At 39.5% G+C, this 237,317-nt stretch overlaps 3 protein-coding genes, 1 long non-coding RNA gene and 1 pseudogene across 10 annotated transcripts; 1 reads left to right on the forward strand and 4 right to left on the reverse strand.

The window, feature by feature from the left end:
• Positions 1 to 34,850: 34,850 nt before the first annotated feature.
• Positions 34,851 to 85,946, reverse strand: DCTD (dCMP deaminase). Of its 3 annotated transcripts, XM_039551136.1 has the most exons (7): positions 54,053 to 54,093; positions 52,685 to 52,735; positions 49,915 to 50,026; positions 48,418 to 48,553; positions 39,403 to 39,519; positions 38,112 to 38,208; positions 34,851 to 36,167 (listed from the first exon to the last, which is right to left on the reverse strand). In XM_039551136.1, exons 2-7 carry the CDS (start codon positions 52,705 to 52,707, stop codon positions 36,089 to 36,091), a joined length of 564 nt encoding a protein of 187 aa, XP_039407070.1. In that variant the 5' UTR covers positions 52,708 to 52,735; positions 54,053 to 54,093; the 3' UTR covers positions 34,851 to 36,088. The 3 variants fall into 3 exon arrangements, with proteins under 3 accessions (XP_039407070.1, XP_010399800.2, XP_039407069.1); XM_010401498.3 differs by lacking the exons at positions 52,685 to 52,735; positions 54,053 to 54,093 and adding an exon at positions 85,912 to 85,946; XM_039551135.1 differs by lacking the exon at positions 52,685 to 52,735 and having other exon boundaries at positions 54,053 to 54,139.
• Positions 85,947 to 88,941: 2,995 nt separating this feature from the next.
• LOC120409917 lies at positions 88,942 to 93,312 on the reverse strand. 3 transcript variants are annotated; one of them, XR_005601783.1, is made up of 4 exons: positions 93,225 to 93,312; positions 91,977 to 92,021; positions 91,361 to 91,395; positions 88,942 to 89,540 (listed from the first exon to the last, which is right to left on the reverse strand). It is a non-coding gene; the product is annotated as an uncharacterized LOC120409917 (long non-coding RNA). The 3 variants fall into 3 exon arrangements; XR_005601782.1 differs by having other exon boundaries at positions 91,361 to 91,811; XR_005601781.1 differs by lacking the exon at positions 88,942 to 89,540 and having other exon boundaries at positions 89,554 to 91,811.
• On the forward strand, positions 93,012 to 213,266 carry WWC2 (WW and C2 domain containing 2). Of its 3 annotated transcripts, none has more exons than XM_039551132.1 (23): positions 93,012 to 93,318; positions 128,777 to 128,886; positions 141,543 to 141,746; positions 142,709 to 142,785; positions 147,441 to 147,520; positions 150,669 to 150,798; positions 151,472 to 151,618; positions 152,620 to 152,693; positions 155,742 to 155,984; positions 160,722 to 160,811; positions 161,740 to 162,347; positions 165,824 to 165,947; positions 166,769 to 166,849; positions 166,933 to 167,019; positions 168,385 to 168,577; positions 170,153 to 170,323; positions 171,112 to 171,224; positions 172,207 to 172,399; positions 174,349 to 174,513; positions 177,042 to 177,134; positions 178,252 to 178,494; positions 183,715 to 183,842; positions 212,794 to 213,266. In XM_039551132.1, the coding sequence occupies exons 1-23, from the start codon at positions 93,188 to 93,190 to the stop codon at positions 212,855 to 212,857; spliced, it is 3,549 nt and encodes a 1,182-aa protein (XP_039407066.1). In that variant the 5' UTR covers positions 93,012 to 93,187; the 3' UTR covers positions 212,858 to 213,266. The 3 variants fall into 3 exon arrangements, with proteins under 3 accessions (XP_039407066.1, XP_039407065.1, XP_010399803.3); XM_039551131.1 differs by lacking the exon at positions 212,794 to 213,266 and adding an exon at positions 185,811 to 188,481 and having other exon boundaries at positions 93,015 to 93,318; XM_010401501.4 differs by lacking the exons at positions 93,012 to 93,318; positions 212,794 to 213,266 and adding exons at positions 137,393 to 137,492; positions 185,811 to 188,481 and having other exon boundaries at positions 128,800 to 128,886.
• Positions 189,289 to 189,964, reverse strand: LOC109144900 (annotated as a pseudogene).
• LOC104690566 (claudin-22-like) lies at positions 191,173 to 191,826 on the reverse strand. Its single transcript, XM_010401503.1, has one exon. The coding sequence runs from the start codon at positions 191,824 to 191,826 to the stop codon at positions 191,173 to 191,175; it is 654 nt and encodes a 217-aa protein (XP_010399805.1).
• Positions 213,267 to 237,317: the final 24,051 nt, after the last annotated feature.

Genomic DNA, 237,317 nt, shown 5'->3' on the forward strand with positions numbered 1-237,317 from the left:
CTGCCAGGGTTAAAAATAAGCCAAAGCAGAGAGCAGCATCCCACAGCATAAACTGAACAGCACAGACATAGTGATATACCCCTAACTGCAAAACCACATCCAAACCCACCAAACTAATCAGCTTCTCATCTACAGCCAATCAGTCCTAAGGACTAAATATATAAGGCTTATAAAATTAAATTGATCTTTACACACACAAGTTTCTGGGACTCTGTCATACAAAACAAAAAAAAAAGCCAAACAAAAAGTGATAAAAAACAAAATGAAAACCAGTTTATTGATGAGTATGTGCCAATTCTCCCCCTGGGAAAAAAAGGAACACGTGATCTATAGCTGTCATGCTGACAGAGCTTAAGACTTCATGTTTTACCTCTGAAGTTTTTAGCTTTGTGGAAGACTGACCACATAAGGCAAATTTAACTGTGTGAGTACCTAGGCTACACCTATTCAAAAAGTCAAAAATAGGTAATAATAATAGGTAAATTAATAAATAAAATAATAAATAGGTAAACTAATAATAGGTAAATCCTTGCTCATCCCCCCCAGCTCATTTTTCAACAGAAGTAACATAAATAAGGATGCCAGAGCTTAATTAAGTGCACCACAAAAAGCTGAAAAAATGCAGCTTTTCTGTTCACCCATCCCAGAAACCTATTTGTTATGGACCACTGAAAGTGTTTTAGGCCTTTCAGGGTGAGAGATGGTGGAAAGGTTTGTTTGTCATGCCATCTCCTAATCACAAGATATAATACTGGCAATTACAGATGGCACTGTGAGGGACAAGAACATGCTGTCTGGTGCTCTGGCACAATCTGCCCTGCTTTAATAACCAGATGTGCTGGTGACGACAGGGTAGGGAGAGCAGAAGGGAGGTGAGCTGCCATTAGGTGGCCTGGAATGCAACAGTGAGAATGAAGTCACGCAGTACCACACAAATAGTGGCATGAGGATTATTAACTGCAATATTCTTTGTACGCATTTTTAAAAAAAAATTCACAGCCTGATTTCTAGCATCACAAATGCCAAATGTATGCAATTCTGAGCAGTGCAAGCATGACATAAAATGCATCACTAAGACGCATTAAAGATAAATATGCTAAATATGGGTCCCCACTTCTAAACAAAGCAAGCTAAACAGTAACACCATCCCTTTCTTTCAGTACATGAGAGCCTTATATGCAATTTAGAAGGTAAGCGTAATATGATGGCAGCTCATTAAAGTGTCATGTTTTCACAGAACCTGCTTTATTGCAGGTAGACTCTCTTGCTGTTAATTACCATAACTTCGTAGGTAAATTGAGTAAACCTTTTAATTTACTAAGTTAAAATTCCATCATTGAGGAATATAAATTTCTAGACATGCATACCATTTTTTTCCTACTATTAAATAAGTCAGTGCTATAGTAACGTAATTATGCAGCTTAGAGTTAATGGTTCCCACAAAGCTGTCTTAATAAAGCCTTTTGGGATTCAGGAGGAAAAGGAGGAAATTCAGAAACTAAGAACAAGGCTGGAAGGCAACAACGTGTTTCAACTGGCTCTAGTTACTCAATCACACTTAAGCTGTCTGAGACAGCAGGGTGAGTGCCATGCATTATAGAGGCACCAGGGAAAATTCTTATCCCAATGCAATAAAATGTTTCCAAATTTCAAGCCCAGGAATCATTTTAAAACTGAAATTACAGGAATGGCTATCTAATGAACTAATTAAAGTTACAGCAATAATAAATTAAATTAAATAGTATAAAGAAAGATAATAGAGGAATCAGTGAGTAATGCAAATCTGAGAGTAACTATAGGCATGATAGAAATGCCATAAAAAAAAAATGAAAAATACATGAAGAAGTTCATCCATTGTTTGCAGATAAGAACTACTATGGAAAAATGAGCTGAGGAGGGTGTGGGTGTACAAGACCATAATACTAGAACCAGATATTAGTCACCAACTTACACAATGATGGGGAAGCACATATTAAAAAGAAAAAAAAAACCTCAGTCACACCAATATCTGCAGATGACAAAAATTAATGGAGTGGCAAATAATGGCTAGGACAGAGCAGTCATACAAAACAATACGGATCACTTGCTGAAGTGAGCCCATTCAAACAAAATGCATTTTAATACAGGCAACTCCAAAAGTAAAATATCTCAGAATAAGAAATGCAAATCTTGCTATGAAAGGTACATAGCTGCCTTCAAGAAAGCACTGACTGGAAAGAATGAGGAGTGCATAATGGATAAGTAACTCATTGTGAGATTCCGGTACAATAGTGGTGGCAATGAAGAGCTTTTAGGGGTGGAGAAGCTTAATGAGATTACTAGCCTTGTTAAACAAGGGAAATAGGAAGGCAATGTTATCTCTGCATATGGTGCCAGCAATACCACTCTTGCATACAGTCCTGATGCATGCATCATGAAAACCCTGGAGAGTGCACAAGGAGACATCACACATAAATTTGAGTCTTGGCAAAATAAAATTTGAAAAAAAAAAAAAAAAGGAAAGACACAAAAGGGCACCATGACAATAGTGTCTAAATGCCCTCTCACCGGAAAAAAAAATCCCACATTGTAAAGTGCTTCCAAACAGGAAAGAAGAGAAAGTGGGTGGGAATGCAATTCTGGTAACTGACTATAGGAGTAGTTTCCAAAAACTTTTGGCAAAATAGGAGCTATTGGAAGTACATGTAATGGATGCAGGTGATGGGAGTTTAAACTAGATTATGGCACCATTAATTTAGTTGCATAGGAGACGTCAAAGTAAAACCTTCATAACTCTGAGAAATGCCAGGCCAAAGGGTTTGGGTTTCTCTTCTCCTTATCACCCCGCTTTTAACAACTCTGAAATATCCAAATTGAGCTGACACAGACTGAAGCCAACAAAGATTACTCTAAAAGTTTCAGGTTTTTAAACAGAGACTGCAAGGCTCTTTCTTTGCAAGGCATTTTAAAAACATCCCTTGGTTTCCTCAGCAGAGATACGTTGTTCTATTACCTTCTATAGCAGCGGATTATTAAAACTAACTAAAACAAACCTCCTCACTCTCTATTAACATAGCCGGAGCCAACATACCTACGTTTATGTTTTCAAGGCATGCAGAGGCCAAGTGTTTAGGTTAAATGAAAAATCAAACAAACTAACAAAAATTTTAAAATAGTAAAACCTTGTTTGAGCCAGCGCTGAAGCACTCTGCCCTGAGCCCACCTCACCCTCAATGACCGACACTGCCTTCCCAGGTGTTTCAGGCCCCGCCAGCTCCGGTGCGCTGGGAGGCACCTGGTCCTCAGCCGGTGCACAACCGGGAGCTGCAGCCGGGCTACCGCCCTGCATCACCGGGGCAGCAAACTGCTCCCTCCTTCCCTTCACAGCGAAGCTCGGACCGAAGGGAAGGGTCTGAAGTGCGCCCCCAGCCGCAAGCGAGCTGCTCCCTGCCCAGGCACGGCAGCCGCCGCGGTGTCCGCGCCGGGACCAACAGCGGCTCCCGCAGGCACTGGAGCCGGCCGCCCTCAGCGCGCGGCCCCTCACGCCCAGAGCGGCCGCACGGGCCGGGGCCGCGCCCCGCGCCTTCGGCACCGCCCGCCGGCCGTGGCTCGCGCGCCCCCTGGCGGGCAGGGGAGGGGCGGCCGCGGCCGGCGCGTGGCCGTTGGTGGGGGGGCCTTGGTCGCCATTTTATCGGCTCGGTGGGGCCCGCGGCGCGCCGAGGGTGCGGCTCCCTGAGGAGGGGTTCCAGTAATGTAAATAAATCAATAAATTGATATATACATATGTACGTACGTACATACACACTGCCCTAAGACGCCGTGTCCCCTAGCAGCAGCCATGCTAACCCGCAGCATGGCACCCGACTGACCCGGGCTGGGCAGGCAGCCTGGCATGTCCTGTTGGGCCAGTGCTACCTCGTGCCCCTCTCCGGTCTCCCTGAATGTGCCATCCCCGCGGGCGCTGGACCGTGGCAGGGGCTCCACAAGGGCAGCACCACAGTGGATGCTGCTCGTGGTGCTGCCCAGCCCCTGCTCCTTCACACACCCCGATGGTGAGTCCCGACTTGCCGCCCCAAAGCAGAGATCTCTCCTTGCAGGACACCCCATGACGAGTAGCAGGCTCATACCACCTTGTTACTTCTCAAAGGCAATCAGAGAGTGCCAGCTTGACTGCTCATATATGCATTTGATAATATACATGAGGGGGGAAGGTTGGTTGTTTTTAACTGCACAAAAGGTATTTTCAGATGGCTTTCATCTGCAGCCAGTGAAATGTACCAGTGTAGGTAGGGAACAATTGCTTCAAACAAAGCCGAGCCTGTTTCTCAGCCCACGGTCACTGGTGGCTGGCAGTGGCCATGGACACTGCCACAGCCTCACACCAAAGCTGGGCTGGTAGCTCGGCCAGCTGTTGCCGGGCAAGAGCCACCTGGGCAGGAGGACAGAGGGGAAGGGCTCGGTCTGGCATTGTTCAGCAAACCATGTGTGTACGCATGCCTGGAAAGTTAATTTGTAATTTTTGGTCCTCAATAAATCAAGGCAGATGCCCCTATAAATCCTGCTCCTCAGGAAGGAAGCAGAAGGGCAGGAACTCCATGGAGTAGAGAACAGGGCAATTTTTCTTTTCACTGCCAGGAGCATATCACTGACACTCAGTGCTGTACTGGGTCAGGCCTTCACCCTCTGCTAAATTAATACCAAAAACTCCTTAATCTAAAGGGCAGATAGTAACAGTGGGGCCCCCCTTGCACTCTTCTGCCTTTCTTTCCTTCCTCTCATTGCAATTGCAGTAGCCTCTGAAGGAGCTGCACTAATTAGTTGCTATTACACTTCTTGGGTGGCTGGAAGAACATACTGCCTCTGACCTCATGCTTTGCAATGTACCTTAACAGCTTATTATTGCTATTGCGTGGCAGCAATGGTTCATTTTATAGTTACTTTGAAAGAGCCATTCCTCCAGTGCTGAAAAATAATCTAAGACTAATGCACAGTCTCTCCAGAAGACTGCTGTTAAACTGTCTATAACCAAGTGTCCAAACGCTGCACAAAGCTGTTTCATTTGCTTAACATCGACTCACTAGCAATTAATATGCTTGACATAACAGCACACTACAAGGCCCATAAAATCTGTAGCAGTAGGGGAGTGAAATGATTATAACTTTTTTTTTTCTTTTTTCAATAATACCAGACTACAGTTTGGGCACTGTAATCTTTTCAAAGCAAGAAGCTGAGCTGCATTTGAACAGCTGTTGTTTACTGAAGCAATAATTAGCAAGGAACAACTCAAAATACCTGCTACCTTCTGCAGCAGCTCAGCAGACACTTGCACTCTGTGCTTGGAATCAGAGAGGCTATCAGCTTCATAGGTAGACTATATCTAATAAAAAACTCACCTAACTAACTTTAAAAAAGGAAATATTTATAATGGCAGCATCGGCCAGCCTTATGCATACAAGTAATCCCACTGAATTCATTGCGAGCTGGGAGGCACAGACCGCAGCACATACCAGATGTCCCTAGCAGTGGTTTGCAGCTGGTCAGGGACAGCACAAGCTGCACGTGGGGAGTAGGACATTCTGCAAATAAGGTGTTAGGCACAGTCCTTCTCAATGTGCTCTGCTGGCTCCAGGCAAGGTCAAGCTGCATGCCTGCTCCTGGGACTGAAACCTTTGGGGAAGCACGTCTGCAAAGCCATTTGTCATGTCTGCAAGTCTCCTGGTCTTACAAGATTTTTTAGCTTAGTGTGACAGAGCAGTGGACCAGCAGTAAAAGAGAGGAAGAGGGCTGCAGAACACAAGGGAGCAAAGCAGTAGCCACATTGAATATGGTCCTCCTGATTCCACACCTGCATGAAACCTAGAGATTTCTATGTTTGTGAGCCATCCAAAAGTAGCCCTTTGTTTCTTGATTAGGGCTTGCTGCTGGTACATATAAGTTTGCATCCAGGAATCTGAGCATGAGTGTTACATGTTTCCAGCTCACGTGGTGATGACCTGGCTACTGGCAACAGTGGTATATGTATACATTCCCCTAACACTGGTATACCTCCCAGGTAAGGCTGTAAAGAGGCTTTAGCTGAACTATTCTTAATGGCCTACTCCTGTCTGAAAGGACATATCCCTTTCTCCCACCTCCTCCCAGCCAAAGTCTTCCATCACTTGTGCCAGCATTTATGTACATCTGAACCTGTTGGGAGCCGCTCTGAGGACCTAAATGCCCTACTTTCTAGATATTCATTCTCCATGGGTCTTATCTCTCTGGTATGCCTTCAAGCATGACTCTGGGCCCAAGAAGAGGATAGGAACATGCAGTCAGGCTTGGTGTGAAGAGGAGACAGGAGCAGGATCTCACTGACCAGAACCAGTTTAAGCAGCTGTTCCATAACAGTTTCAGTCACCTGCTTCCTCTGTGGACCAAAAAATATTTAATTACTTAGTTAAACACAAAATAGAACTAACTCAAATTTGAGTTAGCCATACCTCATACTAGCAGCAGCATTCTGGAGTTCTCCCATCTGAGCATTAGAGATGAAAGTTTAAGTCTCCAGGTTTCAAGTCTCCAGGCTGTCAGAGCACTGGAAGCAATCTCCAAGGACCCAGGGAGGGCTGCCAGCTGCACTAGAGAAAGCAGGATGCTCCACAGACAGGCGTCTGCCCTGCTCCAGAGATTCATTCTCATTTGTGAGAAAACTCACCTGCCAAAACTGATAGGTACATTTCCACTAACAGTTGTCAAATCAGTGACTCCTGACTGGAGAAAATAAAAACATTTTGGCAGAAAATGCCTGACCAGCACTACACAATAAGCCAGAAGCTGACTTATCTCATTACACCTGTAGTGCCTTAGAACTCCCTTTTCTGGCTAGTCAAGGTGTCCTTTTGAGATGGAGTGCTGATGTTAGAGACACAGGTAACTGGGACAGTCAGCCAAGAGCTTGGGAAGTTTCAGTTAAATGAAAGAAAATATACTTCAAAATTAAATATTTTGTCAGAATTACATTTTTTCATATTATTAATAAATGATAGCTATCACTTCTGTCACTGGAAATCCAAATAGAGTCACTGAGCTAGTAAAAAGCAAAAAAGAAGAAAGCAGGAAGCCGGTACAGACCAGATAAAAAAAGACCAGTACAGTTTCGCTGTTTCAGTTTTACTTTGCTCAGCAAAGTAAGAATAAGGAATGGCAAACAGTGGCCATGATTTTAAATAAGGTCTTCCAGATTTAGATGATAAGAACCTAACTGTCCTTTCAGCGAACTTTACCACCCTGGAGCTGCAACTGCAGAAGTTCAGTCATTTTAAAATAAACATGGTGATATGTACGTAAATGTAAATAAAATCAAGTCACAGCATGCCGTACCTTTCAGGCCTATTAAGACATACCTCATGTGGTGCTGTGAGGCACAAGGCCAAATGAGTTCAACAATCCAAGAAATAAAATAGTGCCCTCAAAGTGGCTGGCGTGCAAATCTGGAAGCAGGAGGAATTTGCATTTCCTCATTCCTGTTGGCATGTGCATAAATCACTGCAATTCAGTAAAGAAGCACCGCTTTTTTGTCCAGAGTCCTATTTCATTTCTCAGTCAGAACACACAAGAAACATTGAGCCAAAACACTATGGATGTGATGTGAGGTGACAAACAAAGGGGGATGTGGAGCTGGCAAGGCATAGTTTAGAAAGGCTGCTGAGCCTGGATCTTGCAACCCACACATTGCATCAGATTATATCATGCCTTAGCCCACCAGAACACGCAGCCAGCGGAGCTCAAATAAAAGCATATCTGTACACAGGACGTACAAGCTATAACGGTGCTGTAGGAATTCAGGTGGTACAAGCTCCATCAAAGGGCTCATACAGGTTCAGCTGCTGTGACTAATGGGATTTATACAACCTTTGATCAAAACAGTTCCATTGCCAAAACATTTGTACTGTACAAAATTTTTAAGACCAATTAGGATATGAAAAGCTGTGAGAAATGAGACAACTCTTAAAAAGATTAATTTATTGAAAACAGAAAAATTGGAAAATTACAGAAATTAGAAAAATATAAAAATTTGGGAGCCTATGGCTCAGTAGATGGTATGCCCCAGGAGCGCAGGGATGTGAGATCTTCTGGCTGAGACAGCACTAGACCTCAGGTAGAGAAAAAGAACTTACAGTGCTGGGCTGACTTTTAGCTGGTCCAAAGTCAGAAAAAATTACTAATGGCGCCTTAATAGGAGTAGGCTTTTAACACCCAGCACCGACGTCTCCCACAGCTAGTCTGGAGAGAGCAAGAGGGGAAAAAAGAGACCCCGCCTGTCAGCTTCGTCTTTTTAATAGTTTTTGTGCCGCCCACAGCCCGCCCACAGCCCACCCCTTCGGTCCAAAGCGATTGGTGCTTTCCCTTTGATGGATCATCTCCGTCCACCAATGGCTCATCGTTGTCGGGAGGGGGGGGGGGTGGTGGTAGTAGTTGAGATAAGGGAGATACAATGCCTTCATTAAAATTCAGGTATTCAGGTTGCCGGGGAGCTTGCCTGCAGAGTAATGGCGCTGTAGCTAAAAATAGCTGCTGGCTATTAGACTGGGTGGGGGGTTTTTTTGGCCTTGGAATCAGAATGCCAGTGAAAACATCTACAAAAAAGTATTAAAATACATCCAACACATCTCAAAACACTTGTAAAAGTATACAGTAAACACAGGAAAGGTAACTCTTATGGTGTATAGGTGGTTTGAAGTTTGAGAAGGGGCAAGTTTGTAATTTTTAACTGGGAAAATTTTAACTGGGAAGGGTGCAACTCTCTTAAAAAAATACTTTAAACAAATGAAAACACTGATAATGGAACTGGATTTTTGTACTGGGCTGATGGGTTAATTGTAACATTCAATTTAAAAATAATTAACTCAAAATTAATTAATTAAAGCACTTAATATGCAAAGACCAAGCACAAATAGGGATTTCATGTATGACAAAAGCTTTCCACTGAAATTCATGGATAGAGTTGCAAGGTTAGAAGTTTAAAAAAAAACCCAAAGCCAACTGCATATTACAGTCAAAACCTTCCATTATTTATCAGTTAATACGAACAGTACAGTGCTTAATGGTCAGATATATCCCAACTCAATATCCCCACCATGAAACTGCTTGCGTAGTGGATCTTTTTGGTAGGTGGGAGAGGCTGAGGCTGTAGAGAGGATGGCTTGAGCTGTATAACCTTGGTTTTGCACTGTCTTCCAGACCAGAAGCCTCTTGCACATAAGGGGAAACAGCCATCCAGCTTGGCTCCCTGACTAGAGTGACTCTTAACACTGGTGCCTGGGGGAGCAGTTTCTCTGCACCACATTGCAGGCTTGGGACTTCAAAAGACCTTGGCCTGTGAATTTGCTTCAGGGCTTGTCTGGAAAAAGCTAAAATCATTACTTGAGCTCATGCTGTGGCATATGTACCGAGCCACAGGTCAGGTGGAAAAGCAGAGGATGTCCTAGAGCTGGTGACACACACAGCCTAAATAGGAGAGGGGAAGCAAAGTGGAAAATAAAAAGAAAAGGAAGAGGTCATTGATTAAACAGAACACCAGTGGCAAATAAAGGAGCAGGAAGAAATCCTCTGTACCTCAATGTAGAACAGAGGAGGCAATGGCACAAGGGTTTGAGCAGAGGAGAAGGCTGGAGGCCCTGATCTTGCGAGCAGTCATGTACCATACAGGACCTCTTCTCCATCTGCCCCCCAGGCTTTCTGTCCCTAATATGTCTCCAGAAATTAAAAGAATAGGCACAGGTTGAAGACCAGGGATCAGTGATCTCTGTAACTCTGGCTATAACCAAAGTTTGTCATTTCCTAGTGACCCCAAGCCTCCATGGGAATAGCAGAGGGACAGGGTCCTTTTTTCCTATCTCCAGACCACCAAGCTTTTCCTTTAAGTGCTTTGCAAATTCCTGAGAAGACCTACATGCATTACATGCTCACAGGAGCAGCAAATAAATCTTGTTAATGGTATCTTGATAATCTGCATGCCCAGAAAGAGCACTTATTACTTCCTTGGGCTAAGAAGCAACATCTAAGAGCTTTCTTCCCATTTATTTTAGGACATACTCTCTTGCTACTCTTTTGGGGAAAACCAAGGTGAAACTGTTCACTCTTCCCTTTCACAAACTTCTGATTCAGGCTATAATAATTCTGGAGCAGTATCTGTTTGGGGTATTACCCTAGGCCAAAGCGGAAAGTTTCCTGGGGTGAAATTGCACAATTACCAGCCCACTGCTCCGTGCTCCCACTAGGCAAGCTGGCCCCAGAAACAGCAGTGAGAGGCTCCTGAGACTTCCTAGGCACCTTCCAAGGCCACAGCTCTTGTAGTATTTCATATCACAGGGGCAAGGAGGAGGTGAGAACAGAGGTTCCTAATAAAACCTAGTTCTTTTGAAACATTGCTCTTTGAAGTGCTCATAACATTGTACAAAAGAAGCCAAGCTTTATCCCTCTTTTTTTATGCCTTTTTTTTACAGAGAGATGATAAGAGTTACAGGCACAGCAGGCCAAGGGCAGAGTCAAGAAACAGACCTCAGGTCTCCCAGTTTCTATAGACCTAATGGTGGGAACAGGCTGTAGTCATGGAAATCATCTCGTAAAGACAGTGTCTCCACAAAGGCACTGATATTTTAGCACTAATTCCAAAAACATTTCCACCAACAGCAGTGGGAGGCTTGAGTGCTGATATAATTCTCATGGAAATGAGGCTTTAAACGGGATCCACAGTTCCCTGCAAGAGCCTCAAATGTTAGCTTATATTACAGCTGCCCTTCAATGAGCATTTAAGCCAGCTTCCAAACTTCAGTTTAGAAGCTTTTCATAGTGAGACGTGTCTTCAGCCAGTCAGCAGATGCTCTTAGGAAGTTTTGCATGTATGTGAGATACTCTGGACAAAAAGATCTTCAAAGGGATAACAGTGTCTTCTTCTGATTAAAAGCCTAGCATAGTATGATGATTGAACACCACTGGGTTCATCTTGTATAACATTCTGATCAGCAATGCATTGAACAGTCAGAAAAAATACTTTTCTTGTCCTGTTAGTTTGTATGACATTCAGTATTTTCAGTGGTTCTTGACTGAAACACAAGCACCTTGCAGTCAGCAGACAGCCCTGGACTGACTGTTCAGAAACAGCCATTCCTGCTCTATGCCCCTATCCCAAACGTAAAAGGAGTCATGACAAAGATCCTCTAGTTTTCCAGTGGCACTGGCTGTTAGAGTGCCTTGGTAGTGGTTAGCTGTCAGCAGCTTCCAGAACTTAGAGCAAGTATTTGGGGAAGCCCAAGTCAAATTGTATTGTCAGTGTTGAATGCACTGCTGCATTTATACATCTCCCATTCAGTGCTGCACCAAAAGCTGTGTCTCCGTAGCAGGAGCCCAGGCTCCTCACATTTCTGAACAGAGATTTGAAAGTCAACTCAAACCACAGTGCAAAAGAAGTGACCTATGCTTCTATATTTTAAGCATCAGATGTGATTTCCTTATGAGCTGCTACCAAAGTCTTCCTGGTCTCTAAGTAACCTACCTATCTCATTCTTCCATAGCAGAAGCTTCACTGCAATACACCTTGCAGAGGATGCCTTGTGCCATGTCTCTGTCTGCCTGAAGGTTATCAAGAGTCCAGCCAGATCCCCACATCCCACAGCAGTGCTGGCTTCCTGAGTGATTTGGGGGCCTGTTAGCAGCCTGCCTGCATGCTCATGTAATGGACTGTTAGGAGAGCAAATCTCAGCTGAAGCATAGATGTTTATTAGCACAGGTTTTTGTACCACTTCTCTGGGGAGCAAAGAGGCAGCTTTCTTCCCTGCAAATGTGTCTGCTATACAGACTAAGTTGTAAGAGCTCATAAAAGCTGCTGCCACTGCTTAGGCAAGAATAACAATGGTATGGACATGAGAAGCCAGAAGAGGTATTTGGTACACAGTGAAGATTCTGTAAGCTACAGAGCCTGACACCTAATGGAGAAAGGGCCAATGAAGGCCAAAAAAATTTCATTGGGAATCTCTGCACTGCTTTTAAACTAGAAATGTTGCCTGTTGCCAGTGGCCTTTGGTGTAGTTTTCACTGTGTTCATATGGTAGCTATTCATTGTTGGGTAATTATCTTGTTTTATTTTTCTACTTATTTATTGAATAAATCAAACTAATTCAATTCCAACCCACGATTGCCATGGGAACACTCCAACAAGGACAGATGCAGTCTATAGCTGCAAGGAAAGAAAGCAGACTTCCACATTATTAAATTATACACAAGACAATCAATACAACTTAACACAAACAGCCCTTGCAGGCTCTGCACTAACTATCCAGAAGGCTCAGCCAGTTACTTTAGAGCCTCTTGCAACACCAAACCTTAACAACCACCATCTCAAGTTTCTACAATAGTAAGTGCTCCAGAATACAGTCTTTCTTGCCTTTCCCTCATGTCCTGCTAAAAGGAATCACAAAACTAGTGTAGTCTACTTTTCCACCCCATAGACATGACAGGTATTTTTCCCTCCCTAAATCCAGTAGATGTGTTGAATTCTTGTTCTAGCATTCCCATAATTTGCATTGAAATTTTAGTCCTAGTGAAAATAACACATTTAGAAAATTTCAAACAGTTTCTGAAAGCAGAAATCAAATCAATCGCAAACAAATCTAAAAGGCTGTTTAGCTTGGTCACTGTCTCTGCAAAGATGGATGACAAGAGACAGGAAAATAGAAGGCAGAGAGGAGAGGAGAGGAGATTAAAGCGATAAAGGGCCTACAAAGCTCATAGCAATTTTTCTCCTTAATTTCCTCATATTCGAGGTAATGCCACAGAGAGGAAGCCAACAAAAAGAATTACATGCACTGCCCAGACTGTGTTTGTAAAAGGCAGTCTCATCAGTCCTGATTCTTTCTGTCAGTGGCAGTGAGGGCTGTCTTTCTGGACACTGCAGGGAGAGAAGGTGCCAGGCATTTGATTAAGCCAGATCACAGTCTCCTTAAGTCCCCCAGCTGGGAGCCATCTGGCAGTAACTCACTCTGTGCAGGTCATCCTTTCTATTGCAATGCCCTCCCACTTGCCGGAGTGCTGTGATTATCCTCCCTGCTTACATCCCCTTAAACTTGTCCCAGCAGTGCTGACAAAACCCCCCTCACCCCTCATTGCAAAGTTAGGAACCAGGCTAATCTCCTTTCTGCACTGGGCATCCTATAGCAGTCCTAAGCTCTCTTTCTTTATTTCTAGTCTTCTTTTTATGACAGTTTATCAGGAATCAGCTGTGATTAAACAATTCCTATACCAATGATTTTGCAGAGTGAAAGATAACATTCATTTGCTTTTCTCCCTCTACCCATACTCTGTCTGGTCCTGGGATTCACTATTTCATTTCCAATACCTGCAAATATCATCTTCAGTCCCTAGTGAGATAGATACACTGTTTCTGCATGGCAGAACTGCAACACCGAGTGTGCAACTTCAAAACAGGCAGACACTGATCTTCCCTACTGTATTGGTTTGGCATGGCCTGGTTTTAGGTAGCAGGGGGGCCACAGGGGTGGCTCCTCTGAGAACCTCCTGGAAACTTCCACCATGTCCTGCAGAGCCAATCTCTGATGGCTCTGAAAGATGGACATGCTGCTGGCCAAAACTGGGCCAATGAGAGACGTTGGTAGCGCCTTTGTGATGACTTATTTAAGAAGAAAATCAAAACAAAGTCATAAGATTTTGGATTCTAGTTAGAGAAGAGGAGGAGATGAGAAAATGTGAGGGAAATGACATGGCGACACCAAGGTCAGTGAAGAAGGAGGGGGAGGAGGTGCTCCAGGCGCCAGAGCCGAGGTTCCTCTGCAGGCCATGGTGAGGACCATGGTGACGCAGTTGTCCCCCTGCAGCCCCTGGGTCCACGGGGGATGCAGAGATCCACCCGCAGCCCGTGGGGGAGGTGCCCGTGCTGGAGCAGGTGGATGCCTGGAGGAGGCTGTGATCCAGTGGGAGACCCAGTGGAGAGAGAGGGCCCTGCTCCCAGGCTGGAGGAACCTGTCCTTGGAGGACTGCACCCTATGGAAAGGGAGAGCCCCGGCACAGCAGTTTTGGGAGGGCTGTGTGCCCGTGGGAGGGGCTCACGCTGCAGCAGGGGCGGTGGGGCTGCTGCTCCTGAGAGCGGACCCACGTCGGGGAAGCTCATGGAGAACTGCCTCCCGTGGGAGGGACCCACGGCCTCACAGGGGAAGAACTCCTCTCCCAGAGCAGTGGAAGAGAATCTCGGTGATGGACTGACCAAACTCCCATGCCCTGCTTCCCTGTGCTTTTGGTGGGAAGGAGGGAAGAGCTGGGGGAAAAGGTGTTCTAAGGGCTTACTTTACTTCTCATTATCCTCCTCTGATTCTGTTAGCAATAAATTCACTTTGTAACTTTTAAGTTAAGCCTGTTTTGCCCTTGAAGTGTTTCTCCCGGTTCTTATCTCAACTAATGAAGCCTTCGTTGATTTTTTTTCCCCCTCTCTCCCCTTCCCAGCTGTGGCAGGGGAGGGTGAGCAAGCAGCTCTCGTGGGTGCCTGGTGTCGGGCCAGTGTCAAACCATGACACCTATTTAAGTCACCAGTGGGTGATACCCCCTCTGATATTAGTTGTCCAGGACAGTTATCCAGCTTCCATCCATGCTCTCCAGGACAGTGCTCGGCTCTCCCTGATATCTTTGCCTTATCTATTCTGTTATAAGAAATCCTTGACGGTACCGTTCCTTTCCTCTGCCCATGTTCTGTAGCAGCAACTTGATGATTATGTGGCAAGACATATATTTTTATACCAATTTAGCTAAAAACAGTGACTGTCTTGAGGAAGGCAGGCTGCCCTGGAAACCTTAGGAAGGTGCTAACTTTCTTCATTGCAGTACTTAGTTCAAATGAGGTCTGTCAAGTGGATCAGGATGCTTGCAAAGAGCAGAACAGAGCCAATAACAGAAAGTACTATTAAAGTGCTGTCAAATCTGAGGAAGCATTGATCTGGAACCTAACTTTACAAGGACTCCTAGCTCAGCCTGGAACCAAAATCCAAGCCCTGGAAAGCCTTGAACTCTAGAAGTTCACATCTGGGTCCAATCAGACCACTCAAGCCCATTTCCATGCAGAAGCAAACTGAAAGGCATGTGGTGTGCTGGGGAGACAAACCACAGCTGTTTATTGTGCTCTTGTGCCCTTAGCAATTGTTTTAATGGGCTGGAGCTCCTGGGAGGCCATTTGACTTCTGTTCCTGTCTATACTGTTCTCTTCTAATGCTGACTGTGCAGAAGCCTGGAGCTGTCAACAATCTGCTTCCAGTGTTATTTCAAGAAAAGGAAAGTGAAGTGACATCTGATCTGCTGAGAGAGGATGGCGAGGGGGGTATTTTTAAAATATAAAGCAACAAAAATCTGTATGGAATCCATATTAGAGACAATGCCTTCTATCTCTCTGGAAAGCACAGCTTAGTATGAAACATGGATTTCCTTTTTCTCTGTTGCAACAGCTATACATTAAAGACTTATACTTCCTTTGCCAAGACCGCATTGTCAGTAAGTGTTTTGAAGCTCTGCAATAATGACTATTGTGCAGTATTGCATTTTAATAATTCAAATAAACCATGGAACATTATGATCTCTACAGCTAAGTAAATACTTTGTTGCAGCTCCAGCCTTGGAAAGCATCCTCCATTTCAGTGGAATGGTCTCTTTGCAGAAAGGAGCATTTTGAAACACTCTTTGCCTTCCCAGTGAGCAGCTCTGGCTGCTGCTGGTCTCCTCTAGTCTGTGGAGAGGGGAGAATCTATGTGTGTGAAAATCATCATCATGTGAGAACTTTAGTTTTCTTTTGCTGTCTTTTGTATGGAAACACCTGTTTAAGCAAGAGGATCCATCCATACCTGTTAGGCATTTAGCACCTTTACTTTATTCTTCATTCACCAAAATAAAATTTGGAACTAGAACCTAGACAATGCCAACAAGAAGTACCTGCCTGTTCAGGCAGGGGTGACACCACAGCATTTCATTTTTTAAATAACACTACAGGACCCTGGTTTAACATAGAGAGCGTGAACTGCAGAAGTTACTGGGGTGAGGTGTTAGTGCTAACCATGAGTTTCCATAGTTCTTACATCCAAGGGTCAAACTGGGAAGAGAAGGAAAGGACTTTCCTTCCTCTTTGAGACAAAGCACAAATGGTGAGAGACACTTTGTAAAGGGCACTAGTGACGAATGAGTGGATCAGGAAGAGAAGAAAGACTCAAGGACAATGGAGGTGAAGAAATGCTACAATTTCACAAAAATAAGTAGAACCCTCCAGGAAAGAAAATAACTGAACAAAACTAAAAAAGAAAATAGAGGTCAGGACTGAAAAAAGAAGTGTGATTACTCAAAGGAATTGGTTTCAGGGGGAGTGGAGTTAGAGAACATACTGCTTAGGCCAGAAAGTACACTAGGGAAGGCTGTCAAATATGAATGTTAGCTATGTAAAAATATACTGTTGGTATTGTTCATCTGGACTAACATATGGCACACAAATTCCTGGATCTCCCAAGTCACTGTGAATTTGACAGACTACTTGAAAAGCATGAGGATTTCATTTACTGTTCACCTTAAACACAACCCTTTGTGGCCACTGAGATTTAGATAGTAATAAAAGTGCAAACTCTTAAAAACTGAATGAAAAGGTTTTCTCTTACTGAGGACAGAAAGCTTTTTTTTTTCAATTCTTACACAAATAAGATAACAGAGAGACTCATTTCTCTCTCTGTGCTCTTAAAAGTGTGTTGCATAATTATATGACTAAAATTTGATGAGGATGTCTGATTTATTTAGGGTGGAACAGTAAAGATAAAGGACATTTTCTAATCTGCTAAATCTTGTAGCCCAAGGATCTCTCCACTGTTCTGCATGTAGTTTTCTACAACCAACTCTCAAAAGATAAGGTTAGATTAGATGAAATATTATCAAAACCACAATCACTAATGTTTCACTAGAAAATGAAAGAAGTTGCTGTCTATTAAAGTGTAACAAAACTACACTGGCTAAAATAAATCAAAGATCAATAAGACTTTCAATCTATGTAGGTTTTTATTTATAGCATAGAAGTGAAGAGGCTAATATTTCTCATTCAAATTTACATTAAAATGTTCTTTGCTGTCTGCTAGGACTAGGAGAGCCCTGGTAGGTGCAGACTCAATTCCCCTGGCTTCAGGGAAGTCAAAATGGCCATGCTTTTGAGGAATGTGTTGCTATGACAAACAGCAGACTCAAAAGTACTCTATGACAGGTAGAAAATTTGCATTTCCGTTTGCGAGGCCTTTGTCAAATGAAATCCCTAAAGGCAGTGAAGAATGTGTGTGGAAGGAAAATGCAATGTATTAATTTACCATCCCCTTATGCAAAAAAAAAAAATAAACTCCCCCACACACTGGATAGTTCAATGAAACATAAGATAAAAGGTAGGAGGAAAGGATTTACATTCCTGGTGGTCATACAATAAAGGGATTGTAATTTATGCTTGCTTTTGCCACCAGATAGCCCAGAAAAGAAATGCTGTTGGATAGCTTGGTTGAGCCACTTCTGTCTTCTGAAAAATCTGGCCTACATACTCAAATACTTGGAAAAATGGGCCAATTTTTTGCCTTTTTTATATTTTATCAAAATAGGGATACACTTTAAGGGATAGCACTTAATCTTTTTGGCTGATGTATTTTAGAAATGAATGAAAATATTATTGATTTTAATAAGATTCATAGTGTTTTATGCTCTGTGAACTCTGGTTTTCATGGATGAAATTCTTACTAGAAATTAACAAATCATCGATGGAATTACAGCTAAAACAAAATACTATTTAATGTGAATAAAAATGTCATAAATTGGTTCTAAGTTTAATTTGGCCAGCCTTTAAAACACATCAATACTATCACAACTAACCCTCATCGTTTTAGGATGTCTATATCATCCTGCATTAGTTCTTCATTTATATCCAGATATTTATCATCAAAAGTCACTTTATCTTGAGAACGATGGAATTAAATTCATGGATTTGTCATGAGGAATGCCCAAAGAAAAACAATATTTTATTTGTTGATATTGTTTTTCCCAGATATGTTTGAACATTTTAGGATAATATATGCATTGTATAAACTCTAAGAGCATACAGAATGCATGTTTTCAAATCCTACTAGTTTATCAGTGTGTTCTTGCCTGCCACAGTCCATCCCACCAAGAACTGGCCCCTTCCTCAGCATTACTTTCCTTTCTGACACCCCTGCCTTTATTCTGGTGCACATGGCTGTACAGCATATTAGCCCAGCTTGTTGCAGTCCTTGCCAAAATTTGCTTCAGCTTATCTACATTATTGTAATCATGCAATGCCAACGGTTTGCCTGGACTTCTGCATTCAGATGTGGAAACAGGATCCCAGCTCTGAGTCATTCAGGGAGAATTCTTTTGCATCTGTGTGCACTGTCACTAGCTTTAGGAGAACCTGCAAGCTCTTTACCATTTCAGCTAATGAAAGTACATTTCTTTCACCAAGAAGTCTTTTCAGAAGCAGTTCAGGTATTTACATGCTCCTTTTCACGCAAAACTCCCATAGGTTGACTCTATTGATCACAGCTCAGAGAAAACAACTGCCAAGTAAAATTATAGTAATTCTTGATCAGGTATACTTCTAGTTTATTCCTCCTCCTGTATACCATTGTATTGTGCTGGCACATGTCCCCCTGTGTGGTGCTTGTAAACTATTCCTTCAAAAGAAAATCCCAAAACTTTATCCCAGCCAATATAGTCGTACTGGACACAAAGATTATGAGTTAATGGGCTTCAGAAGCATAAGTCTTAATAATATCTTCTCCTGCAATTGGATTTCTGCTCTGAAGTCATCTATGAGCTTCCAAAAAGTTTTTCCAGGAATAAATGAATATGTTATGTGACCATCACATGCCCCTCAAAAAACCATACCCTACCAAAGTGACAGTGCATGTTATGAGCTGTGATCAGCACGTCTGTGATGAAGCTGCACTTTCTTCACGCTGTATCTGCCAAGATGAATTAAAGAACTGAGAGACCACGCACACTGGGTAGGGTAGCCTCCTATTATCTGCTTATTCAGAAACAGGTGCAAATTGCTTTCATTATGCTTTTGTAAAACACTAGGGTTTCTACGGGCTCTACAAGTATTACTTTCTGGTTTGGGTCCTTTTTGCCTCTGTACTTATTTATTCCTGCCTCACTAACTTTATTGATAGCAAAGTTTTTCAGCATTTCTTTCTTTTTCACTCCCTTTTTCATACAGCAATAAATATTATTCAATTCAACAAATGCATACAAATGGTTTCCATTAGAATTTTAATCTACTCTGAAAATGAAAGAAAAGCTTTGTATAAATCTTTTTAAATTACCAGAACATAAATTCAGACAGGGACATCTCCACCTAGGCTGAGTTGGGGAGTTCACAGCCTGCTGTCCTTGTTCATAAATTAATTGAGGTCTCTAGCTGCTGTAAATGAACAGTGCATCCTGCAAAAGATCATATCTGTCAAGATTGCAGATTGGTTTCTGTCAGAGTTTGCAAAAGTCAGAGCTCACAATGCTTTCATTATGTCTATGAGTATGGCTTCCCAACTGGAAAGAAATGTATTTTGTTCTGTTGGGCCAAGATTTACAGAAAGCAATTTTCCTCCATGCTCCAGTTATGACAAACCTACTGAAAAATGTCATTTCATGATTTCTTTCATTCAGTCAACTTTTTACTGACAAATATGTATTCTTTCTGCTCCATGTGTATGCACCAACTGTGACATTTAATGGCCAAGGAAGGTTAATCACAAGTGAGTACATATCCCCCTTGGATATTGCAAGCTATCCTGCATTCACTGCCACTTATCCATTATAAAGTAAGCATGGCTTTAGCTGACTCACACAACTACCTGTTTTATATTACAGATTCATACATTTTTTAAAAGGCTCCCTAAGATTCAGAGCACCAGACAGCACATCCATGAATACCTCTTAGGTATCTTAAATTGCATTAAGGTTGTGACAGAGTGTGAAGAGAGTCAAAGACAAGGTGGATAATATTGAGTCCTTGGTTTCTTTCCCTTTGACTTCACATGGTTAATCTGCAAGCACGTGAGGGGTGGAGTAAAGAAAAGAGAACATCAGTTCCTAGAGTTTGGGAAGCAGAGGTGGTTTTGCTTTTGGGTCTTTTTTAATCAGTGCCATATTTGAGAATGATGGCAGGGACCCTTTACACGTAAATACCAGTTTGTAAAAGATTGAAAATTAAAAGGAGGGTAAGACTGACCAAAACAGCTCTTAACACAAGTGAGTAGAATTGGTCTATTTCAATTTACAGGTAAGGGACTAAACCCCAAGCACAGCACATGCTCATTTATCCTTCCTTGCTTATTTTGGCTGTGCTGGACCTTCTCTCTTCACAGCTGAAGCTGTAGAGGAGGAATCCCCAAGTCACCTTAACATCAACCTTTCACTTCTACCTCTCTAAGAGAAGAAAAATTTCCTTGTTGGGGCATGCTGAATATTGCCCAACAACTGAGCATGACTATTCTCTGGAAGCAATAGAAAGCCATCATACCAACTCTTAAAAACTATGGGGAGATTTGCTACAACTACAAACACTGCTCTCAGAGAGGTCCTGGTGATCTTGGTACACAAAAGAGTACTGGGGAAGGCCTAGAAGGGCATGCTATGGTATTTAGTTCTTTAAATACACACACAACCTTTTAAAGAATGCAGATTATTTATGTGCTAAAAGTTAACCTGCTCGTTAATCTCTGTTTAAAGGCTTCTGCCGTAGCTTTATAGTGCCAACCAGTTACAAAGGTGGCTGCCAGCCACAAGAGCTAAATACATACTCGAAATTATTAATTTACTTGGCAGGCTCAGTAATCACTATATTATCAAAGCAATTGGGGCAATTTAGCTGTTTTATTAAATACTCAGTATTTCTGACCTGTATCACACAAGTGACATTTGGCATCCTAATGTCATGATGTTGTCCCTTCCTACCATGAGACCACCATGCTGTCAAACTCTTCTCCAGGAAAAATACTTGCAGGTGGAAACATCAGCAGTTATCCTGGTAGTCTAGTTTAGAAAGCATTTAAAATAAGTGGTTTAAATGTACAAGTGCTGTGCACTGGGACCAAACAGCAGGAGGGAAATTTCAGGCTGGAAGTTTTATTGCAACAAATTGCAGATGCTTGAAGATGTGGATTGTGGTGGAAACCGTGGTAGCATGTTCACCATAGCAGGGACAAGTCAACATGATGTGAAAATAAATCCCTCCTAAGCAAACACTCATGCCAACGTTTTCTGTTGTATCAGACCATGTCTGATATATTGTGGTATATAGGTATGTACAACACTCCACTGAACAGCAGTAGGAAAAGGAATAAAGAAAGAAAAAAACCCCAAACCTTCAAGTATCTGTTGGTTTGGAATACAAATCAAGCTAGAGATTTTTGTGCAACAGTGGTTTGGTCCCCAAAGCTGCATTTCTGTTACAGGTTTGCAGTGATGCTCTCAGAATAAAATTCCTCCAAATATTTAGTTTTTCTCCTTTTTTTATTTTACCATACTTAGTCCCTTAGTCCCATAACAGTTCCTTGTTACAGGCTTCTGAGCCAAGTAGTCCCTCCCTATAACTTCAAATATTTGGAAACACCTCAGTGCTATTCAGGCATCATTTAAAAGGGTTACCCATCTTGAGTTCTCCCCTCATCTGTGGGTTCCTAATCATCTTTACACCCTCTGTGTATCACCTAAAGCAGAAACTGCCCTAGACAGGACCTTAGCACCTACCAGTGTGCAGGACACCTTGCAGAACAGTCCTGTGAGGAAGGATAACTTCTTTCTTCTCCATGACACAGTCCAAAATTCACACTTGTTTTTTGATCTACTGAATCGCATTGCAAACTGTTCGATTGTGTTCTGTTGGCTAACTCTTACACCACTTAATAACCTTTTCCTGTATTTCTCCCTCACAAAGACTTTTGGTGTTTTAGATGCTATTTTTCCCAGATGCAGAAATTTTCTTTTCTCCCTTAGTGTGGAGCGTGGCAGAAGAGTGGTTATGGAGACTTGCAGTGAGCACACACTTGAGGGCAATTACCTGTGTAATTGCCTGGAGCAAGACCTAATCAGCCCAACTAACTCCTCATTCATGCTGGAAGTCTAACACAGTTGAATGTGATACTTTCCTCAGATGAAACTGATGAAACTGATGAAAGAAACTATCACACTTTAGACACGTTAGTCTCATGTACTGCTTTGGTTAGAAGTGTTTGACCTTTATTTGTCCACAACTCAAGAAAAAAGGGGGAAAAGTCAGTGAGAATTAATGACCCTCTTTCCCTCCCTGTCCCCTTTTCCGATAAGGATTGGCTGTGAATATCTTTACACTGGTATTTACCTTCAGGTGACTAAATTACATCTTAAATAGACCACAACAAACCAAAATCTTGAGACAATCAATGGTGATGCAGGATAGAAACCAAACAGTAACTGCCTGAGTTTACAGGAACATGATCCCAGTAATTACCTGTTATATATAAATATATAAATACCGGTTCACCAAAGTGGGGGTGGGGTGTTAACTGATACAATGCTTATCCCCATTAAAGTGTCCACCTAAATGTACCATAAATTTATTTGATTAGATTGCTGACAGTTTTGATGTTCCAGACAACTCCCCTAATGAAGGCTATGCCTACCAAATGGATCAAGACCCCATCAGCTCTAGTCCCTTGCACCAATTCCTTCCTACCTTTGTTTTCAGCAAGTCTCATGGTGATTCCCATCTTAGTAACGCAGAAGTTCTAATGACCACAATACAGAGGTAAGTACGGAGTTATGTATAAGGCAAGAAATTAGCTCTATATATTTTTTTTTAATTCTGAGATGGTTGATGTATGTGACTACCACAACATTTTTATTAAGTTCTTGCTTGAAAAGCCTAAGAGGAGAGCTACCTCACACAAGTGGTGCGCATGTTTTTGTGCTGTAAGCATTCTTTGAAAGGGGCAGCGAAAGGAATTTGAGGAGCTTGATTACTAAAACAAACAAAATATTAAGGAAGGGTGCTTTATGTATGTGTCCATACTGGGTTTGTCTGGCAAGGTTTTGGTAGTGGGAGGGGGGCTACAGAGATGGCTTCTGTGAGAAACTGCCAGAAGCTTCCCCTGTGTCCAGTGGAACCAATGCCAGGTGACTCCAAGATGGATCTACCACTGGCCAAGGCTGAGCCCATCAACAGCAGTAGAAGTGCCTCTGCGATAACAGAACAAACAAGGGCAGGAAATAAAACCTAAATGGCAAATTGCAGCCAGAGATAGGAGGGAGATACGAGCAAGCAACAGCTCTGCAGACAGCAAGGTCAGTGCAGAAGGAGGGAGAGGAAGTGGTGCAGGTGCCAGAGCTGAGATTCCTCTGTAATCCATGGTAAAGACCACAGTGAGTCAACTGTGCCCCTGCAGCCGATGGATATCCATGGTGTAGCAGGTATCCACCTGCGGCCTGTAGATGACCCCATGCTGGAGCAGGGGAATAGCCAAAGGAGGCTGTAACCCTATGGGAAGGCCATGCTGGAGCAGGCTCCTGGCAGGACCAGCGCACACTCATGGAGAGAGGGGCCCATGCTGGAGCAGGTTTGCTGCCAGGACTTGTGACCCCACTGGAGCCATCTGTTCTTGAAATACTGCACCCCACAGAGCAGACCCACACTGGAGCAGTTGTGAAGAACTGCAGCCCATGGGAAGGACTCACGTTGGAGAAGTTCATGGAGACAGACTGTGTTCTGTGGGGAGGGAGCCCATGCTGGAGCAGGGAAGAGTGTGAGGAGTCCTTCCCCTGAGGAGGAAGGAGCGGCAGAGGCAGCGTGTGATGAACTGACCACAGCCCCCACTCCCTGTGTCCCTGCGCCACTGGCAGGAAGAAGGTGGAGACTTGACAATAAAAAAGCCTGGAAAGGAGGGAGGGGTGGGGGAAGTTAGTTTTAAGATTTGGTTTTCTTTCTCTTTATCCTGATTTCCCCAAGTCGAGTGTTTTGCTCATGATGGTGATTGCTTGGGTGACTGATCTCTCTTTCCTTATCTCACCCCACAAGCCTTTCATTCTGTTTTCTCTTCCCTGTCCAGCTGGGAAGGGGAGCGACAGAGTGGCTTTGGTGGGCACCTAGTGTCCAGCCAGGTCAACCCACCATGGTACCCAAGGAGTATTAGAGAGATTCTTTGTCAGTAAGTTGTATTTCTTTATGGGATGTTTCCTGCTATTGCTATGTCTCTAAGGTGTTATAATAACCTCTACTTCACTGAAGCTCCCATCCATAGTTTTCAACAGAAATAGGATTCAGGAAGCCAAATTTAAGAAATTAATCTACACCCTTGGCTGTGCGCATACACAGACTGGAACACCGTCCCACTTCAGGAGCCTGCATTAAAATGTGCTGGCAGTAGGACAGAAAGCAAATGTTAACATCCGTGCAGGTAAATTCTACAAGTTGGAATGAAATTACAACAGAAAGAGCAGTCTTTTGAATACTATACTGCTCTCATTTAAAAGCAGAGAGAAAGGTCGGATTTTAGTGCATTATTGAGGGAGCATGTAGACCCAGCTTTCCTGTGGCACAGAGTACACTAATCACCAACAGTCAGCTCCTGGCAAGCAATTCATCTCTCTCACAGTCTAGCTTTTAAATGGAAGGTGCCTGCTCCTTCTAAAGTTATTGGATTGTGTTCTGACAATAAAGTTAAATTACATAAGGAGTATCTAGAATACTTCAACACAAAATCAATGTGCATTATTTCATATTTTGCTTTCTCCTTCATAACTTGCATAGTCACACACTGATCTATGAAAGTTTGTGTTCAGTAAGAACACAATTTCAAAAATCTACTGCTGCCTCAAGGAAAATACTGAAATATATTCTAAGACAGAAATAATTCTGTTTATCAGCATTTTTCTTCCTCACCTCTTTGCTATTTAGAATATTTGCATGAAAATGGGATCTTTATTTCCCAAGAGTTCATCAGCTGCTCCTGATATAATTTCCATGGATACCAATTGTATGTGATGTTGCAAACATACGACAAAAGGATAAGAACTAAGGAAGAGAAAAAATCAACTGCTTTATTCTTTGACTATGCTTTTGAGTAACTCCATAAGCAAAACCTAAAGCTTTATCTAATCAATTCATCACCCACACAAATAACCCACTCAGTCCCTCTTCCTTCCAAACCCTCTTGGTAAAAATATCCCCACATATTTAAATGTGTTCAATCTTTCAAATATTATCTGCTACTCAATGAGAACAAAATTCAGGAATTTAGAAGATGGCAGAGGGAAAAAAGTTTTTAATTTGTGTTTTTTAAGCTAAATTTTAAAACTTGCTAATTCAGAAATTTAAATGTTAGATTTCTCCATTAAAAAGTCTTGGTAAGGTATTACTTTCAGTAAAATGACTAGTAACAAAGAATTATTGTTACAATAAAAATCTATCATAAATAAAAGGAAACAGCAAGTTTCAAAATGTATTTGTTTCATCAGTAGGTACAGCTATTTAATGCAACATGCCCAAACAACTACAGAAAACTGAGTTTCTTCACTGTCTGATGTGGATTTTGATACCTGGGTCTTTTAAAAAACCATTTGAAGACTATGTTATCTTTAAAGTGTTTTCTTATAACAGGTTTTGGATGAACAAGTTTTCTCATTTTGTAACTATACAAAAAATATTTTTCAGTTAAGCTTGATCAGACTATGACCCTGGGATTTCAATTTAGCTCAGAAGAGAAATGTCCAGAAGCAAATGGCAGAGTAGGCAGAGAGAACTGTAGTCTCCATTTATCCAAGGAACCCTGATGTTACTCACAGGCAAGACCTTGCAATATTTTGATGTAGCGGTATTGTGCATGACCCATACAGATGCAGGAAGAGAGTCATAACTATAAAGGCTTCACCATTTTCTCTGATCCCTCTTTCCAGTAACTCAAAGGAAAGGAGACATTTCACAGGGAAGGAAACACACACACAGTGAGATCAAGAAACTTGGCCAGAGTGAAAGGCAGGGTTGGGAGCAGAGAGGGGTCTCACCAGAGAACACTAACCACAGAGGCACAGTCCTGGTCCAAGGGTGGTCAGAGCAAGGCAGCCAGGAGCACCAGAAATGTCTCAATGTGTTTTTCCAAGCCCTAATAACATCTCACCCAGCATCTCTCAAGTCACTCCTTAGTTACACTTTGCAAACAGAATCAAACTTTTCTGTCAGCAGCTAAAAGTCACTGACCCCTCAGAGTCCCCACTGATTTGGGTTTTGTTTGTCCCAGGCTCAGGCAGCATACTGAGCACACCCCAGCAATCCTTCTTGTAGCTTGTAGGTTCCTGCCCAGCCAACGCTTGCACTAGCTGAGAACACATGGATGTTAACCCTCAGCACTAGCACTCTCTCCCTTCTGCCACAGAAGGTTCACTGCAAATACCAGGCTGGGGCAGTACAGGTTGGCTGCTGCTCAGCCCGCGGGGCAGGCGTTCCTGCCATTTGTAGTCTCCTCCCAGAAACTGAAATTCAAGGTAAGCATGCCCTGCAACACACAGGGGCAAGGCTCCAAGTATGCAATTTCTGTTCATTCTCTACTTCTCAGTGGTCGTAACATTATCTCTGGGTTAGAGATAAACTTTTTTTTTTTAAACTTTGCTCATCTGTCAAATCTCATTGCCTGACATCAAGGAGATCAATCTGCCTTCCTTAAACGCAACTCCTGGCTCTTTTCAGAGGCTTCTCTTTTTAGATGTTGGCCTCCTAAGTTCCTCTCCACAGCCTGTCTCCCCTGCTGCATCCTTCAACAGATTTTTTCAAATCAGAACAGACAACCCACGTAGGCTGACATGCTTTTTGCAGTGCTCGCTGCTCACATCTGAATGTTACTACCCAATCTGCAGGCATTCCTGGGCAGCACAGCAGAGGAGAGCAGGGACCAGAGGTGTCTGCTACACATGTATAGGCATGCACCCTGGAAAGGACTCTTTTTCTGTACTCAGTAAAAATAACAAAATTCCTAAGTATTACTGCCAGAGAGTTTTAAGCACCAGGACCAGAAGCTGTCTGTGGGATAAAAAAAAATAAAAGGAAACCAAGAAGAGACAGAAAAAAACCCCACAGATGTTATCAGAATCTGCCCTCTCTCTCTCTTTTGGAGATTTTTCTTTAGAAAGAAAACACATTTGGGTGTGTGAACGCATGACCTGCTCTCCCTTGAATGCCAAATTCTCAGAAACATCATTCATCTTACTCGATATTCCTCCTCTGCCTGAGGTGAAGTCAGTCAGCTCTGCATGCCTGATAATGGTAGTTCTGCCTTAACCTTAAAAAGCAGTTGAAATAAAACAAAAGTGAAGCTGCAATTCTACACAGTTATTTTGACTTTTATAGGGAGTTACCCATTAGAGAAAGCTGTGACCTGAAACAGCTCTCCTTTGCTCTTCCCCAGTCCATTCCCAACCCCACTGGGGGTATGGGAAAGAATACCTTAGTTACTTCAGTCTAAGCTAAAAGTGCATTTAAAATCAATCCAGGTAATGTGTAGCCCCACTTGAGGGCAGAATCTCAAATCAGAATATTTATTACTGAACTGTACAGCTCTGTTTTCTCAGACTTTGTCAGAAAGGAGATATTTGAATGCCAATAGGGACATCAGGCTCCATCTCATTATAGACCTTGGTTCAGGAGGGGATGTAAGTACATCATCAGCTTTAGCCCCACTGACTTAAAGGATAGTTAAGCACATATTTTTTCTGTCATGAACAGGGAATATGTAGTACTATATTCATCTTAGCCGTAAGGGGAATATGCACACTCACTTATACAGGCTACCTAGCTCACAGGAAAGGACAGGTGCAGCTTTTCTTGCACGCTAAGCTATGATCAACAGAAAAGAAACTGGCCAGAAGTGAACAGTGGGATCAGCCTATTAAGATTTTTGTTCAACCCAAATGTACGAAAGCACTGTTTTATTATGCCACACAGCAAGAACCATCCCAGATATTTTTCTTGGTGGAAAAGGACCTGGAGGTACTGGATGACAGCTGGTTGAACATGAGCCAGCAGTGTGCACAGGTGCCAAGAAAGCCAATGGCATCCTGGCTTGTGTCAGGTATGGCATGACCAGCAGGACCAGGGCAGTGATTGTCCCTCTGTACTTGGCACTGGTGAGGCCACACCTTGAGTGATGTCTTCAGTTCTGGGCCCCTCACTACAAGAAAGACATTGAGGTGCTGGAGTGAGTTCAGAGAAGGGCAGCAAAGCTGGTGAAGGGTCTGGAGTTAAATTTTATGAGAAGCAGCTGAGGGATCTGGGGATGTTTTGTGTGGAGAAAAGGAGGCTCAGGGGAGACTGTCTCTTTACAACTACCTAAAAGGAGGTTGTAGCCAGGGAGGGGTTCTGTCTCTTCTCCCAGGTCATAAGTGATAAGACAAGAGGAAATGGCCTCAAGCTGTGCCAGGAGAAGTTTAGACTACATATTAGGGGGAAAAAAATTACAGAAAGAGATGTAAAGCATTGGAACAGGCTGCCCAGGAAAGTGGTGGAGTCACCATCCCTAGAAGTGTTCAAACAATGTGTGGATATGGCACTTGAGGACATGGTTCAACGGTGAACATGGTGGTGGTAGTTCTAGGCTGGTGGTTGGAGTTCATCAATTTAAAGGTCTTTTCCAACCTTGATGATTCTGTGGTTCTGTGATCAGTGATCTCTCTCTAGGCTTGTCAGTCCTAGGGTGCCTAGGATCCCAAAGGCCCAGCCTCAGGCAGATGTATCCTGCTGGGCAGTGACCTGGCTCACCTATGCTCATACAGGAGTGTTTCCAACAGGAAGATGAACCAGCATGAGCAATGAGGGGAAGAGCAGTAGGGACATCCTGTTTCTAGAGCCATCCTACCTGACCCATGGTGTTGCCCCAGGAGAGAAGTGTCCCTCAGATGGAGGTGCCCACCATGGCTCCCACTCATCCCTGTACATGACCCTGCGGAGGCGGCTGTAATGCTGCAAGACCCCATATTTCTGGGAAGGGCAATGGAAGGAGCAGAGACCTACAGCCCTGCTGGGTGAACAATGACCCATGACCATGTCCATGCCACTTCTGCCACACAGCCCTCTTGCTCACATCTCTGTAGAAGTCCCTGAAGAGAAAGAGGCTTCAGAAGAGATGATGGAGTCTGCAGGAAGAGACAATGAGAGGATACAAGAGAGCAGGGAGGGGAGGAGGAGGCAGTAGTCAAAGCATACACCTGGAAATCACCAGGGGCCACCGCAGTGTGAAATCTACTGGTCAGTATTATTTTCAGAGTAGGGATGTGACTCTCGGTGGGATACAGTTGTCAAAAATAGGTTAGAAACTGTTATACTGTTAATAGTAATATTGTTAAATAGTTAATAATTGTTATGTTAATAATGCATGTACTGTTAAAAGGTTTGGTTATTATATTATAAAAGGGGTACTGTGTTACACCTAAGTAAAGTGCACCCCCCCAAGCAGCGAGCCAGCCTGGACAAAATCCCTAAGGACCAATCCGTGCCTTAACCTTCATGCAAATTAAGGATCCAAACAGAGACCAATCCAAAGGAACAAAAACAGTGTAAAAAGGGGGCATCCAGGTCAGTGCGGTGTGCCGCTCGACCTTGAACATCGAGAACATCCCTGCTCTGAAGAAGAAGATCCAGCGCCAGCTCTGCAGCACCCATACTCGTCGCTGACCGGGAGCCCTCCTGCTCTGCTTCCCCGGACCATCGGTGTGCGCTCTACCCGCGGACCCCTATGCTTTAGGCCACATAAGGAAAGCTGAAATCACTTTAGAACCGGGAGTTCGTTCCCGTTTTTAATAGTCACCCTTCCTTTGCAGTCCCCAAAGTCACTGTCTGTGGGACTCCCTGGCTCAGAGGCTGTAGTCCAGCTGCATCAAGCCTACACAGGAATTTCAGTGTACGTACCACACACGTGCTCTGCAGTGATCTCTGGGTGACCAGGCACACTAGAAGCACTTATGAAGCCTGTCCTATTCATAAGAAAATTACTCCAGTTAGCACGAAAGAAGCAGGGATTTTCAGCATACATGCTCCCTAGACACTTTGAAAAATTTCAGTTTAGAACATGGTTGTCTGACATGCTCAGACTCCCCACCCTCCTTCTCACTCCAGTTGTTTTTCACCAAATCACAGGGAGGTTCTTTCCCCCTACCATGTTTCCAGACAAGCTTCCTCTGGCCTTGCAGAGCCTGACAGCTAACAGACCTCTCACGCAACCACACACTTCCTTTTCTCCCTTCTTTTCATCCCCAGACTTCAACATCCCATCACAAATTTGTTTTGCTGTCTAGGACTTCCCAGTCTCCCTGTCCTTCCCCTCAGGGCAAGTCTCCAAGAACCGACCAACACTCTTAGTGTTTCCACACCTAATTAGCTCCTGGTTTTTCTCTGGAAGCTAGATAAGCAATGTTACAGTAACAAGTAGATTCACAGAGACTAAGGCACTCATGATATGGCTGTTTGTTACAGTGTGATGTCTCCAGTTGTCAAAGAAACATTTCTTCTCCATCAGATTTTAAAAAACAAAAAAAAAAAAATCCATATCCAATATAATTAAGTACAGTGAGTCACCCTTGAAAAAAGAGAATACACAGAAAACAAAATCCTGGCATCTGAATGTGAAGCTCTTAAGCAAAACTTGTCAGTGCTTCAAGAAATAAATATGAAAACTGTACCACAAAACACTAGATGCATTATTAGTAGTATCTTTAATAACAGGAAAAAATATTAAAGTGCCATATTGTTTACAACACAAAATTAAAATTTTAATTTTAATCAGTCCTGTTTACCCAGCAACATTCTGATTAGCAGTCAGAGTTGATTGAACAGTGGAGGAAAGGAAATGCTCTCACAACAAGATACGCCACATAAAAGACTTGTGCACGAGTCAACAAGCAGCAACAGCAGTTACACAGCCAGCTAAAGAATGTACCCAGGTCTCTGGCAAATCAAGACACAACTAAAGCACGGATTTGAATATATTTCGTTTCCTCTCCTTTGGTGCAGGGAGCCTTCCTGAATATTTGCATGGCAGAATTGAAGTACACATATAGTTTGAAACAATGGAGGAATAGGGAGGTACAGAACTGAGTAAGAAATCCCGGGAAACCGTAGGCAATTGCTTCTTTATTACGCATATTTTGCTGCTGGAGCACATTATTCTCACTCTCCTCAGGGCAGATTTTTTTTAAGAGCACAGTAAATAATGTCAACAACTAAAAATCCGGCAAATCGAGCTTGATTTTCTTTCTTTTGCCTCATATTTAGCAGGGGGAGTGCCCTAGCAGAGGCAAGAATTTCCAGCACAAATCTTGAAGCATACAACACAGAAGTAGCAGTTTCCCATTCCAACCCCTACTCCTTAATTCCTTCTAAAAAGAAAAAAAAAAAAAAAAATCAGGTAGATACGCAAAACAAATGACTGTAATTCATGTACCCTGTCACATATATCTCCGTTTTAAGTGCTGCCCTTCTGCTGCACACTTCAGAGAAAGATGGTGCCCTTCTCGTTCGTCATTCGGAGTGACAGGCAGCAGCCCTCCCGCCACAATTATCTGGTGGTGCCTTCCAGGCATGGAGCTGCCCAAGGCACTTTCCTCCTGGGATACTTCCTCAGTAGGGAAGGGGTTCAAAGCTCAGCCGCATCAGTGTCTTTGAAGCACTCAGACGACATAAACCCACTGCTCCTGAAGATGAACAATGTTAGGAAGCAAGCTGCTGCGCTTAAGCTCTCACACAAGAAAGAAAAAAAAAAAAAAAAAAAAAAATCAAATGCTGCACTCTTCCATAGCTTGATTAACCACATGCTTCATTAAAGCTTTCACTGCTGTTTAACTGAGCTGTAAATGCCAGGAAGGCAGCGGTTTTTCTGAAGGAGACAGAGACAGTTCATGATTTTTAAATTTTTTTCCCTTCTTTCCTGCCCCCCCCCACCAATTTGCTTTAAACCAGAGAAAGTAAACAGGTGCATTAAATGTAAAAGGAAGGGAATATGGATTTAAAGGTTTCACGTAGGGTTTCTTAGACTGTCAGCTCTGTTCAACGCTTTTGCACTGTGCCTTTCAGTAGTTCCCAAGGCTAAGAACACGAAGTAGATACAGACTAAGCACTTGAAACAAGTTTTACCCTTCTGTTCTCAAATCAGAGAGAGTTTTACATTAGATAAATCTGGATTTTAAAGGGAAGGGAGATATATCTGCTAAAAGAAGCTATAGTAGTACAAACCCTTTGAGCCATCACCACTGAAGAGAGAAAGAGTTGGTACCTCACACTTTTAGCCCTCTATTATATAAATCCTTTTCTTACCCACAACCGAGAAGAAACAGCTACAAATAAATGGCCTTTCTGCTGTGGTCACTTCTGTACTTCATTCTTAAGTGCTCCCAGTACAGCAGCAATCCAAACCAACACTGTTAGATTACTAGAGCACTGCTGGCTGCTTCTTTATGAGTCTCATGCTGCTCCACAGCCATTTCCTGGCTCCCTAAAGCCCACCTGCTCCCCACAGCCCCAGCTGCAGCTCATAAACTTATCCCAGGCACCAGGTGAGAATTAGTCCCAGCCCCCTGCAATTGCTGCTTCAGGGCATCAGGTGAGGCCTCTGTGCGTGTCCCACCTCACTCACATAAAGACTCCTATATTCCAGCTTCAGAGAGAAAAGCCAAGGATGACAAGCCAGAATTTTCATTCATTTTGCTCCTTGTCAACAGCTTAAAATCCCTGCAAGATTAATTTTGTTAGCTGATGAACTACTGCAGCCTCTGCATTTATGTACAAGGAGCTCTCAGGCTCAGCAATGCAGAGCTATTGCCAGTGTTATCATAGGCTATTTGAGAAATCAGAACAACTGTACTGGTCGCAGCACACTTGTTGTTATCTTTGTGAAAATATTCCTAATAGACAAAGCAATAAAATGCAGTCAGTGATCAAAGCTTCAAAGATGCAATTATGCTTTTCCTCAGTATGCCAGCCTGGGAAACCACCCTTTCTTAAATGAAATTTATGTCAATAAGACTGCCAGTTCCTTGGGTTTTCTGACAAGGGAATGGACTAATACTTGTAAGGAAAATCTAGATTCTGGCAGGATTTAGATTTAAGACAGTTAAATTAAACTGGATAGGAATTCAGCATTTTATTGAACATGACTTCCTCCTCCAGTTAATGGTTCCAAAGTAACTACCAAAGTGCTCCCCAGAGTCTGCTTTCAGGTTGCTGTACCAGGTTTTTCAAGCAATCCCTACTGAAGCCTGAGCCTGCAGTCACCTCCCCTTCCCTGGCAGTCTGGGGGGCGGTTTGCCATGGGAGTGGTGCTGGCAGCCACAGAAGGACCTGTGCAGTTTCACGTGGGTGAACCATCAGGGACGAAGAGCCAACGGTTCAAAGTCCAGCTGAGTAGTGGCTGCAGGAATGAGTTGATGGAAACTTGATGAAGTCCTGCACGCAGAACAGAACAACTCCCAGCTGGCTGAGTGGCCAGTGGATGGAAGGCAGCTTGGAAGAACAGGATCCACCTGGATCCTTGCATCCACGGGGTGGATCCTATTGCAGTGTCTGTATCACAGAGGATGAACATTGCAATGGCTGGCCAAAAAGGCTGCAGGATCTCTGTTCTTGGAGACACTCACCTGGACAAGGCCTGAGCAAGTGGATGTAAATTGTAAGTCCATGGTGCTTTCAGCAAGCGGTAAGACTAAATAACGTCTAGAATACCTTCCAGTCCAAATGATTCTATTCATCTCAAACTTGAGCTTCAGCAGCAGAAATATAGTTTATTATATTTAGCTGTTTTCTTGGTTACTTCTATTAACTGCTCTTTATTTGGATGTCAAAGCACTATCTCCTGAAGCATTAAAACAAAACCAAAAAACACCTGAAAAGTGTAGAGAGTTCTGCACATGCACAGGGTAAGGATCAAAACTTCTTTAAGATTCGCTCTAAAACATCACCCTCAAACTAAGCACACACTGTCTCAAGAGTTGTGCACATGCTTTTTCCCTTTCCATAAATTTGCCCTGGAAATTAGAATCCATTAACTGGCCTGAGTCAACTGACCATTGCTCTGGTATCTTGTATGTGTGCCTCTGTCAGATCAAAACCTGATCAGGAGAACTGCAAAATTCTATCCTTTTTTTGTTACACAACCAGGAAAGTCCGGTGGGGGGGGGGGGGAATGTTTATAAAAGAAAAATTACTTTCCTAAAAACATCTGTACATTATTCAAAAAACTTTTCACGTTTTTATGCACATTATATATTCACAGTATCCAAGGCCTAACACGAAACACATAAAGTAACTTGAATAACAATGCATGTACGTTTTAAATCTGAACTTACATTAGCAATTATATACGAAGAAAATAGCAATTTTCTGCAGTTTTCTGCAAAACCCCAAAATTCTGCTTCTTCTCTCCCCTCTGTCCTATTGTCAGACACATGTAAGTCAAAATGCTTCCAATTACTAATTCAGACCAAAGAAAAAGATGTGCATAAACTGGCTTAGTGACATTTTGTAAAAGTAATTTTTCAGGTTTCATGCTCCCCCCACACACATATGTGCAAATTTCTTCTTCTGGCACTAATCCACATACCAATTCTGACATGGAAAACAGTTGTAGGAAAAAGAAACTCTGAAATTATCTTAGAGTGATCCCTTTAGTGGTCAAATGGTTCATGAAAATTATACTTTATGTAATATCACAAATGCACAAAATATGCTTTCCATATGATTGCAAAAACAGCAGCGCTCTGGAGCCAAGTGCATGACTTAATATTATAATAATGAGTCTACTTCAGTGTAGTGGATTTTAATAAGACTTTAATAATACTGGTATGAAGCCAAATTACATAATGTCCCAAAATATGAAACAAAGCTTTTGTAGAGAAAATAAAAGCTCATTGAAGTATAACCACATTAAAAAAAAAAAAAAAACAACAGCAAAAACAACAAAACAAACAACCACCAATGTTATCTAAACAAAGCCATTAGGCATATTTAATTTTTAAAAATCAAATTAGAGAAAAGGAACTCAAATCTATTCCCAGATCTCAAGATAAAATTAAAAAGGATATTATTTTAGGCAACATTTATGAAGATGGAGGTACTATGTCAGCACTGGGAAACAAGCTAACACCGTAATTACATCTTTTGGCACAGATATGGATATGGGTTGAGTATCTCCAATTTCTCTCAAAGGACAAGAAATGATTCAGATACCTTACAGGTGGAGTTTAAAACTGAGCTATGTTGATTATCTAGAAACAGCTTAGGCCAATAAAATTATTTTCTTCTACACGTGGAAGCAAACTCAGTGCAAGAGTCACAGAGGTAAAGAGCCAAATTATTTACTCCCTTAACCCCCTTCAGTTCTAGAGTCTTGGGGAAAACAAGGATTTGAAAGCACCTGTAAAGCATGGACAATTCTCAGAACAGCTTCCTCTCTCAACCCTCCCCAAGTATGGCAATGTCAGACAGCAATTAAAAGAAAGATCAGAATTTCATTTGTTGGGTAACAAGCAGAATGCCACACATTCTTAAGGCTGTAAACCCTTTTAAATATTAGTGTTATGCTAGTTGGAAGATTAGCATTTGCATGGATAACATTTTTTGTTCTCTATTAGGATCGACTTTAAAGATTCACATATCCAACAGAGAGATCAACATATATTAGCATATTCCAATGTACTACTGGTTACAAGTACCACTGTTAAACTGAGTCTAAACCTCTGCTGACAGCCCATCAGAGCATGTGGGGATGAATACAGGAAGAATCAGAATAGTTTTCTTTACATATATTGTTTCATCTACGTGTCTCCACTTTTTAAGCAGTTTTGATAAAGGCATAAAAAATTTTTAAGTAGATTTAGATTCCACATGACAAGATGAACTAAGGGGGACATTTTATGCCTTGGATTTCTTGTAAGTCTACTTTAGCTACAGGAACCTTTAAAAAGTTGCAAGTAACTTCGAGATGAAAGGCATTAGCAGCTTTTTAGAAAAGGATAATCACACTCTTCTAAAGACATAATGAGACATAATTCACAGAAGCTTTTGACTTGGTCTGCTGTTAATTGAATCAAAGTCGATGATGATCTTGTTACACTTTGGCTTGAATTCCCTAAAAAAAAAAAAAGAAAAATACAGATACTAGTTAGTGAGTAGTTAAAACATTTTGCTTGCTTTAGTTCCAGCTAAATTTTTGAAGGAATAAAAAAATCCCAAAAAACACATCCTTGGATTCTCATAGTTTTCTTCTCTATGGGAGCCAATTATAGTGCACCACACTGAGAGAAACCCAGACAAGAAAGACTAAGACAAAAAGACACATGGGGTGGGTTACCCTGTACATTCTTCAGCTATTGGAGTTTATAAATCACCCAGGAGTCATAGGACTTTTAACAACTTAGCTGCAGGTGGTGGCATCCTGCTACCAGGTCTGGGAGTTTTGTTCATATATATTAATATTTCAAATATTTAAAAAATATATTTAAATATGTAGACACAGATATAGGAATCCAGAAAAATATTTAAATATACTGTATATGTATGGATATAAAAAAGATATTTGGAATACATTTTGATAATATTGATATTTTGATCAATTTTTTCCTGCCAAGTTTTTCTAAAACATTTCCAAGCTTTGTGTCAGCATATTAAAATATTTTTTGTGCAAGGGGAATAGATCACATTATGCCATACTGGGTAAAACCCAAACTAGTTAAGAGGGAATAATTTAAAAATTGTAACTTTAGAACTCAAAAATTAATACTGCCACAAAATGTTTCCTTTTATTATCATTAGAGCATCTGCTACAGCAATTAGCATGGAAGGTATATGGGGACTGAGCATATATTTTCCAGTCTTCCAGTAAACAAAAGATTATGCAAATAGTGTGGATTTAGTGCCTAATTAAGTTCTGCAGTTCAGTTCAAGAGATTCATTAAGTACCACCTACATCCTTAGCAATCGATACAAGGATAAGTAACAGTCAACACAGGAAAGTACATGCTGCTGACCACAGAAACTCTGAATGCTTTATTCAGAATAGCAATCTGAAAGGCAAGAAACATTTCTCACCCTGGAAAAGTTACAAGATCTGACTTGCAAGAGAATGATTTATGCTTCTTAGTCAAATAGTCTTAGTAGGCAGGAAATACACTGAAAGACTAAAACTGAATTTCAAGTACTGCTTTGTTTTTCCATGGATGTTTCTTAGCCCAGTAGGTATCTTTCATCCTAAAATTTTATCTGTCAGAATTGTTATGTTTGCAAATTTTTCAAAGTCTTTATATTAATATTGTAAAACTTTTTAGAGTTGCAAAGCCTCCCTGACTACATAATTAGCCTCACCCACAGCATGTTACTCCTAGCTGTTGAACAGATTGTCTTTAGGTATCTCTGTCAGTGTCTTTAAAAACCCCACCCTTGAAACATTTTTCAGATTATCATTACTTTAAGGCAAATATTCCAAGTTTTACCCTTTTCTCACAAAAAAAGCTGACCAAAGAAGATGAACAGCTATATGCACCAAGAATTAATTACAGGTGGCTTGTTGGACACCTTCCCAAATTGACTGCAACAAAAAGATACTGAAGTTTCAATAAGGATGGAGTAATCCACAAAAACAATAACAACAAAAAGATCAGTTGGTTGTTTCAGTCCAACTCATGATCACAGGATAATTCAGGTTGCGAGGGACTTAAAGGTCATCTAGCCCAACCTCCTGCTCAAGGCAGGGTCAATGAGGATTATCCCGGGTACGATGTAACAAATACCACCCCCTTTGCAATTTCACTTGCATTCCAGGAACAAAATGAGTCATGCACCATTTTCTCATACAAACGTTGCGAAATTGAACTTTAACCATACACTAGACAAAAGAATGGTTCAACAGTCTGTCAGCCCAGTTCTTCTACAGAGCAATCCATCTACAAACGCTACAGAGGAATGAAATGCTACATGACTCAAAGAAGAAAAACATTTGCCCTGAAGTTGGTCTCTCTCACACCCCCCTTTTCTTCCATTCCACAGTAAAAATAAAGTTAATTCAAAGCTCTCTCACCTATATATAATACCTGCCAAATCAAACATCCGCCGTGCAGCTGTCATTTCTGTAGTGTCATGATACTTGTCGGACATGAAAATAACTTCCTTTATGCCTAAAGAAGTCACATGAAAAAATGTTGGAATTGCACTAAAAAAAATAGCAATGTCTGGTGCACAAAATCAGAAGAGGCAGCATTCATCCACATGCTCTACAACTCCTTGGTACACCTCTACTCATAAATGTATGCTGTGTAAAATTGCTGAGTGATCTTTGCCTAAATCACTTAGGCAGGGGAGAAATACAAAGGCTTCAAAAGAGAATTCACAAGTGTTTCACAGCTGACCAACATCTTCCTGTGTTTGCCAGACAGCATGAATAGCAATACATTGCAATTTAGAGCTGATCTAAGTGCATAAGGAAAAGGATGAGTGACTACATTGAGAACAAGCAGCCAATCTACCTTGAAGACCATTTGATTTTGATTCTGTAAGTAAGAGAATTGTATGAAGCACAAATGCAGAATACCATTATCTTTCCCTCTTCATCCCTCTTGATTTCAAACCATACTGAACCAAAATAAAGAAGCATTCTGTTTGCTGCTTTCTTCCTAGATTCCTGTGGCCATTAGTAGTGAGAGACACTTCCCAGAACAGCAATCCATGCTGGGACTGCATGACTTCACTCAATGAGCAAAATATATGCTACTTTAAGCAGAGATTTTTACAGAACTGAAGCCTGCTGTAGATACTGCCTAATCTCAAAAAAGGAGACACATTTAGGCCAGCACACTTGCTGCAGTGGCACAGATTTATAATAATTGTAATGAAAGACATAATTAAAGGAGGATCATAGAAATCTTATGGCATTTATGAGCAAAGATATTTTAAAATCTTCAAATATCTACCATGCATCACATTCAAATTAAACTTTCATGTATATACTCCCAACAGACCTTTTTCATGCAGAAGTTTATTTCTTTCTGCCCTACTCTATTCAATGTGCCAGAGCACAGTAAAATTGACAGTAATTATATGCAAAGCCTGTGTTGTTCTTTGGCAGCTCCTGGTCGAAGAAGTTACAAACCTAAATTAGAAGCACGTTTAGAATCACAGTAGATGCAATTAGCACTGGAAAAATTTGGCACCATTCAGATGCAAAAACCCCCCCAAGTAGCATCTTATGAAGTTGACAGTGCAATTAATTTAGATCTAACATCAGCAATTTAACATCAAATACATCTATTAGAAGATACCAATGAGCAGGCAGCACTGCAACCCTGAAAAAGCAAGCTGGCACTACTGCTTACCTGCCTGGATGATGAGCTTTGCACATTCATTACATGGAAATAAGGCAACATACATGCTGCAGCCTTTCACGTCAGCTGAGTTTTTGTTCATGATGGCATTCAATTCGGCATGGCACACTGATTAAACAAGGGAAGAAACTATTCATAATACTGATCATTAAAATAAATCAGTCAAACTAAAATTAAAGTGTTACAATATAACTGCTTACATCTTTTCAAAGGCAAATAGGTAGCACAGCTTATCATAAAGGGCAGAGAAGGAAATAAAAGCAGAAATACCAAGATCGATGAAGGTCAATTGTTCTGACCAGGCTGCCGATTAGTAATGATATCATTAAGTGCATTAGCACTGCCATTTGCTAACACCTATTGCAGGCAACAAAGCTGTAGGCTGTGGGCCAAGCCATTGCAACCACCCTTAGTGAAGCAATATCTCACAGCTTCACAACTCTCTGGAGTATCTAATTGCCAGTATAAAACAGCTCATTTATGTGTTTACATGCACAGATAGGAACAGTCTGATGGTTGTAAGAGCGCGCTGTGCGCTCTGAAAGGCAGCAGAATCGCCAAGTAAAACTGAGCAGCTCTGTCCTCTGGGCCTCAGAACAGCTCAGCACTGCTGCAGGATTCTCCCACCCCCAGAATACACAAGACACACTTGGCCATAAAAACGTCCAGCTCTAATATTAAAGTGACTTTACTGCTCATTAAAAGGTGCCAGACTTCCCAAGCAGAAAAACAAAGTCCTGTATTTCTCCATGGATTTGAGATAGGCCAGGTAGCAACAGACCATCCTGCCTTATTCCACCATAACACAGTAGCTCTTTCTGGACAGACAGCACCTTAGGGTTTCAGTGCTTATAAGGTACACATCAGCAGATTATCTAGAGTGTTACCAACACAGCTGAGAAGAGTGCAGTTTCTGTGTCATCCACAATGGAGCTCTGAAAAAAACATTAGCATCTCCACGAGAACTTCCTGTTTACTCCTAGGAATAACAGCAAGTTGCATAATTTATATACCTACCTACTAAGAAACTGCCTGCTGCCCTGACTTCTTAAACAGATGCTGAAGTGTGGTGTGGGTTTGAGATCATTTAGAGACCTGCATGTGCAGACAGCATTAAGAGTTTTTCCACTGCTTGTTTTGAAGAACAGATTTTTTTAAAAAGTCCTTTTCTTCTCCCTTGTGCCCATGTGAAAATTAAAACAGACCAAGTTTCACAGCACAACTTCATAGTAAACTTGGTGCTGTATGCTGACCTCTGTGTGAATGATCTCACCACAGAAATAACTGAGTGCAGTACCTTCAACACGCAGGAATCATTGCTGAATGGAAATGTTTTCCGTATGCACTAAATGTCTACATGGAATTTTCTATATAACAGCTAATGCACTACAAATTTACAGCCTACCTTACAGCACACAAACTTTCCCATGCAGACAAGTCACAAGGGACCAAACACTTACAAAAAAAAGCTCCATATTGGCTTCTACCATGCCCATGTTACGCTGTCCACATACGTTCTCATAACCAGTAAAGCCAGAAACCAACACAAAAAATAGGAAATTGAAAAAGAAAAAAACAACCAAGAGCCAAGAACCATCACATTAAGGCTTCTTTTACTATTATTACTGTTTCTATTGCAACTGTTATTGGGTCCCACTGTATTTTAAACATATGCCATTAAGTGTGTGAGAGATGCAATTATATGAACGTATTCATTTAGAAAATCCAGAAAATATGTTGAACTCCAAGTATATTCCTAAGTTGCATCAATCTTATAAAGCCTTTACAGTAAATAGTCAGAGAATTATTTTTCCGGGGTTACAGAGGATTGAGTGAAAGAGTGACATTATTTCCACAACTGGAACTAGGGGTTATGTCAACAGGACAGAAACATCACTCTTAAGTTTCTTTGAACAATATATTTATGTTCTAGGCAGCAGTTTAAAATATGGAAGGCCTCCAGAAAGAAGGATGTTTTCAAAGGCTCCCAAAACTAAAAGAGAAACAAAATTAATTCCTTTAGTAAATATTTTTCCTTCACTAAAACTCAGAAATCTTCAGCCATAAAATCAGACAAGTTTCATTACTAGTATTGCAACAAGTTTCCTTCCTGCACTAATGAGAGAAAAAGGTTCTTTTGGCAGACTTCTACAAACTTTCAACAAAAAACCTCTTCCCAAGCAAAAACAAGATCAGGCCAAAAATAACTTATAGAAGATAATCAGCTGGAGCAAGGGAAAAACATAAATTTTGCCTCCTGACCATTTTCACACAATCTGAAGTTGAGAAAAATTACAACTCTCTCATGTGGACAGAAGACACAGCGACAGCAGTAAGAAACAGAGACATCATTAGAAGACAAAAAGTACTTAAGTCTCCAACAAACCCAGCAGATTTCCACTTTAAATAGAAAAGGAGGTATGTTTTTCATGTGTGCAGTAGCCTAACCAAGTATTTCTTACTGAGTTTACTGCAGAAAGTAGTACAGGACCAGAACCCTGCCCTGATTCCAGAAGTCATTATTTTCCATCCAATATTACTTTTTTTAGTCTACTGGGCTATTAAATACCAAACCACTTTGTCTCAGTTGCTGTGATTTGGGAGTATATTCTGGGGAACAATCATTACATGTGCCTTTGTTTTCATATGTCTCCCTTGACATCTGCTACTTATCAAGGGATATTATGCCAGATGGTCCTTAAGAAGGTACTGGCATCAGACAAGTATTTTTAGGCTTTGTCCCATCACTCTTAATTCCCTTTTACTCATATTCACCTCTCTCTCACAAACAGGCATTGACTAGGTAAGATAGGTCTATTGTCCCCAGATTTTTCTTAGAGACCTCCCCAGCTTTTCTGAGAGACAGAAAACAAATCCAGAAGTCCAAAATTCCTCTTGTTCTGACTCTAGTTTACATTTGGCGTGTAATGAAGTTTTCTAATCTGTTAAGAGCTCCTGCTAATAGTTACAAATTGTTCTCTCTGAGATAGTAAGAAGCTAACTTAAAATAACCTTTCACAGGTGCACAGTATTCAGAACTCTGAAAACTGTATCTTTAGGTAGACTAGTAAAACTAAGAATTTTTACAATACCCTATGAGGGGCTCCAGAGATTTGGGTTTTTAAAAAAAAATATTCACATATAGCCAACATAATATCAAGTCCACAACACTGGTTTCCATTCTGGAAAAGCAGCTTGAAAAGTATTCTCAAAAGGTTTCATTAGCTGAAGAAATAACCATGCAACGAGAAGTTAAGTGTGTGCTCTGACATTCCCACCAGCTGCTACTATGTTCATGGGGAGGAAGGGGGGGGGGGGAAAGAAAAAAGCCAGTGACTGACTGCTTCATTACTGGTAGTATTAATTGCTAGTGTTTCTATCTGTTCTCATTGCAGGCTAGTTTGTGTTGCCTAGCTGAGGTAGTATTCATCCTTAAGCTCACCTGTAAATAAGAGGCCCCTGCTCACCCTATAAATGGTAAATTTTCAGGATTGAACACTTAACATGAGCATGTTCCCAGTGGGTTGCAGAGTCAGAAGTACTCTTCCCACATACTAAATGTGTTCTGACTAGCAATTTTATAAGAACCACAAGACTAGTCAAAGTGTTTAATACTGTTTAAAGGCTTACATGCTTGATGAAGAGCATGCTAGGGACCACCATAACGCTAAAGACCCTTTAAAGAAGCAATCAGAGGAAGGGTTAAGGAGAATGACTTTTTAATGCTATTAATTACTAATTGAGCCAGACTAGGAATTTTGTTATCCTTTACTTGCTGGAACTCTGACACTGAACACAGCAAGAATCATAGAAGGTATCAAAACATTAATTTAAAGAATAGAGTCTGGAGTGACAACCACTGGGGACAGTGGTTGATGGATCTGGAATTTGTAGAATGACGTCTATTTTTTGTCAACCTTTTTGAAAGCATAAGGATGGTTGCTGGTCGCTCCATTAAGGGCAGGCAGGACACTGATGCTGGGCTGGCAGTGCCCTCAGCCCTTCCTGCTGTTGTCTCTCTCACTCTGTGTGCTAGAGAGGAGCAGCTGCTGTGGTCAGGGCACAGAGTCCAGGATACCAGCACCAGATTTGTTGGGAGCCCAAGCTTCTTCAGACTGCAGTAAGAAAAATGGAAGCCCAGCCTCACTGCTTTCCTCCATGAATAACAAGAACCGGGAAGTGAAGATGGGAACCACTCAGCCCATTTATGAACATCACAAAACTTGCTGTGGTCAGACCAGAGAAGCCCCTCTCAAAACCTGAGCAGCATTAGCTAACCCACCCTATTTCACAGTTTCTCCCATCCTGCTCCAAGTTGGTTCTACTCCTAACAGAACACAGAGGTGTTTCTTAGTGGGCAAGTAGAACAAGAGGAATCGTTTCTAAATCTCCAAACTTTCTACAGATTTGATGTATGACACCAGAATTGGACAAAAATCCATGCAGGACAAGAGTGAGTGGCTGTAAGTGGAGACCATCTCCTAGATACCCTTCCCAGCTAAAGCATCATCTTTGCCAGTTGGAGAGAGAGCATCACACTTCTTCAGAGTGCCTTATCAAATTTTGTGCTGTCAAAATAACAGCTTCTATAAAACTAACATTTGCCTGAATATTGTTGAGTGTTCATTTCTCTGAAAAATTGACAAAAAAGCTCATAATCCTAACACAAGGAAACATTGATAACAGTTTGTTTCATTTTACACAGCAGGTACTGTTCAATTAGAGCATACTTTTTGCCACAGCACATATTTTATCATATCTGAACCTGTATAAATATTTGTAAGCATATTTACTCAATATTTTCTGTATTGCTCAGAGGTTTCTAAATTTGCCAGTCATTTTAATTTAAAACTCTTAATTAGAGACTGGTTGTCAAATGGATGTTCTTAGATTACAGTGGAGACAGAGGGCATAACAGGAGCACAGCAACTAGAATTAGTTGTTAGATTTGTGTTGAGGAGAAAAATGTAGTATTTTAAATGATTGGTGAGAGGAAACTGAGCATCAACAAATACTTGGATTCATCTAACAGAAACAGAGGGCACACTTTTGACTCTGAAAGACAGAATTTTGCCTAATTATTATGACGCTTCTGCACATAGTACTGAACACAATGCTTCACGAAGAGCTTTTAGTAACATCTTAGTAAATGTTTAATAACATCTCAGTAAAACTGGCCTTCCATTTCTCTCATGTGCACAGACACATCCCTGCTGCTGTCACTGACTGGCAGCCTGGAGCCAGTTCCAACATAATGACAAAATCCTGATTTTGTGCTGTGAAAAATGGCATTCTGCAAAACACCCTGAGCTTTCTGACATAACTAGGCTATACTGTTCAAATATACACTAAAACTAGAAGGAAGAGCCTTTATCCACTTCAAGAGTCTCATAAGGAATGCACTGTATCAATACAGGTGATGCATGTCACTATTCCTGTAATATCCAAATGCCTTGCGAATGTTTGCATCCTCTAAGGTAAGGTGAACATTACCTACCACATTTTGACGCCTTCTCCCAGTAGCAGCTCAGGTTACACCTGGATTTCTTAATCAAGCACAACCCTGCCCCTAACAGTGAGCTGAGCAGAACTCACTCTTGAGGGTGTGAGATAGATATATACAGTATATTGCAGCAGACATAGATAACCAAGACAGTGGTGAATTTCAAACCAACAAGTTTCAAGATACAGCAAAATTCAAGAGTGACAGGACTTGTTTAACCTTACAACAGAAGTTCAAAAGGTAACTGCTATCAGTAAGTGCACAGAGAAGGAGGAAGGGTTAACTTCCTAACAGTGAATAAGAAAAGCTGAAAGAACAATGCTGGCACACACAAGAACCTATAAACTAAGCACAGATAAATTTAGGGTGGAAATTGGAAGATTTTTAGCCATGAAACAGTGAACCTGGTCAGAGCTGTGGGGTCAATACATCCATCAGTTCTGCTGGAGCTCAATAAATTTGTTACAGGATCACCTAACATCCTTCTGCAAAGATTGCCTCTGGGTCCAATCCCCTACTATGTCTATGCTGCTAAACACAGACAGGGCCAGGGACTGGCCCCTGGCCCTGAGGCCAACTGGCACAGACTGGCTCGTGTCCTTCTTAGGAGTCCCATCAGCAATACACTGCCCTTGGCCCTGGGTTTCCTCAAGATCCACGTCTCAAGAGTCCCATGAGACTACAGTTATTTTGTATGTCTCAGTTCAAAGGGCATAAAGAAGTGAGAATGCTTTTATGCAGCCCACCAGAGAGAGATTTTCAGAGCATGAAACAGAGTATGTGTTGCACATCTGCCAGTGTGGCCTGAGGGAAGGAAGAGGGTTAAGCATACCATCTCAGCAGGCTTTGCGTTATAAGCCTATACCTGATGACTGTTTTCTTGCAGTCTTTTTTCCACCCTGCCCTCCAGAGCATCATTGGAAGAGCAGTACTGAAGCTTTCATCTGAAGGAAGCTAGCCAGAGTGGTGCAAAACAGATGGGAAGTGAGCCAAGTGTTTATGCCTAACCCACAACAATACCCAAGACCAGGTGGTCAGCACTCAGATCTAACCCCAGCCCTTTTCTATAGCGCTGCAGATGCATGAAGTAGCTCCAGAAGACATCTCCCAGCTTAGTGTGGTGGTACATGCACAATTACCATCAGCTTTATCTAATTCTTCAAGCTACATTGCAGTGCTGAAAGTACCATCATTCCCATAATTAGCTAATGGAGTACATAGTAAGATTGTACCATCTCTGAACAAGCCAGTTAGCAAAATGCAAGGATAAAAAGTTCAATTTACACAAATGTCGTGATGATTAGCAAAAGGAGAAAGGAAAAATGACAGTTTAATGAGATTTTAGCAGCAATTCTATGTGTCTCTGCATCTACCAGAATTTTTTTAAGCAGAAGATTTTTTTTATATATATACTTGTCTGGTCTGTCAACTGTGCTATCAAGATTAATAAGAAATTGCTAGAGTTTAAATGATCTGTGAATTACAAAATAGGTTGTTTATTCATCACAGCAGACACTTTGTGTTACAAAGTCGTGATTTTTTTAATGAGGTGAAGACTAAGATAATGGGGGAAAGGGCAGTTGTTAGACCAACTCCTGGAAATCAACTCAGCACTCCAAGCTGTTACTAGTTAGCTCATTTTTTAAACATCACATGCTCCGCATCTTCTGCAGTCAGAGTTAACAGAAAGAAAAAATTTCTCACATCATCTTGTACAAAGAAAGATTCCTCACAGCACTTTTAGTTTAAATTGGTCAGCTTAGATTTGAGTGCCTGGAACATGCTCAGATGCCAGACACCACCCATACTGATTTTAGTTCAGAACGGAGACCTTACAGCAGCATAAAAATTCAACCAAAATCAATATTCTGTTTTCAGTGCTTTATATTTAATCAATGGGCTAACACTTGTTTCCTCACCTATAAATAAAGAGCAGTCATAACTAAGTTGTACCATTATGGTCACAGCACTACATGTAAAACCAGTGGTTTAGAGCAGACTTCAAATTCAGCAGGGGCAGACTTCAAATTTGGCCCTATATTACAAAAAATAATATGAAATGGTCTCGAGCTTAAGAGTTACCATTAGAGGTTTTATAATAAATTGGTGAAGTGAACAAGGACAAAGTACTGGGGTTTTAAGAAGTCAAAAATATCAAACTGATGAATTATGTGCTGAGCCACTGCATATAATCTTTCACTTCAATGCTATAGAAAACCAGAAAATGGTTTTTAGAGAGAGCTCTGAGTGAACTCAGGCTATGTCAAAACTCATGCAAGTTTAATTTCTCTATCACACCAACTGTTAAAGTTACAAGTAAGAAACAGAATTAGTAGGCAGGGCTAAATACTGGTCACTGGAAAAGAGTCAGAGCAGTATTTCTCTGCAAAAGGTAAACTCTGGTGCTGACTTTCCCCCACCCAAGCAGGGAGAAGGGAAAATTTCTCAAGGCTCTTGTTCTCCCTTTTGTGCTTCTCCTCCTTGTCATTCCTCAGCTCAGGACAGGCTGAGATGCAGCACAGGATGAAGAAGTTCCTAATACCTGTTTTTCCTGTGCCCATGGCTTCTGCTGCACTGGTCTCACACACACAGGTGCAGCAGGAGCTGGAGTGGGGACAGAAAGACAAAGGGGGACTTAAGGCAGCACGGGGACTGGATGGTCTCTTACCCGTCCTACCCAAGGTTTCTTCCCCGCATCAGCCACTGCAGGCCACACGGCAGCTCTCAACCCCATTCCCACACACGGCAGACAGCACTCGTGGCATGCAGCCTGAGGCAGCCCAGTGTCCTTGGCTCCTGGAAATCACACCTGATCCAGAGGAGCAAGTGCACAGCCCTGCTGATAGGTCCACAAAATTTCACGGAAGGCCCTTCAAAGCACATTTACAGAAGGCCAAACTATGCCTACTGCAAAGACAAAGGCAAGATCCAAAGCAGCACTCAACCACATTTACCATGAAACCATCCTTGCTCTTCATTTCTTTTGTTCATTTAGTAAATGTGAATCAAATCAAACGCTGAAATAAACAGTGAAAGTCACCTCACTGCACACAGACACCCAAGACAAATATTCAGCTTCCTCATAGCATGTATAACCTATGCCATCAACACCTGAAACGGAAATTTCCCACAACCACTGGAGTTTACAATTTTAATACCTGTATTTTAGACCCAATTACTTGTTTTGCATATACACACTGTAATTTCTGTGGAGACGAACACACAGAAGCAGCAATCATTTGCACACACTGCAACTGTGTGCTAATGAGCTGCTTTATATTTACAAGCTTTCCCTACCCAATCCAAAATGGCTAATATGTACGAACCCATTTCACCAGGAAGTCAGTCCTTCAAAAAGACTGTGATTTTTATCCTGTTGTACCACATATGGGCACACTAACAATATCAAGTGAGTGGAAGAAAAACTGATCAATACTTTACCAGCTGAACTTTCACATATACAGACATGACAAGTCTAACCTGTCAACCTCAAGAAGCCTTACCATAAGGATATTTTGTGTCTAGTCTATTTGCTCCTGTTCTTGTCCAGGGTAGTACATCATCACTGCAACCATTAGGCATCCCATTGTAGCCAATTCCAACAATCTTGTTTTCTGAATTTACAATGCAGGCACCAACCTAAATAAAATCAGATTTATATAGCACCAACAGAATGCAAAACAATGTGTTAACAATAAAGATGAGACATGAATAGTCAGTCCTACAGTTTTCATTTAAGAGATACAAGCTTCACTTAATATATTAAATCACACCATCTAGTGAGCAAGGCTACAATTGTACCTAACTGGTGGGGCTTTGAAATAAATCAGGGCAGATGTAACTCTGCTACTCCTTTGGTCATGCTGTTCCCATCCCAGCCTGCCAGCACTGTTTCTTGCCTGCTTATGAAATGAACCTAGTTCAGGGAGCAGAAACAGCACTGAATGAACCCTAGTAAACACATCAGTTCAACTCCCCAAACCAGCTTTTCCAGCAACAGTATGAGCAACAGGAGCAAAAGAAAAGTTATGAAAGATGTAACAGAAATACAAGTGTTGGCTTGCTTATGCAGGCCTCACAGGCCTTTGTGGCTTGTTTACACAAACACGCACTAAAATTCCAAACCTTTTAACTCCCACCCTTTTTTGCTTCAACCCAAGTCTACAAAGGGACTCCTCTTAAAGAATGGTGAAGTGTCCCTTTTTTTATGTTTTCTGCCCATATTATTTATTGAAATGGCAATAGTACTAATTTTAATTCACACAATGTGTTTAATCAACCTGCCCTTGGGTAACAAAAATTTAGCCCCAAGTGAATGACCTTCAGAGAGCTAAGTGCTGTAATGTACCGAAGGCAGCAAGTAAGTGAAAAGATTGTTTTTCTGGGATTTGCTTCCTGATTTTTTTCACACAAAGGAAATCTAACAGGATGAGTGGATCCTGCAGAATAGCATTTCAGGAGCTGTATCAATCACCTGAAATCAATATTGAAGAATATTGAACAGAGGCACATGGAAGATGTGAAAAATGGGAACGGACAGTGAAGCATAGGGAAAAGGGGATCCTGAGGGAGGAAACAAACTAGAAGAAAACTCCAGTCAACCCAATAACAAACAAACAAATACTCTTACAGGTGAGGAAAAGAAACTTGTAAAATGCTGTGTCTTAAAAAACTACAACCTAAAACTTCCAGCAGTTTTATCCTCCTCTAAAAGTGACTACATTTACTGAAAAAAGGAGACAAAATGCATGTGTTATTTTAACTTCCAGATGAAAAGATGATTTATAAAACTCCAAGCTACAAATGTACACAGAATTATACACATGAGGTCAGGCCCAATAAGAGAATTTCTGTAACAGAAGGTGCTGACTACGTTAAAAACTGAATAGCTATACACTGAAATAACTTTTATTAAGAAATCCCTGGAAGTGCTAGGTGTACATCTGATGTGATATGCAATATAGATTAGGTTATCTTTTTATTATATGTTGCCTTCTTACCTGAGAGCTTGGATCCTTGCTTCTTTGTGCTGACAGAAAAGCTACTGCCATAAAATATTCAGGCCATTCCAAATAATCCTCTCTTTTTTTGCAGGATGCTTCACTGCTGAAACTATAGTTTATAGACAAAAACAGCCATCAGCAAACATCACAGACCTAGAGTTACTACAAACTGTATTATTTTAATGTGCACAGTTTAAAGTAACAGTAATGTACACAGTTTAAAGTAACCAGGATCAGAATGTGGCTAAGACCACACATTCACTAATATTTTGACAGTAAAACCATCAGTATTATGTGTTTTCCAGGAACTTATACATGCAACATTTCCTTTCAAGGAAAAGGCATCCAAGCGAGGTTGCAAATTTCATTTTTAGATAAGAAGGCTGAGATATTCAAAGCAGTGAGCAATTCAAAGACAGAGCAATTTGTCCTTTATAGATAACACCTTGTATATTTCTAAGGTTGAGGTATATCATGTACTGGCATTCTTCTCACCCAAACAACATAATCTTTTTTATGATGACTGTGATAACTGCCAGCTTCTAATCTAAGTTATGATAGTTCTGCCTATGACAAGTGCTCAGTAGCTTCCTATTTGGTAACTTCCTCTGCAGGCATTAATTTCTGACTATACGGTTATCACTACAAGTTTACCTCTCGTTACAACATTTACCACCAAAGATCTGAGGCCATTCCAACAGTTCCCTGCCAATTTTCTCTTGACATCAGGTCTTATGAAAGCCTTCTGAAAACTGACAGGAGATGGGTTCAAGAACTTTTCCTTTAGATAGAATGGATAAAAGTGCCTCAAAAGGTTGCTTCTTTCCCTGCCCTGAAGGGTATATTTGAGGGAAGGAGAAAGGAAAAAAAGGTGATATATCATTTTCTCTTGCCTGCTTATGGGTGAAAGCCTGCTCAGACCAGGTAAGACACAACAGGGGAATTTCTGTGCTTTTCAGCTCAAAGCAAAGGAAGGCAGACATCTCTCTCTCCACACATATATTTAAGCCTTGAAAATTTCAAACAAAAGATCAAATTGAAAGAAATTTCCCCAAATTCTCTCACCTATCATTGCTAGAACTTGAAAACCAAACCAATGGGACATCTCAAATACATTGACTAGCCTATCAAAATACAAGGGGCACAGTACTTTTCTTCTTGGGCTCCTCTTACCAAAGGCTACAGCTTAAGACCAAGATACCCTTCTAGTGATGTACAGCCATGCAGAAAAATACATCACAGGTAACTGCGAGCAGCAAGACATCTCCTAGCAACACTAGTACCAGCACTTTCAGAAGACAAACATTAGAAGGCAAGTGCTTAGTTAATCATTATTTTTATAACTAAACCCATGTATTAGAGGCTTGCAGTTAGCTTGTCATAAAGAGGTTACACTGTTTGAGTGAAGACAATGCCAGCACATGATAAAACTGTACTTAAGAAACCTACAAGGTGCTATTTACCAAAGATAAATTGCTGGTTTTGAATAGTCTGTATGTGGCACATTACAAGTTAGCAATTTTGGCTTGTTCTTGGAACAAATGAGGATCATCTTTAGGGCTACCATCTCAAAGTAAGGAGGAAGAAACAGAGAGTCTTGATGTAACTCACACACCTCTCACACACTTTGACAACACTGCAAATAGTGCCCAGAACTGTCAATTGTCAAAGCCAACACACAAATCAAGTGTGTGATTCTAAGAACACCCAAACTGGCTTGAATCACTGTAACTAAAGGGTTGGGGCTATATCCTACCAAGGAGGAAAAGTGCTCAGAGAAAGAAGAGATTAAAGACACGCCCTCATACCACTCTGTGCCAAACTGAACTTTGACAGGTTAACTGAAATATCAAGAAAGTGTTTCAGTTTTATCATTATTTAAAATATTTTTTAAAAATGGATTTACAAAAGCTAAAACACAACTGGACTTTAAATGATCACTCTTGGCTAAGGGACATTCACAGTGATGTCTTTGGAGAGGGATGAAACACAATGCAGAACTACACTGAATAAAACATTCTGGGAAAAGGGCTCCAGAAAGATAGTAGTACTCTGAACTAAGAGGTCATGAGATCTCCTTTTGTTAAATTATTCCCTAGCAACTGTACTTATTCAAAACATAACAAAAGTTATGTTATTCAACACATTACAAAAGTGTTTACTTTTGTAATAAATACAGAGCTGTATGTAAGTGGAGGTCCCTCAGAGTACCAACTTCACAGGGAGAGGAGCGTATCTAAAAAATAAGCAGAAGGCTTACATCAAAGAGAACATAAAAACCCCCCAAAGCCCTTACTCAATTACTTCTACTTAGCATCACCGTGTTTGGCAAGATAATTCCCTCAACTCAGTGCACAAGAACTCAAGAGTGTGAAATGCGTATAAACCACTTAATTTCTGATTGAGCAGAAGCCAAGGTCTTGGCTAGCAGTCAAGCACACACATGAAAATTAGTTTATGGATTTGGGGCAGCTGATAATCTTCTTTATGCTCATTTGCAAGTTCTAGAGTTGCATGAATGAAAGCTACTCTAGAAAATACTACAGCTAGCTGTAAAACAGGCAATCAAGGCTTACCCTTAGGATAACCCATAAGAACTTATGAACAAAAATAGCAGAAACTGAAAGCCATGAAGAATACTGCTGAGAACAATGGGGAAAAAAAAACCCTAAATTTTAGAACAGTTAGTAGTCCATAGAAAATTCTGTAAAGATTATTTCAAGGGAAAAGAGAGAAAAAGATTCTGTAACTAGAGAACACTGCCTCCCTTTTCACTTCTTTTTCATCCATCTAGGCTTCAAGTAAGCTGTAACACCATCTGAAAAAGGAACAAATGTCATTCAGCTACTTAAAAAAATGGTCTACCGTAATGAAAAATTTTTTTGAGAATCCTAAAACAGAATTTATCAGCTCAAATTTTTTTCATACAACAGTTATGACAGTCAGGTATACAACAATATAGTACAGCTGGAGAACTGGTGAGTATGAGATCAACCTCCATCTTTTTTTAAGAAAACTTTTTTTAAGTTTTTCTTCTGCTTCCTTATCTTTGATGTCATGTGCATTATGTTACAGCTGTATTCTAGCAGTATTTTCCCCCAGTATCAAGTATACTACTGAAGACCAACTGTCAATACCTTGGCATTGAAATCACAGAAATGAAGGAAAAAAATGAAATGTGTATTAAAAATAAGAAATAAACGTCTTCAGCTAAGCTCTTGTTCCCCAAAAGCCAAACAGGATATGGGCTTTTGATGATCATAAATACAAGCTTCTTCTTTAAATCTTATCTTTTATGATCACTATTAGATCGAATGAATGTGGGATTTCCTTTACTTGAGGCTTCTCACCTTTCCCCTATTACAGGGATTGAGATATGGTCATTACACATTGTATACTGAGAGGAAAGGTTTTGAAAGAGAAAACTCAATCTTTCTTACAGAAAAACAATACTCAGTGCATTGAAAATTAATTATATTCACAATTTTCTTGGGAGATAACCCACCAAACCTGTAAAGACAAACACCGTGTATGAATACTGAGCCTCAATTAAGCAGTACAAGAACACTTCTCTTCAATGAATGTACTTCACTTTTACAGTCACTTCTGACTTTAATTAATTGCATATTACTCACTCCGGTACTCATTTCCGGAAATAATGAACATACGACACCCGGCCTGTTCTTTCTCCTATCCCAGCGATTACGAAACCCAAGTAAAACAGGCCATGCCCTCACCACAGGGCCTTCGGGGGCTTCGGGAGACGCCTCCCCATCGGGACGGCTTTCCCCCAGCACGGCGACCGCCGGTGCTGCGCGGGGGAGCCCCCGGCTGCGCGGACCTTTATTTCCCTGCCTCCCCGTCCTGCCCCGGAGGATTCCAGCTTCCCTCCCTCCCATCCCGGAGGATTCCAGCTTTCCTCCCTCCCGCCCCGGAGGATTCCAGCTCCCCGCTCTCCCACCCCCAGAGGCCGCCGGGCCCCGCCACCAGGGCTTCACCCGCGGGCGGCAGCGGCCCGTCCCGCCCCGAAAAAGTTTATCGAGCCGGCGTGCGAGGGGAGCGCGGTGGCGGTGGGAGCGGGAGCCGCGGGGTGACGGGAGGGAAGAGCCTGGGAAGGGGGCCTGCACTCGCGTACCCGTTCCGGTGGTGGCCGGGCTCGGGGCCGCTCATCCCGCCGGGCCACGCTGCTTTCGCCGCTCGGTGCCGCAGCGCGGGCGGGCGGGGCCGGGGGCGGGCCGGGGGTCCCGAGCCGCGCCCCGAGCAGCCCGGGGCAGCGCGGCTTCGGCTGCGCCCGCAGCGCCCCGGAGCTCATCCCGCTGGCCCGGACTGCTGCGAGCCTCCGCGACACTATAAACCAGTTACTTGAATGTCTGTTCAATTTTCTGACAGATGTTGCTTCTAATGTTATGCTTTGACACAAGCCTGCGGGTTTTTGCCCAGCTCGCGCTCGTAAGGTAAATGCTATTTATTAAAGCTTGACATTAACATATTAAAACGTCTAAAAATCGGAGTTTTTATTTGTTCTCTGGATGTAAAATTGATGTGGAAATTGAGTTATGGTTTATTAATACCTCCAGCTGCTGCCAGGTCTTAGAAGTCTCCCAGGATGCACAGGTAGCTGAACATACACATATATAACCCATTATAGTGCAAAATAAGAGGTATGATAATAAATATTAAATGTTGGTATGGTGTGTTTGTGTTCCTTCTGTGAGAAGCTGCCTACCCTGGCTAGCTGGCTGCCACTAAGGGCATGCCTTTACGGAAGCACTCAAATGGGAGCAAGGTACACATGTTCGCTCCACGGGGCTGCGAGGCATCAAGCGAAGACTGCCCAAACCCAGCCGAACGTGACCAATTCGGTTCCCACTGGAGGCAGTGACAGGGGCAGCAAACTCAGTGATGGACAAAAAGAAAACACTTGCCTTTGAGAGCATCCCCAAGAGGGGGTTGTGTGCGCAAGCCATGGGTTCACACTGCATGTGAACTGCACCACTGATCAGAATGTGGTCAACAGACATGGCTGAGAGAATGGTTTCCTGCAGCCTGGTCAAAAATCTTCCTCTTCATCCAGGAGGATGCTTCAGGTTGGAAAAACAGGACATTTTTGGGAAACCGGGTACACAGCAGTCCTATCTCAGAAGCTGTCTTTATAGTTCCCCCTCACTGACTATATGCACAGCAAATTGCACAAGTGGGCACCTTACTACACCAATGTGTGCAAGAAGATGGCTAAGCCAAGGAACCTGCCATGCTCATAGTTATTCTTGAAGCTATGCCAAAACAGAGAGGTCCTTCAGTGATCAACACAGAGGAACACATTGCTAATATGTTTTCATACTAAGATTGCTGTATCAGTTAGCTTTTTTTAAAACAACTGACAAACCATCAAATATGAAAATGTTACTTAATTTCACAGATATTCCTATTCAGCTGTAACCAGAAAACTTGGCAAAAGCAACCTGTTATACTTCAACTGACAAATTTTCCAGCCCTCAGAGTGGGAAAACATATAGCTATTTCAGTTTGCAAGACTTCTATTGGCATAATTTCATATGGACAACAAATGCTCATGTATGGTTTGTTAATGAACAAAAAGGAACTATTTAAATGCAAGAAAAAGAAAACAAATTTAATGAAAGTAGCATCACTCAGGAAAGCATAAGCCTGTAGGTGAAATGAAAGGCCTGACTATGGTTGATCACAAAGAGAGTTAAAGAGCACTCAATTATCTGGATAAAATAGCATAATTCAGTTCAAAAAGTTTTCTACTATCTGTATATCTGTTTCTGCACTCTTAAAGTATGAATTAAAATCCTAACACTACAATTACCCATGCCAAATTTGTTATTTTTCATAATTAGGATTCTGATGATAAACCATAACATCTACTACTACTACTTATAATACAGCAGTGATATATGGCCTGAGGAGGAAAACTTTTGGTGGAATTTTAGTTAGTAGACTCCTATAATGTTGCTAAATGACACTTCTTCTGGAAACCTTGCTACATTTTTATTTCCCCTAGGTTTTCAAAGAACTATACTGGAAAATTCTCTCGTGGCCAAGTTGTGACTGTTCTTCTGACGGTGTACTACTGTACTGACATAACAGCCTCTTTCTTCAAGCACACATGGGAAGAAAGGTACACCTGGACTAGGTAAGATTTGGGCCAGGATCCTGTGTTCTAAACACAGGGTTGTGCTGAGGGTAGGTAACTTGACTTACTGCAGGTGTGGGGCAAAGTCATGCTGCCTGGCAGGTTCCATAAGATTTCTTTGGCATCTGCCTGCTTTGCAAAAGCAGCAGCTACCCTGGATCAGCTGTCTGCATCCTCCTCTCCATTAACTCTGAGATCTAGAAGCTTATTTGAACCTTTCATCTGCCTCAGAACCATTCTCTGTGACAGAACTAGAGGGCTCTAACTCAAAACCCCTGTTAAGACAGTCATGCATTCAAATAGGCCGAATTTCTTTTAAATTCATATCTGACACCCTAGTCCTGTCCTTGCACGTTCCTCTCTTGTTCCATAGAAGGAGGATGTATGTCAAAAAGCCTCGAGTATCTCAGGTAATCTTTCACAAGTTATTTTTGTTTGTGTCTCATTTCCTAACAAGGTCCTGAGCGTGGACTATCATGACTTTGCTGGATAGATGTCAATAAACAATCTGAGCTGATTACAAATACTTTAGATGCTCTTATTAATGAAAAGTGATACAAGTTTGAAAGACAAGCTAAATATATAACCATCTGTCAAGTTGCTTATATTTTTAGCTTACTTCTTATGAAACATTCACATCTACCTTTTGTCAATTTTGATAATAGGAAATGAAGTTGAGTGTGGGGAACCCCCAGGTTACAGACCCCACTCCCCACTTTCTTGCTTCTTGCCAACAGACTCTTTTAACTTTGCTGGCAAGCAACATCTCTCCCCAAATGTACCATATGTATAAGTTGTTGCTCAGAGAATAATGTTTGCTATTTGCCAGAATATGGAGCATGCAATTTGGTAGTCCACCCTGAAATCACTCTCAAAACTTAAGGGAAAAGTAAAAAGAAATTGCTAATGAGCTGTTGTCTTTTTCTCTAAGAGAATTAATTTTTCAGGAACTAATTACTAGGTTTGAAGAGAAAGACAAACAAATAAATATGACAGTATGCCTTTATATCTTCTCTGTCTTACAGAGAAGTAATTGCTCATGGACAGAATAATTTTCATATCTAGAGAACATTATTTTTTAGGAAAGACTCATCTTCTAAATATTTTTTACAAATAGGAATTTCTACCTGTGTTAAACATTTCCATCTACACTTGCTTACAGTCTGAGGAACATATTAAATACAAATGCACTTTCTGGTATATGCTGCAGTTCTGAATTTCTGTTTATAATCTAATAAAGAATTTGAAGTTATGGCTTCCTCACTGCTCAAATAATATTTGTTGCAATGTCAGGTTTGCACTGTGAACAAAGTCCTATTTTGGAACCCCTTTGCAGAAGACCTAAACAGGGTTAGCTGCAGAAGCTTGTTAGCAAACCAGCCCATTAAGAGGCTGCAATAAACTGTTAGATTTTTATATTGTAGCATTTTATATAGGAAGCATGTTTTAGATATGTGTCAGAATTATTATACGATTTTTAACTTTAGCATGTAACTCTTCATATTATAGAATTTTGGAACTACTTATTAATAAAGATGGTAAGAAATGCAACTTGTTACCAGCCTTTGATTAAAACCAAATAGGGTGATATCATGGTAATTATGGTGCAGATGGAAGCCTGTTGCAAGTTCAGTATTTTCAAATTCAGGTGCCAAAATTCAGGACACTGAAATCTGTGTTTAGATGCCTACCTTTTTACAGATTTGTAAACACTGAATGCAAGAGATTCTTGTGTATGGTGAGTATCTGTCAGGATCAATAAAGCCAATATTAAGGTATTTCTCTGCTTTTCATGGCCCAATAGGAAATCATTACTCTTCTCTATTCTTAGATTTTGACGGCTTGTTTATTATGTTACCTTTCTATAACATCTGTTTCTTGAAAACTAGAGTCTAGTGCTAGACTTAAGTTTTCTTCCTTCCTGTCTAAGTGAGATACTATTTTGAGTATCACATTCTCAATCTTCCAGACAAAATTCTGCAAAATTCCCTAAATCCAGAATTTTTCCACATTATTCTGACCAGGGTCAGAAATTAGTATATAAATAATACTCTTTAAACAGTCTTCTGATCAATTTTTAGAAGTACACTATTTTTCATCTCACATAAAAATTTTATGGACATATGGCGACTTCCTAATTTTGACTGTTTTCTTGTTTTATTCATACTGATGGTTCTAGTTTAGGTAGATACTGTCTTTGCAGTACCTTGAACACCTCATTCTTTCTTTGGCATCAGTATATTCTCCAGCTAGATTTGCTCTATCTGTATGTTGTGTGTTATTTGCTGATGTTTTCTCTGTTTTTTCCTAATGTTTGTATCTGTCTCTGACCAGCCTTCTACTTTTGAAATTCCTTTTCCATTCATACCTGTCCTTGCATCCAGATTCCCCTTTTTATGCAATCTCATACAATTTCATACCGAATCCAAAACACAGCACTGTACCAGCTACTAGGAAAAAAATGTAACTTTATCTCAGCTAAAACCAGGACAACAGGACAAAGATGGGTGCTAGAAAAATGGAAGATATTGGATGTGATCTTTTTTCCTATCTCCATCCAGAAACGGAAATCACAGATATTCTTGCTAAGTTGTCCTTTGGAAAGTAAACTGAGACACAAAGTCTCAGACTTCAAGTCTTCTGGCAATCCTAGTGATTCCTTCCAAAACATGAATTACCTTCTTTGTCCACCCATAATAGTGATGATCACAGATATTCCCTAGTTAGAAGTGAGAAATTTATTTTCTGCTTTCAGTATAAAATTTCACTTTCTTGGCATGCTGCTTCTGGACTCAGCAGCTGCCTACATACTTCACAGCTTTCTATTTCTTCTGTTACCTTCCCCTTATATTTCAAGGCTATTTTTAATATCTAAGAAGATTATCTTCTATTTCCACCCCTTCTGATTTGGCAAAATTTTCCTGTGATGATGTAGTAGCTTTTCATACTACATCCATGAATTTTCCCTAAGTCCCAAAATCTCTTGCAGTGCACCAACTTGCAAAAACTCCAACTGGAAAATAACGTTATCTGTAATCATTACAGAAGACACATTCTGAAGACAGAAATCTTTACTTTTCCATACAAATTAGATCAAATACACATATCCTTTCGTATCTGGGCAAACTAGTTTGCTGTTAGTAGTCTTTCCTTTTCTTCTCCTGCTACAAATTCCACTTATGCTTGTCTTTTTTAACCTCAGTGGAATTTCTGTTCAAGCTTCTTGTTCCTCTCAAATTTTTTTTGTTTATGATAAGCTTTAGATTTCCTCTATAGAGAATTTTCCTATTTTTATGTATAATTTCCTGTCATTTATCTTAACTGTATCTTTAGATTTCATTATTACAGTGTGTTAATCTTCATACAAGACCTGCTATACAGAATCATTTTCTTACATCTTTATATGGGATTTAGCATTGAAGGTTTTAAGTAAATGTGCTAAATCCATTCTGTGATAAGAGATGAATGACCCTTTCAGCTAACCTGTGGATTGGGGGGGGGAAGACAATATCTCAGGATTCTCAGATACACTAGCAAAATTAAACTAAGTTAAAAAAAAAAACCAAAATGAACTGCTCTACTCACTCTGGGCTTGTCCTGTATCTCACGTCAGCATGATGAAATCCCTTCAACCTACTTGCCTTTCAAATTGCCAATATGCTCAATTCCCCAAATTAGCATCAAAGGTATTTTCCTTCATCAGTAGGAGGATAACTGCTCTGTCTCTAGGACTTAACACCAAGAGAACTGTGAGACACAAGGCACGATGCCTTCATTTTGTAACATCCTGAGTGTTAGATTGGCATCAGGGCAGAGGGAGCTCAGGTGCCACTATCATTCTATATGTGACTTCTTTTCATCTCTTTTACATTCTGGCTGTTTCCTAAACTCATTGAACTAATTACACGAGAGCAGCTAACAGCCACACTGCTCTAACTTATCAATAATGAAAAGCGAGCTGGAGCTGTCAGGAAATACATTTGACATCCTAACTTGGAAGAACAGGAACTCTGTTCTCCCTCTGTAGATATGAGGGGAAATATAACCATTAGTAAACCTAATTTATTTCGTAAGCAGAGTTGACAGCATGATTCCTTTTCAACATTTCCTGGCACTTTCCTATTATGAGATTGTGCTTTTAGTTGTCTACATCAGACAAACATGATTTGTTCAGACTGAAATAGCCCAAGCTGAGCACTTGCTACTACTAAGATTATTTTTTTATCTTTCAGTTTGTATCCATATTTTTTATGCCATTGTAATTTTAAAACTTTAAAACTTTTTATTATAAATAAAAACATATCCACATTAGGAAGACATTGACTTAGATGGCAAAGACAGCATATGGTAAATGAGGAGCTCTAGCAAGGAGCCACAGCAGCTTTGTGCTATGCAAAAGAGACGATTAGGTAAAGAAGGCAAAGAGCAGGATGTGATTTTTGAAGCAGGGATCATTAAGGAATTCGAAAGTGGATGGGCTATAGACTGTGGAAAGGGAAGACAGACATTAGTTAGATTTATCCAATTCTTATTTCTCAGAATACAACAGAATGTTTTTAGGGTTCAAAGTACTGAAGAAAAACTGTCTTTTGAAGTCAGCCTTCACAGCAGCCTAGGGAGATAAAAAAATTAAATAACAGATGTGCCTTATTTTTTTCAAAACTGAGGAAGCAAAAGGGAACAGATATGTGATATTCCTCCTTTACAGGAAAGTAAACTAAAAACCTCCCTATTACTTCTACAAAAACTTCAATAGGTTCTATAGGGATATTAAGAAGAACTCCAAATCACTCTGCTGGTATAGATGTCCTCCAGGGTGAGCATTTTTCCACAGAAGATGAATGTCCTACACAGGCAAAAATAAGAAACAGGTCAAAAATCCCAAGAATTTTATGAACTTTGTGAAAACTGGCTACTCTTATTAGGACAACTTTTTAGAATAAAAATGTTTTTATGCAAAGTCTGCTAAATTGACTTTAATGGTCTTTTAAAGGATTAGACAACAGAGGATTCTTGTTGGGAGATATTATATGGGTCAATTTATTTGTGCATTTTGTGTTAGAAAATTCTTCAATATTTTGAACAGCACTTCGGCTGATCTACAGTACAAGAACCTGAAATTACCTAGCACACTGGGATCAATATTGAGCAATATTTTGTCTCTGAAAGAAATTCATTCTGACAGAAAGGAGTAAGAGCAGTGTAAGGAAACAGAGACTCCGGCTAAAAAGCTGGATACAGAAATTTCCTACAAAGCACTACAAATTAGTTGATGTCACCAGAGCAAAAAAACCATAGTGACAGAATAAAATGTTATCCAGGTTCCAGAATACTTTATTATCACCACCCTAGGTCACTAAGCTTCACAAGCTATATCCATCAAATTTGATAGCAGTATATATACTCAGAGCTGAAGCTGGAAGGTGCAGTGCTTTAATGTACTAACAATGTACATTAAGGCACCTGGGTTCAAAGTCAGTTTATGACAGGAACAAAATGAGTTTGTTGGTCTCAGCCTGCACTCTAGTGGACAATTGCACATAAATCCAGTCCTGAGAAGAATACCAAGAATTAGATTTGTTGGCCAAAACATATGGTGAAATTCATATTCTCTGAACATTATTAAAAACAAAATATCTTTGCTTTTTGTTCTATTCTGAAACACTGCAATATGAGATATTTCCATCAGCATCTCTTTAATACTGTGTTACCAGGATTTGAAAGAATACAACAGAAGGTGAAACAATACGGAGGAGCAGCAAAGGCAATAAGATGCTTCCATGTTAGAGGAAAAATGGAGATATGAGGACATACTACCGTAGCAGACATATATAATGTTTTTTGACTGGGTAAAATATTTATCTTTATTTACCTCTTTTTATAATGTAAGACACAGAGAAACAAAAAAATTATACATATAATAATGATAAAAAAAATTTTTGATACATAATTAGCCTGTAAACTCATGTCTGAAAGATGTCTTAAGAGGCAAGACCTATACAGAACTTAAAAAAAAATTATGCTGTTACATGAATAATAAGAATAGCAAGGTTAGATATTATTAAAGGAACTCAATACTAGTATGAGGGACTCAAACTCTCACAATTCAAGATATAAAACAAACATAAATTGCCTTAAGCATGAGCAGAAACTACACCCACAGATGTTTTATTTCATTAATGTATTCCATACAGTGTTTACACATATTTCAGTGGGCAGGCAGTAGATTGCTGGAGTCTCAGATTTGTGTAGTCTGTGGTATTTCCTATTTGTAGAAATCAGCTGAAAAAAATTGTCTGGAACTATAACCCCATTTCAGGTTATTGCCCTTTATAGTGTTCAACCTCTTATCCGTCAAGCAAACAATATTGATACCCAACCATTTACAATTACAGTCATATGTCACCTACAGAGGCGAAGTAAAAAATTTATTAAGTTATCCTGTCTTTTCAAAACTTTATTTAAATATAAAGAAAAGTTTGTTATCACTAGGTTAAAACTGACCATTACATATTATATATATTATATTAACATAAATACATACTATATTAACACAGTTTTTTGCAGTCTTATGATCTGTCCTAGTCCAAGCTGACCTTTCCCTTATTTTTCATCATGTCATCTACCTCACTCATTTTCTGGACTGTTTGAACACTTCTACAGTTTACAAGCCTACATTTCAAGATCAATCTAGAATTAAAATTCTTTTTTTATCCAAATAAAGTTCACCTTATGGTGTGGCTACTGTTTAGCATGTTTAGAATGCTATCTTTCTAGATTTTTCATAATTAAAAAGCAGTCTTTTTCAGTCTTTTAATGACAGAGCAGCCTCTCTGGCCATATTCTTCCGAATTGATTCCAAATTTAGAAAACCATCAATTTTTGTAAAAAAGTAATAGTGCCCTCAATTTTGTGAAGAAACGCAACTCCAGATAAACTTCAAAGTGCAATTTATCAAACATGAATTTCCTCTGTCCCCTCAGTTACTATTATACTATTTGTTTATCAAAGCTCTTCCTCCATGGTGCTTTCATAATTACTACTTCTGATTATTTTGTTCCAAAGCTTCTGATAGCTCATGGTTTTCCAAAAGGTGGAGCCAATAAATCTTAGTCTGAAAATATGAGTTTTCATTTACAAAGCCCCCACATTTTTTCTAGGTTTTGTAGATAAAAAGTGAATTTTAACGACTTTTTGAAAGTGAACTAAGTGAATCTGAAAGCCTCTAAAATCACAATGGAAAGAAAGTCAAATTTTAATCTATTGGGGAAAGGAGCTGAACTCATAAATTTTGCTTATGCAAAGATAACAATATGTTTCCATGAGTAAATTCTAGCTCCAAAACTATGTTTTAATGGAATGACTTGACAAGAATAATTTCCTTGAAGATAAAAAAAAATAATTAGAAATGTTAAATAAGGCCCAAATTTGTCAAGCATGACACAGAGGAATGAAACAGCTAACACTCATATAACTTCAAAAGAATTTGAATTATGCACTTAAATTCAGACTTGTGGCATGAACTAAGATAATTACCAGGAAAATAGCAGCTTTTGCAGTCAATAACAGACATTGGATTGAGTTTGTCAATTTTTCTGAGCTGACAAATGAAAGGTGATAGCTGCTGAAATGAGCTGCGGATTGTATGAGAACTACTACGGTCTGTAAGAGATAATGCTTTTATTCTCAAAGCCTGAAGCTGAAAAAATATTAATAAACCATTTATATCTAGCTAGTTTTAGTGCATCAGGTACCCAGGAAAGAAAGGTTTCTTGATAGAGGTAGTCTTTGTTTTCACTTGGCATCAAACATAGCTTTCTAAAAATGTTTTTCTGCTCTATTCTCCTGATAATTCAACAGCAGCAGGACCAAGAAAACCTTGTCAGAAGTACCAGATGCTTGCACAGAATTTCTGTTGTACTCATGACCACCCGCTGGCAAATACTAATGCACAGAACAAAAATAAGTAAGATAGCTATAGCTCAAAATGGATAGTGCAGGAAGTGGGATACAGCCAGTGAACCAATAGAGAAGAAATCCTGCCCGTAACAGTGGTGCCTCTCTGCTAGAGAATAAATAAATAAAACCCACTATCTATGCTATGCAAGATCTTAATCTTGATCTTACAAAAGAGCTTAAAATACTTTACTTTCTGCAGAGCAGAGATCTGTGCATACTAAAGGAGGAACATACTGTAACCATGACTATATATTCCAGCGATATAAACCACTGAATGACAGCTCAGGATGAGCCAAAGCTGATCAAAGCCTCAGGAATTTTATCTCCCCAACTTCTGTGGGAGCCCACTGTGACGAGCTTATCTCTTTGATCCCAAATTTAGAATATGTCAGAATGGGTTAATCCTACAAGTTTATTTTAACATTTGACAATATTTTTTTAATTAAAATGGTAGTCAGGACCCCAGCTTTCAATTTTCTCACTGGTTTCCATCACTTGGAAAGTGCCAGGGCACAGAGAAAAGTTCTAACTTTTGGATTTCACCTTTTGGCTGAAGTATTTTCATCTTTTCCTAAGGTCTTCCAAAGGTTTCTGAATTGGTTTGCAGAGAAATATGAGTGTTTAAAAAACTTAGAACAAAGTCTTAAGAAGTGCCATGGAAAGGAAGTGAGAAGAACCCCTGCCTGTTACTATTTTTACAGCTCATTATTTGAAAAGTTGCTGATTTTTTCATGCCATAATTGCAGTGTCTTAGCCATGGTACAGATATGGTACAGATTTCCCAGACCAGGCAGTCAGTTCCCTGTACCCAAAGGTATGGTGCATCTGGACAAGCAGGTCATCACCCTGAGCAATGGATCTTCCTATGAGCCTGACTGGCAGCTGAGTTACCCAAGGCTTGTGCTCCCTTATATGAGGCTGACGAGAGGAGAACCCTACACTTTCCTTCTGCTCAGTCTCACTGCAACCACGTGATTACTTCTGCACAGGGGCCTCGACACGGAGCTGTTCCCTTTGGTTCCGCCAGCCCTGTGTGTGCCACACTCGTGGCACATCTGGGTCACTGAACACGTAGCATGAAGAGTTGTCCCTGGTGCTTTAGCAGGGAAGCTCAAGGCATACCTATTACCTGACAGCGCATAGCATCACTTTCATTACAATTGTCATTCCAGATGCGATGCCAGTAAGAGTGCCACAAAAAGTACAAATAGGGACAATTGTTCACTGAAACCAATAGTGCTACAAGGGAGGGAAGCGCAGGGCAGCTGCATGAATTAAATATCCGTAAGACTAGGGGAAAAAAGCAAGGGCAAGTAAGCACACAAAAAGTCCTAGAACAGCACATATTGCCCCATATCTTCCCACATTTTAATTTCTTTGTTCTCTACAGACCCAGCTCCGAGGAAGGGAACCCTGCCAGGAATCTCCTTCAAAAACATCTAGACTAGATCATGGTCAAGGAACAGCTAAGGGCTTACATCCAGGCACTTCTTCCCTACAGCTCTGTTTTAATTCAAAAGGAGTAACAAAGTAAGAAAGAGGAAGTTTGTTAAAACGAAGAGAAGAGCAGCTCAGAGTCTCAACTCTGTACAGGCACCAAGGAACCTGTTTAATGATACCATAGTCAAAGTACATACTTTCTCTTAAGAAAGACTTCAGAAAGGGCAAAGGAAGCTGGTGTAACTAACCAGCAGGGTAAGTAAGGCTGTTAGAAGCAAAAATCTATCTTAGAAAATGCTGAAGTCATGTTCAAATGGCACAAGAAGAAAGAGTTACAAACTCTGCAAGGTTAAATGTGAAAACATAATAAGACAGACCAAAAAGCACCTGAAGAATATCTAACAAAGGAATCAAAACTAATAATCCTTTTCACTACAAAACACATCAGGAGCAGGAAATTTGCCAGAAACTGTAAGGCTAGTTTGTTTTCAGGGCATAAAAGAGTACTCAGAGAAGTCAAGGTCATTGCAGACAAGCTAAGTGAACCCTTTGCATTGGTGTTCGTTGTGGAAGGAACTGGGAAGATTCCAAAACCAGAACCCTTCTTGGCAGGGAACTCATCTGAAGAGCAGTCTGAAATTGAAGAGATTACGGAATAAACAGATAAAGTGAAAATCACCAGGAGTATATAGTATACACTCCAAATTTCTGAAGGAAGTCAAGGACAAAAGAGCTGAATTACTCACTGCAGGGTTTAACCTATTGCTTAAAATTGCTTTGCTTCTGGAAGGCAGCAGATGCGAAATTGATTTTTTAAAAAGGTTCCAGGGAAAATCTGGAAATAGTAGGACTCTAAGTCTGATGTGTACAGGGCAAATTACTAGAAGCTTTGATAAGAAACAGAATCAGGACATACCTGGCTAGATCTGATTTATTTGAAAAGAGTTAGCATTCTGTTGAGGAAGATACTGCTTTACAATTCTAATAAAAGTTTTTCAAAGGAGCCAAAAAGGACGTGGATTATATGGGTGTGATGATATTGATTTCCAAAAGACATGAGTTCAGGTTAGAATTAGGGTTTTCTAAACCCAAATGTCTACAAGGGTGGTAAGACTGAAGGTAGAAAAGAAAAAGACCACCAAGACAGGACTTGGGGGTGCTGGTTTACAGGGAGCACATTATGTGAGGGCATCCTAAGCAAGTTCAGCCTGGTCTGACATAGGCCTTGGGGCAAGACTAAGGAAAAATTATTCCAAAGAGTGTGACTCTTGTTCTCTAATAAAGAAAAAGGCCCAGAAAAGCAAAGGCCTCTTACTGGTAAAATGAGACACTATTCACTGTGTTGTTATTTTCAGTGCTTTCAGATGTAGCTTAGTAAATAGGATTTTGTCAATACAAGTAAAAGGCCAGACACTCCACAGTGACATGATAGTGCAGGGCTTCAGGAGCTGTCTGTGCTTGTCTTGACATGAGCTGATTTTAATTCGGGGTTTTCTTTTGTGTGTATGTGACAATCATCTAGTGGTCAAGAGGATATTACCTACATGGGTTGACCACAGTCTGTGTATACTTTATATGGTAAAAGCATAACTATCATTGTAACTGTGGCTTTTTACATTGAAAGGGGCTGTGGGGAAAATTTCGGACTTTACCAATGAGAAGGATGCAAACTGCTGTAAGAAAACCCAAGCAGATCGCAAATCAGAGGGGAAAGAGACTCCTACTGTGAACATCAACATCTTTCCATCAAAGGACACAGGAGGCCAATGACATGTCCATTTCTGAAGCAATCTTTTTAAGGAAGATGGAAGTTGTCAACCTTAGGACCCATTGGGACATGCAGAAGGTGAGCACTGCACCACAGAAACTGAGTAGGAAAAATAAAGTTTATAGGAACAAGTTTAGCTGTATTGTTAACGGTTTTTTTCTGCATTAATGGAGTGAATTGTACCATTAGATTATTAAAACATTAACAGGATTAGCACTACATTTGTACCTCTTATTTTAAGGCATGATCCCTTTAGCACATAGGATTTGAAAGTAGCATGAATCCAGCCTCAGGCTAAGGCTAGTCATAAGGTCTAGGGTTAAGGTTTGAAAAACTAGAAAACTTACAGAGGGTGATGAGGCTGAGGGTAGAAAAGGGACTCCAAGGAAATGCAGGACAGGTGTCCAGGAGATTCCCAGGGAGAGCATTATTCAAGGGGCCTTAAGCATGCTAGGAGGCTTCAGCCTAAGCTCAGTGTTAGTCTTTGACAAAGTTCAGAAAAGGTGGTTGAAAAGAGTGTGCGTCTTGATTCAATGTGGAAGAAAATGTCTGGAAAAAAAAAGACCTATCATAAGTTATTATATATATGTATATATCTCAGAAGCAATATCTGCTATATTGCTCTTTGTGGATTCATAGAATCGTAGAAATATTTAGGTAAGAAAATACCTTTAAGATCATCAAGCCTAACCATAAACCACTTCCAGGTCCACTCTTTGAACCTGAGCTCTGGCTAGGCTATGATTAAAGTTTGTTTCATACAATCCTGACAGGGATGGGGGGACTGAGAGTAAGAACTGGAACCCCCTGGGAGTAAAGGGCAGGCCTTAAGAGGTTCCTTAGTAACAACATTAGGCTAAAGGACCCTGCATCTCTCTAAACAATAACAACTTAAAAAGGGAGCCTTACTGCATGGATGGTTAAAAGATAAAAGGGAGAGCATCAGAGTAAATGGTCAGTATTCGTAGTGAAAGAGGTCAAAAGTGGAGATTTGCAGTGGTCTGTCTATGTTTTCCAGTACATTTATAAATCAATTTAAAATGAGAGCCAATAATGAGATGACAGTTTGTGCTGGTGATACCATACAATTAATGGTTAGTGGGACAAAGGTTCGTTGTGAAGAACTGCTGCAGTCCCAGAGACCAGCGAAGTCCCTAAACATACAATACAAACTATGTTTCCTCTTTGAAGGGAGTGAAAGAGAATATGCCAGAAGGGATATCTGCTGGTCCAAGATTATGTAGAGGGAGATGCCAGCTCTGTCACTTCACTATTTGGCCCCCAGTTACAACTCCATCTGGTAATGGTTCAAGGGGCTTTGGGCTTGCATGCTCCAAGAGATCAACTGTCACGATGGACAATGTCCAGGGGCCAGAAACCCTCCAGAAGCAATGTTAGGACCCATCAGTCAGTGTTGTAAAATCATTAAGTCACATGAATGGCTGGAGAACCAGTCTTCTAAGGCTCTACCAACTTGTGCAGCTGGCTGTAGTGGTCAAGTTTATGGGACTATGCTTTGCATATAGAACACAACTTTCTCTTCATGGAGAGTCACAAACTGAGGCTTTGTTTTTTGGATTTCAGGAAGCCAACAGTGAAGATGCTTACATTTTCCTCTAGTTTTTGTCATTATTTAAAATCTGTATCCACTAAAAAAATCACAAAGAACAGAAATACAAGGTATGCAAAGAAAAAATTCTGTTGCTAATCAAGTTCTATATTACCGTTAACATCCCCACAAAATTTTCAGTGAAGTAAAAAACAGCATATGGCAAAAGTCTCAAATCAGACTTCTTTTCACCATGAATCACTGTGGAATTCATTGGGGTTTCAGTGACAAGACTTTTTAAAGGAATTCCAGTTTTAAATATATAACAGCCTAATAGGTTGGAACAGTAATTCTTCTTCCATAAAATTTAATGGCTACTTTTTAGATTTCATGTGTTTGTGACATTTTTGCAGACTCCTATTTCTTTTGTTGTTTTCATATTGCAACAGAGTCGCACCCCAGGGTACTCTTTGAAACTGTAACTGATGTAAAAGCTTGACTGGCAGATTTTTGTGCACAAAATATATGTTTCAGGACATGTTAAAGTATTTCTTGATGGAATCTACTTTGTTCTCTATTAGACTGTAGTTCATTTCTGTTATGTGAAAACATATTTTTACATTGGGTACAGTACCAAACACATTGCTTTTTGTACTGTCTGTAAAATGTTAAATATTGCTTATGGCACTATGACAGGTATCTAAAAATACAAGAGGAACACTTCTATTTTGGTAAACTGCCCAGATCTTCCACACAAATAGAATATTTAATATTTTGGTGTGAAGATTACCAAAATGGAAATCATGCATAACAAACTAGCTTTGTTTCTTTGGGAAAATGACAACAAAAGCAGACAAAAGTATAGAAGCATATATTGTTAACTTGGATTCCAAGGAAGCTTTTAATCCAGTACCAAATAGATTATTAATGAATAGGGTAAGAAGGTAAGAAAGTAATTGTCAACTGGACAACAAACTGGCTTGCTTTCAAAGTCAAAGAATGGCCAAAAACATGAAAGGAAGATGACAAATGCAGAAAGCTTACATTAGATCCACATCTTCATCACACTAAAACACTGGACAACTGACAGAGCTTCAAGGTGCGCAAATTGATGTGTGAGGAATACAGGTAACAGCTGATCATGAACAGAAATGAGGATAATATAGTTCAAATTCAGTGGAGAAAAAAAGGTGGGTATGCATATGCTATAAAAGTGAAAATTTATAATGTATAAAAGTAAGTATGTTAAAAGTAAGAATGTTAAAAAAATAACAGAGATTCTACCCTAAATTATGGGTTGTACTGAGCGTGTCAAAGACCTAGTGGTGTTCAATAAAAAGTTTACAACATCAGGTAATTAGATATATGGTTATATTAAATTATGTTCAAACTATTTGGTAAGAATGTAAAATACCATTAGTCATTCAATATCTGGCAGCAGCTAGAAAGGACAAAAACAATGTACAGAAGATGGAGAATGCTAAATCCAGACTCATAGTACAAAGGAGCATGGCAAGAACTGAAAACTACAATATTAGTTTGTTTCAGGAACACAAAGATTAACACTTCTTTCCATCAGTTTACTTGTTTGTCTATGCAGTGAACTGGTAATTATTCCAGCAGATGCACCAGATTGATGGAACTGCAAAATGAATTTTACTCTGAGAATTTTCCAGTTATTGTCAAAAAATCAGAAAGAGGAACAGAGGTAGAGGACAGCCCTTGTTGGAAGACTGCTGTGGTATTTCTGGGAATAAAGAGGGATTTCGTGCACTGTATTTCAAAAGTGTATGTATTAAGCATCAAGTGATGTTCCTTGTTGCTGTAGTCTCTAACCAGTGCAGTATATGCTAAACTCATCATTGGTGTGTATACCCCCGCACTTTGTGTACTGCAGTGTGAATTCTCCCCTCACCCTCAAGGTGTGTACTCAAGAATAGTGACTGGAAGCAGTGCTATTGCTACCAAATCCTTGATTTACATAAATCACATGGGGGTTTTGTCTCCCACCTGCCTTTTCAATTTCCAAATGCAAAAGAAGAAAGAGTTAGACAAGATGGTCATAAACTAAAACACACAAAGTTCCACATCAACAGGAGGAAGAACTTAATTACATTGAGGGTAGCAGAGCACTGAAACAGACTGCCCAGGGAGGTTGTGGAGTCTCCTTCTCTGGAGACATTCAACCCACCTGGACATTTTCCTGTATAACCTGCTCCAGAGGTCACCCTGCCTTGGCAGGGGGATCAGACCAGATGATCTCTAGAGGTCCCTTCCAACCCAAACGATTCCGTGATTCTGTGAAGATAAGGCAACACCAAGTGTAAAGTACACTTCACATATAACCATACTCATTAGAATCAAGATAGCTTATTCTTTTGACAACAGCTCCCAAATAAACATTTGGCTGAAGTTGAAGCAAAGAAATAAGTGATGCTACATGAAGAGCTCACAGAGGCACTACTCTGAACATAATAAGCAGTAAGTGCCCAGCTCAGTCCATAGCTATGGATGGTTTGTGGATTCTTATATCTTTGCATCTGGGACTAATGCTTGCTCTCAGGCAGTTCTCTTTGTTGTAGATAATGGTCTTGCTTTCTTATTCTTACTTCAGTTACCTAGATTACAGCAAAGCACAGCGAGACCTGCACCTTTCCAGATGCTCTAGCCTGTTTCTCATCTTCTGAAAATCAGAGTAAATTCTGGTCACATAAAACTCATTCTGCACTCCTCATACTGCTTTTTCATTGATTTGAAATCTGAAGATCTGAGATCCCAGTATTCTGCAGCCTCAGGTTAAGCTAACTGAAATCTAGAGGATGAATAATGTGAGGTTATGACTTGAAAGAGTTGCTTTATTGCCAGCCTCTATCAGAATAAAATCTACCTGTATGACAGACAAAATTCTAGAGGGACAGAGATAGGGAAAAGAAATAAAAATAGAATTAATTCTTGCAGAAAGGAAAGACAATCACACACAGTCACTGCCTTCTGCTTCATCTGCAAGACCAGCTACACCATAAAACAGACCCTTCCTCAATGACACAAACCAAAATGATGCATATGTGTTTCCCCAGTATTTTTAGGACAGAGGTTAAATGATACATCACTATTGAAAGAATTCAAATACCAAGATACTAAGCATGACATAAGAAAATAATAATAGAATAGAATAGAATAGAATAGAATAGGTCTTTTTTTCACAGTGAGTTCTAACCTTCACTACATAGAGCAGTGTCTTGCTACTGATGTCAGATGCCTATGGAGAAAATTGGATTGAAAGCAGTGATTGTGGGGGATCCTTCCCGACAGGTTTTTTTGCTGGAGATCAAGGTACTGAGAAGAAAATAAACATTCTCCTTGTCCCATCCGAATCATTCTCACAGCAAGGGGATGAACTAATCTCTGCCATGCTCACCCATTCTGTGTTGGACTTTTTTAGCTCCTCTATGTTATTAAACCTATCTAAGTGAGCATAGACAGTGCTCGTAGTTTTATTTTATGATTCTCTTGAAATAGCTTGTGGCTGTTTGTGCTTAATTCTTAACACATCTTAGATATTTTCAGCATCTTACTGGGTGATGCTAATATAAAGATGCTGTCAAATGCTCTGATGAATCTTAGCTCTATACTTCATATCTAATATTTTCATAAAGAATTTTTCCTCAAAGACTTTCAGGTATCCACCTTCAGTAGATTTCCAGATTTTGTATCCACACATTAATATGCAAATTATCCCTACTATTCCTCCTTAAAGCAATCTCCTAACACTTCTTTTCATAATATTGTCAGCTTCTAACTTTTGAATGCTCATTTTGTAATACTAATAACCATTTTTGGTAGAATATGCAAAATAGAGCAATCTGCAGTTAGCACAACTGGCATCAGTGGTATTATTCCTACTCTTGGTGAGTACAATGATGAATACAAATAGGCCCAATACATTTGAGAATAGTTTCTTGGGATCCTGTTCTTGACAATTTTCCATTTGATTGTTTCTTTTATGGAGCTTTCAAAATGTCCAGAAATTTTCTATGTCTTTCTAGTAAGTTGGAAGAAATATAATAATAAATTTAATAGGCATGTAGTGAATGAAGCTGTGAAAATGAAATGAGGGTAGAAGCAGAAATGGAAGCAATCTCACCACTGTACTATTAAAAAAAAAGGACTTACTGTGAGTTCTTTGCTATCTGTTATTATATTGAAAAGAATTAATATATTAAATGTACTTACTGGTAGCTCATTTATAAGTAAATGGTCATCAGCTACGGTCTATACGGTGGTCTTACATTATTTATTAGCTCCTGTACCACATCATCCAAACATAAGCCTTAATCAATACATCATCGATACTTCAATTCTTTATTCTATGTGATCTAAATTATGTAGCTTTAAAAAAATATATATATATGTATATATGTGTATATATATATGTATATAAGTATATATATATATATATATTATGCCCAGTCTTTCCAAACCCACCAGAAATAAACTTACTTCTAATCAATAAAGACACACATATCTCCTGGGAACTGTGACTAGTTCTACATACAGAGTAAGGAATTTAAATAGCATAAGATAAAATGGCAGAAGTTGTTTATGCATTCCAAATTTGCAGCCTTAGAGCTTCAAAGATGAATGGAACTAGGTTCAATGTTTAGGCAATGGCCTTATTTTATTGGGAATTGTGCTCATGTCATGAGAATAGAGAATGCTCAAGATCTCAAATGTTAGAAGAGAAGAGAAGCGGTGTAAGTTAAGTCTCTCTGAGGCGAAAGTTAATTCTCTCTGAATTCCTGCAGTAATTTTAAAAGGATAGAATTATGGAATGCATTACTACCACAAAGTATCTTCTCCTTCTTGATTTTGTAAGATTTGAAGTGATTGAAAGGAATGGTAAAACAATAAAAAACAGTCTTTGTTTTTCAATAAACTGCTTCCTTCAGGAAAGTGAGATGGTTAATGACACAACAGTAAATGCTGAAGATACAGCTTGACATACTTTCTGTAGTGGAAGTCATGTTGGGATTGTAGCAGGCCTTAGGCTGAATGTTTAAGTACAGCCATACTTCACCCACAGGCTTGAATGCAATTTCAGTTTACTTAGGAATTTAACTAACTTTATTTCAAACCACAGGGAAAAAAAACCCCCAACCTTTAAAACTTCTTAGTATTACCCCTAAACTTATTTTAAAGGTGTCTTTTGATTAGAAAAACTAACCCATTAATCTGAATGACAATTATTACTGTTCTCAAAATGAAACCACTTAAAGAATCTGGGTGTTCTTATGGAAAAGTTTAAAACTATTATACTTCAAACTAAATTTGAAGGTATTGCATATTGAGTTGCCTTTTTCTTTTCTCCCATCGATTTTAATTACTAGTACATTTGCATGAAAATAGGATCTTTACTTCTTGAAAGCTCATCAGCTCCTGCTGCTTATTCTTCATTGAAGATGTCAGATGCAAAGGGTTAGATCTTCAGGTGAGGAAGAAGCAAGAGCAGATGTGCTTAGAAGAAAGGAAGTTTTTATGCAAATACTATTTTTAATAAAACAGAACAGGATAAAAAATGAAAATGCATGCTCTGAAAGCAAAATTCCAACACCTCTTCCAGGATATATAGATGTCACTCCAAACAAAAGTAATTTTAAATTTTAAAACTGAATATAATGAAAATACAATATGAAACCCTAAAGATTCACTAGATCATTGCTTACTTCAATTTCCCTACTTGATACTCATGCTCTTATTGTACAGAAAGGAAACATGAGACCCAGGCAGTCGGATTCATTTAAACCCTCAAAATAAGGTATTTCCTATAAAAAGTTTCTACTTTTGATTGTCCTTTCTAAAACAAATGGCTGATTTCTACTTTTATATTGTAAAAACCAATGGTCAAACACTTATGTGAAGAAACCATGAGCAGCCAATACTGAATGAACACAAATTATGAAGTAATTATTGGCTTCTCCATGTGCAGATCCAGTTGTAACGCAGTGGTGCAACTCTTTGAGGGAGTTTGCACCACCACGTCTGTGCTTTCAAAGAGAACTGAAGGTATTTAACACCATATTTAATATAAGACCCCTGCTTCTACATCTTGACAATGTAGCTTGATTCCAGCTAACAACAAAACTGAGTATGTGAAAAGAGGAATGAGAGTCTGAGCTGTATTTGCAGTACAGAAAAAGCCATCAAAGTCTCACGCACTGCTCTGCTTTAAAAGTGCTATTGTGCTCTACTAAATGTTATTGAACATTAACTGGTCTTTAGATAGCTCTGGCTATTGAGATAATAAATGTGGCAGTTATGTTTGACAATCATTGCAACTGCCTGCAGCCTATCTGGGTAGCTCCCTGAAGTTCATCACACTCTGGGCACCAGACTGGTGATGACAGTAAATGAGCTGTTATTCATCAGGTATTCCAAATCTGCGCACAAAAATTTGGCCCTGTAAATGTTTTGGAATGACAAAAGGGCACTAATGGTTGTCATGGTCAGATCCCCAGTCTGTGTAGCGTAAACTATGGGCAGTACGGCCTCTCTGATAAAAGGGGGCACCACTGGTGAAGGGAAAGGGAAAAGGGAAGGGAAGAGGAAAGGAAAGGGAAAGGAGAAGGGGAAAGGAAACATGGTTGGGTCTATAACATGAGTCCTGCTAAGAAAAATACATCTCTGTCAAAGCTCTGGAAGTGGTACTTAGCCTCATTTCTTCTGGTACAGAAAATGGCACAGAGGCAGAGGTAAGGCCCAGAGAGCATTTTACCTGCAGCCAGGAAATATTGACAGTGCACTCAAATACTTGAATTCAAATCTGAAAAACAAATGAATTGCTACTAATAAAAACAAAGCACAGAGTCCCTTTTACATTGTTTCATCCTGTTTAAAACACAAACATTTGCACACTGCAAGCCTCAAATGGATAAATGCTACCATGAGAACTTATAAGCCATCTGCTGGCTTCCTAATGAAGCCAGTAACTATTATTGTTTACAGTTGAACACCGGGGGTCATGTGTATTTGCTGTAATGAAAGAATCAATGCATCACTGCAGATGCTAAAAGAGAACTTTTTTTTCCAGACGGCTAATTATAAATACAATAAAATAGCAAATTAAAAAAAATCTGTTCATTTCCATAGAGAAATAGGCTTGGCACATCAATTACAAAACACAGCACTGCTCTGTTTCCTAGTATTCTCCACTTGACAGGCTCAGCTTACAGAAACAGAATCACAAAAAGTTACTCTTCAATACTTAACAAACAGCCGATCACCAAGGGGTTCTTAGCCCCTAATTCTCTAACCTTTACAAACCTCCTACATTATTTAATTGTACTGTTTATCTGAATGTAATGATAAAGTGTGCCTTAGCAGATATCTCTCTGTTGCTGTTTCGCTCTGTTTTTCTTGCTCAAAGACACAGGATATATGAAAACTTGGTTGAGCTATTAAAAGCATCCTGAAGTTTCTTGGATTTTTTAAATGTTGATGAGAAATTGATACACAGCAGTAATACAATCAATTTCTGGCTCATAATTTCATCACCCAAAAAATAATATACTTACAAAATCTGACAAACTAATTCCAAACATTTAGCAAAACTAAAAAATTATAAACAACTGGACATTTGTACATGATGGAATTCTAAATTTCACTGAATGCAAGCCATTAATTTTGAAATTTTATTAATGGCCTTTATTTTCTGTAAAAAGAGTATCTTAATTTCAGGAAATTTCCTAAAGCCTGTGAATCAAGAGAGCTTACTTGCCTTGCTGAGTCAAAAACCTGCAAGTGACTCCTCATTACCCTCTGATACCATCAGGGCCATGTCACAGCTGCCTTGCAGCTTCTACTCTCCTCATACCACTTGTAACATACACAGAGCTACAGATCTATCATATGGGTAAAATGCAGTATAACATAGTGGCTACACGGGATGCAATAAACAGGAAACCTGCATAATTGTAGGCCACAAATCAATAAATCCATAGGAAAGAAAGGGAACAAACAATATTCCACTTTTACAATAATACTTGTAGCAGGTGGTATTCAAGGCAGAAATAAAGCAAGCTGTCAGCAGGAGAATACTGCTTCTTTTCAGATTTTGTCTTCATATTGTGGTGATGGCCTGGGAGAGCTAACACCAGGTAAACCAGAGTGGGAAGAGTTCATTAGTGAGGTCAGAGAGGCCAGAGGAACACCACTATATAGGAAGATCTACTAAGTCTGACACTTGGATACAGTGCTGCACCCTGACAATGCCCACTCCCTGCTCCCGGCCTCACATGCCTGCTTGGTTGGATGTCACTGATTGTGTGAGGTGCAGGGACTGGGAACCCCAAGGAGAGGCCCCACTGCAACCCCTTGCTGAGGCCTCTTCCTTGTCTGATGGTCGCACCCTGTGCCCAGCACCTGTGGGCAAACCTGTTGTGTAAACTGCCACGTTTTCCTGAAGTATGCACGTACCACCAGCAAGTGGCCTGTGATGCTGGGTTGAGAGAAGATGGAGGGGCCTCCTCAGTATCCAAAGCTTTGCTTTGCTTTGCATTGCCTCACTTTGCTTTGCTTTGCTCGGCTTCGGCAGACCTCGCTGAACCCTCCCAGACAAAATCACTAAAAAGAGCTGAGTGATTGGAGTAGAGAAGAGGATGAAGAGAATAATTGTTTCAGCTGGAATACAGTTAATTTTCTTCCTACTAGCTGGTACAGTGCTGTGTTTTGGTTTAGGATGAGAATAATGTTGGTAACACACAGATGTTTTAGTTGTTGCTAAGCAGTGTTTACACTAAGCCACAGAATCTTCAGCTTCTCACCCCACCCCCAGCAGTGAGCAGGCTGGGCACAAGAAGCCAGCAGGGCACACAGCTGGTACAGCTGACCCAAACTGGCCAAAGGGATATGGCATCATGCTCACTATACAAACTAGGGGAAAGCTGGACAGTGGCCACTGCTCAAGAACTGTCTGCACATTGATCAGGGTGAGGTGAGCAATTGTACTGTTCATCACTTGTTTTGTATACTATTATTACTATTATCATAATCATTATTACTATTTCTCCTCCTTTTTCTGTCCTATTGAACTGTCTTCATCTCAACCTACGAATTTTATTCCCCTCCCCTGCCCCCAGTTCTCTCTCCCATCTCTGTGGCAGGAGGTTGGTGAGCAAGTGTCTGTGCGGTGTTCAGTTGCCTGCTTGATTAAACCATGACGCCCCATCCAACACACAAAGGGTTGATGTAATGGCAGATCTGACAAAAGTGTGTTAAAACAAATTTGTTATAAGCATTTCTGAAATTGTTTAACACTTGCTGGTCACAATATTGACTTTTTTCCTGTCAGAGCTGTTGTGCTAGTTCTCAGGGTTGTATTATGTAACACTTTATTTGCTGTGTATGATCCCTGTTGTGCTGTTTATCACCTCCAGGCCTGGATTAAGGGTATAATTTTGTTGTACTTTGTAACACTGGCTTATGATAGGATAAAATTACTGGCCGTGAAACTAATCTGGTATTTGTACTCAGCATTACCATCATTTCAGTACTCTGGGAGCCATCTCAGAACTATTAATTATTAATAATGACACTCTTTACCTTTTCAACTCAGAGATTCAATCTATGGGGAACACAAAGGAGGACACTTTCCCCTGCTTCTCCACCTTCCCTTTCTCCTTCACCTTCCCCTTCTCCTCCAGGCTAGTTCAAACAGCTCTTGAAAATTTTTTATATCCTCAGGATGTTCAAACCAGCGTGTTCCTGCTGATATGTCTCCTACTCCTGAAAATGTTTCAGGTCGTGTTTAAACAGCTATTTAAGAATATCACTGAGAGAACTCCCCCATGGCTGGACAGTAATGAGCGGCAGGGTATGGGGGATAGTATGAGCAAGTACCTCAGACAGTGCAAACATGCAGTGTTTCAGAACTTCACTTCTGAACAAGTGGAGAAAACTGAATAATTCGTAAAATGTTTGGAAAAATTATGCCATCACCCTGACCATTCCAGAGAGACACAAATCACTGCAACATGCTGGGGACTGGCCCACGACAACCAAACCCTGCTCAATACTACTCAGCACCCACGAGTGGAAGAGAAAGTGTCTGGATCTGATAAGAAAACAACAGGAATTGCAGCTACTCCAAACCCTGCAGCATGCACAAGAGCTACTCCAACACCTGCAACATGCACTACAGCTACTCCAAGCCCCCTGACAGGCACGTGGCTACTCCAACCCCAGTGACTGGCACAGCAGCTACTCCAGCCTCCATGACAAGCACTGCAGCTGAACCAGAGCACCAACCCTTGCCAGTATCAGTTGCCCAGTACACAAGAAGAAATGTTGGAAGCAAAAGTCAACTCATCTAGTAAAGGAAGAAACTCTTCTCTTGTTAAGGGCAGAAGTGATAAGGCAGACTACTCCAGAGCAGGACCATCAGGAGAACATGACAAAGAAGATGCAGGACTCATAAAGGAGAGGGTAACCTACCCCTGAGTGAGATGTGAGATATGTGAAAAGATTTCAGCCATCATCCAGGTGAGTACATTGTCACCTCATAGCTTTGCTGCTGGGATAACCCTGAAATTAGAGGGTAAGAAAGCCAAACAGCTGGGATTCTTTTCTAGGGAAGAGGGCATTGACAGTGTAGTAGGAAAAGGGGCATAAGTACCGAGCCTCTGGAGCTGACACCCGTCAGGCCCTAGGGAAAGTTATCCCTTCAAGAAAGATGTTGTATATCACCCAGCCAAATGGAGAAAGGTATGTGTGGAAGTTTATACAGAGCTCAACACCACTGTATGCCAACTCACTGTCAGTAATGACCTAGAAACACAGAGAGGAACAAATAGTGGGTGAATTGGCAATTGTCTATGAATATACTTGTTTCCCCAAACTACAGGAGAGTTAGTTGCAAGAATTAATTAGTTAATGTTTGCAAAGTGCTCTGAAGGCAGAAAGCACTCTATAAATGCTAATTATTAAATCAAAGGTTTATCTGACTCTATTACCAAACCACTAATAAAATAAGTTACATAGCTGTTGCAGGTTGGAAAAAGCACTTTTACTGTCTAAAAGATATAAAGGTTTTAATTAGCAAATGTTTTGAAAGCACTTTGCTGAGGAAAAAAATGCTAACTGTTAAGACAGGTTTTCCCTAATGTAAATAGCTACAAAATATGAACTCCTGGATGCTACTGTAACTTCTGCATATATTATCTAAAGTTTTGTCCCATGGCAACAATAATTTTATTTGAGGCACAATTTTTGTAATATTTATGAAAAAAATTGCGCTTATGTTTGTCAAATAAATGTTTGGATGCAGCAAGAGATTAAAGGTATCATTCTTAGCAGACAATAGCAAAATCTAATGTATTGTCAAATTATACATATATACACTTACCATTATTTTTGCTATTTAACTTAAAATTGTATTTTGCTAGGTTTCCAAGCTTCTGCTGATTTACAAGTCCCAGTTCTTGCAAACGCTGTACTGTACCTGCATGTATGCAACCTGTTATCTACACATGATCTTAAAATCTAAGCATGCAAACAGATTTGAAACTTTTCTGCATAGGTAGTTAGAAAGACTGAATTCTGAAAGTGCCTCAAGCCTTCTGAAACACTGTAGATCTCTAGCTCTGCACAGTTTGGTCTTGCCGGGAGAAATATTTTACTCACCTGCTTGTGACACTTGTTTCCCCTCTGGATGTAATAATATAAATTGGGTATAATAACAATATGTTGATTTATTGAGTATAATAATTAATGTATTAACATAATTGGTTCTGGCTCATCCCCTTCCTACATACATTTTAAACATACACTTTCTTGTGGAGCCTTCCAAACTACTACTACTACTACTACTACTACTACTACTACTACTACTACTACTACTACTACTATTATTATTATTATTTCAAAATTATCAGATAGTGATCAGTATTTCTCAAGTACCTGGGCTAGTGGTTTGAAAAGAAATCTGAAAGTAGATCACAACATGCTTAATCCCTGTTGTAATGTCTGCCTGTGGCTGTAGAAAATCAGAAACCTTGAGCCATAACAAAAGTCCTATCAGTCTGCTTTGCTGAGAGAGGAGAAGCATGACAGAATCCTCCATACCTAAAGTTCTGCTGATTGTGGGAGGATAAGGATGCAGTCAGCCAGGCCCCTTCAGTGAAGCAGTGCAGCCTGGCTGCTGGGGCCCGTTTCTACAGTCCAGGAGACAAAAAACCTCCTGCTGTTCCAGTGCTCTCAGCAGGAAGGAGAGGTCCAGGTGCTGCTCCTACACAAACCAAGGGTCTGCTGCTTTCCAGTGCCACAGACCGGTGGCTCCAAAACACCCAAACACCCCTGGGGAAGGTGGTAGTGTGTTCATTAATTTGAGCCATAAATCACAGCTTCACATGCCAGAAAAATGTCCAGAAAATTATATGCTACAGTAAAGGGTTATGTCCATTTCTGTGCTCTTACTATAGCTCTTCCAGGCAGATGGGGAGTCAGAGCAGGAATGCTAAACCTTTATCCCGCATCGATGTGTCAAGCTGTCCCTGAAGGAAAGATGACTGAGATTTTCTGGAAAGGAAGCAGGGCTCAGGGCTGGGAACAGAAAGGGCCATCTAGGAATAGATGGGAAATGAAAAGTGTCCAGGAGATTTGTCAAAATGTTAAAGGGGCCCTCAGCAAAAGAAACTCAAGATTACTGAATTTCTCTAAGCCCAGGGGGTTTTGAGTGTGTTTTCTTGGGTTGCAAATTTACTTTATAAACCAAAAATTATTATATCTTTACAAAATGATTCTGGACTGACTAATAAACAGTCCAAATTATTTTGTGGTTAGTCAAAAATTACACATTGTGAAATAAAGTGTCAATGACATAAAGCAAGACCAGTAGGGCTGAAGTAAGGTCTTAATGATATTTTTGTTCTTATCATTATAACTATTAGCCCTTATTTTTAAAAAATCACAGAAAATTGTGGGGCCTTTCTGGAGAAAGTTTATGGATTTTAAGATTAATGGATGGTATTAAGATTATACTAAAAATTGTGAAAAGAGAATAAGAATCCTTTTTAAAAATTATTTTTAACGATACATTATATAAATCAAAATGGAGTCAAGTAAAATAAAGGTATATACAAATCCTTGCTTGGAAAACCTTAAAATGTATGTCAGCTTCCTCAAAATAATTCTGATGGCATCAGAGCTCAAAAATACATGTTTATTTTGAGTCCTGTATTTTGACTTTGTGTTAGTTTAGTTTTTCACATTCTGGTATCACAGGAGGTATTGTTCCATTCATGGATAGCAACAACAGAATTAGACATAATGTAGAAAAAAAAAGGCAGATGTGGTCAAGAAATACTTCTGTCTTGTAAGTGGCAAAAGGCACATTAAATATTAAAAATTTATGCTAATAAAATGTTTCCTGTTCTGACAATAAATTGTGAAAAAGCAGGAGATGGCACTTGAATGGGCTGAGCTTTGGAATATGATGCCAAAAGTAAACAATAGGGATTCAATAGGAAAAAAAAGATTGTGTTATCTAGGAAGAAGTATGCAGGTTATCAGTAGAGGAGACCCTTAGTCCTAGGAATCTGTCTCAGAAGAGGAGCTTCAGTCACAGCAGCAATTCTCTGACACAGGTTCTTCCCAATGAGGTGCTGTAACAGAAGGAGTTAATCCAGTCTACGGCAAAATAAAATGGAACTGTAGCAGAGGTAGACAGATGCTTCCTATCTCTATACCTGGCATTAGTGTGACTAGTGATAGGGAGTTAGCTCTATTTCTGACATTTCAAAGAGAAAAGAGCTCCTTTGACTGGATTGGAGACAGAAGACAGAAATGAAAATTATTAAGTGTCTGGGAAGTCGGATTTGCAGGGAAAACTTACCAAAGAAGAGATTAAGAAGTTATTTGATCATATTATGTACACTTGCAAAATAGAAATATTCATTTCCGCTTTTTCAGGATGAAATTTAAATACATTTGATAAAATGCAAGAGTGAAGAATTCTGAGATGGCAATGCTATAGCTATGCTTAATTCTGGTATACCTAAATTAAAATTTAGTATCTGAAGAGGATGCAAAAATCCCCTGCTTGTCTTGCTTCAATTAAAAATTCAGCATTTACTAACATTCAGCTCTTTGGGTTTCCTGGAATCATTTGAAGGCAACCTTCCTATTTGGTTTGTGTGGATACAAAAATGCTGCTAGCAAGGATTTTCTTGCTATTTTCTAAGACCGTGAGAGACTTTTCTCTCTCACAGAAGAGGTAGCAGAGTTATGTAAACAATGAAATGCCTGCAACCTTTAAAAGTCTTGTTTATAGTATAGTAGAAAAATATTTTGACAATGGATGTTTTAGGATTTTAGCCAATCACCCCCAAGGGGTGGCTGACCTTTGTCCAATTGGATTATGAAGAAAAAAGTCTATAAAAGAGTTTGTAAAATAATTAAATCAATCAATCTTGCTGCACAATTCCTGCCTGCTGGATCTTCTCTCCTCCTCCCTATGGCTGCGGGACACGGTGATACACCCTAGGGCATTTTAATAGGTTTGGTATTCCGTTATCCTTGATTAGTTTAGCAATGTAGTTTTCTTCCTACTGGCTACATGTTTGCTTTCAAGAAAGCCTGCTCCTGCGACTTGTCCCAGAACAATTTGCTTATACAGATACACATCAAAAATATGAATAAGCCTAACTACACATTGAGATAATGTCACATTTCAGAAACAATGTGCATCAATCCATGTATATTATAGCCCAGTGTTGGTCAGGAAAAGGAAGGCTTTGCAGAAGTGAAGAAGCCCCATCATACCCTGGAATTGACATTGTTTGCCCTGTATCCAGGCTGGATGCCATTTGGAATATGGGATCAGGTTAAGAGTTGAAATCATTGGACTAACAGGACTTCTCTTGGTGCTGCAGAAGTATCATCTGACAGGTACAGCAGCAGAGAAAACAAAGTTTTGACGTGCTCATTACACTTTGTCTTTCATCCATCATAGCTTGGCTTTGGTTTTATTTTCTTTTGCTATTTCTTAGTTTTCTGCAGGTCCTTCAGTTCAGTATTTGATATGGTTTTAAAAAATATGGCATGACAAAATATATGACATAATTATTCTGTCATGACAGTTTTGTGTATTTAAACATATGAAAAGAATTTTATCTCTGTAGTCTGGTTTTTTTTTTTTATTTTACTTGGATTTGGAAATGTCATGGTTCACAGCAACCTCACCAGAGTGAATTTAATGGATTAGAATATATTATTAAAATGAGACTGCTGGAGAAGTATATTCCACAGATGTGGAATACTGTGAATAGAGGTTAAACTCTGCTGCATTAAAAGGCAGGGTACCACTACTTTTTCTTTCTTGCCATACAGGATAATGGGCAGGAGCAGCACTGCAAGTTCACTACAGTGGAAAAGTTTTATCTATTTTCAGTTTTTCTTCATTTATGTTGATACATTAAAAAAGAGCTCTTAAAGATAAATACATAAAAGCATTACTCTTTCATGTGATATTATGGATACAAAATGTGCATATATGCACTTTTGAGATTTTTATAATGTTGTTTTTGTGATTTTTTGTTTTCTGAAACATGATTTCTTTTAAGGATTTACTTCATTCAAAAAAATCTCTTTTCATAAACAACTCATCTTTTTCTTCCTTGCCTCAGGGTATTTCTTTGTCTCCTCTTCCAAAAATAAAACAAAAGCTTGTGTTATCCTGCCCATGATCTATGAAAACCATCTAAAATTTAAGAAATGGTTTTAATTGGACAGATCACTGTTTTCTCTTAACAGCATCTTGGCACCTGTGATTAGTGATGTTACATGTAGCTTGAGAACAGGTCGTTCCCTGAAAATAGTGTAGAAGGCACACCAATTGGAAGGGGTCAACAGCCCTCAATCTCCAGTTGCTGCTTCTTAGAGTCATAGAATAAGCTGAGCTGGAAGGGACTCACAAGGATCATTGACTCCAGCTCCTGGCCCTGGACAGGACAACCCCAAGAATCACATTATGCATCTGAGACTGTTGTCCAAACCGTTCTTGAACTCTATGGAATCACAGTCTTCTTCCAGCTCTCACCGCTAGAGTGGCTATCAGAGGCCACAGCAGGATGTGCAGTGTATGCCCCTTCACTCAGAGCCCTTCCCGACCAGAACCCAGGCTAAGCACTCCTGTTTTGGCTTGGACTCTATTTTCTGTCGGAGTGGAATGGTTTGAATGGCAACCCCAGCCACTGACTGTAACAGCAGATGTCACTGTTGGCAGCCTGTGCACAGCAACAGGGAGAGACATACTACAGCCACTCAAAAGACTCTTCCAAGAAGTGGGGGTGTGGGGATCCTCCAGAGAAGGGAGCAGCAAGGTTGGTATAGGTATGACAGTACACATTGGGGGGCACAGTGATCATCAGTGATATATCAAAAATTACCACAAATCTTGGTTTAAGTATCGGGGGTGAAACTAGATGGAGGCTGTACCTCATTCCGTACTTTGAAGATACACTCCACTTTATTTCCTTGGGGTGGAAGGCCTAATTCTGCAATCTAAAAGAAATGCCCAAAATTATTGTTTCTGTGTTCTTGGAGTGGGAAGCAGGCTGCTGCATAAGAGTATTGTACTTCTTTCACATTTACATTTGGGAAAAAAAGTGTCAACGTTAAGTGATCAGTGAGTTTCTGAACTAGCATTTGAAAACACCATTTTTCTTCTTTATATTAACACCCCACCCCCTTTTATTTGTTTCAATTGCTGAAGGTGGCATATTGAGTTGTACAGTCACGTATTAATGCTTCTGTAGAAGAACCAAGGTCTTTTAAGAGTGATGATGTCCACAACATCACTGACACCTGCAGAGACCACCATCTTGAGACAGTTTATCACTTGTTCTGATTTTCTAGTGAGACTAAAGGCAAAGCACCACTGATTCCAAACTTGCTTGCAGGGGCACCTCTGGCCTTCAGTTCAAGAAGCCAGTTTGCAGTTCAGCAGTTTCTTTGGTTTGGTATGTTTGTATTATGTGGCAAGCTTGTGTGCCCTTTAAAGATGAGGAGAAATGGGTAAACGAGAATCTCATGAAGTTCGACAAAAAAAAATGCAACGTCCTGTACCTGGGGAGGAATAACCTCATGCTCCAGTACATGCTCCAGGCCAAAGTGATCCTTGGTGATACAAGGTGATCGAGGAAGGTGATCCTTGTCTTCTACTCAGCACTGGTCACATCTGGCATGCTGGGTCCAATTCTGGGCTTCCCTGTGCAAGAGTCCAGCAAAGCAGCACACAAGGATGAGTAAGGGACTTGAGTACCTCATGTATCAGTAAAGGCTGAGCGAGTGTGACTGTTGAGCCTGCTGAAGAGAAGGTTTGGTTGTATCTCATGAATGTATGTAAATGCCTCAAGGGAGGATGCAAAGAAAATGGAGCCAGGCTCTTTTCAGTGGTGCTCAGTGATAGGATCAGAGGCAATGGGCACAAACTGAGTGAGACAAGGAATTTCCCTCTGAACCTCATGAAACACTTTTCTTTGAGGGTGACCAAGCAGTGGAGCAGAGTGCCCTGAGAGGCTGGGGAATCTCCATCCTTGGAGATACTAAAAAAAAAATGCCTGGACATGATCCTGGGCAATTGTCTCTAGGTGGCCCTGTGTAATCAGGTTGAACAGGATGACCTCCAGACGACACCCTACCAACCTCCATCATCCCATAATCCTGTGATTCCTTTGGTATAAGCATCAACTATATATCCTTTTGCTTTCACCTTAACAGAATAGCTGATTATCAGCAACAGCTCTGACATTTCATGCTCCAAGGATTATGTATTACTCAATACTTAAATTTTGCAGACTTTGCCTAGATTAAAAATATTTTTTAAATTCTTATTCAGTGTAATCTTTTTATGCTGTAGGAGGCTGTTCCTTTATTAGTGTGTTCATTTATGAACACACAAGTGCAGCTAACTACAATTCATGCTTTTGTTATGTTTTTCCACAAAGAAATTCAAGGGAGAGAACTGCTGAAATATTGTCATGTGTCTTACATGTGGACACAAGCATTTCATAACACATGCTTGACCATATGGAATTGATAACTTTTATACATCTTTTACCTGAGAATAAGATACCAAAAAAAGGAATTATTGTATGAATTATAATGCTTTTCTTGTGATAAGAAATCTTATCCCAAGCATTTCTGAGACAACATATTGAAACAATAAAAATGATACAATTCAGTTCAATAGGTTCAGTTCAGGAGCTGAAAGCATCCAACATTCTAATACCTATCCTATTTCATACAGGCATTTTTTTTACTCCATCATGTCACTTAACATGATTCTTTTTTTCTGATGTCCACTGCAAAGTGGACATAATAGTATCATGCTGTGTTCTTCAAATTGTTTCAATTCTCCAAAAAGTGAGAATATTGGGATTCTGGGTTTTGGATAACCAGACTAGAATAAAAACTGCCATGGAATGATTCATACAATTCAGCAACATCTCTAGCAGTCTAGAAGTGCTAAATCTCGGTATTGGTGCATCACTCCCATTTTTGCTATAAATTTGCACAGATTGATTTTATTTTTGCAGCATGGTTTTTTAGCCTCACTTAGCAATGAAATAGGATTGAGGTTCCTTTGTTGTTGGCTGACGTCTGAGGCCAGACATCAAAATACTTTGGATTCATGCTAAGAAATTGTATCTTGAGGTGAAAGAAGAGATGAAAAGCGGGTAAAGGAGAAAAGAAGAACTTTTAACTTAGTAGAGTTTGGCAAGTCCATACTTCTTTGCATTTAAAATACAATTTTTCATTTGTTAGAAGAAAGGTTCCCTAACTCTCTCCACCAGTTAGAGAATCATCTTTTCTTTTGTAATGCAGGTGTTAAATACTATTAGTCCAGGCTACTTCATTTGCTGCACCGTGTTTCTGAAAGTGCATGGATGATACAGAGAAGAAATGTACTTCAGGATGCTATTGCTAAAACATTACTTTTCATGTTTCATCTGTTTCCCTCCTCAGACACAACACAGCAGACATACACTAAGTGTTTTTTCTGGCTGTGGTGGGAGCACTTACTCCTTACACCAGTAGAGAGGGACTGTTAAAAGCATTAGCTCTGTAAACTTGCAAACTTGAATATTAGTTGATAATACATCTTAAATACTTGAAGAAATTAACTGCTGTTCACCACCAAAGGAGCTGTTATTGAGAAATTCCTCCATTCTTCCCTTCATGCCGATGAGCAGTAACCCTCTATTGCTGGCCGGCTTCTTTCTTACATGTGGCCAAAAGAGAAGACCAGGCTCTTGGGAACCTTCTTGGCTAACCAGACATGCTTTGTGGTTTTCCAAAGCCATTAGGCAGCAGCAAATAGACAGTGTAATTCCATAGATATGACGAAACATAGGAAACCAAAATGTGTATACAAGTATCAGATATACACAAAAAATACAGTGAGACTGTTACTATGGAAGATGTAATACCAAGACTGCATCAAGAATTTTTTGGGAATATGCATCAGACACTAATTTGGACCTCATCAGTCCTAGGGGTTTTGGAACAACCAAAATTCTCCATCTTCTTTTTTCTTTGTTCACAGAAACTTCAGCAGTATTAGTAAGACTTAACAGAATTGAATGCTAAGTCAGTTTAATGAGAAGCTTAGGGTGAGTCTGAGAAGATTTTACCATGAAAACATTGCTCACATTTCCATAGCTAACTTTGAGGCAAAGCTCATATCACATCATTTCCATTCAAAACTTTTCATTTTCTACTCTAAACTTTTAATCAGACTAACAATAATTTTAAATCATTCTCTATGTTTACTTTCAGATTTATACTATGTCTTGACTCAAAATATGTAATTGCTCAGTACTTTCTCCTATGCATGCCTGAAAGCAAAAAAAAGAGGCCAAAATTCTGGAGAAAAAAAGCTAGCATATACTAATCTGAAGCAGAACCTGGTATCGTCTTTTTTCACTGATACTCTGGGAAATCTTTGTAGAACTGTCTAAGCAGCAAGCTGTCCGATTGGATATAAGTGGAGAGAGCAGGCTTTGGAATAACAAGAAAAGCTGGATGAGTATAAACATTACCTGGATCCGTTGATCCTGCAGAGCTTCATCAAAAATTCAACCAGAAACAGTATTACTCAAAGATCTTTTACTCTCAGATGTATACATGCATCAGAAGCTGACAACAGTAAAAGCAGCACTCCTCCTCCTTTCTTTCCTCATGCATGTACACAGTTTTTCTTTCCAGGACTTTTTAAACACTTTTTAAAACTAAAAATCCCACTGCATATGGAAGAAATTTTTGGTGTATGCTTTTTCTTTGAAAACACAGCTGTGAGATAAAATTCACTGTTGTTAAATAAACAAATATTTATAATGCTGAAAATACCGATTACTTTTTAGAGTTCTACAGTAGCTGCATGTGACGGAAGTCAGACTCACTGTACATATTTGGTGACTTAAGTGTTTAAAAAAACCCCAACATAACCAATATATATTTTCAAACATTTTTGTCAGATGCTTCTAGAAATTGATTCTGTTACCATACTTCATAATTCATTCTGTAGTCAAATTCTGTGTGCAAGCAGTGAAAGCTGAACTATGGAGATTTTCAGGGAGACTGCTGCAGGTCCTGCTTCAGAGCCATTTGTGGATAGTACAAGTTAGAGCTGTAACAGCTGGACATTTCACCAGGGATGACACTCTAGTGGATCATCAAATCAAGGGAGTCTCCTATTAGGGAAGGACAAGGTACAAACACACATTTTTTGATCACAGTCAGTTCCAGGAACAGACTTACTGTGAAAGAAGAAGCACGAAGAGACTATCAGGAGATTAACTACATTAGTAAAGACTGGAGCGGGTATGTTCCTTGTTATGTGACAGGGTACAAGTATAGGCCTTTGAAGACCTCCTCTCTGGATACAGCCATTTCCATACTTGTGTTCTGAATTTTCACATAGACATTTTTTCTTCTTCTAGATGACACAAAATAGTTATAATTCTAATTCTCTTTAGCTCAATCCTTTAACGCTGTACTACTTACCACAGAAATTTCTTCAGGCCAGTTAAACATGCATATGCAAAGCAAAATATAGGAATGATTAGCCCCTTTGCATTGATTACATCCTGTTATTTATCATACTTTCTGATAGATACTTAAGTCATGCCATAGCTACATTGTTCCATGCTTTTGGACACATATGCACCCTTCTGTGTTTTGAATAAAGCACGCTTACATCTTCTGAACTATGCTGTCTTATGCAATTAAGCCAAACAATCTGGGGTATGCTGTCAGCTGACAATGTCAGCACAACATGCTAGGCAGGTTATCAGTTGAGATGCAGGAGGTGTATTTGAGAAACTACCTTCAAAAGGCAGTATGTTCTCACTGGCAATATTAAAGGTCTATTTACACAAATAACACCTACTTTTTGTCCATCTGACTTCAAATATTGTCATGCCTAAGTAGTCCTAAACTGGCATTCTGGACTGTAGACTCTAACTATGGATGCAAACACAAGGAAGTACTCAAACAGTGGAAAATAGAGGGAGGAAGGGGAGAGCCTAACACCATGCAGCAGTTTATACTTCAGTGTAAGCACATCTGTATACAGACACACAAGCATATACATAAAAATTAGACAATTATGCAATGACTTCAGTGTATTTATTTTCAAAATTTAAGAACTACAATTTCCATTTATTTGTGCAAATTAAAATATTGATGTCTTCTGATGAGAAGTATTACATTGGTAAAGATGGTTATAAATCAGATCCACACTCATGTGGATTTCATCTGACAAATAATCAAAAATGTGGCTGCCTTGGTGGTGACAGAGAGTAGGAACTGAGTATTACCCCCTAAGTAATACCCGAGTATTACCATGACTACCTTCAGAGGAAGTATTGACACAAATGATGTTTCAGTTTTGTCTTGGTATTACAGATTTTCTAATCTTATACTTTCTTTTGTGTGGATTATTTAGGGACTATGAGTACAGGAGTGCTGCAGTACAACAGGCCTGCTTTTTCAAGACAAAAAAGGCTGTATTGTTATAAAAGCTCCTGGTTAATGCCAAAGATAAGTAACTGGCAGCTGGTTTCAGAAATAAAATAGCTTTTCATCAACTTACATAACAAAATGTCTTACTGATAATGCAAATTGAACTTTAAAAGGGAAAAGGAAATTCAGTTTATCCTGTCCCATAACTGCCACATGTAGTTTCTCACTGTAGGATGACACCTATAAACAAATTATAAAATTGAGTAGATTGTTTAAAAGTACACAAAATAAATGTAAAAATGAGGATTTTTTTTTTATTGATGGACAAGAAAACGGGCCTTTAGAAACCAATCAGCTCATTGAAACTTAATATTCTCAATGAAAATAAATGCATCTGTCTCTTTAATCTCTTTAATAGGCAATGATCCAGTTGCATTCCCTAAGTGGCTCAACTCTTATGGATATTGAGAAGTTAGGACAGCTCAGTTTTTCTCCACTGCTAACTACCAGGACCTTACTTCACATATGTAGTTTCACTGCACATTACCTTAATACAATAGACGTCAAAATCTTCAAGAAAGTCTGGAGGAGAAGGCATATGGGTCATTTACAGACAAGGCTGCAGAATGAAACAAGTAGAATGACTAAAATAATACAGATCTTATTTGTACCAGATTGGCAATTAGCTAAATTAAAATAATACCTTGCTGGTACATTTTTCTATTTAGGAGCAGATCCAACAGTAGGATTTAGATAGCTATAAATTATTTACTTCAATGTTTGTCAGATATGTGGCCTCTGAAGTGGAATCCAAAAACTTGTTATGCACTGAACAAGTCCAGTACTTAATAAGTGTAAATTGCTTCAGAAGAATAACTCGTAGAGCTGAATACTAGAAAGCTATAATGGAGAAGATAAACTGACCTAGAAAAAAAAAGGGACAGCTCTGGGTTCGAGACTTCCTCTCCCAGGAAAATCTTGTTACTTAAAGCCAGTACCTTTAAATGAAAACAAATAAAACATTCTAGGCAACAAGGACTTCAATTACCTAGGAGTCCTAGCTGCTAAACTAAAGAGTCATATTCCCCCACAGAAGCTCTACTTCTAGTGCCAGATCTTGGGAATCAGACACACATGCAAATTAATAGAGCTCATTAAGTTACCTTCTATCAGCTGAACCATGGTAACCAGCCTGGGGTACTCTTCTCCTGTGGCAAATGAGAGATAAACACTCAGTAACTCACACCTGGTTTCTATACTTCATGCGACTTAGCTGCTTGCTTTTCAGGCCACAACAGTCCAGGGCATACACGGTGTACACATATTCTTCAATGGTGCCTCTCAAAAAAAACCCAAACCCAACAAACATACAAGAACAAAACCAAAGACACTAAGTTTAGGTACTTCCGTGGTTAAAGAGGGGTTCCCCTTTGTATTTAAATTTTGAACTCAAGTATTTTAAATATCAAGGTCCTTATCAGGAACCCTTGAGCCTTACTAGAGTTTAGCGAGAGTTCACAAGGATGAAAAAGGGAGGTTAGCGGGGCCTGAATGGCTGGGAGAAGGAACTCGACACCGCCCCAACTCAGGGCAAAGCTGCCTTTTCCCGGGGCACGTTCCCCGCACTCCCAGGGCCAGGACGTGCCCCGAGACAAAGTCTCCTGCGCCACCCGATGCAGGGCCGCGGCAAGTTCGCAGACAAAGAACGGGACGCGCCGGTGTCCGTCATGCCGGGGCGCTGCTGTCCCCCGCGGGTCGGCGGTGACCGCGGGGCTCCCGACCCCGCCAGCTGCCCCGCCAGGCTGCGGGGATGCGGCCGGAGGGCCCGGGAGCGCCCGTCCCCCGCGGGGCGTTGCCTCCTGCCTCCACGCCGGCCGAGCCCGCGGGCGAAGCTCGATGGAAGCAGGCGGACCCCTCTTGCAGCCTTTCCCCCGCTCCTGCCCGCCGTCCTGCCCTACGCGCTGCCTCACCGGGCGCTTCCGTACCGGATCCGCGGCCGCGGCCTGCCCGGCCCAGCCCGGCCCGGCGGGCAGCGCGGCCAGGGTTAACCCTGAGGAATGCGGCGGGAGGAATGTGCATGCAGATGAGATGGATGCTAATCTCATGCTAATGAGCGGCGGCCGCGGCCGCCCGGGGCTCAGCCGGGCTCCCCGCGCCCAGACAGCAGCTGGGCTCCGCCAGCAGCCCTGACCCGCCGCCGCGGCGCGGGCGAGGCGGCAGCCCGGGCATGGTGGACTGAGACCCGGCCGCGGCACAGGGCTTCTCTGGGCTTCCGCGAGCCCCCGCTCCCGGCCCCTTCTCCGGCCGTCGGGGCTTTTCCCGCTTCCCGTCTTTCTTTCTGTCCCTATGGAGCAGCTACCCCCGCCGTCCGACCATGCCTAGGAAAGCGGGGAATGGGCAGCTTCCCTTACCCGATGGCTGGGAGGAGGCGAGGGATTACGACGGCAAAGTCTTCTACATCGACCACAACACCAAGCAGACCAGCTGGATCGACCCCCGGGACAGGTGGTGCGCGGGCAGGGAGGCGGCGAGGCCCGGGCGGGGGGTGAACTCGGAGCGGCCCCGCCGGGGCAGCGCCGGTGCGGAGGGGCGGGCGGGGGGCGCGCCGGAGGGCCCCTCTCGGGACAGGGAGCGGGGGGCAGGAGAAGCCCCCGCTTGCAGCCGGGCACACTGTGCCCTCCTTCCTACCGGCATGGGTACAGCCTGGTTTCTAAGCCCGTGGCGTGACTTGGTGTTGGGGCGGAGAGAGAGAAGCCTGTGGAGTTCCTCCCGGAGCGGCCGGGGGTCGCTGGCATTTGGGGAGTTCCCGACAGGTGGCAAAGTTTGCGTGTCCCTCCCAAACCGGAGGCGCTGGGTCCTCGCCCTCCCTCTCCCCGGGGCGCTGCCGAGCGGGGCTGTCTGCTCCCTCCAGGCTGGCGGAGCATCCCGGGCGCCGGGGCCTGCCGTGTGCCCCCCGCTCCGCTGCCCCCCCTGCAGCGGTGTGCGGGGCTGCGGAGGCCGCGTGTGCTCGCTAGGCCTCGGCAAGCCCAAATCTGCTCAGCCCCCGCCAGCCGGAGCCCGGCGTGTTCGCAGCCCCTCCCGGGACTGAGCTCTGTAAAACTCCCGTGGAAGTGCTTCAGCGAGTGAAGTACCCTGCACGAAGGCTGTTCGCCCCGGCGTCCCGGGGGCAGGTCTGCCGGCTGGACAGGGATGCTGGCTCTGTGGGTCGGCTTCAATGACTGTTTTTTAGTAGCTGGATCACAGGCGCACAAGATACCTATTGCAAAACATATATTTTGTCCGAAGTGGTGCTGAAATAATTAAACCCCAAAACTTTGTGCATATTATGAAATACAATGTTGCAATTGAAAGCAGCGCAGTCTTATTAAAAAAAAAAAAAAAAAACACAACAAGCTTTTAACAGACATTATACATTTATGAAACAAGGAGCAATGAATTATAAATGAAGGTCTTGGTTTATATTTCTCAGGTGTACTTAGAAAAGGTAGTTGTGAGGAAGCTTGCTGGCTGCAAGTTGCAGAGGGAAGTTTTGACGAGCATCGTGTGTAAGGCCTACTGCTCAATCTTACTTGCTATAACAGCAAATTCCAGTAGTGGCAAACTTCATGCTTAAATTCCTCTGTACTTCACATCATGTTAATTACCTTGTAAATATTAGTGAGGTGATAAGGTATACAGGACAATGTTATTCATTACACCTGGTATTCTTGGGTGATTATTTTTTTTAATGCAGGTACTATAAAACTTCTGGCTTTACTGTCTCTAGAAATAGTGGATATGAAGTTTTGTTTAGTTTTAGACCTTAAATGTGTGTTTTCAAAGCAGAATAGAAGATAGTATGATTGTGGGGTAAAGCAAAATGTGGAATGGAGTGTACTTGTTGTAATACTGCCTCAATGATTATACTACTAATTTAATTTTTTAATACATTCTGCAGTCCTGAAAAGTTCAAGAGTATTTGTAATCGATCGTAAATTTTGAGTCTTCACTCTCATTAACAGAATAGACAGTGACGTAACACTTGTGTGTTTCCCATCCTATAGGGATAGGATAAGTATTGTTTCATTAATATCTTACAGTGAAAGGGAAACCAAGTCTTGAGACTTTACCTCCTTGGTTCTCATTACAGGTTATAAAGACCTTTTTCAGAAGAGTAGTGTTTGAAATAATTGTTAACCTGTGTCAGTCATGCAAAACAAATAAAAAGGGATTTTGCCCTAGGTCCTTAAGAGAATTCATGCTTTAGTGTACATGGCTCAACTGTGAAGCTGAATTGCCTGCACAGAAGAGAGACTGACAAGCCCATTTGATGTGCAACTTGCAGTATTTGTATTTACAGTATCTCTATCTGCAGTCTGTATTTCTATTGGTGACCTGTTTCAGAAAACATAATAAGAAATTAATGAAAGTCTTGTGATGATTTTGCTTTAGATTCAGTTTTATCCTCCATGTATTTGGAGAATACATACTTGGAAACCATACAAGACATAATTTGGGCTTGCTGTCAGAAAAGTTGAAAAGTGATTTTTCCAAGTTTGTCAATACAATAAAATCTGAGTTCATGCTGTTTCTAAAACTTACATTAAGTTATCAAAATGTAAGTAATGGATTCTAAAGAATGACTGAAAACACGTTGCCTCATCTGATGATAGTTTAGGACTTTTTTTCCCCCAACTATTTTCTCTCATAGACATCATAAAGTTTTCATGATGTAGCTGTGGAATATTATAGTAGATAGGCTTCTAAATTGTTTCATTGGTAAAGCAAGTGAAAAATAGGTAAGTTTTTACAGACAGTATTCCTTCTGATGTTGTTACACTGCATTCCCTGGATGATTACATAGAAAAGGCATGCTTGATGTTCTAAAATAATCTTGATTTAGAAGATACAAATACTGAAGACTAGTGCTGTGAGACATTAGCCATATGTTCGTAAATTGCCAGGTGTATTTGAGCACAGTTAGGAACGTCTTTGTTACTAGTTTAAAATATTCACATCTAGAAATAAGAGGACAGTTGAAAATGCCATATTTGAAAGCTTCTTGGAAAATTGTATTTGTGGTTGTTGGGTTTTTAAAATATTTTTTCTCATGTTCTTTTCTAGACTGTTCTGATAGTACATGTATTTGTTACTGCTTAGATGGTGCAGGTCTGTTAATATAATTATAGCCTTGTGTACAGCCATGGAAAAAAAACTTACTTCAGCTGCAAGCTTAGGACTCGCTTTTCAGTTTTGCCCACTTTATGTATCTGAATAATCCCACTGATGTTAGAGAATCTGACACTTTCAAGGGCAATAGTGACTTAACTTGTGTTTTAGAAGTGGTGTGGAAGCTCGAGGGTCTTTAATGTTTTGCACTGTTCAACAGTGATTTTCTGTCCAAACACTTACTGTTCTGTGCTGATTTGTTTTGAAGGCTGGTGGCCCAAAAGAGAGGGCACTTTAAGATATATAATGAGAAAGAGAAACAAAAAGGCAAGAATGTGAGAGTTGTAGTAACATTTTCACTCACTAAACTTATAGATGTGATTTCTTTGTTTATGACTCCCTCAAGCTACAGCAAACTGGGAACTTGCTGGTCATGACAGTTCTTCTGGAACTGGCTTATTGTAAGAAGGGAAATAGCCCAAAGATCAATTGTATCCTGCTACTACTTGATGAAGATATTAAAAGACAGCTATGGACTGAAGAGGGTGAAACGGATGAAAAGGGGGAAAAGGGTTAGAGGAATGCATACTCTTTTTTGAAGTTCCCTTGAAAACTCTTTCAGGTTCTTGGGATACTGATTGAGGTATTGCTTTGGGGTTTTTTTTCTGATAATTAATAGGGGTTTGGGGTGGGACAGGAATTTGAAAAGAAAAATTTTTCTTTTTTTTCTGTCATTCAACACATTTGAAGTAGGCCTCGTGTTTGTTATATTCCTTAGTGGAACCAACAGAGTAATGCATGAAGGAGGAGTGAAATGGGAGATAAGAATCTCGGTAATCTGAATTTTTCAGCAGCTGGATGATGCTTGGTTTTCTTACCATAAATTCAGGGTTTCTCATGTCTGGGTTTCTACATAATAAATAGTCCAATGCACACTGCTGATCACAGTTGACTGAAAACAGACGATTTTTTTTATAGCTTGCCTAAAACGAGTTCTACATCACAAATTCTGAAGCTGTGAGTAATCTTCATTTTAATCTTTATCTGCACTCCTGTCCCACTCCTGTCAGTGGTAAGGAATGAGATGCTATGAAAACAAAACTATCCTTTCTGTTCTCACTTCGCTTTCTACTGAGGACTAAAATATTTTAAAATTACATTTGTAATTTGAAATAGTTCATAGTATACTTCTGCTAAAATGTTTTGAGAGTACTTGCTAACTGTGTAACTAAGAAAGAGCTTGAGAAGCATTGGATGTGCAGAAACCAGAGAACTTTACGAGTTAGATTGTGAAAGAGTTTGCTTTGTGAATAGGGAATGCAGTTTCCATTGCTGCTTTCAGCGTTTGGGGAGGTGAAAACACTACAATTTTTTGCATGGGATTCTGTAACTTATGCTAGATTTGTCTGAATTAGAAAATTTACTAGGTTTCAGCAATTAAATGTCGCTTGCCCTTTTTCCTTAGAAAAGAAGGGCAGCTTATTCCTTACCTTCTCACTGGAGCTTGCTTTCTCTTGTCCTGTGAACAGCAGAGACTGTGAGGACTGAAGATACTGAAGCTGAAGTTATTTGAGCTGGGAAACTTTCATCCTGTCTCATTCCTGAATACTACTGTAGCTCAGGGGGGCATGGTAAAAGACTTTCAGTCACAGCAGGAATTGGAGTCGTATAAGACACTGGGCTCCTTAAAGGTAGCAAATAAGAGGCAAGCTGAAATCGAATAACATGGTGAGAGGCATCATCAGAGATGAAGATACATTTGGATTGATTCTTTCTTATATGTAAGAAAGCTGTGCTGTGACAGATCAGTAAAATAATAAGTGTTAGTTATTACAGTTTGGAAGGGGTTGATCTTAATTCTGTTTTAAGTGCTAACCTCAACATTGATGATTTAAGGTACCACTACAGCAACTATCTGATAAGGCCTTTCTTTAGGCTGCTGCTTGCTAAGAATGAGTTTAATGGCAAACCATCACTAGTTTCTCACATCATTTCTCATTCCCTTCCGATCTTCCCTTCCCTTGTTTGCTAGTAACTGAGGAGAGCGTGAGGGTTTTTCATTTTTGATGGTGTGGAGCTGCCTAATGATTGTTTCAACATACTTTATGATATTCAAGCTTTGATAAGCAATGGTCAACTTGCTCTTTTGAAAAGTTAGTAGAGAATCCTTTAATGGCACTCCAAGGTGTGCAGCTTGCAATAATCCTGTAGTGACAGAGGGCAGTATTTTTTCCCCAAATATCTGGTTTTTATCCCAATTCTACATAATTTATTCCTGCCTCCTTGTCTGCTCAGGGATGCACATGCTCCCTGTGAAACAGTCTAGTATCTCATTCTGATTTCAGTGACAGGTTGAGGACTGCTTTTACTTAATTGATCTATGTATTTATTCAAAATGAAACCCATGATGCAGGTACTGAACATGCAATGAGAGACTAGCTGTGTCTGAAGTTCTGATATCTTCATTTGTTTATCCAGTGTAAAGTAGAATTCTAATATTGTGGTGCTACTATAGCTGTGATAGCATCAGACAGTGTTAAAATACAAAGTGATGGTGTATGTGGGTTTTCTAACCAGTCTGTCATTTACATAGGGCTGTGTATTGTTGATTCTAGCATTAGTGAAAATGGCTGTGGTAACTCCGAGATAACGCTTTTATTCTTTATTTCTCTGGGAGTGATAGAGCTGCATTGTGTCTTTCATCTTGGAGCATGTGAAGTTAACAAGTCAGGAAATGATGCAGAGTATTTGCTTATGTGCACAAAGTATGTACTGCTGGTCACAGCCAAGAACTGTGACCTGGTATGTGAAGTGGGACAAGTGGTAAAAGCTGTGGTTTATCCAGACCTATGTCTGTAGTACTTGCCTACCAGAGCTATTTTGATTTAAACCTATCTTGATTTACAATATTGTTACAATAGTTGTCATGCACAACATAAGACTTAATGAGAAGTTGTACAAGTGAAGGAAAATAGCAAGAGTCAATGTATATATCAAATATGAAAAGTTATTTATAACTTTAGAGATCTCTACAGATTGCATTACGAGTACTTGATTTTTTTTCCAGTTAAATAACCAGTCTTCAACTGTTTGGTTAAAATTCTGTGCTTTGAACATGATACTAAGGTTATTAGAATAAGATAAGAGGATTTCTCTAGTTCCACTTACTAACGTTTGTAACATCAAGAGATAAGTTGAATTTTGTGAAAAGGGTTTTGTTTTGGTTTCTTGCTACCTTTTTCTTTTTAGCCTAGAAAAGTGTTACAGGTATTTGTGATTTAACAATTTATACATTACACAGATGACTGAAAACTGGACTACTACTCCTGGAAGTAATGGAAAAGATTGAAAATGGACAAACATATTTACATACAGTAATATTTCCATGGTGATACACTTTCAGAAAGGCAAGAATAGAAATTATGCCAAGATTCCACCACTGTTATGCTGTGGTGTTTAAGTTCTTATGAATTTAAGCAACCTGGAAGGGAAGTAGAAAAATATTTCAGGAGGATAATGCAGCCTACTGAGTCCAGACTGGCATGGTTCTGCTTACATGTCTTCCTGCCACCAAAACTGACCCCAGGAAGTGATTTGGCTAAAATGAAATCCCTTGTTTTTAGGGTTGTTTTCCAGCAGAATCAGCATGTTGTGTCACTGACTGGGTAGTAATGCTAGTGTGAGCCAGGAGGCAAGTCCAGAGCTGGTAGCCAAAGGGGAGAATGGTGCTCTAGAAATCAAGATGCAGATCAATCCTAGTTGCCATGGAACTATTGTCTTAGGTGTCCATTTCTTTTGTTGAGTGTCTCCATTGTTTTCTTGTGCATGTCTTTGTGTTCATCTTTGCTAGGTGAGCCAGTAGTAAAACTGTCACAGGTGTCCTGATCCTAAATATGTTTTCTGTCACCAAGAAACCCTTATGATGTTGCAGTATTTTTTACTGATCTTTAAAATGTTTGTTGCTGTGAAGGTTGTGTTGAAGAGGAATTTTGTAATTGCATGGTTGCAGAATTAGTTGATTTTTGGGAATGTGCTGCTGTTGACAATATGCTTATGAATAGCTAATTTCTACTGTTTATGGAAGTAGGTAAGAACTTCTTTGATGCATTTTGTTCCTAATTATTCATAAAATGTGTTTTATGCTCTGGTGCAAAGTGTCTCACCAGAATAATGGCATAATTCAAGATTTTTAATGTCTTAGTGTGTAAAGCAAACTGGAGCCATTTGTCCTCATGTATTTGAGGTCGCCATCTGTATGGACAGATTGACTTGTCCTTCATTTGGAAGGAGCAGCTATTGGCTGAAAAGAGAAGTTATACAGTAGTTGTGGTTTTCTCTTTTGTGTTTCTTCAGTAATTTGAAGAGATTTGCATTGTGGGTGTTGGGTTTGGGTCTTTTTAAATAGCACATATTCGATATTGATGAATACTGTTGCTCTTCCTTTTTCTGTGCAAAACCATTAATGATGGTGAAGTTCCTACCTGATGAAGTCGATCTCTGACTCTTGTTTTTAAAAGAGCTTCCTGGGGGAGAGATTCCTTTTCCCTCTTGTTTAAGCGTACTTTTAAAAAGCTAATTTGCTTTTGGAAGTTTTTTGTTGGTTAGGACTTGCGGGCTAGAGGTAGTCTGTCAGTTTATTCTGTCAACTGAAACAATCATTTGCATCTTATAGACCAAGATCAGATGTTGTCCTTTGAACTTGGATACTGTTTGTACTTGAAGAAAAGCAACTTCATCTCATCAACTCTGAATACATATTGTATTCAAAGTAATTGTGTGGGTATGTAAAGACACATTATCTTGGGACAGCAAACTCAATCTTCTGTATACTCATGCTGTGTGAAATACAATATTTCAAGTTGGACTTGCTTTGATATGTCTGTGCTATTTTTCTCAATTCATGAAATAAAACTTCAATCTTTATTTGAAAAACAAAAAGAACAACCTACTGGAATGCCTTCCATAATATGCTGATTGATCTGGTAATCATGCTTTCAGTGTCTAGAAATACCAGTATTTTTTTACTTTTGGTATAGGGGGAAAGATCTAGAAGAATCTGTATTTTAACTAAACTCTGTGAGGACATTCTTTTTATATTAGCAACTTTCTCTTTTTGTTAATGAAGGAGTAGTACTTTTCACACCTATTGTTTCTTTTAGAAGTACTTCCAAGTGCTAAACTGTAGTCTTGTCCAGATAAGCCCATTTTAAGGTTTACAGATCTGGCCAGTGAAGATTTCTTACTCTGATTCAATGGTCATAAGAGCTCATAAGAGCTTACCTCCCTCATGGAGCTGGGAATGTCTGCCTGGGAATGGGGCTGTTTTTAATCATATGGCAGATGAACTTTTGATAGTCTGCAAAATGTGTACAAGCACATCATGCCATATGGCAGAAAATATGCCCAGTGCATGATGAATGTCGCCTGCCTTTTTGCTAAGTGGCAGGCGTATGTCTTAGTAGCATCTTGTCAAGATGGGTTTGACCAAAGCACAGGTGTTCCCTGTCGTATAGCTGCATGGCAGTGTTTTTGTTGGGATCACATGGTGGAGGAACAATTCTAGTCTCTTCTTCCTGTTGCTCTCTAGGCCACTTCTGGGCAGGGTATTTGCTATGTCATTCTCTTAATGCTTCCAGAAGAGGAGGTATGACCCACTTTGGCTAAAAAAGTGGGCATTTTAACACTGCTCACTGTCTGTGATGGACTACAGAAAATTGTCAGGGAAAGACATTTATTTATTCTTGATGGGGAAACAATGGGATGTTTTTTTTTTTCGTTTGTCTGGTACTGTCAATGGTTAAACTGCAGCGTAGCCCAGAAATGTCTGTCTCGTGAGAGGCCACGATGATCTGATCTTATTCAAAGCCTGGTCCCTTCATTCTTAATGCACATTTTCTTGATCATGTGAAACACCTCTATGCAGACTTACAATTTTTTGCCTCTTCACCGATGTTAAAATGTTTCTGTGAAAACTCTTAATTCCTCTCAGAAGTAACCCTGTGCAAAATTTGTTGGTTAAAAACCAGTTTGTCTCAGAGGCAGAGATGTGATTCAGATTTATGTGGTAGATTTTTGAAAGGCTATTATTAGCCAATTAACTGTATTTTTAAAATGCTGTTATTTAGCAAGTGGTTACAGTGTCATCCTGTGGTTTGATTCATGTTCATGAGCCATTCTGACTGTAGCCTGACTCTTGCAGAGCCTGACCAAGGGGTTGCTGGTTTTGGCTTCTGTTCCACAAAGTATGCAGCAGAGACCAGTTGTCAATGGAGAAAGGTTTATAGTACAGTAAGGCTGAAACAGCTGGGAGATGAACTAGAGAGGGAATATAGAGATGCTTGTGATACAAAGTTTCCTTGTGAGCTAAGTGACATTTTTGTTTCATAGATTATCCACCACTCAAGTGTACTTCTGTTGTCATATGTGTGTTGTTACTTGGGATGTGGCCTAAATTCTAAGACATTTTGTCTGTCCTGGATTGTTCTGTGAATACCCAGCTTGAGGTATCTCTGTGTATGTACATTGTTTCTTGGTAGAGCACTAAATAATCTGCTTTCATTTTTTAATTATTTTTGAAGAGAGATGGCAAACATCCTATGAGAAACTCAGGAGACTTCAGAAGTTTATAGGAAGCATTTTCTCAGTATAAATGTATTAACACATTACTTGTGTTCTTAATTTATTGTTAAAACTGTGACAGAAGTCAGGGTCTGCCTAAGGGCTCTATGAGAGTTAATTATGCTTTTGTGTCCTCTTGGGAATGTACTCCTGTGTGTACTTAAGCCCACTGTCCATCCTAATCTGATCCCCCTATTCCCAAGACCTATACAATGTATATTCAGTATAGTCACATGTTACAGAAAAGCAACATCAGGTCTGTTTCAGTTCATTCTGTTAGTGCTGTCTTAATGTGTCCTCATCTTGTACAGCAATTTGTGATACATTCTGAATTATGACCTTGCAAATGTTATTTGTGGCTGTATTTTTTCTGAGGTTTATTTTAGTTACATTCCCAGTAATGGAAAATTTTACTGTGTGTAGGTTCTGACCCAAATGGTACTTTGGATCTTCTGTTGCTTGAGACTTCTAGTGTGAAGTGCAAAGACTTGCGTATAGCCCCCTTTTTTAGTTTGGATGGAATCGTACAGTGGAAATGAGTTCTAGTTTGGAGTGCTATGAACTTCTCTCAGAAAGGTTTGCAAATAAGTTATGGTATGGGTTTAAGGCAGAAAACTATTTAGTATTACATTCCAGAATGAACAGTGACAAACTGACAAAACTGGCATTGGAATGTCCATAGGGTTGGAGTAAGATTAAGAAAATGGGATAGTCCTCAGATGATATGATCTCTGAGGGTCTGACTTGAATTTCACCCTTCTGAAGTAAGCTACAGTGTTCCCTTTAATTTATGGATTAATTAATTAATTGGTTTGAAATGTAGACATGTGGAGAAACCCCAGAAATCAATGTCTTTTCTTCTGTGTTTTCACGTCTTAATGTTGCTGGTCAGTAGGAGTTTTGTCAAAGATTTTCATATTTCCCACATTCTTTTGCAGTTTGCAGCTATGTTTTATGCAGAAGTGGCAGGCTGAGGTGGTACTTTAGTGGGCTACAGCATGAGGAAGGATCATTTGGAATGGAAGTATAAAAGATTTAAAATATATTTGTCTTAAGCATTGAGGAGTAAATGGGGATACATAAGAGAATGCAACTCAAGGCAGCAATCTGACAAGGAATAAAGACCTCTTTGTCATGTTGTGGGTATTGCAATGTTTGAAATGAACTGCTAACACATTTACGGTCATTCTAGTGAGTAGTAGAATGCTACAGATGTGAATAATCATCTGAAGCCTCTACAGAGCATTCCTGAAAGAGTGTTTTAATGACTCGAGATATTATGGGATGCAGGAAAGTATACAAATACCACAAGCCTTTTAGCCAGGCTAGCCTGGTCAGTGGTTTACTACTACAGCAAGTAAGGCTTAATGTGCAGGATTACTTAGTACACAGTAAACAGATGTTATGTCCACGTTTCTGAACTCTGCATGTCCTTTTCTGGTTTTTTGGGGGTTTTTTTTGTCTCTGTTATTGATAATCCCTTGGCTCTCATTTTATATCTACTCTTTGAGAGAAAGATAGTGAACTGAAGTTTGAGGTTTGCTAAGAGGTTGTTGGTTAAGCAGATGTTAGCTAAATTAATGATGCTATGGTCTAGAAGGTGGATGAATTGCTGATAGCAAAAGAAATTATTATGGTGTTATGGATTTTGGTTTTTGGTTCTTGCTTTTCTTGTTTGCTTATGTGGTTGTTGTTCGGCTCGCTAGCATGACTTACAATGATGTAAAATGAGCCACAGGCTTCTGTGCTGTAGCAGGTTGCTGATTTGCATTCAGGACCTGGCTGGCCTGTTGGCTCATACATGAAAGACATCAAAACTTTATTTTTCCAGGCAAGACTTTGGCAAGAAAATGAGCTTGGAGGAAAAATGTAGAACAGTTAGGGATTTTTTAATGCAAAACCCTTAGAACATCCTAGATTTGATATTTCATGTCTTTTTTTTTTTTTTTCTCAGCCAGGTTTTGCTGAAAAATTATAATGTATCTTCTTTCTGGTCAAAGTTGTGGTGCCTAGTGGCTAGTATTTTTAAAAATGTATAAAGAGTATTTTAGAAAAGAAACAGCAACAACGAAACAAACTTGAAAAAATGCCCTGAAGTAATGTTCCTATAATCAACATTTGTGATTAATAATTTAATCAGTTTAATCATTTTATTCTGAATTTGGCTGGTGTCCTAGTTAGTTAAGCAGCTTCATCTAGCTGCCTGAAGTTCTTGAAACACTTCCACTGCATGTGTCTGATGTTGAGGGATGACAGTATTTAAAGAGCCCTTCTTGTGGCAGAACTTATTGAGGTAATAGGTCATTGCTTATTGAGGTAATAGGTTTCTAACAGATCTTCTGAGAATAAACTCTCATAAATAGCTATTTTGTAATACTGTATTTGAAGTTTTTTAAAATGGCCAGTATTAGAACTTTGCCTGAATGCCCTCTTTTTACTTAGGTACGATAAGTACCCATCTGTTTAAGACTTGCAGAAATGCTTAAAGCTGATGTTGCACAGATGATAAACACAGTAACATTCAGATACCATGAAAGGCTTCATGTGGTCTTGATGATGGTGATGTCCTGATGGGTATTTTGATTAAATAATAACTTAGTACTTAACTTTAAACATGAGATGATTGGATACTTGTAAAAATTTTTGAAGGACAAGAAGTTTAAAGGGTCCTGACTTAAGAATGGTTGCATCTAAACACAGGTATGAGCACATACCTTGGAAATCTAGTCCCATGGTCAACTGAACTGTAGTCCTAACCATAACAGGTCATAAGTCTCTTTTGGACCAGCTGATCCAGAAGTCAGCATTGAGAGATGGGAGCAGTACTTAAGCAAGTTTCACTTCATTATAGAGTTTAGCAGCCCAGGAGGTTGGAAGCACTCTGAAACCACACTTTTCCCAGTTGAGATGTACCCAAAGAGCATTACCTCTCTTTTTCTCCTTGGAATATCTCCTTTGGCTGTGAATCAGCCTGACATCACTTGATGATGAAGGTAAAAAGGAATATTGGGATGGTAAAATCTTTCAAAGTGCCCATTTCTATACTGTGTGATGTTTTGTCTTTTCAAGAATGTCTGCACTGAAGTCACAGAATTCTGAGCAAATTAAGGAGCATATATAAGCTTCCTGCTGTTGTGTACAAACTCATCAAGGTCCAAGTGAGGCAATTTAGGGACAAATTTCTTCCTCTAGTGTTAAGGCATTTGGATCTGCTGTAGAAATATCCTAAGAATATACCCGGTAAGAGAAATCAGATATTAAGTTGGAAGACAGGAGAGTGGGCAGAGAGTCTATATGATGAATAACAGTCTTTATTTTTAAATATTTTTTAAATCAAAAGAAGCAAACACAAAATTTTACAAAATCCATGTTACTGTTCTATTTCAGAGAAACACGTTAGTGAATTACTATATTTCAGTTCTCCCTGTTTACTTGAGATATATTTGATTTTCATGTGAAAACATGTATACGTTTCTTTCAGAGAATAAAATGGTTCATGATATGATTGGGGCAGTATTTGGCTAACACTTGTCAGTTTGGGTGGTCTGATACAGAGATGAATTTATGAAAGAGAGAAGTGAGCCTAGCAGACTCTGAAGTTTTGATTTTGTAAATAAAGTTTTGTACTAGTAAAGGCTGAAGGTGTTGCCCTTTCCATGTGTTGCTTCTGTTTGACACACCCCTTTCAGTCATACTACACATCTGTTTGTGCAAATTTGTTGTCAATCAGAGTAGAACGGTTTAAAAGCAGCAAGAACAAAGATGAAAAAGATCCCATTGAAGATCACAGCACAACAAAACTTATACTACTTCTGCATCAGTGAAAAGTCAGTTTACCTTTTTTTATAAAAGTTGTTATTATTTTGAAAAGATTCATCATCTTAACACAATCCCGGAACGTTGTGGAGACTAAGGATAAATTAGGTATAGAATGTGTACCACATGAGTACTGACTTTGGTCTTCCAAACAAATGTTAAAGTAATAGCAGACAAATGAATTTTTTTTTTTTTCAATAGAAACCACAGTTTTGACATGGAAATGGAATTAATACTGTTTATTGTATAGAAACTGATGGGCCAGTATATAATCTGCATCCCGGACGAGCTTTAAAAATATTTGCAAATGGAATTGCAATTATTTACTGCATCAGAAAAAAAATTGTCAGTGTAGCCTGGGATTTGTGGGCAAACACTGGAATAGGTTGCCCTGAATGCTTGTGGGCATGACTCAGAGCACCCTGGTCTGATTTGAGAATTGTCCTGCACTGGGCAGTATGTTGGACCAGACGACCTCCAGGTGTTCTTTCCCTTCATTTTTTACCAGGCATATGTGGGTAAATGCGGCTTTATCAGTGTTAGATCATCAAATTCACTAGACATCATAGTTTGGAAAAAGATACTAGTTTTGGCAAGGTGAAGTGTTGGTCAAATCTGTTTAAATGCAAGCAAAGTACTTATTACCCTTCCCAACATGAAGTCCTTAATCCCAAACACCAGTGCCTTTAAAGGAGATTAGATGATCAAGTAGCTGTGGGACAAGGAGACTAAAATGTTCTGTATTGGAATGGGAATTATAAGGGTAGTTGGAGTTTTTAGGTGCTGTTTAGCAGCGTAATGAGAGTAACTCAACCACTGTTCACTTCAGTAGTGTCTAAAAAGATTTAAAGCTTCAATTTGGTGTAGCTATCAATTCTACAAGCAAAAATACAGAAATTAAATTTCTTTGTTGCTTTAAAAACCAACTCTGCTCTGTTTGATATCAATATAGATCTCCGACACCCTGGAGTTACAATGTACTTATAATAATTTGAATTTTGGAATTTGGTGAGGAAAATACATATTACACCTAATGATTGGCTTATTAAGGATACCTCTGTATGAGCTACCTTATTTGCAGTATAATGTTAAAGTTATTACTAAATGTACTAGAAACATCTTGTTACAATTTTTTTTTCTTGTTCCTTCAAATGTGACTTTGGAAAGGACGGCATTTTAAAGTTTGTTCCAGAAGGCACTTTGAGAGATGGGTGATTGAAAAGAACTCTCCTGAATGGCACCTTGCTGTACTGCATAGATCATAACAGCTTTTATTCACCACTGTGATTGTTTTTTAAATTACTACCTGTGGATGAGTACTTGAAAGAATTGGCCTGCTGGCTACATATTTGGTTTGATTGAGGGCTATCTTGAAGTTGCCTTTAAATTACATGGGACTCTTGATGAGCCTAGCATTTTCTAATCTTTTTTTGTATTACATGGTTTGTTTTGTTTCTTAAATTCTTGCAATTTTAGGAAGAATAGTAATTCTATCTTAATTTATTTTTTGTTTTAAAAAATTATGTCATTTCAAGTGAAGATGTACAGAAATGCTTCTTTAGCAAGTAATAGTTGCTGCTTATTTTGCATCATTCTTTCACTGAAAGTCATGAATTATATAATGAATAATTATTATACTAATAGCTGCTGATGGACTAGAAACTATTTAATTTCTAAGAGATACATTTGTCATAGGGATAGCTCCAAGTGACATCCATAACAGTGGTGTTCAAAAGCAAAACTGCTTTAATAGTTTATTGAAAATATCAATAACGCAGTAGTGTGTTATGTGGACATTTAATTGAACTGTCACTAATAAGCCAGGCAGAAGAAAAAGGAAAAAATGAATGTCTGAAGACAAACTGACAGTTGAAGTTGGTTAAAGTGTTTAAATAAACATTTTTTTTTTTTCAGAAGTTACAGTGTTGGTAAGTCTATATAAAACATTCCATTCTTGTTTTGATGAAAAATTTGTGTCAGAGGCTCTTTTGGGAGTGTAAAAACTGGGAATATTTTATTGCTTGTTAGCCAGTGTAGTGGTCAGGAATGTGGAAAAGTCAGATTCCAATCCCTTTCCTGAGTCAGAATAGCTTGGTGCTGTTGAAAAGCCATCCTACCTGAATGAATGAGGTACCTGAGCATCCCAGCTCTGTTTCCTAAGCTGCCATAACCCAAGGCAACAGGAAAATCCAGTTTTCAGTTTTGGAAATGGATCATTTTGAAAAACTTGAGGGGGGAAAAAGCAGACAAATAAACAAAAAGAAACAATGCTGTAGAAATTCCTGTGGAATGTAATCATTGTCCTCTAGATAGCATTGAGAGGTGTGCCTGCCACTAGAAACATTTAACCAATCAAAGGCTGTCTGTGATCTGTGTAAATTCCTCTCAGATTTGCATCAACTGCAGTTCCCAGCTTCAGCTGCCGAGTCCTGAGTGCCCTCTGTTCCTAGAATTTGATCTTCTCTCTTACATTCAGAAAATAGCTTGAGCGAATAAGCAGAAGATAGGAGTGTGATGAAAAGATGGGGTTTTAGCCTGTTCAAATATATTACTCCATCTGTGTGAATAGTATGGAATAAAAAAAAGGTAGGTAAGGGTGATGGCAGCAGGAGAATGCCGCATTTTTCAGTGCTCTGAAATCCTCAATACATTTTAGTTTGCTGGCAGCTTAACAACACAACTGGGATTATTAGTGACTGGCAGAAGGAGCATGATTTGCACTGGATGGTTCTTGTTAGTTCTGCTTTTTGGGCCACACCAGTAAACCAGAAGGGAACAAAGACATAAAGGTCAGGGTTGGGGTGTTTAAGTCTTTGTATTGTCTTAGTGGGGAGTTTGCAGGCTACAAACATCTCCCCTAACCTCAGCTGAGGGATTTCCTTGACCCCTCTCTACCTCATTCTGCACCTAGTGACTGCAAATCATGCTCTGCAAAAAATACTCTGTCCCACTTTGCTCTTCTGACAGACAGACTTGGCAGCCTTTCTGCCTAGCATGGGTATCACAGGAGCAGCCTGCCACATGAATCTTCTTGCCTGTGTCCCTGCTGTCCCTGCAGTTATCCATTCTGCAGCACACTCTTGGTTACAGCCATTCATAAGTATTTGGGCCGTTTATAAAGGGCTTTGGTTATAGCTTAAGCATAGTAAATGTCAGTACAGTAAAGGCCCTTTGGACATCAATTAAGCTTCCTAGTCAGGTTTGTGAAAGGAAGAGATTTTGTCTTCCCAAAGCCCCGTGAAAGAATCAAAAATGCCATAGCCTGCTTTTTTCAGCTGGCACAGTGGATTGCCATGCTCCATCAACCAGACTAATTCTTTGGCTGCCAGTGAGGGTCACCAAGCACTGCTGCTTCCTTGTGTATCTCCCAGTAGCTGGCTTTAGAGGGACAACAGGAAGAATAATCTGGGCATGGAAAAACAAGGAGATAACACTCTATTTGTCTCTGTTGCACAAGGCCATGCATTTCTTCTGCAGGTTCTTGTCCAAGAATATGGTGTCATTATCAGAAGTTATATGTGGTGGTGTTTGGGTTTGGGTGGGCTTTTTTTGTAGTTATTAGGATTCCAAATAGAATCTGTGTCTGCTGGTATGAATGGGTTATTGAAAGCAGCAATCGCTCTGAGACAGAATGTGTATGTGTAGATACAGAAATACTAATAATTACTGAAATACTATAGTGTCAAAAAATGATCAGTACTGTTTCTCCCCTGGTACCCGTAGACTGCTCTGGTACCATTTGGTAGAGGTCTCTAGTTCTTGTTGCTATTTATGTAAGTTTATCTAAACCAAACCAGAGACATTGTTACAATCTGCTTATTGCAAACGCAAATGATAGAAGTACAATTACTTTAGTATAGAGAAAGCAGTATGGTGAAGGAGAGAAAATGTGGTGAGCAAAATGAAATCCTTTTTGTATCTTTGGCATGAAGCAGTGAAGTCAGCAAAAAAGACAGGACTTGGACTCTTTGACCTGGACTTTTAGTAAAGAGCAGAGTTTTCCCACTATTCAAGGGAAAAAACTGATGAAACACAGAAGTTGGGTTGGGAGAGAATGAAATTACCATGTACTGAAAAAGTTGGTGAAGAGGTATGCAGATCATGTTTAAGAAGGAATGCAAATTTTATTTTATTGCAAACCCTGTCTTGCTTCCTTTTTGTTTCTACCTACAAAAGTTCAGTTCTTCATATCATGGCACAGAAAGAGATGTTTGTTGTACTGACTACTCAAAGCATGATTTGATCAACTCATAAGTGTGTTAAAAATATTTTGAACCATAGGTAAAAGAATGGGGTTTTCATTAAGCAAGCATGTTGTGCTGATGATTAACTTCTACCTCTTCAAGTACTTGACAGAAGATCAGATCTTGTTTTTAAAGGCTCATTTAAATCAATCATTATTCTGTCCAGCAAAATTCCAAGACCACCTTTGAAAGCTCTTTTGAGAATTATTCTTCCCCACCCGAGGTTATATTTGTCAGATCAGGAAATTCCAGCTTCTTCTCTTAAATTTACTAGGGAATCCCTGGAGCCTAAAATTCAGAAAACAGGTTTTTGCTGGACTGTGAATAATCACGGTCCTCTCTTTCTTCCCTAACTTCTTCACATGCTTTCTAAATTAGAACTGTAGCCATGCTGAGTGCCTGCAGATAAGCTAAAAAAGAACTGCATGGACTGTCACGAGCTTGGAAATCTGTCCTCTTGTTAGTCAAACTCCATGCTCATACACATTCTGACTGAATGTTAATTTTCCTTGTATTTGTTTTCTTTACATAGCATACTGTAGAGCATTGAAATGCATGCAGACACCCAATGGTATTTTCAACAGATTAGAAGTTTGACTCCTATTTAATTACAGTGTGCCTACTTTTAAACTTCTCAGTACTTCTGGAAATTGTTTTAGATGACTGATGTTTATAGGATGAGAGTCAGAAGCCTAGCCTCCAAGTAGATACATTTTATTTTAAAAGCTTGAATGATACATGAAGTAATTTCCTAAAGGAACCTAAGGATATTATGTAGAATTGCAGGAAAAATAGTAACATTAATATTTATGTTAAAGATTTTTCACAAAAGCAACTGATGTAGATTGATTTATGAGAGCTAGTAAGAGCCTTCCATTGAGAAATTGAAAGAGAGTACATAAGTAATTGGATAGTAGAGATTTGTATCTGGACTATCTGTTAAGAGCAATCTTCTCTATTCAGTTAAAAAGAATAATAAATGGCAAGTGGAGATGTAATGGTTATCTTGGCAAGGAGTGACTGTATTTCCACTGTATGAGCTAATGCTGAGGTTTTTTCATTACTCAAACTGTGTAAAAACTTTACATCTAACAAAATACTGAAAGTGATTTTTATGAAGTATTCATTTAAAAATACCGTGTCTAAGAAATTCCAGAAGTCTGTGAAATTGCAGCTTCCTAGTTCAGCTGAATTTATTGAAGCATTGCTTATATGGCAGCTTGCCTCTTACAGTACAAAAGATGTGTACAGTGTGGGAGATTACCGTTAAATCAATTGTTTGTGCTTAGGTGCTGTTTTTCTATGAAAGTGCCTCTGCTCAGTATTTGAGACAGCATTGCAGTTTTTTGTGTCATTAGCAATTGTTTTTAAACTGTCTCCTTACGAGTGCCTCATTCAGGAACTAGTTTGGACTAAAAAAAGTCAAAATGGCTAATGTAAAGGCTCTCAGAGAAGGACAAAATGTTTTTTTTTATTTTATTTTGGCACACATGACAAAAGTCAGGTAATTAAAGTATTAATCGCATACAAAGTTTGCTTCTAGCCTTATCCAAGGCAAGGCTGCCTTTGACTTTGGTGTAGATATTTCCATGGCTTGTTTTGTGAAGTTTTGTATCCTTTGCAGGATTGGGCAATTAACTGATTTACATTATTCTAATTTGAAATTCAAGTAGCCAGTAGATCAGGGTATTAGAATAAATAGAAATTTTCCTAATTGCTCTGGCATTTGCATTTCATAGTCCAACAGCAACCAGCTAAGATTCATTGTTAGTCCAAAAAACCCTCAGCCTACCAAAATCAGCCTCCTAACTTTCACCACATGAAAACTTTACAAAGCAGGTAAGCATTTCTCCAATTTTGCTTGCTTAGTCCTGTCTGTCTGGTTTTAATAGCTAAATCATAAGGAGGAGGAGGAGGTGGAGTCATATATGTTGCAGCAGTGCCTGCGATCTCCATCAAGAATCAGGGTTTCATTGTCTTTTAGGAACTCTTGTTTCATAACCAATTCACATCAATCTGAATTCAGACTGCAAATGGTTCCACCCTTTTTCTTGTATTGGCATTTTTACTGGTAGTGGACTGGTTAGGAAGCTTAACTGGTTTAAAAAATTAAAAATTCAATTTCTCCTCCTAGTTTTTTTATTTGAACTGACTTACTATGGAGTCATATAAGTGCCAGAGAAGAGGTATGAACATGTAGCATGGAGGAAAAGCAGAACTGTGACAGCCAGGTTAGGTCAACTTAAATTGTTATAGAATTGTAGTATTTGGTGTGGCATTAGGATGGGGCAAAAATTATTTTTCTCTACTCAAGTTACACAATGATGAAGTTTTAAGCTCCAAGAAACAAAGGCGAGCCAGGAGTGAGTGCACATGTATTTACGCATGTGCATATGGTTTGGAAGTGTGGCAATAGCAAAGATTTAAAAATTGTATGCAAAAAGCACAGTCAACTGTAAGATCAGAGTAACTCTCATACAACTAGTCCATTTGGTTTGCTCCACCACATGCCTATCCTCATGGTGAATTTTTTTTCATTATATTCAACCTAAACTTGTTTCAACTTATGTCTTTTTTCTCTCATCCTTCCACCATGTCAACCCTTGCAAAGAGTTGACAATCATCTTGACAGTCATCTCAAAAACTTCCTTGTAGGTAGGCACAGGCTGCTGCTGCTGCATTGCTCTGAAGCTGCCTCTTCTCCAGGCTGAACACCCCTCAGTCCCTCAGTCTCTTCACTTCAGCTTGGTGCTTGGGTGCTTCCGCTTTCCCCTGGACTTGCACCAGTTAGATTTGTTGATGTTTTTCTTGCCACAGAAGATCAGAACTGGGTGCAGTAATTGAGATGCTGTCTAATGAGTGCACAATAGAGGAGGTAATCTCTTTTCTTGACCTATTGGCCACACTCCTGCTGATAGGGTAGGCTGTTGGCCTTCTCTGCTGTCAGGGCACTGGTTCACTGACAGCTCACTGCCCCAGAGCTGCTCCCCAGCTGGTCAGTCCCAGCCTCTATTGCTGTCAGGGACATTTGCTTCCTGGATGCAGGACTTTGCATTTGTTGATACTGAGTCTCTGAAGGTTCCTGTTGGGCTGTTCCTGTAGCCTAAGTCCATCTGAATGATGTTCATGTCTTGACTGTATTGATTGTTCCTACCCAGCATGGTGTCATATGCAAGTCTGATGCTTTTTCCAAATCATTAATACAGATGTTAAACAGGACAGGTCCCTCCAATAGTCCACTTCTTACTGGCTTCCAGGTAGAATACAATCTGTTGACCACTAGTCTGAAGAAGGTCAAGCCTGATTTGCAGGCTGCTGTTGCAAAACTAGGACAGATGAATTGGGACTGTGTTTTAATCAAAAGTGAAGACTAGCTATGATTTCTTTCTTACAACTCAAGATGGAACTCAAACTTGTTAGTCTCTTGACTAGGTTAGCTTTCCATGGTTAGTGACGTTCAATTTTGACCATATATTATTTGCCAGAAATGGGATTCATGTAAGTCTAAGAAATGTCAACTTGAAGAAATGCTTCTAAAAAACTTTGCAACTATAATTCAACACAAGCAAAAAAAAAAAAAAAGTTAGGCAAAACTCTAGTGATTCATTATAAAAATGTTCAATAACTAAATGGTTATTAAATAAGAATAGACTAAAGGGACTTCAAGGATATTTTTGCTTATGAGTTGCAATGCTCACAATATTCTCTGTAGTAAGACAGTTTTAAGAATACTTTCTAGTAAGGTTCAGTTTGAAGTATGTGCACAAGACCGAAGTATTTTTCTTATTTTTCTTGTTTCTTTTCATCCTGGGAAACATTCTCTTCACTTTCATTTTGTATGTTAACTCTTAGGATTTGTGCATTATGTGTTCCTCTCTGTTGCCAAAGAATAATACTGCTATGTTAATGGCTATCTTGAAAAATATCACCTGTTTTGGTTGGTTGGTTGTCTTTTTAATCCTTAACGTAGAGCTCAGCAGATTCTATATGGTCAGAGTCCTTTTTCAAAATTTATTTTAATACAAGGTACTGTGTCTGACACAGTTTCTGTCTTTTGGAATTCCAGTTTGAAGTTATAACAGCCTTGGGAAAGGAAGAAGTGGCAGATTTAATTCATCCATCTGCATGTGCTAGAAGATGAGTGAATTTAGATTAGAAACTCCAATAGGAAGATGGTTGCATCTGGAATATCATATTTACTGTCACTGAGAATCTGTTCTTTGTAATTTTTGTCAAATCTGTTTTTGAAAGCAGTTATGAGTTATCAAAAAAATGCAGTGGCAGTGAGGTCCAGCTATGATTGTGTATTGTGCAGAGCTTTGTTTTGAGCCTGCCCTTCTGTACTCTCTGCATGTGTTTCTTGTATCATGAGAAACAGAGTAAGGGCTGCCTGTTCCTTTCATGTGTTTGGTATTTCCATTCTGTGAGCAACTACCACGATGAATGACATCAACCTGTTCAGTTGTGTTATTTTCTATACCCTGATGGCCATTGCCCACTCTGTATGTTGGTCTGTTGTTTTACTTTCAACATCATGTTGTGCTGCAGTACAAGGGCTACCAAAACTGAATGCAATATTTAAGGGTAATCACACAGCAGTTTTATATAAATTGTATGGTGGTGTTTTCTGGTGTGTTTTATTTTCCTCATAACTAGTAAGCAAGCTGTTTGGCATTTTGGCTTCTGCTAAATGTTCACCTGATTCAAAGAGAGAGATCCATGAGATTCATGAGAGTTGAATGACTTCTTTAGTGGTGTTGGCAAAAATAATTGATGTCTCTTAGTCCAGTCCAGTGCTACAAAATCTCCTCACAGATTTTTGTAAAAAAACCTACCTTCTTTTTAAATTTTGAGTTTTAGGTGTTAGCTTAAGCAATTGAATTTGAAAATGTGCAGAATATGTATACATGTGCATTTTGGTATTCTCATCTTCTTTCCCCTTCTCACATTTGCTTTCACCTTGGAAGACAGGACTCATAAAACATGGCTGTTATCTACTCATAAGCGTGTTTTCATTATTGTTTTGATGTTTGTATGCTTATTTGAAGAAATGGTAATATACTCTGTGCTATTGGCAACCACAAATAAGGACGAGGTTTTGATATATACTATATTCTCTGAAGTAATTATTTAAGCTTGTTTAGCGTGATTTTTTAAATCAGCGATGCAAACTCCTAATAAAACTGAAGGGAGTCATTTTCATGTTTGGGAAAGGTAGGCAGCTCTATTCAAGTCTGGTAAGCAGAGCATTAGCTCATCTGGAAACTCCAGGTTCTCTTTTACAGTGTTTCAGAGAATTCCTCAGCAATCTTTGCAAATTACTGCCTTGGAAGTGTTTCCCCTGCTCTAAACAACTTTGTGCCAACCATACTTGGTGAAGAGGGCTGTGTGACAAGCAACTGGGAGTAGAGGAAAGGGTTATAAGGGTTTGGGGAAAGGGAACCAAAAAGGATAGCTGGGATAGCTGACGTGAAAGGGGTTTAGTCAGTTTGATGTGAGAAGCAGAAGCTGATTTTTTTTTTTTTTTTTTTTTTTCCTTCTAGTAGAAGGCCATGCTTCAATAAACTGTGTATGTGCTGTATTCCAGCTAGAAAATTCCTGCTAGGAACTGCTAGAAAATTTGCTGCCTCCATTACAGGTTTTGGGGTGGTTTTTTTCAGGCAGTTTCTGGGAGTGGGTGTATGGGAAGGAAACAGCAAAATTAGGTGTTTCCTGTTGGATAATTGTTACATATTTCCCATTCCTCAAACCTTGCTGCCGCTGGGAATAAATTTGATCTAAAACTTGAAGTCAATTAATATTGTGAATAAAGAAATGTAAAAACAGTAGAGATGCTGAAGGAACTCTAAATTGATTTTGTTTAATAGAACACTGTTTTATGAGTATCTCAGAGTATACAAAGAAGGGCAGTTTAATAAAAGCATTACAAACTAGAGTTCTTCATATTAAAATTATTAGTGGAAGGGATTAAATGTAGGCCAGAACATATATCTGAAATCTTCTTATAATTACAATTTTACATTGCTGTAATCTTACAGTACCCTGACTCTTCATTATCTTGCACTTTTAAGTTCAACATTAGATCTGTATGAAGCAAACATTTGCTACAGCCCTTACTCACTAGTTCAGTTTTGTGCAGTTTTACTAATATGTGTCAGCCCCTGACTTCCATTATTCTGCTCTCAAGAATGGTTTTTCTAGAGTCTCTCATCTGTGAAAACAGCTGAGATTGAGGGATCTTTTTGAACCATTTGCACCAAGGGTTGGCAGACTTTATGATCTCTTACTAATATTAAAATACAAATATATTGTCCTTTTTCTCTTAAGTGTTGTGCTGCTTGCAGTTTTATAAAATTGGTGCTGTTTGTTCATTTTCCATGTAAAAAATTGTTAAAACATTTTTAAAGATTTCTCCTGTGGCATCTGGAAACAGTTGACCAGAGACCAGAGACTGGCCAAGTGATTGTGTGCCATTTGAGCTCTGATCTAGCTCAGTCTTTTTGCAACAGAAGCTGCATTGTACTACAAAACACAGAATGTTTAACGAAGTATGCACTGAAGATTGTTACAAGTGGTTGGATGAGAAGCTGGAGTTGAGACATGAAGAACTCAGTACTGAGAATAACAGAGTGGTGTGCTCTCTCCTGTTGGGTGCAGTGTTTAGGTCCATGACCGAATTACAGAGACTTTGGGCACTTAACTCAAGTTCCCTCTTCCCCGCTTCTGGCATGATTGGTATACTTGGCTGAAGTGCTTCACAATGCTGAAGTTGAATGTTTGTGAGGTTATCTGAGATGTTCAGATGGATAGTACTTTTTGAAAGTGCTTATCACAGATTTCGGTTTCCTGCTATGGAAATTGGTACGCTCCTGCTGACTTCAGTGGGAGCAGAGTTAGGCAAGGAGAGTCTTTAAATATCCTCTCTGTAAATCCAAAGGTTTCTTACAATGCAAGGGTTTGTTTGCAGGAGAAGTGGAGTTCACAGAACAAAACTTTCAAAATCATTTTCTGTAGCTGATGAGGTGAATAGTGGGCTGATTTGGACTAGTGTGTGTATGAAATTACAGAAAAGAGGAGGGGGGAAGTTAGAGATTGGGAAGATCTTTTAATGCTTATGTTAAATATGATCATTTTCTGTGTTTTGACTGTGTTTCTTCTTTGAATTACATTTCTCTTTCTCATATTTAATTATCACAATACAAAAATATCCTAAATTTAATCCTAACAATATGCCATAAATCTGCTTTTGATACTTTGTGCCTGACATCCAAGCTGACAAATCATCAAAATTAACAGAATAAATGTTTTAATCCTCTATCATAAGTGCATCTGTTTTGATTAATTTCTAATAAAGTATTCCAGTCTATAGACATTTTCTAGTCTTTGTAGTTTGTTGTATCATACTTCTATCAGATAGTAAGCTTTTGGGTGCGGATGTTGCTCCTATTTGCATGTGGAAATTACAGCAGAGTTTGTGCCATTTTTGAATTTCACAAACCAATGCTTGACTGGATTTGTTGTGGTGTGTTTGGTTTTGGTTTGGCTTTTTTTTTTTCCTTTTCTTACCTGGAGTATTCCTAAGAGTACATCTTCCTGCTGTAGGAGAATATCTGCTAGTAAATATATAAAATGAAGAGCGGAATGCTACAAGATAGGTAAAGGAAAAGATTTCGAAGTCAAGTTTGCGCACAGAGATTGTAGGGTCAGGAACACTTAAAATTACTGGAGAAATAGCATGGTGTTTATGGGATTAAATTAAAACTAATAGCTGAATTTCCTAACAGTGCTGTCAATTGATGACAACATTTTCCCTCTACCAACAGTGTACGGTCACGTATATATAAGTAAGCTACAGCAACACTGCACATAATAGCCTTTTCATAATGTCACTGCATTTGAGCTTTCCGGGGGAAGGCGCAAAGGTCGTATCATTGGTTTACGGCTGTGGAATTATCCCTGGGCTAGGGTATGGTTATCAGACATTCCTCACATTCCAGATGTCTAATATTATAGTGCTTACATGCCAGTGCAGGACCAACTGCTGTGTCAAAGAAAAACACTGGGGAAAACATTCATGGTATTACCCATTTCCACTTCTCTGTGGCCCCCCTCCCCCCTAACCTGTCAAAATGTTATCTTTGCATTGAACTTGGCAATGTTAAACAGATAAATTAATTACAAATAGTGATTTGGTTGGAGGTTTTGCCCTACAGAAACAAATGGCTGGTATGCTGAGCTGGAAAATATTGGTTCTCCTTTTCACTTTTAGTACCTTCAATGAGGAAATGATGTGGCAAAGTGTATAGCTGTGTTCAGCGTGGGGTTTTTTCTTCACAGATGGCAATTGTTAAGTGGAAAGCCAAAACAGTTTATCATAATCAAAAGGAAAAGGAAACAAAAAACCAAGCCAGCAGGCAGTTTGACCTGGTCCTGCAATCAGTGGGTGTGGGTCCCTTCCTTCCCAAATGCATTCTTCCCCTTCTGGGTCTCAGCTATTCAGTTCATGTGCCTTTTCACAGGAGCACCTGTGAGGGGACAGAGTGAGCTGACATTGAGCTAATGCCACTGCTTTGTAGCTGGGAGGAGGCATTTATGCTCGGCTTCCTTGCTGGTAGCACATTTTTATGGCAGTCATTAACATGCACACAGCATCTCATGGCGAGCTGGGAGGCAGCACACTCCCTCTGCACTCACCTCCCCCTTATCTCCTGCCTGCTGGACTGAAAGCTTAAGTTGTGTGTTCTCTGCTTCCTTCCTTTTGAGTGTGTGCTTGTGAGAAGGACATCAATTGCCCATTTTGTGTGGGATTTTTTCTGTGGAGGAAGCAGGCAAGATCTTTGGATGAACTGAAGATTTTCATCCTTAGCTTTTCTGTATTGCATAAAGCCTAGGGAGTCTGGGGATGTGTACAACTTTTGAGCATGGAGAGCAAGTCTTTTGAAATAAAGAAATAAAAAAAGTATTAATTTGTGTTAATATATTGCAAGCACTTTATTTCTGATGTTTTTACATTGCACTTGCAAAACTGCCAAATGAAGTAGGAAGGTGTTTTTTGGAAAACTGTGTGTGTTTTACCTTATAAAATTTGTTCTCATTTCATTTCTCCCCCCTGCTACAATTACCAGTTGGTTTCCTGATTTTTAGTTTGGTTCACTACTTCTGCAGATCTTACTGGCCCCTCTAAGGCAAAAAAATCACATCCCAAACAGAATCATGGAGTCGCCTGGGTTGGAAGATTATCCAGTTCCAACTCCCTTGCAATGGATAGTGACATCTTTCACTGGACCAGGTTGCCCAGATCTCCAGTCAGCCTGGCCTTGGACACTTGCAGGCATGAGGCATCCACTATTTCCCTAAGCAACATGTTCCAATGCCTCACTACCCTCACAGTAAAGAATTTTTTCCCTAATATCTGATCAAAACCTACTTTCTTTCACTTTGAGTATATGACCTTTATTTGTCTAAAGGGATAGCATTCATTCTGTACGGGTTTTGTTGTTCAGCTATTTTTGCTATCAGGTTTTACTTTTGAATACCTGTGTTGCTGTTAAAATAAGTGGACACAAAACCTTTGCAGTTATAAGTATATTTTTGTTTCAAAGAACTTGTTGCTTTCTATGCACAATACAACTTTTCTAGTAAAAATTCATGGCTGTATTGGCTGAAACTGGTTATGTTTGTAATAGATATTGAAAACTAAGAACTTTTGTCAAGATTCCTGGGTGTTCCTATGTTGTAAAGTTTAGTAAGTTATGTATAAATACAGGCAATTGAAGACTTTTTGTTGCAGTGTGGTTGCAGTAAGGTTTGTTGGTTTGTTTTCATCCTTGCCCTGGCAGTTTAATGTTTAACTAAATCAAGAAGAAAACATTTGGAGGAATGGAGTACAGTTTGCTACTGTAGTTAGTGCTTGTCTCCAAACCCCATAATTGGTGAGGGGCCAATTTGTTATTTCTAAGCAGGACTTGCTGAATATGTTGAACAGTTTGTGCTGTGCTACAGCGTAAGGATCTCTGACTTGGTCTGTAGTGAGGCAGCAATCAGATCTGATGATGAGCTGATATTGCCACTTTGCATGGCAGTAGTAGTGCAGCTGGCTCTCTGGAAAGCTGACTGGAAACTGAGACACTGTTCAGCACACTGCCCTTTTCAGCAAAGCATTTCAAAAACACCTTGAATACCTTGCCTAAATTACAAAGAAACCACTTACTCAGTACTCTAAAAAGGTTTTTAAAAATCCCAAGTCCTGTGAGGACAGAAGAATATTAGATTTTAGTTTTTACTTCATCCTTGTGTGCTTTGTGAACACAATATTGTGTTTACCTGGGTTGCTGGCTAGCTAGACAGGTGTCTTTTAATGTAAGGTATATTTTTCAAAGTTATATATATTTTTCACACAAAGTTGTGTGAAACATCATTGAATGTGGTTTAGTTCTATCTACATGAACCCACAGCTCATGTGTAAATGGGAGTTACAGTAAATCACTGTCAGTACAAGTTCAGTACTGGAAACCAAGTTTTTGAGCTTGTTAAATAGTTGTGAGATCCTGTTTTCCCAGTATCACATACCCAAATAATGTCCCTCCATTCTGTGTTGCTGTGAGGTAGAGAAATGATGTATGCCTTTTAGTATAATTCTCCATCTGCCTGTTAGTACATTTTTCTTTACCAAGTAAACTCTGTAAAACCAAGAAATATATTTCTGTAAGGCCTGCTTGTAAGTATTCAAGGGCTTAAAGAATCACAGGATAGAAATTGCAAGCTATTAAAAGTGGTACTGTACCTATATGGTTTTTTTAGAAGAGTCAGTGCTTATTTCAGGGTTCTATTCTTATACAAATTTGAGAGATTTACCTGTCTTTGTATTACCAGGAACAAAATTATCTGAAATCTGGAAAACAAGTGAAAATTCATTAAATGTATCCAGGAAATACTTGCTGCTGGAATTAATAAATCTTTGTCTCCAGAAAGTGTATAACTGTGCTGTGAGTTTAGTCTCTGCAATAAGTTTTTGGGTGGTGCAAAAAGGTGAAGGGCTGTTGACTGCTACATATCCATGCTAGCCAGGAGTGTGGCTGTGAGCATTTGACTATAAACCTGTGCTGTTGTGTGCATGTGTGCATAGTAGAAAGCAAACACATTAGTGGTGCACATGCTAGTGGCTACAGGCATACATTTAGTGCTATTAAGAAGTTTAATTTAATGTTATTGAGAACATTTCATCGTTAAGGAATGGGTTACATTTAGTTTGAGCTGTTAGTAATTCTGTTTTGGCATAGAAAAAGTAACATGCATGTTTGCTGTCTTTTGAACATAGGCATTTGTTGACATTTGGTTGCACACATCTTGTGAACAAGGTAAACATGCATGACCTTACCATATTTGTTTATTTTACACCACTATTTCAAGCTGGGATTGCGACCATGCTGCTCCTTGTTTGATCTGTTCTACTCTGGTATTGATGTCCACTTAGTTACTCTTTCAAAATAATACCTGTAATAAAGTGGCAGTATATCTTAATAATACCCTTATTAAAAGAGAATGTACCTAAACAATTCAAAGTTTGTACATAATGTCTTGGCCTGATATCTGAATGGGAGGCACTACTGTGTTAAGAACATGGTGTTTAGCAGCAGAAATCCTGTCGACGGACTCATGAATGAACTTTTTCAAGAGAGAGATTTTGTGTGGAATTTGCTAGTTCATAATTTTAGAATTGAGTGAACAAACAATATGGCAAAAGGGTGTTTTGTGGGCCAATTCTGCCCCATTTGACAGGTAAACAGCCCAGTTACCACTTTATAAAGTTAGGAAAGAGACAGCAATATAATTAAGACAAAGTAAATGCATTTTGTTAGAGCGTCAGCCAGTATGATTTGTGGAAGAGAAAATTGTGTTCCCTAAGCAATATAATTTTCATGCTGTTAGTGACCTTGGCCATAGGGAGCAGCAATGCCTCTCTTTAACTCTGACCTACAACGTGGAACAACAGCTGTCTCTCTTTCACCATTCTGTGTGCACTCTGCTGCCTGCTATAGAATTCATCCCCCTTAAATTTAGGTACCCTTGCACACACTAAGGATTCTTGCATTCAGAATCCTGTACTTGCTAGGGAAGGAGGGGAACCTTCAGGTTTGAATTGGGTCAGCTGAATGTGCCTCTCTAGGGAACCTAAAGGAGTAATTCAGGTTAGGTAACTGACTTTTTGAAGTTAATGAGATTAATTGCACCTCTGAGTTTTATATAAGAAATTCATCTTGAGTGCCTGAAGTGAGTAAAGTCCATGTTTGTAAGCATATCTAATAGGGGATTAGAATCCATGTTTATACACCCTTCAAAGTAATAATGCCTATAGCCTTTGAAAGTTGGGTAAGAATTGATTTTGAGATCCAACTTGAGCACCAAATTCAGGTTTGGTGAAGAATTTAGAACGTTTTTCTTCTTCTGTTTGTACTTTCTTTTCATTGATGACTTGATTAAAATTTTTACATTTGCTTGTCTCAAGCTATGGATCAAAATAAGAATTAAATACTTTCACTCATCCTTTTCCAAAATAAAAAATTAGTTGATGATGATTTTATGTTACTATTCTGTGCAATTGTGCTAACTGAAAGTGCTTGAAGTAAACTTGTTGTAAACTGTTGTATTGGTGGGTATTAGTGTGGGTAAACCATCTGTACACCCTTCTGTAATGGTGTATGGATTCCACATAAATGCACATGCAGTTCTCCCATCACTGGATTTCTTCTCTTACATTTTAATAGATGCTCATTCCTGCACATCTGAATAGCAACTTACATTTTGTCTTCTCATTTCCTAGAGTTTGGAGAAGAGGTATATTTTTCAGAACAACTTCTGTCAAGAAAAAATGCTAGCAAGTACTGCATTGTAAGAGAAAAGAATTAATGTGTAGTATACATCATTATATATGAGAAATGAATGGATGTGAAATTTAATCTGTACAACATTTCATGTAAGTGTCACACAAGATCTTGCTACACAGCAAAGGACATGAGTTCATTTTGGGTATTTGGAGAAAGTTCTATTGAAAGCATTTTGAAGTTGCTATAGAAATTGACCATTGGCCCTAGTTATAATTGAATTCCAAACTACAAATCTTGACTGCAGGTCAAGTACCACACAGCAAAGGAAGTATTGTTGGAAGTAATTTTAAAAGACATTAAGATGAATCTGTTCATAATTCTCAGGTATTTGTGTACCTCTTACAAACCTGTGTTTTCTTCCTTTCTAACTGAGGAAAAGTAATTTCAGGTTTGTGTGGGGTGGGGTTATTTTTCTTGTCTCTGTCTCTCCCCTTCACCCCTGCCGTTTTCTGAGATCTGCCTACCATGACCTTTCTTCCCCACACCCTCCACCACATATATTATAAATCACAGTAAATCATTGATGCAATTGATGCAAATTAATCTATATAAGCAAATCATGTCGATAGCTGTGCTCACACAGTCCTTTGAAGTGTGGATAAAATCAGAAGTATGCTAATGAGATCAGTGATGCTGGTGTCAGCTGAGGTTAGAAGAGGTTGAAGACCAAAGTCCAGAGTTTTCTGTTGATAAAGTAGAGTACTAATCATAATATGGATAACTTATGTTTCAATATTACAGTTTATTTAATCCTGAATGGATTTTGGAGAAAGAAGGAGTCAGAGAAGGGATGCAGCAGAATGCAGCATTTCTCTTGCATAGAACAGTGTGTTCAAAGTAGTGTGTGTATATATATACATATATGTGCATACCCGTTTTTAAGAACATGCCTCTTGATACTCCCAGATCACAGAAATGTGAAATATTCATGGGCTGTGTGTATCTTGACAGAAAGATAGTTTTACTAGTATATGTAATAAATTTCTCTTTTTTTGTGGACCCTGATCTTGGAAAGAAGCCTGTCTTCTATATATTTCTGTGATCTGGGGACCTCAAATTATGGTTTACATCAAATAAGAAAGTTGTCCAAATGAAGCAGTATTTCTGCACTGACAATCCATCAGTCTGTAGTTACACTTCCATTTGCCATATCTTCAGCCTCACGTTTTTAGAGCATGGTGCTGGTAGCACCAAGGTTGTGGGTTCTGTCCCCATGTGGGCCAATCACTTAAGAGCTGGATCAATGATCCTTGTTGGGTCCCTTCCAACTCAGAATATGCTGTGGTTCTGTGATTCATTGTTAACATTAGATCCATATACAGAGTTATTCTTACAGGAATGGCTGTAGATGCAAGAACAACTGTTAATGATAGCACATATATCATTGCAGAACCTGCATTTAAGAGCTAGCTAACTCTGTATTTTGAAAACTTTAAATAAAAATTTGGATTTAATATGATAATACAGCTTTTCAATCTGTAAATTTTATTTGTCTCCTAGGTCTCCCCGAGCACCTGTGAAGTGATTGACATAATCATACATGGTTTACATAATGGAATTGCAGAATGCTTCCTGGTTTTCCTTAAAATAGCCACTTCTCCTTACGCACACCTGCCTCTTGTTCAGTAAGGTTAAAAAAAAAAGGTGCCCCTAGGTGTGAATACTTGAGCTTAATGATATGCATTAAAAAAAATCCAAGCCTTTCTTTAACTAATTGAACTTCATTGGATACTAAACATGGACTTTGAAGTCATCCTTTTTAGAGTATTGGCATTCTTTTAGGAACATGTAAATGTATGGCTGCAGTCTGAAACAGTTTTATGAACTACCTCAGAATATCAGTGCCCAAGAGATGCAGCACTTAATCCTTTATTATGGTGCAATAAACCTCATTTTTCTTGGTTCACAGTTAATGAATGTAATGGCAGCCCATCTGTCATAGGTTACTGTGTTGCAGATAATGATCTTCACACAGACAAGATTCCTTCAGTCCTTGTTCCTAGATACCACTTCCTATCCAATTACATCTCGTAACTCTCTGCTTTCAACTTTTGTCTTGCAAATTTTCTCTTGCTTCATATTGTGTTAATTTTATCCATTTGTCATATGTATTTTGCAAGTAAATAGTGGTTATGTTGAGACAGTTCTGAGGGCCATAAGCAATCAGGTAGCACATTGTGCTGATTGCTGTTCAATTGTAAAATGACACATCAGGCTCAATAATTGTGTGCTATTAAAAGACTCTGGAACAAAAAAGGGAGTCATGGGAATGTTACCCTCTTAAGTAATTGCAATCTTATTATGTACAAACCTTCTCAGGTTTTAAAAATCTACTCTGGAACAGTTCTGACATAGTTCAGATCTTAAGGATGTGATATCCAAGCACGATCCAGCAGAGCAGGATTCATAAAACAATTTGTCCTGTACTGCCTGTCTTTTTGGACCTCTGTCTCCCTCTTCTTGTCATTTTGTTTAAGGTCCAGTGTGGGTCATTCAAGTACTTTTCCACAGTTTTTTAGTGTCTCTTTAGTTTACGGAGTGTCTGGGATGAGAGAATGGCTGTTATTCATTCCTATGGTATCTGGTTTCAGATGGGTGAGAACACCTGGACAGAACATTTGCATGATCACAGTCAACTGCAGTCTAACCTAGAGAATGTGCTATTAATAGTAAGAAGCGAGTATTTGATTAAAAATAAAATTGGTGTAGAGAGCAGGTGAAAAGTCAGGGTAGAACTGGGCTTACATCCCTCCTGTAGAGGTGATCTAAAAATCACATGTCATGACTGTTCCTAGCTCTGGTGTGTAACTTTGGTGAAAGTATTGAATGTTTGTTAAAAACCATCTGGCTGTGTTTATATGAGTTTATGTTCTGATTCCTCTGTTGCTATATGGCATTTCAAATATTTTTTTCTACTTGAACTACATTAATTGAGTTTTGAGTTAATATTATAATGTTAAGGCTAAGTATGACACTGAACTTTAATTTTTATTCAGTTTGTTTCATGAACATCTACATTTGCAATCAAATTTGAGACAGGACTTTCTTCACAGGTAGGTGTGCCCTTGTAGTTGGCCTGTCTTGTTCCCATGACTAACCAGACTCACCAAAGCTTTTACATGACTGATGCTTCCTCTGAGCAGTAGTGGCCTGGGAACTCTTTGACATGGATGCCCTGTGTTCACTCTGCTGCATGCTGCCCACCTGAAACTGTGCTTGTGTTTATCCTGGATTTAAAAGGCTTCTCCTGCTTCCCTAAGAGCCATCCCTTTCTCTCTAGCAATTACTATTTCCAACAAAACAGTGGTCTTTGAAGTGGTGCTGGTAATTATAAGTAGGTAGCATTTGGGCAGGTGTGTTTGGTATGGCAGTGCTGGGGAGCTGCAGCCTGCAGGCCAGCTGTTGGCCTGCTGAGCTGCACAGTTGGATTCTGGCCATGGCAGCACTGCTTCTGCTGCCCAGAGAGGAGGAGCAGGGTGGCAGGTCAGAGCTGGGGTTTCTGGAAAGTCCTTGGAGCAGCCTGACTCAGCCTGATCTGTGCCAGTGTCTGGATTTAAAAATGCAGGTTAGCAGTGTGAGAGGATAGGCTTGGCTTGCTGCAGACCTCCTCTGTCCCTGGAAATCACTGGCAAGTTGGCAGCCTACTTGTGCTACTCATAATCTGTATTTTTGAATCCTAGTGATCCAAATGTAATTCCACATTGGTAATTTCACCTATAGTTCATAACAGTTTTTGGTGTGTTTAGTGGTTTAACATAGCAGTTTATAAGTGGCAATAAGTTAGCAAATTTGTCTTATACTTGCAAATTTGTTCAGAACCTCAAATAAAGTGTTAGTAACCTTCATAGGATTATGATGTAAACTTTGGAGAAATATGAGGAAGTGGATTCATGCTTGCAATTTAAAAAATATAAATTGAAAAAGAATCAATATTCAAAACGTTTTGAATCCTAAGAGCTTTTTTCTCTGTGATTTCTGCAACCCTAGCTTGGAGGAATACTGTCCTACTCAAAGAATTGGTAGATCATATCCGTTGATGATGGTAATAATAATAAAGATAATAGTGGGGCAATGATTTCTAAGTCAAATTTGTGCTTAAATTTCTGGTTTTTCAGCTGCATAAAGAATGCACTAATTTTGTAAAGTACTTTCTGTCTGGTGTTTCATACGCAAAATCCAATTCAGTTTGTAAAAGGTAAAATGTACTATTCTCTTTCTTTCCTCGCAAAAATGTCAATAAACCTGGTTTTTTTTGTCAGGAACTAATAAAGAAAAAATCCTGAAACACAGAAAAGCATGTATTAATTAGGTTTTTATTTGTATAGAATTTTAATGGTGAGATGAAAAAACAGTCTTAGGTGATAAAACTTAATCAGCAGTGAGCAAAGTGCTGCTTGTGTGTCCCACACACTACTCTTCATCATCTCACTCTGAGGATTTTTTTTTGAACTCTAGATATCTACTTACTCTTATTGTCACTATGGCAACAATAAAATCTTAAATGTCTTGTTCTTCCTATTAAATATATCACTGTGTTAGAGACTGTGTTTATTGTGGATATATCAACAGGAAACTCAATACTAATTTCTTTTTTAAGAAAAGGACAGAAAGATGATCACGTAAAGCTTTGCTCAGCCTCAGTTGGAAAAGAGCCCATGTATTATTTTTATTAATCTAGTTCTTGTAACAAATAGGTGCTCTACTATTAAAGTGAAAAACTTTAATAGTCTGTCCTCCTAGAAAAGCACCGTGTGAACATCTAAGGCCCATTACATGCTACTTGTAAAATGTCTACTCTGTGCACACTGCTGCTTGTTTTATTCAAGCGTGTGGATTGATAAGTGCTGCTAGCTGCACCTTGGGTAGTTGTATTCTCTTTTCTGACTTTCCTGTTTGGTCATTAGAAACAGTGATCTTGAAATCTTGTGCTCTCTTCACCAACTCAAGGTTGAAGGGTCCAGTTTTCCTGGTGATAAATAGGAATATAGACGATTGCTTTTTTTTAAAGCAGTTGGTTGTTGTTTAATTTTAAGCTGTCAAATGTGAAGGATGTTGCAGTGGATTTCTCACTTGAGTTCCTGTACTGAAGAATGTTTGCAATAATATGTTCTACTTTAAGAGGAAAAAAACCAACTTGCTCTCCTTTCTTCCTGCTATGTTTCTTTAGCATCTGTCATAATATGAATTAACACAAATAACAAACATGTATGGAACAGAGAAAAGCTATATCATTGAATTGTTTCCTTGTTGTAGGTTAACAAAGCCCTTGTCATTTGCGGATTGTGTTGGGGATGAATTGCCATGGGGATGGGAAGCCGCGTATGATCCTCAGATTGGTGTATACTATATTGATCACATAAACCGTAAGTATTCTTTGGTTTGCCATATTGATTATAAAAGACTCATCTTGATTAGACTCAGAATTCTTTGTTAGAATCAAAATGCTGGGGAAGATTTGCCCTTTGGTATAAAATTATTGGCTTTAAAATGCTTACAAGAAAATCTGCTGGTACAAAATGGCTGCATCTGTTTCTATGTATATTTTAATTGCATGGTAATTATGTCTAAACCACGTAAAACTAGCAAAATGTGAAGTACAGTGCTATTTAGACCTACTGAAATGAATATATTCCTGAAAGCATTTCTATTTTCTCTTTATATATTTATTACTCCATATTGATATGTTTTTCTATTTTCTCAGAAATAGCCTTTAACAGCACAATAGCAAAGATTCTATTTGAGATCAACACCTGAATCTAGGTACCTGCATCTGTGCTAGCAGTGCTATATACTTACCTAAAAATTAGAAGGTATCTACAGCATTTCAGATGCTTAAAGTTAGCAGAGGCTACTGCACAAGGTCTGTAAATATGGCATGGACAGTAAGAGACTAGTGGCCTTCTGAATGGCATCTCAAATGTATGGGCAAGTGAATCCACCCTGCCTTGTCTAAGCCACTTTTGCAGTCAACAGCTCTCTAGTCAGTACAGCAAGTGTAATGTAAAATGTGAGGCAGCTGACTGGTTGGGTGTCTGCTTTGCAGATGAGGTGATTTAACCTCCTTTGGTTGGATTGGACTAGAACTCTGATTAACTAGAGTGGGACATTAGATATCAGCCGTGCTTGTTGAGCACTTGCAGATAGACACCTAATATTGAACTGAATCCCACCCAATAACCTCATTTGTGCACTTACAGCCTTGCTTTGCAATGAGAGTCCTCTGATCTTAAGTAGTGTTAGACATTCATGAACTTTTAAAAATACAAGCATCCTTGACTGAATTCAAAAGTTGAAGAAAGTAAAGGGTTTTCTTCTGACTCTAAATGCTGTTATCAGCTTAAACTTGTCTCTAAGAGCTGCTTTGGCCACAATTCTAGAACATAAACCTGTAAAATTTTGGGAGGCCAGTTGCATTTCTGGGTGTTTTGAGAGTGCTTTCATATCAGTGCTCTGATAATTGTGCTCTTTTTACTTCATGTGTGTCCAAAATATTTAATCAGTTCTAAAAACCTCTTGTAGCTTTGTTGCTGGATATTTTTTTTAGAAAGAATTTATATCCTTTCTTTACTCTTAAATGTTATTCCTGTGCATTGAAGGTGAATTCTGGAATATTAGGAGCTTTTCATGGGTTGAAATTTTGCTTCACATACATGTAAGATGTTGAGGCTTTGATAACATTGTCATGGGAGTCTCTTGAAAATGGTAAATATACTGCAAACACTAATGCTTGCATTTAATTGAGAAGAGCTGTGTATATCCATCTGCACACATCTTCTGTGGCTGGGACAAATGTGATTAGCTGGGTTTCTCTATGTTATGTTAATGCATTATGATGGATGACAAAATAGCGTGCCTTGGACTTTGGTGTACTTAAAGATAGTTTCCATCCCTTGTTTGTTCAGTAGTGTACTTGATTCCTCTTATATTAATATATGTATTCCTTTGTAAAAATTTCAGTGAAACTTATTTTGTAAAGTGGCATATTTCAGTTTTGTACATTGTATTTTGCCCAGTGTTTTGGTGAGAGTACTCTCCAGCTGTTGGGTGGCAAACTGCCTAAGAATCTTACAAGTAGGTAATTTGTCTGGTGCACCAGATATGGAGATTATAACTTCTACTTATCTGACTAGGGTGCATGCAATGTTTTGATGCTATGGAAATCTCTGGTATGGAGGTCACTTGAAATTAGCAGAGAAAAGCCTTTCTAGAAAGCAGGTTTTCTGTTTGTTTCTTTCTTTCACTAAGTGTCTGCTTAGTGCTTTATTAGTTTTGTAATAAGTCAAATGTGTTGAGTATGCTTTTTGGGTTTGAACTGTTAAAATTCCCTGTCAGGACAGTGGCTATGTTAGAACAAGGAAGACTCTTGTACTCTTTTGAAAGTAGCTTTGTTAATTCTCTTTGCTACTGGACAAAGAAGCCAAATGAAGGAGAAAAACCGTACCTACTGTTAGGAGGAAGAACAAATAGATAGATGCTTGAAAAACAGGTTGGATAAAGTAGAATTTCAGGACTCATAAATGGCAGCTTGAGGGATAGCACCTTGGGAAGAAATCTGCTCCCATGTGTTAGGTAGGGAGAGGTGACTAATGATGCTTCACTGCCTTCTGGCTGGATTTATTTCAGCAAAATGTTTGAGGGAAGCCTCATAGATTCTCTCCTTTTGCATTCCATAATTAATTATTCTGAACAGCTTCTCTGTTATCTGTCCTTTTTCTCATTTGATTTTCTAGTGTTGTTCCTACTGTGTGCCTCTCTACAATGCTGCATGTGATCCAGCTGTGAAGTTTCAGATTGCCCGCAGGACTTGGACCAATTTTACTATGATGGCTCCAAACTTGTTATGTTTCTCAAACCAGCCCAATGAGCTATGAGGAGCAGGCTGACCTTAGTACAATTGGCTGTAAATTCAGAAGGTCTTACTCATGGTTGTTCCCTCCTTTTCTGTAAAAATTTGGGGTTGTGAATGTTAAGGATGGAGTTTCTGTTAATGATCAGATAGGTACTTACTGCAGTGCATATTGGCAAAACTCCCAATAATTCAGAGAAAACAATATTAGGCTGCACCTCGCAAAAAACTACTAAGTTTCTATAAAGTCATTTTTTTTCAAAATATTTTCCTCATCTGTGTAATTATTTGTCTTGATCTTCTTCCTTTCTCTCACACAAACCTGAGAAAAGCCTACTCTTCTCTTCAGCAGAGGGTTAAGACTTGTCTGTGAGCAGTCTGCAAATATAGAACAATCCCTCAGATTCTTTTGGTGTCAATATGTTTAAGGATAACTTAGTGTTATTATCATCTCACATTTCTATGTTTTCTATATATTTTTTTTTTTTTTTTTGCCCCCAAATAGAGTTTGGATTTTTCAACAGCCTTAGAGCTTTCTCATGATCTTTTTGGATGATGTAACCCACTTTGAGAAGCACTGACTGAGGTCATTATTTTATGAATATATTACCCCAATTAGGAGTTTTAATGTGATGCTTTCAGCTTCAAGGGAGACCAGATTACAGGCCATCTGGCAAGGCAGAACATGCATATGATGTGGGTAGCTAATACTGTAAGAACTTAAATGCTTACCCTGTGTTTTAGTAGCACCCTTTGTTAGAGGACGACTGAAGGGATATTTTTTGGTGGGCAGGGCCTTAGGAGTTTGTTTTGTGCAGGATCCTTATTACTGTAGTTTGGGAGAGTTCAAAGATTATATAACTTATGCTGCTGACTCTTACAATCATTACTGCATACCTGTTCTCATGTGTTCATCTACTTCAGGTAATTTGCTAACATTTACTAATTGTGCTAAACGACATGGTTAGGAACTCAGGCAATACTAAAAATAACATGTAACTATTACTCCCCTTTATTCAAGTATCTGCAGGCGAAGTCATCACTTTCAAATGTTTTCCAATTCTTCTGTAGGATTTTCCACATCAAGCATTAAGTGTCTGAGATGCGAACATTTATGTTCTTAGAGCTTGGATTTCCAAACACCTTTAAGCTGATGTAATCTTTGAAAGAATTGGTCCTGCTCTATTGCTACCTCTGGCCTTTTGTTCTGTACCTGCAATGTTTTTGCTTATACTGCCATGAACATTTGCATGGCCAGACAGTGAATCAGATCAGGGAGCTGATTCAAGTTGAAACTAATCTGGTATGGGGGGAAAAAAAAGTTGCTGTTTGTTCTCCTTTCCACACCTCTATTTATGCAAGCAAGAAAGGGAAGGTGACCTGGGGATATGAATGAACAGTCAGGTGGAAGAGATGGAGAGCAGCTACTTTTCATAGTAGCAGTGGTTAAAAGTATTTTGAGATTACACCCTTGAATTTTCATCTATTCCGTGCCCTGTGCAGGCTTGCCAGGAAACAGGTTTGACTGTGAGGCTGTGATTTCCAGGTGCACTTCTTGGGGGTGATGACAGCTAAAGTAGCAGTCATTGCTTGCTCTGGCTCCTGTCCCCACATTGTGTCTGCATGAGGATATGCAATAAACATGGACAACAGGGAAGTGCTCTGCTTCCTGAGGTGTGAATTGTTTTCCACCTCCTCTCCCTTCCCCCAGCTGCTCAGGTTTTCTGATCTGGATCAATCTACGGTATGCATTTAGATGAACAGCTGTGGATGTAATGGTAGAAAGAAAGGGAAACTTCTGCTTCTGGTTTGACATGCGTAATCTAAGGGAATCCCAGACTGGGACAAATTCTGCCTTGCCTTGAGCACCCTATCTGTTCCTAAATAACTTACCCCCTTTACTTTCAATTCTTATCTTCTCAGATAAGTGTCAGGAGTAACAAGGCAAATGGTTGTTTTCTTCATTGCATTGATCTAGTTAACTCATAAAACAAGTACTCTACTGTTAGTAATGTTTAGTGGCAAAGGTAGCAGAATGGAAACGAATGACAGTGTTTGAAATGGTAGGAAGGAATAGTTTTTCCCAGCCCGGTACAATTTCAGACCATCACATCACTTTCTTTTTGCCATTCTGTACTTTGTATTCAATATGATGATTCTTCTCCCTGCCCTCCACCCAGCACTTTTCTTCAAAATGCAGCTCCTCCCTACTTAGTTTTAATTGCCCCTTTTGGAAGCATGAGTGTATCTTTCCCAGAAACACCCTTCTATCACTGTTTCATCCACAAAGAAAAGGAAAATTGAGTCAGTAGTGCTAAAAAAAAAAAAAAAAAAGAAGGTGAAGCTAAGCTATTTCTTTTTTAAAAAAAAATTGGCTAGCTATTTACGTACTCTGCTTCACACTTACAGCATCATATTTTAACTACAAGAGTTCTATTTCTTTTTGCAATCTTGAAGGCTTTCATGCTAGTTTATGCTTGTGCAACTGGTTTGTCTAACACAAGGATTTTTGTGTGTAGACTGCTCCAGCCTGGAGTCTAGTACATCTGCAACTATGAAAGTAGGCCAGATTGATTTTCAGAAGGGGAAGAATCTGAAAATCCCACCACGAGTCTACAATTACCAATAGCTTGAGGGAGTCAAATGGTGTATCATCACAAATGTGCCGTGTTTGTTCCCATGACCTACCACCATCTTCTAAGCAAGTGGTCACATGCAGTCAATTGTGAAGACTCTTTACTTGTCAGCAAACACATGTGGGAGAAACCAAAGTGCAATGTGTCTTACTCTTGAAAATTTTTTGTAGATATTTTGTCTGCATTCTGGCTGTAGGAAGGGATTAGAGTAATCTGGTGCATGCTGGCTACAGAAGGAGGGCTCAAGTAATGAAGGCTCTGGATTAAAGATGATTTTACCTGCTGTCTTTTATGTAAAGATCATATTTGCATCTTTTTCTTATGTCTTTGTTCTGCTAGCCTTAGCAGTAGAACATTATCTACTTGCTTGATAATGTAGAACAAAATCCTCAGAATTTCTACTGCATTTGACTGAAATATATAAGCATATGCTGCCCTATATCTAGAGGAAACCAATAGTAAGAATCTTTGAATGAATCTTTTTTTGAAATCTGCTCAGACAGTATAGCTGGAAAAAGTTCTCATTTTCTCTCATTGCTCAAATTCAAGCACAGAATTATTTTACGGAAAAGTGAAGAAGGTGTTTGGAAGAGAGGGGTCACTTTTTGTGTGGAAGTTTGATGGCAGGAAACAAACTGTAGAGAGGTCACTTTTGAAGATACTCTAAATAACATAGTTTTCATCCATGTCTCTCTTTAGAACCCATATTCCATTTAATTATGTGATAGAATGTGATTTTCTTTGAGTATCCAGCAATGCGTTAGATCATTTTTAGTATGTCATCTTTTTGGCTTGCATGGTCTTACTGAAACTGCTGTCTCTGTAATGTGCAATTCTTTATTTTTATGTACCCATTGAACAAAAATGTCAATGTGAAATGATGCAATATTTACTTGTGAAACCTTCCACAAATTTTTGAGTACAAATTGCTTTTATTGTTGTTTGAGTTTGAATTGCAAGTATTTCAAAAAGCGGGGGGAAAAAAGAAATAAGGAAGAAAAAAAAAATTCAGGAAACATTTGCTATGTAAACAATAAAATACATTTCTTAAGACAGTCTAGTAACACTTGGTTATTCTCCCTGAAACTAGTGCTAGTGCATTTGCTCCTTTGCTAAACATTTAGACTTGCATCCCAGTTGCCTGCAAGGTTTGTTATGCCCGTTGAAGTATAATGAAGTAATATTTGCACTTTCTTTTCCTAAGTGTAGTTTTGTTTGATTGCAGGCAAAAGTACTGGAGAATTGAAAGCCAGTTTGTTTATCAAGTAATGTGGGATATACTTGTAGAATAAACATATCCATAGTGATTACGTAATGTTGATAAAATTGCTTTCATCACCCACCACTTAGCTAGCTCCTGCGGTAGTTGGTATCCAAGATTTTTCCTCTTCTGATATTTTATGTCAAAGGGTTGTTCCTGGTTTTATGTTGTCCTGTTCCTGGTTGTGCTGTCTTGAGACATTTTTGTGCAGGTTACCATTGAAATCTTGATCCTCCTTTGCTGTGCCTGGCCCTAGTTTGGCTTGCCTGCAGCCCTTTACCAGGAGCTTGCCCTCAGCATGCAGTAGGATGCTTTCAAGGTATCTCCTTCTCAAACCACCTCCATGAAACAGGATGTAATCCTGCTAAAGCAAAGGTATTGAGGACTGTTGAAAAACCAATCTGGATTTAGCTTGCGCGCTTTCTTCAACAGTTAGGTTCAGGAGAAGTTCCAGTGATGAGGGATCCTGAATGTAGTCAGCTGTTGGTTTGGGGGTTTGAGGTCTGCACAACTCTTGAAGGTGGGGTTCCTTTGGCTGGAAGGGGTAGTCCTAAAATTATTATGCAAGATAACCAGAGACGTCAGGTGTAGTGGAGTTATCTTTTCATCATTTATTGTTTCAGACAGAGAAATTGCCACCTTGACACAGAGTATCGAGCTCAACCATGACATGGAGCAGTAGTTCTGCACCAGTCAGAACTACCCTGTTTTCAGGGCTCAGCCACTGCAGTTTCGTTGTCTCTTGTCTGTTAGCCAGGTTTCCAAGTTTGGGAATATTCCTGTAAGTCACTAAATGAGGGAGAAGGTACACAGTATTGATGAGGAGATCCATATTTAAGAATCCAGTGGATTACTGGATCTGTAAGTAGGCTTGCTGTTGCCAGCTAAAAAGGTCTTTCCCCAGCTTTGTTGTTCTTCCTACTTTGTACTGGCTCATTGGACCTTTGATGGCATGTCACAACACACCTAACCTGCTAGAACACAATGTATCTGCCTTCATGTTATCTTCTGGAGCCAGTCAGTGTTTAGGTGGGCTTAGTACATCAGATAGGCTGTGCTGGATTGACTGAGTACCAGACTGTGTAAAGAGAACATGTGAATGTCTGATGTAGGGGACTGTGGGTTTGAGGTGACATGGTAAAAACCATCACTAACAAAAAGAGCTATTACACAGCTCCAGCTGTGGCATGCGACTCTCCCCTGTTCTCCTTCCTACAGATCTTAGGTCTCTGGTCCTCATTTCTTGCCAGGTCAGCTAGTTTCCCTTGGGATAGCCTCTCGTCTGAGATGGTGATTCTGCAGCAGTTACAAACTGAAATAATATGGGCATGTGTTTAAACAGATGAGAGTTCTCCCTTCAGAATGAAAAGTATGTCATTATTTTGTCTTCTCTTGCTGTGTATGTGTCCTCCTCAAGTAGCAATCTAGCATATCTGACTTGTTTTTTTAGTGGGACCTCTTGAGAGTATTTGTTCTCTAACTGTGTTGCCTGAATGCAACTGTGTCTGACTGAACACAATTTACATGTGGGTTGTTCTAGAGCCGGTCGATGCTATTATTTTGTTTGGCAAGGGGAGATGCTGGAAAACTATTGCTTCCACATATTGTTAATCCTGGAGTAAAATGTCCAGTTCTCTTATGTCTAGCAGTGGGGCGTCGGAGTAAATCCCAGTGGGATTTACTAGTGGGATTATAATTCCATGTATTTTAGGGAAATAAGATCTTCTGCTGATAAAGTAATAGTTTCCTTCTGTTTAAGTAGACTGCAACAATTTGGCAGAACTTCTTGATAGTAGACAGGAAGGTAACGTGAAAATATCTCATTTTTTAAAAATTGGCATGCCCGACTATCACCTGTATCCCACGTATAATATATATCCTAGGTATAATTACACAGAGCGTGCATAACATTGCTGCCCTTGAAGCACGTTCTTGCCAAAAGAACAAACAAAACTTCCAAGGCATAAAGTCAGTCCTGACATTTTGATTTGGAATTATTGTTCTGGCCAGATTTTTCTTTGCTGAGTTTAAGTGCATCAAACTTGGTTGGCAGTGATCCAGGAAGAGTGCATTTCATGAACAGCAGTGTGATTAAAGCCAGCACAGCTTCCTCTTCTATGTTACAGGGCTGTGATCATTTCAGTGACAGGAACGTCCTTGGGTGGAGAGTGCCATCCTGCCATTTGTGCAGTTCCGCTGGGCGAGACCACAGAATTTCCCCCCAGTGTGAGTAGTCACTCAGTTCTTTTAAAATAGGAGGAAATAAATTGGTTTTGTATTGGGGTTTTTTAATACATTTATTAACTGTGCATTTACAGTAATTTGTTTCAAGTTAAATTAATTGGTTTTAAACTATCTTAATAGAATTGAGTAATTTTGCTTTTCTTACACGATGCTAAACCCAAGTCAAATTAGGAATAAGTAACCTGAGTATTACGTGCACTGCCACCCTCTTCATTCTGTTACTATGGCTCATTATTTTTCCATTGTGATTGGACAGAGGAAGTTGATATATACAATTTTTTTTCATCTAAGTGGTGGTCTTCATAGAGCCTGATGTACAACTCCTGCTTATTTAAAGATCCATTTGAAGTAGATTCCTTGAGTTCATACCTAAGTTTATGCAGAAAATGTTAGAGAGGACCTGCCAAGGGAAGATGGTTTGTTCATTTTGCACTGTTGAAGTCCAGTTTTGGACTTCTAGAACAGATGCAACTCTACAGCTCTGTCTAGTGTTCACTACCAGTGCTTACTCCTCACCTGAGGAGCAGAAATAACATCTCCCCATCTGTCTAGCTGGCAATCTGCTGCATGATTTGTATCTGCTGCAGACAAGGTTATAAGGCATCCTGTTGCAGTCACCAGTGGGAGTATTTATCTGCCTTAAAAAAGAAATGAGTTCTCCCTACTTTATTTTACATTAGCTGTTGAATAATAAGGGGAATAAAAAATTTGGGTGTTCTTTGTGGTTTAAATCTCACTGTGGTTTAAGCATGAAAGGCTTCACAGCTCATTTTCAAATGTTCAGGAAACTTTTCCTTCAATTACTTGTATGTAACTATCCCAATAACATTCTTGTGTGTACAAGTTTGACCTTAACAGCAGGTGCTTGAAACATTCTTGTCCAAGGAAAAAAAATCCTTATCTTTTTGAGACTTTATTCTGAGAAGAATAAATATTTGTTTTTGAAAGAACACTGCTTTAAAAAAAATTATTGGCTCTTGGAAGGTATATGTGCTCAAAAGAACGTACTTTCAAGTGCTACATTTCAAAATGTAGTGCTATACAACCAGAAATATCATCCATAGTTCTGTCTTTGGGCTTTTTGTCCTCTGTGGGGTAAACCTACTGGTGAAAATTGAGATAACTGAAAAGTATAGATGAACAAACATATGTGCTGCTATACAAGCACATGTTTCTAGAAATATGTATACGTTTGTATATATATATAAACAACTTGCCAGACAAGTGATATGCTTTTTTGGGTTTTTTAATTCATAATACTTAAGAGGTACACAGAGTAAAATTCTTCAGAGTTTTCTGTGTTTGGTAAAAGTTGAGTAACAATTCTAGGATAGTCATTCCATACCGCTTTGCTTTTTCCATGGTGATGTATTTTCACAACTAAGCATTTGTTCCAGAATAAATATGTGCAGATAGAATTGACTGAGAGTAATTTGACCAGTCAAATTTGACCTGTGTACCTACACAAGCAAATACTGAAACGTTGGTATGCTGAAATTACAGTGTGCAATTTTTTGAAATGCAGGGTCACCTTTAACTCATTTATGACTATCAGTATAAAAGATGCTAGCTCATATAATCCTAGTATTGTTTTATACTTGCAGCTTGGAGAGGCAAAAAGGAAATGTTTGATTGTATTTGTCAGCAATACAAAATAATCTGCTGTTGATCAGCTTTGTCCTTCTCTTGCAGTCACAAGGACAGGGCATCTGTAGGCCACGTTTTAGAGCTCTGCAGGCTACATTTGGTCTTTGGGCTGCATGTTGAGCAATCCTCACTTAAAACCTACAAAGCAATTACCTACAACATGCTCGAAGATGAGACCTTCCGATCTTGTAAGATTATTTGGTGTCTGCTGGTTGCACTCTTAAAACACAATCACGTCATTACATTCATCTAAAAAACCACCATAACTGCGTTTATCGTATTTGATCATTGACCCATGAGAATCCTGCTTCATGCTCTTCATCCTGCTTCACAAAAAAGGACAAATCTGGAAACCAGCACTTCTTATCTTGTGTAAATAACTGTGAATGTGGAGTGTGTTAAAGCACAACAACAATAAGGGGGCACAGATAGGAACATGTGTTGACCATTTAGGAGAGAAAAGGTATTGATTTGCTTCTTTGTGTGCCCAATATCTTTGTGTAAAAGAGCAGGTGGCTATAACCACGGATATATGTGTATGTGTGGCTGTAGCTATAGTTAGTTTTTTTGAGAGAGTGTTCCTTTTGGGGTTATTGGAAAACCAACTGTGTATAAAGCTTTTCTGCTTTAATCTTTTGTGCACCACACTTGGGTTTGTGTAGGTTATACTCTCTATGCATTCATTTTGTACATCTAAGAAATGCCTTTCCCAAGTAGGAATGTCACAATTGTAAATGGTGGAGGGAGGGTGTTTATGTATTTAATTGTTTTTAAAAGCATCAAGAGTTCCATAGAGATTGTCAGTTTAGGATTTATGGGGTTCGTTTTATGGGATTCTGCTTTTTCTTTGCATGTCTTTTTGTTTATGTGGTATTAACAAAAGAAAAACCTTTTGAAAAAATGGTAGTTAGTCACTACTAGAAATTGTTATTAACCAGAACCTGTCCCTAACAGGTTTTGCTGTTACAAAATCTGTTTTCTTACATGGAGTTGAAAGAGTGCCTTCTCCCAAGAGTGCACTTCAGCTACAGTTTAGAGCAATTACATTGGTTCAGCTGCAGTTCTTTTTTCTCTCCACATTTCAGCCACTTGTTCCCATTTTTTCCCCCCTGCATTGGTTCCCACAGTAAAGCAATTCAGAGGACTAAAGTGGCAGACATCTAACCCAGAAAATAAACATGCCTCCTACTTTTGCAGAAAAATTCTGAAGTGAATACTTTGCACTTAAATATTTTGGTACTGAATGTTACTTTTTATCTCTGTAGATCTATGCAGATTTACAGTATGTAACTTAAGAGCCTGAGTGGTGCACATTTGCATTTAGATTTCAGACTTTTCATGGCTATGTCTTACAAGAATATTTTTAGTACAGTTTTAAAGGAAGAGTATTCATTGTACAGCTTCAAAAAGTGCTGAACTAAGTCAGGAAATATGGTAAGTTTGAACAATCAACCATATATAGTCCTCTTTTTATGTTTACATTAAAAAGAAAATCTTAAAATCTTTAGTTAGATTGATTTTATACACCATTCTGTTATGTCTGATCCTCTTGTCTATGTATCCTATGCAAGTCGGTGTTCTGTGTGGCTGCTGAAGTTAAAATGTTACCTGAAGCCATTTGTAAATTAAAGGCCTGTTCCAGCCTACTCATTTTTATTACCTGAGTAGTCGATGAAAAGAAGGAGACACCTCAAAAAAGCAGTTTGGTCCCAAATATCTTGGACACCTGTCTTTGACAGGCAGAAGTACCCTCTGAGGGCAGTCCTCTCTGTCTATTGGCCATAAAGACAGTTGTGTGTTGGATCAGATGTCTCGCAGACATAGGGATAGGCGAGGTGAGCTGTAGAGTTAATGATCTATTAGTTCCGTTACAGGGGGAAAGATAAAATTGTTTTTATAGAGTGAAAGGAGAGAGATAACCACTAAAAACATGAATAACATATGGCTGTAAAAAATAATGAAGTGGGAAGGAAGGGAGTTGAAAAAATGTAATAGCTAAGACTGTTTTTAGTTTCTGTTCAGAAATGCATTGTTTTAAGATTTCATTGAAAGACACTGTTGATCCTGTTGCTTCCAAATACTCTGATGCAAAAAATATTTTCTTTTTGAGTTTTAGGATGTTGCTAATTCAAGGTTGACAACATGGGGATGATCTGTATAAGCATTTGCCTATTTTACTCTAATTTCTAGTTTTGCAACTGATCCCTTGAATTCTGTTTCTTACACGCACTGTTGTGGCAGAGGAAGTGATACATCTGCTTAGTAACCAAAGGCAAACTATGGTTTAGACTACTCTAACTGTGAATTACAGAGAAAGAAGCAATTTTAGTTGTCAATGGGTTTCAACAGAGGTCTCTTTAAATCATTTATTTTTCTCCTGTAAAGAAACAACACAAATAGAAGATCCCAGGAAACAATGGCGGCAAGAACAAGAGAGAATGTTAAAAGATTATCTTACCATAGCTCAGGATGCTCTCAGTACGCAGAAGGAGCTGTACCAGGTGAAAGAACAGAGACTAGCACTGGCACTGGATGAGTATGTACAGTTGAGTGGCGCCTACAAAGAAAAATCAAGTTCTCGTACAAGCTGTAAGTACAGTAGAGAATACAATGTAATTTCTTTATCTCTTGCCTTGTTTCTCTTTAGGATAAGTTTTCAAGGTTTGCTAGGAACACCTTGTACTCTGGCTTTTTTAGAGTTAGCATCCCTACATTATTTATTAATTTAAGATAAAGATATTCTGCTCTTCTCTCTGATACAATTGGCCTCCTTTGAGCCATGATTTAGAGCACTTGGCTCTGAAATCTATTTTGTCATGCAGTCTGTTGAGACAAAACTCTGCCAAATCTAGGTTCAAAGTGAATAGGATCTCTTGCCTTCCTGGCTGCCTGCTGTAGTGACCCTTCTGTGCTGACAGGTGTCTGCAATAGACCAAGAAGGAAATGTGTTGCTGATGTATAGGAAGAGCAGACAGTAATTTTGTAGCCTGTATGCTGTGACCAGGGGCCCAGTAGAGATAGAAGTTATTGTCTTGGGCAGGGAATCAGCATCTGGTAAAGCACAGTCAGAGGCCTGTTATTGACCAAGCACCTCTCCTAGAAGTAGATAGTGTATGAAAGGAGCATGTACATCTGTGGAAGAACTGAGTGCAAGATCTCTGAGACTTCTGAATAAATCTGCTTTCCTGAGATCTCCTTAGAAATTATAACTTTCAGGAAGAAAGTGATTGCAAGATGGCTCAGCTAGAAGAATAGGAACAGAAAACAAGGAATAGAAAGTCAGGGAGAATGAGGTTCTACTTCAGGATCCTGGGATAAGCAAATGAGGAGAGATACTATATAGTGGTAGGGGTAAAAAGGGGAAATTTTGATTATTCAGTAATTATTGCCATGCTGCAATGATGACTACTCTATAAAAGGCTAGCTTTTAAAGTATTATATATTTTTGTGCACATTCTAGGTTTTTGCTCAATGTGAATTCATCAAGAAAGGGACTAATTAGTGATTTTAAGGTACTTAAATATTTGTCTTTTTTATCTTTTTTGAAAAAGTGTTTTCAGGCTCTTCATCAAGCACAAAGTATGACCCTGACATTCTGAAGGCTGAAATCTCCACTACAAGATTAAGGGTGAGAGTCCCTAACTCATAATCATTTGGATTCTGTCTGCCAAGTTTATGATTACAGCATAAGTATAGCTTGAACTAGCAGATGTATCTTGTATCCTGGTACAGAAACCTCCTAATATTCTAATTAGATACCATTCAGAGGTTTAAAATTAATTTTTAAAGCTGTCTCTGGTATTTTCAGATAATACATTTCTGGGAAACTTTGACAGATATTCTAATTAGATATTAGATTTTAAATAAATCTGATGACTATTTTCAGTTGTATGCTTTTGTTTTTTAAAGGAAGAGTAAAAATAGAAAAGTAGTAGGCTAAGGTGAGCTGCAGGTAGATGACTGTTTTTACACAACATTTCTTCTGTGAGAAATGCATCATTAGCTACTTGAACTGCCTCAGAAGTTTCTGTTGGTTTGAAAAATAAAAACTTTTCAATAATGGTGTAAAATGCCTCTGTTGTGTCAAAATGGAGCAGTTCAGATCAAGGATGAAAGTTTGTGTTTGCACTTTGAAATTGCTAACGAACACAAATCCATAATTTGGTCAGCTGTGTTCAGTATAGTCAGTAACAAACTCCATATAAAGAACATCCATTCACAGGCTAGTCCCTAGTGAGTTTATCTTGAATAAGAATGAAATGGAGTGGAAGGCATTTAAAATATCTATAGGGATTTCACTTATTTCAGTGGCATATAATGCTTTATGGATTAGCCCAGACTTTCTGTAGTTAGTAATGAAAAAAATTACATCGAAGCCTGCAGGTTAAAAAGACAGCACCTCACAGCATAGTTCTTCCTGCGGGCTGGAATACAGACTCTGGGGGAGCAGAAGCAGCACAAGTGACAGCATTTACTCAGCTCTTCCATTGCCCTCTCCTGGTTTCTGCACAGAGCAGCACTCATAGAAGCCTCAGAGAGTAACATCCTCCTTCACCTGCAGTAAGAGTTGTGATTAGGAATCTAAACAATTAATGTCTAAAAGGAACTGTGGAATAACTCATTAAACTTTTAAAACCCAGTATAAATCAGGAGTGGAATGCACTCTAAAACTCCTATGTGGATGTTGCCCTCCTGACTACTGCTTCTTCTTCTGTTCATCCTTACCAATCTCAATTTGTAGTGCCTTATCCATTAAGGCAGAGGGATGGTGGTTAGTGAGGGGAATAACTGCTGGAGGTGGGAAGAGAAATTTTGAAAGCTTAGTAGAGAGAATCAAAAGCAGTAAGGACCTTTTCAGGAACAAGAAAGAAGAGACAAGGCAATAACCTCTTTCTAAAATGAGTGGAGGAATAACAGATGTTTCGTTTGGCAAGGCAATCACCAGTATATTTAGGAAATTAACAGTGTGGTTGAAGAACAAAACACATGATGAAATTTAAATACAGTCATCCACTTGGCAAAGAGGGGAAAATTCAGGCATGGTCCTGTGCTCACTTTTTCTCACTACCATTGACTGCAGATCTACAAATTGCTCACCGAGGAGAGAGTCAGATATGTTAATCACAGTAATTCACTTTTTGGAGGTGCTGTCCTCATTGTTTCTTGCAGTCAAGGAGCCTAATATCCTGCTGGTTCCCAACACCTGATTTATTGGCATTGCAAAGTCCTGCATATGTGCCTAAAATAGGTGACCTCAATCTTGTCTGCAGAGTTTAGAAGGGTGCAGTCCAAGAGTATCTGTATCAGCATAAAGTGTGTGGTCATCCAAAGCCACTGGATATGAAAATTGAGATAAGAAAAAGTGGAACCCTGTGATGCTAGGGCTGGAAAGTGGTTGTCATGGAAGATGGCAAGAGAGGTATGGCTGTTATCATAGTTCACCCTTATTTGAATGTTTGAAGATGCTTGCTAGTATGCCAACTTTGGGCATTTTGCAGTATTTGCATGCATGGACTTAATGAGAAACAAAGTTAGTCATTAGTAAGCTGCTAGCCAGCTACTTAAATTTTGCACATTGTTAGAGCAGTTGTACTAAACCTGTTCCTCTGTCTCCCAGTATCTGAGGGTTATTGGCATCATCAGGTTAATGGTGGCTGGAGGGGGGAAACTCAGCATTCGAGGAAGGTCAGAATTGGCCTTTGGCCTTTTCCTTGTTAGCTGTGTGTAACATATGCGTGTTACATATGTAACATAGCCTTCTGGGTACATGAACTTCCTATTGTGCAATAGGTTGTGGAGAAAATATGACAGAAATCAGACAGCTGTTAAATAAAATGAGCAGAAAAGAAATATTTTTCTCACCAGACTAAAACTGAGGGATCAGATCCTGCAGTAGACTTTGAGTGGGGCCATTTGGGGTCTTAATTAGTAATCAGTAAGATAACTCCAACAGCACAAAGCATATGTGATCCCAGTCAGTTTTACGCATATGCAGCAAGTGAGTAGGGAATGCACCTCTGTAAAATAACAAGGGCTGGAGGGGCTGGGGCGGGTGGCTGTGTTGTTCCATTAGTACTCGAGTGCTGGGAATAGCAAGGGCTTAGCACAGGAGCCCGCTTGAAGATGTGCTTAGGAGCAGGAAAGAGAGATCTGTCAAGTGACTGAAGATGATGTGCAGAAGCAGTAGGAAGGGGGTGAATGTTAAAACAAGTGAAGAGTTGTGAAAAAGCAGGAATTATGTGAAAGTTTTGAAGGAGAAGACAAGGAGCCTAAGAATAGTTTAATGCAGGGATGATGCAGTAAACACAGAGGCTATATTATGATGTAGGTCACATCATTCTAGGATAATGCACCCAGCTCACATTTCTTCATAATGAAATGATGATGAAGTACAGCAGAGGACACTCAGAAGATGATCTTGAGGAAAAATGTAAGAGTTTCTGAGAGATCCAGTCCTCTAAGTCGAAATCAAATGTGCCTTCTGCTATTAATATAAATGCATGTTTCTGATTTTGAAAGGAAAAGGTTTAGCCATTCTGTATTTTTCAGAAAAATTTGGACTTGTTTAGCCATTCTGTATTTTTCAGAAAACTTTTTTTTCGTACTTTACACATCACTTTAGGTGGAACATAGAGGTGGTATCTGTTCATTTTCCTTAACCTTGATCAGAACACTTGAGAAATTATTCTTGGAGTTTTCATACTAGTCAAGGAGAAAATAGCTAAGGAGCACTGAATGTATACTTAGAGAAATTATCTATTTGTCACGCTAACTGTTCAGTATGGTCAAAATAAAAACAGTTTTCTGTCAAGTAAAGCAACTAGTGATGATAGTATGATAGTTTCCAAAAGCCTGAACCTAACCCCTCATCCAGAGAACAGATTTGCTTTCAAGAAAATGGAGATTAAAAGGATTTTCCTTCTGTCACAGAAAATACATTAGCCAGAAACTGCAAGCTGGAATGTCTAAGTATCATTCACAAACCCTTACAAAGACCGTGTAAATCACTAGTTATTTTAGAAATTTTAAACATTTTAAGTCTCTTGGAAAGCTGCAGCGGCTGCTGATGCTGAGTGCTTTTAGTCACCTGGCATGCTGGGAATTGTACTTTTTTTTTTTTTAATTTTTTAAAAAATATTTTTATTTGAAGAATATCAGCAAGTAGGAAGTCTAGGGGGATTTGTATACAAAATATCTTGGATATATATTCTGAAATTAATTTCAGTTAAAGTGGTCTAAATTCTTGATATTAATATAATACATTTTTCAAGAGTTGAATATCTGAGGAGCTTATAAAAACAAGCAAGAATTTTACAGAGGTAGGTGACAGCAGTGAACTTTTAGCTTTTTCTTTTTTCACCTCAATGACTGGAAAATTAGAAAGCCTAACAATATCTGGTTAGTATGTGGTGTACAAATGAGCTAGCTGTAGACGTATAAATACCAAAATATTGGACTCCACACTTCATGGAGGCATTTGTCTCTGTGGGTATGCTGATGATTAATTTGTGTTCAAGTACATTCATTTTTAGGTGGTTCCTAAAACTTTGTTTCATACATTTGGGAAATATGACATTAAAAATTAAATGGAGGATTTTTAAATTTAATCTTGATTAATAAATATTTTGTAGTGTGCTCATATCTGCTGACATCTGAAATAGGAATATTAAGGTTAAGAAGCAATTGACCATTCAAATTGAGGGAAAGTAGGGAATATTTTCCGAAGACATTTTTATTAAATAGACACATATATTTGTGATTTGAATGTCTTTTGTGATTGTTGTCTTTGGATTAAATGATTGTGTATTATGTATTTAGGGACCCAGTGTCTGTAAAGCTTTCTAAGAAAGGATGATTCTTAGGGAAAAAAAGAGTCCATTTTGTCTTTTACAGTGCAAATGACTGAAGAGCCTCCAGGAATTAAAAAGTGAAAATATAATAAGACTAAAAGTAAACAGGCATGTCCTCGTAGGACAGTTGGAATGCATGCTTAACAAGTGAGAAGTAAATTACTTGTTAAAGTTCTCTCAGGTTTAATAACACAGTGTGGTATCAATACAAATAAGGAATGTGATTTAATCTGCTTGTGTCCCTTTAATACTAAAGCATGTTGCCCATAGACATCAGGAAGTGAACAGATCCTCTTTTTTTTTAATGTGTGTCAGTAGAGCAATTTACTCTTTTTCTCTCATCTGATGTAGAGCATACATTAATTGTTCAAAGCCATGTGTTACATCGTTTAACAAGAGCATCTTTCTAACTCTTGCTTTGATTTAACACAAGGTTAAGAAGCTGAAGAGGGAACTCTCTCAGATGAAGCAAGAGCTGCTGTACAAGGAGCAGGGCTTTGAAACACTGCAACAGTGAGTAAATGAAAATAGTAGAAACTGACTTAATACAGTCACCTGATTTCTTTTCTTTGGCATGGAATTGCATCTGTTGTATCTGAGAGAATTACTGTGGCAGAAAAGGAGAATCTAGTAACTCTGTTGTAGTTAGGAAACAGGAAATCTGTAGACATGGCAACCCCTTTGTGCAAGTGTTAACATGAGAAATTTGTCTCCCCTCTAATTTTTTTTTCCATGGGGTAGCTTGTGCTGCAAAGAGGCGGAAAGAAGGGCAGGGGTCAGGGGTCCCAAGGACAAAATTAGCTGCTTTGTGTGTCCAATTTAATTTTTTTTTTTAATTTTGAAAAGGTACTTAGGTCTTTCTTTCCTTCTTCCCCACCTATGAGCTCAAAAGAGAGCAAGAGAGAAAGGTGCTGTTCTTGGAGGTATGAATGGTACACAACACTGCAGGGTTGGAAATTAGTCACAATTTGAGGATTAGAGGCCTGACTTTCTTTGTTCCAGTTGCTGGGATGCCTGGTGTCCAAAGGACTGATGCTGAACCGGGTGAGCTTTCTGGGTATTTATCCAGTTAGATTACTAGCAAATGAATTTTTTTCAGTCTGAGAACTCCCTGCTGCTCCTGCCTTACAAAATTAGGCCTAAAATATTAAACATTACTGGAATTGTCACCATAAAGAACATGCTGCGCAGGAAACCTTGCTAACAAGTGTGTTTTCTTTGACTAATATGAAGAGAAATTTATTAATGCTAGCTGTTTTCCACATTGTGGTGTGTACCCATACATTAAGGATACATTTCCACAGTAAAATGCTGAGCTGTTTGCTCTTAGTGCACTAGTTCCAGCAGCAGAAGCAATGTTGCAGCATTAGTGTAATGTTGTCTGGATACATTTACCCTTTTCCTCAGGACCTCCTGTGTTCAGCAGGATGCTGTCAGATAAGCAATAATCTCTGTCCTGGAGAGCTTGCAGAACATATACGGAGAATGGACAAAAGGTGGGAAAAGTCCAGGTAGAGGACTAAATGAGGAGTAGTTACTTGCAAAGGATGACACAGCATCTATGTTTGGAGCTAAGAGATTGGAGTTCAGCTCCCAGTTATAACCAAGATATCTTGTAGGACATTGCCTGTGTATTCTGATAGATCAGTTCCATAAAACAGGCATTTTTTTTAACTGAGAGAAAGAAAATCTGGTCCAGGAGGTGACCAATTATCATTACAGACATATAAAAATAGAGGAAAAATGTGGGGGTTTGGTATGAAGAGCTTGAGGTCAACTGAGAACTGAAAATCCTCACCACATTAGGAAGATGCCAGTTAAGTCTCTATCCTCCTTCATTTTGACTAAAACAGAAATGTAAGATTTGTCTGTTATTTAAATGTATGAAGACCAGCAAGGATAGTTGATTGAATTTAACCATGAATCAGATCTCATTTGTAGTAAAATTTAGAAGAAGAAAGACATAATTGATTCTAAAGCTTAAGGTAATAAAAACTCGTGCTGCTGTCCCAGGATTAAAGGTTAGCCAGTCATGCTGGTTTTATTATATTAATTCAACAATGAAGTATTGTTTTAAAGCTGCTTGCTCACAAGCCATTTTGATAGGAATCCAAAGCATGTTTCAGAAACTGTCAACAGCATTCCACAGAAACACAATGGACGTTTGTTTTTAAAATTCAGTCAGCCACTTTCAAACAGTACTAATCCCATTAATTTAAAACAGGATGATGGAATATCTTACATATCAGGGATCCTTCTTGTCTATCTTAATTGCATACAGAATAAAGCAGTTGCAATTTGAATGTGGCATGTCATATTACTAGACAGCATGTGGTGTGTTACCCAACTGTTCATTCATGATCCCAACTGTTGGTGTATCCTGTACCTATTTGATTTTGGCAACCTGGTAAGTTACCAAAAATTGTGAATTGTCAGACAGTAAGTGCCTACCTATGAAAGAGTTTGAGGAACTTTCAAGCTGAAACAAATATATCCTTGAATAGGAATGATTTGCAAGTCACAGAGGTAATTAATTTCCTTACACAAGTGCAATTTAGTTTGTACGAAAACTGGAATGTAGAGAAAGGAGAACAGACATGCTCACAGCTTTACAGACTACTTTAGAACTTTGATGTTTTTGTGGCCAAAACTTGGAGAAAAATAGAATACAATTACAGGTGTTTTGTGCAAGTTGCTGTTCTTGCAGGGGATGCTTGTGATCACTTCTGATCTGTTCATTCCTCACTCACAAGGTTGTTAACTTCCAGCAAAGATGATGGATGATGACAAAAAACAGAAAACCAATTGTATTATAGAAGAATTTATTCTCTACTAAATGCTTGACTTTTGTCACGGTGTCTGTTGGTTGGTTTTCATTTTTGAAGCACAGCTGCAGTCACTTCCATGATGCTATGAAATATTCAGTTAAACTAGAGACCAGAGAAATGTGTTTACAAACTGTAGTTCTTGAGGGAAATATGGAAATACTGAAATGAATCATTTTTTTATCTCCAAGTTTAGGGGAGCGTTGTTTTACTATTTTCAAGTTGCAGTTTCTAAAATCACTGGTAGTTCAGGAATTTAATGAATCGTCCAATCTATGACATATGGTATTAATTATCCAGAGATTTTGTGAATAAAGAGAGCCTGGTGGCTGGCTGAGCAGAACAGCTGTTCCAGACGGTTAATGCCCAGGATTAGGGCAAACTAGAGGGAAGCTGAGACAAGAATGGTGCTGGTTATGTTTCTGCTCAGAAAGGCTGATTAGTACTAAGAAGCCTGCCTGTCTGCCTGTGTCCCAGTGTGGGTTTGGGTGGAAGGATACTACTTGTAATAAATTCTGCTTCTGTAAAGAGCACAAACAGTTATTAGTATGAAAGGTGTACTCAAAAGCTGCTTCTGTGCTGCAGAGTGTTACGGTGGGAATGGGAATTTTGACAGTATTGTCAGCAATAACTCTGTGCTCCTTGACATTTTTGCCAAGGATTAAGTTGTATTTGAACGGAGATTTCAATGGCATTTTTCCTTTCCATGTCCGTTGCAGCAAACGGTACCTCATCTCCTTCCCTTCTGTCCTCTAATTCTGCTTCTGCCTGAAGTAGAACAGCAGAGATATTAGTATGATTTTCTCTATCTGCTATTATATTCTCTCTTTCCACAGAATTGACCAAAAAATGTCTGGAGGCCAGAGCGGGTATGAACTGTGTGAGGCCAAAGCCATCCTGAAGGAACTGAAGTCCATCAGAAAGGCGATCAGTTCAGGCGAGAGAGAAAAACAAGATTTAATGAAGGTATTTTGATTGGTTAATGCAAGTTTTGTTGTGCATTTGTTTTAACATGACTCACTTCCCTGATGATAAATACTTTGCATTTTACACTTTTAAGGAATTCTCAAAATTCTTTGAGCCAAACTAGCATTAACATAAATTTTCAGATGCAGAAACTGAAGCCTGTGACATTCCTAGTTCAAAGAGCGGCTCTATGTTAGAGAATATAAGATTTTTTTGGAACTTGTATGTAAGGTACAATGCACATGTTACCTCTAAAGCACAATTTAGAATATTAAGTGGACAAAATTGGTACATGCTGAAATGCCTGACCATTTTTTAAATCAATGAAAGTTTTCCTAATCTAAATTGTCCTATTTCCATTTCTGAAAGCAGATTTCTTTTTTTTTTTTTAATCAGCAAAATACATAATTGGTTGGCAATTTAAAAAACACAAACAAAGTCCCAAAACAGACACAAACCCAAATGAGCAGCTTTTACATTCTTACAGGTGTTGGTCACCCTTAGTGTCACCTACCAATGGCTTGATTAAAAGGATGGGTTGCTTAATATGAAATAAACCCAGAATTTTTGTAGTGGAGTCTTTTATGTAAATATATTTTGGAGATAAACTGGTATAAACATGGTAAAGAGCAAAGGAACTTTAATGCCACTTCCTTCTTTAATTCCTGGACAGAGTCTTGCAAAACTGAGGGAAAAATTCAGTATTGATCAAACCACTGAAACATCTGAACCAGACTTGAGTTCCAGTTCTGTAAACTCCCAGCTGTGTTTTCCCAGACAAACTCTGGATACAGGGTCTCAGACGGACATTTCTGGTGAGGTGAGCTTTTTTCCATTTTGTCCAGTGTAAAGAAAAATTGCAGCAGAATGCTACAGTTAATGGAATAGGAATCAAATGGCTGTTCACTGTTGCAGATAGGATATATATGTATATTTGTTTCACAGAATTACTTAGAGTCACTCACATTAGAATTGCTTTTCTGATTTTTTGCCCTTGAATTTTAAGTCAAGATTCAGATGAACTTTATGCATTTGTCATGAAGCATTTATGACAATCTGATTCAGTCAAATAGTTCCAGTACAGTGAAGATCAGAAGTGGATAGTATTTTTTTTTTATCTGTCTATAGGATATGTTTCACCTTACAGACCTAATTAAATATTAAGATTTTTTTTTTTTAATTTTTAGGAGAAAAGATATCAGAATTTAAATGCACAATTTCATTTCACACAGATGAAAAACTGTTTGTGGAACTACTTTTTCAGTGATTTAGTATAACCTTGTTTCACTGATGATATATTTTACATACAGAAGGCTGTTTAATTTTGATACCACCTTTGAAGTTCTGCAAGCTAAGTTTGTAAGAAAGACAGTGTACAAGGTTTTCCAGACAAAGAGCTTGTCTATGTTTTGTAACAAATTTATTAAAGTCTAACTTAGAAATGCTCTGACATAGTTCTAAATTCTGAGTTCAACAGAATTCATAGTAGGAGATCAGAATTTTTGGTGCACTCACTGCAAGAATTCTTTGAAAATGCTCTGGCTTTACTGTGATGGAATATGGGCAATTGGTGGTACAGTAGTTAAAAATATATGAAATGGCTCAGAAGAAAACAGCACTGTTTTGTACATCTGAGTAGATGAGATCTCAGCTAGGCATTTAACATCAAGTGGGGAGCTGGCTGCAGGGGTGGGGGGGGTAATTTTATTTTTCTTTAAACTGTAATTTTTCTAGCCTCTGCCTAGGTTTTGTTGGTTCGTTTAAAAGCTTTGCACAGTAACGAGCCTATTTGTTTTGTTTGGTTGGTTTTTCCCTCAACAGATTGGAGCAAGAAGTAGATCGAATTTAGCAGAGAAGGTCAGACTCAGTCTGCAGTACGAAGAGGCCAAGCGAAGGTAACGGGGTCAGTGGGAGCGTGCGGCCACAGCGCGGGGCCGGCAGTGCCCGGTGGCCGCGGGGCCGGCAGTGCCCGGTGCCCGCGGCTCCAACGCCGTGCTCGCAGCGACATCCAGCGGGCGGCACCGCCGCGCGCCCTTCCGGGGGCTGCCGCGCTCGGGAACGCTGCGGCTGTTCCTTAGTGCTAAGCTGGATATGTAAAGAAACAGAATTAAAACCGTGACAAATTACTGGAAGTTCCAGGATTAAGGGAATAGAATGAGCTGGCTTTGTGATGAAAGCAGTCGCCAGGTTATTTATGTCCATTATATCCTTCTTCGGGATCATCATTTTACTTTACAGTACCACTGAAGGCTGTCAGTTTTAGAGCTGCTTCAGACTTCCAGTGCAGATTTAGTTGGCTTAATTATTTCTTTTTTCCCCTGAGACTTCAGATAATTTAAAAACTTGCTATCACTATGGGTTGGCTTCTTTTTTGTTAGTTTAACATGAGGAGTAAAGAAGTCAGGAACTGCTCCACTGATGAATGTGGAGTGCCTTTCAAATAAAGTTCTGTGGTGCTTGCCCATGAAAGTGGTGCCATCCTGATGAATTGCCACAGCACTGAAAAATGGGCATCAGAAAGCAGAACATTCAGAGTTCAGTTGGCATCTTCTGGTGTCCCAGAAGTGCTGCATAATACTGGGACAAGATTTACTATTGGGATAGCACTCTTGTGTGGTAATATTTTCTGATACTTGTCGCCAAACTAATTGTCAGCTATTCAGAAGCGTTATTGTTTTTGTTGTGGAGGTTCTTTGTAACTTAAGGGAAATAGAAATCTAAGCATTATTCCACACCCAAAGTTTTGGGTATTTTTACTATGAAGAACTGAACAAAGCAATAAAATAAAAAAATAGTGGTTTTCCCCAGATGAAAACTGTGCCTAAAATGCCATTTGATCTGGGATATAAATATTATTTCAGTAGGAAAACTGTGGCATGATCATTTAGAAAACTACAAAAATAAATTTGCAACTTATAAGTACCAAGTAACAGCATAGTTGTTTTTAGGTTTTAAAGGCAGGAGCCTGCACAACTATTTTTTTTCCTGATTTCAAATGTATACTTCCTCATACAGAGTAGTAGCTACCATCCTTACCAGTAACAACAGTAATCCTTTATATCCTCATCATGGATCATAAAACCTTATTGTATAATCAATGCAGTCATCAAAGAACACCAAGGCTATTGTGTTTGTTCAATATTGAACATGCATGATTTTGGCTCACAATCATCATGTACATAACGTTCACTTTCGGATGGTCATTTAGATGCAGGTAGGTGGCATTGTTTCTCAGGCACAATTGATCCAAAACCTGATCACCCTCTTTTATGACTGTGTCTTGATACCAAGAAGTCCCAGCATTGCATTTTATCTTTCTTTTGTAGGAACAAAAAACCTCCTTGAAGTAAGTCAGTTTGCCACTTCTGTCTTGGGGGAGGGGGAAGAGAGAAAAAAGGAGAAACAGTACAGTGCTCAGAGTATGGAGTACTGTAGCACAGGATCTTTCTTTCTCACAAATTACTTAGCCAAGAACATGGGTCGAAATTTCAGTGTGTGTAACTTGGAATAATGAAGATACATACCAGTTTGCACATAAAGCTCAGTACCTAATTACACCCCTCCCCCAAGTATTGTGGTCACTGTAACCATCTCTGTAATTTAGTAAGTGTTGACCTTCTTTTCTGAAATAGTAAATGTGCAAGTTCTCAATTATTTTGTGGTAAAATAGCTAAGATAACGAGGATCTTGTAAGTGAACTTCTCTAATTGAAAATTACCAGATAATTTTGTGCATTGCAGATTTGACATTGCTTAGCCAGCAGAATGTCTTGAAGAGGTGGAGTGTTCATAACTGTGCTGAATTCAGTTGCAATTGTTATTCAAAAGGATCTGATACAGCATGCTGACAATCCTATCCTGATGTGGTGAAGATCTGGCTAATATTCCTTTTTGGCCTGTTGTGGCACCCCACTCTTAAGGTGGACCTTAAGAGCACCCAAGATTCATAGATGCCCATGGTCAAAAAGGAATTACAAAAGTCAAAGAGTCTGCAAAAACTTACCTATTCTATTAGTTTATTATTAAAACTTCTACTAGTAAATTATACACACGGCATGGAAATTGGGATATTAGTCCCTGACCTCTGAGTATAAACAAGTGGTGATGGATTTTGAATAGGGGGTAGAATGAAATTGGAGAGGGAGAGAAAGGAAGGAAACAAACAAAGAAAACAAACACCACCAGTTCTGGCTCCAGCATCAATCCATCTGATGGGGTGTCCCAGGTCCTGGGGCACCTGTGGGGGTATCTGTTTATAACCAAGCTTTTCTTGCCCTGGAGTTATGTTTCTCACTTTCTATGCAAATTAGTTATCACTAGCAGTCTGTTGTTCCAGACCCTTCTGGAAATGGGTTGAGGGCTTCAGGGCCTTTGGTTGTCTTGATCCCCCACTACTGCCATGGGAACAGCAGTTGCACAAACTCAAACTGTTGAGTTCATCTCTCTTTTCTTTAGATAGCTGCTGTTGCATTGCCTTTTTTCAATTGCATAGAAGAGCAATGCTTTTGTCTTAAGATTTGCTGAAGTGAGCACCTTGCTATGGTGCACATTCTTTCACCATGGTCGTGTCTGTTTCTGAGGAGCCATTGGCCTCCCACAGCGTAGGAGAAATCCATCATACTCATGAATGAGTAAAGCATGGTGCCACTGCTATGTTACCAGACAGATTTCTTTTAATAAAGCTTTTAATAAACATTGTGACTTCTACTTGAACTGGAATAGGAACAACTAATTTTTAACGTATATGCATATTGCTGCTGGCCTCAATATGTGGCCTGATTCTCTGGCATAGCCTGCATTCTTGGGAAGCAAAACTAAAAGTAGGGCCTTGAGTATAAAATGTTGTTATAGCCTGATATCTTTCAAAATACTGTATCACTTCTCTCTTTCCTGGGCTTTGTGTGCTGTGCTGGACTCAGGCAAATCTGCTTTGTTTTATTTTAGCATGGCTAATTTGAAGATTGAACTCTCTAAGCTAGATAGTGAAGCCTGGCCTGCAGCACTGGATGTGGAAAAGGAAAAACTGATGTTAATCAATGAAAAAGAAGAGCTTTTAAAGGAGCTCCAGTTTATTACACCACGCAAACGTACTCAAGATGAGCTAGAGCAGCTAGAAGCAGAAAGGAAGAGGCTTGAGGAAGAGCTGGTGTCTGTGAAAAACACACCCAGTCAAGCACTTGCTGAAAGGTAAGGGGTTGCCTTTTGCTAATATTAAATGCTGCTTTCTGCAATCTAACCTTTGTACTCATTGCAGACCCTGAACTATGCCATGATGGGCTGTTTTCCTTCAGTGACTGTTCTATGTAGATCTTAATTAAATTTGTTATTAGCCCAGTGGGCAGAAAAACAAAGAAGTCTTCAATACTGTGAGAGAATGTGAACACCCTGTATGTGCTCTGCAGTATCAGTTGCTCTGCGCTTGTTACCAGCATGAAAATGCCTGTGACAGATGTTAAATAACTGAGGAATGTCAACATACCAGCGGGAAGGCAATACATCATTCACTCATTTCTGATAATGGCTGCAAACTGTTTGAACTCAGGTTACAAAGATTATCTCGATCATTGCAACAACTGAAGCCTTTCATTGTGAGTTTTATTACAAGCAAAAATGCAACCAAAAGGGGAAAAAAACCCAAAAAAGTTGAGATGAGAAGCATAATTGCTGCAAAACTTTTCTAGCTTGCTGCTACCTAACTAGTAAGTGAAGCTAGTCTCACAATAAATTGTTTTCAGCCATATTCAGAGTTTGAGAAAATCAAAGCTGACTGTCACAAAAGGACTTTTCATCAGCTCTAAGTGGAAATAAATTTAAGGGCACCTCTAGCCCACATAAAATGCAATAAACACAGAATGTCTTTGTGTGTATCAGTATGGCATGCCTACTGAAGTAATACAATTGGCATTGTGTGGCTTTCTTACTTCCCTTTACTGGGAAACACCTGCTGTTGCTCCAGGGTGCTGTATTGCAAAATTCCTGTTATAGCATTAGAAGCTGAGTCCTAAATTGTAGCTGAGTAACAAGGAAGATTTTTTTGTTTACAAAGTACAAATGTGTGTATTAGGCAAGATTTTTCTTAACATGTCTACACTTTATAATAGCTTAAACTACATTATATTAATAATCCAAATATGTTTTAGAAAAGGGAACTATATTTTTACAGGAGAAGCTACCTGTCTGTGGTAGTAGTACCTAAAGTACCATGGATCTGTTGCTCTCTGACTTCCATTAATAAATGGTGAATAAGGGGTCAATAATAAAATCACAGTCACAGATAAGTATTTTGAATCTAAGATTTTGATAATATGCTGTTGTATAGCTAAATCTTGACTCAAGCCATAAATAGGTAGCTGGTGTTTGAATCTTGTGGTTTGGATTTGCTTTAGTGCCAGAGAAAGTTCTGTGCCTGACTGTGTTCCCATACATGTCAGATGCCAAACATGGAGTACCAAGGACAAGTAAAATTGTCCCCCATTGTGAATTTTCCATGTATAGTGACAGAATGAGTTGTTAGAGCTTCCTTTTTTTCCCTCTCTTTTCCTCAAACTTTTTTCCTTTGGTTTTTAATCCTGAAAATGTGGTTTAGGCTTTTTTTCCCTGAGGTTAATGTAAGATATGTTGAGCACTGCTGGTTGAGGTTTGCTTTTTTGTTATTCCAGCGAATGTCCAGTGAATTTCTAGCTTCAACTGTTAATATTAAAACTGTCTCCTTTGGTGACTTCAGGGCACATTAATTTTTTCACACCGGGCTATTTTGAGGATTATTTCTGGTTTGTCTAATATAAACATAAAGTAAATCTTCATTTTCAGAAGGATTCACATGATGAAAGTTTTTCTGAAATGTTAATTTAAAAAAAATACATTTAATTGTTTCAGATCAATCAGCAGTGCTCTGTTTCTTGGAGATGAGGGAGATTCTCCTCTCCATTATCAGTGGAGGAGCCGTGCCATCTTCAGAATATTGTACTATTGTTGCATTACCATTTTCTTCTATGAGGTTTCTTGAGTGCCTTCAGTTTGCAGTGTTTTCATAGGAACTGATAAAGAAGCAGCAGCATAAGAAGCTGTGGATTGTGCCAGAACTTAACATGATGAGGGTTCTTTCATTTGGTTTAGTGGTTTGGGGTTTTTTTATATCTAAAGGGAAAAGAAACAGGAGACGTGCTCTGACTTAAAACAAAAACATTATAGCATAGCCCCGGGTTATTTTGGAGCAGGATGCTGAAATTGCCAGTGGTAGATGTACATGGATTCAATTTACAGAAGGAGGGTGTAGATCATAACATATCACCTTCAAAAAGGCAGAGACAGGGCATACTCTGACTGCTTTAAGAAGCCTTAAAGCAACTGTGTAGTAATAACTGGATTGTGGGACTGTTGAGAACTACTTGGTACTTTCTTGCCTCTGAGTTCCTGTCAGGGAGATTCCATTATTGCTTTAATCCTTGGCAGTATCTCCCAAGTAAACACAGTCATTTGAACAGGTCCATGCTTTAAGTACTTGCTTGTGCTGTTGCCTGCAAAACTGGCACCTGCTCTTGCGCCTGTCACAAATGAATGTGTCCATCTAAGTTTGCATTGAAAGGTGAGGTATGTGCACTTTTTAATGTATCTTCTTTAAAGATTCTCTGCTCTTCTCAGCAATGTTACAATTTAAGATCAAGAGAGAAAGATGTCTCACTAACCTGAAGTCCCTTCTGCAGTGAGTAATAGGTTAATTTAAATAGAAGGGGTGCAAACAGGAGAGACTGAGAGAGGCCAGTGTCAGAATAGATAACACAGTGGTTGTTTAGGTGTTTACACGGGGTTTTTTGGATATTAAAGTTCCTGCTTATGCTATAAAGAGGGAAGGTTCGTTATCTTAAAGTTTTGGCTATGGAGTTGTTGGTCTTTTTTCCATTTGGCCTGGTGTAGAATGAAAGAACTTTCTCTGAATCTCAATTTGTTGTGAGATAATGAAATGACTTACTGCATTTCTTTGAACTTCCACAAATGATTTCATCACCCAGCTTGTGTTTGTGATTTGTGACTAACATCTTTCTGACGTTAGCCTACAAGTATTAACACTTGTATTTAATTACTAGTACATCAAATTACTTCCAGGAAAGAATTTTTTTTCAGGTGCTAAATTATAAAGGATAAATTATATTTAACAACCTCCTTAAGATAGTAAAAGAAAATAAATGATTGTGCTTTTGAGGCAAAAACCAATGAAACATTTTAGTTCAATAGTACAAATTCAGTTGCTATAATGTCCCTCTTGAGGTGGCTGTAGATGTGTCTTTTGAAGACTTCAGTCAGAGAAATTCCTAAGCTTTTATTTCCTTTCTTGTCTTCTACCATTAGTAGTTGAACACAGAGCAATTTCTGTGCCTCTTCCTTGAGAAAAAAATGATAGTTCACTACTGAAAAGCCACAAAAGAGATACTGAAGAGCATTCTTGCTTGGGACAAGCAGGATAGATTAGGCTTTAAATTAAGACAGAAGGCATCAATAGATAGTAAAATGATAGGAAATAGTGTCTGATACTATAGATGAACATAATTCTTGGTGTGGAAACCAAGAATTCTTGTGTGTGTGTCTTCCTGAGCAAAGAATGAAAGACTGTGTATGCTTTTAACAGCCTTAGCAGGTATTGGCAGATGAACACATCACTGCAGTGTGAGAGCACATGTGGCGTGGGCAGTGGAGTGGAAGTCACACTCTCACTGACCTCGGGGTAACTTATTCACCTTTGCATAACCCAGATTTGCTCATTGAATGAGCATGGGTGTAAGCAAATGCTTTTCATGCTTTGCTGAATCAGGGACTTAATGTCTTTTTACTGGTATCTGACATCCAAAGGGAGTGAATTCTGGGCACTCTTGAGTATCTCATTCAGTTAATTCACTTTGTGTAAGAAAACAGTGGTTGATGTTTCTTGTTTCTCAGTTGCTTGAGAACTTGTGACATGTATCAGTTGACTGAGCAAGGCCTAGAGGAGAATACAGTAATCCACAACTACAGGAAGATTTTAGCTGAATCCACGGAGAGAAAGCAATTTATTTAGTGTAAATGGAGTGATAAAAGGGAATTATAAGAGGGGAAAAAAATCACTCTAAAGGTTAGTGAATCATTTCTACTACCCAAGAGGAATAGGAGAGTTCCCTCTTTTGTGGCTTTAGAGCTGCGCTAGCTAACAAAGAAGGAGGCAATAAATCCTGCTTTCTCATAAAGGTGAACTTGATGATAAGCATTACAATGCTGTGTGGCTCTGAGGTGCTGACAAAGCTGTTGGGAATGTAGAAATCTTTACCAAGGACTCCTAAATATGGTCTATAGTCTCAGAACCTTTCACTGAATGCTGCTTTGATTTGCTGTGCTTTATCTCTATATAAAGATTCTGAAATTAAAGGGATTGCTTTGATTTTAAACTTCAAAATATCAAAACTAATACTGGTATTACTGGTATTAGTGTTCTTCTAGTTTGTTTGTTTGTTTTGGTGTTTTTTTCCTGGTTTTGTTGGTTGTTTTTTTTTTCCTGGAGCTATATTAAGTGAGGAGGCAGTCTGCAGCATGGCTTTTAAAAACTGTATGAGTGCAGACCTTATTATCCTGAAGTTGCAGCTATTTTCCCAGTGCTCATCAGTTACTCTTTTATTGGGTGCATGTTCCCCTTGGTACAGTGTGAATGTCCCAACCCTGTGCTTGCTTGTACACTCAGCAGGTTTGTTACAGTGCTTGGTATTCTGCAGGTAAAGTCACTCTGCTGAAGCAGTTGGGGGTTTTATGATCAGACTGAAAGCTAACACAGTATTTTGGATTTTAGTCACTGGCAACCTGATAAAAAAATGAGGGATCTTCACTTTGTTTCTTTTTTATCTATAAAATGTTCTAGCCTATTCTGTAATGCTTTCCTGAACTAATACGTACATCTCTTTGCAGATTAAAGCTGGAGGAGAGAAGAAAAGATTTGGTACAGAAACTTGAAGAAACTACAAAGTTAACTACCTGTTTGCATTCACAACTTAGGAGGTGAGACTGTACTGCGTAATGTAGAACCTGTTTTGTAGTGGACCTGGATGTCTCAACTTCATTCTTAGGATTTTCTCTTAGCTGGAGGCTCAGCAAAATTTATTTAATATTTAACTAAGAAAATGCAAGTGTAATAGCTTCAAGTGTTTTGTCACCATGCAAACCTGGTGTACTTTTATAATTTCAGTAAATTTTCTAAGTTGATAGTTCTGTAACTATTCTGTAAACAACTTTTAAGTGTTTAGAAGGGCCTGCTTGAATTATTTTTCCTGACGTTTTTTCCCAGCAGTCCTCCAGAACCGAGACAGTGGCACTCACTTTCTCTGGCCTGGCAGGACTCCTTATCTCCTATTATTAACAGGACAAGAGTTCATGTTACAGCCTTTGCCATAATTTATATAGTTGGATTTACTGTGCACATGGAGTGCCTGTTGCCATACAGATGGGAAGCAGTTCTGCTATAAGTTGTCTTCTATCTGGCTTATTTCCCAGGTGCTTAGGCAGGGGGTAGGCTGCATGAATTGCTCTAGAGGTAGCAACACTCCTGTGCTGCCAAAAGCTCCATCTTGGGGATCCTTGTGCTGTCACATTGACCACATGAGTACCCACATCAGAGTGGAGCAGGTTTCCAGTGGGATATAATAGCTGAGAAGGCTGCTGTTACTGCTGGACCAGTTTGTCAAATCTGCAGCCTTCTCCAGTAGAAAAGGGGCTTAGGCAGCTGGCCATAAGCTGGATAAGTTGCCCTGGTTGTGTGCAGGTTGGGCACACTGGTGCCAAGGTATGGGTGCTTAAAAAACATAATGCCCCAAGCAGCTTTCGGTTGTAATCTGTTGCAGGGCTGTTTCAGTCAAGCTTCCCTCTCTTTGTTCTGTTCTGTGCTGGTTTAGTTTAGTAACATCACTATGTGTTTGTGCTTTCTTCGCAGCCTCTCAGCTAGTACGTTATCTGTGTCTTCAGGGAGCAGTTTGGGATCCCTGGCATCCAGCCGGGGATCTCTGAACACATCAAGCAGAGGATCGCTAAACTCACTCAGCTCCACAGATCTCTACTATAACCAAGGCGATCAAATTGCAGATTTGGACTATCAGTACAAACTTGATTTCATATTGCAAGAAAAAACTGGTTACATTCCTTCGGGGCCTATCACTACCATTCATGAAAATGAAGTGGTCAGTTCCCATGGGAGACTGGGTTACAGTGACTCTCCTTCAGCTGCAGACCATCCCAAATTGACTGAACCTCCCAAATCTGTGACATCACTGTCTTCCAGATCCTCACTCTCCTCCTTGTCCCCCCCAGGCTCCCCTTTGGTTTTAGAAGCTGCATTTTCAGTGTCAGCTCAAAATTCCCCTCTGCATCACCTCACTACGGACTTTGAAGACTCTGACCTTTCAGGTGATTTTGCAGGCATTAGCTTCTGCGAGAACCAAATATTATTGGACTCTGAAGCCAGAGCAGGATCTCAGATTCCTACAGATGATAAAGATCTAAATGTTAGGCAGCCTCTGCCTTCTCTACATGAAGGAAGTTCAGGTAATTAAAAAAAAAAGTAATGTCAAATGTATATGTAACATGAAAATTAACAGCTGGCTCTTGAAATGAAGAGGTACCTTGTGTAACTGAAGAGTGTCTTGATCAGCATGCACTTGCCATCGTGGGCAGTCAGTAGTTCTGAGGGATGTTACCTAACTTCCAGTTTTGGCTGCAGAGAGCTGCAATCACCCTGATTCTGTCTACACTTTTCAATAGCTATTTTAGAAAGAAAGTTCATATATTAATCGTGTATTAATCTGTCATGAAAACAGTAACATAAAAACCTGAAGCTGGATTTTGAAAGCATGGAGGATGCATGGTGTTCCTAGATTCTGTCAGGATGTATGGATATAGAGCAAATACCCTCTGCTGTTTGTTTGATAACTTGAAATCAGATCCTTTGTTTCTCATTGAAGAGTAAGTTACAAACTGACGTCCTCAGTAAAAGAGACTTCTGGACTGAGAATTATGTGTGATGTGTATCTAATTATTTGAGCCTGCTATCACTGAAAGATCTGCAGTTCATTTTGAGTTGAGAAAGACAGGTGACTACATGCCATGTAAGTTACAGTGAGAGTTTCCCCATTTTTAACATGGATTTCACAGCTTTTAGCTTTTTATCCAAGTTAGAACAGAGGTCCTAAGCTAGTCTAGGGCTCCCCCTGCCATCTGTGGGTAACTCCCAAAAATTAGGACATCTTGTCTCCTAAAGCTTACTTCCCTTTAAGGAAGAAGAGATGAATGACTGTGAGTTATCAAGGTAACCTTAGTTACTAGTTAAGTTTAACTTTGAGGTGGCTGAATTAGGTGTGATGAATTCCACTTCTGGTCTGCAGCAAAAGCCATGCAACATACTTAATCATCTCATACTGTCAAAACCTTTGGCAGAGCCAGAATTTCAAAAATCCCAGCTGTCAAGAATTGATGGCTTGTGCTCAGTCTTAGAGTGCTCGCTTTGCTGCCTTTTGTTGGGGCTGACAGTATGTTGTGCTCTCTCTGCACATTTATTTTTGCTAGTGTCATTCTGTGTCACTGTCTTCAAGTATGTTGCAAACCATTCATGTTTATGTTACACAGTGGCTCTGTTTTCTCAAGGAAGAACTGAGTGAGACACATTTCAGTAGTGCTGAGCACTGGCAGCCCTATTTGAAACCTGGTCAGTACCTGGCATTTCCAACTGTATTTCTGAGCTGGTAGGGAAGTAGCTAACTAAGTAATTTGGTGTTTTAGAATAAATATGGCCTAGCTCTTGAGCATTGTTCAGATTGGTTGCCAAGCTTGAACACTTGTGCTTGGAGTTTTCAAATTTTTAATAGGAGTACCTGGACATATTCATACAGTTATATATTTTAATGAGAAATTTGCTTTTATTTTTGTAATTCTCTCAAGGAATTGTTGTAACATCTGTTGTCTAATTAGATTAGCTTACTGCAGTACTGTAGTAATTTCAATGTTGGCCAGAGCAATGTGGCACCAGAAGAGAAAGGTATGGTATGCTGGGAGTCCCCACTCTACTTCACTGTGCAGAAAGAAAACAAGAAATTGACTTCTTTGATGTCTTAATTGTCTGAACCTGTGAAATGCAACGTGAAAAAACATGGAAGGGGAATTTTGGGGGGAGAGGGTCTTTTTGTCCTTTGTCTTTTCAGGATGCTGTAGCACAGTAGTTATTGTACTTTAGAGCCATATTGTAAAAGATTGAAACAATAATTATTTTTCCTGCCTGTATTTCAGCAGCATATCCTTTCCAAATTAACAACAATTTTCAGTCCGTTTTTGCAATCTGGCTGCTACTCACCTAGTCTGAGAAATGAATTCTAAATGCCTTGGAATTTGGGAACACTTTGGGCTATGTGGAATCAGAACTTTTTTTTTTTTTTTTTTAATTTATTTCTATATATCATTATTTTCAAAGGCATACTGTGGTTGTCTAACATTTTTTAACTTTTTGAGGACCTCTTATTCTGGATATTGTCGGGTTGCCTTTTAAGTCTATGTAAGTAGTTATTGTTTTAAAATGTAAATTCATCCTTTGATTCTTCATACTGATACTTCCTCTTGTAGCGTCATATGCATAATACAAATTGTCTTTAAACCTGTATTAAGGCTGCCAAAACAAGTATTTGAGTTTTGAATAGCCAGGTATTAACTAATTACACTTTAATACCTCTGATTTCCACAGTAAAATGGACCTCATGGTGAGACTTCAGTACATTAACAGTGAGACACAGACCTGGGGTTGGTTTAGTATTTCTACTCCAGTTTCATTCTTGAAACTGCTGTGATGCTGAATGGGAAGGTTTGAACAAACTCAGCTGGAGGCATAAACCTGCATAGAAAATTTCAGCCTACACGCTTAGGTTTTTACAAGACTGCAGATCTGAATACTGCTGAATCTTAACTTGGGCATAGACAAAGACTCGAAGGTAGTACAGCTGCTGTCGTCATGTAAACTGCACTGGCTCTCTAGATGCAGTGTTCACCTGCTTCTCTGGCTGTCTGACTTTTCTGTACAGGTGAACCGTAGAGATATTTGCTGCTCTGCACATGTCCCTGCTGTCAGAAACCAAGTTGGAATATCATGTAGTTCTTCCACAGTCAGTCTGTGTCATTGTCAAAGTCAATTCAGGCTGCTGTGGTAATTCCTAAGGGTAATCAATAAATCATGTCATCACCTTCACCCCTCACATGGTGGGGCGGAAGGGAAAGAGCACTTCATCATCAAGGAAAAAGCATTCCTACTGCCATAAATAAAAGCACAAATGCAGCAATCAATCATCTAATCTAGAGCCTTAAATTTTAACATCTTAACAGGATGTAAAGTCATGATTCAGATGGGGATGATAATGCATACCAATATCCTCACCCATTGGCAGATAAAAGGACTGCATAGGCCCTCAGCTTACTGTGCTGCCGAATGTGGCTTCACTGCATGACACTCGCATATGAATGCAAGTTGAAGATTAAAGCTAAGTAGTCATTGAGAGGCTGTAGCATAGAAAGTTTTTGATGATAGAAAACCAGAGAGGATTTCTAGCAGTTATATCACTGGGGAGAGGGTGTCTGTCTGACTTTTGAATATTTAATAAAGAGTAGGCAAGCACTGGGCATGTAGCTGAAGTGTTACCACAGTGCTGACTGTGAACATGGCAAATACTGGTTTAAAGTTCAGAATAATGAGGGTTGATAATGAAGGACAATAACTAGCTGAATGCATAAGGGTGATCATAGGAGTCTGTGTCTCTGTGAAGGTATAATAGTACATTTTCAAGTTCATCAGTCTGGTTATATCTGCAGCCAAAATATGTGGTAACAGCAGTACAGTCTCAGAATGTTTAATGATACAGAACAAAACTACTCTGTGGTACTCAGTTAAGGGTCACCGCTTTCAACTTGACAACTTTCTAAGCTATGCTCATCTCTCTTTCTGACTATTAATCTCTTGGACTAATTTTCATTCTTTTTCCTTTTTGTAGGTGGTGATTTACCAAGGAGAACAGCTGGTCATCTGCTTGAGGAGAAAACAGCTTGTGTATCTGCTGCTGTGTCTGATGAGTCTGTAGCTGGAGACAGTGGTGTATATGAAGCTTCTGTGAAACAGTAGGTTTGAGAAATCATGCAAGTCCTAACACCAAAAATTTAAATTTATCTATGATCAGTTACACAGTATCAGCAGAAGTTGTTAATCAGCCCTGCCTTTTTTAGAAATAATTTGTACTTTTAGATGGAAAGGACAGCATATTTGCCAAACAATGAAGTTTGATTTGGGTTATTTTTTGTGCTTGTATAATTTGGTTGAATAGCATTAATATACATTTCCTTGTAATCTTGGGGGATTTTCTCATGCTAGAAGTGTTCCCAAGAGGAAAGCTTGATGTAAACTATGCAGGTTCTGCCATGTGACTCTATTGACACTACTCAGAGTCACTGGTTTTACTTCTTGTTTTGTTTAGGATTTTTAAGATTGTATAGCATTTTTTGGAATGTTTTTATTTTTAAAAAGAGGTTATAGAAAAGACAAGAAAAAACTGTTGTAATGATGGTATTAAAATAATCCAGGTTGAGGTATAGGGTTCACTGTGGTGATCAGGATATAAGAAACATATTTGCTGTTATTTTTTGACCAGACAACTTCTGTAGGATTCTTCACACTAGTTTATATAGGGTTGCCTGTAATCTTTAGTAATCAGCCTAAGGCCTTTCTGAATCATTACTGCAGTTGTCAAACTATTCCAGCAGTGACTGTCCCTAAAACAAGCACTGCTATTGTGTAGGCTCTGAAATTCTTATTTGGAGTGCATGCTGTAATTAAATCAGTGTGTTTAGGAGAATGGATATAGGTTCTGTGTATGCATACCTTAATAATTGCTGAAAGCTAACTATAATTTTCCTAAATTTGAGTATTTGCCTTATTTTCCTAGACCAAATGAAAATGAGGACATTGTATATAGTGAAGATGATGCAACAACTCTAGAGGCTGCTCAGGTACAAATAGGACTCAGGTGAGTGACCAGCAAAGGGAATATTCCTGTTTATACATAAATGTGAATAGTAAACTTCCCTCATGTTGTCCTTTCTTTAACAGATATGACCACGGCAATTCAAGTTTCGTGATAATCATAGTACGGCTTAGAAACCTTCCGGCGTTTTCTGTCCCCCTTGGCTCTAAGGTGTAAGTCAAACAATCACTGAGAAGTAGTGTTGAAATACAAGAATATAATAATAAATTGTAAAAAATTCTCTAAAGGAATTGGTTGATTTACAGCTTAAGAGTACTGAAATATGTACAAAACTTTTCAAACTGTTGTAGTATTTAGCTTTTGCATATTCCAGCAAGAAAAGGAAGTTATCAGGAAATTTGCACATTCCACTAAAGTGGAATAAAAAGGATTTTTAAATGGTGTTTTATCTAGTGCTTCTAAACATTCTGTAGCTTTGTGAGTGCTAAACAGCTATGCTGTAGTTACTAAAAACATTATTTTGATGCTTTGGCATCCTTTCAGCTCACAATGTTGTCTTTTTACATTTAAGTGTCTTATTGATGTAAAATGGTATTTAAGGCAGTATTTGTATTTTAAGGGAGCTTTTAAAGGGAAGGGGTAATTTAGTAAATTGCAAGTGGACAAGCACAGTCACATTGAGATACACCATCCCTAACAACTGGAGCTTGGAGGTCTGTTAAGGATTAGTTCTTGAGTCAAATTGCACCAACATGGAAAGTCTAAAAGTAAATTACAGTGCAAGTCATATGTAGAAAATGAACCGAAATGCCTGAATATGTTACCACTGAATTTCTAATCCAAAATTCTCATCTGTATAAATAGGTACAGCTTGCCTTGGGGACACTTGTACTTGAGTGAGCTTTTTGACAGACTGTAAGACTACCTTAAACTGTTGAAAAGCTTAGCAAGATTGGAGTAGGACATAATCAATCCTCAGAAAATTTGGTTTTCTTGCAGGTGTCTTTCCCTTTGTATCCTATTGCCTTAAATTTGATTGGCAGATAAATAGGAAGCCACTGGGTATGGAAAGGATGCATTAAGGATAGAGGCCTGGGTGCTTGCTGGATTTTTCTGTTTGTTTTTGTTAATAACAAATGGTTGTTCTACTACTGTCCTTCCTTCTCTGAACTAGTCTTTCCTCTGCTGACCTTCCAAGTCCGCTAACATTTAGCACAAGAATACAGAAAAACTATAGAAGAGTAAATTTCTCTTTTTAATTAACATTAAGAACATGTTTCCTTCCATCTGTGAGATGATCTTCATTGTTTACAGTACTAAACTTGGATAGAGTCAGAAACTGCTACCTCTCTTGCTACTACCTTACCAGGCACAGAAACTCCCTTTTGGGAAATGTTTTTGCAAGGGACAAGAGGAGTTTCTGACTCATTTTTGTCACTTCTTTTCCATTCCACTGATAAGTTCCTGTTCTATTTTGTTGCTTTGCACTCCTTAAGTTGATGGGGTGAACTTCTCTGATGCATCACCAGCAAGTGCCAGTTTCAACAGAGGTAAAGATTTGGTTTTGTTTCTGGCAGGTATATTAGAGTAGCAGTCCTTCCATCCTCGACTGATATCAGCTGTCTGTTCCGCACTAAAGTTCATCCTGCCATGGAAACCCTTTTATTCAACGAGATATTCAGAGTAGCCATTTCTCAAGTAACACTGCTACAGAAGACACTGAGAGTAGATGTTTGTGCTGTCAGTAGAAGTCGTCGGGAAGAGTGCTTGGTATGCGGTTTTATTTCTGGTGCTTTTTTTGGCATGCATTTGTTTGTAGTGTCCCCTCTTGTTTTGATGGTCAAGGCTGCTAAAATTCCACAGCCCTTGGAGACAAAGCCTGAAGCATAACTTAGTTGTTGCTATAGTACCTAGAATACTGCCTTTCACCGAAACTCCTGATACAGAATGTAATCCTGGATGGAAGGTGTTTTGATAATTCTAACACTACCGTAACCCTTTAATTACAGATTGATATTCCATCTTTGCCATTTTATACATAAAACCCCCGTAAACTTCAATGCAACATTACTTTAACACTAGGTTTTAAAGTAAAAGCTGAAGAAGAGCCACAGTAAAAAAAAAAGAGAGCAAACCCTCATTATCACAACTTTTCACAAAGAACAAACTAAATTATGTTTTGGATGTTATTTTAGCTTATATGATGGACACTGTTTTGATCTTTATGATCTGTTGAAATAATAAAAAGGCATGACATTTATAGATCAGCCCATTGGAAGCTGTCACTTTAAATTTTCTTGTTAATCGTAGTCATCACCGAATCAGTGATGCTTCATTTACTTCCAAATTGCTCTTGCATGGTCTGGTACAACTCTAGTTTTCCACCATGAGAGGGATTTTAGTAGCACAGTGAGATTTTTTCAGTTACAACACACTGAAGTGATGCTGGAATCTGCTGGGGTTCATCAGTTCCAACTACTGTGAAATAGCCTCACTTTCAGAACGTAGAAGTTAACTTAATTCCTGGGGAATGTATTGGCCTCTTTCAGTATGTAAGAGTTTTCCCCTGAGGAAAGGGAAGGGCAACAGAACAAAAATGCGACATCAGGCAGGATACAAAGGTGAAGAAAGGACTCAACAATAACAAAAAATCCCAACGAAGACAAGGGTTATTCGCAAGATCAAATGAAAGAGTTGGGAGTTCCATCCCCGGCAGAAAGCCCTGGACAACAGGACCAGAGTCTTGGCAAGAGTTCTGTGTGCAGCCCAGTAGCTGTGGAGATAATACGCTTTACCAAAGAACAGAGGATTTTAATCTCCAAGGCACAGCCCAAAATGAGTACTTCAGTAGTTTTCCCAGAGTACCAACTCAGTGGATGTCAGTGCTTGTCCAAATGAAAGGGTTTCTTAATCTCTTTTACTGGCTCTTCATCTCCTCCTTCCCTGGTTTGAGCAAGCAAGGTCATCCATTATTTGCCATATGGATGATTTCTGTGGTGGGACAGCTGAAAGATCATGTGACACAAGCTGGTGCTGCACAGGTTTTCCTTAGTGAATGCACTAGAGCAGGTGTGGGCAATCCTGTGGTATGGGGGGTGGGGAGAAATTCTGAAGACTGAAATAAGAGGTGGCAGAATGGACAAGATGAAGGACTTTTCCATGTATTTCTATTTGTCTATAACTGGAAGTGGAGGGAAATACAAACTGTAGAGTTAAAAAGGGAATTCAGGTTCATGTCAAGTTTGTGCTGCCTGTTTTGCATGATAAGTACAGTAGAATTTCAGCTGTTTTGTAGGAAACAGAACAAATTTAAATAATTTTCTTCCCTTTTCTTATTTTGTGCAGTCTGGGACTCAGATCAGCCTGGCAGATGTATCACTTTCTGATGAGACCTGTACTCTGTGGTACAACCTGTTGCCTTGCAAGCAGAGTCCCGGCAAAAAACCCAAGGAACAAAATGACGAATACATGTTTCTGTTAAGCAAGCAATCACAATCGTTGGACTCACTGGACTTGGTGAGCAATGTGCTGGCTATAACTGTGATAGCAAAAAAAAAAAACAGAGACTCCAATTGTGCAGTTGCATTGTAGTTACTTGAATGTGTGAACCGCCCTCCCCTGAAGGTCCAAGGCCCTGTTTTGCAGGCACTTTTGTCTAAAGTGACTTTGTGTGTAGGGCCTGTATGGGGTGTCAGACAGGAGTGGGGATGGGCAGAAGCTTTTTACTGGATACAAAATTGTACTCCCAATTTGAAACCTTTCAGCTGTGTTTCTTTTTAGAAAGAATGTTATTGAAGAGCATCCTTAAGTGTATAATTTATTTTCACATGCACACCTTAAAAATTGCTATTTATTAACTATTCAAATCTGCCTACTTAAAGCCCCATTGCATTGAACATGTTGTTTATGCAAAACATACTAACTCTTCTGGTTAAACAAGCTTTTCTGCTTTAATCCCTTCTTAAGAGAACTGCATAGAAAGTGTAACTTTGAAGAGCACCTTTTTTTCAGCTAAGAACATTACTAGTATGAGTGGGGAGACAAGAAAATACATTGAAGGATGGCAGGAACATATTTGATTGCATTATCATTTTAAAACCAATTGGTTTTCATTGAGATTTACTCTGTTTAAAAATAATCATTCAATGTGCTATACACTGACAATTCAAACCCCTTACCCTTGTGATCTGTTTCTGCTGACATCAGGGAGGAGTAGGGTAATGCAGCTCTTGCAAGAGTTGTCTTTTTTTTACCGGTTATGTATCATTCAATTCTGGTTTCATCTACTTTTTCCTTGTGAGCAGGATGCTGTGTCAGCTCTGCTGAAGAGGACATCTGCTGAGCTGGAAGCAGTAGAACAAGAGCTGGCTGAAGATGAGGAGAAGGAACAGGAGCAAAGGGCCTCTGAGGAAGACTGGTAAAGCCACTTTCCCTCCCTCACTGTTCATGCCTGAATGATTCAGCTAATTCTTCCTTTTCTTAGACAAACAAAAGGGCTGTACTTTTGGAGATCATAGACTTGTAGAATGGTATGGGTTGGAAGGGATCTTTAAAGATCATCCAGTCTAATACCACTGCCATGGGCAGGGACACCTTCCACTAGACCAGGTTGCTCAACACCCCATCCAACCTGGCCTCGAACATTTCCAAGAACTGGACATCCACAGCTTCTCCGGACAACCTGTTCCAGTGCCTCACCACCACTGGAATTAGAGTAAAGTCTTTTTCTCTTGTGTGGTCAATTAATTCATGTTCTTTTAGGTTTACAGTGTCTTGGCTGCTCTCTGAACTCCTACTGCCAATGCTCCTCCATTCCATGTACATCTTCCTGTGAAACCACTTGGGCTGTGAAGCCACTGGAAGTATAGCAAAATATCAAATATTATAGTTCCATTAAGTGTAACAAGCAAATAACAGGATTTGAAAAGAGAGCTGCTGTCTGACAAAGTCAGTGTGGGTGTGCTTCCATTGATAGTCTCGTTTTTGAAGAAATTGTGAACTTTCCCAAGAAACAGATTTCTTGCTAAATTGCTATTTGAGTTCTGTTACTGTGCAATTTCTTAGCTGCAGTGTAGAAGTAAATACCTGCTTTATTATGGGGGAAGGGGAGAGTTGCATTTTTGTTTTATGAACTTATCACCATTACAGCTATTGAATATAGTGCAGTGTTGTCGTAACGACCTTGAAGGTGAACTGTAGTAGCGCTTGCTGGGTTTTGCTGGAGGCAGCAATGAAATGGGCCTTCACGTGAACTAAGTGGAAGCATTTGGATGATAGTTGTTTTCCCTGTCAGGAAAATGCATACCCCGTACATGGGTGCAGGTCTGGGCTTTCTGGTATCTTTGTCTGGTGAGCTTTTTCAGTTTCAGAATAAGCCTGGGTTACTTCTGTTCATACAGGCTAGAGATGCTTGCAGAGGCCTCTGATGAAATTGTGGATGAAGAGGAAGATGACATTAAGCTGGCAGTAGAAGGCGACTGTAATGATGACCTGGGGTTACTCATGGATGCACCAGAAATGAATGAAGACAAGAACAGAGAGAACAGCAATGAGGCCCGTGAAAGCCAGCAAGCTGCTGTAATTCTAACACTGGTGAATATCTTAAAATTCACATTCCTGCAGTATCTTACCGTGTCTAAAAATCTGTTTCTGAGAAATTAATATAGAAGTCTGCTGCATCTGTGCATTTACAATTTGATGTGGCCTTTGCTGTAGCACTTGTCAGTATGTACTTGTAACAAAATTGGTGTGGTCACTTCTGAACTATGAAGAGGACATTGAACAGACATGCTAGGCAGAACGTCTAAGTCCAGGACAATTAACCAAGACACTCTATCTTCACTTTTTTTGTTGCATATGGAGAATATTCAAAATACAAAGCAGTTCAGTAGCTTCAGCCTGTGCATATTTAAAATATTTCTGCACATGTGTTTCATTGTTTCCCTTTTTTTCCTTCAGATTCATCTGACAAACAGGGGGAAACACAAGACATGGGTCAAGATCTTTAAACCAGTGCAGGGATTTCCTTATTTTTTCCCTTTATTTTAGGGCGTGAAATACAAAAACTGTCTTAGCAGAAAAAAGGACAAAAGATTAATGAACAGAAAATTCCAAAATGTGTATTAAAACTGTATACTTTTGAACTATTGAGGGTACTGTTGTACCCACACACTGCATAAAGCAAATTCAAATTCCATATTCTTGGTAACTGTTGGCTTTAAACTATATTCCACTTTCTTGAAAGCACTTTTAGTAGATGTTTAGTGTGCCTGATGTGGTAGCACACTCTCAGAAATGAAATTTTTAGAAGCTTTCTGCATCTTAATAAAAACACCACTGCATGTTTTATACCCACAAGTTCTATAAAATAGCAGAGGTAAAAAGACAAAGAGTGACATCTCGTTCCTTCACCTTTGTGACAATACAAAAGTTTAACGTCTCAGTGGACTTACTGGAAACAGTAATTAACTTCCAATTAATGTGGCAAGATGCCAAATGAGCTAAGGCTGTGGTATTAAAAGGACTGACAGTCTGCTGGGTAGCCAGTGAATATAGATCAAAGCCCTAACTCGGCAAGGGGAGACAGCAAGGACACGTGTGAAGGTCAGACACGCACACAAGTACTTTGCTAGGCCTGGGCTGGGTGGACCTGGACAAGGAGTGAAAGACAGCAGACTCCACTGCAGAGCCAGCCACAGCATAGATCTCTGTATGCCACATCCCCTCGGGGTTGCTGTTGTGCTATTTAGGTCACTGTATTTATCACCTGGACTTGAAAATGATGAACCTCATTAAATTACCCAAGTTGAAGAAAAAGCCCCAGTGCACACCAGTAACACTGGTGGTTCCAGCTGCTGCAGAGCTTGGTCTAGCCCAGCAGCCAGGATGAGTGCAGCATGGAAGTAAGCACAGGCTGTACCACCCACGGGGATGGGGGCACTTGAGGCTCCCTCTAGCACATGTGGGGCAGTAGGCAGCAGGCTGTGCTGAGGGACAGCAGCCAGCTGTCTTTTCCCTGGGTTCAAAAGGCTGGTGAAGCTCTGGAGATTGCCAGAAAGCAGCCCTGCTGCTGAGGCTTGGGAATGTATGGCAGTATGTCTGGAAGGACCTGGGCAGTGTAACCTTCCCAGCTGCCCTCTTTCAGTGTTCACAGGCACCATCTCAGGCATGGCAGAACCTTGCTCTTCTGCAAATACCAAAGTAAATATAAATGTGCAATAATCATCATGTCTGCAAATGGCAAAGCAAAACATTTCTTGCACTGTTTGCATCAAGCCATCTGCCAAGCAGCAAAGGTCTTTGGCTTTACTGCCTACAAAGAGTACCTTCAAAACCTCTCCACACACTGTTAAGCCTCTTGCGAATTTTGTATTTCTTTACTTAGAATAACTTCTCTGTAAATGCAGGGTGCTTTTTGCTGCTGGTCTTTCTCCATCCACTGCAAGGTGATGAGAATGCTTGTAAAATCCAAAGGTACAAAAACTACATGGTGGCATGTATCTGGTTATAGTAAGTCTTCTACATTAAATTCCTTTTCATAGGTTGATAAAGAGACTAACACTGAGGAATCACTTAATGAGAACACACCAGTCCGACCCAAGGACAGAGCCAGCTGGAGCTCCAGACAGCGTCCCTTTGTCAGGAACAGCATGATAGTGCGCTCCCAAACCTTCTCTCCAGGCGAGCGGAACCAATACATCTGTAGGGTAAGGGGAAAAACACTTGGAATGAAGAGCTATTAACTAAAGAGTCATTTAACTTCTTGGGAATGAAGCATTAATGACAGGGAGTCATGTACCAATTCTCCCTGCAAGAGGCAGAGCCTGTGCTTTCTCTAGAGTCTCTCCCTATCTGAGCTGATGCATAGTAGAATTGACTTTCAGCAGAGTTGCATACTCTTGCAAAACACCTCAACTAGGGCAAAAATACATCCTATTGGAGAGAAATAACACAGATGCCTGTGCTGGCTGTCTGCAAAAAGTGTGTTTCCTTGCACATCAGCAACTCCAGCGCTCTCACAGCAAAACAATTTGTTACAACATGAAATAGAATTCGCTGTAAAATGCCATTGCATTACCATATTTTAATAATGCAACCATTTAAGGGTAACAGTGTGGAAAGAGCTCAGTCATCAATTTTAAATCTTGCTTTGTATCTCAACTGGTTTTAAACCTAGGCAGCCCAAATCCTGCTGTAATTGCATCTTTGAAAGATGTGCGGGTGCTGCCTCGGGACGGGGTTTTAAACATGGCTTTGGCAGCTAAATTCTCCAGTCTCTCTAGATCTATGGTAGCATGGAAAAAGAAGAAAAGATATAAATTGTGAGTCTTGTTGCTGCTAAACTATGAAAATCATGTGTTTAAAGATTTAAGCATGGATTACCAGCTCCATAGATTTTAATCACAGAAATGCCCTAGAAAAGGCAGTTTATTTTGATCTTTAGTTTCTACTTACTCATACAAGTACCTCTTTTTAAAATAAACCAAAAACTTATGCTTTAATTCCCCAGTTCAGTTAGAGGCAGTTGCCTTAATTATTTGGGAACATTAAAGTTCATCACTTGTCTGTGATTCTCATTAGCCTAAAAAAAATAAATCTATAGTCAATACCTACATATTAATAACTATTCCATATACCTTCCAGAATGAAACATAGCAGACTGTTTTCTAACAATCTTTACATAATTTGGATACATTGTTGGCTGAATTCAGAAGCTAGCCTTCATCTTAATTCCTGTGCTGGAACTTAATCCATAAATGGAAATTAGCTGTATTGGCAGAAAAAAAAAAAAAGAATCCCCTTAGTTTGCTGCCTATGCAGGTCTTCAACAGGAAGTAAAACTAGTTGCTTCGGTAGCTTAGTTAGTGTAAACTCTTGGGGTTTTTGCATCTGGGAAAGTATTGGGTGTAACATTGCTACATAACTGCTGCCAAGAGCTAGAATCAAAAAAAAAACCTACCTTGAATAAACCATTCTGTTTCTCATTGTGTATGGCATTGCCTGGAAGCAAAGTACCCCGTGAAAAGAACATGTTTGCAGATGAACCTTTTGCAGTGTCAGAAACACTTGTTGCCCACTGCTGGGGGCTCCAGAGTGGGCACTGTAGCTGCATCCAAGTTCACAGAGAGGGCTGAAGAGCTGGGGTCTCCCCAGTCCCAGTCCCTCGTTTGCACCACAGGCATATCCAGCCTTCCTTGCTTTATGGTGCTGTATGAGAGAAAAGCACCTGTTGAATGTACTCCGGTGAAGTGACAACTGCTCTCTAATCAGAAGAGATGGCCTGGCTTTAAAAGAGCACCTACTCTCATACGATGTTACAGAAAACACAGAGATCTTTGAGGCCTAATGGACAGAACCAAAGTCTGTGCTTTGGAAAATGCCTCTTGAAAAGTGCCTAAAGAACATGAGTGACTATGGCCACCTCTCTGTATCCAGGGGTGAGCTCCCAGTAGCGGCTCATGGTGAAAAGACAGATTTGTCTCTCAAGAGGTGTACTTGTATTGCAAGTGGTTGTGTTTCCCACCCTCAGCTCCCAGTCAGTCCTGTGTAAGCACACTTTAGGGCCTTTGGCTTTGCTTACTGAAATGTTAGCAGAATGATTCCCTTTTTTGTCCCTTCCTGAAGAGGTGAAATACATTTTCTGCAGAGAGATGCTTCTGTTTTCCCTGGAGGTTACCACCTGTTAGATGCTGATGCACCTAACAATCATTCTGCACTGATGTGTATGAAATAATGCTAAAGTTACGAAGAAGCTACTGTCGAGCTGTGGTGCATAATTTTAAGGAGCAGGAAGTGCTTCCAAAGGAAGCTGTAGGCACACCTTTGCTTGTTACAATTAATAACAATACAAAAATACTGTTTGTTGGACAGGTGCATGTCTATAGTAATTTACCTTCCCTGTAGTAAATTTGTTAAAAGCCTGCCCCAGGTAGGTGAAATCCATAGTTTGTATCTGCAGCCAGACAATGATTTGTCAGTACTTAATAACCATAGTTACCTTCCTTGCATTCCTAAAGAGTCTACTCACTATTCATTCAGTAAGATCAATGGTTGTCTTGGTGTAGGATTAGAATTTTAGAATAGATGCTTATTCTAGTTGCAAACTTGTTAACTTTGTACTAAGAATATGACCTACATGTATATAAACACTGAGGTTCCCTGACTGGTTCTACCAATGCAGGTGTATTTGCATATGAAGGTGCTTTATATCTGTTTGTTGTGTACATTTTGACAGTTGAATCGCAGCGACAGTGACAGCTCCACACTAGCCAAGAAGTCTCTCTTTGTGAGAAACGCTATGGAACGACGGAGCCTGAGAGTTAAACGGGTATGTGCTGCGTTACCTGCCCGTCATTTAAAACAAAGTATGGGGAGAGTAGGAATACCAAATAACATGAAAGATACACTATATTTCAAGTATTTCAGCAAAAGCAACACAAGTACCACAATTATGTCCTGTAGTTTCAAGTTGAAATCTCAACATAGTGGTCTCACTCCAATGTCATCTCCCCTTCAACGAAGCCTGTGTTGTTTTAGTTGTGGCTGAAGCCAGCAGCAAGACACTGATGCTCAGCATCATGGCATTTGTTGTTGAACTTGAGCTTATTGTTGAACTTGAGTTACTGTCAAAGGGGTCTGGGTTAAAGAACCTGCATATTGTAAAGTGACACAAGATGGCCTGTGTTGCACAAAAGTCAACACCAGCAATATACATCCTGAGCAAATTTTAGTGAAGATTTCAAGGATTTAGATGTCCTTTTAAAGGGAATTTACTCTTCACCAAAAGTATTCAAGTAGCAAAAGGATTGAAGGACAAGAGAGGAAGATTCTATTTCTCTTGCATGAAATTCATTCTTACATAAATTTAGAGAGTTATATTTTAGTCTTAATTGTAACTAGAAAAATAGTCCTTTGGAAGCCTTGTTACCGGGTAGCAGGATTACGTTTTGCATAAGAAAGAAGAGGCTGGGATGCTGAGTACTCTGAGATGACTTCTCCTGCCTGACTTGCTCATGCAAAAACCCACTGTGAAAGGACAGTAAATAATGTGAAATATGCTGAAGAAATGCATGTTTACAGAGTTTGTAACATTATGTGTTTGGTTAGGCCTTGAAAAAGCAAATATTTACAAAAATAAATAATGTAGTTGAAATCTGTGGGGAATTCTGTGTAGTGTTGTGTCTCCTGGTAGTGTCATCCCAGGGATCAGAATGGGGTTTTTTGTCTTTAACCTGTAAATATATCATTGTGCACTTGGTTGGAACATGTATTTTTAGCTAGTGACTAAACAAAAATTCAGGATAGGCAAATTTTTTGACTTCAGAATAAAGGACTGGTAAAAAAACCCAAAAAAATATTTGAGCTTTTCTGACTGTAATATGTCAAACCCTCCACCAGCCTCTCTAGGTATTAACTTTTATTGTTCTGTCTCCCAAATGGCTCAGCCTGTTTGCCAGCCGATCATGCGAAGAGCTGCGCTGGAGTGCCCCACGCGCACTTCCCTGGACTTGGAGCTGGACCTCCAGGCGTCGCGCACAAGACAGAATCGTCTCAACGATGAGCTCCAGGCCTTGCGGGACCTTAAACAAAAGCTTGAGGAAATGAAAGGTAGAGGAGAGGCAGACCTTCCTCTGTGTGTGCTAGAGGATGAACGTTTCCAGAAACTCTTGAAACAAGCTGAAAAACAGGTATGAGCAGCATTGAGATATGTGTGAGTAAATATGCCCCTACCTTTGCTATAAATTTGTTGAAGAATTTGGTCAATCTCGTTAAAAGATCTTTACAGAAGCTCACATTTGACTAATTACATCTCTGAATTACACAGTGTAATTACTAATTACATCTCTGAATTACACAGTTTTTGGGAGGTTGGTTGGGTTTTTAAATCATTAAGGAGATTATTGATGGGAATAGGGGCCTGGAGAGGTTGTTGGAGGAGTTAAAAGCCCAGCCAAGAAAAAAAACCAAAATCCACCCAACCTGCACAGTTGGAGGTATTCTGAACCTAACTGGTTCAGACCCTGACCACTGAGCTCTGGCATCACCTACTGTGAGCAGAGGTTGGAGTAGACGCCTTCTGGAGCCCCCTTCCCATCCAAGTCAGTGAATGTACGTCAGTTTTCAATGCGGGGAGGTTGTGAGTGACAGCCAGGAGGGATCTATGCTCCTTAGCTCTTTATGGGTGATAGATACTAGGGTTTTGGTATGCCCATTTATTCAGAGTAGTAAAAATGGAAAGTTTTAACTAGGTGCAGAGGCCCTCCTCATAGGTAAGCAATAGTTGTTGGTTTTGTTGTTTTGTTTTTTTTAAAGCTAAATGTCAGTAAATAGCCTTGTGTAGAAGAGCAAAGGGTGATCCTAATATTTACATATACAAAGATGAGCTCTGAGTTAGATGTTAGGAATGAGATACTCCACATATAAGAGACAAAAGCATAAACAAAAACATCACAGGACCAGCAGATGTCAAAAAGCAAATAAGACAAGAATTGCTAAGGAAAATACTTGGAACAAAACAAATCATTGCTTTAGCATCTAAATACTATTATGCCTGTAACATAAACACAGTTCATTTTTGGTTTCCCTTTTCAAAACGGATGAGAAAACTACAGAGGGTCAACAAGGATAGTCAGAGGAGGAAACAACTTCCATATTAGGAATGGCTAAGTAGCTACAACTGAAGTCCATACAACCATGAGTGCGGTGGAAGAGAGCAATTAATCATGGTCTTTAATTCTCCAAGAAGTAGAGAATTGAACAGATGGCAGGTTAAATGCAAGCAAACATAGCATGACATTCAGAAACTGTAAAAGTGTTTTCAACAAAACATTGAGTGCTACAAGTTTGCATAAGTTAAAAAAATTACTAATTTATTGATTTGCTAAATTTATGGTAGAAAAATGCATATAATGATACCACATATTTCAAGAAGTCCTTGACTGATACCTTAGGAAACAAAACTTTTCCCCAGTATGTTCTCCCAATTCTACATTTGTGTCCTGTTCTGTCTTCTGGTCCCTCTTGTGGCACCTGCTGTTGACTGTAGGTAGTGGAGTACTAAAACAACTATAAAACACTAGCAGAGTTTATGGTGAACATTGATGAGTGTTCTGAAAAACCCTTGGGCAACATGGGGGAAGATAGTGCAGTGTTTAAACTTACTGTAAGTGTGTTGGTTTTTACCACGTGAATTCATTATATGAATTTGATCTAAGTTTTAACCCATAAAAATAGTAGCTTATAGAAAAGAAGCATAGCTAAATTTATGTAGAAGTTCATAGTTTATGTCTAATGCTGGATGCAGTACAGAAATTATAGTTTCTGAGTGTTTCATTTAAATTACTCCCATTCAAAAGCTATTCCCTCTAGAACAAAGTATGCCTATGCAACATTTCTTATTATGAATCCTTTGGATTTGTGCTTTATTTCAGCTGGCTCTTTCAAGGCAGGAGGTAGGTTTGTCACATTTTGTATGGCTGCTGTCAGTGATCAACACCATTACACACACTGTGGTGAGGAATAAGGGTAATAATACACATTCCTAAAATATAGGAAGGCACTAGCACAGCATTTAAGTCCTCCTTTCCGAGGTAAAAGTCAGAACAATGATCATAGTCACTCCACCTCTTTGAAGAGTTCTTACAAAGTTTCTAGAAATATTTCTACCCTTCAAATCATTGCAGCCTTCCCCTGCAGAGCAAAACAACCCTGAGAGCGCTGTACTGTGTTGTCAGTGTTTCCCCTTGGGTTAGCAAAACACAGCAGCCTAGAGAACATTGTCATAGATTATTTCTTAGATCCTGCAGGCATTATAATGGCACAGACTAATGCAGCAGCTGGAAACGCCAGAGAAATTGAGAGTCTCATGTGAAAAATGAAACTGCAGATGTGGGGAATGTTGAAAATCAGTGGCTGCTTGCTAGCATGTAGTTACTCAGCATGAAGCCAAGTCCACAGACTCCATACCTTCCCTCTCGTTCCTTCCACACCTTCCTAAGTGCAGCAAGTATGTAATGCCCACTAATACCTGCAGATCAGAAAACAGAGGTAATTCTGTGCACCAGAAGCGTTTTCTCTTCTTTAGATTGGATGTTTATGAGAAATCATGCAGTATTTCAAAGTTTGAGTCTTGAATCCGCATACAAGTAAGTTTTCAGACACCTAGTGTCCTCTGAAGTACTACTTCTGTTTATATCCAAAAAAGATTCCTGTAAATATCTTCTTTATTTCTTTTTAGTACATCTTCTATGTGGAGGTAATACGTAATTATGTCATCAATACCAATAATCCTGTCCTTGTCCCAGTGATTTGGTGTTTAGCACAGTTAGTTTTTCTTTAGATTCAGTTTCTTCTATACAAAAACCACAGAAGAACAAGACAGGAAATAGCATTTCAGCTCTAATTTTGATAGAGTTTCTTCTCTGTCATCTTAAACAAGCTTAAGGTAAGCCCAGATAGAGACATTCCTATCTGAAACTTATATTTGGTAGGTAAGTGTTGTGAATGAGTGTTTTAAAGAATAAAGAAATGTGCTTAAAGAATCTGAGATCGTAGTGTGGGGGGTGGGGGGTGGTGCATCACCACAGAATGTGCCAGATTTTTAGGACTTCCTGAATGTCTGGCCATTGTATTAGTGTGCCTTTCTGTATTTTTTATAAAGCACTCAAGAAACATGATGTAAATATAAACCTGGTCATCTACATACCTTCTCATATGCATATTCCTAGAGACGCTGGGCTGAAACCCAGGTTTCTCTTAGAGTATCCTGAAAAAAATAAATGGATTCAAAAATGAAAAAGGGATACATGGTAGTAGAGAGTATAAAAAAAAAAGAAGTCCTCTATGCTCTTAAATCTGGAATGCAGTAATCACAAGAATCTCATGTATACTTAGGGAAAGGATAAAATTAGAAAATTTTGAAATATTGTATGTTTAGTGCTTTGATGATAAATATTAATTAGGGGAGCTGGTAAAACATATGGCCAGTGACATATGCAAAATTAATTACGACATTACCAGTTGTAGATTGCAAATTTATGTTCACTAACTAATAAAGAAAACAATATTTATAGGTTAATTTCATTTTTAAATCATAGCTATTCTAGAGTTGGGGACTGAAGAAGTTAACGGCAGTACAAGCTGACTGGATTTTGAGTCAGCTTTTGAAAGGGTGGTGCTCTTTCATGTAAAATACTTTCATATAGAAACCAGAGTGCTTTTCAACAGGGTACCACTATCCTGCTGTGAGCATCTTTCTTATAACTACCCAGTATGAAACTGATAGTATGGACTAGATCTTTTGAATTAGTTGGTTTTGTTGTTTAGGAGTCCACTGGGTTGAATTCTGAACTGGGACGTGAACTCCTAAGTTACAAACTAGCTTTGAAGATCACTGTTTCAGGCTTGCAAATTTATTTTAATTTGAGGTAATGAACAGCATTTTCAAGTCTCTAAAGAATCAAAAATTAAACTCTACAACTTTATAGTTGTTCAAGAATGTAAGCTGCTTCTGTTGAATTTTGATGACTGACAAAATTCAAAATACAATAAATAACATTTGTCTTACAGCCCCTGCGGTCTTGAAATGAAAGCACTGCCCACACCATGCACCCCACATGTGATGGGGGTGACAATACACTTGTTACAGAACTCACCTGTGTATGAATGGGGGTCATTTGTCTAAGAATTCCAGGTGACTGCCCACCTAAAATCAGCTGCTGTTCAAATTACTGGATATTCAGAAACCCTTGATAAAGTTTTTTAAAGCCAAAGTACAGCTACTAATAGCAGTCTTGTTGCTGAAATGGTGGATGGCATAGCTGCAGCTGTCCTGTTGATGCTTAATAAAGGCATAAGTAATAGAGCCAGCAATACTGAGGTGCAGAAATTCAGTAACTTACTGTGGGGTATGTAGCTGCTCAACTCTGTTCACGAAAGACCTTTGGTCTCTTGTTACCACTGGTGTTCTGTTCACTTGCCTTGGCTTTTACACCTCTACAGTGCAAAAGAAAGACATGCAAAATAGGTGCCATGTCATGAATAAAGGCACAAAAGTTCATGTTCCTTGCTAACATGGTCAACAAAACTTGAAAGTATATTTTCAGAGTACATCTTCCCTATTTTTTCTGTCGGTCACTTTAGAGTAGGTAAACTCTAAAGAGAGTTTAGAGTTTCCTGAGAGCTTTCGTCAGGAAATAAAAGTATTTTATATGGGAAGAGAATCAGTGGCTCCCAGTTCTAAAAAGACACTTGGATGGACAACATGTGTTCATACAAATTTAGGTCTAACTACAGCCCTAAGAAATAACAGAATTTATAAAACCTAGTAGCCACCTGAGATGGCATGGAATTTGCTCTATTTATTTTTTTTTTTGGAAAGCCCCATTACCTTACTTCACGGCCATGGCTTAGGCTCATGATGTCAGTCTTTTATCTTGCTGACCTTTTATATAGAGATTTGTCGGGGTCTCCTCCCCCGCCATGTAGCCCTGGGAGAGGGGCCCTGAGGGCACAGACACGGGGTTTCCCTGCCCCTGCTCAGCCTCGTTCCCGTTGGTTGGTTTGTGTTCCCTGCGCGGGCAGGGACCCTCAGCCCAGACTGTGAGGGTTCCTCGGCAGAGCTCCGGCCATGCGGCTGGAGAAATAAACATCTCTGAAACAGCTAGCAAGAATCTGTCCATATATATTTCTTTTCCACGGGACTCCTGGTTTGATATATGCATGTTACAGTAATCCCCGCTGTAACAGAGATTATCATAGATTCATTTAGGCAGGGAAAGACCTTTAGTATCGAGTCCAACAGTAAACCTGGCACTGCCAAGTGTTTTGCTTGACATAGAGCATCTTTCACTTCTTTGAAACAAGTAGTTTTCATTATCAGCACAATACAGTTGTTTTTCTCGATACAGGCTGAACAGTCAAAAGAAGAGCAGAAACAAGGTTTAAGTGCTGAGAAATTGATGAGGAAAGCTTCTAAGGATGTGTGCCGGCTACGGGAGCAGAGCCAGAAGGTGCCACTGCAGGTGCAGTCATTCAGGTACGGCCTGTTCTGCTTATCATGCTCTTTTTAATGTAGTGAAGTAACATGAAGTATTTCTAGGTATAATCAGACATGCCCTGTAGTATTAGTAAAAGTCCACATGGCTTTGACTTGCCAGAAACATCACACATTTCTAAAATGGCTCTAGGTTGGAGTTTCAGAAGACCAGGCCTTAGTGACCTGCTCCTGTGGCAGTTCAGAGCGTGGTGAGGAAGCCAAGTGGAGTGTCAGACCCCTGTGTGACATCTGCTGTAGGCGGGCACGGTGTGACTGTTGCCGTGGCTCACCTCACCCACAGAAGGTTGACAGGGGGCTTTAAGTCATGGGAGCTCTTCCAGTGATGGCAGGGGCCTGAAGCAAATCAGTGCTCAAGGAGAAGTAGGACAGATACAGCTCATCAGGAAACTCATTAACCACTACTTGTGCCTTGCTCAAGACTTAGTGTTAAAGAAAGATCTTGAGACCATCCTCTGTTTTGTTTCCTTTCTCCTTTTGGTTGCAAAGCAACCTATTACTTGAAGCAATTAATGAAGTGTTCTTGCTTAGCATAAGCCAGAATGAACACTTGTTATCTTAACCTTAATTCTAACTGGTCTAAATTCCTAAAAGACTGGCCAGCTTACAGCCTGGAGGCCATGCTCCTATATAAAAATAAATATAAATCTATTGATTGAAAAATACAGTGCTTGCTCTTGCACATAGAAGCAGTACTGCAAGTTAATTTGGTTTGTTGTGTCAGTTAATGCACATTTTTAAAGTTTGAATTTCAGATTCCTTTATAGGAAATTTAAATCAGCTGCTAATAAACGTGAGACTTTTTTTCCTTTTTTTTAATCATCTTTTGTGAGCAGTTGGAGAAATCCATAAGCAAGTAGGGGCCTGTGAGGCAGCATGTCTTGCAAAACACAGCTTAAGTGATGCAGAATCAAAGCAAGAGAGAAAGGAAAGGGGTTCCTCAGCAAAGATGTGCTACAGCTAAGTTATTTATCTTCAGTTTGAAATTCAGAGCATCTTGAAGATTTCACTTTCTGTGCATGTCTTGAGAAGGGCTTTTGGTTGGTGCTGGTCATTTAACAGTCATCTCAGACAGACTGCTGCCCAAATCTACAGGAACATGTAAGACTGCTCAAAACATCATTTCCCTGCAAGAAGGGTATCGAAAGGCTCCATTGTCCTTCATTTTCTAGTCACCACATTAGGAAGAGAAAGCCAGTTTAGGCTGATTTTGCTCTGAGCTATTCTTTTTTATGGGAACTCAAGCTTCACCAGTGGAAAACATGGTTTAGTCTTCTGGATAAATACTTACCTCCTGAGGCTGAATTGTACATGCCCTGCTAGTTGGACTTGTTAGAGTGCTGTGGCCTCAGACTAATCACAGAGAGACATTTTTAAAGCTCTCAAGAAGAATGGCTCTTCTGAGATTGAATTTTTAAGCCCCCAATACTTCTCTTCCGCTTTCTAGCCTGCTAGTAGGCAAACCTGTGTAAACTTGTTATGCTTCAGTAATGTCTCAGTTCATAGGTGACAGAAATGGTAACAGCACAGGGGAAGCAACTGGAGAATGGGTTGACAATTTTTCTCTGAGTCTTGCCCAGACACAACTCTTCCCCCCCTGCCCTTTTCCCATGTCAGGATAAAATGATTTATTTTGCCTTCTCATCCCCCCACCGAAAATATCATCATAGGAAATTCAGTGACTGGAACAATATTTCAGTCATACCATTGCAGTTATTAATGAAATACTGATGTTTTTTCTGTTTCAAAACTGGAACTGCTTTTTACATAAAACTGCCTAAGAAGGTAATTGTGCCATTTGTTGTAAATTTGTTGTAAATAAATTTTCTGTATATTTTCCAAACCTGTGTTTTAAAGAAGTATGCTCTAACCTTAGCAACTCTACAGCAGATGACATTGCAGTCGTGCAACAAATGGTAAAGAAATCCCTTGTTTTCTTTTCTGATTCAGGGAGAAGATAGCATACTTCACAAGAGCAAAGATCAGTATACCAGCCCTTCCAGCTGATGATGTATAATTACGCATTTTCACTGAAGTGTTTTTCCACTTGTTCATATCTTTTCAGATGAGCTTTGTAGTTCCAGTGATGTGCTTTCAAAGATCTTCTATTTTACATTCACTATTGAGATGTTTATTTGTAAAATAGAGTGAACTGAATTGTTGTAAGCTTAAAACATGGCAAAAAACCCCAACAAACAGAAAACCAAAGTAGATAAATTTTGGTATACTGATGCTGATTTTGTACAGTTTGTGTGTATCGCATCTGTGTTTTTATTTTGTAAAGATGGAACAAAGGCAGTACTAAGCATGTATCCTGTTGAACTGCACTGTGTTGAGAAAAATTATGTTCAACAGACAATTGTTTATCTTTTCACTATTTTCATGTGAGCAGACTGTGAAGATGGCTGTTCTGCCATGCAATACTTTTGTACAAGAGTATAACTTTTATAGTTTAAAGTTAACCACAAGCATAAGCGCCTTTCCAAAACATCCAGGCTGCCTCACAACAGCTGCTGATTAGATTCATCACCCATGTTGTAATTTTGTTTCTGAAAATAAATTTCTTCTGGTTTGTTTTTTAATACTTTGTAGGAAGACACAGAGTTCAGAGTTTAGTTTTGTGAATGTACAGTACTTTAACCTGCACTAAAAGGTTTCTTGCATCTGCGGGAGAGTGAGAAAGGCAAGGCAGACAAGTAACCCTAAAAATTTACTTTGAGACTACCAAAAGGGGCAGCTGCTTTCTGAACCCGATGAATCAAATTCATAATACCAACACTGAAACTGAAATAGTTATACCCACTGTGCACTTAAAAATGAGAGTTTCTCTCTGTTAATCGTTTGTCCTAGGGGGCTCTCTGATTGCCAGCTAGGAACACATGAAGGAGTGTGCTAGGTTTACAGATCTGAAGATGCTTCATTAAAGGATTTGTACCAGAAAAAAAATCTCTCACATGCTAACTCAGATATCAGAAGTCCTGTTGGTAAGGTAAACCCTTTCTGAAAAAGAAAAGCTCCTGACTAGAAATCTGCACAAATTTTGGTACAGTAAATAACAATTCTTAAAATATACAATTGACCCTGTATGCAGTTGGGGGTGCACAGGTTTAATGAATAGATGTGAACAGCTTGTTTCAAATATGTCTTACGTGCTTCTTCCTAGCAGGCTGCTTCATCAGAAGGCAACTTGGATGCCCTCTGTACATTGGCTGTAGGTGTTCAAGCAGTCCTGTCTTGGTAAAGCAACTGGGGTCATCTTCCATGGGTACTGTGTAAGTAGGTGGATATTGCAGAGAACAGAAATTTTTCATTTTCTACTTAGTTTGTTGCACTCAGATGTATTTCATTCAGTGGCTGCAATTTTCTTCCCCGAGCAACAAGCCACATTGCATGGACTTCATCTTTCAGAAGTGCTATAATTACTGGTGAGCAAATGGAAACAATATAACCACAATATGGTAGCAGCTGTCTTAGATTCAAAGTGACAATTCTGTGATGACAGGTCTGTGTAACACCCAAAGGTTTTCTTATGCACAAATACATCAGTTCACTGAAATATAAAGCCAAACATGCTATTTTGAGCAAGATGACTGATTGAACATTCGTTATGAATGCCCCATTTGTTTTTTGTGTCTTGGGTTTGAGATAACATTCATGTTTGAAAGGTCAATTTAAAAAAAGCTGGAATTATTTAATGTAGAGGTGAAATGAAGGTTGACAGTTTCAACTTCTCAATTTGATTATATAAGTTGTTTGTAGAATGATGTTTAGAGGTCTACTTTATGATTTTTCTTTTATTTATTTACAGTCTTATTTATGTTCTGTTTAATATAGTTCAGTTCTGGCCATAAAAATATTTGTCATTAAGGATGCTATTCTGAAAAATACTTAGAGGTATCTAAATTTTAGTCCAGTTAGTTGGTTTTTCTCAAATGTTGAATAATTTTCCAAAAAAAAGTATTATTGTCTGAGTTGTAAGCATAAGGTGAAGTCAAAACTTGAGTATTGCTGGCTTCAGCTTACAAAACTCCTTTAAATGAGAGACTTAGACATATTCATGCTCTTCATTTTCCAGATTGGTAAAGTTGAACATATTTATAGGCAGCTTTTAACAATTCCGGGTTTGGAGTTTGGGGTTTTTTACTAATTCAACGTGTCACACTTGAAACACTCAATAGAATAAGCTAAAATAACACATACAAATAAACTCCTGTCAGTTTAAAGTGATAAATATTACTCTTGAAGTGAAATCTACCCTGCACAGCAGGGTGTAACGAATGTAATTAGTTCTATTGCCAGGTACCAATGTCACTGCAGTTGCATATATCAAAATGTAAATATTACTGGTACAAGAATATTTAGCCAAATGAGCTAGGTTTAGCAGAAATTGTAATAGAACACAAATCAAATAATTTTAAGATTATTTTTCTTTTTACTATTGCTATGTTTATACTGTATTAAATATCAAATGCTCAGGACTGAACTAAATATTTAATCAGGTTATATTCTGAATGTGTTTCTGTTCTAATTTTGTCTGTAAGAGTATGCAAGTACATTACATAGATTAACTTGTCTCTGCACTTTTCATATGTTTCAGTGATTGGAAAATACATTTTTTTTTAACAAAGCTCTTTTCTAGACCAGTGTTTTATTTAATTCTTTTATTGCTCTTCTGTCTCTTTATATGGTCTTTGCAGAAACAGATGGCTGCTACAGCTTTGTCAATGTAAAATCATGGCAATTTATAGAAAGTTCACATCAATCACTGACAGTGCTAAGGATAAGTTATATGGAAACTAATTCATATACTTGAAGTTAGTTCTTTACATTCATGAAGGAAAAACTGCACCAGCAATGAACACAGTTGAGTCTCCTCCAGACAACATCTCATTATTGCCCAGAAATACTGGGTGTCCTTAGAGAGAGAGAGAGATTGGACAGGGATAGAGGTGGTCATATTCTCTCTCCCTCTCTCTCACAATTGAGAATCTGGCATTATGTGATGTTATGTCTGAGAACATTTAGTTTACTGTAAATGATACAGGCCCAGCAAACTTCATTCAAGGTTGTACTGCATTAGGTTTTTGTAATGCACGTTGAACTGGTGCTACAAATTCTTTCAGACTCCAAGTAATATTATTTTGTAAAAAATACATAGTTTAAAGCAGCCCCAGTAGGAGTTCTGCTATTTAAAATATGGTCAAGTCTCCATGCAGGCCTAGAGATTAAAATTTTTATACTCACTCCCCCAAGTTATACAACAAAACCAAAATCTGACATTTATCAGACTTGGAAGAAATACAGTGGTGGCTTAGATTGCCATAGCTCATCAATTCATGTAATTAAAAGTGGAAATAAGTAGTGATTAAAGGAACTACTCGGTAAGAAAGAATCCCACCCCTGATCTTGTAAACAGTAACCTGTCTGTTCAGCAGGTCTGTCTCTTACTGTAACACAAGCAAGAAGTCAGAAAACGTGGTATCTGCCCTTTTTTAAGTCTTCCATTTCCAATTTCCAGATGCCGATGGGCATCTTGTATATCTGCCACTGCTGGTGCTGTCGTAAGTGATGGTCAGATGATAAGCAGATTGTAGAGAGGAGTAGAGATCCCCCTAGAACTAGAAAAAATCCACCAACCCAATCACTGAACAGTGCATCCCCTATTGCCCATCTGGGCAGAATCTCTGTGATGTCATCATTCCAAATCTCCTGGATTATAGTGTAAGCAAGGGACAGAGTCTCCAGCTATCATCTGGAGTATTCCTCCAAGTAGTAACAGCTTTTTTTTATCTTCTGCTCTGTATTCTCCATCTTTAGGCAGTCCAAACCAGGACCGGAGATCACAGGGCTCAGAAGTCATAGTCCATTTGATGTAGCTACTAAAGTAATGGAAATCTTGAATTCTAGGAAAGAATAAAAATCTTTAGACTGTGTTCCTACATCCTTTGCCAGAGTCCCATGCTCCAAAGCTCTGGTGCATTTATGTCTAAGTTGAGATTTTTCCAGCCTGGTAAGTAGTTACAGGTAGCAGTTAAAATCCATCCTAACACAGACAACAGAAATCCAGCTAACAGTAGCCTATGTCCGTTTGCCAAGTTCGTTTTTTGCAGTCATAGAAGCACCAAACAATTCGCTTTTGCAGGCACTGTTCTGCTCAGTTCTTTGTCATGCTCTGTCATACATAAGCACAAGTTAAAACAATGCTCTATGAAGCATGAAATACTTCTCCCCTCCCTCCTGCTTTGTGTTGCCTGGTTCCATGTGCAGTGTTTGGGGGACTGGGAGGTGGCATGGTAAACCAGTAGCAGAAGGGTGTGGCCACAGCTGGGCTCACTTTTCATTAGTTTTTGGTTTGTTTTTTTCAAGAAAAGCATATACTTGTTTTTCCATCAATCAGCTAAAGCATTACAGCAGTTTTGCTAATTTTGGCGTCTCCCAGTTTGTTTTTAAGTTTTAATACCACACTGATGCACTTCCACTTAGACCAAATAACACTCTCTGCTTTGTGGCCAGTTAAATGCCATGTTTAAAGTCAAATATACAGCAATATCTTCCAAACATGAGTGAATGGAACTTAAGGGATCTTGGATAGGATGCATAATGACTCAAGACCAGTGTCAGAGGAAGATAGATACACTGGCTTTTAAAGCAGCATTTCTCAGCCTATTTTTGGTGCATAAAGTATGCAGGTGCCAGAAACTCTTAGAGTAACTTGTATGGGCAGTCCAATGTGGCAGACTGGGGAAACACAGCTTGCTGGGTCTGAGCACCCACACCATCACACCCCATGCACAAAAAGACAGTTGCAAAGCTTGCTACAATTTCAGAAACCTACTATTTCAAATACACAGAAAAACCATTTGATGCACTTCAGACTGTTTAGGACAGGAAATCTCCTCTAAGTTCGTATGTCACTGCATCAGTCAAGTGGAAAATTGCAACAGGGAGTCAAACTTCAGGGCTTATTTCATTGGTTACATAAAAAAGGAAGCACATTTTGGTTAAAATCCAAGCTGTAAGAGAACATGCATATTCATTTTCAGGTTTTTACAGTGCAGTTAAGAAAGCAAAAGCACCTTTTCTGTGCAGTCTCTGAAAACTTCAGTGTTTTGTTGCGATACAGTTTTAAGCAGTTCCACAGGTGAGAAAACACACCATCTTCCAATACCAGTTTATGGAGAAAACAGACAAATTTAGGAAATCAGCTAGGTAACAAAGAGTCCTTTGAATTACTACCGGAACAAGCTTCTGGCTTGCATTAGGGTTTGGAAAAGATAGGGCAGTATTTCTGTACTGCTTAAAACCTTCCATGTTAAGGCCTAGTTTCAGTTTCCAAGCATTGACACTGATCCTGCTGCTCTGCTACTGCATAATGGACCGAAGACGGATGGACTTCAGTTGAACAGATTGTGCAATTAAGTAGGGATCCTCCTAATATAAGACAAAATCCAGCAAGCCAGCCAACAAACAATGCTTCCCCAAAATCCCACCTGGGAACAATATCTGGTATATTCTCATCCCAAAATTCCTGGACTGTGGAATGGGCAACCCAGGAAACTGGGACAATAGCTGTAATCCCTGATATCCAGAAGAGCATTCCTCCAAACAGCAACAACCGTTTCTTTTGTTCCTGTTGTCTTTCACCAATTTTCAAACAGTCCAACCCAAATCCTGAGAGCAAGAGGCCCAAAATCCCTGATCCATTGGAAAAAAACATCAAAATCCTAGAAATCCTGAGCTCTGGAGGCAAGGCTAGGAAAGAATCGAAGTCCTTGCATTGCATTCCACCTTCTTCCTGTACAACACAAGCTTGCCAGAGTCCCATAGTCCAGATCTCCAGTTCATTTAGTTCCAAGTTAAGATTTTTCCACTGGGGTAGATAGGTGGTGAGACAGGACAGGACCCATCCCAACAGAGAGACCAAAATGCCACTTAATTGCATCACTGGTTGATAGACTAAGGCCATTCTAAGAGCAGAGTTCTGAAAGCTTGAGGAGAAAGGTTTCCCCAGCAGTTCTGTACCAACTGCTACCTTGAGTGATGGTGGAAGCTGTGATGATTTTAGGTCTCTGCTGCCCCAAATATAAGCCCTTGCTATTAACCCTTTGCAAGCTCTGAAACACTTTTTTGTTCTTCACAAATATAAAGTTTCACATAAAGGACGAAGGACTTCACTAAACCATGAGTTAGGTTTTCCGATAAGGATTTGATCTGTTACCTTCCAATTTGCTTGGTAAAATTATATCCCAATGCCTGATGATTACAAGCCTGAGGATGAACAAAGAGGGCTCTATGACCCCTCACCCTAAAACACAACAGAAATCTTTGTGCTTCAATACGGATTAATTAGATTTTAAGTGGTGATAAAAAGGCAGCTCTGTGTGCAACAGGACTTCATTGTAATAGCTAAATTTGAGATTTCAGGGATGTAAATCAAGGCCTTGTAAAGAAAGGTAGACTGTTTGCCTATAATCTTTATTCTTAGACTTCCTCAACATACATAATGGCTTATCTTCCACTGCCCTGTTTTATGTCCCCAGCACTGTAAAAGACGCTTTGTAAAAGATCCTTATGCTTCACATTATCTACATTCATTTCTTTTAAAGTGGGCTTTGTTTTGACTGACTCTTAAGGGGAAAAGGAGACGGGTATGGTGAAAGTACCGTAGGAAATGAAATCCTAGACATCCCCTCCACCATAATGAACCCGGGCAGATCATCAGCCAGCGTAAACTTTACCTGCCCCAGGACTTCAGCAACACCACGGTAGCAGCTTACACCAGCTCAGTGTCCCCTTTCCCAAAGCCCATGTCCCAGATGGCACACAGTGTATTCACTTAGTAACTAACAACATTTGGCACTCAATGCTCCCTGGGCCAGGAATGCCTAGTACACCTTTCTGATCAAAGCAAGATACCATTATGCCATTACCCCATTAGGAAACCCTGCTTTTTCCTGCTCTCATGTCAGCTAACCTTGTGCTTGTCCACAGGGTCAGAAGGAGAACATCTGTTTGCTGTTTCCCTTCCCACATGTAACAGCACAGCCTGTCTGGGAAGGAGCTGAGCAGCATGAACACATCCACATGAGTATGACCCAGAGATGTTTTCCAGTAATTTCCTAGATGTGATAATGTATTTATCGGTATATTTTAATTCTCAGTTGTTCAAAATGGATTATGTGATGGGAAAACATAACATTGCTTTTGAAGGTTTCCAAAGTCCTGAAGGATATCATTAAGAACTGTCACCGTGAGATGATCTCTTCTTCCTCATTTTTATACAGAGTCTTAATTTCAAACCCTTGGTTTTCTCCTGTCACAAGCTGTGAAGAACCAATACAAAAACCCCAGAAAGATGATCTATCTCCCTTTTTCTTGTGTACCAACCCATTAATTCGACAGTTTATACTTGATCAAAAAATTACCATGCACAAGACCAGAAATCACTGAGGGTATAACTGACAACACTGGGAACAAATTGTCACAAGCAAGCCTGTAACATTGGCCATCCACTAGGCAAAAGAAAAATGAGACAGATCAATCCCGTGTTCATTCATTCATTCTCCAGACTGTATTTTCATATTCGGCAGTGTCGTTTCTCTCCCCTTTCTCTATTCAGAGCAGGAATGCTAGTTCTGGAAATCCTTGTGACTTTCAATGAGAATCTCCATAACGCCATTTAAATAATATTTAAGATAAAACAACCATGACTTAGGAGTGATTCTGCCCCTTCAGGGGTTACATGCTTATCTGACTTTAAAATCACAGTTACTGAAAGAGTATTATGGAAGCCTGTTGCACTTTTCTTGACTGTGTACATTCAATATTTTCTTCTCTGCTCTTAATTCCAACAGTCAATATAGTCTGAGAGTACAGCATCAGGCCTGTGAAGTCCATACATTTTGCAAATGTTAGCTACAACTGGCTATGCTAAAGGCTATACTAGCCTATACTAAAGGCTATACTAGCCTTTAAATTTTAGCCATCAGAAGCACTGGGACTGCTGCATTAGTAAGATCTGCCAATTAAATTCTGCACCTTATTATTAATGATGCACTAACTTAGAGCAAGAAAAGCTTCCTTACACTATTCTGGATAAGATTATATGCAATCCTTATTCTTCTGGAGGGGAGGGGAAGGTAACACTTGCCTTGGCACTAAGATAGTGACAAGTCTGGAATGCCTTTACTTGGAACTTACTGCTCTTATGAAAAATCACAGCTGAACTATGTACATTCTCAGGTCAGTCACTGCCTTAGTTCTATCTTCCTTGTCTTTCTTTCACCCTTTTTCTCCCCACTGTTACTTCTTTTCTCTCACATCTAAAAATGTCTCATCCCCAGAATAATTGTATTTGGTAGACTTGTGCCTACACAGAAAGTGACATGTCAGAATGACTGAAAAGCCTAAGGGGCTAGATTGGGCTCCCATCTGTTTCTGTCCTACTGCTCAGGGCAATCTGAAACATAAGCCCAGGGTTTACTGTTATACTGCCATAACAAAAAACATCTGCCAGCATCTGCACAGCCTGAAACAACAGATCATCTTAAGGTGTTTCAGTGGGGATGGCCACTGAAAGATGGCTCCCAGGCCAGTGGGGCAGGGAAGGTGCCTGACAGGGACCTCTGCAGACAGTGGCAGGGGGCCCATGCACAAGAGAGCCGCTCCAGGACAGCTCTGGCCCTTCTCTTCGCCACTGCTCCCCTTGTCAGCCTCTGCAGCAAGGATGGTGTTTGTGCAACACGGACTTGTCAAGAAGAAAAGGAAGAGCAGGTACAGCTATCACTGACCAGTGTGCTTTCAGATAAGGAAGGTGAGGATGGATTTAGAGGGACTTTTGACTGGGTTTAGAGCATTTTTTTTCCCCTGTTCCTTTTTCCCTATAAAGTCTGAGGTATGTAACATACAGGGATACCAGCCTACAGAGGCCTACACAGGTAAAATAATGCCTGTGAAGAATATAGCACAGGTCATAATCAAGTTCATACAGGTTCAGTAATACTTTTCAAGCCCTGGAGATAACATCATTCATTCAAACTAGCTCCAAGCATCATTTTTCAAATTGACTTTGACTAGACTAAAGCAGACTCAGGGTGGGCAGTGTGCATATCATTTATGCAGTTAAGTGCATTAAGTTTCTACTCCCCATAAAATCATTTCGGGCTGAACACAAGGATTCTGAATCTCACTGCAAGTGGTATATATTCTCTTTAAAAACTACACTAACTCTTCTGGGAACCTCCACAGCCAGAGATATAGATACACAAATACTTTACCCCCTGCAAAGAGTAGTGGAGAATTGTTGTCTGTACACAGCTCTGCAGCTCACACAATTATCCCAATGTTTAATGGTCAGCAAGTGGAAAGAAATACCAGGTTCAGCACTTCGGGATCTGATTAGGCAATTTAATCCCACAAAAGCAGAATTATGAGACTGGCTCTTTCCTACACTTTCAGTTCCTTTGTAAAGCATGTTCATGTTGTGGGCTTGTTTATTCTCCTCCAGTGGCCCAAAAAGTGTGTTCATCTGTGAAGTACAATTGTCCCCAGTAGCATTGCCCAGACACTGCTGTAGCTTTTGCTAATTTGAAGATAGTCCTGGAGCTTCATAAAATATTTTTTTGTTGCTCATTGAAATATCAAGTATTCTCATGAATCATTCACAGGTCTCTCAGTTTTAGATTCCTATCTTATAGACACATATGCAAAGAGCTAGGGTATAGATTTTCTATAGCTGAATCGTAGTTACAGCCAGTAGAACAGCTGCTGTCAGAAGTTGGCAAGGCAATGTCTTCAGCATCTTACAATGAGTGACTTAATTCATTCACCTTGGCAGTCTTTTGCTTTCCACCTTATTGCTTGAACTGAAAGTTATGAGAGTTAACATTTTCTTACTTAACTAAGAACCCATTTCTTTGTGATGCTGGAGCATCTTTTGGGTTTGCATAGCCAATGTGCTCTTCAGTGAAACCACAGGAACACCAAGCAAAGAACACAACCCATACTGCTACCCATATTGACTTACTCTAGCGTGCATTGAAGTGAGATTTGAGATTATGTGTATTGGTAGAGCTTAAGGTTTCAGGGTGCTTCAGAGAGCATCACAGTACAGAAGTTAACCTTTCCCTGAGTATATATCTGTGTGTCTATATGACTCCTGAGAGTCATAAACTTTGCAAGAGAGTGCCAGCAGGCACCTTTTGACCTCCTAATGAAGTGGACTAATCTAAATTTTCTTTATTTATTCATAAAGTTACTGTGGTGGTTCTCCTGCTTGAGTCATCTTTGTTTCCCTCACTGAAATTACAGTACCAAGTTAGACACAGCCTCACACAGAGCTAGAAGGGTAAATGAAGTGCTCATGTAAAAAGTTCAGTGAATCAAAGCAACACAGTGTCCATAGTACTTCCCACTCCAATGTATGAGTGGCACTTGTTAGACTTCTGCTTGAACCCTAGTGCAATCCATAACAGCAACCTCTAATTATGGGCACTTAGAAGCCATTGTGAAAGCAAGTAAGAGGCAATATGCAGAGGGGTAAGCCAGTTATGAAGATAATGACAATTTCCATCTTGAAAAGGGACAAGAGAGTAACTTTAAACACATACAGTTAGCTCATGGTGTCATTAACTTTCACAAAAAACCTAACTCAACATTTAGAGGTGATGATTTATAAGATCACATTATTTTTTTCTGTGTTACATCTGAAGACACTGCCCCTCAGTGAATGCTAGGACACTGCTAGAGCGAAGTCACAAAGCCAAACAACTGAATATTTTGTGGAGATGTTAGAGCAGAATGGGACAGCAGAGACAAAGAAAATTATCACAAAGGCCTCAATGCCTCTTCAGATCCATCCCCCCACCCCCCCAGTGTAGGCAGTGAGGACAGCCCAGCAGTGCAGCCCCTGCAGATGGCTCCACACTGCTGGTGTGCCAGGGCCAGCACAGAGACAGCAGGGCAGAGCTGGGCTGAGCACAGCAGGAGAAGGTGAGGACTCACCACCTTCAGCAGAGCCAGGAAGGGGCTGCAGAACCCTCTCAAGTGGGAAAAGGGCACAGCCATCGCTGTCCTGATTTCAAAAGGGCATGTTCCCTGCTTTTCAGTATTGCAGGGACTGCCCAAACCTGCATACCTTCCCTCTTCAAACACTGGATGTAATTCATTAAGCAACTTTAGCAAGAGCCTGTTATATATGCAAAAGAAATGTACTTCTGTGATTGAAAGACCTTGCTAGCAGTTTCACGTCTCTAAGATCAATCAAAAGCTTGAAATAGGATGTCATGTAGAGCTAATGGTAGTTGCACAAAATCTAGAAGGGAAAGGCACTGAAAGAGTCAAGCACAGCAACATGAAACTGCTGATTTCTGCTTTAGGGACTTATTCAAAAGATTGAAATGAGAGAGGGTAGATTTGCCATCATTATACTGGAAGAATAAAGAATGCTTTAAGGCTCAGTACTTCCACCTTTGCAAAACTTTTCTATCACCATCCCCATCCAGACTTCAAAGTGAGGGTTGACTGGGTTAGAAAATTAGCCTTACTCTTCAGGGGACTATTTTTGATATACTGTCAATACAGGAGATTACTGTAAGTATGAAAACTCATGTCACTTGAGCAGTGATTGGAATGTGATTTCCTTGAATGATGGAAGTCTAAGAAACTAATTTCTGAGCTGTGAAATGTATGGGCTTCTTTATCACTATGCATCCCTTATTGGGAGATTCTGGTTTAATAGAGTGTTACAGATATATATTTCTATAATGCTTTTCATTTCACATCTGCAGACAATTATTATAATAAGCTTTCTTTCATTCCTTAAGATATGTTTCTTATTATCAGTAAACTTATGAGAAATTATTTGTAGTTCCCAGTTGAACCTACATAGGAACTGTTACTGCACGACAGTTAGGATTACAAAGATGATACAGACTTGTTAACCATAAATTAGAAGACTGCACACACCTTTTAACAGCAATCTAGCCAGAACATAAAAGAAGCTGTAAGTGAAGGAAGTGTGGGGCACCTATTGCATTTTGCTCATCTGCTATATTGAGATTTGGGGGGAACGGAGGAAAGCAGCTGAACAAATTTATGGTTGTTTGAAATATGATTGTTCCTTAGATTCTAGTGGATTAAATTGGTTTTACTCTTCACCTTTTAAGGTTCAGAGAGCTAGGAAATGCAGAAAGGGAAGATCTTTCCTAGAAAGTAATTGTTCTCTCTCACATGGTGATATCTTTTTAGTTAAAAAAACAAAAAACAAGTAACACCAAAAAACTCAACCAACTGAAAAAACAAAACAGCTTTTCTTCCCTTTCTTCCCTCACAGGATTTCATCAGAATTTAAGTATCCCCCCACTAATGAAATCTAAGCAAACCTATAAAGAGTTCATAACATCCTGTCATTAACAAATCAAAGCACTAACATTTTCAGTATTGGTTAAAGCTTAAATATACACTTTACTGTTGTCCTCTGCCACCTTCATCCTCACCCCTTCTCTCTACTCACTCTCACCTTCTCTACTTTACATCAAAAAAAGCTGAAAGGCTCATCAGGTTCCTTCAGCAGGGCAGTGAGGATGGAGTCAAGCAGAGGTGCCCATGGCTACTCTGTTGGAAAGAATAGGTACAGGAGGGAAGGCAGGTCAGCAGTTTCCTCCCTTCACTTCACCAATTGTGGCCACCCAGCAGCATCCTCAGATGTCAAACACTGCCCACAGAGGTGAAAGGGGTGATACACAGAATTCAGCACATATAATGCCCCATGTACTGCAAAACATGGTATAGCTGAGACAAGCAAGGAGTTCCAATGAATGTTGCATCGGTAGATTGAGACAATGTCTGCCCACATTTCATATCAACCCAGAGAGAGAGAAATCCTGGAGACTTCTAATATCATGCCTCTGCAATGGTTACGTGATAGTTGTTTCTATTTTTACTAATTGATGATGACTATCGTGGAAAGGTACTAAGTATCTGCTGCAAAATATGACACGTTTTCCAAACATGTTTGCATAGAGGTGAAGGCTACTTCCATCCACAGATTCAACCATTTAAACAGAGAATGCTTCATCCTAAATGAAAGACAGTGAAGAAGCTTTGGTTCTGACTGCAGGAAAACAATTGTGAAGATGATTAAAATTGTTATTCCCCAGTATGAAAATAACCAGTGCTCACTTGAGCAGGCATTGCTTTTGATCCTTTGGCCTGTCACAAGAGTCTACTTTTAATTTGCACAGTACCCAGGAAGAGATACTGAGATAGTCACTATTTTGGAATATACTCAAGTCTTTGTATTATTTTGTACAAAATTCCATGTAGAAAAAAGGAAGCAGCTGCATGAGTTAAAGGACTGTACAAAGACATGTTACTGAGCTTGGTATACACCTTCAAAGCTACATTCGCTCATACAAGAAAAGCAGTACTATGCCAGGACAAGCCAAAATTTTTATCTAGCCCAGCAAAAAAAGAATATAAAAACATTGTAAGGATAGACTGCTGTTGTCTCCAACCTACAGTGTAAAAATCTCTAAGTCTGGAATTTAAATCTAACTTTAGGACAAAAGTTTCATTGAAATCTTCCCTGAAGTTGAAAATATTGTGAACAATGCCATCATGTTGGTATGTTGGCATTTTGGTGTCTGCATTTGGGAGTCTGCACTTTGGCAACAAGGACTCTAGCCCTAGAAATAAAATGGAAAAAAGTGAATTATCTCTCCAGTGGTCTGCTTGAAATCTAGTATCTTCCACTGTAAGATATGATCTAAAAATCACTTGGTTTTTCTTCTTAATGGGAAGGATACACTCCCAAGTGGACGTACAAATGAGTTTCCTGTAATATTCTGCCAGATGCACAGATGGCATGAGATGAGGAAAGTGCTCCTTGCATCAAGTGTGCGACGATTTTCATAAACTATAGCTTCAGTGGTTAGGAGCAATACATCTGTACTCATTTAAAACTCCTTTATACCACAGCATATTATCATGCTTCTCTTTATCTAATTATCACTTCTCCACAGGACAATGATCACAGAATTTTCTTCTGTTGTGGTAGATGGAAAAATGGGGCATTTTATCCAAGAGTGCAAGTGAATTTCACTGTCTGACCCATATGTCCAGTTACACAGACTGTAACCCACAGGAACACCACTGACAGCAGGGTGCCGAAATGTTTTTAACCAGGGGAGTTTCCCCACAAAGGTGAATTCAGTCACCTCTAGCTTCCATACAAATTCAAAGAATCAGTAAAAGTCACTTTTGTCCATCTCTGTCTTACAAGACAAAATAAAGCAAATGACAACCAATAGACAGTTATTTAGCTTTCCTTTAAAAAAAAAATCCTCTGCTGACAGAATAAACACAGGATTCCTAAGCAACCTGTTTTAATGAAGCACTGGATTATGGATCTTATTTCCTAAGGCCATGTTCATGTTCTCACATTCCGTCCTCCTTTCTTAAGCAACAGCACCTAGTGGTGAATATGCTAGAATAGCCTGAGTTGGAAAGGATCCACAAGGATCATCAAGTCCAGGTCCTGGCCCTGCACAGGACAACACCAAGAATCACACCATGTGTCAGCAAGATGGGCACTGCTTTCTTTCAAACAACTTTCCTCTTGTTGCAATCCCTTAAAGGAAGTACCATTTTTTTGTAGTCATCATTAAATCACAGTTTATGATTTGCTGTAATTTTTAATTCTGGTGTAATATTCACATTTCTTGCAGCACACATGCATCCTCTGATGACGTTGGTAAGACAAGGCCCTTTTCCAGCTCCTAGCATATGTATGGAAGATGGGGAATGACAATCATTCCCCTTCCTCTACTCCCTGCTAGTATCCCTCCATGTACTAATGACAGAAAAGCCTTTGTCTCTCACCTCTGCAAGTGGTCCTGCTTTTAGAAATGTTTGATCACTGAGCTTCCTGCTGAACTCTTTATTTCAGGTCCACAAATGCCAGCCTTTTTGAGATTTCTGAATCAGAATCAAACTACGTCCAAATTGTAAAAAGCTGGAAATGAGGTGGCTTGAGGAAAGGGATGGGAAAAGATATGGCCTGGGAACATCTGACTAAAGATCTGGAGCGGAGTTCCTAAATATGGTGCCCACATGAGGCTCAGTGCATATGAGAAGAAAAGATGAGTCAGTGTGTAGCTGTGGCACTTTTTCCCACTTAATAACAGAGCAGTCACATCTCTTTGATCATTTCTAGAGCACAGAAAACATTAATGTGCTCAAATGACCTCACAGCTACCACACAGAACATTTACCTTGTGGTCCCATCATGTTCCACAAAATACAGCAAATAAACTTCTGAGGCTTGTACAGGAAAACAAGATTTTACCTCCAGCCGATCTGGGGTAGCCCAAGCTACATAGCCAGCAATCCTCATGGGGCTGAGGAGAGCAGCTGCAATGAAACTAGTCAGAGGAGGGAACAGCTTTTATCAGAATACAGAAACAGTGCTGCACCACAGCCCTGAACTCCCAATGCAACAGGCAACAGCATCTTCTGACACACCATTGACTACAGAGCTACATTATTTGTACAAGACTAGAAGTGGGCCAGGGAAAAGTTTTCATGTTCCCATGACAAAAAGATAACAAAAACCCTGTCTCCTTTGTCTTTTGTATAATTTCCCTTTCTATCAGAGAACAGCAGGACTGAAAATACACTGATAGAGCCTGGTAAGTGACCTAAACAACCAGTAACAGAAAGATCTTTGAGTGTGATTGAAGATACTCAGGTTTCAGTAGATGGATCTACAGTGTCAGGTACTGCAGCACAGCCTGGGACTGCCACAATCCCCACTGCCAGTTGGAACAGAAATTAAAGGCAGAAATGAATGACTCTTGCAAATGAAACAGATGCGACAAATGCGTAATTTGGAAGTTCCCAACAGCTCAGGGAAGAAGCAATAACTGATAGAAAGCTAAGAGCTGCTGAGAGCAGCCTACTAACATTTCATCAGTAAAGGAAGATTTACAGTCAGCTGGGCAAACTGGGACAAGAAGCTGTCTTTGGGAATATGCCTCACAGAAATGCTGCAAACTAAAGCATAAAAAAAAATCTATGTATATGAAGTATTAGACAATTAATATAGAAAACTTGAGACTCTGCTATGCCATGAGTATCTGATACAGATAAAAACCTAATTTATAGAGACATATCTAGGGCCCTGAAGGCAAAAAATAAAATAATTTAGATCATAAAGCAAAGAAACACTGGTGTTAGAATCTGGTACAAGAAGCAGTTAAGGAAGGAGGTTGTCACGCGATTCATAATGCAGTTTGAATCTACATACATCTTGAACTGTCTTTGACCACCTTGATTTACTTTGGTTTTAAATGGGGGCCAAGTATGTGGGTTGATGAATCAGTTATCTACAAGAGCTCAAAAAGTTTCGACTGAAAGCATACTGACAGACCCCCAAGCAGTAAGAAAAGTCTTCTGTTACCCAGACACACAAAGCTGGGGCCAAATCCAAGAAGGTGCATTAAGAGCCCACATTACAGCCATACACCGAAGCACTGCTTAGCCAGAATCCTATTTCCGTCAGAGACTGGCAGAACAAGGGGGCAAGAAGATAATACTATATCACACCCTCAATACCTTTTCCAGCTTCCACATAAAGGCAGGTCAGGGGCTTCCTAAGTATAGAGGTTGTGTCTTTGCATTCAGTGGTTTGCTCATCAATTGTCCAAGCACTTACTGAAATTATGTTTAACAAAAAAAAAATATCTCAGCCCAACACTACAAAAAACTCTTGCCGGTAGAAGTGTTAGATAATGGTGAAAGTTGGTCCCTTCCCCCTCTTTTAAATCAGCACCTAAGTAAATTTTTCTGCTTATTTCCCTTTGAGGGACTAAGATATATTACACAACAAGACACAATAGGAAGGCTTTCTAGTTCAGATATCCTAGCAAGACTATTCTAGCTTTTATAAAAATAGCCAGATGACAGAAATATCTATTTCAATAATGCCCACAGAAATTAAACATTTAAATATAAACATGCATATTCCTTCTGGTATTTCATTTATTAAAAAAAAGATACCAAGCTGTTCCAAATTTCCTTATTTTTTGTGAATCAAGGCATCTGCTTTACTTTCAGAAACTGAATGCTGTTCTCACTAGCCTCATCTATCCTTGAAGCATATAACTTACTCTACAAACTATTTCTTGGGGTTCTGAACAGTGCTTTGTGCCTTCTCTTTGTTTTGTTATGTGCAAAGTAAACACTAATCCCCCTCCAGGCAAAAAGACAGACTTACTGCTTCTATGGAAGTGAGAAGAAGCTCAAAGGTAGCATAAAGTTATTGTGTAAGAGAATCAGAACCATAAAATCAAGTCAGTCTTAATGCATTGAAATAATATATATAAATATATATAGACAAATCTATTAAAAAGTAAATAAATAAAAGCAGCATGAAAAAGTAGAGCTGACACAAGTGGCAATGAGAAGACCTGAGCTTAAGTTTAGACCTCCCCACAAACTGGACCGCTGAGAAGTAATCACAATTCACAGTCTGGATTCAGTGGCTCTCTAGACCAAGGAAAGCAGTATGTAATACACAGAACATGGAAGATGACCAATGACTGGAAGACAGACTCCAGTCTTTTTCTTAACTCTGATAATGGACATACTTGTAAGAAGCAATTTAACTACATTTTCTGCAAGTACTTTGTTTTTCTTCACCTATAAAACTATTGCACATTTAAGGTGGCCAGAAAGAACGAAACAGTTACTGTGGAAAATACTTGTACAAGAAGCAAACTAATACTGCATATTTATAAGGCAAATAATTTCACATTCAAAAGAAAAAAGCCTATATTGGATGAACATTTTAGTGCACAGTACATTTAGCAAAACGTCTAGCAGTGTCAGTATTCTGATGAGGAAAGTGGTCCTAAGGGTAGATATATCTAATGACTATAAGAGAATTAATAGTAGAAGAGAATTCTTTGATGTTTTATTTAAAAGTTTTGCTCAATAATTCAATAAAGAGATCCATTATAAATCAGGAAAGAGTAAGAACATACCACAAGTACAATCCAGTAATGAATAAAAATCAAACCTACACAAGGGTAACAAGTATCTGTAATTTAGGCAGCATATAATTCACTACTTAACCCTACCAAATTAAGTTGTCTGGGATATAAACCAGGATGGATCTAAACGTTGACCCTACCGTAACTGTGAGAGTGAATAGATGAAAAGTACACAGCAGCTCCAATATTTTCATTAACAGACATACGATGGTCTACCTTTTGATCACCTATTGATGCCAGATTTTTTTTCAGGATTCCAGGTGAAGCAAATATAAAAAGGAAAAGTAAGGGGTATTCGTTTTGTTCCTTATGTCTTTCCCTCTCATCTCTGACCAAGCACTGTCAGGTCAGATAGGTACTCCAATGCCTATTAATGAATCAAAACTATGTTGTGCACAAATTCCAAGAACAGGATTCACCCCAAAAAGGGCATATACCTTTACTTTGTAGAAAAATAGTTTGCTTTATTCCTCCTAAGTCTCAAAAAGAACGTGTGGCACAATAGGATTGGATTTCTAGAATCTCTGGTGGACACACCTTCATGGACAACTCATTTTCCCCTCAAGCTGCCTATATTTAGTCTCACACAGAGAAGATCAAAAATACTGATTTCTTACATTACAACATACCTAGCCATTCCTTACTTTCTAGCAGGAACTACAAAATCATTTTGCATAACCTCACAAGGAATATGCTAGCACCAAGGAAACCAAACCAAAATTGGAAATTCATTTCCACAGAGTCTTCCATCAAAACACAGCAAATACGGATATTTCCAACAACTCAGCATGTTGCTACATTGCCATTTGCCCATAAATTCCAGTAAGACATAGCTCTGGAATCCCATTAGCATCCTAGAGAGTAAATAACAACTGAGCTATGAATCTCAAGCCCCATAATCACAGTCATTGTTACCTATCCCCTATCTTTGAATCTTAAAGATTATTTTTTTAAATTGCATTAGCTATTTTTATTTTATTTTTGTGCCAAAATAAGCAATTCTGAATGAAATGACACCTTTTAGTGTCAACTTCAGCTGTAACCCTGTCATCAAACATCACTCTCTGTAAACAAGACATCCAGGTGGGAAAAAAAAAGAAAATTAAAAAAAAAAATCATGACTTCAGGATCTCCTATTATAGCAACAACATCTCAACTAGATATAGAAGGCTAAGCACTCTGTGCTTCCTTCCTTCCCTTTTTCCCACGAAGTAACATTGCCAATATTTATTCTATTCCAGATAGTCCTGATTGTCCCTTTAAAATACATCATAATTGGTCCCAGATGCTCCTCTGTAGGTATTGATTAATAGTAATAACAGCCATCTTTCTTTCTGACTTGGGTACCACTGGAGCACCCAAGGTCAATATCAACACAAACCAGAACTTAGAAGGACATGTCAGTGGTAACATTTGCAAGGAAACAAGATATTGCTTTAATCAATCTCCTACTACTTTATATTCCTAATCTGAAGGCAAATGCCACTCAGTTGATATGTCTTCAGGTACAGAATAGCTGCCTCCTTTTTATTATCCTAACAGGATTGTGGAAAAAAAATCAATTAAGAAAATTCGTGTCTCTAAAAGATTACTTAGGAACAAGATCTGAGAATTGCACAAACGTTCCTTATGCTACAATGTCAGGCATAACTCAGAAGCCAGACAAAATGGGAAATGTAAGCCTGAAGAACTAAATGCAAGTGAAGCAGAATTAAACCACCTCTTGCTAAGTCTCTACTCCTTTCTCACTTCTGTAAAGCATTAGTAGAATCCTGTTCTGCTTACATATAAGGCAATGGAAGTTAGAATTTGTTATAGTTGCCATTACCTAAATTCCTAAATGTTAGATCTGACAGTCATCTAAATTATGTTAGAAGTTGAAAAATAAAAAGGGGTGTGTTGTAAAGGGCTGTGGTAGGATCTTTGAGCTTATTGTAACCATAGAAAAATAATAAGCTGCAGAGTTGGGGTTTTATGCTAATGTTGCTATTGTCTCCAGATACTCATTTTCAGGATGGCTGGAATAATTTACTATGAACTAGCTCTGACTCGCCAGATTTGCTTCTTTTCATGTAGGGCTTGTTCTTTACATACACAATGTTTTCTGTTGCTGCATATTTGAACAAGAAAATGTGTAAAGGCGTATTTTTGCAGAACCATGATCAATCAGTAGTAAAGCGATGAACAACCATTCCGGCCAGTTTCCCCACAAATAAGTTTCCTCTCCACTTAAATAAGAGACAGTTAGGGGATTATTTCCAAATATAATTTATGTGTATTCATAAACAAAACCAAATGGTTACATACCTCAGAGGAAATTACAACTGATATTGATTGACATTATACTTACCTCTCCTACATTACAATTTCTCTTATGTCACGACCTGAGCTGACTGTTTTCGGAGACTTTCAATTAAATGCAACTTCACTTCTTCAGCATCTGGGAGAGCAACGTCTGAACACCCTTATTACATAGCTTACAAACATTTTATGGCTACTGCAGTAACATGCCACGAGCTGATGGTTATAGCTCTAGCATGAGAAAGGGCATATGGTTCCTGTCAGACTACTCTGTTTATTTCATCCTTACAGCTGTTGTGGAAGCAAACAGGAATTTTAGGTAGAACTCTCAAAACTTGAATTGGTTTCTGTACGCATACCTATTTATGCTAAAAGCTTTCATTTAAACAAATACCTTAGTACGGTTGGCACAACCACAAGCAACCGAGAGTCATTCACCATTTGTTTTCCCTTTCATTATATGACTACTCAGCGATCTTTTGCACAAATGCAGCAGTGCTTTGAGACATGCTATGACAGCATACAAAGTGTTAGTGCCTGATCCTGAGGACTTTCAAAAAGAAAAAATTAAAACCTTCTGTAACTGAGGGTCTGATGAAAAAGATACATTTAGTATTATTGCCAAAGTTCACTGGGGCTCCAACCAGTGCACAATAAAACTAGATGCTGTGCTAAGTAACAACACTTGCCTCAGCTTTCTCTGCTCTTGAGTCCCCATTCCTACCAGAAGCACAGCCCACGATCAGACAGGAAGCCCGGGGCTACTTAAAGAAAACATTCTCGTCAGCTCTCTGACAGCTTTTAAACAAGCAGATTAAGACTGCTTCCAACTTTCGAACACTAGAAATAGTCTCAGCAAAAACAGATCTGTAAGGCACAGAAGGCTGCCAGCAGTGAGAAATGAGTCGAATCAATGAAATTTACTGCCTCACCATCTGATGGAAGATAACACATCTCTCCAGACTGTAGCAAATATATGCAAATATGTTTTATTCTAGCAAAATATTTATTTCATCACATCTGGAAAGATTATAGCATTGTTCCTTTCCTTACCAGCAAATACAAGCAGCAGCCTGGTAGTACAGGCAGAGTAGATTCATGCCCGGGGTACCAGCTTATGGAGTCCTGCAATTTCATCCAAGACTATGCTTTCAGTTTTTGATCACCAAATGGCAATGCATGCCGGAATGTGCAGAAAGCCTAATTCAATTGCTTTGGCAAACACGTATCTCTTCTTCTCTGTGCCCGGGTTGTAACCTCAGGCCCACTGCTAGACCCACAGGACAGGCATGTCTCCCAAAAGGGAGCTGAACACCCCGCATGGGCTCAGCCAACACTGTTGCTCTTCCATCCATACACTGTGTTGATCTACAGTAAAGCCTGCTTGCTATTGCTCCCAACACCATGCTAGAGGGGCATTTGGAAACATGGAAGGGCTTCACAGCTTGGGGTACAATCAAGTTTTAGGAGAGAATGCTCTTATGAATTAAGTGTGCCCATCAAGATTTTGGGTGCACTTGTCATCAGCACATATCTAGCAACCAAACACATCCTATGAAAACACATCTGTGCTCAGACAGAAGTATTAATAACCAGAAGGAATAACTGTGCTTCACACTTCTATTAGCAATGTATTAGCTTGCTGTAAATATTAACTTTGCTGTAGTTTAGACAGCTAAATACAAATTAATGGAAAGCTTTTGGGAACATAAAGAGACTATGCTCTTAATGATCTTCTTAATACTATCTTTCAGCATACCAGTGGGAATTATGGAGAGATGCATTGTGAGATATTATTTCTAGTGTCATTAGAGCCTTAAGACACACATATAAAACTATAAGATGACATAAGTATGCATAAGGAGGATTTTAGTGACTCTTAATAACTTCTTAATCCTAAAAGTGTTTCTAATACAATTGTTTCCAGCATGTAATTTAAATTTGATGTTTAACAGGAATAGAGGTAATGAGCCAGTTTTATTAGGATTTCTTATTAGAATACCTCAGTTCTGCAAATTAGCAGAAGTTAATATTTCAGTATCATACACTGCCATGGTAGAAGATGAATGGTTAGACAACAAACAGCAATGATTCTTTGTTCAGCCATGTTTTGTGAAAGAAACCAAGCACCTTGTCTAACATACACCACTTAAAATCATTGAGAGTGAAGAATGAAGAAAATTCCCATTTATAAATTAGTAGGGGAAAAGCAGCTGAGAAACTTTATATGGCAAGACAAAATATGTATCCCAGCTATAAGGGAGACCATTTTGTTTTTGCAAAAGAGACAATTGTTCTAGGCAAGAATAGGATAGATCTTCTCTAAGTAAATTAAATGCTTCCTTTTTAAGTTACTTCTAAACTGAACCAGAACAATCTGGCAAAGTTCCACCTGATAGTATGCAAGCTCAAAACAGTAGCCCCTAAGATCACCTAGATTTCCTAAATTTAGACCTGTCCCATGCAAGAGTTTTGTGACAAGGTTCAGCCCTTACACCACAAAAGTATGATGAAAGACATGATTTGTGTCATCAGCAATAAGCTCTACAGTTACAAAAAGGCATCAAGTAACCAACAGACTTCCTCATAATGCCATTATAGATATAATCTGTTAGTTTAGAAGAGAAAATCTTATATTATTTTTGCCTCTTTTTGAGGCTTGAAGCTAGTTAGTACTATGCAAACAAAATAACCCCAATCTCCCTTGCTTGCACTGACTGGTGGGGTACATGGGGAATATACCAACAGACCTTATAAATCACAAATTCCAGGTTCAGTTAGGCGTATAAAGCAAATAAGTCAAAAGTTCCCAATGGTAATGACCAGTCTGTCAGCTATGCTTCCTGTGTCTCTTCTGGAAAGCAGAATTTTAAAAGCCTCCATCTCAGGCATTAGAAAGAAATCCATAAGCACTCATTCCACATACCTGGGTGGGGACAGAGAGGACACTGTTTATGAATGCCAAGAAACAACCAAAAAAAGAACTGTCTCAGAAACATGAATACCAAAGCTATGTAGCACCCACTGCCCTGCCATAGGCATGCATAGACCTTGCTACATCTTTTTTTTTTCAGGAAGGAAAAAAGCTTAATACTATTTGTGGGGCAAGCCATCAAAGGTATCAACCTCTTTCCAAGAAACCACTCAACTTTTCCCTTTGCTCAATCTAATCTCTATGTGCAAACAACAACTTTCCACACCAGTGCTGCCATAGAAATCCCGCTGGACTGTGCAAACTGGGGCCTCAGTCAGGATTTAAGCGCAAGCATCACAAAAAAATAGTGAGCCTCCTTCCAGGTGCCCACCAAGGCCTTGCTGCAACACTTCTCACAGGGGAGCACAGACTTCTGAACTCTCACATCCCTTGCCAAACACCACTGCAGATCAACTAGGTCTGCCCCTCTCGTGGCACATTTCTCTGCAAAGCTCCCATTTGATCCCAGCCTTTCCTTACTCAAAGCACAAACCATAAAATTCCTGCTCTCAGTTTGGTTCCTCCAGTTCCCCACTTCCTCTCTCAGTTCACGTAGACTGTGATTTTCTTGCAGCCAAGCACTATCACTAACTCCACTACTTGAGTTTTCTTCTATCATAGGTCCTTCCTGCCCACCTCCTCAGCTGCCTCCACAGGTTCTTCACACCCCCAGGCACAGCTGAGAGCTAACTAGGTACTCAGGCTCCATTAAGCTTCCTTCCTGCTAATTCAGGGTTATACCTCTGCAGTGAGCCAATCCCACAACAACTTCCCATCCCTGTGGTGAAAAGAGGGCAGACTTCAACCCCTGCTGTGTACAAAAAACATTAAGGAGCTTTTGTGTTGTATTTTACTAAGGAAGAAGGCAGAAAACAGACTGCTTTCTGCCGTTACAAAGATTTGCAGTGGTTTCAGAAAAACAGTTTTGCTTTGAGATGGACCCTTATGCTTTAAAAACCTAGGGGAATAAAATTAGATAGACCTGCCCATTCCAGAAGAATAAATGGTTTTGGTTGTTCAGCTGAGATCAAAGAGACTCTATTCAAACTGATTTTTGACCTCTGTCCCTCAGATTTCAAATGAGTGTCCCTGTTGTTTGTGTATGCTTACACACATGACATATTCACTTTTGACTAGGAATGCCATTTACACCGCAGAAGTTTCCAGTGAACAGGTATGTTCTTGTGGAAACTGCTGGGTTACCATACTAGCCCTTCCTATAAACAAAAAAAACCACTTCCCTCCCCAACAAAACATGGAGATTTTTGCCTTAAATGCTGCAAAACTGAACACAAAGTACTCTTACTACCACATGTCCAAGTTCAGGAACAGCAGTGAGGAGCTGCTCCTCAACCCAATATGGAAGTACGCAATTGAATGGCCCAATTCTTAATTTCTGCATGTAAAGAGAGTAACCTCTACAGCCTGGTGGTTAGATGTGCACAAGAGAGGACACATGGGTTTCAGTCCTTCTTTTAGCAATTATCCTAGGTCAACTGTTTGTAAGAACCAAGCTCCCTCACCTTCCCTTTCCTTTGGGAGTCCTCTCAGCAAGTGACACACTCACTCTTCCTGATCCAAAGCATACTTAATCATTTCATGCAAAACTTCAGTAAAGGGAATTCAGTAAGCAGAATACTTGAACACTTTATAGCCTGTCAATTAGGACATGGCATTTGGAATTCCTGCAGGCAGTAAATTAAATGGACTTTGTGCACCTACTGCCTGCATTAATGCTCTAATCATTAAGCCCTTGGATAAACAAGGAGAGGGTACAGGCCACTCTTGCCTTTTTACTACTCTAATAAATAAAACTTTTCTATGTCAACTTCATTTTAAACCCAAACAAAACATATGTGTAGCAAGTCAACCCAGCAAGCAGCAAAACATTTTCTCTACCCTTTCTGTACCTGACCCTTCAGACCACTGTGTAGGAATGTGCCTGTGTCACATAGGGTCACCTGGATACTCATACCCACTGAACATCTATCCCATCCAGAGACACTTGTCTTTAGACCACCCACTTCTCTTTCTAGACTGGTATCAAAATGACACAGTTAAGTATAAATCAGAAACCCACAGATTGGTTTATCAAGTATTCTGGCTGATCTCCCAGGCCTATAGAATACCCCGTGCTTCCTATTTCCTCTCCTAAAAAGTACCACTGTTCCTGAGCTACTGTGTTTTGCACGGACCCTGTGCTTGTTAAGTCCGGAATGGTGACAGGATTAATTTCCAGTTATGAAGGAGTTACCTCATCAGTGAACCTCATTGGGACCTGTATAGATGAGAGAGCTCTCCACCACCACCACGTTTGAGACACTTTTGGGCATAGCGTGTGTTCTGTGGGAACTTTATTATCAGAGAAGCAGCTCTTGTGGGTCACTGATCCTTCAGTGCAAAATTTGAGTACAAGTTTTAACATCACATACATAAATACCACTTAAACCCATTGGTAGTTGTAATCTCTGGGCCTTTAACAAAAACCCCAAAACTTAACCTCAGCATGTATATTTCTCGTTTTGCTTCTCTTAAGCTTTTTTTTTCTCTTTCCCATCTCACCTGGGAATTAAAAGAGCCAACCAATTTACAACAAGGCTGCAAACCAGAATTTGGAAACAAAAAAGAAGACCAATTTGCTTAATATCTACCCCACTTGAATGAACCTCAAATTTGTTCAGCATTTATCCTTAAAGCATGCTTGACAAAGGGGCAACACGATGCTGAAATGCTCAAAGGCAAAATTGTTGTGAGATAATCAGTTTATGCTCATTCCCAGAGCATGGCATTCATTGTGTGCCCAGTACAAACTCCCTTCCTGTGCCAAAGGACAGAAGGGCTCTGGAGGGTGACTGGTCGTGACTGGAAGTCTCACTCTGTATCATGATATAAGCTAGCAACTCTATAATGAATCCATGCCAGTGTGTTACAGTGCAGGATAAAACAAAAAACAATGCAGACTATAAATTCATAGGATAGCTGTTTCCCAGATACTGAAAATATGGGCTAAATGCTAGTTTCAAATCTGTGCAACAGGCTCCTTGACTAACACTCGGTTCTCAATAAAGAGATTACTGTAGAATTAAGCCTTACCTTGGGAAGTAGAAAAGAAACAAATCTCTAATTATCTCTACTCTTGTACTCTGGCCATGATTTCTCTTTCTCTGGGGAAAAATAAGCTTTGTATTGTCTAAAGTTTAATGTATTCTTTCAGGTTTTTTTAATATATTTTAAAATATTAATAAGATAACTTTTATCTTCTAGTTTTTACATGTACTTTCTAATAGGAATAATTTTTGTGATTGTTCTTGCAACATATACACATGTTCATGCTAAAAAACCCTTTTATAAATATGTTACTCTGTAACCTGAAATTCCCTATGGTATGTCCTAAACCACTTGAACCACTTCAAGAGAAGGAATTTTGGATTTGCAATCAAACAGTTTACTTTTCATTACTATTTAACTAAACTGTTGACAAATATTAGCAAGGCAAACTGTCTCTGTTAATGACTAAACACCATCAAGAACAAAAATAACCTTCCTCATTTAGAGTGGAATGCCATCCAAGAGGCAAAACTTACTATCTTGTTCTTCCTCCTAGGGGCAAAGTTAAAGCTGGAATAACTGAGGAAAAAAACCACGGAAGTCTTGATCTAGAAAAATAAAATCATGGCTCTGCTGAGTGAAGAGGAAAGGAGACTGAAGGACCTGCTTTCTAATATGTCAGAGAAAACTCAGTATGTGATTCCGAGGGAGAAAATGAGAAGTTAATGTCAGGCTGGAACTGCAGTTTAAAATAACGTTAGAAAAATACATGAGATAGTGCTTTTGGTTGATTTGGTGAAGAGGACAGAGAAATGCAGAGAAAAAAATATAGAGAAATGAGGAAAACTAACAAGACATCACAGGGAGGTACAGGAAGATAGTAAGGAAAAAACATCAAGAAGATGTGAGAGAGAAACATGGAGTGTTGCATTTGGAGACAAATAATCAGATGCTGCACATGCAGAAGAAATTAGAATCACCAGGAAAACTCACTAAGCTACACTAAAGAAACAGAATCTAGAAAAGGAAAAAAACAACACGAAAAATAAAGAAAACCCTAAGTTATCTGTCATTTTCTCATTTGTACTAAACCTAATCTAAATTACACAGAATATTGTTTGATTTAGAGGAAGTCAGGAAGGTTCTACAAAATCTTCTGGTTTTTTTTCCCTGGGAAAAAAAAGTGTCCCAATCACAGTTTTCCTGAAATATTTCTATTCAGTTAGGAAAAGTAGAACAAAATCTGTTATGCTGTGTTAAACTGAAATGATGTTTAGTTTGCCTAACCAATCAATCCCCTTATCTGGGGTTAATCTGTAACTAAGCTTCTCCTGGGTGAATTGTTGTAGGGTTTCTGGGGAGTTATTGTTCAACTACCACGTTCTACTCAATGGATTAGGTTTCCCAAGGAGGATTGCAGCTTTCCATCTGCCAAAACTGTTCATTATACAGTACTTGCAGGAAAACCAGTATGTCACAAGAGACATCACCTAAATAGATGCTTAGCCTAGAGATGAAAATGGGAATAGGCCACAGAACAGCATCTTTCATAGATGTCCCCATTCCCACTTGTGGTCATTATTTGCTTCCAGTCCACAGCCTTATTATGGTTTTCTATTTCCTACTCTCACCTCCTTTCACACCCAAGGATATTTTTTCCAGGCTCCATGCTCTGACCTCTACTACACCTCTCCACATTTCTGCCACCTTCTCTCTGTTCCCTCCTTTATTTACTAGACACTGGCTGCTAGGCAGCCTAGTACGTCTGCAATGAAAAAGAATACGCTCTCCTTGGCATTTTGGGCACATCAGCCTGTCCAGGAATCTTCATTCTCAAATGATTGCCACTCAGACCCTTTTCATGAGCCCACAAAACACGCCTCTTAGCTGATGCTAGGTAAAGGGTCAGTGGAATATGTGAGCAAAACATTAAGTCCTTGGGGTATGCTGGGACAGAGCACACATTTTTATAGGGTTAAAAAAAAACCCCAACATTTTTCAATGAGGTGTTGAGAAGTATATGCACAGGAGTGTAACATTTATGTACATCTGATAGGTGTGTTGATGATAAGAAATGCTTTCAGCTTCCTCTGGTTTTTGGCTTGACCCTAGCACTTGCTACAGAAGTAAACAGATTTCCAAAAATCTATTACAAAAAATCTATTACAGCAACATAGTTGAATTTAAGATGTACAAAAGAAATTAAGTATTGGATCACAGATTAATTGTAACTAGATTTCTTCTGTTTAGCTTTGTTTTTTTAAAGACAGCAACTTCATGTGTTTTACAAACTAAAGAAGCTTATATGCAAAATTAACTGCTATGTATTGCAAACGTAAAGTCATTTTAGCCCTTCCTTCCGGAATCAACTAACCTCACAGGAAAAACCTTTTCAAAGCTTCCCTCCAAAGAACATTTGTTTCTGAATTATGAGAGACCTAAAGGATGAACTAGTCAAATGTTCTCCAAATCCTGAGCAAATCAGCTTTGTGTTGGAGAGGAGTTGTCTTCCACCCCCACAAAGGAATTTCAGAGGTATGGGTTATTCAGTGTACTAGTATTTTTCAACAGAAATAACAGATGTTCTCAAGTTTCTCCAAGCTGTGACTCCAACTGTTGTGCTGAAAAACGTCATGACCTAGCTCCTACAAACACATTAAAACTGATTTTTTTCACTTTAAATTTTATTAGCCAGTTGCTTTGCCTATTTATACCTTTAAACGTGATGATTTCAGCGACAAAGGGACTCATCACACACTAATTGAAACCAATGTCAGCACTCCAACTGAGTGCCAGAGTCCTTTACAAACACTGGCAAGCATCCTCAATGAACTCACGTTTTTAAAAAGTCCAATCTTTGCATCAATTCTAATGTCTTGCGGTATTCAGAATATCGAAACAACAGGTATAGGAACCAAAGAATTTAATCAAGGACCTGTCCCTTTCTAATTACACCTCAAAACTGCAAGATTAGACCTCCTTCTCCTTAATTTATAAAAGAGGTATTATTTGATGACATTGTTTGAATAAAGCACATATGAACCAGTGATGCAACCATGGTATAAGGCTCATGAACTGCTAATTCAGTACAGGATTGGACTAAATCAAATTCACAGTGGATAAAAACACTTTTAAAAACACACAGCTATCATTTGCATGTACATTTTAGTACACCATGTCCCCTACCTGTGAGCATGACAAGGCATAGCACATGATGTGCAATTTCCAAATTAGGCATATACCAACTGGTCACCTAGTGTATCTTAGGAAAATGGCAATAGGTGAGCCCTTTCCAAAACCTTTGCACCATGGGAACCCTCACGTGAGCTTCTCTCTACCCACCTCTCCATAGTCACAAAACTTGCAGGATTCCAGATGGTTTGGTATTTAAAAACAATTTTCTTCTCAAACTTGGCATATAAAACTGATAACAAAAGATGAGAAAAAAGCTGAGTTACTCAACAACTTTTTTTGCCTCAGTCTTCAATGGAAACCTCTTTTCCTATACCTCCTGAGTGGATGGACAGTAGGATGGGGACCAGGGGAGCAAAGTCCCTCTGATTGTAAAGATCAAGTTCATGACCCTTGGAGGAACCTGCATATACATAAGTGTGTGGGACCCAATGAGGTACATCCCAGAGTCCTGAGGGAATTGGCTGATGTAGTTTCCAAGGCACTCTCCATGATATTTGAAAAGTCATGGCAGTCAGGAGAAGTCCCAGGTGACTGGAAAAAGGGAAACAATAGTGCCCATCTTTAGAAAGGGTAGAAAGAAGGACCCTGGGAACTTCTGACCTGTCAGCCTCACCTCTGTGTCTGGGAAGGTCATGGAACAAATCGTCCTAGAAGCTATGCCAAGGCACGTGGAAGACAGGAAGGTGATTTGAGACACCTAGCATGAATTGACCAAGGGCAAGTCTTGCCTGACCAATCTAGTGGCCTTCTCTGATGGGATGACTACATCAGTGGACAAGGGAAACTCTGCACATGTCATTTACCCGGACTTTTGTAAAGCCTTTTACAGGGTCCCTAACAACATCATTCCCTGTTAATTGGAGAAAGAGGGATTTCATGGGTGGATTACAAATGAGTTGGATGGCCGCATCCAGAGGGTAGTGGTCAATGACTCAGAGTCCTGATGGAGATCAGTGACAAGTGTTGTCCCTCAGGGGTCCATACCAGGACCAGTGCTATTTAATATCTTCATTAATGACATAAATGAAGGAATCAAGTGCACCCTCAGCAAATTTGCAGACAACATCAAGACAAATGGTGTTGTTGACACACCTGAAGGATGGGATGCCATCCAGAGGGACCTGGACAAGCTCCAGAAGTAGGTCTATGGGAATCTCATACGGTTTACAAGACCAAGTGCAGGGCGCTGCACGTGGGTTGGGGCAATCTCTGGTGTCAAAACAGCCTGGGGGATGAGGGGATTGAGAGCAGCCCTGACAAGAAGGACTTGGGGATGTTGATGGACGAGAAGCTGGATATGAGCTGGCAATGTGCACTCACAGCCCAGAAAGCCAAACGTGTCCTAGGCTGCATCAAAGCAGCACAGCCAACAGGGCGTGGGAGGGGATTCTGCCTCTCTGCTCTGGTGAGATACCAAGACCTCACCTGGAATGCTGCATCCAGCCCTGGGGTCCCCAGCATAGGAAGGACATCAACCTGTTGGATTGAGTCCAGAGGAGAGACACCGAGATGATTAAAGGAATGAAGCACATCTCCTACAAGGAAAGTCTGAGAGAATTGAGATTGCTCAGCCTGGAGAGAAGGCTCTGGGGACACCCACTTGCAGCCTTCCAGTACCTGAAGGGGGCTTACAAGAAAGCTGGAGACCCTTTACATGGGCATGTATTGATAGGACAAGGGGGAATGGCTTTAAACTGAGAGAGAGTAGGTTTAGATTAGATAACAGGAAAAAATTCTTTACTGTAAACAGGTTGCCCTGAGCAGTTGTGGATGTCCCATCCCTGGAAGTGTTCAAGGTCAGGCTGGATGAGGCTTGGAGCAACCTGGTCTAGTGGAAGGTATCTCTGCCCATGACAGGGAGGCTGGAACTAGATATCTTTAAGGTCCCTTGCAACCCAAACCATTCTATGATTCTATGATTCTATGATAAATTGGTCCATATATTCAGAACTTGTTATGAACGGGTTGATAGACAAGGAGCATGAAACCAGGTAAAATAGTAGTATTGCACAACATTGATGCAGTCCATTCTGCATACATTAAAACTGCCTGACTGACAGACCCTAGAAAGTAATTACCATGGTGAAATCATTAACTAGTACTGTGTTAACTCTGGGGAGCTCTGCAAACAAAGATTCTCTTTTAGTTTGTCAGAGACACAAGAGAATAGTATCTTTCTGTTCAGGATTTATGGGCTGAAATACTAAGAGTTTGTTATCCAAGTCAGACAAGCCTATAACAGTAAAGCCTTCACTTAAAAGCTCTGTTGATAACACTAGTCACTTGTTACAGACATATTCATAATCCCAAGAAACTTTCTTAAACACAATTCAGGTTGCACTTTGTTACTTTAGGAGATATCAGATGATTACAAGCCACTAAAAAGTATATTTAATTTTGACTCTCTCATAACAAATTGCACCATTTTTAGTTTAATAAAGTTAAATACACAATGCCTGTCTTCTTACAGTATTGCCTCAATCAAAATATACTTTTGAAGAAAATGAAAGGTTTTGACTGCTGCCAATAGAACAGATCTTACAGAAAGTAATTTCTCTAGTGCCTTGTTTCCTGCACTCACCAACCAAATATGTAGAGCCCCAGCTCTCTACACATTCATGACTAAAAATACAATGATGTGTAGCCTTTGAGAATTTTTTCAGATAAAGAAGGAGAGAGCCTTCCTCACCTGTAGTCAGAGATTTTGTCTGTGTGCGATTTACTCATATAACGTGTAAGTTATTTGAATGACTTAAGTCAAAGGCCTTTTCACCACGTACCTGGTAGAATCAACACTTAATATCCAGACAAATAATAGGGTTTGCAGCTTGGGAATCAAGTATTCCTGAATACTAGAGTCAGCTATCTAGCAGTGATTACTGGGTGTATATTCCACCTTTTAAAAGCATAAATACTCTGAAACTTCATGGCCTGTCACCTTAATTAGCCAAACTACTTGACAAGTAAACAGACATTTTATTATCAGTACTATTTGTTCCTGAGTGCTAGGTAAAAAAAGGTTTTGCCTTTCATTGCCTGCATGGAGAAATTACTAAGAAATCTGCTGAGAATTGTGCTGAGAATAGTACTGAAATCACTGAGATTAAACTTTGTATAACTTAGTATCAGTGAATGGCATCAGGGACTCATCAAGACCACGGAGGAGCTGAAGCTCTCTCTTCTCATCTGGCATATGTGCTCACACTACTGAGAGCTCAGTCCTACTGGGTGCTTTGAGAGCAGTTTTTACCCTTTCACTATTCAATCCATAGATTCTCTTGTGATTAGTCCAACAGCCTGAAAAAGATAGCTGGATATTTTTAAAGGTGTATTTATCCACTGTGCACTGGATTGAGTCATGCCCTGCACTGGGCTCAGCAGTTCATGAGCTTTGTTCCGTGGTTGCATTGCTGATTCATTCAATTAGGAACCTGATAAAAACAGAGAAGATGTGACTACCTTAGAGTTTTGAGGTGTAACTAGAAAAGGACAGATCCTTGGCAAACTGCTTTGGTTCCTGTGCCCATTATTTGGTATTCTGAATACTTCAAGATGTTAGACATTATGCAAAGACTGGACATTTTTAAGCTAGAGGCATTATAAGGTAATAAGTAAAAGCACAGAAAGGAGGAAGGCAGATTGCAGGGTACTGTGACATGGCAAACAACCATATACAAAACAGGTTTAATTTTTTTGCTTCCCTTACATCTCTTTCATGTTGACTGCCACACCGAATAAAACAAATGCCCCACATAAACTAGCATATTATGTCAATAGAGTCATCTTTATCAAATGTACTTGTAATCTTGCCAGAGAACGATATCAAAGCTATTTGACAAGACTCATTTCTCCTGAATAAAACAGACACCTTGTGGTCATGAATGAAAATGTGATTTTCTCTCTGCTAAATATTGAAAGCATGTAGATTTCAGTTCTCTAGCTTTTTGTCCACCTCTCAGTGATCTTAAGTCTCTAAGAATCTTAAATTGCATACCCTGGCTATTAGTCTAAATTCTGCTCCAGTCTTAACCCTTTTAATTGGTTTTTGAAAGGTATAACTTACAACAGGATATTCACTTTGCTCTACCTACAAATGAGATGATAAAATAACAGAATTTCCAAAAGGAACAGAAACAGGAGGAAAAAATGCCATTTTCTTTTTAGCTTTCCATAAAACAGAATTGTGCAGAACCACACATGGCTCCATGCTAAAAGAAATGTGGCGAGATGTTTGTCCAGTCATCATTGTGGGTGAATTTGACTATGATCTTGCTAAGGGACCTGTAAAAAACATCACCAGCCCCCCATCACACCCTGCTGAGCATGGTTCTCACTGAGTGAATCAAACAAAGTGACTACAACCCCTCAGGGTGAATTCTGGTAATTCTACTAAGCCAGTAACAGTCACCTGTCAGAAAAGGCACAGTTCCAGTCCCCCTCCTTCTCTCTTAGTCCCTGTGGCAAATTTATTCCTGGAATCCACAAATTTAAGCAACTTTGGTATGGCAAATTAAACAGCCTGTGTTGGAACTACTTCCTGGCAGTATGTTACAGACTCAGAAACAAGACAAATAATTTGGTTTACTGTGTTTTTATTATTAATACTGCTCTTAAAATTACACCTAAACCCACCCTCACTGTAGCTTGCACTGTAAGGACATAAAAATAACAAACAGTTTTGCCTCTGAAGTGCCTTATAGAGAGAAGATGAGCAGGAAGAAGAGGTGATAACTGGCTCATATGAAAAAGCATCTCTAGACAAACAGTTATGTAGTTATGCTCATACTCTGACAAGCCTTGAGGCAGAGACTTGATGCTTAAAAAAGCAGAGAAAGAAGGGTTTGGGGGTATTACACCGTTTTTGTGCTATGCATAATCAGCAGCATGGGTGAAAGCATGAAAGCGAATGTACAAGACTGCCTTAAAATACTGGTATCATTTGTATAACAGCAGAGAGGGATACTTCTTGGTGATGTAGATTAGACATGGCTTGAAAAGTAAAGCGAAGTCATTTGTATTTCACACAGTGAAGAAAGGGAGCCAATAGCATTGTGCAAAAGAAGAGGAGTGACAGGCCGGGGCAATCAGCTGAGAAAATGACCTTTGAAATTGGATTGAAAGACAATGAAAGCGTTGTTAAGTGCATATATGTTATGCATATAGCTCCCAGCAGCTGGTTTTCTGGGGGGGTAGGGAGACCACGGGAGCTGGGAAGGTAAGCCAAGCACACCTGGAAAAGATAAAAAGCAGTAACAGGATAGACATCAACTGTTGAAAACAAAGCACAGCCCCCAGATTAACAAATTGAACAGCTGGTTTGGATGAGAAAAGAGACAGCACAAGTGCATCTACCATTAAGTGAACTGTAATTAAAGGTTAGAAATATTTGTAAGAAATTTATACAAATCTGAGACTACAGTCTGGAAAGCAGCAGTAATGAAGACTATCTCAAAAACAGTTATCAGTCCTGAGACACTTAAGCACATACTGAATTTCAGATAACCTGGACAGTTCTTGGTGTTTGCTTTCTTAAAGCAGAGGTGAATCTCAATTAAGTTTAAAGGAATTACATTATATTTACTGTCTTTCCCCCAGTGTCTCTACAGTTTTCCCACTGGGACTTAAAAATTGTGAGCAAGCAGAGATGAAGGGCGAATCTTAAGAAAAGGCCTGTCTTCTGCCAGAATTCTTGAGCACTGATTTGGGGATACAAAGATGTGGATTTGGATTAGCAGGCTACCCATTGATTCTACCAGCATATTGAATCCCCCTGGATTGTAAGAGCCTGGATATAGTATAAAGAGTAAAGGAGCTCCTGCTTTGTCAAAGAAAAGAACTTTTATTTTCTCATTCTGTCCAGGTGGTGCTCTGCCATGGAAAAGGGATTTGCTGTAAGCCTTTAAGTGTTGTACACTGACCAAATTTTCTATTAAAAAGTTCCATGTGAACAAATCAGACTACAGCATACATTTAGGAAGACTCGGGAGACCTACAGGAGTACTTTTATGCAGTGATAGCAACAAATACTGTGACAGCTAGCAAAATTCAGCTGTGAGCTGCTAATTATTGTGTGCTCCAAACGTCTTTCACAGACTAAAACCCTCTGCAGTTGAAGCACTGCAGTCTCAGAAAAGCTTATCTGGAGTTTATCATCTGGGGGCTCTGGGGAGAAAGGGAGTGATCCTTCCCTGACTAATTATGTAGCTTTCTCTGCCTTCTCGGATGGAAGATGAAATGTCAATTTTGAGAGCTTTTATATTTTTGGGGTTTTTTTCTTTTCCATATTTAAAAGAATAGTTTACTTGGGTTTGCACCTATCAAAAAAAAAAAAAAAAGCTTTTTGATATATAGGGCTCTAAGAAATGTTCCACCATTATTTTCCCAGGCAGAGGAAAAGTTGCCTGTGGGATAATGAACGCCTCTCTCTGTGCTTGCATACAGCCTGGTGGTTTGAGCCCAAGCTGTATCCAACCTGGGTAGAAATAATAGCCCCCCAAGGCTGCCTTACAGTAGGGAGATGTGCCACTTTTCTAGCATGGCCTGTAAGGAAACAAAGACAGGATTACCCTGTCTCACAGCACTAGTAAGATGAAATAGTCCAGCAAGTCTTTAATATCCTACATCCTATACCTTGTTAGGGTTTTCCTCCTTTCCTTTTCTAGGACTAGAATCAATTTCTGTTTCATTCTGATCTACAAGTCTGTGAACTTCTAAATACACAGCCATCAGGTCTTGCAATCAGACAGCACTTTATGGCACTCTGTCTGGGTTGTCTGGCAAGCTTTCACACGACACTGTCTTCTCAGCATAGTAATGTTTCATCTGGTCTTTGGTGGAACACAGTTACTTGTAATATCTTTGTTTGCTACCTGCTAAATGCATTTATTGAGCAACATTTCTTACCTAAATAATAGCATAGCTCTACATTTGGCCTTCATTCATTGCCAACAGATTCCCTTTTACTGAGTTATGGAATTGTTACATTGTTTTAATTCTCTATACTGTTTTCAAATGTAATGTTTTTCTTTAGGAAAGGAGGTTTGTTTCCACAATCTTGTCTAGGTTAAATCTCATAACTTTCAAGCCACACTTCCACATTTAAATATGAGGACAAGCAAAAAAGCACCCTTCTACAAACTCACCAGGAGTTTTTATCTTGGGCATGTTTTATTGTATTCAGCAAATAGAACACCACAAGCTTGGGCTCATGGTATCAGCAGTCAAGTCTCTAGTTTATAAATGGAATTAATAACATTGTAGCCATAAGTTTAATATTTTGCTTGTGTTGTTGCCAGCTCCCTGATCTCCACGCACTCACTGTCGAAACAAGCCTCTGGTGCTGGCCCAGAATAAGAATGTATTTGATTTTTGCCACAGTGTTAGGTTTTGAGTTCCTGTCTGCAGTAATTAATTATAAACCTTTGCTCCCAGACCTTCCTCTCTATTACTGTTTTCTAAACAGCAGCTCCTGATTCTGTATATAGGATGATTATTATTTCTTCCCAGGTGTATTACCTTACATTTATCTATATTAAATCTCATTTCTCTTTCCTCTGTCCATCTCTCAAAAGTTGCCCCTAACTTTATTCTCCAGTGAGGAGAGATCCTTTCTCAGAGCTGCTTTGTTTATGTAATGCATTGCTAGAAGTGCATAATAGGTAAAATAATTGTGTATCTCTTCTAGACTTTTTATTTCCTCTTTTCTGCATTCCAGTTCTGTTCCTTCTGATGTAGTCATTGACTTCAATTCAATCAAGAACAAGCACTTAAAGAGCTGGCCCATTGTTTGGATAATGGCAGTAGTCCAGTTATTGAAATTTCTTAATCCTTTGTTTGGATTAAATTTCTTGTTCTCTTCTGAAACAAGCATGGGGGATGAGAGAAGAGATTAAACTATATTACACTGCATCCCAAGCCTACAAAAAGTATTTCATAAAAGTGATTTGTAAATAATCTCAGTGTCTGCTGTTTTTCTGCACCTGAAGGAAATTGTGTAATTTCATGCCAGCACTTTCATTTTGGCATGTTTGGATTCATTTGTGTCTCTGCTGGATCTATGTTTGACTTTTAGCTGACAGATACTTGGTTCTGGGCTAGCTTTCGGCACAGCAGCCTCAGTACTGTACATCACCATTGATTTGTACCCTGATGTCTCTCAAGTCTTCTATAATTCTCTCTGCATATCAGCAAAATTAAGATGAACTAGCTGAGAGCAACCCTTTGGGTTTTAGATAGCCTTTGGCAAAATCTTGCCCAGGAAGTAGATTTGCCTGATCCCAGCCAACACTCTAACTGAATCTGAGAAAGGCCCTCACACAGATGAGAAAGTGAATCTTTTCTTCCAGTGTCACTTGAAATGTTCTTGAAATGCTCTATAGATGACAACAGTTGCTGCAGTAGTTTCTCAGGAGTTTGGGAGTTCATGCTCCCCTCCTGGCTTTGGCACTAATGATCATACAGTCCCGCAGGGAGTCGGCTCAGCAATGAAGCTAATTAATTACTGCAGACAGGAGCTCAAAATCTAACATTGTTGAAAAACCAACTGCCTGTGCTGTTTTGTCTGCAGCTGGTCTCCAATGGTTGCATTTGGGGAAAATCTTTAGCACAACTAAGAGCAAAAATACTCTCTCTTTTTCTCTCTCACTCTGCTGTTAAAATAATATAGCAGTGAAGGATGGAATAGTACCAAATGCAACAAATTAGAAAGTGGCTAAGTAATGTCATAATAAAGAAAAATTAGTTCTCAACACTTTTAACACTAGGGTACTCTTAGGAAGGGTACAGCTAAAAATGTAAGACTAGAAGAGACCATCTGGGTCACTGAGTCAGTCCCTGCAAACACAAGCCGTCATTCAATAATCACTGAGTCCAGAATGATCCACAGAATATTGACCCTGCATGTCTCCATACAAGGCAGGTCTCTTTCATCATCTTACAATAATCTTAAGACCTATTGTGAATACAAAATGTCACATCAATAATATGCTTCAGGAAACAAACAAATGAAATCATGGACATTGTCCATGTCTGAGGACAGATTCCCAATCCAGCCTTTCTCCCTTCCCCTTCTCACCACATGTACCAGCACACCAGCATCAGGTCAGGTCGTAAGTTTAAAACTCACTGTATTAAAAGAGTGACTCATTTTCAGATATATCAACTCCCTCAAATCAGTGGGGAGCAAGCAGGATTTTTTGGGGTTTAGTTCAAGCTTAGTTTTTTGGCTGCAAAGCTCCCTGGACCAGCCTCCTGCTCAGCTGCAAAAATACCAGGACAGACCATGATAGCTCTGACTCAGATAAGGATAAACTGCTATGGAACTCTGCTTCAGAGATGAAATTTCTCATTGCAACAAAGCCAACTAAATGGCTAGCTGCCACTGAAAAGAGCAGCTCCATACAAGTCTGTCTCAACTGGCACTGCTCAATAAACTACTCAATAATTACTTACATTTTATGATGACATTTGTTTTCTTCTAGTTCAGCTTGCCATGGCCACCAGAAAAGTGGAAATGCATGGCCAAGGAGGAGGGGGAGAAGCAGAATGATCTCACTTTTTTTGCGCTGGCAAACTGCAAGAGTTGTGGCTACATTACAAAGCTGTGCTGCATAAGCAGTTCCCCTTGAATGCTCCTATCTGCTCCTGTACCATTTGTGTGCCAGCATCCCATGTCATACAGCCTACATTAGACAGGATCAATGCCTAATTAAACTCAAGAAATCTGGAGAAGTAAAAGAATCTTTTTTTTTCTTCCTGACAGTGGTGTTCCCTGATTGAGTTCATGTTAAAGCTGATTAAGATTTGCCTGCATGATAGCAGAACAAGAAAAAGGTGTAGTAGATAAGGAGCTGGAGGAGCTGTGGACAAAACTTTCAGATTTTCCAAGGAGGTCCATTCCTAAGTGAGTGTTGGCAACAGCCTGTATCAAGCATAGAGCTGGACTAGATGATTTGCACATGTCCTTACAAACTACATTTTTGTGATTTTATAATTCTCTACCACAGGAATTAAAAGTCATATACCTGTACTCAAAGCAGTTTTTGTACATGATAAATGAGATAAACAAATAACTGCAGTTCAAACTTGTACAACCTATTAATGACAATGTTTTTCTTACCAGTTTTGTATGTGTCCAGACACAAGCCAGCTATCTCTATTAAATTTCAGCTTTTATTGGGTAAAACTCCTATCTGGGTGCTATTTCCACTCTCCTGCTGCCCAGAAAAACAGTCACTCAGAGCTTTCACAGAAGACTGCCACTGTGTTCTCTCAGTGCTTCTTCACCCTTATTCCTCCCTTATTTCTTCTACTCTGAGTACAGCAATAGAATAGTTATCTTCCTAATGTAGGACCTCTCCTACAGGAAGAACAAAATTCACTCTTTACAATGTAGCCTTTCCCTCTTTGTTTAGCAAAGGGGAATTACAATTTCTATGTATTAGTAGGATTTATGGATCATCTAAGTAGCAAAAAGAGACATTGTATGCAGATCTGACAGACACTGCTCCTTTAATTCAGAGCATTCATTAGGTAGTGCGAGCACACACTGAGAACACACAAGTGTCAGACCTCCACAGTTCTAGGGACCTTATCTCCCAATCTACTGACACATGCAATGTATCAGCAAATGTCAGCTGTAATACATAATAACTGATTATCCTCTGTATGAAAAAAGGAAGTAACTATTAGGATGTGACCTTGCTCTACACACAGCATCAGAAAAAGCAGTGCCCATGATTCAAGGATATATAAGCACTAGGGAAAAAAAGCAGAGGGCAGAAAAAAATATCCAGAGGTTGAAAAATAACACCTAAGGTATAAGGTTTAAGATGTCTATTAAATCTGTCAGAGAAGAGTGGTGACTGGATCACTGTACCCAGATATACACATATGGAAAAGGTACTTGATTGCAGGGTGAGCTTTTCAGTCTTGCAGACAGAAACATAACAAGTTGTAATGACTGGAAACTGGAGTCAGACAAATTCAAGACTGAAATTATGTGGTTTCTTAGCAGTGGGGTAACTAGACATTGGAACAACTTACCTGAGGAGGTGGTAGAGTCACCATTGCCTGGAGTCTTCCAGGAAAAACGAGGTATTTTCCCAGGAGACATATTCCAGTCCAGCCCCAAGGAAATCTCCTGAAAGAGATTAGGCAAAATGATTGCTTGTTTACAGCCTATCAGACAGGAAGCTTTTTCATACAAATCTATAAATGTAGCCCAACAAAGCGCCTGCTATGCTGCTTGAGCCGGGGAACTGAGGCTGGGCCTACTGTATCAAATTTATACTGTCCCTTCTGGAAGAAATAGTGCCCTTGTATCCCAGGCACAAATTTGATTTAAATATTTATCATCTGGTAGCAGCAGATGGATTTTTAAAATAAATAAATAATTTTTAAAAGAACAGAAATCAAACATATACTGCTTATAAATATTTACGTAGTTTTCATGGATAATGTTGGCTTTTGTGTTTCTCTCTTTAAGAGCATTTTGCAAAGTGCCATGACTTTAAAAGTCAGAGATAACTAGCTGTGCATGCACATATTTTTCTGGCAGGCACAGTGGAAAAAAACCTAATTGAAGATAACATCAAGAAGAATTTTAAAAAATTTAGAATACCCAACTTTTGATTGTTTACTCTGTGTGTGCCTTTTGCTAAGCAATATTATTTTTTAAAATCTATGTTCCTGCTATCAAGTGGTCACTATCACTGCCAGACCTTGAATAAAAAAAACCTGGTTGGTTGATGACATTATAAAGTTTACAATGATTGCTCAAATCTTCAGGGAACTGGATCCCTCTCTGTGACACTAAACGATTTACGATGTGCCAGGAGCAACCATACCAATATCAGAAAGCTATTAATTCTCATAATTTTCATAATTTCACAGGTATCATGTCTCAATCCATTATGTTCAAGTACATTATGCAGCATAGTTCCCTGCTGACTTGCCATGGGTCAGCTATCAACTGTTTGGGTTGGAAAGGATCCTGGAGATCAGGCAGTTCCAGCCCACACGCCATGCGCAGGGACACCTTCCACACCAGACTGCTCCAAGCCTCATCCAGCCTGACCTTGAACACTTCCAGAGAGGAGGCATCCACAACTGTTCAAAGCAACCTGTTCCAGTGCCTCACCATCCTCACAGTAAGGAATTTTTTCTTAATATCCAATCTAAACCTAACCCCTTTCAGTTCAAAGCCATTCTGTCTTGTCCCATCACTACATGCCCTCCAGCTCTCTTGCAGACCTCCTCTCAGTGGTAAAGGCCACAATCAGGTCTCCCAGAGCCTTCCCTTCTCCAGGCTGAACAATCTCAACTCTCTCAGCCTTTCCTCATAGAAGAGGTGCTCCAGTCCCCTGATGATCCTGCTCTCCTCTGGACTCACTCCAACAGGTTTATGCCCTTCGTATGCTGCATCCAGAGCTGGATGCAGCATTCCAGGTGGTGTTTCATCAGAGCAGAGAGACAGAATCCCCTCCCTCACTTTGCTGGCCCTGCTCCTTTTGATGCAGCCTAGGACACGTTTGGCTTTCCGGGCTGCAAGTGCACAATGAACAATGCTTCTTCATCTTACCTTGTTCTTACTAATAAGCACTAACCTTCCTACAAACATCAACTTGAACATTCAAATTTTGAAAGAAGGCTATGTTTATAGATATATTTAACAGTTATTTTAAAAGACAGCAATTCTGCAGTCAGTGCTTTGGGGATATATTTGCCATCCAGTTACATAGACAGAAAATTTATGTTGTCGTCATGATCATAGCTCCAATCTGAAACATTGCTTTGTCTCACTGAAGGGGGAAGCCAGATCTCCTGATAAATGTACTGGAGGAGAACGTGCTTTGCTCTTTGCCATACTCCTGTATGCCTCCATGACCTTGCAGTAGATATTCACAATTCCTATAAAGTTTTGGTGACTGAAAAAATTATCATCCCCTTCTTTCCTGCTCCTCTCAGTACTTACAACCTTAATTAAGAAGCAAAATAGAACAGTTTTAAGAAGCAGCTATGTTGGATGCCCATTATTCCACAGCAACAACTCAGAGCCTGAAAAAGACACTTGAAAGAACATCTTCTGTTTTTACCAAGAGGGAGGTAAGCCCTGGAACAAAGCCACATCTAACACCTGTATGTGGCAAATGCATCTGTTACTGAAGCTAAACCCTACAGGGGTAATGAACAAGAGGCCACAGGCAAAAAATTTCTCTCTCTGGATGCGGACATATGGCCTCATGCAGCAGTTTGTGCAGAATCCTCCAGCCAGGTCTGAGCTGGACTCACAGGCACTGTGTATTTGCATGACCACAGTGCTGCATCTAGCCTAATTAGCATCATGTCCAACCTAATTAGCACCACCTACCACAGGGTTAAGTACTTTGGGTGCAAGAGCACTCATACACACATCTACAGCTGCTGCCTCCTATTTCACAAGTAACTCGATGAATATATGCTAAGTCCTGTGCTCTTTTGCATGGTGTAGAGGTGCCCTCTGTCATGTTTGTGTTGTTTGTTTTTTTAAACAGCAAACACAGATAATTTTATTTTATTGCTTCCAAGGCAATGTGCAGCTTTGCTCATTGCTGTTTTTCTATACAGTTTCTATTTAACTGAATAGGAAAAAGAATGCTTAGCACACCAAGATACTAGGATGAAATATGTTTAGGATACGCTTCTACATGTGTCTAAAAAGAACACAGTGAAAACAGCTAGGTGAAAAAAAATCCCAAAATCTCTATGCTCAGCTGCCCCTGTAAGTGCTGACTCTGCTATCATGTCTCTGGGGCACTAATTTACAATTCTGTAAGATGTTACTGTAAACTGCTTAGTAGCAATGCTATGTCCATTTGCACAAGTATGAATGATGATCCAAGGTGTGAAAGCAAGAGAAAATAATCCTCTGATATTTATATATGACCTTAGGGAAGTACACCTCCTCCAGGGCATAGCTATAGGAATTTTTGCTTTAAAAAAAATTCTGTGGCAGTTTAATCCCTTTTAGCTTCTCAAATAAACTGATAGACTATGCCTATTTCAAGTTAACACATGAACACATTAAGTGTAGTAATGAACTCCAAAATTCCTACAAGCAACTAAACTGGGCATTATCTGCTGGCAGTTTACAGTATGTGTCATGGTAAGAGAAAATCTTGAGAGATTTGAAAGATGCAGCAATTGCTCCAGAGAGTGTATTCCATATGTTGAGGGTGACCAAAAGGACATCATTAACACAGCTATGAGAAAAGCAGATGGAGTAGATAAGGAGACTGAGAGAGGAGGACAGGCAATGACAGGAAAAGACAAAGTTGTGAAGTGCTGTGGTGCAGTTGAGGCTGAAGTTGAGCTGACAGAGCACCCAGCTGCTGCTGGGTGGGTGGGCCCCATGGGCTCTCGAGACAATAGCCAGGCAAGCCCTCAGAAGAAGGGAGTGCTTCTGTGCTGAGTTAGCTCCCACAACTGGCTCACTTGGGTGAGACAAGCACCTCTGTTGGCACAAGGGAAGGGACAGGAACCAACCCATGCTGAGGAAGGAGGTGCAGCACCACCCTGTCGGCAGCAGGCAGCTATTAGCTTAGCTTAGCTCTATCGTCAGAATCAGGTCCCAGCCTAGCAGCTGGCAGTAGCCCTACGTAAACCAGCACAAGCCATGGCTGCTCTGCAACCCCGCGTCTCTCACCGCTTCTCCCTGCTGCAGACCCAACTGCCTCATAGCCTCAACTGGAGAAATAAGCTGGTTGTAAAAGGCACCTCTCCTCCCTCCCCTGTGATATTTTTCAGCCAAATAATATTCCTAATCTGGTTTACCACACAGATGAACAAAACAACTGTGCCAGCAAACCAGCAGGCATATTAAAGAGACAGGCACTGGTGGCTGGGAGCAAAAACTGTCTTAGGCCATCACAGCTGCCAAAAAAATTGTCAAACTGCACTCTCAGAGGGCTACAGGACTTGCAGAGACAGGGAAATCTATGGAGATACACTAAAGAGGTAAGTACAAAAAGGAACCACAGAAATAGTCCAGCCAAAGAAGTGCAAAAACAGTGTTTCAAGGGACCTTTCTGACAGGTCAGGTCAGGCCTGAGAAAAAAAAGCTGTCATAAGCAAGATGAGAGAGAACAAAACCCTAAAAAAGCATATCTGTGATGTGAACAGAGATAAGAAGATACTTTAGAGAAGAAAAGGAAATAAAATTCATATACATCAAGATAAACAGGTCAAAAAAAAGAGTGAAGTCAAAGATGACTCCTATGACTCTACAGGTCTCATTGACAGAGTGTAATTGTGTGCCTTCCAGACAGGATTGCAAACTCCTTATCCAGGAAGGAACAGGGGTCCTTGTGTAGGGACTGCAGATGGAGTTTCAATTCAGAAGGTTCTCTGAAACACTATATGGCATTTCCTCAACAGGTGGAAGCTTTTAATCCTGAATGCCTTCCTATGTAGTTTTTTCAAATTAGCTTAAAAACTAAATTCTTGCACTTGCTCGTAAGGGTAGAAGTGGACAGTATCAACAGCATTGCCGTGGAGGTCAGGGGTCAAAATTTTTCAGATGCTTTGTAAACCTTCATATAAGAATCCATAACAGGCCAAAGCTGTTTCTCTTAGCCTTTACCTTTGTTAGGGAAGAAGGGGTATTCATATTCAGAAGCCTTGACTCTTCCTCCACTGTAATTTTTCTACTGTCAAATCATAGAACTACAGCTAGGAGTGTTTAAGAGCTGATTTTGATGACAAATTATTACATCAGGAGGGAAAATGAGTCCACATTTGTCTGTTTCAGTAATGGAATGAAAAAGTAAGCCACTCTCAATTTCTGGAATTATACCCAGCTTCTGGAGATATTTCCATGCAATCTTGTCTCCTTCAGTGCCATCCAGTGGAATTAATGTGAAATATCACTCTTATGCACAGGGAGGATATACAAAAATACAACAGCACACAAAACAGCTCTATATTTTCAGGAGGTGCTGTTCATATCAGGTAAATTGCAGGTTGTCAGGGATATTGGTATAACAGTAATGAAAAATAAAACCATTATTTCCAATAGCTATAATTCAAATTAGATCTGACATTGTTGCCTGTATTCTCAGGAAAGCTCCTTATATAATTTCTAAAATAGTTATTTGTGTCTGCAAAATATGTAGGACATACAAAAGTCATACTGGTACAGCATGGTATAATGATTTAATAACATCCCTTTGTGTAATGCACCTATCCACATCTCAAGCCAGCAAAATATTATTTGTAATTTCACTTCTCCTCCGAGGTACAAATAGCTTTACTGAAGGAGCAGGGATATCTGGATTTACAGGCGCTCACGTTATCAATAACACAGTGTTTTTAACACATATTCACACTCATCTATATTGTATTACATATGTGTCTGTATGCAGACATGCATACATGCTGTATACATATATATGCACACACACAAATAAAATGTAGGTATGTTGTAGCCTCATGATAGATTTCCTTTTATTTAAAACCTCCTTGCCCTTTCAGTACTTTCCTGAATCCTCTTGAATTACAATGAACTCATGCCAATATTTGCATTAAGATTCCTAAGGCCATTTTCTTGCTTTTTCCAAATCCAGGTTACAGCTGTCTGCCAAAGGCCCAAGGCTTCCTACTTTAAAACTCTTTAAAGGCGGCTTTCAAGATGGATTTTTGCAACCAAATGGGGTTCTACCTCTTTTGTTCCTTTATAGCACACAGAAAAGACAAGAAAATATCTTTTACTAAATTAAAAAGTCAGAATATTTTCTTGGTTTTACTTACCCTAGCATATAACTATTGGAAATGGAAAAAAAAAAGTCATTGAAATGCTAATGTCTCTGTGCTTGTGAGTTTTAACTTTCCCTTCTCTAAGTCTCTGTTCAAATCCCAGTGGCTCCTCTGTCAATGCTCCCCTTCCCATCATAGCTTGCCCCTTTTCTCAGAGTCAAGATTTAATTCTGTTTGATTTTGTCTGCTCTACCAATGTGCTCTCATTCTTCTGGCTTCCTCACTGGCCTCCACGTCTATTCTCTCATATAGATTCCTTGTCTATATGTACTTGTTCCATTGCCTTGAACTCATTCTCCTTCATTTTTCCTTGAGAATTTAATTTCCTTCCTCACCCAATCCCAGTGTCCTATCCCTATTGCTCTCATGTTAAGGTTTCCCACTCCCATTACTTTCAGTCTTGACTCCATACTTACTGTTTCCTTCCCTTCAGCCAGGTCCTTGTTCCCTCACCATTCCAATAAGACACACTCAAACACACATGAAAAAGAGAAAACAGCATATTTTGGGGAGCACAGGGGATGATTTCTATAGCCTCTTTCAGTCTACAAACCCACGCCAGACCATAGTGGGAACCATAGGTCCCTTTTGGGTGTACAACAGGGGAACACTTGACTGCAATAATAGTAAGGATGATAGGGACACACGCTAATTCAGGAATGTGGAAAATTAATTTCTTCAAGGCTCATAGATTATCCTATGTGTAGTCAGAAGGCCAGACACCCCAATTCAGTTTTTTCTGACAAATTCCAAGTTTGCTCTAGAGCACAAAGGCATTTAAGAACCTCAAATATAAGATCTCCACAATAATTTACCCTAGAAAAAGCCCTTTTTTCTTAGATCATGTTTGGCAGTAGTAAAGTCATCCTAAACTTCCATCCTCAATATGGAAAATTTCGTGCCAAGCAGTGGACTTTTAGCAAGTGGCATGCTACCTAAAGCATAGTTTAGCAAGAAAAATTTAGCAATTGATATGCTACCTTTAGCTGTAGTTAAAGTTTAACAAACTCATTTAAAGAACAACAACTGGCAACCCTATTGTAGGCACTGTTATATATTTAAAGTATAATGTATTACTAAACGCAAAATAGTATTTAAGTTAGTAATAAGAGCACATATGTGTAAAGGATAACTATGATCAATTTGCTTCCATTTTTACCCTTAGTTTTTATACTCTGTAATTACTCAATACATTTTCCTCAAGTACTAGTTTGAAAACAAACCAGTGGGAGGCACCAAGTCAGAATAACAATTTAATGGAAATTAAAGAAAAGGAAGAAAAAAGTAAAAGAAAACACTATCAAACTGACAGAGTCAAGGTACAACCTGACACCCTCTTAGGCAGGGTGGTGGTAGCAGTCTGGTAGAATGGTGGCTGCAGTCCTCTGAAGCAGTGATCCTGTAGTAAAAGAGTCTGCTCTTCCTCAGAAAGTCCAATAGTGGCTGTGTAGCTCCTGTCCTCTGGAAATCCAATGGGAAGGGTTGTCTCTGGTGGTCAGAGTCCCAGATTATATCCAGGATGGGATGCTTGGTTCCTCCCTCTGGGTGGAGCATCTCACAATGGGGTAATGAGTCATGAGGCCAAGTGTTGATTAGGCTCATTAACAGAAGATAGTCCAGAGGGAGTTATCTCTGAGTCAGGCGGCAGGACAATGATGGGCCATTAACAGAAAGATAGTCTGGGGGGAGGAGGCAAGGAAACACTGCCCCACCTGGTTTCAACAGCTGATGGGGATGGTAATAGAATACACTGCAACCCAGGACACCTCAGGTGAGCAATCTCAGAAGAGTGGATGATTTTGTAATCCAGAGCTGCTTACGGTAGCATAAGAACAGTTGTATGACCATAGTGAAACAAAACCACAAGTCTACTCTAACTTCCATTGACAAGTCTAGATAGTAATCAATTCTCTTCTAGCAAATAATTTCTTTTATTCTGAGGATTAGTTTACTGAACAGTAGTGACTGGCTACTTTGGCATATGCAGACACATCTCCCTGGAAGTGATTTCCTTTGCCTGGGCAGGAGAACTTCAATGATCTGCTCTAGCAGAAGACATAACGTTATATCAGGAAACAGCAAAATGTCTCTTTCCTATCCTTCTTCAAGGTGCATTTCTAATGGACTTAAGGCAGAGCTCTCCAGTAGTTTACCTATTACTTATAGCAGGGACCAACCTAAGATGGTGTTCAGGGCATTTATTGTGCCAGGCCAGTAAGATTCCACTGTTATTGCCTTTCTGTGGCAAAAATTCTGAGCTCTCTTTGCATTGCATGATGTTAAGAGTACAGTTCTCATATTAAGCTGAGTAGAAAATGTCACTATATATTAACCTTAACTGCACAGAATGTAATTGAACTCAATGGGAGATACTGCCCTCTGTGTTTCAGTGGGACTTGACTTTGAAGAAATAATAATTCAGTGGTTTATAAAGGCACAAATAAACTTATTATATAAGAAGTGCAGGTGCAATACTGTGATTTATAGACACTGGTATGATTCACCTTGAGATTTTTGTTGTATCTTGCCAAAAGCTGCTATTACCAACCCCCAAATTACTCTTAACAACACTACTATCGACATGGTATTTACAAGTTCCTTCCCTAGTGGGAACAAAAACCATCTCTTTTCTTCCGATGTTGAAAATTAAATGCACAGCATTAGCACCATCAGTGAGGTGTTTAACTTCAAAATTGCCTTTCCTGGTGAGAATGAAAATAGTACTTGTTTTGTTTTTCAAAATTAACAGCAGTGTTTTTCTCTCTTTTCTAATGCATACACTTGTTTAATCAACCTGAGACACAGTATGTCTCTTAGTGTTCAGAGAGCACTGCAGAAAAGCACCTCTGCTTTTCTGTTGCATGCCATCCCATACTCCAGGGCTAGGATTTATCCTGTTTCCATTGTGATTCAAGCACACATTAATAAAGCAGAAAGAATATGACTGGAAAAAAACAGGTAGGGAAGGAAGACAAAAGACTCAATTTTTAAGTCATCTTTATACAAACAACAATATATTGATGCAGCAGTAACACCAGAGAAAATTAACCCAAAATTAAAGCATAAGGTTCCAGAAAGGTACCAGACCAGAGAAGTTGCTCACTACAACCAAAAACTGTTGTGAGCCATTCCAGATGAGCGCAAACCTGTTTCTGACTTTTCTCCAGCTGTCACCAATATTTGTGTCAACACATATGGTCAGTCAGCAAAGAGGTGAAATGGCTCTCAGTTCATTTGTCCTCTAAAACTGGGCAAGAAGAAGTTCTTTTAATCAGTCCTTTAGCCAGTCTAGGACCAGATAATGTATTAAGCTTTGTAGCTGTGCTGCGTCTCCAACACTTCCTAGAAGAATGCTTTTGTAGGAGCCCAGGACTCACAGGTGAGTCCATATAATCCTATGCACATGGGGTGGGTGACTAGAAGCACTCTCAAAGCTCTGGGGTGTGGAGTCCTACTTCTGATGTTTGGCTGTCATTAACTCAGCAACACAACAATATGACTTCTGGAGATCCCTCTGAGTGTACGAAATGTTCCTATCACCCTATGGAGTCTAACCCTCCCCAGCGCCCACTCTTAACTGGTATATGAGCAGCTCAACATGGACTAGTCCTTAGTCCACTTGGCAACTCAGATGCTTGTGGAGAAGGATGGCGCATTCTTGTCTGTACTGTTTGCTCTTCCTCTTCTGCAAGAATACAGACAATTCTGCTGCAGCCAGTCAGGCTTGGTTGAATTCCTGTTGTCTCTGAGGGGCAGATCCCAAGCCTGGGTCAAGTCCCAGCCAGCTTCATTAGAAAACAAACTGTTTCATTGAAGAGTGTGAACAATCAGGCTGGCAGAATGGATGACCTTGGCTGAGGTGCAAACTCAAACTTATGTTTGCCTGGGATTCCATTCACCCTTCCTTTCTAGGGTCTGTATGGACCATGAAGTCAAGAACTGTAGTATCACAAACTCAGAGGTCTTGGAGACAGGCCCACCTCACCTCTAAGCAGAAACCCTAATGTGACAGATCATGCCATTCCTGTATTTGAGCCTACATTAGCAGATAACCACATGTGGGACTGATAAAACTAATGCCTGGAAACAGATGGTGACTACAGTGCCGTTTCTAAACTTTCTGACACTGTTTCATAACAAACCCATTGCTCCAAGACACCCACAGCAGGGAGAGTACAAACTTTCTGCCGTTTTCTTCCTCTACATGCAAACACAAAACAACAGGGAGCCTATCAGCGCCATCCCATTCATTATCGTTCCCTTGCTCTCTAGCACTGAACTATTCTTGCCAACACACAAGATAACATTGTGTGGCCTAACCAGGAAAGCAAAGGAAAAGCACTTCCACTCCAATAATGGATAAAGAGCAACAGTGGACTACAAAGAGCAACTGGACTATATTTTTCATTTCCTCAGTCACTTAGTTTTTGCTCTATAGAGGTATTCTTAGTTAAACCAGTACATAACCATGTCCACAAAATAAGACATCTAAGTCAGTTAAGGAGAAATGCTCCTTCCTTAAACACAATCTATCCTGTAGTTCACTTCATGATGACATGTAGGTGTTAAAAATTGAAAACTTAAGCAGACCCAGACTTTTCATTCAGGAGGAAAAATCAATACAGCTCTCCAGGGACAGCCCTTCAGAATTCAAAATTCTTTCCTCTTTTGCACTGATTCTGCAAGCACCATCTTGGCAGACTGAAGCTTGTGACATTTTCACAGCAGGCTTATTACTTTTTCACAGAGAATTGTTCAAATGGTTTTGAATCAAATTCTGGAGTAATATTTTGCAAACTAAAGACAGCCTACAGAGCTGCAAGAGCAATTAGCTGAACCCTTTGTAGCCAGAAGTCCTCACTTAATGCTTCCTCCAAAATGCCACAACCACCCATGTCCTTGCGACTACCTTCCTGTCATCCTTCCTGTCACATGCCAATGTTGTAAAACGTGGAATATGTCAAGACTGTTTTAAGTCAGGATATTCTTTGGTGCAAGCCTAATCATCAAGAAAGGAGACCTAATCAGTGGAACAAGGACATCCAGGAATTAACAGGCTTTAAAAACGCAACAAATCAAGATGTTGATGTATGT

This window comes from Corvus cornix, chromosome 4 (genome assembly GCF_000738735.6).
Source record: "Corvus cornix cornix isolate S_Up_H32 chromosome 4, ASM73873v5, whole genome shotgun sequence".
In the NCBI taxonomy this organism is placed as follows: Eukaryota; Metazoa; Chordata; class Aves; order Passeriformes; family Corvidae; genus Corvus; species Corvus cornix.

Coding starts and splice junctions, on each gene's coding strand:
- DCTD (XM_039551135.1), bottom strand. CDS start 54,087: ATGAGCGGCCCCGAGCCCGGCCACCACCGGAACGG. Junction 50,027..54,052: donor CCCGGCCACCACCGGAACGG/GTACGCGAGTGC, acceptor TATAAACTATAG/TTTCAGCAGTGAAGCATCCT. Junction 36,168..38,111: donor TTGGCAGGTATTATATATAG/GTGAGAGAGCTT, acceptor TTTTTTTTTTAG/GGAATTCAAGCCAAAGTGTA.
- WWC2 (XM_039551131.1), top strand. CDS start 93,188: ATGCCTAGGAAAGCGGGGAATGGGCAGCTTCCCTTACCCGATGGCTGG. Junction 128,887..141,542: donor CTATATTGATCACATAAACC/GTAAGTATTCTT, acceptor TCTCCTGTAAAG/AAACAACACAAATAGAAGAT. Junction 178,495..183,714: donor TGAAACAAGCTGAAAAACAG/GTATGAGCAGCA, acceptor TTCTCGATACAG/GCTGAACAGTCAAAAGAAGA.
- LOC104690566 (XM_010401503.1), bottom strand. CDS start 191,826: ATGGCCTTAGTCTATCAACCAGTGATGCAATTAAGTGGCATTTTGGTC.